The sequence below is a fragment of the Brassica napus genome, chromosome A4, assembly GCF_020379485.1.
Source record: "Brassica napus cultivar Da-Ae chromosome A4, Da-Ae, whole genome shotgun sequence".
Lineage (NCBI taxonomy): Eukaryota > Viridiplantae > Streptophyta > Magnoliopsida > Brassicales > Brassicaceae > Brassica > Brassica napus.
Genome location: NC_063437.1, coordinates 21647284 through 21927077, shown reverse-complemented (window position 1 = coordinate 21927077; position 279794 = coordinate 21647284). Strand labels below are relative to the sequence as shown.

Sequence of the window (279794 nt, the reverse complement as noted above, 5' to 3'; positions counted from 1 at the left end):
TAAAACAGTATTTTCAATTTTATTGAATTTTTCTTCAAATCTATGTGTACCCCCCTACGAAAATAGTGAGTTTTCGGTAAATACTTCATAATACTCCCTAAATTGGTTGACTAACCACAATAAAATCACTTTTCTCTATAAAAACGGAGACAACAACGGTTCCAAACCTCTTTGATCTTCATCATATGTTAGTGAAGGATGCAACTATGCATTAAAATAGAATTTTCATTTTTTAAAAATTTTCTCAAAATCTATGGGTTAACCCCTCTACGAAATATTTAATTTTTCGGTAAATGCTCTATATACTGAAGCATATGATATTTATTGTTGTTTTAAAATTTCTAAACACATTCTGCATTTGTATTAATGTATATTAAACTCTATTTCATGGTACATGGGCGTCGTTTAAATTTTTTGTCAATTAATTTAGTTAAACTTCATAATACTCCCTAAATTGGTTGACTAACCACTATAAAATCGCTATTCTCTAGAAAAATAGAGACAACAAAGGTTCCAAACCTCTTTGACCTTCATCATATGTTAGTGAAGGATGCAATTATGCATTAAAATAGAATTTTTATTTTTTTGAATTTTTCTCAAAATCTATGTGTTCTCCTACGAAATATTTAATTTTTCGGTAAATACTCTATATCTGAAGCCTATGATCTTTACTGTTTTTTAATATTTCTAAACACATTCTAGATTTTTATTAATGTATACTAACTCTCTTTCATGGTACATGGGCATCGTTTAAATTTTTCGTCAATTAATTTAGTAAAACTTCATAATACTCCCTAAATTGGTTGACTAACCACTATCAAATCGCTATTCTCTAGAAAAACGGAGACAACAAATGTTCCAAACTTCTTTGACCTTCATCATATGTTAGTGAAGGATGCAACTATGCGTTAAATTACAACTTTCATTTTTAAATTTTTTTCTCAAAATCTATGGGTTGACCCTACGAAAATATTGAATTTTTCGATAAATGCTCTATATACTGAAGCATATGATCTTTAGTGTTGTTTTAAAATTTCTAAACATATTATGCATTTGTATTAATGTATATTAAACTCTCTTTCATGGTACATGAGAATCGTTTAAATTTTTTGTCAATTAATTTAGTAAAACTTCATAATACTCCCTAAATTGGTTGACTAACCACTATAAAATCGCTATTCTCTTGAAAAACGAAGACAACAAAGGTTCCAAACCTCTTTGACCTTCATCATATGTTAGTGAAAGATGCAACTATGCCATAAAATAGAATTTTCATTTTTTAAAATTTTTCTCAAAATCTATGGGTTAATAACCCCTATGAAAATATTGAATTTTTCGGTAAATGATCTATATACTGAAGCATATGATCTTTATTGTTGTTTTAAAATTTCTAAACACATTCTGCATTTGTATTAATGTATATTAAACTTTATTTCATGGTACATGGGCATCATTTAAATTTTTCGTCAATTAATTTAGTAAAACTTCATAATACTTCCTAAATTGGTTGATTAACCACTATAAAATCGCTATTCTCTAGAAAAACGGAGACTACAAAAGTTCCAAACCTCTTTGACCTTCATCATATGTTAGCGAGGGATGCAACTATGCATTAAAATAAAATTTTCATTTTTTCGAATTTTTCTCAAAATCTATGGGTAAATGCTCTATATACTGAAGCCTATGATCTTTACTATTGTTTTAATATTTCTAAACACATTCTATATTTGTATTAATTTATATTAAACTCTATTTCATGGTACATGGGCATCGTTTAAATTTTTTGTCAATTAATTTAGTAAAACTTCATAATACTCCCTAAATTGGTTGACTAACCACTATAAAATCACTATTCTCTAGAAAGAAAGAGACAACAAAGGTTCCAAACCTCTTAGACCTTCATCATATGTTAGTGAAGGATGCAACAATGCATTAAAATAGAATTTTCAACTTTTTGAATTTTTTTCAAAATCTATGGGTTAACAACCCCTACGAAAATATTGATTTTTATGGTAAATGCTCTATATACTGAAGCACATGATCTTTAGTGTTGTTTTAAAATTTCTAAACACATTCTGAATTTGTATTAATGTATATTAAACTCTATTTCATGGTACATGGGCGTCGTTTAAATTTTTTGTCAATTAATTTAGTAAAACTTCATAATACTCCCTAAATTGGTTGACTAACCACTATAAAATCGCTATTCTCTAGAAAAACGGAGACAACAAAGGTTCCAAACCTCTTTGATCTTCATCATATGTTAGTGAAGGATGCAACTATGCATTAAAATAGAATTTTCATTTTTTAAAATTTTTCTCAAAATCTATGGGTTAACCCCCTACGAATATGTTGAATTTTTCGGTAAATTCTTTATATACTGAAGCATATGATCTTTAGTGTTGTTTTAAAATTTCTAAACACATTATGCATTTGTATTAATGTATATTAAACTATAAAAACGTTAGATTTTTAGATCATATGTACGAAATCTATGTACGAAATATTTTTAGATTTTTAGATTTTTTGAATTTTGTTTCTCAAAATCTATGTACGAAATATTTAATTTTTCTCAAAAACAATATTTTCATATTTTTGATAATTTCTCAAAATCTATGAGTTAATCCCCTACGAAAATATTGAGTTTTTCGGTAAGTGTTCTAAATACTGAAGTCTATGATCTTTAGTGTTGTTTTAAAATTTCTAAACACATTCTACATTTGAATTAATGTATATTAAACTCTCTTTCATGGTACATGGGTTTCAGTATATAGAATGTGTTTAGAAATTTTAAAACTACACTAAATATCATAGGCTTCAGATCGTGTGACTTAACTTTAATACAAATGTAGAATGTGGAATGTGTTTAGATATAATATACATTACCATGAAAGAGAGTTTAATATACATTAATAAAAATGTAGAATGTGGAATGTGTTTAGATATAACGATCGTTACTATCTTCTCTCCTCTTTCATTTTTCACATCTCAGGTGTACATTACTTTTACATCTCAGATAATAGGGTTGTATATGATTTTCTTAAGTTGTTAAATACTCTGAAAGACCAGGGTTTGTCTCACATGTTAATTATCTATCTAATCGTAGGTAGAGTTGTTGTCGTCACCCCCATCGAGTCGAGTTGGCCTTTCCAAAAATTGATTCAATTTATCCATATTGTATTTCGGCCCCTGTAAGAGGATGTCCATAGTGTATGTATATAGCTCTTCAATTTGTCCATCTCTGTACCATATTGTATTTTGTCCCTATAGTGTGACTCATGTTATCAATTATATGAAGAGCTCTCTTTCCAAGTGAAAACAAGTTATTAATATGCTCACAAAAAAATAAAAAGGGTTTTCGTGTAAAATGAGCTTTTTTTTATAAACTCTTTCGGCTACCCGTCGGCCACGAGAGAAACGTGCTTAGTGTTAAACAATGGACTAACCTGGAAGTGTATGACCGAATTTGAATACTTTTTGACTATTGTTAAGAGATGAACCATATTAATCACTTGAACCGAAGTACAAACCCATACTAACACAACAATAAGAACCAAACTCAAAACAGATGTGCATGCCCGCGGAGCCCCGAAAGACTACTACAAGAATACCACCGCTTGGTTCAAAATGAGCTATTTTCAAACTACAGAATCGATCATAATATAGTTATGTAGTTTTTATTTATTTGAGAGATGATTGGGATTTGTACAAAATATAATTTCTTAATTAGATCAACTATTAATACTCCAGCAAAAAAAACAGTAGAAAAAGACACACTGATCACCAGCACTTGCTACAAAGTTAAGGATTACGTGCGCATGATTTATGTACACTTTGCCCAAAAAAAAAAAAAGATTTATGTACACATGCATGCAATCAACGGTCTGTAAATTAAATACGTTACATCATATATGAAAAAGCCAGTAAGAAAAAGAATGGGAATAAATGGAAAAGGAAAGTGTGAATGATTACGGATTACCTATATACAGTTTACAGAAGCAAAAGCAAATGCTTTTGAGCATGAAGAGAGTAGGTATCTGGTTAATGTTAAGTCATGTCGTTCGAAGAAAACACATTGCTACTGTGCATATATAAAACAATAGAAGGGTCAACTTCTATTCCAAAATCGAATCAGACGAAGACAAAAGTAGAAAACCACGATCGAGTGTTCCATGTCGTTCTAGGAAAACACATTGCTACTTTTCATGAATTATAAAAAGGATGCACTGCAATAGTTTTTAAGCCCTTTGATTTTGAATTTCGGCATTATGAAGATGAAAAAGAATGGTCTCTGATTATCCTCTAAAAAGTATATTAGTAGCACTTGAGTAATGGTCATGAGCAAATTGAGACCGACCCTGTTGGGAAAATATATCCATTTTTATATATTAAAATTAGGGTTTAGTTTACTGGTACAGTCATATGATTTTTTTTTTTTTGCTACAAGCAATCATATGATTGAAATGAGAAAGAACTCATATGAATATATGATGATATCTCATATCTGGTATGCTGGTATCACGTTCACCTAAAGCATGCATGTTTTTAGTATCAATTTGATATTTCTTCTAAAATACCGGATTAGCAAAACAAAATTTTAGAAATAAACGTGGGTGGCTAACAAAAGATTAGCTATTAAAGGGAACTCTGGCTTAAATTTTTCTTTTCTTTTTGCTAAATTTTGTCTTTAGCATAAACAATTGACTCAATCGACAGTGAAATTTGTTTTGCTTTACATTGATATTCTTGCTGTCTGCAATAATGAAAAATAATAAGTTGCCTTAGGCATAGCCGCATAGGTCACCATCTACATCATGCAATGGATCTTTGTCTTTTTGGGTACTCTTTATTGTCGTAGACTAAAACAGAACTCTTTCGCATTCATTCCTCTCTTCCTCACCTTAAAAGCAAATCCCACATTCTTCTGCCTCTCTTTTGATGGAAGGAGAGATTAGACGTACGCGTTGAACCTTTTCCATGTGTCAATCCCAACGTAGCTTGATCAAAAGCCATTCTTATTATCAGGGCCGTCTTAAACTCTAAAGAGACCCTATTCAAAAAAAGAAATGGTCATTTTACTAATCTGAAATAATTTATGTTTTTCTTGCAAAATATTGTTATAATATATAATAAATACACCAATCTAATTTGAGTGGAAGAAACATCTTTTGGTTTTATAATTAAAACCTTATGAAAAATACCTCTGAAACTATAAATTTTTCAGTTTTTTTTTTCTTTTGATTTTTTCTATATCCACAATCATGAGCTATAATCTATAAGAAAATTAATAAAGCAATAGAACATGGATAATTGTTAGACCAAAAGCCGTAGATTCTTGATTTGATTAAACAAGAAGTTGGAGACTCTTCATTTTTCTTCTCTATAGAAGCTTAGATTAGTCATTCTTCTTTGTGTTTACTATTTTTTGTAAAATTGCTGAAAATTATATATTTCTTTCCTTATTTATAATCACTAATTAAATAATACTTTCCTAAATATAATCAAATTAGAATATTAACTTTCTAAATTTACATTGAATATCAAATCAAACACCAACAGCTATTTTTTACTTTCCAAAATATATAAATTGATATAAATGTTCATTTTTTCATGACTTATTGCATTTTTGTTAGTTATGTAAACAAAATTTATTGGTTAATAAATACGAAAATTAAATTTAAATATAGCAATCTGATTTTTAATAAATATATGTGATTTTAAATTTATAACTATTACTAAAATAAAAAAAATTATGGACCCTCTAAAATTTTGGACCCTATTCGACCGCTCCACTTGCACGTGCTAAAAGACGACCCTGCTTATTATGTATCCACTGATCTATAATCTACAAACTATTACGTATAAATTAAAACATGCATGTTAGTTGAGATCTTTACAATTTAGTACTAGCTCAGTATATATTATATCTGGTCATTCCCATATATATTGACTATATATATTAAGCTTTTATCACCCAAGGAAATTATATAAAACGTAAAATCCTAATTTCTTAGGGATTAATTTGTAGATAGACCTTTAGGGGATGTAGGGATTGATTTTTTTTTAAAAAAAAATTAGGTTGATTATATAGCTTTAACTTTTAACAAAATCACGTCCATTAATTATACGACCTAACTTTCTGCAGTCAAAACTCTGATGTTAAAACACGCGATTACAGATTCAACCAGTCAACTCTTGTAATTATTGACACATGTAGTTTCATGACAAGGGTTAGAGAATAACACAAAAACTTTTAACTTTCCTCTTCTAGTGCAATTATGCTTCTTTGAAGTTTTCAACCCATCAACAATTCATCGAGGGCCGTGGCTCTACGAGTAAGGAAACCAACTTACCTACGTAATGAGCCTTTATCATCTTGTTAGGCTTGATGGCCGAGATTGCCGCCATTTATTGTAAACTAAGCCCATGAGACCAAATATCATAAGCCCATGCGTCCATCGTTCATTATCAGTACAGCAATATTTCAATATCAATTTCTTACTTTACGTCTTTACCATGCATGAGATATCTTCGTGGTATATACTAGCGATACCTATATGTGTCCTCTTCTTGCTATGGATTGTGGTTATAACGGGTTTCCACAATAACACGTGATAAGATGATACTCAGGTCACTAAATGATCTTAGTAAATACTAATTGGAATGGTGTAAAGAAAGAGTAAGAACGGACTTGGATGTTTCTTGATGTCTTCCTATTATACATACTTTTCCACATCTAACATAAAAGAAAATTAACAATCTAAATCGAACGAAATAGACAGAGATATTTTGTTTGAATCAGAGAAGAAGAAAATGATAAAAGACAACTTTTTCTTGTCTTCATATATAACTAAAACGCTAGTAAACTTTACTACGACTTTGTTCCTACGCGTAGGACTCAATCTCATTTCTATGGCGGATACGGTGAAGCCTATCCTTATCTCCGCGGTTGATCTTGCGGTTCAAGTTATTCAAGCGTCAAACGAAGCCAGATTATTCAAGAAGGAGTGGGACGTGGTCAAGATCAAGGTACAAAACTCTTAGAACTGCTGGAGAAAGCCTTAACCGCCAGCTCCAATCTATGCGAGTTTCCGACCCGCCACGTCATCTCAATCGCCGAAGCTGTGCTTCAAAAGTCTCTCGCTGTGTTAGACAAGTGCATCCCAAAGCTAAGGAATCGCGTCTTGACAATAATCCGCGTCTCCACTTACCAAAAAGATGCTTGTCCGGCTGGAAAGATCCATCATCAACGTCTCGTGGCTCCTCAACGTCTCCACTCCATCACATGATGGCAAACACGAGCAGCTAACTGGTCTCCTACCCTTCGCCATAAGGGATCCAACTATTTTCTTGATATATGAACTTATGGCAATTCTTTACACAGGGACACTTGATGATGACGCCTGTGAAGCAGCTAGGTCGCTGAGATCAATGGCCAGTGACAACCCTAGATGCGCAGAGATCATGATCCGTAATGGTTTGTGTTCTGTATTTGTTAAGATCCTCAAACAAGGGTCGATGAGGGTTCAAGCAGAGGTGGCTTGTGCCACGTCCGTGTTGGTCTCGAGCTTCTCCGAGAGCCAGGACTTGTTCGCACAACATGACGTGATTCAGCTCCTTCTAAGCCTTTTGACTTCAAAGCTCGAAGAGGACTCTTGGCACATGAAGGCAATGGCAGCAAAAGCTTTGAGGGAGCTAGCCAAAGGAAATTCATCTATCAGCAAAAGCATCACCGATTCAAAAAGATTCTTGCGTTTCGCAGATTTGCTTGAGATACAAGACAGAGAAGTTAGGCTCATCTCCTTGATGGTTTTAATAGAGATTACTTCTGTGGCAGAGATGGACTCTAGCTTGAGAAGACACTCAGCTTTCAAGTGCAAGTCTCCAGTTTTCAAGGCCATTGTTAATCAATTCCATAAGCTCATTGAAGAAAATGGAGACATGGTTTTACTAATACCATACATCACATTAATAGGGAACCTGGCACGATCATTTAGAGCGTCCGATACATCAATGATTGAACAATTGGTGAAGCTTCTTGGCCTAAGAGATCGAGAGGTATTAAGAGAAGCAATTGTAGCACTCACTAAATTTGCTATCCCGTGTAATTACTTACACATAGATCATTCAAGAGCAATAGTAGAAGCTGGAGCTGCAAAGCGGCTCATCGAGCTATCTTCTTTAGGATGTGAGATTCGGATTCCAGTGTTAGAGCTTCTGAAGTTCTGATCTGCATCGCAGTTCATGTGCCAGAGAAGAACAAGTCATGGAAGTATTGGAATGTGCATCGAAGCAACCATTTGAGTAAGTCATAAATGTAATAATTTGTTAAATGATGATTTCTCTAAAGCTTCAAATAATTAGTACAAGATCATTTCCATTGTAAATTTACAAATAGAAAAAAAATACAATTATGTCATCGACAATCTTAATGTGCATAAAACTCTCCGTTGATGTATTACTTCAAAAAGCAATAAATCATTGACAATCTTTTGGTTAATTTTCTGTTATGAACCTACGAATTCTTATGTGTATATAGTAAAATATCATTTCTGTTACTATGGTTATTAATCTATTAAATATGTTTTTAAGATAAGTTTGTTGATATTCTCACCAATTTTTTTGTTTGTTGAATACTTCTCATTCTTACCTAATTGCGTAACAAAAGATAAAATAATATTGAGCGTCTCTGTTGGCTGATAAAAACAAAGAGAAAGAAATAGGGTTTCTTGGAGGACAGGAGCATGGCATGTCCACAGATTAAAAACGCCTCAATTCACTCGTGATCATCCATTAATCTCTGAAAATAGTCAAAACCAATAACAAAAATAAACATTCAAATTTAGAAAAGTCAAATAAAAATCTCTATATATATACGCACCCTTTCTTCTTCCTTCTCTTTTTCTATCCAATCCTTTCCAATTCACACGTCCCATAACAAAAAAAAAACCCAAAAAAATGAACACTCCAATAAAACTCGCCTTTCTAATTCTATGCATCGCCCTAACCGCAACCGCATTCATTATCCCAGCCAAACGTGACGCCGTCACACCGGAACACGAAAAAACAGTGGCAGGAATCTGCAGCGTTGTCCAAGACAAACGTCTCTGTAGCATAACCTTGAAAACCGTCCCAAGCAATGATCCCGACGTTTTGGTCCGTCACTTAGCGACGGGAGCAGAAACCTCCGTTAAAAAGGGCTTGAAGTTCCTCTCCGGAATCAAACCCAAGTACAAGGGAGACAAATTTGCCACAACTTGCATCACCAGTTGCGAGAAACAGCTAAACAACGCCTTGGAAGACTTTTCAGATTTCTGGAAAGCCGCGGGAAAAGACATAACGAGCATGGCTGATAATTACTTCACATGTAAGAAGAAGATGACATCGATCTTCAACTACCAGTCGAGTTGTCTCGATGACATTTACGACAAAACATTGTTGAAAGAGGTTCAAGGAGGGATTGGGCTTGGGAAAAGAATGAGTGGCGAGTCTGTGGATGTGTTCGCTGGAATGGGAAAAGTGTTTAACACTCTTAACATTAAGACCAAACTAAACCAGAAAGATACTGATTCGTTGCTCCCACCACCTTTGTCCTTTTACTACGTCTGATCTATTTATTGAAGAAAAAGCAAATAAAAATGTATGGCGTCGTCGATGGTGATAAATAATCTGCATCGTTTGGGTTTTTGTAAGTCATGTTAGGAATCTTGTAAAGAAAGGTTCCTTTTGATGTATGTTTGTGATTAATATGTTATGGGTGATAATCATGTATGGACCTCGTGGTTGGAAAGGATATGGAAAATGTGATAATCTAATATTAATAATGTATTTGGTATACTATCTTTTATATGTCTACATTTTAAATTTTCTTTTTCCTTCATTTTCCTTTTCGTTAATTTTACATTTTGACCTAAATTTTTAATGGCTACATAAACGTAGAAGACAAGGTACGAGTCACTAATTAATCACTATAGGTCAAAATCGAAATTCTACTAAAAATACTACTTAGCATAAGCTGAATACGTACCATTCTATTGCTAAGTTTATTTTTGATGCTACAATCATGTTTTGGTGTTGTGTTGGTGATACCCTCTCTCTTATTCTTCTAATCAGTGATACATTTTCTATCAATGTTTTTCCTATGCAATTGTGTAGTTGTATGTATTTTACACACAAACTAAAAACAATTTAATTTTTCATCATTTTTTTGATAAAATGTTAAATTATTATACCAAAGTTTTCAATCTTTTACAGAAGTATAACGAAAACTAGTAGCGAAATACTTTAATTTTTCATCATTTGTTGATCAGATAGTGTAATATTACATTAAGCTCGAGTGAGAGAAATGCCCAAAAAATACACTTCAGTAATTGATTAGCCAAACCGTAAAGCAGTTTTGTTTATATACATAACATTAGTTGCTTAAATGTGTAACTATCACTATAATGACTTTACCAATAAACTCAAGCTAAAAAACTACGACTAATATATAGTACACCATCATAAGCTTTTAGAAACAATCATAATGATGATAAAAACTTGAGATATAGACATTCTACCAGTTGACAAAAGGAAAACATTCTACCAAAAAGAACTCTGATTGCAAAACCTTTATCAATATAGCAACATGTTGGTTTTGAGAATCAGATCTCATATGATTTTTACCATATATGTCAATCAATGTTTATAAATTTATCTTCTCATGTAATTTGGTGATGTAATCATAAGTTTTCTTAGACTAATTTGAAGATTATTTCGGGTTTTACATAGCTAATTTTATATAGACATTTTTATGGCAGCATATTTTTTTTTTCAAAATCTCATTGTATTGGTTTGATTCGAGTTAATCTATTTTTTCCCCAAGAAATTTCATATTAAAAAAAAAATAAACACAATTTTGTTGGAATTATCCTAGTTGAGTCTGGTTGATTTCCAGATTTTGAACTCATCACAACATTTTACATTTGCCTAAATCACTTAATTATATTGTTAACTAACTCACTTGTTACTTATATCTATATATGTCATTTCTATTTGTAGTCAATCACGCCACCAGGCCTACCACACCCTCCAACCAGGATCGTACTCCATATTTATCTTGCGTTGACCAATTTTAAACCTCACAATAAAGCAATTTCATAGTGTCATTAGTTAATTAGACCTTTTTTTACCAGATATTCTCAGCCATTCGTCGACCGTAAATCTCTCTCTCCATGCAAATTCCATGCACGTAGCTTTTTTTTAGATACTAAAAGCTACTATAAATCCTCCATAATCCATCACAATATTCACTGGCCCGAGTCATTAAACAACTTGGCTTTTCTCTAATAAAGCCCCTCCCTCTCCGATTAACCTCTAAATAAAACCGGAGGGAGCAAAAAAAATTCAAAAATACACAAAACAATATAATAAAATATAAAAAAATGATAGGAAAAGTTGTTGTTTCTGTGGCCTCCGTCCTTTTATTGGTCGGAGTAGCCATAGGAGTCGTTGCCATCGTTAACAGAAACAACGACACTCCTCTGTCTCCACAGATGAAAGCCGTTCAAGGAATTTGCCAGGCTACTTCTGACAAAGCCTCGTGTGTCAAAACACTCGAGCCAGTCAAGAGCGATGACCCAAACAAGCTGATCAAGGCCTTCATCCTCGCTACACAAGATGCAATAACCAAATCATCAAACTTCACGGGTAAAACCGAAGGGAAATTGGGTTCAAGCATCTCACCAAACAACAAAGCCGTTCTTGATTACTGCAAGAGAGTTTTCATGTACGCGCTTGAGGATCTCGGTACCATTATTGAGGAAATGGGTGAAGATCTTAACCAGATCGGTAGCAAAATCGACCAGCTTAAACAATGGTTAACCGGTGTTTACAACTACCAAACCGATTGTCTTGATGATATCGAAGAAGATGATTTGAGAAAGACTATTGGAGAAGGCATTGCAAACTCCAAGATTCTCACAGGCAACGCTATTGACATCTTCCACACAGTCGTCAGCGCGATGGCCAAGCTTAACATCAAAATGGATGATTTCAAGAACATGACAGGTGATTTCTTCTCTTCCTCCGAGAAAGGAGCAGCTCCAGTCGACAAAAAAGCCACTCCTGCCGTTGATACTCCCGTGGCCGATCCAGACGGTCCTTCTCGTCGTCTTCTTGAAGACCTTGACGACCTCGGAATCCCAAGATGGGTTTCGGGTACAGACAGGAAGCTCATGGCTAACGCTGGACGTGGCGAAAAGGGTGGTGAAGGTGGTGCTAGAATCAAAGCAACCTATGTGGTGGCTAAGGATGGAAGCGGACAGTTTAAGACGGTCCAACAAGCCGTTGATGCTTGTCCCCAGAAAAACCCAGGTAGATGCATTATCCACATCAAGGCTGGTATCTACAAAGAGCAAGTTGTGATCCCTAAGAAAAAGAACAACATCTTCATGTTCGGAGATGGTGCAAGAAAGACCATTATCTCTTTCAACAGAAGCGTTAAACTCACCCCTGGAACCACCACTTCCCTTAGTGGCACAGTCCGTAAGTCTCACCCTAACCCTAACTTAATAGTTATTATTACAAATCTCAATAATATCAATAACTCATTTAATTATTACATGTAATGTTGTATTTGTGTAGAGGTGGAATCTGAAGGGTTCATGGCTAAATTTATTGGATTCAAGAACACAGCTGGTCCAATGGGACACCAAGCCGTGGCAATCAGAGTGAATGGAGACCGTGCAGTCCTCTTCAACTGTAGATTCGATGGTTACCAAGACACTCTATACGCTAACAACGGTCGTCAGTTCTACAGAAACATCGTCGTCTCAGGAACAATCGATTTCATCTTCGGAAAGGGCGCAACCGTTATCCAAAACTCAATGATTGTTGTCCGTAAAGGAAACAAGAATCAATTCAACACCGTCACAGCCGACGGAAACGAAAAGGGACTATCCATGAAAATCGGTATCGTCCTCCAGAACTGCCGCATCGTTGCAGACAAGAAACTACAGGCAGAGAGGTTAACCGTTGCGTCGTACTTGGGAAGGCCGTGGAAGAAGTACTCCACCACCGCGGTCATCAACAGCGAGATCGGTGATGTGATTAAACCCGAAGGATGGAAAATCTGGGATGGGGAGAGTTTCCACAAGACATGTAAGTACGTTGAGTTCAACAACCGTGGACCAGGAGCTAACACTAACAAAAGAGTTGACTGGGTTAAGATCGCCAAGTCTGCGTCTGAGGTTAACCAGTTCTCTGTGGCTAACTGGTTGGCTCCCGTTGAATGGATTCAAGAAGCTAACGTGCCCGTCAACCTTGGATTATAAATCATATAAAATTGAAAAAGACTAGTACGTGTCCATGTAAAAGGTGAAAAGTACAACCTTCACTTTCGGTAGGATAAATATGCGCGGGGATGAAGTTGTAAGATTCACTTTTTGTTTGTCTCACGTATGAAAGATGAGGAAAAAATTATATTGTTTAACTTTTAATTTCATATTTCAAAAGTATGAAATTTATCTACTGTGTTGTATCTATGTCTAATAACTTTTAAAAATATATAATTTTCTAATTTATACTTTTTTCTTGTTCTTGGAAATATCATAGTTTACTAAGATTGCAACTGGAATAAATTAATTTGGAATGCATCATTTCACTGGATTCAAAGTAACAGAAATTAAACAATTTTACATTTTCTATTTTTTATCGAAATATATCCTTTTTATAATTTATTCCGTTGGTTTCATATATCAAACGACAAATGAGGGATAATCCATGACTTTTCTTGTTTTTTTAATAATCCATGAACTGCTATTTCTGATCCCAGATTAGAGCAATGCTTATAAAATGGTTTTGATCAAATTCACAAATGCTCCGTGTTCACTTTGAGGGACTTTCTTCAGACTAGGACTAAACCGATTCATGGCTTATGTCCATCAAGATCTATACGTGATCGATTTACTATAATCAAAGGTCCCAAAATGTTAAAAGATATAACTATACTTGGACACATGCCTGGTGCTGCTATAATCATAAGCATGTTAGACCAAGATGAAATACAGTGCTTTGTTTTGTCCTAGTGAATACAATCACACCGCTGTTCATTGCACTATAGAGGAGGATACAGCAAAAAGAAACATGATATTTCAATTTTTATCGTGCACTCTGTTAGACCATTAAGCCCAGGGGCTAATGGCTTCATAAGTGGCCTGTAACATGTAAAAAAGTTTCCAAATTCAAGATCCATGGATTCGGGGACGTTTTCGGACCGGATCAAGATTTAACTGTGATTACGTCGGTAATTTATTTATTATGCATAGTATAGTGTGAAACAGGTTGGCGAGAGTTTCGGTGGGTCTATTTGACATATGTGCTGATGATTCTCCAAAAGTTTAGTGGGAATCAAATGGCTATAATGGTTTTTGTTTTTTTTTTTCCCGGGAAAAATGTGTCAATTTTTAGCTGGACTTGCGACACAGATAATCAAAGGGATTGGTATGTAATCACGTATATAATTGCTATAGTATCCTCCTTTCGTTTCATACAGAAATAATGTACTGTTATTGTGTATATTATTTAAATAATAAAAATAATTACTTCTAAACAGAAAATAAATATAGGGTTAATTAGGTGAATATACAAATTCTGTAATGAAATTGGCAAACTGGGTACATTTTAAAAGTAAACAGAAAATAAAATTTGAAAAGTAAACAGATCTTATTTATATGGATCTATTTGTCTATCATGAATCATGATAATAGACAAAATAATAGCCTGTCAACAGTCCATATTTATAAACTGTGATTTATTATTATATATCTAGTGTTTTTTTTTTCATGCAAACCAGTCTTCTGAAAAAACTGAAATTCACCGATTTGTCTTAATAGCGCCTCACATGATATAGGAGATGGTGTGTATTGTAGCATCGATATTTGGAATAATATTGCAACTAGTTCATTTTCAATTAAAGAAAATATATTGCAAGTAGTAGTAATTTTTTTTCTTTTATAAAAAAAGGAGAAAAGTAGTTAGTAGCATATACGTGGGAAAGAGATAAATATAGAAAGAGCATTTACGTCATGAATGATGTCAGGCTCTGTTCAGATTCATTGATTCTGAAAAGAATGCAAACGAAGGAATAGGAGACAATTCCACCATCCCTGGCGCTGTCGAAAATTAATTTTGACTTGTTTCTTGCTCATGAAGCAAATCAGATTCACGTGCTTCCCCAGCTAGCATATTAGCGCAAAGATTTGGGGAATTCGATTTCTTTCTTTAACACAAGTTGGATATAGTATAACACAAGTATGTGCATATGCTTTACAGCCGTTGTCAAAACGCAAATTATGATTACAAACCTTACTAATAAGAAATGGAATTTTTGCACTTGTCATAGTCACAGCTAATGCGAGCCAGAAAGTCAACAATAACACATGGACGAAAATTACAATCATTAAACGCTTTTTTGGTATTGATTTATTTGTGGTATACAGTACATATATATATATATATTTTTTATTTTATTTTTTTCTTCTAATAATAGTGTTTTAATCCATAGCTGGGAGAGTTTTGAAACAAAAATTAGTGAAACTAGTGATTCTCTCTCTGGTCACAGATAGTAATCTTTTTCTTTTCTTTTTGTCTTTTTTTTCACAGCTAGTAATCGGTACATGTATGTGAACAAAATACACTTTTAGAGAGAAGAGAGAGAAGAGAGAGAAAGTAGATCTCGTTTTGGTCTCCGGTGAACGGCCGGCGCGTCTGCGCGCGTGCCGTCGCCGGAGACCTTTGTTTCTTGTTTCTCCGTTAAAGTTATCTGTTTTTGTGTCTCTCCCTTGTCTTCTCCCCGATCTGCTTTGCTTGACCTCTGGTTTAATCCACTTCCGGAGGCGTTTACTCGAGGAGTGAATCGCCTTCAACGGTGGCTGGGTTACTGGAGTTAAAGCGCGGTCGTGTGGAGGGGATAGTATGGCGTAGTCGTCTTGCATGGTAATAGTTCTTAGCCGGGAGGTAGAGGCTATTAAAGCTCTGTCGTTGCCGGTTCTTGTTCCCGGGTGGTGGTTGGCTTATTCAGCATCGCCGCGCCGGTCTTGTCTCCGGGGGGTGAAGGCTCACACAGTCTTGCGTCGCCGGCTCTAGCGGTTCTAAAAGGTGGTCTTGTTGTTGGATCGGGTTTATGAGGTTTGTGGCTTGCGACTCTCTTAAGGCGGATGAGATCTTGATGAGGTCGATGAAGCTCTCCGCAGAGAGGTCAGAAAGTTGAAGGAAAGTGGTTTCGGTGGAGGCTCTGCGGGTTTGAGCTCCGGCGTAACGAGGGTTTCGGTGGCTGGTTCCGGCGGCTTCTCGAAGCGGTGACGGGTCAAGTCGAGCAAAGGAGACGCGTGTAGCGCTGATGTAAAATTCTAACACGTGTCCCCGCTCCTTCACGCGTGGGCCAAAAGAGAGACGTCCGGCCCGTCTAGGTGTGGCTTGGTTTGGTTGGGCTGTAGGCCCGATTAGGTTTGGTCGATCTTTGCCCTGCTGTTGTGGGCTTATGCTTTGTAATATGTGTTTGGGCTTAGTACCCTTCTTTTTAATAAAAAATATCCTTGGCGGAAAAAAAAAAAAAAAATCGGTACATGTATGCACAGACAAATACGTACTTATGAATTAGGAGGACACATGCAGGCCGCTAACAACATAGCTAATGGGATCTTAGAGATCAATTTAGTAATAATCAATGGGCAGACTATAAAAATATCAAACGGTCCTGCGTATCAAAACTTTATGTTAAATAATAGAGTTGTAGTTGAACAAAACAGCTAGATTACTATTTACTACTACTACTCGCTATTATAACTCGTTTTTAAAATGTATGTTATACGAAAAGATTTGGTCAGCATTATCACACAAAGAACGGGCAGAAAAAATAATAATTTAAAGTAAGACTAGAACAAAATATCTTACGCATTCTCTCAAGAACTTGAACAAAATCAAAGAGTATTATATTTAGATCCATAAGACCATATTTATTAACTGAATTTCTAACTATTATATGTTTGACATCCATTAATTTTCTCTTATCTTGAGCAAGTCACGGCTTGGTCGTCAAGAAATAAAAACAGTGCATATATAAAAACTCACATGAGTCTTTCACAAACTCCAATACCAACTATATATTAATATAAAAAGATATAAGCATAGAGATCTCTGCACATTCTTCGACAGTTTATACGGCAGACACCAAAAGAGTCTCTAAACCCTTTTTCACTTTTCAGCTTCTTCTTGATCCTGTTCAAGGTACATATCTACACATACCTGTATATATTCTCTGCTTTATATATTTATACATGTATATATATTTTCTATTATATAGTTCTGTGTTTTGTGTGGACAGAAGCTTCTGTGAAGCCTAGTTGTATTGACAGGACAGATCTTGGTTCAGGTTTCATCATTTTGTCAGATGTTCTTGAATAAAACAAGAAAGGCAGATCTTTAGGGTCTTCTCATGTTTGGTGAACTATTGATTGTGAAAGCCTTTGTTTTGTTTCCTTTGTGTTTTTTTTTGTTTCCTTCTTGGTCTGACCTTTATGTTCCCCATTTAGATATTACTCTCCCTTAAAGATCTCAACTCATAGATTTGGAAACTTACTGTTATGTCTCTCCTCTCTTGTTTAAACGCTTAGGATCATAAGGACACTGTGGAAAGTCTAATGGCTTCAGAGAGCGGCTTAAACGGAGATGGAAATATAGTAGAAGATGTTTCTGAGACCAAAAGAAGCAGAGAAGAAGACAAAGAAGTTAAGAAAACAGAGAAGAAGGAAGAACATGAGAAAACCAAAACGGTGCCATTTTACAAGCTATTTGCCTTTGCAGATTCCTTTGATATCCTCTTGATGATCCTCGGGACGCTTGGATCTATTGGAAACGGTCTCGGCTTCCCTATTATGACCGTACTGTTCGGAGATCTTATAGATGCCTTTGGCCAGAATCAGAACGATTCAAATGTTTCCGACAAAGTCTCCAAAGTAAAACCAAATAATGTGTTTGTGTCTTAATAAAGATTCATTTCAAGATTTGACTTGTGCTAATAACATCTATTAAATCACTCACAGGTAGCTCTGAAGTTTGTATGGCTTGGAATCGGTACTTTTGCGGCTGCTTTCCTCCGTAAGTTCTTGGATCTGCCAAAGATTAGTTAACCCTTTGGTAAACAGTAAAACAAAGTTTTTAACGTTCTTGATGTGTATGAATGTTCAGAGTTGTCTGGTTGGATGATATCTGGAGAGAGACAAGCAGCAAGAATAAGAAGCATGTATCTAAAGACAATATTAAGACAAGATATAGCCTTTTTCGACGTCGATACAAACACCGGTGAAGTTGTTGGAAGAATGTCCGGTGACACTGTACTAATCCAAGACGCTATGGGAGAAAAGGTACTCATATTAGTCAAACAAATAACATTTTTAAAGTTTCAAGATCCTTTGGTTTATTAGATTTTGAACAAAGGAAACGACGTTTTGGACAGGTGGGGAAAGCTATACAACTTCTATCAACATTTGTTGGAGGCTTTGTGATAGCTTTCTTAAAAGGATGGCTGCTAACACTAGTCATGTTGTCTTCAATTCCACTTCTTGTAATGGCCGGTGCTGGTTTAGCTATTGTCATTGCTAAGACAGCTTCTCGTGGACAAACCGCTTATGCCAACGCTGCTGTTGTAGTTGAGCAAACAATCGGTTCCATAAGAACGGTAACTAGGCTTACTCTATACACATTTGCTTAGCCAAAAAAAAAAACGATAAAAATTATTCGATCTTCATACTTTCCATAATCTTGATACGGTCGATCTTCTTGATTTCCCAATAATTTTTTTATATTTTTAATCAGGTTGCATCATTTACCGGAGAGAAACAAGCCATAAACAACTACAACAAACATCTTCTCACTGCTTATAAAGCAGGAGTCATTGAAGGTGGTTCAACTGGACTGGGACTTGGAACACTCTTTCTTGTAATCTTTTGTAGCTACGCTTTAGCGGTTTGGTATGGAGGAAAGTTGATTTTGGACAAAGGGTACACAGGAGGACAAGTTCTCAACATCATCATCTCTGTTTTAACTGGATCCATGTAAGAACCTCTCATCTTTTTGTGTTGTTTTAAGTTTCTTGCAACCCAATCTAAGACTTGTTTTTGTTCCTTTATTAGGTCGTTAGGCCAAGCATCTCCTTGCTTAAGCGCGTTTGCAGCTGGACAAGCCGCGGCTTACAAGATGTTTGAGACAATAGAGAGAAGACCTGACATTGATTCCTATAGTACAAATGGAAAAGTGTTGGATGACATCAAAGGAGACATTGAGCTTAAGGATGTCTACTTCACTTACCCTGCGAGGCCCGATGAGCAGATTTTTCGCGGTTTTTCGCTGTTTATCTCGAGTGGTACAACCGTGGCTTTAGTTGGACAGAGTGGGAGTGGGAAGTCTACCGTTGTGAGTCTAATAGAAAGGTTTTATGATCCGCAAGCCGGTGAAATTATCATAGATGGTGTTAACCTAAAAGAGTTCCAGCTCAAATGGATCAGAAGCAAGATTGGACTTGTGAGTCAAGAACCGGTTCTCTTCACTTCAAGCATCAAGGACAACATTGCCTACGGTAAAGAAGACGCTACAATAGAAGAGATCAAAGCAGCTGCAGAGCTTGCAAACGCTTCCAAGTTTGTTGACAAGCTCCCTCAGGGTTTGGACACAATGGTTGGAGAGCACGGCACTCAGCTTTCAGGAGGGCAGAAACAGAGGATCGCTGTAGCCAGAGCCATTCTAAAAGATCCGAGAATCTTGCTTTTGGACGAAGCAACAAGCGCGCTTGACGCAGAGTCAGAGAGAGTGGTTCAAGAAGCACTTGACAGAATCATGGTTAACCGGACTACGGTTGTAGTTGCTCACCGGTTAAGCACGGTGCGAAACGCGGATATGATCGCTGTGATCCACCAAGGAAAGATCGTGGAGAAAGGCTCTCACACGGAGCTGCTCAAGGACCCTGAAGGAGCTTACTCTCAGCTCATACGTCTTCAAGAAGAGAAGAAAGGTGAAGAGAATCCAACAGACGAGCAAAAGATGTCATCTATAGAATCATTCAAACATTCTAGTTTGAGAAAATCATCTCTAGGAAGGTCACTAAGCAAAGGAGGATCATCCAGAGGAAACAGCAGCCGCCACTCTTTCAACATGTTTGGTTTCCCATCAGGAGTCGAAGGAAACGACGTCACTCAAGATCAAGAAGAGGGTACTACAGAAGCTAAGACCAAACCAAAGAAAGTCTCAATCCGTAGAGTCGCAGCTCTAAACAAACCAGAGATTCCTGTTCTCATACTCGGTGCAATATCAGCAGCAGCTAACGGAGTTATACTTCCTTTATTCGGTATACTAATCGCAAGCGTCATCAAAGCTTTCTTCAAACCGCCTAAGGAGCTTAAAGAGGACACAAGCTTCTGGGCCATTATCTTCATGGCTCTTGGTTTCGCCTCCATCATAGCATACCCAGCGCAGACGTTTTTCTTCGCTATAGCTGGATGTAAACTTGTGAAGAGGATAAGAAGCATGTGTTTTGAGAAAGTGGTTCACATGGAAGTTGGATGGTTCGATGAGTCTGAGCATTCTAGTGGAACCATTGGAGCAAGGCTATCGGCAGACGCAGCGGCGATACGCGGTCTAGTGGGAGATGCTTTGGCTCAAATGGTTCAGAACTTGTCGTCTATATTGGCTGGTTTGATCATTGCATTTTTGGCTTGTTGGCAGTTGGCTTTCGTCGTCCTTGCCATGCTTCCTCTTATTGCACTCAATGGGTTTCTTTACATGAAGTTCATGCAAGGTTTCAGCGCTGATGCAAAGGTAAAAACTAGTTACTACTCTTCATATAAAATGGATCGGTAGTTGGAGAAATAATTAACTAATATATAAAAGGATATAGTCAAATCAATTTATCGACAATTGGTTGGTTTTAAGTTGAAAGCTCATGAACAAAAAACTATATCTCATTTTTGTAATCATTGGCAGAAAATGTATGGGGAAGCAAGCCAGGTGGCGAATGATGCGGTTGGGAGCATAAGAACGGTTGCTTCGTTCTGCGCAGAAGAGAAAGTGATGAACATGTACACCAAGAAATGTGAAGGTCCTATGAAGACAGGGATACGCCAAGGCATAGTCAGTGGTATTGGTTTCGGATTTTCCTTCTTTGTACTCTTCGCTTCCTACGCTTGCAGTTTCTACGTGGGAGCACGGCTTGTAGATGATGGCAAAACAACCTTCGATTCTGTTTTCAGAGTATGTATATACATAAAGCAAAAACACAACAGTTTAGATTATTTATATGTTTTTTTTTCTTGATTACTGTGATGTTTTTTTACAGGTTTTCTTCGCTTTGACAATGGCGGCTATGGCGATATCTCAGTCGAGTTCACTGTCTCCTGACTCAAGCAAAGCTGATATTGCTGCTGCTTCAATTTTTGCTATTATAGATAGAGAGTCCAAGATTGACCCAAGTGTGGAATCTGGAAGAGTGTTGGATACTGTTAAAGGAGACATTGAGCTTCGTCATGTTAGTTTCAAATATCCAGCAAGACCAAACGTTCAGATCTTCCAAGATCTTTGTCTAAGTATTCGAGCTGGAAAGGTTAGTTACTAGTGCATTATTTAATAATCAAAGACAGAACCTTAACTCTGTTTTTTGCTTGTCATTTTTTTCAGACCGTTGCCTTGGTTGGAGAAAGCGGGAGCGGGAAATCAACGGTGATCGCTTTGCTACAGAGGTTTTACGATCCAGACTCAGGTGAGATCACTCTCGACGGTGTAGAGATCAAGAGCCTGCGACTAAAATGGCTTAGACAACAAACGGGACTTGTGAGCCAAGAACCGATTCTGTTTAACGAAACAATCAGAGCCAACATTGCTTACGGAAAAGGTGGAGACGCGAGTGAATCTGAAATCGTATCTGCAGCTGAACTATCAAACGCCCATGGATTCATCAGTGGTCTACAACAGGTAAATAATAACTAGCTTTAGCGTTACTTGTGTTCCAAGGAATTAGGTAAAAAATGACCTAATATTGGTTTACTGATTTAGGGTTACGACACGATGGTGGGAGAAAGAGGGATTCAGTTATCGGGTGGGCAAAAGCAACGAGTGGCCATAGCGAGAGCCATCGTCAAGGATCCCAAAGTGTTGCTTCTTGATGAAGCAACGAGTGCTCTGGACGCTGAGTCTGAACGTGTGGTTCAAGATGCGCTTGACCGGGTTATGGTTAACCGGACTACAATTGTGGTGGCTCACCGGTTATCGACGATTAAGAACGCTGATGTAATTGCGGTGGTTAAGAACGGAGTTATCGTGGAGAAAGGGAAGCACGAGAGTTTGATTAATATCAAGGACGGGGTTTACGCTTCGTTAGTGCAGCTTCATCTGAGTGCAGCTTCTTAAATAAATGTCTTTATGTTCCCTAATTTTTATTTTGTTTTTTTGGTCAATTATGCTTTGTTATATATGACTGGTGAATCCTTTTTTTTTTTTTGTGATGTGTATCATGCGACAGTGTAATATATACAACTAGGTTAAGACCCGCGCCTTGCGCGGAATAAACATTATATTTATAAATTATTTTATATATTATATGTTTCTAACCTATTATGAAACAATAAATATATATTGAATAATTAAAAAGTCAGTAACTATTACCTATATAATTAAGTTGGTGCGAACATATAAATAAATTTTATTAATCTAAAAAAATATTTTTTTCTATTTGATATGGTATATAATTAAATTTAAATGATAGTAACATATATATATAGTATATTTTAATATTAATATTTATTAAATGATGCTTTTTGCTCATGTTTTTATTATTATTTGTATCTATTATAGCAAAAAATTTAAATTACTGATAACAAAACTTTCACTGTGGGATTAATAGTTTATGTAATTTCTAATATTTTTAAAAATTAATTTGTCAATATTTTTTCAAATTTTCTTTGTTAAAAGTAAATTTCAAAATTAAGATATTTATTTATTTTCTTATATGACATATAATTTAATATGCATATACATATATATTTTTATATATATATTATTTTTAATACTTATTAAATGACACTTTCAACTTATATGATTTTTTAATTATTTGTATCATGTCATAACAAAAAGTTTAAAGCATAGATCACAAAATTTGAATGTGAAACTTTTAATGGTTTTACTAATTTATACTCGTTTTTAAAAATTCAAAATACAACATATAAAGAATTTTTTTAATTTTTATTAAATGGTTACTATGATTGTTTAATTTATTTTAATAGTTTAAAATTAAACAAAATAATATAACATACACTTATTTTTATCAAATCTTTATTATTCAAAGTCATTAATTGTCATATATACTTTAGTCATATTAGGTAATTCCGTAATTTTATTTATGGAAATAATGAAGCACATTAATAATGTATTTATGGTTAGTTTAATAAAAAGTTTATTATATATTTAGATGGACTAACATATTTCTCTAAGGATTCTAAGAATCATTCTAGTGATGACATGTGGCTACAAAAAAATGTTGTAATGCTTCTCAAATATTGGGGGTGATTGGTTGAGTTGTAACTTTAGAAATTTACTTTAGAATTTTGTCTGTAGGATTTTTTGATTTAGCTTTAAGAGCTGTACCTTTAAAATTTCCTACAGCCAAAAAGATGGAGCTTTAGAAAATAAGACTTTTATAGCTAGTTTTTTTTGTTTTTTGGCTGTAGCTTTAATTTTTTGGTTGTAGCTTTAAAAAGTAATGTAAAGCATGATTGGTGATTTTAAAGCTGTAGATAAAAATTAAAGCTAAAGTCACTTGCTAAATCCCAACCAATCACCCCCATATATAGGGGATTTGAGATTGAATGACTATACAAATACTCCTATCATGTTGGATTCAAGAAAACATGTTGGAGTCACTAATTAGCAAAACATGTGAAAAAATGTATATTGCCATCAAACAATGCATTTATGCAAAGATAAATCGCCTTGGAGGATCCTCTTTGTTAAAGCAAAGCATTATTAAATCTATCCATGATATCCGCCTGGGCGTATATTCTCTTATACCTGTTCAATGACTTGCTTGGAGCATACTAGTTTAATATGACTGAACTTGAAACTTGGCTTTCTTTTATTGGTTCTTCTTTATATAAAACACTTATCCAAAACTAAACCAAAATCTTATAAAAAATTATCCAAAATCTAATCTTGTTATCAAATTTTTGATCTCTCTTCACAATCCAAATACTGCTATATTTAAGTATACTTAGTCAAATTATTTTATGATCCAAATGATTTATATATCCGATTAATTTTTAATTAAATAATCAATTTTAATTTTAATAAATCTGTTTTGGACAAATATATTTTAATCTAAATAACTTAAACTCAATCTAAAACCTTAAAAATCTTAGCCTAAAATGTAAATTGGCCATAGAAGTATGTAAATCTCAATGGACTATATATTATATCCATGCCGGATCTGGCACAACCCTATAAAACATATGTATTAGTTTCTAAAAAAATTTGGAAGTTATATCTATCTAATACTAAAAGGGATATATAAGCATCATTTAGACTGTCCACGTCATATGAAAAAATCAACCAATAAAGGGGTTTTAATTTGCCATGTCAGCTCACATTCTCTTCTTCATCGGGATGAATTCGTCGATCTATATATCCAGTTCCGTTCGTTTTAAGTTTTAACCTAATATACTGCTCACCTCTCTTTCTTTACAACCTTAATTATGTGATTAAGTTGCCCTTCTGTCTACCACTCCTTCAGTTTTCTTTATTAACTAAGCCACAAATCTGTCAAAACAATTGAAAAGAAAGATGATCGTTCTGCTCCCAGAACAGAATTGATTATAATTTCCCTTATTAACCTGTCAATCAGTTACGCCATATGCCATGGCAGAGGAAGATCTTGAATGTGGTCGGTGGTGCTTCGTGGAGCTTCTTAGGGTGTGATCAAGTTGTGGAATCCACTATCCAGAAGTAACAAATTAATTTTTGCGTCTCAGTTTGGTTTGTATTTGGAACTCTAAACCTCAACTCATGTAATTTTTTTTGTCTTTCACCTACAAAACTTTGTTTCATCGTGATTTACAGGTGCAGAGATTCATATATGGAGTTTCTGATGCAGATTGCCTAAAAGAGGAAATACATTACTGTCATATGGAATAGCTTGAATCACGTTCAGTGTAACATCAATGAAACTCTCATCAAACAAATATGTGATTACTGATTCTATTATTAAGAAAAGAAATATGATCAAGATTAGTTACTATTATATTTAACAATAATCTGAGTTTCTCTGCAGCTGATGCAGGTTTCAAGTGGTCTCTCTTGGTTACAAGTGTCTCAACATAGGTATAACAAAGTAGACACTTTTGGTTATTGTTAGGGGGTGAACTCAGGTTATAAAAACATCAAATAAAGACACATTTTGTTTGTTTGTAGTTTATTGAGATGTTTTAACAATTCAATAATAAGATTGAGATTTGTTTTTGATGTATTTGACTGGGAAGCATGGTTGCGAAAGCATCGAAATCTAACTCTTGATTATGGCAAGGCAAGTGAAAAATAAAGTTTTTTAAGAGCTCTTATCTTATCACTAACAATTTGGACATTACATGGTGATTTGGTTAGTGCCAAATTACTTTTTTTTGCTTCAGGTTTGCTCCTTGATTTGATGAATGAATTAATTGGCTGATCATACGGACTCATCTCTAAAGGAGTAAACAAACGACTTGGTAGCAAGCAACCAAGTAGATCTCATTACAGGACAAGTCCCATGCAGATATACAACAGCTGTTCCTTCTGCCAAAAAGGAACACAAAGAAGCCAATATGAATATCGAGAAAACAACATGTGAAGTGAATGCTTAAAATTAGAATAGTCTTTCTTCCTTGATGACCTGCTCGAGAACGGGACTCCTTGAGGGAAGAAAGATGCAGCGACCGAATTGTCCAACCTCTGCATTTATCAGGGAAACAAAGGCAGAGCGGTTAGAGCCGGTATAGTGCCTGCATTGGTTAAGATTCTAAGTGACTCGAGCAGCCACAGGATGGTTGATGAAGCTTTTACTATACTCTCGGTCCTTGCAAGTAACCTAGACGCTAAAACAGCGATAGTAAAAGCGAATACTTTGCCTGCATTGATAGGTATTCTCCAGACGGGTCAAGCTAGAAACAGAGAGAACGCAGCAGCTATATTGCTTTCGCTGTGTAAGAGAGACAATGAGAAACTGGTGGCGATAGGTAGACTCGGTGCGGTTGTGCCGTTGATGGATCTGACGAAGAACGGAACAGAGAGAGGCAAGATGAAAGCTACGTCCTTTGCTCCTTTCATTTTTGCTGCAGCTTCTTCATCTTCCTCGCAGGTAAGTAAGTAAGTCAGAGATAAACTGAAAGATGGGGCGTGTCCGTACCAAGACCGTGAAGAAATCATCTCGCCAAGTGATCGAGAAGTACTACTCTCGCATGACACTCGACTTCCACACCAACAAGAAGATCCTCGAAGAAGTTGCCATCATCCCTTCCAAGAGGCTCCGCAACAAGATCGCTGGATTCTCCACCCATTTGATGAAGAGGATCCAGAAGGGACCAGTCCGTGGTATCTCGCTCAAGCTTCAAGAGGAAGAGCGTGAGCGTCGCATGGACTTTGTCCCCGATGAGTCTGCTATCAAGACCGATGTGATCAAGGTCGACAAGGAGTCTTGAAATGCTTGTGTCCCTTGGAATGACTGACACTCCCGGCTTCTCTGAAGTCGAGACTCACGCTCCTGCACCTGCTTTTGGCAGGCCATCCAGAAGGTTCTGAGGAGTTTGCTCTTTATTATCAGTCAATCGAAATGATGTTGCTTTTTCAATCTTAGGGACACAAGAGTTGCAGTTCTTTCAGTATTTATGTCTTTTGATTCGAGACTTATGTCTGAAACTGAAAGTTAGACTCTCTTTTTTTTTCTAAAAAAAATATTTGAAAAAAAAATAAGAGGAAAGCTACGTCATTGTTAGATCTTCTTTGTAAAGCATGCCAATAATATTATTAGTGGTCTGACAAAATAAAATAAGGTTCGTCAAGCTCTCATTTTTTTATGAAAAGTTTGTTGGCTATTTATTCAATTATTATGTTAATATTTTGTTCAATTGATGATTTGATTTTTTGGATACTAACTCCATTTTGTGGAATCGAATCTTGAGATGGTGAGCTAAAAGGGTTTTCGAGAATCGAACTCTTTTTTTGCTTGCTGTGTATTTATTTGTAATAAAATTTGGGAATAATGACTAATTAGCTTTGAGATTGTTATTTGTGTTTCTGGTTCATGAATTTCTATTTTTTTTGTTGCTTTTCAAATTCAACGCGAGTTGGTGGTTGTCCTTCTGAACAAGGTTAACTTGGACCACAAGCAATATTTGTAAATAGAGGGATCCCGTAAATAAATGATTTAACATAATAATTGGTTCGATACCAAAGTTGGTGTTGTTTCGATAGGCAAGTAGAGGTGGACCACATGTGCATGTCCTAATAAACCGGTGTGCTTACTGGAATCTCTGGAGGTATCAAAACTTTCAAACAACATTACCTCATAAATTTATATATAACAAAATCGTTCATAAAAATCTAATGATGTTGTGACTAATTAGATTTTATTAATTTGAAATTCTTAACAAGATAATATACTGTTATGATATGAATTGTCTTAAGGCTTGACCCAATTCTAAGGTTAACCGATAAAAATAGTTCAAACAGCGCAAATCATGTAGATTATGCATATTAAGTAAAAGAAGTGTAGATCAACCACACTATGTGGAAGAGATCCAGATCAATCAAATCGAGAACTTTTATTATAGTTTTAAATGATAAAACTGTTCAAACGATATAAATCAGATATTTAAATAATAAAGTAATTAAAACATAGAATATATAAATACAATATAGTGTATTTATAATGTTTTAAATAATAAAATAATTAAAGCATAGAATATATAAATATAGTGTATTTATGATTTTTCTTTAAATTAATATCTATTATAATGTTTTATATAAAATGTAAAGTCATTATATTGGTCACCACAACTTATTCTTTTTGAAAATTGTATAACTTATAAATACATAATTTGTAAAATAGTAATTGAGGAAAGATCATATATACTTTTTTTAATTATATGCTTAGTAGAAACATGTACCTGTGAAAGATATTTAACATTTCTAACATACCTTCCATCTTATGTAAAACTTATATTATACACCGACTGTAAAACTTTCACAACAAGTCAACTAAGTATCTATGTTCACAAAGCTGAAAAGCATAAGTAATCATAAATATAAAATTATTGTGGTGACAAACATTATCTACAGAGACAAGATAAAATCAAAATTTAATGCATGATTTCGAGCAAAAAAAAATCCCTATACAATTCAAAGGATAATCTTCAAGAAACCCAACTAAAAGCAACATTTCGATTGTATTTCAAACAGTTTTTGTATTCTGAAATTAGTCTTGGTATTTTAAAAAAAAAACTAATAAATACAATTTTATTACAGTTTAGAAAATCCAAAATAAAATTACATTCAATATTCAAACAACCAGAATCAGTCCATGTCATTTTTTCCATTCTCATACTAAATGTTAGGCATAAATTGTTTTTGTAAAATTGTTAACATTTAAAAATAAATTATCCGCGCGTAGCGCGGAAAACGATCTAGTATGAATAATGTCTCTAAAATTATGCCAAACAAATTTATTAGAGTTCTTAAAAAATATTTATAGCCTTCGAAATCTTAAATTCGGTCATGGTTTATCGGCCTAATAACAACTTAGGCCAATCTAACACTAAAGTCGTTAAAACAACGTCACTTCACATGTATGTTTTGTTGATGCACGTGTAAAAACAAAACTGATTAATCAAAATAAGTCTAAAAACCCTAATTGGACGCCATAAATCTACAAAGTAATCAAAGCCTGAATCTTTTTTTTTGATAAAGAATCAAAGCCTGATTCATGATAATTTATCATTGATTGGGCGCATGGATGAGTTTGGTTATTTGAGCTATTGAGTAGAAACAAAGAGTCGGATCCGAGCTGGTTTGTCGTTGATCATCGATTAGTAATCTTCTTAAGTGGTGAATACAACTTATAATCCACTCTCACCGATCGTTATTTCATATCAAGTGGTTTTGTATAGGGTATTAGATTAGCTGAATTTATTGGCGAACATTCTTGGCAATTATCTAATGAAAGTTTTACTTCTTTTTTTTGTCATCCGATGGATTAATATTAATTTTAAACGTCAACATATACTCAAAGCCGGCAAAGATTTAGAACCTTTACCTTTTTGAAGCCAATAGCCTGCGTGTTAAATGAAAACACCCGGAGTCAAAGGGTTGAAGCTAACAAAACTCCAGAAACTTATAAAGACTAAAGGAGAAAAAGGATAGCCAAGCAAACTGGAGCACCAATGGTGAATTTAACTTCATATCAAGTGAAACAGTTAAACCAAATATTAAAGTCAGTGACCAATGGTGTGATTGTTCGACCCGCCGAAAGAATATCTCGACCCAAGATTGGTTTGTTTCACAGCTATTTGTTTTTCGATTTTCTTTTATTCTTTTCCTTTTTGGGTATTACCGAGGAGAATAATCAGAGTGAGTTCAGAATGTATGTACTATCATCGTAAACGAAAAACGATTTTTTTTATAAAATAAATAACTTAAACTGACGATGGATTTACATACGACAAAAACTTTTTTCTTGGCATTACTTTTAATGAACACACAAGTAGACTTAAACATCAGTAGTGGTAAGCTCTTGAAATCTTCAGTCTTCTGACGGTAGATAAAAACATTCTACAAAACAAAACACAAAATATACAAATATTTAATTTCTACAGAACATTCTAATTAAATAAGGAAATAAAGATATCAATGGAGGAACAAGAATACGTACTCCCACGGAACATCACCAACCATCATCCAGTCACCTTCCTTGTCCGCGTATGTTAGCACATGACTCTTCTGGCCGCACATCTCTTCTTCGTCAGCCCCTGTTTCCATTTTGATGTTTCAGTTTTCATCATAAACTTTAAGCTATGATGAGATAATAACTTTGGCAAACAAAAAAAACCTATGAAATAGTAATAGGCGCAAGTATTTTTAGTTCTGTTAATTTATCAATCAATTTCTTATGGGGAAACGATTTCAAAACGGCTTAAAAGAAAGAAAAAGCTAGTGAATAATTAGAAAACTTTACATATATCGACATCTTTTCTACATATACTTACAGAGAATGGATGCGTTGAACATGAAATCTAGGGTTCTGATCAACTCATGGTAGCCATTAAGAGACATGAGATCGATCTTTCTCCCAATTGGAACTCCCTCCATGTTCACTTTCACGTAGAAGCTCCCTACGCTGTTACACTCGTTCTCTTCTTCCTCCTCCTCAGCCACCGCAACCTTATACTCTGCCGTCGGATCTACAACAGAATACCCGTAACCACCGTTGAAATATGGCGTCCCTGAGGATGCCCCGAAACTGAGTCCGAGCCTTAGATCCGTGCTTAGGTTTCGTGTACTTGAAGAGGGACCGTATGGGTTGCTCTTACTGGTACTCTCTATAGAAGAAGACGACGAAGAACTTCTTCCTCTTCCCATATCTATCTATCTTTCAATTTTGTTTTCCCTTTTTTTTATTTTCTTTTTTAGGTGAGACAAATGAGCAATGAGCCGCCATGCTTGGTATGTACGTGTCTCTTTATATAGAAGATCTAGACTGGGAATTTCAATTTATTTTATTATAGTTTGGCGTGGTCTTCGTATTTTGGTTTATAAAATAAATACACAGTCACAAGTACAAATGCGACAGTGGAATGACGAGACAGCGTCCGCTAAAGTTGTTGTTAGTGTAGCAGACAGAAACACGTGTCAAATGTTGATTCGGTTAATGTGCTGGTTATGATTTTGTGGGTTCGGGGTTCTCTCTAAAACTAAAATGTATGGCTAACGTAAACAATTGACGAACAAGTTAGTGGAAGCAAAAAATCCGTATCAAGCGGACGGTTTCCAATCTAATTTTCAGATTGATTATCGTTAATTATTCTAGTAACTATGTTCACTAGGTTGATGTGACGAGTACGAATGTTCTTTAATATATTTTACTATTGAAAAATATGCGATTCTATATTTAGGACATGCATTAAGAATTTATCAAAATGTACCTTTCACAGATTATGTTATTAATTAAATGATTTTTTAAATAAAGTTGAGAATATGTGAGTCTTTCATTTGAGAAATTCTCACATAAGTCTCACATTTATTAAAAAGGTTTCAGCTAATTGTTAATATGACTTTTTAGAGATTTCTTTTGAGAAATTTCCAATGTGGATGATCTTATCATTTACCATATATTAGTTCGAAACAGGATCATAAACAATTTTATTTATTTTGTATTTAACGGTTGACTATAGATTTGTTCCCGGTATAAGAGCTAACCAAACATGAAATCATAGAATTTTAGTTAAATAACATTCTATTAAACATAATTGGCTTTAACGGACCGTTGCAAATGGTGAATCCGATCAAAACATGGCCATTATAATGATGTAAATCGTACGTAACATCTTAGTAAGAAGAGAAGTTGTTACACGTAATCATAAATAAGTAAGTAGAAAGAATTGAAAGTTTGAAAGAAAAAGGCAAAGGAAGAAGAGAGGGGGCATGATGAGTAATGAATGGTTCACCTTAAAGGGAGGACCTAATGAGAGTTCCTTTGTCTATGGGACTTAAGGAGACGTCACAATTCTTATATTTGCAAGCACGAGAAAAAGGAGACATACATACGACACGACGACCAATGACTACATTTGTCATTTCCCACGTGGCACTTTTGTTTTCACGTGGACTCCCTACAACATGTCAGCATGTACATTGTGTTGAAAGTAGAACTATGTAATGAATCAAATTATGTTAGAAAAACATGCAAGACGAGATGCAAGTGTGGCTTGGTTCGGTTCAGTCAAATGTGTACGTTATACAGATTTTACTATGGTTGGTATAATAGTTTTTTTTTTGCTAAATTGGTCGGTATAATAGTTAATGTACTCATGTACAAAAAAAAATACTTATACGTATTTCATAGATTACTCTGAGTTTTCGCTCGGGATTGTTAGCTTAGTGTAGACTGATTATAGCTTTTTTTTGGGTTTGTTCAACCGGGGAAAAGGTTTTCAATTTGTTGGTTTCAAAGTAGCTAGTGTGATTTACAAGAGATTAATGGATAGAATATTTGTTGGAGATCTTCAGAAATGTACGAAGAATATAACCAATTGGGGATCTTATAAAGCAGCTAAAAATGATACAATAATTCCCATACAATAGGTAGAATTATCGGATGCAAAATCATCGTGTAATATTTTTTATAGTTTATAATAGCATATTTACCAATATTAAAAAGTAGCTAATGTGACTAAACTACAATCATATTCAATTATACTTTGAGCAAGAATTCAACAAAAAAAGTAACTAAATGGCCACATTGATAAAAAATATTATCTAAAACTACACATATATTATTTATGATATGATATATAATTAGATTCTACAACTTAATCTTTGTATATTCAGTTTTATATGCTTTGCATGAAAATAAAACATTGATTATTTACAAATCAATTTGTTTATTTTTAATTTAGATATTTCTATATCAAACCCCAGTTAGCTTTGGTTTGGCTTGAACCATGTAAACAAAATTGAGACTCATACGCACACCACAAATTGGAGCTGAAACTTATACTCAGCTTGATTACTCTCAATTTGTTCGAGTTCTACTCTTCGTAGTCAATTAACTTGAAGAAGAATATGGACTTACTTGGAACCAATTGATTTTGGAGAATATTACAAAGGAGAGAGTTGTTCCCTAACAACACTACATAACTGCCTCCGCCTCCTATCTGTCCCCTCCTTTTTTCTATATTTTCCTTACCAAAAATAATATCCCTCGAATTTTCTAGCATACATAAAAGTATATGTATATACATTATTCTACAAAAGAATGCCTACTATAATTTCGGTAATTATTATTTAACTAGAAACGCATTTTATTGGAAACATACATACATAGTTCAAGTACTTTAATCATATATTTCTTTATTTATGCGCTAATTTTGAGAACCTAACTTTACTGCGTTGTGGTTGCTTGTCAGTCAAAACTAGGGCTTGCTTTTCAAGATGCGTGATTGCATTTGCATGTCTCATGGCTTTTATTTTCTAGCCCCTCTTGTTAGACTAATCATAGCCTTTTGTTTTCTCCTTTGCTTTAAGATTACTGAAACAGTAGAACTTTTTCACTGAATATATTACATGTATTTTCCATTGAATTTTGAAATTGTCACTCAATCATTTTCCTTACCAAATGATTTTAAACAAACCTATTAGTTACAAAATACGTTAACAGGAATATACAACTACCTATTTCATGCTAAACAAATGTATCAAAATTAAATTTTGTCTGAGTCAAACATTTTTTACTATTTTAAGCGAAACCATCTATTAAGAAACAAAAATATTGAACGAAGTCCAACTAACAGGGAAATACTGACATGTCTTCCTAATTACCGAGTCAGGTAAAGTGTATTATGAAGCTTAATGCGTTTATGAATTATAAATAAAACTCTATAAAGTTTTGTTAAAATACGTGCATGCGTGCGGTGCGGATATAGAGTCGAGATGTTACGTGCGTGTCTTTTTATAGATACTATATAATATTCATCAAAATCCTTAAAATGCTTGGATTACGCACGCAATTCATGAATTGTAGTATATAGATTTACCAAATCTTGAAATGATTTAGAGTTTCTTACAAAGCAAACCTTCGTTAGAAACTTAGAATCATGACTCTGGATTTAATTGATTTTTACAAACCAACCATCGTTAGAAAGGATTGTATCATGGGCTTGGTCACCTTCTCATAAAGGCAAGCAGGCTCGACTCAACTCTAATTTGGGCTATATATGTGCTGAGTTCTTTTCTTTTCTTGCAAATTAAACCTTACTGATATACGTTATAGATTTTGTTAATAATATAATTAATGGTTGTAACTCATAAGAAAATCTGAATAAGTAGAGAGAGTTTTTCTATGCTGGACTAACATGCGCAGAACAAGCATAAGATGTGTTCTATAATGTTCACCGAAAATAAATGGTTCCTGTAACTCCAAATGTGGTGTTATATTTAGTGGTCCATATGTACATAGCAGAGGCAATTTTTAAAACTCTACTTCTGTATGATGTATTTAAAATATCAAATATGACATGTTATTATGGATGTTTATCATAAAATACTGAATAACTATTTCGTGTTTGTTAAATAGAACTGAAATAATAAATGATGCATATGAACGCTTCTCACCGGGTATTTGGGGACGGATCTTCTAAACGCTGTAAACGGTGACGTTTAATTAAGTTTTCACACAGGACGACCGTCTCCGTTTGTAGCAATTGGAAACGATAAGCAGATTAGGACACGTGTTCCCACCTCAATCGTACGGTGATCGAATATAATGTAACTAGGTGTTTTGTCCGCGATGCGAACTTAAACATTTTCATAAATTTTTGAAAAGTTCTTTGTACGCAAGTTCTTTGTACACTATATTCATTACTAAAATAAATTTTAAAATAACTTAATGTTATATTTTTAATTATATAATTAAAAAAATTTATTTGATTAATATTTAATTATATAATTTATGTTTTTAACGTTTTACTAAAATACTTTTTCAGATAACAATACAATATATATAGTAATTATCTTTTTTGATTATATTTTTAGATTTTGGATAATTCAATATTCTATTTTTAATTATATAATTAAGAATTTTATTTAATTAATATTTAGTTATTTAATTTATGTTTTTAACTTTTTAGTTAAAGACTTTTTCAGATAACAATACAATATATACAGATGTTATCTCTTTTTTAAATTATATTTTCAGATTTTGGATAATTCTTACTATTCTTAATATTAATCAATTATCTAATCAAAATTAATTAAAATTTCGTTTTTATTTTTTATTTTATTTATACATTTTATTCATTAAGGGTATAAACGACATTAACCCGTCTAACTTTTAACGTGAGAGCTCCATTACGAAAATTATTTTTATTTTATTTATACATTTTATTCATTAAAGGTATAAACAATATTAACCATCTATACTATTAAAGCAGGATCCTATTGTCATAATTACCTTAGGGGCATGTTTCTTTCACTAACATTGCATGTTTCATTAAGGGCAATTAAGTAATATTAATAACAAATCTATATTGGGTCATTATTTTTGGATCCAGCCCAAATCAAATCTCTCTTGGGCCATTTGGACCTATTAAAAAATCAGATTCAATTCTCACTTTTTTTTCTTCCTTTGGGCCATTGAGTCCAAGTTCAAATAATTTTTTTTAACTATTCTTAATTATTATTTTTTTATTTTCTTAATATAATTTAAGCATTCATAAAAATAATTGAATTTTTTTATTGAAAAGTATAAATCTTTATTAAAAGTATATAATTTTTTAATTAAAATATTAACCCCATAATAAAATTAATTTATCAGAGTTATACCAACTTAATTCATTAAAAAAATAAAGTTTAATTTTTTTAACATAAATAATCATTTAAAATGAAATACGATAAATAAAGATAATTTTTTTAAATCTTTTATAAAATAAAACACAAATATATGAAAATGTGACATTTACTAAATATTTGTCAATTGAAAAAAAAAAAACAAAAATAAACCCGCGTTTTGAAAGCGCGGGTCAAAATCTAGTTCTAACTTACGAGCGACAACGATGAAGATAACGTTACGATCGAGAAAAACCATTTCACAGATGATCCAGCAAAGTTGGGTAATTTCATATCTGAGCTATCGCTAGAAGAGATTCGACGACGTGAGCAGATTCGGACGGAGAACGGTGAAGAACTGGATTCCGATTAGGAATCTGGAGGATTTTACGCTCTCCCCACGATCACAGAGAAGAAAAGGAGTGAGAGAGACACATCGGACAAAGGACACTGTCACGGCGGAAGAGGGGAATGAGAGTTGACAGGAGGAAAAATGTCTACGAAGAAGAGATGTCAGGTGCTTTTTTGTTGTGGTGCTGGAAGTTTCGGAAACTCTTTTCATGGGATTATGCACTGAAACAGAGAACTTCTTTCGTGCAAGGGAAGAAGCCTTCCCTGCAAAGATGGAACATGGAGGCTACAATACATCTACACCTGATGTTTTTGTTCTGTTTGAAGCTGCTTCAAAGCTGACATTTGTCGGTTTGGTGAGATCATTCGGAATGTTGTTCAGTGGTGGAGTGTTCCAAGCTTGTTAGAGATTTCTGGATGCTTCTTCTCTTCTTGTAGTTGCAACTCTTTCAATTCTTCACATTTTTTTCAGACAGTTTAGTGTAAGTGAATCAATCCATGACACGATCAAGAAGGTGCAACACTTGTGTTACTGCAAAATTTGATAATTTCTCTAGTTGAAACATCTACCTTATCAGTTTGAAGAAGTTGTCTGCTTTCTCAGCTTTCAGTATTAGTCTATCGTCAGAAATAATCTGGATTGAATTTCATGACTTTCTGCAAATATTAAGTGTTAAAAACATTAAATATCAGTGAGCAGCTTCAAGCTTTCATCCGCATGTTGTTAATTTCAAAACTCCGTTCTATGATTTTGAAAATGATATTAAAAACTTTTGAGTTTTAAACTTTGTTCTGATAAACTCGATGCAGAGTTAAGGCCCCAACATTTTAGTTAAAATTATAATTTTATCCTTGCGTTATTCAAATTTACCATAGTTGTTGCGTACATATGCGTGGTGTTGTAATAAACAAAAAAATAAAGAAAATATGTATTGTTCTATGTACTGATCTCCATAGGAAGGAATCCTATATTTCTAGAACCAAAAAAACTACAATCTAATCAAAAAAAACTAAATGGGTACCCGAATTTTTATAATCTAGTTTATATATGTATAAATATTAACTATATTAAGTTTCTTAAATTAGCAAAAAAATTTAAAAATACTATTTATAAACATAAATATCCAAAAAAAAAATAAACTACTCGAATATTTTGTGTCTAAAATATTTTTAATTATCTGAATATCCAAATTGTTATACGAAATTTTTTTTAAAAAAATATTTAATTTGAAATATCTAAATTTTCTGAAAATTTGAATTAACTAAAAAACTTGGAATCAAACCGATGGAAAATGGAATCCAAAATTATTTCAGATATTTGCCATTCCCAACATTTTTATCCGAACCAAATAAAAACCGAAATAACCAAACTGAATCGAATTTTCTAACTACCGAATGGATCTTAAAACTTTTAGAACCGGATCAGAATCGAAGTGTAACCAAACTGAGAACCAAATGTTATGGCTACGATTAGGTCTGCGATTAATATTCGATCGAATCAAGCAATGGGATAATACGTGGTAACAGGTTAAAAAAAGCCCAATATCATACGGCCATTAATAGTCTGGTCCACTATCAAAGCTCTAATCTTTAATTAATTTGTAATCTGTGCTCCTCCTTAACAAGGCTTGGTGTCGGCAATGTAAGTTGTAACTCATAATTTCACGTGTAAAATCATTCTATCTTCTTTTTATTTTTAGGTCAAGTCAATCAAAAGATTAGCACATGTTAAATTTTGTTATCTAACCTTTTGAAAAAGAATTGTGGCCACTATCATATCTAAGCTTTCGGATTTCGTATGTTTGCCTGCCAGTGCGTTTGGAGTAAGTGAAATCTTGAAGGGATAAATCTGCTAGTGACTACATGGAACATAAAAGGTATGTGTAGTTTCTTAGTTTCGTTAATGGGTACTTTCTTTTGCTCATGAATGCATCTATTTGCCTGTAAACACTCACCACTAGCCTAATTCTTTGAAACCCTAAAACCCTTATATCTATATATATTTGAATCCTGACAGCAAAACCTGTGGTGAAAATCTGAGAAATCAAGATGTCCTGAATGAGGACAGGATTAGTGACTTGCCTGAAGCTTTGCTTATGCAGATATTATCTTCACTTGCAACAAAAAATGTCATAGCGACGAGTGTTTTGTCTAAAGGGTGGAGATCTCTTTGGAAGAAAGTGCCAAGCATCAAGTTTGATTCTTGGTATCACAAAACTGAACCCCATAGGTTTTCAGAGATTGTTTACAAGTCTTTGCTTTCATATAACTCTCCGGTTCTAGATAGTTTTTATTTGGTAGATATATGCGTATCTGAAGTTTCAGATGATATCACAATATGGATTGGAATTGCATTTGCACGCCATGTGCGTAAATTAGTACTGAAGCTGCTTTTAGATGAAAAGTATTACGGCAACTTGATTAGATTTCCGAGTGTTTTCTGTAACTGTAATAACACACTCGATACCTTGGAAATAAGTAAGTTATTTCTTTTAGACTTTCCTTCTCGGGTAGGTTTGAAGTCCCTTAAAAAGCTGCACCTTAGCTATGTGAACTTCAGAGACGACGAATCTGTTTGCAACCTTTTATGTGGTTGCGCTAGTCTCGAAGATTTGGTTGTGCAGCGAAGGGGCAGTTACGATGGGGTGATCACTTTCACTATTGCGGTGCCATCATTACAGAGACTAACCATAGTAGATACATTCCGAGGAACATGTCGGGGAGGATATGTGATAAACGCCCCTTCTTTGAAATACTTGAACATCAAAGGAGTCGGGTTGTTAAGTTTTTGGTTACATAGGACTCATCGCACCGAGTCGTATGGGTTTTGTCTTATTGAGAATGCTCCAGAACTGGTGGAGGCAAAAATCACTGGCTTTACTGATATAAATTTACACAACGAAAACATTTTTGTATCTTTAACTTCAGCCAAACGTCTTTCCTTTGACTTTTCACCCTTCAAGGTACAATTTAAGGTTCTCACAGGTGATTTTTTTCCGGGCTAATATTAATTGTTTTTAATATACTAATGTTGCATCATGCACAGATGGTATTACCTTCTATCAGCTGGTATCTTTGGAGCTGAATACAAGTAAAAGTGAATGGTCGAAACTACTTGCGCGCATGCTCGATAGTTCTCCTAAATTGCAAATCCTCAAGCTCGTCAACATCGTAAGCAATTTTAATTAGTTTTTTTTTCTTTCTCATAGCTCCAGTTTCAGGTATTTCGATGAGATCTAATATCATTTTTATTGCATTGGTCTCAGGCATATTTGTACCATGACAACAAAGTATCCACTTTTCCATTGGCCGGGGATTGGGAGCAACGTCCTAAATGTGTACCAGAATGTTTGTTGTTCCATCTTGAGACACTCATGTGGACAGGATACATATGGGATCGTAAAGATGATAGAGAAGTGGCAACATACATTTTAAAGAACGCAAGACACTTGAAGAAAGCAACCTTCTACACAGAACCCATACAGCTGGAATATTTCCAAACGTTGGAAGAGAAACATGAGATGCTCAACGAGTTGGCTAGTGTAGTTAGGGTTTCAAGTTCATGTCACCTCGTCTTCGAATCATCCAACTAATCTCTTAAACTCTTCCAGCGAGTTTGAATAGATTTCAGTTTTTAGCTAATAAATAAGTTTTAAGATATTTTGGCGAAAATCAAACAATTAATAACTTTTCAACAGTTTCCTCCATTTCATCGACACCGTTTAACACCGTCTTACACTGCATGCCAGCATGCGCCTTCCATCTGACATATCCCGTAACGAGGCTTTACGACAGCCACATAGGCCTATCCATGTTTCTCATGTAACGAAAAAGTGACGTGAAAAATGGCTTGTTTGTCTCATGAGTAAACTTCAACCGGCAGTTACCATTGAACGGAGTGGACATAGGATGCCACGCACGCTCCAAACGGTACAAGCATGGCATCTGCGGCACTTGATGCTCTCCCACAAACTCAAAATAGTCGGCCATAGTTATATGCGAATCAATATGGTAAGGAAGGACACTTGCTACACCATTTAGATCATGAAGCGCAAGTGCGGCCTGAAAAGCTCTCTGAGCCTACTCATATACGAGGATAAATGGATATATCTGTTGCATAAAAGGAAAGTAATTCATCAGACTTACAATTTCTATCGCCACACATCAGAAAGGAAAGAAAGAAAAACTATCAAAGATGTTATTACCTGAAGTAGTTGTATGCATCTTTAGTCTCAAGAAACTCCATTGAGAAAGAACGATCCAAGCGAGCCCTGATCTCCATTGGAGAAATCAAAACCGCCTTTGTGATGTGATGGACTCCACGTCTTCCCCTCGTCCCTGTCTAGAGCTACCACCACCCCATCTTGACTGCTCCTGTCAAGTGATCTAAGTCATCTAACGACCTTTGAACCATACATTCTCCTCCGTTTTCTAGATTCAGATACTTGGGATCTATTGATTTTCCTTTCTACTAAGTTCTTTTTATTTTCCTCAAAATATCATTTGATATTTTTTTTAGGGAAAATTGCATATAAAACCTTGAAAGTATCACTTACTAGCACTTTAAACCTTGAAGTTTTTTCACTAACACTTTTAACCTTCAAAGTGCATTTTTATCATAAAAAATCTTCAAAGAAGAAAAATGATCGGCTGAACAGGTTAAAAACAGTTTTTTTTTTCAAAAAATAATTATTTAATTAATAAAATAAACAAAAAATTAATAAAAATCGAAAAATTTAGCAAAAAAACTCATAAATCAAAAAAATGAGAAAAATAAATAAAGATTTAAAAAATTAAATAAAAAATAACAAAAAATTCAAAAAATAAATAAGATCAAATTAAAATAGAGAAAAATAAAAAAAAATCATAAATTTCAAAAAAAAAATGAAAATTCAAAAAAAAAATCATTTTCAAATATTTTTTTTTATCAACATTCATTTTCAAATATAATGTCAGAAATTATCATTGGAGATATGCCAAAAACCGTCATTGGAGATATGTCGGAAATTATATTTGAAAATGAAAAAAAACTTTTTTGAATTTTCAATTTTTTGAAAATTATTATTTTTTCTGTATTTTAATTTGATCTTATTTATTTCTGAATTTTTAGTTATTTTTTATCTAATTTTCTAAATCTTTATTTATTTTTCTCAATTTTGTTTAATTTATGAGTTTTTTTGTTAATTTTTACTATTTTTATTAATTTTTTTTGTTTATTTATTAATAAATAATTATTTTTGGAAAAAAAAACTATTTTTAACCTGTTCAGCCGGCCATTTTTCTTCTTTGGAGGTTTTTTATGATAAAAATGTCACTTTGAAGGTTAAAAGTGTTAGTGAAAAAACTTCAAGGTTTAAAGTGCTAATAAGTGACACTTTCAAGGTTTTTATGCGATTTTCTCTTTTTTTTTTTTTTTTAATCTATAAACGTTACGTGAGTCAATGTGTATGCTTCTGTTAATTCAATAATTTCAAGAAAATCATAAAACATAGTTTATAATGTAGGGACCGAGTGAGAAATTCGGAAGAGTGAATGAAGCTTGAATTTCTCTTTACTTTGACTCGTAGAAACGCCGAGACGTTGAATGATGAATGTTTAAATTAGAAATTGATTGCTGTTTTCTGAGTTTTACCGGTCGAGAAATTTTCATTGGTCTCAGGTAATTGTTTCTAAAACCGAACTGATAGCTAACCAAAATGATTTTTGGGTCATTGATCAATATGCTTCGGAAAGTTTCAATCGGTTTTAACTTAATTCAGCTGATCAGTTCAATCGCACGAAGAATGAAAATAAAACTAAATCTAAATGCTTTGTTAATTATTTTGGTAAATTTACAAACATAATTAATTTTTTAATAAAAATAATTATGAAATAAAATTTAAGTGTAAATAAAAAATATAAAACCAATTTTTTGAATTTAAATATTTATTATTGTGAGTTATAATTTTATATAAAATTAATATAATAAAAATAGAAAAGTTTTTATTTGTATAATTTAAGTGATAAAAAATAATTAATAAAATTAATTTTTAATAGAAAATTATAAACAAACTCAAGGTTTTATCCAACTGAATGACTGATTCGGTTCCTATATTTTCCGGGTTCACGGTTTAATCTGCTCCGATCCGTTCGGTTTATAAAAAATGGTTTGAGATAGTCTTCATTCACACCCACCAATCGATAGTGTTATCTGTGCCAATCTCTCACGATTTATGTAATCCACCACATCAAATTGAAAACAAACCCAAACATTTAAGGTGAATTAATTTAGTTAGCAATATATATACTATACAAACCATATATTTAACGTTTGAAATTTGACTAATGAATGTATGCCTTTATAACAAAACCATGCAAGTCATTAACCAGAGTATAAAATTAGCTATATGGTATATATACTCGTGATAAATCTTACTAGATGATCGGATAAGATATAGATATCAACACATCTTACGTAAGGGTATAACTATAACATATGTTTACACTAAATGTGTTTCTGCATTGATATCTAGATATAGAGATTGCAGAGTTCAAACCAAGAGCCGAAAAGAGAAACCCAAAATACAATACAATACAATACATACCTGACAACAACAAAAATACTGTTTTGTTAATTTTCTTATTTTCAGATCACACCTTTTTTCAATCGCCCCATTCCCCAAGATGAAAAAGAAAGAAAGAAAAACTCTTCTCTTTTTCGTTTTTGCTAATATAGACATCACACAGTTATATAAATAAGCAAGTTTTTAATTACTGATTTGTCACTGCCCATCTCCTGCAAGTCTACCTGCCTAACTGATATCCAGCAATAGCTTCAGAGAAAAGCAGCCGCGCAGCAGCCATATTTAGTAATCCAAACATAGAAACCCATAACAAATTTTATTGCAGGGACAATAATTAATGATACACACATATATATACAAAAAGCAGCAATCCTATATAGAGACATTTCATTTTTCTAAGACAGCCCATCAAACTCTGAAACTTTCTGACCGAAGAGATATGGGTTTACACTGATCCCAATCCTAGTTCATGTCTCTTCTTACAAATCTCACTTATTTGTTGTACCCAGTTTTTCTACTATAAACAGCCTTGCAATCTTGTTACATAACCTAAGATATGTTTTGCCAAATGTGATTTTAATAATTTAATCAATCGATAGATGATATATTGGGTAAAATGATAAAAGGACTAACAAATGGTGGAGGTACTTCATATGTATAGACAATCAACAATTTTTTCAAGAACACTTGACAAAAGGATTATTCAAATCCATAAAAATTCTCTATATGGACTATGAATGTATATCACTATAACACATGTACATCATTTCACTATAAATTTATAATGAAACCAATGCAGTGTGTTGTCATATATATAATTATGTGTGGTTTAAGCTTATAATACCAACTAATCTCTCATCAATTATTATTGATCCAAATCAAAAGGCAATGAAGACTTTCCTTTCTTAGAGAAGTGATCATCTTCACAGCTGCTCCCAAGTCTCAGCTGAAACAAAGAGGAAGATGAAGAAGCACCGCCACCTCCGGCACGCGGCAAACTCCCACCGGAAGATGAAGATTCTTCCTCCGTACTGTTGGTTACTCCACTCTCGCCACATTCCATATCGACTCCAAAAAGCCTCAGCCTCTTCCCGGCCGTTCCAACAACCTCCTGACTAACTCGAGCTCCTCCGCGCATCATCACCGGCACAGATTCGATCACCAACGGATCAGCCACCACCGCTCTCTGGTCCACTGACCTAACGAAATACCCGTATCCAAATTCTCTCGGAATCTGTGGATAACCGTAACCAATGTGATGATGACGTGGCGGCTGATGATTGTACAGATCGTAACATGTCGAAGTAGTTGCTGTCGGAAAACTGTAAAACCTAGGGAACATAGCTCCTGCAGCAAAGTGAGCAGTCGATGTCGGATAGTCAGGGACTTTAGGTCGTCTCCTCCAATCGATAAACAAGCGGCTGTCTCCGACACATCTCTGGAAAGAGACAATATCTCCGGCGTCAAGCTTCTTGTCTTTAACGAAACGACTCCAACCTTTAGTCATGACATAGCTCTGGCTACTGTTCCAGTAAGAGTAACGGAACCTCCATGACTTTCCTGTTAGATCTTCAAAGTTTAGAAGCAAACCTTTCTCGTTTGAGGATGAATCTAGAGGGAAGTATCTCTCTGCGTGTTGCTTTGGGATCACGAGTCTGTTTAGTTTCCCTACGTCGCTTGGAGTCACCACTTTGTCGAACATGTGCTCTCTCTCAACTTCTTCTATGGGCTTCTTTACTTGTGCTTCTCCTTCCCTTGCAAGAGACAAGTTGGTCATCATCTTTTAGAAGTCAGATCTCTTAATTGTGTGGCTAAGATTGGGTTCTTGGCTTGAATCCAGATTGGATGACTTTGAAAATTGAGAAATAAAGTGAGAAACAACAAACCCTAATTTTGGAAGGAGAGGAGGAGAAGTGAAGGAGATTTAGAGGAGGAAAAAAGGTTAAATTGGTGATGTGATTGACCTAATTATACATAAATAGAAAGTTAGTTTTGCCTAACTTCTTATCAGCATGATCTCTCTCTCTCTCTTTCTCATCTCTATCTTTCACTGGTTTTCTGCAATAGGCTAATAGCTATAGCTCTCAGAGTTATAGTGGAAGAAAACAAAAAGTACTGTTAAGATTTTTTTTTGAAGAATGATAGAAATCTTGAATGTTATAATGAGAATGATGGAGATATGGGCAAGAGAGAACCAATTTAGAGGGACCCCTTGAATAGATCTGGTTCAGTTCATGTGACATTATTGTCCTTTTACCACTATCTTAGTTTCTTCTTTTCCTCCTTCCATAAACTATACTTTTAATTAATTTCCATACAAAAATATTTTTAATTTGCCAAAGAAATCAAATTTGTTTAACGAATACAGATCGTAAAGAGTTGAGATATTAAGAGAAAGGAGATGATAATGTCGCGTTCTTAGGGAATTTTTTTTTTTTTTCAAATAATTAGAATCGTAAAACTATCAACAATCAAAGTGATTTACAAATACTACTACTTAATAAACAATCTCGCCTTAGTAAATGCTCAGTATCGAATGGGGACCTTTTTCATGGGGTTGCTGCAGTTTTTGGTTTCACAAAGACAAGATTGGCATGTTGTTTTAGTTTGGTATTTACTGTTGACTTTTTGTTATGGTTCCCCTTCTCTCTCTTAATTTCTTCTTGGTGTATAAATTATGGGAAAATTAGAAAAATGAGACATTTTGAACTTAGATTTGTCTCAATAAGATTTTTAGCAGATTTTTTAGGAAAATAAGATTTTAATTTCTGTGAATACCATAATACCCTTAGAATAACAAATTAATTATTATAATAAATTATGATTTTTCCCTAATTGATTTAGTATTAAATTAATTAAAAAGGGAGAAAAAGAAGAAACACGGTTAATGGGTATGACTTCCCTTTGCCCTAATTTTTTTTACCCTGTCTTCTCCGTCGAAGCTCTACTTCAATCCATCCATGGTGATTTAGTGTTCTTGGAGAAAATCATTGTTTCGTCGGGCCTTTCGTCTCTAACCTCGTTTTTGTCGTCGTTTTTGTCATCCTCCTCGTCTCTAACAACGAAATCGAAGTGTTCTTCCCCAAGGAGTTTCGTCGGACGGTTCGGTTCATTAAGAAATCGAAGTGTTCTTTCTTCAATTTCATCTGCATCTCATGTTTCTTCACACTAGGTATGCGATTTCTTGTATTGATTCTTTTAACCCTAGATTTTTGTAAAAATGATTTGTCATCTTTCTTAAACTAAATTAGTTTTAGGTTGATTAATCATCTTATACAGAAACAAAAACTGAATATGGTTATGTCTGCTGCTAAAAGAGAGAAGGACTTTTTATCTAAAAGTAGAGATGTCTCGTGCCATGACCGAGATTGATGAACGAATGAAGAAGGTGCTCACTTTTTCTAACATTCTAAGTTACAGCTTTGTGTTCCTTTTTTAAACTTGTAATCCATGCTAGTGCTAGCATGCTGACTCTTTGAAGGTACTGTATTGATTTTCTCTCTACTCTAACTTGATGTTTGGTTATGTGTTATTCTCTGTTTTTGATGTTTGGCAGAAGCGAAAGATTCATGAAGAATCAGGCAGCAACGCTGATCCAGCACAAGTCTTCCCACCTAGGGTGGTTCGTCAGTTCAGACAGAATCAAAAATGAGGTGTCTCAGAGCAAACCTGGTCTCTCCACAGATGTCCTAGCATCGGTCAGTATTTTGTTTATATCTTATTTCTTGAAAGGATAATGATGCATTTCTTTTGTATTTATGGTTTTGTTTTTTCCTGATTTAGGTTTTCGGCGTTTCTTAAAAGATTAAGAAGAGGCATGTGAAGATATTGCAGGTTGATTAAGAAGAGGCATGTGAAGATATTGCTGATTGATCAAAGGCTTTATAATATATGTATCAGTGGCATTTGCCATTAGCTTCTGCAAGTCAACAGAGTGAACCTTCACTTACATTGATCTAGCTTTTTTGTACTAAGAATATGAATTAAACAAGTTTTGATACTTTTATTTTCTCTCAGAGCATTAACATACTACATGTGAATACAATACTTAGCATTAGTATATGCAAACAGCAACGCAAGAGATTGTGTATATATTATAAATCATCGAGATGACTAGAAGAACGCAAGGGCTTTGGGAGATCAAGTTGTGTAGTAGCTGCACTTTGACTGGTGGCTGATGAACGATGTAGCCTGCAACGGAATGAACCTTTGTGCTTTGTTGGAGCACAAACTCATGTCTTCCCCATTATGTTGCTGTTACTGAGCAGACCAAGCGAGTATGTGGACCATGACTTCCTCGATGGACGATCCTGTCTTGTTTCTCCTGTCGTCTTCGTCTTTCACCGCACGGTAAACGGATTCTTGGGAGGAAAAAAATGTGGGAGAGAAAGATACTGAGGAAAAAAAGGTGGCAGAAAATATTCTATGAGATATTTAGAAAATATTTAATTTAGATTTAGGAAACATTTTTAACCGAATATGGAAGTTTCCATATTTTTCGGATTTCCCGTAGAATATATATCTTAGCTAACTCAAAACACAGTAGAGTAGATTTGAAACATATTCTTCCTTAAGCGCCACGTAAGGTAAAAGACAGAACATGTTAAGGCACAAAATATAAATAAGGTATATCACTGCGTTGTGGCTATATGTCGTTATCAAGCTGTAGGCACACTGAAGGCATCCTTCTTGATTATAACGTTTCGAAATATAGCTTTGTTAGAATATATAAGAAATGCTAGTTTATGTTGTATACCCAAGATATATATATGTATAAAACTTAGTATCCGGTTTCTAGACTAAGTAGATTACCAGAATGAGTATTCTAACTCTAACTAGAAGATAAAATAAAATATGATTCTACTTTTTAAAAAAAAAACTTTTAAACATATATATTGCATACTTATGTTTCCAATAGTTTTTATATTTTTTAACATTTTTAAAATTCAATTTACTATTTTTTCCATAAAAAAAGGGTAAAATATGTCCAGAATTGTCCAAAATATCAAAAGTCTTATTGTGACAAATAAAAGTTTAAAGTGTCTCATTTTTCCAATTTTCCCATAAATTATTCACAATTATGTCTAACATTGTATGTGTTTGGGTGTTTTTTTTATATTAATCAACACATTAATACCTCTTACCTTGTAATAATAAAATCCAATTTATGACCACTTTAATATTATTATATTTTGGCTTATTTACATGTCTATGTAATCAGTTGCTATTTATATATATAACTAAAATAAATCATGGATGATCAAAACATCAAAATAACCAAAATAAATCATGGATAATCAAAAAGATCAGTCGATAGTAATTACGTTAATGTTACAAATTAAATATTTACAAATGTAATAAATATATCTTGTTAGTTACCACAACAGAAAATTAGGGCCTTTTTCTTCTGAACGGCAGAAATTAGAACCTAACAACTGCGCTATAACAGGCATCTCATTTTAACATGACACTAAACCTAAAATCGTTACTGAGCTATATAAGCTAAGACTATAAGTCTATAACATACATCTCGTTAATTTTAACATGACCTAAACCTAAAATAGTTATTTTTTTGCCTACTATAAAAATAAGAATTCTTATCAAACTGTCCACTTGTCGATATATTATCTAGCTAGTTTAAAACTTATTTAACTTTTAAGATATAAAAAGTGTTTTGAGTCACTTTTATTTTCCGGATTCAGAGTAAATAATCTAGTATGTTGTTATATCTTCTCAGAGTTATGATATACATATATATATCAAGGATCAGTCAACATCTTAATATGTATATATTGTTTGGTTGGCCGATTACTTTTTCTAGGGGTGTTCAATCCGGATATCGGTTCGGTTTCGGTTCGGTTTTTTTCGGTTTTCGGTATTTCGGTTAGTAAAATATAACTACCATTCTAAATCCATATTTACTTCGGTTCGGTTTGGTTTATATACTGTCGGTATTCGGTTTATTCGGTTTTATACCAAAAAACATAATTATTTTGTTTGAGATCATATTATATGAATTTTAGAGTCATATTGTCAACACAGTCATTTATTAAAAATATATTACATGTTCAAATAGATGAACAAAAAAGTAAAAATGCTTCTACCATCAAATAAAATAATCAATTCTATAACTAAAATCAAAGCTTGAAATTTTGAAAATAAAAATATGAAACAAAACAGAAACATAAAAGAAAAGTTTTTTCACTCTTCCATATTTAGTGTTCATTAAAGTCATGTTTTTTCAATTGAAAATTTCCCATTAATTATTGTCCATCAAATTTATAATCTTCATATTAATTAAGTGCATACTAAAATAAATCAAAAATATCAAAAAAGACTTAGAAAATAAGATGTATGAATTGCGATGTATTGTTATTTAGTTATAGTTCAAGTGTTTTACAAATTAAGGTTTTTTATTACTATAAAATTATGGTAATAGTTATTAACACAAATTTAACTTATGTAACAAATAGATTTTCATGTATTATTTTAAAATAGATACATATTTACATGTTTCTACTTTTAATCGGTTTTGTTCGGTTTATTCGGTTTAATCGGTTATATACCAAACCATATCCAAATCCTACGGTTTTTATAAAATTATATCCATTCGGTTTATATGGTATATACCAAAACCAAACCATATTGTCTATTTCGGTTCGGTTCGGTTCGGTACGGTTCGGTTTTACCATATTGAACAGCCCTATTTTTCTTCAAAAGGATTGGCCAGGCCAGTTTAAAAGTTGGATACACAAGCTTGATCACAACCAATCGAAAAGATTATCTAAAATAGACTTGGTATCTCATTATTCTTGGACCGGCCAAAGAATCTTAGAGTTTATGGCTCAAGATATATAACTTTCGCACAAAACGAGAATCGATACATTTGTTTGTTCCAGCGCATCATACAAACAGCTTGGAAAGCCATCTCCAACCGAAGTTTTTCTTTGGATTCTTAATTTATCAAAGAAGTAAAAAGAGATCAATAGTTTTAAAGTGAAAATTTTAATAAATTTATGAACACATCATTATCTATGATATATATAACAATAATAATTTTATCATAAATTAATTAAAATTTAGATTATAAAAACAAACTAATCATAAAGTGATAAGTGATAAAAACATGTATCATAATGTTTTTACAGTTTTTGTCAAAAAAGAACCTTTTTATTTATCTTTCCTTTCCTTTCCTTTCCTGTCTTTATTTTTATTTTTCAATATTTTTTTTGTCGTTCAATATTTTTTTAGTTAGAGATGCATGCTTTAACAATGTCAGCATAGTTCCAAACCCTTGATATAACTAGGTAAATTGATTGTTTTCACTTATAGTTAATCTATATCTTTTTATGTACGTGGTCCTGACAGAGACTAAGCAACTCCTTGTCCCTTTGTCTAATTTCGGTTAACGGTAATCAAGTGCTAGCTGGTTGATGATTAAAGTTTATAACTTTATTAAAAAAAATCGTATAGTCTTTTTCCTGTTAAGCGACGCTATTATATAGTAGATAGTTATACGGTTATACTATTTCCTTACTAACAGCCTGTCACAAATTTTTCATAAACGTGGTCCAAAAACCTCATCCTCAGTCCATAATTGGCTAGACACAAAAGCCTCTAGTGGTCGATACAATGTTTTCTTCTGTTTAATCGTTATTGATTTGAAATCTTAATTAACACTCCAAATTGTTTCGTAATATATATCAAACTGTTTGCTAAGATACTTTTTTTTGGAACATTGTACTTTTTAATACATTACTATTTGCATGGCTTACCGTCATGTTCCTTTGTAACTTTCTAAATATAATGGGTTGTCTCTTCTTTCATGCACATCTTATAATATTACCCCCCTAAGTACGATATATAATTGATTTAAATATTAGTCTGGATGATAGCAAGCTATCAGCAAAAGAAATATGAGTCATAAATTATGATCAGTAAAATTAGCTAAGCACAAGAAAAGAAAATCCGATTAAATTTCTTTATATAAATGAATACAATTATTTTTTGTTCTCCTCTTCACCTCTATTTTTTTGTCAATCTTTACATATTAGCATCTCTCTATTTCTGTGATTTCTTGTAGAGAGAGAGAGAAAAATACAAGAAATGTCAAGAAATTACGAGGAGCCCGTAGCGTCGTCCTTTTCAAAGCTATGTCCTGGGGCTGGGGGACCTCTCTATTTCCATACATCCAACTCTTCAATTCCTATCAACCTATTTCTAAATTTTAAATATGAATTGAATCCACAAAATCAATCAACTTAGTTTCGATGTTTAGACTTGAAGATGGGGATTTAGCTTTCCAAATATTAATGCCTTAAAGGATCATATAGTTGTTATTTGCTCTACCAAACATCAATAGCTCGAGCCTCGAGTCGTGTAGCTAGAGTTTAATGCACAAGGGATTGATAGTATTACCAGTATTGTTAAAAACGTACTGTTGCTTCATTTGACAGAACAAAATATATTTATCGTTTCAATACCCACACTAAACTTGAACAATAAAAAATGTAAATATGTATACAATTACATTAATTTAAGAACTTAGAGTACTCTTTTTCCATATATATTTCTGTCAGTTTTTTAATTAGGTTTGAGTCTTGACTGGTAATTTATTTTTGGAGCATTAAAATTAGAAAATCATATATAGATTTCACGATCACGGTCAAGGGGTCAACTTTTTCAGTATTCACTGAATCAGAGACAGACTCTAATGCAATTAATTTAACGTTCTTGTTAGAGTAAATAAGCAATTTATTTGAACCTAAACTCTAACAGTTTGCAGTAAAACTGCAGAAGCTTTAGCGGTTAAAACTGCTCTCTTAGAAGCAGTCAGAATGGGACTAAGAACGTTGACCATTTGGTCGGACTCACAGTCTCTCATTACAGCCATTACATCAAGAGGAAGGATCACCGAACCTTTTGGAGTGCTGTATGATATTGAACATTTATGTAATTCCTTTTCTGCTGTTTCTTTTCGGCATGTACCAAGGCTCAAGAATACCGAAGCTGATGCTTTGGCTAAACTGGCCTTGATGAACCTTATCGACTCTGTTTGAGTTTTCCTATTTAAGTGATGAAAGTTTGGTTTGTTCAAAAAAAAAAAACTTTAACAGTTTAATTTTTGGATCGATTATTCCAAAAAATCTCACATTAAATAGAATTGAAACAGACTTATATATTAGATTTTTGCAGTCTAATATCTGATATTTAATTACTTATTTATTCAAATAATTTCTCTCAAACCAATAATCACAAAACCTTAATTTTTCTATCAATTTGTTGTGACGGATAAAATGTCTTCGTGGACTAAATGCTCTACAAGAAAGAGACTAAATGCTCTTTGCTAGGGATATATGCTCTACTAAAACTAAATATATGTCATCAAAAGTCTAACCACCCGATTAGTATGTTATTATCCGCTTTGAATCTAAACCCTCGAAATTTTGTTCCTGAATTAGTTATTTTCCAAAAAAAGATCTCCATACTAAGCTGAGTTTAACCACACTTATATTCGTTTTTCTTTGGTCTAATATCTGATATGGTATTTCAATTGTTTATTTACTCTAACACTTCTTAAAACTTAACAACTTTTAAAATCTCTCACAAAATCCAGTTTTTATTGTCTTGCTTTTTCTTGTTTTTTTTTCTTTTCAAAGTCAATAATATGTTATTTTCATTATTTTAAATGCGGAACACTTTGTTAACCAAAAAGGTTATGATCAATAGCCATTTCCGTAGCAAAAGCCTCATAACTACAACCACAGCATTACATTCCAAATTTGAACCTAGCTCATACTATATATGGCTATAATTAACACACACAAGAACGAATCGAATTAGTTTGCTATGGAATTAAAGTAGAATTTTGCAAACCCAATTTATAATAGTTGTTTAATGTGCCAGATTAGCTTATGATAATGATGGTGAGTAGGTGTACGTATAGAGAGATATATAAAGCATATGATAATGAAAGAAGGAAAAGATGGGGTTTAGGGTAAGGACCACTTTTTAATGTATACCGAAAAATCCAGACTCGCACTCTTTCTTGTTTAAATAAATGCCCACTCGCGATCCTTAATTTCTTTAATTTGTCCATCACCTGAGACCTTCTTAATCCCATAGAGTCTTCCCATCCTTTCAAATGCCAAGGCCAAACTCTATATCCTCTCTAATTTAAATCCTCTCTAAATTAAAAATTAAATCTTGTAATTTTTGTTTTTCTTCTAAAATCAACTATTAACCAGAAAAACCACCATACGCATCTCGACCCAACTTTTTTTTTGGCAACATACACACGCATCCAATATGTACATTTAATTCAATGTATAATTACGTTATTAATTGATCATACTGCACATGACTATAAATAGTTCGATCAATAGATTGGGGGTATGGCATGCCTGGCTTTTGCTCGACCCATTAAGGTGTGTATGTGGGCAAGACAAGAAAATGTAGCCTTTAGAAAATTAGGGTTTCTCTGTTTTTTATAAAGATAATGTTTATATTATAAATTAGTTGTAGGTTTTTGGACCGACGCGATCTCCTTAGAACACCTGCAATAGTGTTACTCTAAGAGGAGTCCTTAGAAAAAGTGTATTTTGATTTTTTAAATATTATTATTTATTTATTCTTTTTTAGATAAAAAAAATAAATATCAACCAATCACGGGTCGCCACATGTCGTCGAAACCCGCAAATAGTGCAATGATTCACTAAGAAAGAGTCCTTATTTAGAAATTTTAAGGATTGAATCCTTACCTTTTGGTGGGGTCTACCGATTATTTAATTATTTTTTCCCTAAGGACTCCCCGTTAAGGATTCCCATTGCGGGTGCTCTTAGAGTCACTCGTGTTAATTTAATTAAATCGACCATTATTGATTGTTAAAAAAGGTATGATAATAATACATATAAGATCGGTCGCCATCGAAGAGGTAGTGGTGAAGTTGAAGGCGGTCCAATTTTTAAAATTATTTTGCTTAACTTAAAATCTTAAAAACGGAGAATCGGTGGTGCGATAATGGCAACAACATGCTCAAGTTGTCATTTGCCCCAAGAGTCTAAGGCTCTATCCATCTCTATCTCTCTAGCCTGCCTTCTCCATTAAAAAAAAATGAAAAACATAATTAGTCTTTTAAGCATGCATCTACTTGAAAAGTCCATGTGCGAAAAGGAAAAAACAATAATAGTCTTCAATATGTTTTCATTATGTTCACATAATTTGGTTTCATCATCCTTTTTTACATATTTTCAGTATTTTTAACTATGATTTTTAACTATGATTTAATGTTAGTGGTGCTAGTTAGCCTATAGTACTATTACTAAAAGTAAAACAAACTATTTAGTGATAGTGAAAGAAAATATGTTAGATTTGTTTATGTGGATGAAATATAAATGAGAAATATAATAAGATGGGGTCGGTTTGTATGGTAGGATGGACGCAAAGGAATCAAACCGCTCAGGCTGTCTCAACTACGAAGGCCAGAAACACTGTATATTGAATTTGGATGCTTTCACTATTATCTATCAAACTTTATACTATTAGACATTCGTATATTAGTGTATAACTCCATTGATGTATGTCAGCTTCCCCTACAGCTCCAATCTTATATTCACATTTATTCAATCATTCAATCACTGTTACAAATCTTAAAATACTAATTATATATACATCATATTTGATAAATACATACATACTCACGTACACATGTCGGACCATATTTTACAGTTAACTCGTCATTTAGTTGATTACAGTTTAAAAGAAAAACAAATTGGAGGGGACTATAGGGTGGTCCCAATGAAAAAAGTGAGGCCCAAAATAAATACGATATAGATGATAAATCCAATAGCCCATTCTCTATCTATATATGTGCTACTCACGTTTAGTCGCTTTCTCATTTGGATCCACACTTCACAATATTTACCAACTAAACAAAATCTGTTTATGTTCAATGTTCTGTAGTGTTAGTGTACACAGATAGAGAGATCTCGTTACGATTTTTCTCTCTTTTCTGACGTTTTCTTTTTGTTTTTCTTTTGCATCTTAAGAGAAAAATAAAAGAGTACTCAAAATAAAATTTAAAAGCCCGATATATTTGGGCCTAAAGAGATTCTAAAGCCCATTAGTGAACGAATTACCAAACAACATTTGAGCGATAAATAATCAGTGGGTCAGCATAAAGGAAAGAAGAAAAAGTCAGTTTGCCTCAGTTTCAAATTACATAAATCAAAAAAATTGCAACATCACAAGAAAAAGAATGATTAATGAAGGAGACCCGTTTGAAATTCTTAGAGTATGATTTGACACTTTTCTGCTAAGAGACATTTTTTATATCTCATATTTAAAAATATTTCTTAATTAGTGTTTTTAGTTAAAAGTTAAGAGACGTATTTTATATTACACTAAGAACTCTACCCTAAAAATCCTATTAATGTTCTTAGTGAATAAGTTACCTAACAACATTTGAGTAATAATCAGTGGGTAAACAGAAAGCGAAAGAAGAAAAAGACAGTTTGTATCAGTTTCAAATTACACAAATCAACAAAATTGCAACATCACAAGAAAAAGAAACGAAAAAAAAAATTAACAAGACAAAACTGGAAAATTTGAACATATATATGTAACTATGAATATTCAAAATAATGTCGGAAAATGAATATTCAAAATAATAAATTCCGTGAAAATATTTCATTGGGGGGATGCTGCGAAGCATGAACTTCTTTCCGTGTATGTGAAGATAACCTGTTGTTGCTGGTTCATCTCCTCAACGTATGGAGAATATACTCAGCGTATAGATCCCTGTAAATTCATTAAACGATTATACATTCATTACTCTCTTTTCCAATATTTTATCAAAGTTTTGCAAATTTTAGGTTTAGGGTTTTGGGGAATGTTACATGGAGTACTGGATTGCTTCATGTGCCTTCTCCGATGGCAAGAAATCGTTTACAGCCACCTCTTTGTGCTCGTTCTTCTTGTCTACAAGCATAAGATCCAATAAAGAAAACATTAGGTATTGTTTTTTTTTATTTTTTCACAATTTGATCTTATAAATAAAGAAAAGGAGGTTACAGTCTTCGAAGAAACGGCGGATTTCTGAGAGGCGGTGAGGAGCGAGTTGTTTGATGTCGGTGAAATGTTTGTACTCTGGATCGTCTGCACACACGGCTATGATTTTGTCGTCCATCTCTCCCTGTATGATGAGTGTTAGTCATCATCTTCAGGTTTGATTCTTATTCACTCTCTCAATGCAAAAGATTTAACATTTTAGCTCTTTCTATGTTGCATGAGAAGCAAGGAAACATTTATGGATATTTGTGGTAAGAGATTGAAGAGGAGAAACCTGATCAATCATGGGCATTAATCCAATGGCTCTAGCACGGAGAAAACATCCTGGAAGCACTGGTTCCTATAAACAAGCTTAAACAGGTTTAAAAAAAACTTTGAAAAATGGATGATACATTTCCTCTAGTGATTTTGATGTTGTGTACCTGCATGAGGACAAGAACATCAAGAGGATCATTGTCTTCACACAATGTCCTGGGTATGAATCCGTAGTTGTGAGGATACACAACAGATGAGTACAAGATCCGGTCAACCTGAGATTGAAACCCAATGTCATCGATGAGAAGAACTATTTGAAAAGAATAAGATACAATCTGTGAATTTCATTACTCTTACCTTGATAAGACCGGTCTTTTTGTCAAGTTCATATTTCACTTTGCTTCCCTTTGTGATCTCAACCACCTGACCAAGGAGGCTCTTGTTAACAAATTAAAAGAGAAATGAAAAAAAAATTATTTTGGCTAATAGGTATAATTAAGAGACATACCACATTGAAGACTAATGGAGCTTCAGGACCTGAAATGAAAAAAACAAAATAAAACTTCAAAATTTGTGTGTAGATGTGACTATAAGGGCCATTGAAAAAAAAGTGAAGTTACCGATCTCAAGGTCGTGCCATGGATGCGCAGCTACAGATCTCCTGGATAGAGTTGAGAGGATCCTCTCGTTCAGTTTTGGAGCAGGACGAGGAGATTGACTTGTTTCCATCGTTTCTTCATACGTTTCTTCACTCATCTGTGTAATCACATCAAATCACAAATATGATTCAAAACGCATTGACCTTTTGTTAAGATCTATTAGATCAAGAACCATCAGATGTTAGTATAAATTACCTTTGGATCCTGTTTCGGTTACAAGGGACAAAAACAAATGTAATTTCTGCAGAAACAGAGCTAGGTTTATATACACACGAGAAACCAGAGTTTAATAATAGCATAACGACTTGGTCAAAATCAATATTGATACCAGAGATATTCTTTCTCAGCCCTTTGATTTCAATATTTTATTTTAGAAAATAAATTGAAAACAAAGCATTCAACTTGTTTAAGGTGCATGCACGTTGTTATAACCGTGACTACCAATTACTACCACGATTTATTTTTTCACAACACGATCTCGTGGTTGGAAACAGATTCCTCGTCTATTAACAACATCCAACCTTCACATAGTCCTTTTAAGAAATGCTATACAAGCCTTATTACATAACTTTATCTTTGTGTGTACTTACTGATGTAACTTACGAGCTCGACTCTTTAAGAGTATCAACATTGAGGTATCACATAGAGTCTCTTAAAATAAATAGAAATATTGAAAAAGTTAGAAAAGATAAGCGTTTTGACAATTTTGTGGGAATTGTAGTGTTATCCAAGCACGTGAAAGAGCCGTTTTGAAAGGTCAAAAACATCATTTACAAGGCAGAAAGAAAGAAGCGTTTTCACAAATTGTTTCACCAAGGAAGGAACATGATTGAAGATTCATAGATATAAACTCTCAGCTTCAAAATTCCGTGTCTCCGAGAATTTAGCCTCACATGTATATGATTCTTTTGATTCACTTTCAACCTTTCCAGATTTGAAGTTTAGAAGGCGTAGGAGATACCTTGTAACACAAGAAATTAGACCAATTTTTGTATGAGACATCCGTATATAATTTGTGTTTGAGAATGCATAGGGTGAAACCTGAAAGCTACAAGGTACACACAATTCTTCTATGAATGTTGGCAAAACTTACAAATTTATTATATCTTTGACTGAATCAGCGAATATGGTTAGTGAGTGATGATGCGAAGCTTCATATTGGTGCCATTTATAATATTCATCAGTCCCTTCCCCCAAATGTCATCAAGATTTAGTATTACCATCCGTACTTAGCTAAATTTTATCGAGTTTTACATTTCTCAATGACTCAACAAGAGCATAGTAGTAAAAAAAAGTTAAAGAGATTAGTTGGATGATGATTCAAAGACGAGGTGACATGAATTTGAAGCCCTAACTACACTAGCCAATTCGTTTAGCATCTCACGTTTCTCTTCCAAGGTTTCGACATCTTCCGGTTCCGTATAGAAAGTTGCTTTCTTCAACCATCTTGCATTCTTTAAAATGTATTTTGCCACTTCTAGCTCTTCTTCTAGTTCCCATAGGTAATTTGTCCACTGGAATGTCACAAGATGGAATAACAAACATTCCGGTACGCATTTTGGACGTTTCTCCCATTCGCCGACCAATCGGAAGGAGTATAATGTTCTATTGTTATAATCATTTGCCTGAAGAAAAATGATATTAGATCTCATCAAAGTACCCTGAAAGTGAAGGAGCTGTATATGAGTAAAAAAAAAAACTAATTAAAATTTCTTACGGTGTTAATGAGCTTGAGGATTTGCAATTTAGGAGAATTATCGAGCATGCGAGCAAGTAGATTCGACCACTCACTTTTACGTGTATTAAGCTCCAAAGATACCAGCTGGTAGAAGGTAATACCAGTAGGACACTTGATCTGTCCATGATGAAAATATTAATTAGTATATAAAACAAGGATGAACACTAAAAAAAGATATCGTACCTTCAAGGGTGAAAAGTCTAAAGAAAGACGTTTTACTGAAGCTAGAGAAGCCAAAATATCCTCATTGTGTACATGGATATCCATTATAACGCCTATGATTTTAGCCTCCACCAGTTCTGTCGCATTCTCAATCAGAAAAAACTCATAACACTCGCCTAGGGTGATGAGTCCGCGAAACCATTCAAACCCAACCCCTTTGATGTTCAAGTATTTCAAAGAAGGGGCGTTTATCACATAGCCTCCATTAGCTGTTCCTTGAAAAGTATCTACTATGGTTAGTCTCTGTAATGATGGAACCGCAATAGTGAAAGTCTCTGCATCATAATTGCCCCTTCGGTCCACAGTCAAATCTTCGAGAATAGGGCAGCCACATAAAAGGTTGCAAACAGATTCCTCGTCTCTGAATTTCACATTTATAAGGTGCAGCTTTTTAAGGGACTTCAAACCAACCCGACAAGGAAAGTCTAAAAGCATAGTACTGAGTTCCAATATTTCCAGTGTGTTATTACCGCTAGAGAAAACACTCGGAAATCTAATCAAGTCGTCCTCATACTTAGAATTGCAAATCTTCGCCATAATGAAGGCCTTTGAATCATAACTGTTCCTTCGGTGCACAACCAAATCTTCGAGAATAGGGCAGCCACATAAAAGGTTGCAAACAGATTCGTCATCTTTGAATTCCACATCTATAAGGCGCAGCTTTTTAAGAGACTTTAAACTGACCCGACAAGGGAAGTCTAAAAGCAATAACTTACTGCTGAGTTCCAATATTTCCAGTGTGTTATTACAGCTAAAGAAAACACTCGGCAATATTCTAATCAACTCCCCGTCATAGTCTTTATCTAGAAGAAGCTCCAGTACTAGTTTACGCACAGGGCGTGCAAATGCAACTCCAATCAATAGTTCTATGTCATCTGAAGCTTCAGATTCATAAATATTTACCAAATAAAGACTCTCTAGAACCGGAGAGCTACATGAAAGCAAAGACTTGCAAACAATCTCTGAAAAACTATGGCTTTCAGTTTTGTAGTGATAACCAGAATCAAACTTGATGTTTGGCACCATCTTCCAAACAGATCTCCAACTCTTAGACAAAACACTTGTTGCTGTGACATCTTTTGTCGAAAGTGAAGATAGTATCTGTATAATCAAATCTCTAGGCAGCTCACTGATCCAGTCCATCATATCTTGATTTCTCAGATTTTCACCACCGGTTTTGCTGTAAGGATATAGTCAATGGCATGTATACAGATACGAGTTTTAATTAGGATTTTTTCTTAAATATTAGGGCTGGGTACTTTGGTGTTTACAACCGCAAGAAAAAAAAAGGATTCAGAGCACAAGATAAAGTAACCATTAACTAAACTAAGAAACTCCACGTACCTTTCATGTTCCATCGTTGCTAATAACAGATGTATGCCTTCAACTTACACTACTCCAAACGCAATGACAAACTTTACTAATCGGAAGCATATGATAATGGCGACGATTCTGTTTCTGAAGGTTAACACAAAACCCTAACAAGTATGCATAGAATATTCTATTGTATTATTATATATATATATATATATATATATATATATAATTTTTGAAGTTTAGATATAAGTATATGATAATCTTTCAAATATATTTCTGAATTTTTACGAATTACTTTTAAAACATTTATTTAAAAGGCTTTAAATACATTTAAAAGGGTCTAAATTATCCAAAATAATGATCATTTATCTAAAATGCAAGTTCAATAAGTATATTAAAATATAAAAGGTATGAACAGAATTTGAAATTTAAATGGAATGGATCTTAAATAAGACGGGTTTAAATAGGAAGAGTTTATCCATATATTATAATTTAACAACTCTAACAAAATATTTGATTTACTTTTTTATTGATTATCACAACATCAAATATCCCATTCGTTAAAAAATATGTTTGCAAAGTTTGAACTAGATAAAAAGTTTTCATTAGTGGAAAGTCCAAATTAATCCACTCGAAACATGATAAGGTTAACAAAAGAAAGCTCTGTTGCATACATGTGTTACAATCTAGGGGAAGCACAGAACGGTGCAAGAAATCGTGTAAGATAGTGTTAAATACCATAAAAATGTAAGAAAGAACAATTATTTATCGACTTTGGCAGTACCTCGGTAGTGGAAAGTCAATTGGCGGCGACATCTTCATCTTCTTCGCAGCATCTTATGGTGCCTCTCACTTTTGATTCAAAGAGCTGGTACTCACTAACCCCTCTCTGTCTCTATAGTACTGATTTTAACTTGTTTTCAGATTAGTTTATATAAAGAGCTGAAGCAGACATTTTTAAAAGCCAGCTGAGCAGAGAGAATTTCAAATTTCCCTTCTGATTCATCACAAGGAGGATAACTCTATATATATGTTTACTTGAATGTTTCATCAAAATATTGGATGCAATCATCTGCCTATCATCTACATATATATGCTCACAATTGAAGGCTATACAAGATTTGTTTTATAACACGGATGAGCTAACCACTCTCCCGGGTCGGTCTATCAAGAGTCTTGCGTGCTTCACGGTTATACATTTATATATCTGTTTGTTTGCTTGCAGGGACTAAATAATCATTTACACGCACTCATTTTTCGTTTCTTCTGTTTGTGGGCTTGCAGACTTGAGAGACAAATTGCGCTAACAGAGATAAATGTCCATGTATTTTTTTTAATGACAGAATATTGAAGGTCTATTTTTCTTTTGTTTTCTTGCAGAAGCTTTTTCTTGCTCTATTTCTGTTAAACTGATCTGCTTCTTCTTTTGGACAGAGCATGTAGATAGCAACAAAAACTGCTGTCCAGATTACTACAAGTCATGCTCAGAAATTTTTTCTCCAAGGTGAAATCAGATTATATGAACTGCTGTTGAGGCTTAGTTTTATACTTCTTGATTTAGTCAGGAGAGACATAGATAAAGTAGTAATGAGCTTAATATAAGATTAGCTGGAGAAGTAATGAGCTAACAGAGTTTGTAGAGATAGAGAATGTAATTGTTTTGTCTGGTCTTTGTGTTGTTAATATACACATGTTGTATTGTTTGTGTGAAAGCAACTACTTGTGCCTTTTTGAAAGTCTTAATTATGGATTTTGAGGTAGTGTGGCTAAAGTGGGATTCTGGTTCACCATCTTAATATTCTTTGTGATGAGTGAACCGAACCATTGAGAGAGATAACAAATTAGGATTTTTCATTTAAACTTGTTACTAGTGTCGTTAGTCCCAATAGATTTTTGTTTGTTTGTCTAGAGAGGTAACAAGTTTGCTTCCTCGTCTTTCAGGTTGAAAGCTTGAGGTGCACTCTGAGGCACCTAGGGCAAGAGACTGATGCAAGGAGATGATCAGATGGAGCAAAAAAAAAACAACACGTTTGATCAAAACAACTGATGTAAAAACTAGAGTTAATCATCATTCCTCTGTTTTTATAAAACAAGAACTAAACAAGATCTCATCTTCAATACAAAACAAAACAATTGTTAAAGCAAAATATGCTGAGAAGACAATGCAAAAAACTAGAATTTCAAGTAGCTTTGATGTTGACACCAATCTCTCGTGGCTTCAGGTGGGGAAGATTGAAGTTGCTAAAATGGTAATAAGCAAGAGTTTTTCCCTTAACGAACTTCAGCTTCTTCTTCAAGAAAGATCTGTCCCCCATTATGTCCAAGGCGCCGAAGAAGTCAAATCCACTTTCCTTTGCCACTACTAAGGCATCGCTCATGAGAGTCTTGGTGGAGGTGTCTCTAGCAACATGATAAAAGGAGAATGCTACATTCAAATCAGAATTTTTCCTAGCGTAGAAACTGAAGAAGTCAGTCACAAACTCAGTGGAAGGGTTGACCACGACGTAAGAGTACACAACCTTATCCCGTGGCAGAAGCCAATGGGTGACGTCTGCTTCTTCAAGGTAAGATGAAACCCTAAACTGTCTAAGGTAGCTTCTTATAAGTTTTGTAACAGCAGGGACATCACATGGTAACATTGGTCTTAAGCCAGGTGTTTGTGTTGTTGCTGCAGGTAGTGGTTGTTTTTCTTCCTTCAATGCCCTGTACCATGGTTGGCAGGTGATGCTTGGTGTAGAGCGCTCTGAAACTGTGAGATAAACAGCTTTGCTAACACCCTCCAGGTCAACCCTTCTTCTCATCTCATCGATCATGAATGAACCCAAAGAACCAAAGCTGAACTTCTTGAAACCCTTCTGAACACAGAGAAAATTTAAATCTGCCGCTTCAACCACATCCTCACCTATTTGGATTTTGATAGGGACACCACTGATAAAGCCAAGCAGCTTCTTGTTGCGCTTGGAACAGATTCCCATATGCCATTCCTTCTTATAACCCCATGGCTGCAAGGCCCACCTCAGATAATCTTTGGATAAATCAAAGGTTGCAGTGTCCGAGAAGTTTTCTTTGAGTAGTGTCTGAACCTGTGCACACATATCATCTGAGCTCAAATCGCATGTGACCAGTTCAAGAGAGGAATGCAGTTCCTTTGGCTCTCTCTTGAGCTCGGCCTTTGCTGGTGAACTAGCTTCAACTTCAGAAGGAGCTTCTTCACTGCGGTGAGGACCATCAGATGCTTGCTTTGAGACTTCAAGTAATCCAGATGGAGGATGCTCTTCTTCATCATCCACAACCTTCCCCTTACCCTTTTTTCTCATCAACTCGTTGACAATCTCAGCTTCAGCTTCAGAAGAACCATCAGATACAACCTTCTCGTTACCCTTTTTTTTCATCAACTCGCTGACAATCTCAGCTTCAGCTTCAGAAGAACCATCAGATGCTTGCTTTGAGACTTCAAGTAGTCCAGATGGAGGAGGCTCTTCTTCATCATCCACAACCTTCTCCTTACCCCTTTTTTTCATCAACTCACCATCAGAGGGACCAGAACGTTCATTCCCACTGTGCCCGTGCTGAGGACTAGAGATGGCATCGCTCTTTGATGGGCAAGGTGCCTCCTTTTGTGCTCCACTAACTTTCTTGTCCAATCCAGAAAGGCTCGATGATGTTTGCTCGGCAGCCTTCTCATCTGGGGCACGAGGAGCTGTAACCTGAGGTGGTCTCCTAGGTTCCGTCTTGGATCCTTTGCTACCAGACAAGCCGGCTCTTTGCTGCTGCTGAGGAAGACCTCCCTTAGCTGGGGCACGAGGAGCTGTAACCTGAGGTGGTCTCCTAGGTTCCGTCTTGGATCCTTTGCTACCAGACAAGCCGGCTCTTTGCTGCTGCTGAGGAAGACCTCCCTTAGCTGGGGCACGAGGAGCTGTAACCTGATGTGGTCTCCTAGGTTCCGTCTTGAATCCTTTGCTACCAGATGAGACAGCTCTTTGCTGCTGCTGAGGAAGAACTCTCTTAGCTGGGGCATGAGCTGCTTGATGAGGACCAGACAAGACGGCTGTTTTCTGCTGAGGAGGAGGAGCTGCAACTATACCGCTTCCTGCGACCACCTTAGCTGGGGCATGAACTGCTTGATGAGGACCAGACAAGACAGCTGTTTTCTGCTGAGGAGGAGGAGCTGCAACTATACCACTTCCTGTGACCACTTTAGCTGGGGCATGAGCTGCTTGATGAGGACCAGACAAGACGGCTGTTTTCTGCTGAGGAGGAGGAGCTGCAACTATACCGCTTCCTGCGACCACCTTAGCTGCAGCTGGACACATAACAACCTCTGCATAAGATCTTTGCTGCTTTCCTTTGCTGATGTTCTTGGCCTGTTCCTCTTTGTAATTTTGATAAACAGCTCCATAAGACTCGTTAATTTCGTGCAAAAAGGCTCTGAACCTTGCAGGGACAACAACATCTTCTTCCATCTCGGGGTATAGAGTTTGTTTTTGAGTTGATATATTGTTTGCTGCCTTCTCCTTCTCCTGATTGTACTTTTCAACAACACATCGATAGTTAAGGTCCAATTCGATCAGTAAGTCAAAAAAACCTTTTGTACCGAGGATCTTTGAACAGAGGATCTGTTAACCCACGAAAACGAACACCATCAGCCATCCTTGATCCTGAAAAAAAAAAGCAATGGTTCAAGATTTTTGAGAAAGCCACAAGACTAAAAACAGTTAAGCGCAACCAGAAGATCCGTCAAACACAAACACGAAGCGGGTGATCATCTATCCGATACTAAGCAAGCGGCAGAACAACAAGTTCTGGATTCTATAAGAGAACACACATCATATATATATATATATATATAAACAACTTCTAAATCGAATCATTTCGTGTCACGAATCATCTTTCAACAAACGAAAAAAAGAAGAAAAAAGTTGCGACAAAGTGAAACCTGCGTTCGTGAACTTGGGAGTGATGAAGGAACAGAATGATCAGCCAATCCAAGCACGAAACCTAAACAAAATCAGAATCATAATAAGTTCTCAAAATCGAATCATCTTTCAACATAGATTTCTCGTGATCTTGTTATACACATATTATACAATCGATACTCATATTACAATCGATAAACACATATTATACTCATCTTGTTTTGAACAATCGAAACAAGACTCGTCGTGATCAAGTAATCGAACCTGTGAATCGCTCTCTGCTCTGATTTCTCGGTTGACGAACTATCGAAAGTGAAGATTTCTCGAGAAACGATAACGGGAACCGAAATTGCAGAAGATTTGATCTCTGGTGGTGGTGAGAGAGTTTGAGTTTGAGAGGGAGAGAGAGCGTGTTGAGACTTGAGAGAGAAGGAATAAAGTTCAAGAGTGTGTAAAATGACGGATTTGCCACTTCTAACAAACTCTTTTGAATCAGCCACTTAATTAATGACAAGTGTCTTACCCTGATTCCTTGCTCTGGGCTTTTACCGATTTGCCCTTTCTTCATACTTCTCGTTAACTGTGTAGTATGCGGATTGCTGACGTGTAGCGTTTTTTCTTCTTACTAAATGACTGATTGTTCATTGTTTTTTTTTGTTACAAATCAACTTTCAGAAACGCCATATGATTCCAGATTAGAGTTTTACTTTACAAAAAATTTATAACGTTTGATTTCGGTGAGTGCAGAAGCTATACTGAGAAAAAAGATTGTAAAACGAAAACAACATGTTGTTTAGTTATTAATAAAAATAATATTTGGTGTGATTGTTTTAAGGTTCAACTCTAAAACTCTACCTTGATTATTCGAAACTCCAGTTCAATTTTTAATTCGTTTGATCTAACCAGTTATCATATTTCTATTTCAACTGACTAGAGCGTATATAGTAGTTAAAAAAAAGTTAAATTACTCCACACATGCATGTTATGTACGTACGAACGAAAACATACGTGACTACATGACGTCTTTTTTTACTAATACATACATGCGTGTGCTTATTTGACTATGTCTTTTTTTTTGAAAAAAAATTGACTACGTCTTTGCATGCTAATTTAGGAGTTAACCCGCATCTAGCTAGTATGTATGTATATGTGGCGTAACTTTGACTACATGCTACATTTTTTTTTAGATTTGAATTTTATATAAAATATGAGAAGAGTTTGTAAGCTTTTTTTTTTTTGCCAAATATGTGAATTCCATTAAAATGGGTAGAGTTTGTAACTTATTACAATCGGTTATGTCAAACTATGGTTTATCTTTGCAAAAAGAATAAAAACAAGGTAAAGCATAATAAAAGAAGAGCAAAAGACATTACTCCCTAGATAGCCAATGTTGCATTAGACCCCAGCCCTGTTTCTGATTTCTCTTCGACAGGATTGCATCTCTAATGAAACGATCAAGTAATTTGAAAATGGTAGCTGGAGAAGATGAGATGTTATCATGATATCGCTTGTTCCTCTCAGACCAAATAGAGTAGATAGTTGCTGAGGCTACTAAAAGTTTGAGTAGCCTAGGAGCTACACTGTCACGTAAACTTAGCCAGTCAGAGAAGGCTACCCATGTGTGGAATCCTGCAAATGAGTATCCCATTCTTCGCAGACAAATGGTCCAAAAATCAGCACTCCAATCGCAGCGAAAGAAGAGGTGATCTCTGTCTTCAATGTAAGTATCACAAAGGCAGCAAGAAGATGGAATATTGGTGCCCCATTTGGAGAGGCGAGCTCTTGTGGGTAGCCTGTCAAGCTGAGCTAGCCACATATTGAAAGAATGTCTAGGGATTGCACCTTTGAACCAGACATAAGAGGACCATTGCTGAAGCGGAGCCCTGTGACGTAAGGCTTCCCAGGTTAGCTTTGCTGAATAATTATCCAATTCAGAGTCATTCACAAGCCAGACGTAAGAGTCGTTTTCAGATATAAGTGAAGGCAGAGGAACTGTAGTAAGGTATATTTGAAGTGTCTCAGCAGCAGGTGACCTTGCCCCACGTAAAAGCCAACCATCCAAGTTGCAAGCGTTGGCGATGGAAGCTTGAAGGGGAATACACAGCTCCCGTGGTCCATCAGGACCAAAGTATTCAATGAGCTTACCGTATGGCGTCCATACATCCCACCAGAAGCTGATCGAATGACCATTACCAACTTTTGCCCTTATGAATCGAGAAGCCAAGGACCGCAGGTGGAGGAGAGAACGCCATGTCCAAGATTTTACTTTGTCCACATCACAACTCCAAACATTATTCTCTTTTATCCTATTCGACTTCATCCAGATCGCCCAAAGAGAAGAACCACTTACAAAAAGCAGCCACAGCAATTTTAGACAAAGCGTTTTGTTCCAAAGACCAAAATCACGGAGGTCTAGCCCACCCTCTTTCTTGGGGAGGCAAACAGTTTCCCAAGCAACTTTATATTGGATCGGACCAGAAATCCTTCCACTCCATAGAAACATAGAACACAGGCTTTGGATGCGTTTCAGACAACCCTTGGGAAGGATAAATGCAGAGATCCAAAAATTGACAGTACCATAGATAACTGAAGATATTAATTGCCTTCTCCCAGCATATGAGAGAGCTCTGTTAGACCAGGAGGAGAAGCAGCCAGTAACCTTGTCAAGCAGGGGCCTGTAGTCAGCAAGCCGAAGCTTACGATGCATAAGAGGCAGCCCAAGGTATCGAACAGGAAGTGACCCGAGGGTGAATCCAAGACTCGAGAGATCAGAGGTTTCTGCCTGAGTCAGACCTGCTGTATATTGCTCCGTTTTCATCTTGTTTAACGTCAGACCAGACCATCCAGAGAATATATCAAACGTGTCAGCAATGTTTTGAAGGGAAGACCGCTCACCATCAAAAAATACCATTATGTCATCAGCAAAGGCGAGGTGTGAGACACACGGGTTTACCGCATTGGGATGGTGCCCAATAGATCCATCAGCATATTTAGAGTTTAGGAGCTGTGAGAATACCTCAATGCACAGTACAAAAAGATAGGGAGATAGTGGATCGCCTTGCCTAAGCCCTTTAGTTCCCTTGAAATATCCACATAACTCACCATTGATAGCCACCGAAAATCTTGTAGTTGTGATGCATTGCTGAATCAGGTGACGAAAATAAGGAGGAAAGCCCAAGGCTTCAAGAGTATTCAATATAAAATCCCAATTCACAGTATCGAAGGCCTTCTTAAGATCAACTTTAAGCATACATCGCTTCGATATGGATTTCCAATTGTAGCCTTGAACCAATTCAGTAGCAAGGAGCACATTCTCCACAAGTAACCTGCCTGGGATGAAAGCCGATTGGACATTCGATATAATCTGCGGCAGCACCGATTTTAGTCTATTAGGAAGAAGCTTAGAAATGACCTTGTAAACAGAGTTGCAGCAAGATATCGGACGGAAATCAGAAATACGGGAGGGATTTGTTTTTTTCGGCACTAGAGAGATGATAGTTGCGTTCCATTGCTGAAGAAGGCGTCCTGAGGTGAAAAATTCATTCACACCATCGATCATATCCTTTCCCACAGCAGCCCAATTTGCTTGAAAGAATTCTCCAAGGTAATCATCTGGGCCTGGAGCTTTGCTCTTTGGAAAGGAGAGGAAGGCCTCCTGAATATCTGAAGCGGTGAAAGGGGAGCTTAGTACACTGACAGATTCTGGAGAACATCTGAAAGGGACAAGATCTGAGATGATTTGGGGCGAAGATGAAGTGAGAGTATCTGTGCCACCCAGAAGCGAACTGAAGTAAGAGACAGCATGAGCGAGTTTGTAAGCTTACAAAAATGTCAAACTAAAATGGGGTTCACCTTGGCAAAAATAATAAAAAAACAAGGTGATGCTCTTACTATTCATTGCATAATGACCTAGTACTCATGCCTCAGCCAAGTTTGCATTAGATGTTTGAGAGTCTTCTTGTGTTGCTTCTCCAAGATGACGTCCCTGATCGTGCGGTCAATAAGCTCGAAGATTGAAGGTGGAGTTGTACTTTCGCCGTCATGGAGTCTTCGGTTTACGTTCTGCCCAGATGTTATATACCGTACGTAGCTTGTACCACAAGCCATTTAAGTAATCTCGGGGCAGTTCGCAGTTGCATCTTTGAGTGAGAGCCCATTTTGCATTGAAGGCGTAGGGAGATACCTTGTAACACAAGAAATAGAACCAATTTTCAAACGGCGCTGTATGAGACATCCGTAAATAATTTGTGTTTGAGAATGCATTGGGTGAAAGCTGAAAGCTACAAGGTATACAATTCTTCTGGCAAAACTTACAAATTTATTATATCTTTGACTGAATCAGCGATATGGTTAGTCAGTGATGATGCCAAGTTTCATATTGGTGCCATTTATAATATTCATCAGTCCCTTCCCCCAAATGTCATCAAGATTTAGTATTACCATCCGTACTTAGCTAAATTTATCGAGTTTCACATTTCTCAATGACTCAACAAGAGCATAGTAGTAAAAAAAAAGTTAAAGAGATTAGTTGGATGATTCAAAGACGAGGTGACATGAATTTGAAGCTCTAACTACACTAGCCAACTCGTTTAGCATCTCAGGTTTCTCTTCCAAGGATTCGACGTACATCTTCCGGTTCTGTATAGAAAGTTGCTTTCTTCAACCATCTTACATTCTTCAAAATGTATTTTGCCACTTGTCGCTCTTCATCTTGTTCCCATAAGTATCTTGTTCACAGGAATGTCACAAGATGGAATAACAAACATTCCGGTACGCATTTTGGACGTTGCTCCCATTCCTGGGCCAATCGGAAAGAGAATATTGTTCTATAGTTTTATTCTTATGCCTGAGAAAATGATATTAGATCTCATCAAAGTACTCCGAAAGTGGAGGAGCTGTATATGAGGAAGATAAAAAAACTAATTAAAATCGCGGCTGTTGACTGCTACCACGCCATTCTTCATCACCTTTGAACGTTTATTAACTCCTTGGGCTCCAAAATCTGACTAGCACTTCTCCAAACCTGTAAACACACACAAATGCAATACATTGCATCCTGAACAAATTCTAAATGTGCCTAAATGATCAATTTAAGAACGTTCTAAAAGTCTTTGCTTTGTATATAAACTAAAATGGAGAAGAGACTTTGAAAACTTGAGAGGAATGAAATAAACATCTCATCATTGCAGTCTTGAAGAATTTACAACACTTTGACATAAAGTGGATGATATTTTGAGCTACAAGGAACACATAGAGAGAGAGAGAGAGAGGATGGAATCTACAACACTTATGTAAGACGGTGGTTGATATTTTGAGCTACAAGGAGCACAAAGAGAGACAGAGAGGCATGTGTTAGATTCTTCTTTTGATTTTCCTTCATGAATGTCTCTCACACTTCTTCCTCTGATTCAGCTGCTGCTCCCTAATATGTCTCTGTATGTATCCTTGACCTTCTGAAACAGCACCTCCCTGAAACACGTTACGATAGAAAAATATGAGTTTCATATTTCTCAAAGAAAACACTAGACGAAACCAAATTATGTAATTGAGGGGAGATTGCTTGACCTGTCTGGTTTGAAGATCATGTTCTTGTAAACGAACCACTGTGTTAACAAAACAACAACGTTGCAAAGGTCCATTAAATAAAATGAACCAAGTCTTGAGATTCAAGATCAGTCATGAGAAGCAGCAATCCATTTGTGAAAATCAGATGTTAGTAAGGAAAACACTAAATTGCATGTATTTCTTAGGATACAGAGGACTAATCCTCAATCCAATCTCGTTCTAAATCCTCAGAAAAGGTACAACAAAGGCAAAGATGATACTCATCATACAGGTAGAAATAAACTCTCACCCCAGTGTAACCAATGCCTACAAGTTCAAAAACACCAGGAAACAACGGAAGCCTGTCGATTGCCTGTTTCACCACCACAAATATTCAAAAAACAAAATTAGAATCAAACAAAAAAGGAAATTAAAAAGAGTTTTGAAGATGGAAAGTGACCGAGATGAGGCCAGTAGATCCCCAAAGAGCAAGCAAAGCAGCAAATGCGAGAGAACCAATTGCATACTTATCCTCCACTTTCTCCCACTGTCAACAAATCAAAATCCAATTCACTTCATAGGAAAGACAAAACAAATCAGCAAAAGTCTCTTTACAGCTTCTTGAGCGGTCTTGACGATTTCCGGCAACTCTGTAGTCTCAGCTTCGGCGGTGACCGGAGCTTCAACTTCGGTAGCTCTCGTCGGAACGTTCCTCCTCGCAATCTTCCGACCTATAAAAAGACAAAAAGCCATTTTTAAAACTCGGAATCGGACATTAACAATGAAAAAAAGGTTTCACATTTGTGGAGAGTGGGAAACTGACAGTAAGCAGTGGACTGAAGCGGCTTAGGAGGAAGCATCGGAAGTGAAATACACGAGGGAGAAGAGAAGGAGGCTTGTCCAGGAGGAGAAGCTCTAGAGTTGATGATAGTCGAAGATGAAGAGATTGAAAGGGAAGCCATGGCGCTCTGGTGGCACTTCAATCACAGAATCAAACCAACAAATCAGAAGAAGCTTATTAAATATAATTATCTTTGAGATTAATGGGAGAATCAGTGTTGAGTTTGAGAGATATTTGAAAAGTAACCATTCCCACCACTCGTTTTGGGTTTCCCGATCAGGATAGTGCTGACGTGGCGTACGTACAGGCCATCTTGGAGCTTTCATTTGGATAGAACTGTGATTTGATGGTGTTGCCTAGAGTTTTTTCGAAAACATATTTGTAGATACATTTTATATTTTCCAATGAAGAAAGATAAACGACTTTTCAAACAGGATAGTGCTGACGTGGCGTACGTACACAACTCTTAAAACAAACGTCAAACTTTATCTGGTGGGGCCCAATTCTGCAGAGTATCCTTAAACTAAAGCCAAATTAAATGCCACCATGCTCAGAAGAAGACTCCACGTAAACCAAAGTTACAAAATAACTTTTATTTTAATCAACAGTAGTCGAATATCTGACGAACCGCCGCCGTTATCTCATCTACTGATCCCAAGTTGCAGTCTTCTTCCATCTGAAAAATACCAAAAAATGTTTAGAAATGATATGTGTTTTGTTTTGCATAATATGGTTCTTTGTTTTATAAGTACCTTGAGGTTGAAGGAATAAGAGACAGATGCGTTGCACGGAGATGTCACATTGAGATGAAGAACAGTTAGTCCAAGTTTCTCTAGCAAAAAGATTGATCTGAGAAGTTGTCCTTGTTTCCTCTGGCAGTACTGGATTTTGAGACTCACGTGCCTCTCCGTCACTGTGGCATCGATTATCAGTTTACTAGTTTGTTGAGTTATCTTCTGCGCTTCAAGGGATTGTAAGTGTTGCTCGAGGATCTTCACGAAGTCTATAGCTCCTCCTACTATTGACGCCTGGTCTCCCTATAAGAAAACAAAAAAAACTATGTTAAAAGACTTTAACGTTGTTAATTATAAAGGTTTCAAGTTTTGGTTTGTGCTATGTATAGATACCCTAAGGAAGTAGGAAGATGGAATGAGTGAGCGGAGTGAGTTGAGATGAACGTTCATTTGGCGTCTGCGGTTTCTTTCAACCGCTATGTGTGTCATTCTCTTCTGGCTCTCCATCTCTTCTCTGTTTTTCATTGGTTTGCTTCTCCTTCTCTTTCTCTTCTCTCTGCTCACTGATGCTGCCAAGTTGTTGTTTCTGAGCTTGCGTCTTGAAAACGCATTGTCTACTGGGTTCAGCTGAAGTTCTTGGCTTGAGATGTCTTCATTGGTTCCTTCTAAAAATGGATTCTGATAGTAATGGTTGTTGTCTGAGTGGAACGGTGAATGAAACTCTGGAACTTCATATGGGAGATAGTTTCCTAGAATGTGTGGGTCTTTGAAGGACAAAACCGAAGAAGGGTCTTGCAGCATTTGTTGAAATGGAAGTCTTGTACCTTGCAAGGTAAGAGTTGAGTATTGATCTTCCTCAAGAGGAAAGCTATGATCCTCCGGAGATGCTTGAACTTGTAGGCTTCTTCTCACATTCACTTTTTGATCCAACAACTGCAAGAAAAAAAAGAGGTACCTACCAAGTGAGCGAGAGAGAATATAGAAACAAGTGAAATCTGGTTATTCATCTACTGTAGGGTGGTTTGGTGAGTGCGTCAGTAACGAGAAACAAAACTATAATGAAAAATGGAATGTTTCAAAGAGAGGTAATCAGCTGAGAGCAGATTTGTTAGTGTTTTCTGTATAACAAACATCCACAAGCACTGAATGCAACTCATTAGGGGAAGGAGTAAATATGCATGTCCACATCTTTTGATTATAGGCTCAAATAGTTGAAAAGAAGAAATAAAATAAATGAAAAACGTTCCAAACTGAGATAAAGATACATTTACACATAGCTTGTTTTGCCCTTGTATCCTCTCCATTACAGAGCTGAGATCTCTCTCTCTTTAATACTCTTTCTCTCTTGTTTGTTTGTATCTCTCTTGAAATAAATGTGAGGGGTTTTTAAAGAATTAAAAAAAAAAAGATACTCATGTACTCGCTTCTGCAGCTAAGGCCGTTAGCTTTATATACAACACTGGTCCTAAATTGTTATGAAGATGTTGAATAGAAATGGGAACTTGAAAGTGAGATATGAGAGGAGAAAGGGAAGTAAACAAAGAGGTAAAAATAAAGACCAAAGAGATGACAACAGATGTTTGTTGAAGAGCAAAGAACATGAGAGGAGGGAGAGAGAGAGAGAGAGAGTATCTCTGACATAAGAAAGGTCCCTCAAAGAAACATTATTGGCTTTGGCAGTTTTGTCTGGCAGCGAAGACAGTCAGTTGTGGGGGCTTTCGTTAATACATGATGATGATGATGAGGAAGAGGAAGAAGAAGAAGACCATTTAACCTTTTAAAAGTCTAAGGAAGCGTTTATACATTCATCCCCTCAACGCGTGAATTCTGGATTCTTACCTGTTAAGCATACAAGTGTTGATGCCTTGGCTTCAAGGGTACTAACCAGTGTTTGTCTCTAAAATATATTTATTTTTCTTCACTCATATTCATACTACTGTGATAAAACCAGAACAGCCTATGCAACTTAATAACATCCAATCTTTACATAGTCATTTTTAAAATAATGCTTATAAAAGTACAAAGCTGATGTAACTTACGACCTCTTGTTACCAGACTCTCAGGACAAAACAATGGCCCCACTTGTGACAAATCAGATCCTGCTTCTAACACCATTCACAAGCCCTGTGACTCCTAGGATAATTGAAAGACACACCTAATCTCATAAAAAGTTGGGATGACGTCTCTGTTCTTAAGCAAGTTGACATATAACTATACCAATATACCTAAAGCATGAAGAACAAGAGAAAGTGGACAAAAAGATAAAAAACTTTATTGATTTTATCATCATGTCAATGCAAATGCTTATACAAAATACTCTTGAGATATTTGATTTGCCTTTCAGCGCTCGATTTGTATAGTGACATGACTGATATTATACTCCCTGCGGATGTAATCAATGACCTTGTTAAGCACCATATCAGCATCTGCCTCCGGTGTGATATTGACATGGCAAGCAAGCAGCACTTTCCCCACCGTGATAGCCCAAATGTGAAGCTCATGAACCGCCACCACTTCTTCCATCTCCAGCAAACCCTTCTCCAGCTTCGTAGCGTCAATCTCTCTCGGCGTGCTCTCCATCAACACCTCAAGAATGCTTCTGATCATGTTTATGGTCGTCCCCAAGACAATAACCGAAAAGACAAGCGTGCAGATCAGATCAACTATCTTCCACTCCGGGTTGTACCAGATGATACCTCCTCCAATCATAACACCAACGCTCTGGATGGAGTCCCCAAGGACATGGAGATAAGCTCCTTGGACATTGATGTTCCTCTTTCTCTTCTCTGATTTCTCCAGCAACTGCTCAGTCACATCTTCATCCCCATGAGCGTGATGATGATGCTTGTCCTCTCCATGACCATGATGGTGATGATGTGTGGTAACCGTCACCCCATGACTGTGATGATCATGACCATGGCCATGACCGTGACCATGATCATGTCCCAACAGAACAGCCATTATGATATTCACAAGCAACCCAAAAGCAGCAACAAGGAACATAAGGAACCCATTAACCTCACTAGTCTCACTAAGAAGTCTGATGATAGCTTCATAGACAAGTATCCCAGTGAGGAGCCAAATGAGCTGGATGGAGACAAGAGCTCCCAAAATCTCAATCCTGAAAAAACCATAAGTCTGCCTCGGCGTCGCTTCCCAGCCAGCAGCCCACAGGGAGAACAAGGAGATGGCGAAGGCAGCAACGTCAGAGAGAAGATGAGCTGCGTCGGTGAGTATAGCTAAGCTGTTAGCTTTGATGCCACCGAAGACTTCAACGGTCATGAAGAGAAGGCATAGCACCACGGCGATGCAGAGCTTGCGCATGGAGGCATTGCGTTCTTGGGCGTCGCCGGAAGCGTTGTTGAGATCTGAGAAGCCGCAGGGAGCTTCTCCACAGGCTTTGCTTGCCAGAATTGTTGTGCTTTCTTCAACGGATTTGCCTCGATTGACCTCGATGATGTGGCAATGTTGGGGGCTTGAAGACGCCATCTGAAAAGAGAAAAAGGGATGAGACAAGAACAAGAACAAGAAAAGCAACTTTATAATAAAAAAAAGAACAAATCAGACATGGATGGCACTACTAGTCATGTAACAGGAGGAGGTTCTACTAGCACAAACACATACTAAAGAATATATAACAAACTAATCATTATAATAATTAATTTATAAGTATGAAAGAGTCGCAATCAGACCAATTCCAGATGTGACTATGAAGAATCTAGAAACACTGTAACAGATATAGACTTGTCTAAAGAGGAACACAGAGATGCATCGGCAAAAAAGACTGATTCTTCAACTTCGACACGAATAATAATAATAATAATAAAGGTAGCAAACACAGAGCGTACAAAACTTAAAAAAGAAAAGAACTAACCAGAGAGAGAGAAGAGAGTCGAGAGGCTGAAGTTGCCGGTTTGATAGATTCACTACTCCTCCTAGCCCTTTAAAGAATGTCAAGGAAAAAGGAAGAAGCCTTTTATTTATGAATAGAAAAGTATGAGGCGGCCACGAGAGATGAGATGGGGGCAGCTTCTCTTTTCCTTTTCTTTCCGGGGTCCTTTTTTTCTTTTTTTCTCTCTCTTATCCTTGTACTCCTCCTTTACAGATCTCTATTCTCTATGGTTTTGTTTTCTTGTTGTGTCTTTTCCACGGTCAATTTTATATACACGTGGCATCGCCACTCTACTTATTCACCGTAATTATTGCTCTCCTGTCTTTCTGGCACTACTTTACTAATCCAACCGAATGATTGGGGCTTTAATTACCTGGTTTACTCTCAAATGATTGGGCCTTTTCAGTGGTTTTCCACGGCTTTAAATGAAATAATTTTATTGGTTCACAGTTTTGAGAAGAAGAAAACAAATTGTAAAAGTAGAATAAATACAAAATTGGAAAAATATTTGGATACATTGAATTGAATCACAAAGAAAATAATGTCCAAATCATTTACTAGTACTACCATTTAAGTGAAAAAAAGAAGAAGATAATACTGATAGTCCTCTTACATTAAATGCCAAGTCAATATGGAAAAAAAAAACTTGCAGAAAATCTGGAGTTACGGTTTAACGTAGCTTTGATCATTCGCAGATAATAGAGATGATCTATCTAATAGTAAGTGGAATAGTTACCCCAATATTCTAATAAGATTAGCTGAGAAAATAACACTCAAATACAAAATAAGCCACACTTGATATTACAACGAGTCTCTCTATAACTGGGCCTTTCACCGTGTGGAAACTTCTCTCGTTGGGCTGCGAGGCATTATTTAGTAATAGACGCATCTGAGTTTACAGCACGCACAAACTGGCCTTTCACTCTTGGACGCTGCTCTGCTAGCTTCTTCCTGCTCTCATATCTTACCTTTTTACCAAAGCATCGATCTTTCTTCTTCATCCGGAACTTCATCAGCGCAGCTTCTCTCTCACTCTTGCGTTGCTGGGCAGTGACACCACCTTCACCTTCTTCTTCTTCCTCCTTTGCTTTCTCTCTTGTGCTGCTGCTCCTACTTTGTCCTCCTGCTGTTACTGTCCCCTCGTTGGTGCTCTGACAACCAACTTCCACTTCCTTGCTTGCCTTCGGGCGATTGGATTCTACTGGGAAGAGAGATTCTTGCTTCTGTTTCGTAGTCCCGGACTGAAGAAACTGGTTGTGTCCGCTTACGCTTGATGAACCAATGTTCTCATGGTTGCTGCTCGTTGTAGCGCTTCCGTGATCACATCTGAACAACTTTTCATGTGATTCGCTTGGTGTCTTGGGCTCAGCTGAACTACTTGCCTCTACAGCTACAACAACTGCTTTCTCTCCTGCCTTCCCATTCTCGTATCTGCAAGTTATAAATAATTAATATCTATTATTTAAGGCATTCTGTTTTTATTCAAAGAAAGCACACAAACCTTGAGAAGGCTGATGCATCAGAGAGGCTAATCTTCTGATGCTTGCTTTCATCTTGGTTCTTCTCTAAACTTCTTTCAGAGCAAGATCTCTTCAGAGAAAGCCCAAGCTCGGGCCCAACATGCTGCTCACGTGCGTTGTCTCCATAGTAACACTCACTCCGTTTGTCTATCCCACCGATCAAATCCATTGTCACATCAAAAGATTCAAACAGCGGTTTGACATCCCCCATCAGCTTATCCTCACCGTTGTCGCTGATAGCCTGAGAACCACTTCCATGATCAGAATGATATCTTGAATCTGCACAAGTTTCATCATTCTCTTCAACGTTCTGCTGTGAAGCTGGTAAGCTAGGACCATTAGCAGTAAGATCACCACGCAACTGATTCATAACCCAAAAAAATTATTATAAGTCGTTCGTTCAAGCTTAAAATTAATAAAACATAACGAAATGAACTTACAGTAAGTCTTCTCCAGACATGTTGCCATAGATTCTTCAACTCGTTTTTCCTCATGGGCTTAATAAGATAATCAGCAGCACCTCTAAGCATACACTTCAACACCATCGTCATCGAATCTTGCGACGACATCACTAGAAGAAAACAAATAAAATCATCAGAACAACAAAAACTAAGGAGAACGCTTTTTTTTTTTACAAAAAGAACGGACTTAGGGGATCACCAACATCGTACTTATGACAGGAATGTGCTTGCAAGCTTCGTGCTCCATCACCAATGCGAGTAGAGCAAAACCGGATATAGCTGGCAAATCGAGCTCCGTTAGTATTAGGTCGATGTTATGTGTCTTCTCCTTGAGAATCTCCCACGCAGCTAAACCATCGGAGACAGCCACAACTGTTTCGAAATCAAAACAAAACTCGAGTTTAGTTTCACAGACAAGAAACATACTTCTAACTTCAAAATTTTAAGACAATGAACAAATAATACACGGACCGAACATAATACTTCTAACTTCAAAATTAAGACATAAAGATCGAAACTTGAAACAGATTAAGACAATGAACAAACAATTCACAGACAAGAACATAATACTTGTAACTTCAAAATTAAGACATATAAAGACCGAACATACTTGTAACAGATTTAAGACAATGAACAAATAATTCACAGACAAGAACATACTTGTAACTTCAAAATTAAGACAAAAGATTGAAACTTGAAACAGATTAAGACAATGACGCAGACCGAACATGATACTTGTAACTTCAAAATTAAGACATAAAAGAACGACACTTGAAACAGAATAAGACAAAGAACAAATAATTCACAGACCGAACATACTTGAAACAGATTAAGATTAAGACCGGACATACTTTTTGAGTTCAAAATCAAGACAAAGAAGGAAACTTTAAAACATCCTATTAAAACAGAGTAAAGAAATGACCTTTGTAAGAGCATTTCTGAAGAAGGGCGGTGATGATTTGGCGAGTTGAATCATCGGACTCGACAAGCAAAACCCTAAGCACCGTTGTCGGAAGATACTTCTCCCACCGGACGACCTCCGATGACTTGCCTCTGCTCATCATCGTCTCCATAGTACCTTCGTCGCTGCTCAAAACCACAACCTCCCCCATCGATCTCAGAACAGAGAAAAAGCAGAACTTTCCAAAACAAAACAAAAAAACTGAGATTTTAGATCTTAATTCGCCGAGAGGAAGAAGAAGAAGGCAAAGAGTTATATTATTATTATTAGTATCTAAATTCACAGCCACTAGAACTCTCGCCAAAATATCAGACGACTTCTATGCTTTGCTTTCTCAGAGGACAACGGAGAATAGCAATAAACAACTTGGGGAAATCTAATTAACGGTGAATAATCATGCGGGCCTTCTTTGGGCTGACGTGGCTCAATATGGGCCATTATTTTGATCTTTCCTGTATCGTGTTTGATTCGGTGGAGATGGCGTAGCTCTGCTTCCCAGGTCCACATTACACGTGTCGTTATTGTATAGTTTTTGGAATATCTAGTGGTTTTGAGGATGACACGTGGGGTTCTATTTTATTTGTGTGGCTAACTTTGATTTTAGGGATTTTGATTGGTTTCAAATGTAGATATTTTTCTTTATCTTTCTGCAGCATTTCAAATTAGAGTTTCATATTAGATATTGACTCTTTGGAATAAAAAATGGACCCATCAGCCTCAATATTAAATGCCAGCATTGATTAAGTCATATTTTGTGGTGTAAATTTTATATTTTTTTGTGTGGAAACAAGAAGAGTTCTAGAACAATCTATAAAATTTGCTTTGAGTAGAAAAATGCCCCATCAAAGTTAAAGCAAAACAAAATATCTATTGGTCTATGATATGGACAGTTAATACGTAATAAACAACTCACATATGCTTACGTGGTTAGATATATTAGGCTATAAGCTTTTATGCCTAACTTGGTTACCATATGTATCACACATGTCTACAGTACCAAACTTAATGGCTTTGTTAAAAATTAGGCCTTACATGTATTAAGCCCATTAGTTTGTAGACTTAGGCTTAAACTGGAACCCAAGTCTGACTTTCACATAAGTTTTCCTTGGCTATATTTTCTTTGGTTGTTTCAAACAATTTTTTTTTTCAAATAACTTGTTTCTGTCCATTTTCTAATTTGTACTTGCAGACAAATAACATTATGTTGTATCTGCCAAAACATTCTCATAAGTTAATGAAAACCAAAACAATCTGATGTATATGTGTGTTAAGTAGGTGCTGAGTTTCTTTCAAAGTTGTTTAAACAATAATAATCGTGAAATGGTATCCACTGGCAAAGAAAAAGATCCATCTTTCCCAACGGTCTTTTGACCGGTACTTTTGTCTTCATAAGATCCCCTTTGGAATCCAAAGACAATGATCATTGTTACTTTGATAATATAATCATGGTAATTCAAATTAATCAATTATAAAGTTGAACATTCTATAAAGCAGAGTAGTTCATATCATCTACAAGTTGACAAAAAAGTAGAATATTCCAGCTGATATTAAAAGATGTTATCATCTAAAAGTTTATATAATCATAATGAAGAACAAGAACAAGCAATGAGATTTAAAAGACAATTTCAAGAATTACAAATGTGAAAAAAAAAAGGATTTCAAGCTTATCCGAAGCTTTAAAATCATGTTTGGGTTCAGAAGAAGACATAAAATAATTCTTCTGAACATGAAAAATAAATCCCCAAATTAATGTAATGTTGAATGATGCTTTCTGCATCAATCCAAGAATCCAGAAAAAGGCCACCAATGCCTTTTCTTTGATTCTTTAACCTAAAATGCAATATGAATCATGAAAATAAATAAAACAATGAATGTGAAGGATGGTTTCTGTCTTTCTTCCTCCTCCTCCTAGGTACTAATTAAGATTCTAGAAACCTAAAAATGATATGAATAAATGTTTCTAGCTAGAACATGTTGGATAGATTGATCATGAGTTAGTGCACACTGAAGTAGTCCCTTTGCTCTGCTATTGTAGTACTAAATCAATCCTCTATCTTGATGGATGATGATGTAATTGCTTCATGACCATCTTTGTTGCTAGCTTCAGCTGCTGCTTTTGGAGCTGTTGTAGTAATAACAACTGTTTTTGTTGCAGATGTGGCAGCTAATATAAACAAAACAAAATAGTCAAGAATATGAATCGAAACAATGGTTTCAATCTAGATTTAATGATTTGTGAAATCAAACCTGAGGTGGAGGTTGACAAAGAGGAGGAAGATGAAGCTGAAGATGCTAATGATAGAGCCAAAGAGGTTGGAAGGGAGAGGATTGGTGGTGGGGGAGGCTGGGAGCTGAATTGCTGATGAGGCAAGTAAGGGTATTGCAAAAGAGGAGGAGGAGGAGTAGTAGCAGTGTATTGAAAGCTGAAACCATGATGATGTGTTTGAGCTTGAGCTTGATTGCTACTTTGTGCTGCATTGTACTGAGGATAGTAAGGATAGTAGCCATGGAACATTCCTGTTGATCCTGATGATGGAGGACCCATATATGGAGAATACTGTTGTCCTCCATAAAGATGATGGTTGTAGTAATTCTGCAACATTAAAACATCAACATTCAGTGGAACTGAAAAAAAAAATACATTGAAAGATGAATAAATTAACTAACCATTGGGTACATTCCCTCTTGAGAATAACCAGAAAATCTGAAGAAAAGAAAACACAAACAAGAATGAAAACACACACACACACGTAAACAAGATGGGTTGTTGTTGATGAGATGATTAATTATACTTACCCGTAAGAAGAGTAAGGAAATGGGAATTGACCAATGTGTTGTTGTTGTTGATGATGATGAGCCAAAGCAGAGGAAGAAGAAGAGCCTCGAAACTGAGGAGACGGAGCCACTAGTCCTGCTCCTCCTGGCGACCTAAATCTCCCTGTTCCTACAAATCAAGTTTCCTCCTTCGCTTGTTAGTCAAGTAACAAAAAAGATCTAAGTTAGTTTAGATCATATTTTCTGTATAACCCTAAAAGCTAGTTAACTAGATGTACCATTACATTCTAGAGAGAGAGAGAAAAAAAACCATGTCTAGGAGAAGTAGGAGGACGAGGTTTGTGAGCACCAAGAAAAGCAAGATTGCAATTAGCTCTTCTTCCATCAATCACAGGATTCATATTCTGACAAGCTCTCATCGCTGCTTCAGCTTCCATAAACGTCACCTGATCAAAGAAATAAAACCCATTTAGGGGAAAAAAAAACGCAGACTCCTTTTTACGTAAAACTTTTTTTTTAAAGAAGAACATACGAAGCCATAGCCTTTGGATCTGCCAGTGTTCTTATCGGTGATGACGACAGCTTCTACTATTTCACCAAACTGCTCGAAGTAACGTCTCATTGTATCTTTCTGCGTCTCCCATGCTAATCCTCCAACGAAGATTTTCGTCAGCTTCGTATCGTTATTACCACCTTCCATCTGAAACTGTCTCTGCTGAGCCATCTGATTAATTATTTCCCCCAGAATCAAAACTCTAAGTTTTTAGTTTTTACCCTTTTTAAAAATCTATATGCGATTTACAAAAGGAAAAGAAAACTGTAACTTTTCCCCTTCCAACAAAAAAAAAAAAAAAAAAAACTAAACTCTTTGTACGAGAAGAGTGGGATGTTTGTGTTGATTGAAGGAACAAAAGAAAAGAGTAAGAGAGAGAGAGAGAGCCAATGGAGATGGAGCAGACAAGAAAGCTGCTAGTGGGAACCCACGTCAATGGCTAAAGAGAGAAGCAAGTTGATTAGAAAAGCTTTTTCGCTGTATATATATTGGGTCCGCTGCACAAAACATCTGCTTCGCTGTCTTCAACCTCCCTCTCTTGAAATCTTCATATTCTTATAAATAAAATAAATGATTTTATTATAGATAATATATTACATATATCTGTATTGTATATGGATGATTTTTGGTTGTTGTTGTGGGTCTTCACTTTCGGGCACAACCTTCTAAATAATACTATGTTTTCTTCCATCTTAAGATTTTCTGGATGGGTGTTAAAAAAAAATTAAAGAAGATTTTCTGGATGCTTTGCCAACAATTCATTCAAAAAATCAAATCGGTAAAACAAAATCAACATAAAACATAGAATTCTGAGTACTTCATGAAAGTTAATTCGCCATCGTATTTTTGTATACGTTTGATTGCAAAATTAGAAAAGAAAATTATTACATCATTGAAATTCATCCATATATGATACTTAGTTTTTTCAAAGTATTAAAATGAATCATTTATCATAAACAATAAGATAATTATAGTTCTAGGAGTTTTAACAACACAGAACATAACCAAGGCAGGTTGTCTTCCTCAAATCATCCCAACCCTTCTCAGACACTACAATTCCTACTATTTTTTTTATTAGCTTTGTCTTTTTGTATAATATAAAGTCTCTAATTAAGTACTACTTTTTTTGGTTATTCGAATGATCAGAGCCGCCAAATTCAGTACTAGTATTAAGTATTAACGGTTATTGTGGAATTACATGCAATTTAATGTTTTCTTTTCCATATTATAATAATCTAAAACATCAAGATATATTCCCTCCCTATCACTTTAAGTGATGTTTAGGGATTTTAATTTTGTTTCATATTATGTGATGTTTTCATTATTCTAGATAAAATTTAATATCATTAAAAAATTATGACCAATTATAAAATATTGTATTTTTTCTTATTGGTTAAACTAATTTTATTTAATGTTACTTTTATGTAACCAAGATAAACTATATAGAATTCTGTATTTTCTTAATCTTTGTGTAAAATCCTTAAGCACCAACTAATATGATACAAAGGGAGTATGTTTTATTACCGCTAATACTATTACTATAGTGAGTTAATGTTGGAATATATTATACTTCCTCCGTTCCTTAAAGTTATACTCCCTCCGTTTTTTATTATAAGTCGTTTTGAAGCTATGCACATAGATTAAGAAAATCATTAATTTCTTATATTTTCGAAACAAAAACATCATTAATTATTTACCTAACCACAATTTAACCAATAGAAAAATAGAAGATATATTATCATTGGTCAGACAACATTAATTACTAATAAATGTTACATAAAAAACCGAAAACGACATATAATTTGGAACAAAAAAATTTCTCTAAAACGACTTATATTAAAAAACGGAGGGAGTATATTTTAGAGAAAATTTTTGTTTCAAAAAAATCTATTTTTTATTTTTTCAATGTATGTGTTATTAACTAATTGTAAACTTCAAAAAATTTTAATTGTAATAATTGATTTTTTATTGGTTTAAAGTTATTGAAAAAAAAAATACAAAAAATGATGCAAATTTAATGTATTTTATTAAAATGTGTGAAAAATATAGAATATAGATATTTTAGGAAATGTATAAGAAAGTGCATATTATGAGTTATTTTGATAATGGATTGTCGCACTATAGATCCCCACATGAAGGCTGCAAGATACAGGCAGGCATGCACATGCATGTTTGTGCTCAGCCACTTTCCAATATTATTATTATAAAAAAGTTAGTTGGATCTTTTATTTTTTTCACTAATTGCACAAGACTACCGTTAGATGGATCGCACTTTTTCATCCAACGGTATAAATGTTTATACTTTCTCACGCGTACGCGGTCCCTCCTGCATGCCATTGCCATCATGCTGATATGTTAATTAACGCGTGACGTATCCTGCGATTTTGTTTCCTTAAAGTCTGAAACCCGTTAGAAATGTTGATTGGTTTATTGTGTCGTGGCGTTTGAACGTGACAGCGTGTGATACGGATTCCGTTTGCTTTGATCGTCAACGCTATTGTGCCACGTGATAGAATATTCACTCCAGCAAATTGGACTCTAGCAGATACTAATTACTGGGCTTAAATCCATCTGTTATATTACAAAGCCTGAAGCCCATTTAATCAGTCTTCGTGCGTGTTAAGCTCTTTATGCATGCGTCACACCAGACCCGTTGGTTAAAGGCCCGTTTATAACTTCATTCGTACACTACATTTCTAATTTTCTATTAGGTTTCAGATTCACTGATTAGTTCTCTCTTTATCCCTAAGATCTGATTAGGGGTGTGCATATATCGGTCCTTTTTATTCACGTTTGGTTCTGTTAGTTAAACAAACTCTAGTCAAAGTCATATATTTAGTTCGTTTAGTTAGATTTTTGGTTTGGTTTCAGACAAAGCTTGTGTTTAATTTGCTAATAGCTAGTCTGATAGACTAAAATAAAGAACATTCTAAGTGTAGATGGTTCGATGAATGGTATCTTAAAATTTGAATACTATATGAAATGTTTGATTGCAACAGAAAACTATGATCAAGAGATCGATCAAAGTTTTTTTTTTTGGATTCAAATTAAGTTTTTATCATAAACTAAGATCCCAACTCTTTTGTACTACTAAATTCGTATAATTTTTTTATTATATGTAAACATAGATGGTTATAAAAATTATCTTAATGAAGTTTTAATCCATTCCTAAAACAAACGTGGAGCAATTCATCTGATAAACTCTTTCAGCAAGTTTGAAATATCACACTGAAATTTTGTAGTGTTGTAAATTATTATGATGTCTCAGATTTTCTATCAAATTCACTAATTGTGTATCATTTTCTGATTTTTATAAATCTTTTGGTATTTAAATTATTTGTAATAAATGTCTGCTCAGCATAAAAAAAAGTTGAAAAACTTCCTCAATTTCAATATGTTTTTACAATATTATACAGTCCAATGTTTTGGCCACGAAACTAGCTTCTAATGTTTGCTTATGAAATATATATTCAGATATCTAATGTGTGTCCAATTCTATAGTTGCACCTTGCACGATATCGACTTTCATGAAATGCACATTTACCAGAATTAGCTAACGGCTGTGCTCTAGCTAAGGACACCTAGTTATGCAAAAATACTAGTTTTGCCAGCATATGGGGACACAATCATGACGAAGAGACAAATATTCTATAACCATCCATTGGGTGGTCATATAAAGAAATAAATGCAGCGCATATAATAAGCTGAAATGTTATACTATAACTTTAAAATATCACATATTAATATTTAACATGTTTGTATTAAATAGACAAAACACAACAATTTGACCATGCATTGTTCAAATTTTAAATTACACGATCGTATTATTTTATTTGTAAAAAGGATACGCACCTTCCTCTCATGCATGCAATTAATTAACACGAGCCGTCAAGAGATACCAATACGTAGAAGAACACAAATATTAGACGACAAAGATTTTATTAAAAATCTAACAATGATTCGGAATCTGGTTTCCCAGCAGCATCATCAACCAGCAAACTTTGAAAGGTAATGAGGCCTTATTATAGAACTTTACAAAGGATATATATAACATTAAAAAAACTACAACGTTCGTATTGCAAGTATCATAGAAAGTAAAACAAATGTTCAATATACTATATATCCGAACGGTTCTTTTACCTAAGTTTCTTTCTTTTTTTTACACACAACACCTTTATTTGAGTAAACTATTGTTTAATATGTAAAGATTATCGGTAAAATTGATATTTCGAACAGTGAAAATCTTTGATGATATTTTAACGCAATGTCCAAGGTAACAAGCTTTCGTTGGTTTACACTATCACTTATCTCCAATGTATTTTGCTATTTTCACCTCTAAAATAGAGGAACTCTATAATAGAAATAAGATATGCTCCAATGTATTTTTCTATAATATCAATCTCCAATTATAGAGTAAAAAATAAAGAAATGCTATTTCTTCCTCTATAAATAGAGGAAAATATAAAGATCTCTATTATAGAGGAAGAAATAGAGGTGGGTTGGAGCAATTTCACCTTTAAATGCTATTATAGAGGTGAAAATAGGAATGGGTTAGAGATACTTTTAACGTGTGATTACAAAAAAAATATAATATTATAAGGGTTTAAATATATACGTCTTAATTAGTTTAAGATAAATTAATAGGTCAGTTTTTTGGCAAGTTGTTATTTTTATTAGGAGAGTTGAAACCAGGAAAAAAACATTAAGAGAATTTTGTAAATTTTAACTATAATACTCTTCTTGTTTTGGAAATCTTCGCCTATAATTTATAACATTCTTAATCGAGTGAAATTGTTCTCTACCCTTAAAGTATTGTTCTATAAAAGAAAAAGAAAAACAGGAAAAGGACATATATATATACAACAGGAAAATGACATATATAATTTTCGTGTATATTTTCACAATTCTACAAATTAAAATTACTTTTTTATTTTTTAAAATTTATATATGTATATATGTGCTGTCAGTTAATAAATACGAGTCTAAATTCAAAAAAATAAAAAAGTAATTTTAATTTTTAGAATTGTGAAAATATACACGAAAATTCAGACCAAAACCTGAGATATATATATAATTATGGTTTTTCAAACGAAAAGCTTTGCAGATAGCCAAGTGGTATCGCGTTAAAATTTGAAGTTGTTTTTGTTGAATGAAATTTGAAGTTATATATCACACGATATCCTGAAATTTTTTACGACAATAGCTAATAAAATGATGTTATCTTTTTTAGCTACGTACGTATATGCATAATGCATTTTAGATGAATACATTGAAAAATGTCGACAGATCATCCATCCATTTCACATATTATTCCCTGACGATATTTTCTGTTTATTTATTTATTCACTTAGGTGTTTTTAGGGTTTACCCAACAAAATTGGACGGTCGTCTCAGCTCTAAAAATCCACCAATAATCAACAGCAAAACACTAATTCAACAATGAAACGTCATTTCTTGTGATAATCATTGTGTTAAACAATGTTTGTGGCTTTTTATATCTTTGTATATATGTTTATATTTTAAAGATATCTTCTGATTATGCATGTCTGTATGACCTTGAGAAAGATACGTACCGAATTTAAATTCATATAATTTGTAATATCCATATTGTTGTAAAGGGAAGTCTAGATTAAAACTAGTTTATCTCATTACATGTTTGAAGGGCCAAAATGACTAAATCCTTTTAATGAATTGAATAAACTCATTATTTCAAGTCATAAATTAAAGATACATATATTTGTTGTGCCCTTATTTTAAATTATAAACTAGATATTGGCCCGCGTTGAAACGCGGTTATATTTTTTTTCATTTTAGTTATAAAATCGATAATCAAAATTATTGTTAATTCAAAATATTAGATTAGATATTTGATTGTTTGGATTTGTGTCACTATTGCGGAAACATTTATGGCTGAGAAATTTAGTCTAAACCGATGGATCATGTCCTGTTTGACTTGCGGATCGATTTATTTTAAAAATATGAATTGCGAGTGCGGTTAAAATTATTTTAGGCGGGACATGTACCACCAACCCGCAAATTTCTAAAAATATTTTCGTTGAAATATATTAAATATTACAAATATTTATATTATTTTGATTTTAAATATATTAGTTAAATAATTTTAAGCTAAATAATTAAAATATATATTTTATATTTAATAATACTGGCAGATCCTGCTGGTTACCAACATTTTTTTGCGGGTTATGCGGTTATAAATTTGTTACTTTGCAAATTACGCGGATCAGGTTTTATCCTCAACCCATTCCTAAGATCAATCTTACCCGATTTTGTAACAATCATTATATATGTTGATAATTAAGATTTATTGTAACGAATATATAATCTATTCTTTTAATTTAGGTTTCATAGCCTTTACAAATATCCATAAATGAATAAGCTTCAGATGATTTTTTCAATTTGAACGCTTGAGGTGTTGTTGTGAACTTGTGATTAGAAAAATGCAATCGAGCGTTGTCTATATATAATGTTTATGGTTAGGTTTGCTGTAGCTTAAGGATTCCTTATTATGTGGGATAATATTTTGTAATCTTCGAGGCTATCATCGAATTCTAATTGTTTTTTAAATAGTTTGCTATTAATTATTAGTAAATAGATTGTTATCTTCGAGGCTATTTTTAAGTCTAACAAAGAATCAATCAACTTAGATTCAGTTAACATATAGCACAAAAATAAGGTGTAAAAAGAGTTAGCGTATCTAGTCTGTTATAGAAGCAAAGAGGAACCAAACATATACATGTTCTTTGTGTGCTGATATGATGTCGATAAGAAAAAAATATAAATCAACTTAGAGCAAAGTTTCATCTATAGTAAAAGAGGTCCAAGTGAGAGTTATTGTATGTGCTAATAAATTAAAAAAAATACAATCGGTCTACTTTAATTTTAATAGAACATAATTCGTTTGGTTTACTTATAATAGAGTAGATTGTTGGTTTAATTTAAGTTGTCCGGTTTTAATGTAATAATAGTGTCTAATATAATTATATTGTAACTAACTCAGATATGGTCCAAAAATTAAGTAATATAGTAACAAACTTGAAACAGTCCAAAATTTAAATGACAACTTTAATGGTAGATAAATTTAGGACTCTATTTTAATAGAGTAGATACTAATGCCATTTCTCAAACAATTTTTTTTATAAATACTAATATATTATTTGTGTAATCGACGTTAACTAAAGTTACTAAACTCTAAGTTGAGTCCTTTCACACAATAAATGTTAAACAAAATCATGTAAAAAAGGATTTTTTTTTTTTTTTTTTTGTCGTCTACCCATCTAAAACTAGATCAAGTGGAGAACAGACGTGCCGATTCTCCGAAGAGCATCTCCATCTGTCCGGGTCTGATCTATATGGGAAAAAGCATAGCCTCTCGTTCTTGCTTCTTTTGCTAGCGCGTCTGCTTGGCCATTTCTACTCCGAGGAATATGAGACAGACTCACATCCTCGAAGTTTTCATGTAACCTCTGGAACACCTCAATCTCTGTTGCGAATGCTGGCCAGTCCACCGGGTTTGTTGTCATGTCCACTAAATCTGAGCAGTCCGTCTCGAACCGTATCGAGGTTATTCCTCTGTCTCGCATACATGAAGCTGCCCAAAGTAAACCTTCCATCTCAGCATGCAAAGCTGAGAGGCTCCGGTTACACGCTCGTAATCCGCAATACTCCGAGCCCATTTCATCCCTAAGACTCCACCCTAAGCCACTAACGCTGCCATTATTGATCCATGATGCATCAATTTGACAGGTAGGAATTCGGGGTATCCAGGAGGGCTGTATCTCAACCTCTATAGAGGATGTAAAAAAGGATTATATATATGAAACACGTGGAATCGATATTCCAACAGATTCTATCGAACCTACAGATTTGCCCCTCGTCTGCCGCCATTAGAGAAAATGGAGTGTGGAGTCATGACGTCTTACCATTGAGGCCATAACAAATTTTGACGAAAATCCACCAAACTTGGATTGCTTCTCATGCAAATTTTCTTCATATCTTCTAGAGAATTTCGAAATTTGTTTATGTTATTAAAACTCGTAACTGTGACCAGTTTCTTTCGTTATTTATTATCCGTCACCAAAAGAATCGTACGTATAATGTGTACTGAGTAGTATAAAAAAATTTTAAATTAAGTCTCGTACAATTAATATATTAGTAATATTTTCTCTCTATTAATGATTTAACACAGTAAAACATCAATGTTAAAAAACATATTATATTAAAAATTTTGTATTGAAAAGATAAAATAATACACTTTTTATATATAACGAAATTAAAATTTTAAAACGTTACTGTTATGAAATGGAACTTGAAAACGTTACTCTTTGTAAAACGAAAAAGGTAATATTTAAGTAATAGCAGTGCTAAACTTTTTATGGACGCGTGTTGTTGAGAATGTACATGAATATATATTATGCGTGTGAAAGATATATGCGTCAACGTGTAAGCCAAATTAAATGATTGACAATAGCATAAAAAACTAAAGTTCTTTTAACGTGCCTATGGAAAAAAGAACCACCAACTCTGTATACGCAATGCCTCAAAACCTACCTACGGAAGGATACGCATATCGACGGTTAAATAAAATGTGGTCTTCTATATAACTAAAATTTAACTTCAAAAATGAACTAGTTAGTTTGATCATGCCTATGATCATACCTTATAAAGTAAATTTGTTGGTGAATTCACCGTTATTATTTCTTGTAATTCAGTGTTATTTCGGTATATTTGTTTCTCAGAGGTAAACTGGTAATCTAGGAATATGTATAATATCAAATAACACAGCTTTCTTTTATTTATTCTCATATTTTAAAAATATTGTATTAAAACTTTCAAACACACTAGTTTACAAAAAAAAAAAAAACTTTCAAACACACTAATTTTTTCAAAAGTATATATATAGTATACATGTCTGCAGTTAGTATCATACAGTATATATATATATTTTTTTTGAAACTGATCATACAGTATATTTCAAGTAACATATTTCTTTTTTATCTCACTATTTAATAAAAGACAATTTACATATAAACTGAAAATACTTTTTCAACCAATATTATTACAAATAAAATATGTCTTCGTCACGGAAAATAACTACCGACCTGTAAATTTTAAACCTTTTGCTTTAATTTAATTATAATTTTGATTTTTTAAAGCTCACCCAATAAACACATGGAACTGAGAGACGCACAAAACGTTGGGTGCAATGTCATTAATCAAGTTTAAAATAATGATTAGAAGCATGGAATTCTGGAATCGAAACAAACGAAATGATTCTGTGTTCAGAAAATTGCAAAAAGGCCTCTTAACTAATCTTAAACAAAGTCGTCTTCCAACTCACTGTCAATAATCACACAAACTCCATTAATTTTGCTTCCTTTAGCTAAGTTTCTACAGTTTCTACTTGCTTCCTTTGATCAAAAAAAAAAGCTAAGTTTCTACTTTCTACACAATATGTATACGTACTTATAGTATAACTACGTGACTTTTGACGTCATCATTATTTTCCTATCGCCTTACCTTTATGTATTGACTAGCAACAACCAACCGCTAAGGATATAACAATAGAAAATAATGAAAAAGAAAATTAATAATTAATTAATTTTAAAGATTAACTATAAAGCTTAAGTGAAATACTATAAGTATTAAATACTTGTTTCAAAGAAAAAAGAATGTTTCAAAAACGTAAATTTTGAAGTTTCTACATATTTATTAGTTAATAATCAGAAATTACTAAAAAATATAGAATAATTATTAATTTATTATTAATTTAAAGTTATCAAAGATTGTTTTTCTTTGGAGAAATAGTTACGAAAGATTGTTAGTCACAAAAGAAGAAGCATTAAAATTAATTAATTGATTGTTTTTAGTATATGTGAAAAGCTGAAAATGTATATTAATCTAAATTATACAATTATTTTTTGAAAGACATCATGAAACATTTCTTCAATTTTTTCGGCATTGCCGGTTCACTTCATTCCGCTACAAATTACATATATTATGTTTAGTTTGTTCTACTTAATCACCTAAATAGGTCTTTTGCACCCAAAAAAATCAAATATGCTTTTTCGAAATTCAGGTTTTAATATTTAAAGTTAGATATATATGAATATACTAAATCGTCTTGAAGATCAAGTAACTTATTGTAGTGAAACGTTTAATTATCGATGAAAAAGGCCACATCTTCCGGAGAGAAGCTTTCTGACATACAAAATTTATACTTTATAAATATAAGAAGAAAAAAGGAATGCATTGTGAAAATCGTTTTTCTACAATAAAAAATAGGGAATGCATTACTATTACGATGACTGTGGGTTCTTAATTAAATTTGTTTAAAGGGAGCTTTTCTAAGAGATTTTTAAGGTCAAGGGTCATCGTTACGATGTGGGCTTGCTTCCTACAATCTAGTTGCCCTACTGGCCCTACCTTTTTCCTTTTGATAACTACATCACCTTTTTTTGTTTTCCATTTGTTAATCCTCACGATATCTACTCATCGAGAGATCTGTAAATATACAGAAATAGGTCTTGAAAACATATAAAAGAGATTAAGATAGATTTTTAAAAATATGTACATTCATGAATTGAAGTTTTAATAGTGTACGTGTTTTTTCGTTCGAGAAAATAGTGAATAAATGGACGAAGGAAACATTCACATAATTGTAGATATGATGATATATATGTTACTGAAAAAGACAAGAGAAATCAAATGGCTTTACACAGAGCCGTGCTTAGAGCCTTTTAAAAAAGGCATTCGCCTAGGGCCCCCAAATTTTGTAGAAATTTTAGGGCCCCAAATTATTAAAAAAATACTTTTACATGGTAGTTAACATATTCTATTAGTTAGATTTTTATTTTTATTTGAATTTAAATTGGACTTCTGTTTAAAGTAACTAGGTTTGTAATCATTTTTGCTATATTTTAAATAAAACTATAAAGATTCTACTTCTAAAAAACTGTAAATATTTGATCACATTGCTCTTTTTTTATATGCTATGAGTTAGATTTATTTTATATATTTATGAGAATTTGATAAAGAAAATATAATATTTTCAATATATAGTTTATTATTGTTAATTTAAATGCTAAGATTTATATTTTTGACAGCTACCAACATTTCAATCAAAAATTTATATCTTTGTATTTATATTACAAATTCATACTTTTTGTTCATGATTTAAAATTTTATTTTATAAAATTTTGGTGAAGAAAATTTAGAAAACGTTTATGTAATACTTCAAAACTTTTGAGTGTTATATATATATATATATATATATATATATATATATATATATATATATGTTATTAAAAATATATCATGTAAAATATATTTTTGAACTCGCCTCGGGCCTCCGAAAACCTTCGCACGGCACTGGCTTTACAGAGAGGCTCGTCTCTTAATTTGTAAACTAATTAACTAATAACAAAGAAATAAATAACAAAACTATAATTAACAAGAGTTGAAACAATAAACGAGAAGAAAACAAAAGTGCAATAATCATTAATTATTGAACAGTGAAATGTACTCTTATTTTAAACTAATAAATGAAAACAAAATGGAAAGTATAATAAGAGTTAAATTTATTATTCAAGAAAACAAAAAAGGTGTACAAACAGACACATGTGTTTTCCTCATGCATCTTGTTTTAGACAGCAATACTCATATATATATATATATTGACTCAGTCTCCTCTAGCTCTCTCATTCTCCAATTTTCATATTGGTAGTTACAAATAAGTTTTTTGTAAAAACAGTACATGCTCTGTTCTCTTGATCTTGATTCTTGATTTAGATAATCTTAAAATCTGTGTTGATCATGATGTCGGAATCTATGAGCATATCAGTGAACGGACAATCTCAAGTGCCTCCTGGGTTTAGGTTTCACCCGACCGAGGAAGAGCTGTTGCAGTATTATCTCCGGAAGAAAGTAAATAGCATCAAGATCGACCTCGACGTTATTCGCGACGTTGATCTCAACAAGCTCGAGCCTTGGGATATTCAAGGTTTATTTCCATAATTTTTTTTTATATAAGATGAACAAATTCTTTTGTCCAAAAAAAAAGATGAACCTTTTCACAGTCTCTCTTTGTTCAGTTTTTGAATGAGTTTACTTCTGTATAAATGGTTTTCTTGTATATAGTACTTTCGATACATGACGTTCTCATGTATCTTTTTACGAGAATATGACTAGAGTGCAAAGAATCTTCACTTAGTCGTTGTTGTTGCTTGTATATTAGGAGTTAGTTATTTACTACAAAGATCCAAGATAGGCTAGGTTGGTTAACTATATAATTTATGTTAAAGTTATTCTGATTGTTTTTGTCGTTATGCAGAGATGTGTAAAATAGGAACAACGCCTCAAAACGACTGGTATTTCTTTAGCCACAAAGACAAAAAATATCCGACGGGAACGAGAACTAACCGAGCTACGACTGTCGGATTTTGGAAAGCAACGGGCCGCGACAAGATCATATATAGTAATGGCCGTAGGATTGGGATGAGAAAGACTCTTGTTTTCTACAAAGGCCGAGCTCCTCATGGCCAAAAATCTGACTGGATCATGCATGAATACAGACTCGAAGACAAAGTTATTTCCCCTGAAGATGTCACCGTTCATGAGGTATGTATCATTTCATAACATTTATACGGGTTATATTATGATATATCTGATTCAACCATATATTTTTCTCTCTTGAATATGGTGAGACTGTTAAGTCTCATTGTACATCACAGTTTTGGTCTTTTTATTTTGATTATGAGCCACTGACCCTTATAAAAGGTATTACTAATTACTTGTACTAATATTTTCGTCAAAACAATATTTTATATAAAGCACTGCTGTGATTTCCACTCGAAATGTATCATCAAAACCAGTGTTCAAAAAAATGGTAGACGCTAAACGGACAGTGACTCAACGCTTAGCGCCTAGAACAACTAAATGGCTAAACTAATTATAAATTATAACAATATATTAAATATATATATATATATATATAACATTTTATATTAAATATCATTATTTACAAATAATAAAATTTATATTATTTTATGATCATAAAACTATCATAATATATTAATTAATTATTATAATTTATGAATAGTAAAATAATATTATTTTTATTACATTGATGTAATTTTGACGGTTTAGAAGTTAATCACTACAGTCTTACAAAGCGTAGCACTTAAGCACCGCTTAGGCGACCGACTAGGCTTAGGCCGCTTTCTTGAACATTGATCAAAACTGTCATATATATATATATATATATATATATATATATATATGTATATTATAGACATATGTTTATGTTTAAATGTTTAAATTATAATTACAAAGATATATAAACACAAAAATATCATATACGTAAATTATAAAATACTATTTTTAATACAGTTTTCTTTTGATAATTAAAACAAAAAAACTTAAGAAAACATGGCTCACTCGTTGCAAGTAAAGCGAGACCTAAGGGGAATAAGCAAGCTCTCTTTGAAAACGAGATCTAAATCTAAAATATGGATTTCTCTGATATAATTTTATCTTATTTTGAATATTTAAGGTGGTGACTATCATTGGGGAGGCATCACAAGACGAAGGATGGGTGGTGTGTCGTATTTTCAAGAAGAAGAATCTTCACAAAACCCTAAACAGTCCCAATGGAGGAGCTTCCCTGAGTGGCAGCGGAGACATGGCGAGGATGTCGTCCTCATCTCACTTCTTCGACGATGATAGTCTCGAGCAATTCTTAGAACTTATGGGGCGATCTTGTAAAGAAGAGCTAACTCTAGACCCTCTCATGAAACTCCCAAACCTCGAGAGCCCTAACAGTCAAACATTCAACAACAACTGCCACGTCAGCTCCCCCGACACAAATCATGTCATCCAGGTCAGCAACGTGATCGACACTAGCTTCGTTTCTAGCTGGTCCGCTTTAGACCGGTTTGTGGCCTCGCAGCTAAACGGACCCTCGATCTCAGCCGTCGATGAGAGCCACGCGGATCAAGATCACCTCGCTTTATCTTCCCTCCGATCTCCATACCCTAGCCTAAACCGGTCCGGTTCGTACCACGATGGGTTATCGCAGGAACATCCAGCGGAGTTGGAGCTATGGAACACGACAACGTCATCACTATCATCATCGTCTGACCCATTTTGCCACGTGTCTAACGGTAGTGGATAAGGAAAAGGAGGGAAAGCGAGACACACACAGAGAAGACATTTCACATTTGTGTAGAAAGATATAATCATATCATATAGTTGTTGAGACATTAAAAAAAGAAGTCAAATTTGTGATAATTACAGTGGTTATGTGAAATATTGTAAAATAGATGATATAAAACTAAAGAACTTTAAAAGAGGAGAATAAAGATCTCAAAAAGGAGATATTTCGTTATAGATGGGGTTAGTATTATGTTCAATATCATCAATCAAAATGTCTTCCATTGATTTACTTATTGGTTTTGCTTCTAGAAGATTAAATAAACAGATTTTAACACATGATCGCAAAAGGAAATATTTTTCCCAGGAACTAATATTTGGAAAGTATCCGAAAGGATACTATACACTTATACAGTTGTCGAGTCTTCCAACGATAATTAGCAAAGGAATACATTTATCTTCGTAAAAGAAGAATTATACAGTATGTGTTTCTTATGTTGGCAAAGAAAATAATATATATGATCTCATCTCAAGTACTATCAGTCGATTCTATGTTCGATTTTAAGAGATTACGACTGAGTATCATTAATTAATGACAACAGACATTAATATGTTTTTTTCTTCTTACTCCAGAAGATTAGAACACACACACGTGTAGTGCAATTATTTTGAATTTTCAATCAATCATCCTCTATATATTAAAAAAGAAACATTACACTCAAAATTACACTATTTGAAGTAGTCATATATCATCATCACAATGATTCTTAAAATCTCTAGAAAAAATTTGATTCATCTAATTATATAATAAGCTTTTTATTAAATTAACCATAAATTAATTATTAATTTTTTTCATTCTTTCAATAGATAAAAATTACGGAATTGTTTGATGTAACTAAAGTATATATGACAATTAATAATTTTGAATAATAAAGATTTGATAAAAAAAGTGTATCCTTTATCATTTTTTCAATTTTAACTTATTAAAATAAATTAAACAACCACATTAATCATATAATATAGATTTAGATTTTTCGTGTATGTTATATTTTGAATTTTGAAAAACGAATATAAATTACTAAAACTGTTAAAAATCTCACATTATATTTTTTTGTGAACCATGATTTAAATTTTTTGTTATGAAAAGATACAAATGATTACAAAATCATATAAGTACGAAGATTCATTTAATAAATATTAAGATTATATATATATATGCCTATATTAATATCGTTTGAATTAACTATATACCATATAAAATACATAAAAAAAATTAATTTTAAAAATTTCTTTGAACAATTTTCTTTTATAAAAGCTTTGAAAAATTATTAAAAATTTAATAGTTAAAATTTTAACTTTGCATTAATTTTTTTAAAAAAATTATAAATTACAAAAAAACTATTAAATATCACACAATGAAATTTTTTGTATTAGTGATTCAAAGTTTTTGTTATAAAAATATATAAATGATCAAAAAAATATGAGTAAAAAAATTATTTAATAAATATTAATATTAAAACTGATTTTATTTTATCTTAGCAGTTCTTAACCTAGTTATCTATTAATCGTTAAACTATAGTACCGAGTGATGTGGTATACCGACGAAAAGGTATCCTATTATTCTTCGTTTTGTGTCTTGACTATAACAATGTACCAATTACACACATGTGCAACCAAATTATTTAGCTAAGAAAATATAATACCTAAAACGATTATTATGTTTATATAAGCTAGTCTTCTATATAAAAAACTGCTTAAAAAAATTGTTTTGGTACGTACAAAACAAAATTTGTTGAGAATATGCCAAACACCAATTTATGGGCCATGATTCCATGAAGCATCTATAAAACCTACGGCGTAAGAAATAAAACTTATACTAGATTTTGACCCGTGCAACCGCACGGGTGTTTGTTTTCACTTTTCTATACATAAATTATTGTTTTAGAACATAAGTGGTATATATTTTTAATGTTAATCATATACTTAAATATTTATATAACTATTTCAAATACAATAATTTTATAATTTACATGTTATAATTAATTAATTGTTTAAACCTTATGTATTTGCCACTTCTTATTATATATTTATCTTATTGTATTTGCATTTAGTTATTAAGCAAATTAATATATTCATGAGAAAATATATTTAAAAAATATTTTGTATTTAATTTATGCTAAATTCTGACACGTATTTCAAAACTGGATTTCTTTTTTACCAATATTTTTATGCTTATTCATTTTAGATAATTTATTATTGTATCTATAAAAGTGTAAGATATGTTAATTTTTATACATGTATTATATAGTTTGTTAATTTTAAGTCGTTCTATCATCATATTATATTTTAAATAAATAGTTTATATTTATGAAAATAAAATTTATAAATTTATCAATTGAATATAAATTTATCATATTTATTTTAGTCTAATAATTATATTTTAACATGATCATGACTATAAAAGTAGATAAAATAGGATATAATTTATTTATTTTTATTTCTAAACGATAACTTAAAATACATTAAGTTATTGTTTAAATATTACACAGATTTATTAGAATTTTTAAAATATAATATATAAATATATATTATATTTAAAATGAAAATATATTATGATTAAAGTAGTTACAAATATTTTATATTATTAACTTTAAAGAAATACATGTTAATTTTTATACATGTATTATATAGTTTGATAATGTTAACCCATCTTACCAACATATTAGATTTTATTTTTGAACATAAATATTTTATAATTACGAAAGTAAAATATATAAATATATAAATTTAATACAATTTTATTATATTTAGCTCAATATAATAATTTTAATTTAATATAATTGATTATGATTATATAATAACTAAAATATTATAGATTTTTTTATTTTTCATTTTATATAACTGAATATATTAATGTATAATAATATTTTAAACTAATTTCAAAATTAGTGAAAATATTTAAGTATAATTTCAAAAATGAAGATCTTGTAAAAATATTTTTAAACAGATTTGTTAGAATTTTAAAATAAATATATTTATATTTAAAATGAAAAGATATCAAAAGATACTATGATTAAAATATTTTAAAAATTATATTTATTATTAGTCTGAATTAAAATATAGTATGAATTTCTATGAATAGGTCCATTAGGTCCATTTTTTTAAAAATCACACATGAATCAAGGTTGTGACTTTTGTTTTAATATATAAGATTTAAGGATAAAAAAATATTTTGAATAAAACAAATCTTTAATATCTGTGGATATAAACGAATGTATTCTAATCTTACGAAATACACCGACTATATACTATAAATATAAGGTCGAAATCCCTTTTTTGGACAAAAAGATCAAAATCCTAAGAATGCAGATTAAGACATTCAACCTATTCCTACTACAATCAAGTGGGTAGAATTAGGATTAATGTTATCCCAATACATTGTACCATTGTTGTTTGATCAATAAAACAATTTTCTGATTTTTGATCTCTTATCTTCCGTAATATCACTAAGAACTGATTTTATTTTATCTTAGCAGTTTATATAATTATTTTTGTTTGGATCTGATTTTTGGATATAATCGTAGATGATATGATATTCTTTCGTAATATTCAAAACTTTAATTATTAGTATTAGTATTCATTAAAAATTTATTATTTTAAAAGTAATGTTTAATTTCAATAAACATTACATCTGCAATAATATTTGCTTCTATACATTAAACCACAAAAAGACATATTCTACAAACGCGACATTTGGAGATAATACAATTAATATTTGAATTGTCCTCTTTCAATTAGCTAGTTAATGAAATTTCCTTTCTTCTTCTTTTTGTCATATAATTTTTAAGGAATGGGTCTATAGAAAGATCATGCATCTGTCCAAGAAGTTGACAATTACTCCATAACGTCATAATTAATATATACACAGAAACATATCATTGATTAGGAATTGGAAGGTTACTTACTATAGTAAAAGGCATGTCATAACTTATATGGGCAGCAAATTTCAACAATGTGACTCAAAAGTCACATATATTCCACTATCATTGCTGTGTTGGGTGGAACGTTCATATTATTTTCCTAGCTTGTATGCATATATAAATTTGATGTTATGGAATCGAAACTTGAACGTTCATAATATTTTCCTAGTAATGCTATAAATTCGATATTTTCCTAGTAATGCTATAATATTTTAACGATGTCCATGTACCATCAAAGAGAGTTTAATATACATTAATACAAATATATAATGTGTTTAGAAATTTTAAAACAACAGTAAAGATCATATGATTCAGTATATATAGCATTTACCGAAAAATTAAATATTTCCGTTAGGGGTTAGGTTAACCCATAGATTTAGAAAAGAATTCAAAAGATTGAAAATTCTATTTTAATGCATAGTTTCATCCTTCACTAAAATATGATGAAGGTCAAAGAGGTTTGAAACCTTTGTTATCTCCGTTTTTCTTGAGAATTGTGATTTTATATTGGTTAGTCAACCAATTTATGGAGTATTATGAAGTTTTACTAAATTAATTGACAAAAAAAATTAAATGATGCCCATGTACCATGAAAGAGATTTTAGTATACATTGGTACAAATGTAGAATGTGTTTAGAAATTTAAAACAACAGTAAAGATCATATGTTTTAGTATATAGAGCATTTACCAAAAAAATTCAATATTTTCGTAGGGGTTAACTCATAGATTTTGAGAAAAATTAAAAAAAAATGAAAATTCTATTTTAATGCATAGTTGCATCCTTTATTAACATATGATTAAAGTCAAAGAGGTTTGGAACCTTTTTTCTCCGTTTTTTTCAGAGAATAGCGATCTTATAGTTGTTAGCCAACCAATTTATGGAGTATTATGAAGTTTTACTAAATTAATTGACAACAAATTTAAACAATACCCATGTACTATGAAAGAGAGTTTAATATACATTAATACAAATGTAGAATGTGTTTAGAAATTTTAAAACAACACTAAAGATCATAGGCTTAGTACAAAGAGCATTTACCGAAAAATCAATATTTTCATAGGGGTTAACCCATAGATTTTGAGAAAAATACAAAAAAATAAAAATTCTATTTTAATGCATAGTTGCATCCTTCAATAACATATGATGAAGGTCAAAGAGGTTTGAAACTTTTTTTGTCTCCGTTTTTCTAGATAATAGCGATTTTATAGTGCTTAGTCAACCAATTTAGAGAGTATTATGAAGTTTTACTAAATTAATTGACAATAAATTTAAACGATACTCATGTACCATGAAAGAGAGTTTAAAATACCTTAATACAATTGTAAAATGTGTTTAGAAATTTTAAAACAACAATAGAGAGCATAGACTTCAGTATATAAAGCATTTAATGATAATAGTTTTTAGTATATAGAGCATTTAATGATAATGATAATATTTTTAAACAGATTTGTTAGAATTTTAAAATAAATATATTTATATTTAAAATGAAAAGATATCAAAAGATACTATGATTAAAATATTTTAAAAATTATATTTATTATTAGTCTGAATTAAAATATAGTATGAATTTCTATGAATAGGTCCATTAGGTCCATTTTTTTAAAAATCACACATGAATCAAGGTTGTGACTTTTGTTTTAATATATAAGATTTAAGGATAAAAAAATATTTTGAATAAAACAAATCTTTAATATCTGTGGATATAAACGAATGTATTCTAATCTTAAGAAATACACCGACTATATACTATAAATATAAGGTCGAAATCCCTTTTTTGGACAAAAAGATCAAAATCCTAAGAATGCAGATTAAGACATTCAACCTATTCCTACTACAATCAAGTGGGTAGAATTAGGATTAATGTTATCCCAATACATTGTACCATTGTTGTTTGATCAATAAAACAATTTTCTGATTTTTGATCTCTTATCTTCCGTAATATCACTAAGAACTGATTTTATTTTATCTTAGCAGTTTATATAATTATTTTTGTTTGGATCTGATTTTTGGATATAATCGTAGATGATATGATATTCTTTCGTAATATTCAAAACTTTAATTATTAGTATTAGTATTCATTAAAAATTTATTATTTTAAAAGTAATGTTTAATTTCAATAAACATTACATCTGCAATAATATTTGCTTCTATACATTAAACCACAAAAAGACATATTCTACAAACGCGACATTTGGAGATAATACAATTAATATTTGAATTGTCCTCTTTCAATTAGCTAGTTAATGAAATTTCCTTTCTTCTTCTTTTTGTCATATAATTTTTAAGGAATGGGTCTATAGAAAGATCATGCATCTGTCCAAGAAGTTGACAATTACTCCATAACGTCATAATTAATATATACACAGAAACATATCATTGATTAGGAATTGGAAGGTTACTTACTATAGTAAAAGGCATGTCATAACTTATATGGGCAGCAAATTTCAACAATGTGACTCAAAAGTCACATATATTCCACTATCATTGCTGTGTTGGGTGGAACGTTCATATTATTTTCCTAGCTTGTATGCATATATAAATTTGATGTTATGGAATCGAAACTTGAACGTTCATAATATTTTCCTAGTAATGCTATAAATTCGATATTTTCCTAGTAATGCTATAATATTTTAACGATGTCCATGTACCATCAAAGAGAGTTTAATATACATTAATACAAATATATAATGTGTTTAGAAATTTTAAAACAACAGTAAAGATCATATGATTCAGTATATATAGCATTTACCGAAAAATTAAATATTTCCGTTAGGGGTTAGGTTAACCCATAGATTTAGAAAAGAATTCAAAAGATTGAAAATTCTATTTTAATGCATAGTTTCATCCTTCACTAAAATATGATGAAGGTCAAAGAGGTTTGAAACCTTTGTTATCTCCGTTTTTCTTGAGAATTGTGATTTTATATTGGTTAGTCAACCAATTTATGGAGTATTATGAAGTTTTACTAAATTAATTGACAAAAAAAATTAAATGATGCCCATGTACCATGAAAGAGATTTTAGTATACATTGGTACAAATGTAGAATGTGTTTAGAAATTTAAAACAACAGTAAAGATCATATGTTTTAGTATATAGAGCATTTACCAAAAAAATTCAATATTTTCGTAGGGGTTAACTCATAGATTTTGAGAAAAATTAAAAAAAATGAAAATTCTATTTTAATGCATAGTTGCATCCTTTATTAACATATGATTAAAGTCAAAGAGGTTTGGAACCTTTTTTCTCCGTTTTTTTCAGAGAATAGCGATCTTATAGTTGTTAGCCAACCAATTTATGGAGTATTATGAAGTTTTACTAAATTAATTGACAACAAATTTAAACAATACCCATGTACTATGAAAGAGAGTTTAATATACATTAATACAAATGTAGAATGTGTTTAGAAATTTTAAAACAACACTAAAGATCATAGGCTTAGTACAAAGAGCATTTACCGAAAAATCAATATTTTCATAGGGGTTAACCCATAGATTTTGAGAAAAATACAAAAAAATAAAAATTCTATTTTAATGCATAGTTGCATCCTTCAATAACATATGATGAAGGTCAAAGAGGTTTGAAACTTTTTTTGTCTCCGTTTTTCTAGATAATAGCGATTTTATAGTGCTTAGTCAACCAATTTAGAGAGTATTATGAAGTTTTACTAAATTAATTGACAATAAATTTAAACGATACTCATGTACCATGAAAGAGAGTTTAATATACCTTAATACAATTGTAAAATGTGTTTAGAAATTTTAAAACAACAATAGAGAGCATAGACTTCAGTATTATGTTCAATATCATCAATCAAAATGTCTTCCATTGATTTACTTATTGGTTTTGCTTCTAGAAGATTAAATAAACAGATTTTAACACATGATCGCAAAAGGAAATATTTTTCCCAGGAACTAATATTTGGAAAGTATCCGAAAGGATACTATACACTTATACAGTTGTCGAGTCTTCCAACGATAATTAGCAAAGGAATACATTTATCTTCGTAAAAGAAGAATTATACAGTATGTGTTTCTTATGTTGGCAAAGAAAATAATATATATGATCTCATCTCAAGTACTATCAGTCGATTCTATGTTCGATTTTAAGAGATTACGACTGAGTATCATTAATTAATGACAACAGACATTAATATGTTTTTTTCTTCTTACTCCAGAAGATTAGAACACACACACGTGTAGTGCAATTATTTTGAATTTTCAATCAATCATCCTCTATATATTAAAAAAGAAACATTACACTCAAAATTACACTATTTGAAGTAGTCATATATCATCATCACAATGATTCTTAAAATCTCTAGAAAAAAATTTGATTCATCTAATTATATAATAAGCTTTTTATTAAATTAACCATAAATTAATTATTAATTTTTTTCATTCTTTCAATAGATAAAAATTACGGAATTGTTTGATGTAACTAAAGTATATATGACAATTAATAATTTTGAATAATAAAGATTTGATAAAAAAAGTGTATCCTTTATCATTTTTTCAATTTTAACTTATTAAAATAAATTAAACAACCACATTAATCATATAATATAGATTTAGATTTTTCGTGTATGTTATATTTTGAATTTTGAAAAACGAATATAAATTACTAAAACTGTTAAAAATCTCACATTATATTTTTTTGTGAACCATGATTTAAATTTTTTGTTATGAAAAGATACAAATGATTACAAAATCATATAAGTACGAAGATTCATTTAATAAATATTAAGATTATATATATATATGCCTATATTAATATCGTTTGAATTAACTATATACCATATAAAATACATAAAAAAAATTAATTTTAAAAATTTCTTTGAACAATTTTCTTTTATAAAAGCTTTGAAAAATTATTAAAAATTTAATAGTTAAAATTTTAACTTTGCATTAATTTTTTTAAAAAAATTATAAATTACAAAAAAACTATTAAATATCACACAATGAAATTTTTTGTATTAGTGATTCAAAGTTTTTGTTATAAAAATATATAAATGATCAAAAAAATATGAGTAAAAAAATTATTTAATAAATATTAATATTAAAACTGATTTTATTTTATCTTAGCAGTTCTTAACCTAGTTATCTATTAATCGTTAAACTATAGTACCGAGTGATGTGGTATACCGACGAAAAGGTATCCTATTATTCTTCGTTTTGAGTCTTGACTATAACAATGTACCAATTACACACATGTGCAACCAAATTATTTAGCTAAGAAAATATAATACCTAAAACGATTATTATGTTTATATAAGCTAGTCTTCTATATAAAAAACTGCTTAAAAAAATTGTTTTGGTACGTACAAAACAAAATTTGTTGAGAATATGCCAAACACCAATTTATGGGCCATGATTCCATGAAGCATCTATAAAACCTACGGCGTAAGAAATAAAACTTATACTAGATTTTGACCCGTGCAACCGCACGGGTGTTTGTTTTCACTTTTCTATACATAAATTATTGTTTTAGAACATAAGTGGTATATATTTTTAATGTTAATCATATACTTAAATATTTATATAACTATTTCAAATACAATAATTTTATAATTTACATGTTATAATTAATTAATTGTTTAAACCTTATGTATTTGCCACTTCTTATTATATATTTATCTTATTGTATTTGCATTTAGTTATTAAGCAAATTAATATATTCATGAGAAAATATATTTAAAAAATATTTTGTATTTAATTTATGCTAAATTCTGACACGTATTTCAAAACTGGATTTCTTTTTTACCAATATTTTTATGCTTATTCATTTTAGATAATTTATTATTGTATCTATAAAAGTGTAAGATATGTTAATTTTTATACATGTATTATATAGTTTGTTAATTTTAAGTCGTTCTATCATCATATTATATTTTAAATAAATAGTTTATATTTATGAAAATAAAATTTATAAATTTATCAATTGAATATAAATTTATCATATTTATTTTAGTCTAATAATTATATTTTAACATGATCATGACTATAAAAGTAGATAAAATAGGATATAATTTATTTATTTTTATTTCTAAACGATAACTTAAAATACATTAAGTTATTGTTTAAATATTACACAGATTTATTAGAATTTTTAAAATATAATATATAAATATATATTATATTTAAAATGAAAATATATTATGATTAAAGTAGTTACAAATATTTTATATTATTAACTTTAAAGAAATACATGTTAATTTTTATACATGTATTATATAGTTTGATAATGTTAACCCATCTTACCAACATATTAGATTTTATTTTTGAACATAAATATTTTATAATTACGAAAGTAAAATATATAAATATATAAATTTAATACAATTTTATTATATTTAGCTCAATATAATAATTTTAATTTAATATAATTGATTATGATTATATAATAACTAAAATATTATAGATTTTTTTATTTTTCATTTTATATAACTGAATATATTAATGTATAATAATATTTTAAACTAATTTCAAAATTAGTGAAAATATTTAAGTATAATTTCAAAAATGAAGATCTTGTAAAAATATTTTTAAACAGATTTGTTAGAATTTTAAAATAAATATATTTATATTTAAAATGAAAAGATATCAAAAGATACTATGATTAAAATATTTTAAAAATTATATTTATTATTAGTCTGAATTAAAATATAGTATGAATTTCTATGAATAGGTCCATTAGGTCCATTTTTTAAAAATCACACATGAATCAAGGTTGTGACTTTTGTTTTAATATATAAGATTTAAGGATAAAAAAATATTTTGAATAAAACAAATCTTTAATATCTGTGGATATAAACGAATGTATTCTAATCTTAAGAAATACACCGACTATATACTATAAATATAAGGTCGAAATCCCTTTTTTGGACAAAAAGATCAAAATCCTAAGAATGCAGATTAAGACATTCAACCTATTCCTACTACAATCAAGTGGGTAGAATTAGGATTAATGTTATCCCAATACATTGTACCATTGTTGTTTGATCAATAAAACAATTTTCTGATTTTTGATCTCTTATCTTCCGTAATATCACTAAGAACTGATTTTATTTTATCTTAGCAGTTTATATAATTATTTTTGTTTGGATCTGATTTTTGGATATAATCGTAGATGATATGATATTCTTTCGTAATATTCAAAACTTTAATTATTAGTATTAGTATTCATTAAAAATTTATTATTTTAAAAGTAATGTTTAATTTCAATAAACATTACATCTGCAATAATATTTGCTTCTATACATTAAACCACAAAAAGACATATTCTACAAACGCGACATTTGGAGATAATACAATTAATATTTGAATTGTCCTCTTTCAATTAGCTAGTTAATGAAATTTCCTTTCTTCTTCTTTTTGTCATATAATTTTTAAGGAATGGGTCTATAGAAAGATCATGCATCTGTCCAAGAAGTTGACAATTACTCCATAACGTCATAATTAATATATACACAGAAACATATCATTGATTAGGAATTGGAAGGTTACTTACTATAGTAAAAGGCATGTCATAACTTATATGGGCAGCAAATTTCAACAATGTGACTCAAAAGTCACATATATTCCACTATCATTGCTGTGTTGGGTGGAACGTTCATATTATTTTCCTAGCTTGTATGCATATATAAATTTGATGTTATGGAATCGAAACTTGAACGTTCATAATATTTTCCTAGTAATGCTATAAATTCGATATTTTCCTAGTAATGCTATAATATTTTAACGATGTCCATGTACCATCAAAGAGAGTTTAATATACATTAATACAAATATATAATGTGTTTAGAAATTTTAAAACAACAGTAAAGATCATATGATTCAGTATATATAGCATTTACCGAAAAATTAAATATTTCCGTTAGGGGTTAGGTTAACCCATAGATTTAGAAAAGAATTCAAAAGATTGAAAATTCTATTTTAATGCATAGTTTCATCCTTCACTAAAATATGATGAAGGTCAAAGAGGTTTGAAACCTTTGTTATCTCCGTTTTTCTTGAGAATTGTGATTTTATATTGGTTAGTCAACCAATTTATGGAGTATTATGAAGTTTTACTAAATTAATTGACAAAAAAAATTAAATGATGCCCATGTACCATGAAAGAGATTTTAGTATACATTGGTACAAATGTAGAATGTGTTTAGAAATTTAAAACAACAGTAAAGATCATATGTTTTAGTATATAGAGCATTTACCAAAAAAATTCAATATTTTCGTAGGGGTTAACTCATAGATTTTGAGAAAAATTAAAAAAAAATGAAAATTCTATTTTAATGCATAGTTGCATCCTTTATTAACATATGATTAAAGTCAAAGAGGTTTGGAACCTTTTTTCTCCGTTTTTTTCAGAGAATAGCGATCTTATAGTTGTTAGCCAACCAATTTATGGAGTATTATGAAGTTTTACTAAATTAATTGACAACAAATTTAAACAATACCCATGTACTATGAAAGAGAGTTTAATATACATTAATACAAATGTAGAATGTGTTTAGAAATTTTAAAACAACACTAAAGATCATAGGCTTAGTACAAAGAGCATTTACCGAAAAATCAATATTTTCATAGGGGTTAACCCATAGATTTTGAGAAAAATACAAAAAAATAAAAATTCTATTTTAATGCATAGTTGCATCCATCAATAACATATGATGAAGGTCAAAGAGGTTTGAAACTTTTTTTGTCTCCGTTTTTCTAGATAATAGCGATTTTATAGTGCTTAGTCAACCAATTTAGAGAGTATTATGAAGTTTTACTAAATTAATTGACAATAAATTTAAACGATACTCATGTACCATGAAAGAGAGTTTAATATACCTTAATACAATTGTAAAATGTGTTTAGAAATTTTAAAACAACAATAGAGAGCATAGACTTCAGTATATAAAGCATTTAATGAAAAATTCAATATTTCCGTAGGGGGTTAACCCATAGATTTTGAGAAAAATTCAAAAAAATAAAAATTCTTTTTTAATGCATAGTTGCATCATTCACTAATATATGATGAAGGTCAAAGATGTTTGGAACCTTTCTTGTGTTTGCTTTTCTAGAGAGTAGCGATGTTATAGTGGTTAGTCAACTAATTTATGGAGATTTATGAAGTTTTACTAAATTAATTGACAAAAAATTTTAACGATACCCATGTACCATGAAAAAGAGTTTAATATACATTAATAAAAATGTATAATGTGTTTTGAAATTTAAAACAACAGTAAAGATCATAGGCTTCAGTATATACAACATTTATTGAAAAATAAAATATTTCCGTTAGGGGGTTAACCCATAGATTTTGAGAAAAATTCAAAAAAATAAAAATTCTATTTTAATGCATAGTTGTATCCTTCACTAACATATGATGAAGATCAAATATGTTTGGAACCTTTGTTGTCTTCGTTTTTCTAGAGAATATCGATTTTATAGTGGTTAGTCAACAAATTTAGGGAGTATTATGAAGTTTTACTAAATTAATTAACAAAAAATTTTAATGATGCCCATGAACCATGAAAGAGAGTTTAATATATATTAATACAAATGTATAATGTGTTTTGAAATTTTAAAACAACAGTAAAGATCATAGGCTTCAGTATATATAGCATTTACCGAAAAAAATAAATATTAACCCATAGATTTTGAGAAAAAATCAGAAAAATGAAAATTCTATTTTAATGCATAGTTTCATCCTTCACTAAAATATGATGAAGGTCAAATAGGTTTGGAACCTTTGTTGTCTCTGTTTTTCTTGAGAATTGCGATTTTATATTGGTTAGTCAACCAATTTAGGGAGTATTATGAAGTTTTACTAAATTAATTGGCAAAACATTTTAACGATACCCATGTACCATGAAAGAGAGTTTAATATACCTTAACACAATTGTAAAATGTGTTTATAAATTTTTAAACAACAGTAAAGATCATAGGCTTCAGTATATATATAATATTTACCGAAAAATTAAATATTTCCGTTAGGGGTTAACCCATAGAATTTGAAAAAAATTCAAAAAAATAAAAATTCTATTTTGATGCATAGTTTCATCCTTCACTAAAATATGATGAAGGTCAAAGACGTTTGGAACCTTTTTCTCCGTTTTTCTAGAGAATAGCGATCTTATAGTTGTTAGTCAACCAATTAAGGAAGTATTATGAAGTTTTACTAAATTAATTTACAACAAATTTAAATGATACCCATGTACCATGAAATATAGTTTAATATACATTGATACAAATGTAGAATGTGTTTAGAGATTTTAAAACAACAGTAACGATCATAGGCTTCAGTTTATATATAGCATTTACCGAAAAATTAAATATTTCCGTTAGGGGTTAACCCATAGAATTTGAAAAAAATTCAAAAAAATGAAAATTCTATTTTAATGCATAGTTTCATCCTTCACTAAAATATGATGAAGGTCAAAGACATTTAGAACCTTTGTTATCTCTGTTTTTCTTGTGAATAGCGATTTTATTTTGGTTAGTCAACCAATTTAGGGAGTATTATGAAGTTTTATTGAATTAATTGACAACAAATTTAAACGATACCCATGTACCTTCATCATATGTTATTCAAGAATGCAACTATGAATTAAATAGAATTTTTATTTTTTTGAATTTTTCTCAAAATCTATGGGTTACCTACCCCCTACGAAAATATTGATTTTTTCGGTAAATGCTCTTTATACTAAGCCTATGATCTTTAGTTTTGTTTTAAAATTTCTAAACACATTCTAAATTTGTATTAATGTATATTAAACTATCTTTCATGGTACATGGGTATCGTTTAAATTTGCTGTCAATTAATTTAGTAAAACTTCATAATACTCCCTAAATTGGTTGACTAACAACTATAAGATCGTTATTCTCTAGAAAAAAGAAGAAAAAAAGGTTTCAAACCTCTTTGACCTTCATCATATGTTAATGAAGGATGCAACTATGCATTAAAATAGAATTTTCATTTTTATGAATTTTTTTCAAAATCTATGGGTTAACCCCCATAGGGAAATATTTAATTTTTTGGTAAATGTTATATGTATTTAAGCCTATGATCTTTACTGTTGTTTTAAAATTTAAAAACACATTATACATTTTTATTAATGTATATTAAACTCTCGTTTATGGTACATGGGCATCGTTAATTTTTTTTGTTAATTAGTTTAGTAAAACTTCATAATACTCCATAAATTGGTTGACTAACCACTATAAATCGATATTCTCTAGAAAAACGAAGACAACAAAGGTTCCAAACATCTTTGACATTCATCATATGTTAGTGAAGAATGCAACTATGCATTAAAATATAATTTTCATTTTTTTTTAATTTTTCTCAAAATCTATGGGTTAACCCCTACGAAAATATTGATTTTTTCATTAAATGCTATATATACTGAAGCATATGCTATCTACTGTTGTTTTAAAATTTCTAAACACATTTTACAATTGTATTAAGGTATATTAAACTCTCTTTCATGGTACATGAGTATCGTTTAAATTTATTGTCAATTAAATTAGTAAAACTACATAATACTTCCTAAATTGGTTGACTAAGCACTATAAAATCGCTATTATCTAGAAAAACGGAGACAACAAAAGTTCCAAACCTCTTTGACCTTCATCATATGTTATTCAAGGATGCAACTATGCCTTAAAATAGAATTTTTATTTTTTTGAATTTTTCTCAAAATCTATGGGTTAACCCCTACGAAAATATTGATTTTTTCGGTAAATGCTCTTTATACTAAGCCTATGATCTTTAGTGTTGTTTTAAAATTTCTAAACACATTCAACATTTGTATTAATATATATTAAATTATCTTTCATGGTACATGGGTATCGTTTAAATTTGTTGTCAATTAATTTAGTAAAACTTCATAATACACCCTAAATTGGTTGACGAAGCACTATAAAATCGTTTTTATCTAGAAAAACGGAGACAACAAAAGTTCCAAACCTCTTTGACCTTCATCATATGTTATTCAAGGATGGAACTATGCCTTAAAATAGAATTTTTATTTTTTTGAATTTTTCTCAAAATCTATGGGTTAACCCCTACGAAAATATTGATTTTTTCGGTAAATGCTCTTTATACTAAGCCTATGATCTTTAGTGTTGTTTTAAAATTTCTAAACACATTCAACATTTGTATTAATATATATTAAATTATCTTTCATGGTACATGGGTATCGTTTAAATTTGTTGTCAATTAATTTAGTAAAACTTCATAATACTCCCAAAATTGGTTTATTAACCACTATAAAATCGCTATTATCTAGAAAAACGGAGACAACAAAAGTTCCAAACCTCTTTAACCTTCATCATATGTTATTCAAAGATGAAACTATGCATTAAAATAGAATTTTTATTTTTTTGAATTTTTCTCAAAATCTATGGGTTAACCCCTACGAAAATATTGAATTTTTCGGTAAATGCTCTATATACTAAAAACTATTATCTTCACTGCTGTTTTAAAATTTCTAAACACATTCTACATTTGTATCAATGTATACTAAACTCTCTTTCATGGAACATGGGCATCATTTAAATTTTTTTTTCAATTAATTTAGTAAAACTTGATAATACTCCCTAAATTGGTTGACTAACCAATATAAAATCGCTATTCACAAGAAAAATGGAGACAACAAAGGTTCCAAACGTCTTTCACCTTCATCATATTTTAGTGAAGGATGAAACTATGCATTAAAATAGAATTTTCATTTTTGTGAAATTTTTTTCAAAATCTATGGGTTAACCCCCTAAGGGAAATATTTAATTTTTCGGTAAATGTTATATATACTGAAGCCTATGATCTTTACTGTTGTTTGAAAATTTCAAAACACATTATACATTTGTATTAATGTATATTAAACTCTCTTTCATGGTACATGGGCATCGTTAAAATTTTTTGTCAATTAATATAGTAAAACTTCATAATACTCCCTAAATTGGTTGACTAACCACTATAAAATCGCTATTCTCAACAAAAATGGAGACACCAAAGGTTCCGAACGTCTTTTACCTTCATCATATGTTAGTGAAGGATGAAACTATGCATTAAAATGGAATTTTCATTTTTGTGATTTTTTTTCAAAATCTATGGGTTAACCAACCCCCTAAGGGAAATATTTAATTTTTCGGTAAATGCTATATATACTTAAGCCTATGATCTTTAGTGTTGTTTTAAAATTTCAAAACACATTATACATTTGTATTAATATATATTAAACTCTCTTTCATGGTACATGGACATCGTTAAAAAAATTTGTTAATTAATTTAGTAAAACTACATAATACTCCCTAAATTGGTTGACTAACTACTATAAATCGTTATTCTCTAGAAAAACGAAGACAACAAAGGTTCCAAACATCTTTGACCTTCATCATATGTTAGTGAAGAATGCAACTATGCATTAAAATAGAATTTTCTTTTTTTTTGAATTTTTATCAAAATCTATGGGTTAACCCCTACGAAAATATTGATTTTTTCATTAAATGCTCTATATACTGAAGCCTATGCTCTCTACTGTTGTTTTAAAAAATTTAAACACATTTTACAATTGTATTAAGGTATATTAAACTCTCTTTCATGGTACATGAATATCGTTTAAATTTATTGTCAATTAATTTAGTAAAACTTCATAATACTCCCTAAATTGGTTGACTAAGCACTATAAAATCGCTATTATCTAGGATAACGGAGACAACAAAAGTTTCAAACCTCTTTGACCTTCATCATATGTTATCCAAGAATGCAACTATGAATTAAAATAGAATTTTTATTTTTTTGATTTTTTCTTAAAAATCTATGGGTTAACCCATACGAAAATATTGATTTTTCGGTAAATGCTCTTTATACTAAGCATGTGATCTTTAGTTTTGTTTTAAAATTTCTAAACACATTCTAAATTTGTATTAATGTATATTAAACTATCTTTCATGGTACATGGGTATCGTTTAAATTTGTTGTCAATTAATTTAGTAAAACTTCATAATACTCCCAAAATTGGTTGACTAAGCACTATAAAATCGCTATTATCTAGAAAAACGGAGACAACAAAAGTTTCAAACCTCTTTGACCTTCATCATATGTTATTCAAGGATGCAACTATGCATTAAAATAGAATTTTTGTTTTTTTGAATTTTTTCTCAAAATCTAGGGGTTAACCCCTACGAAAATATTGAATTTTTCGGTAAATGCTCTATATACTAAAAACTATTATCTTTACTGTTGTTTTAAAATTTCTAAACACATTCTACATTTGTATCAATGTATACTAAACTCTCTTTCATGGTACATGGACATCATTTAAATTTTTTTGTCAATTAATTTAGTAAAACTTCATAATACTCCCTAAATTGGTTGACTAACCAATATAAAATCGCTATTCACAAGAAAAACGGAGACAACAAAGGTTCCAAACGTCTTTGGCCTTCATCATATTTTAGTGAATGATGAAAATATGCATTAAAATAGAATTTTCATTTTTGTGAATTTTTTTCAAAATCTATGGGTTAACCCACTAAGGGAAATATTTACTTTTTCGGTAAATGCTATATATACTGAAGCCTATGATCTTTACTGTTGTTTTAAAATTTCAAAACACATGATACATTTGTATTAATGTATATTAAACTCTCTTTCATGGTACATGGGCATCGTTAAAATTCTTTGTCAATTAATTTATTAAAACTTCATAATACTCACAAAATTGGTTGACTAACCACTATAAAATCGTTCTTCTAAAAAAAAATGGAGATAACAAAGGTTCCAAACGTCTTTGACCTTCATCATATGTTAGTGAAAGATGAAACTATGCATTAAAATAGAATTTTCATTTTTGTGAATTTTTTCAAAATCTATGGGTTAACCCCCTAAGGGAAATATTTAATTTTTCGATAAATGCTATATATACTTAATCCTATGATCTTTACTGTTGTTTTAAAATTTCAAAACACATTATATATTTGTATTAATGTATATTAAACTTTCATGGTACATGGGCATCGTTAAATTTTTTTGTTAATTAATTTAGTAAAACTTCATAATACTCCCAAAATTGGTTGACTAACCACTATAAATCATTATTCTCAAGAAAAACGAAGACAACAAAGGTTCCAAACATCTTTGACCTCATATATTAGTGAAGAAAGCAACTATGCATTAAAATAGAATTTTCATTTTTTTTGAATTTTTCTCAAAATCTATGGGTTAACAACCCCCTACGAAAATATTGAATTTTCATTAAATGCTATATATATTGAAGCCTATGCTCTCTACTGTTGTTTTAAAATTTCTAAACACTTTTTACAATTGTATTAAGGTATATTAAACTCTCTTTCATGGTACATGAGTATCCTTTAAATTTATTGTCAATTAATTTAGTAAAACTTTATAATACTCCGTAAATTGGTTAACTAAGCACTATAAAATCGCTATTATCTAGAAAACGGTGACAACAAAAGTTTCAAACCTCTTTGAACTTCATCATATGTTATTTAAGGATGCAACTATGTATTAAAATAGAATTTTTCTTTTTTTGAATTTTTCTCAAAATCTATGGTACCCCTACGAAAATTTTGATTTTTTCATTAAATGCTCTATATACTGAAGCCTATGCTCTCTGCTGTTGTTTTAAAATTTCTAAACACGTTTTACAATTGTATTAAGGTATATTAAACTCTCTTTCATGGTACATGAGTATCATTTAAATTTATTGTCAATTAATTTAGTAAAACTTCATAATACTCTCTAAATTGGTTGACAAAGCACTATAAAATCGTTATTATCTAGAAAAACGGAGACAACAAAAGTTCCAAACCTCTTTGACCTTCATCATATGTTATTCAAGGATGCAACTATGCATTAAAATAGAATTTTTATTTTTTTGAATTTTTTTCAAAATCTATGGGTTAACCACCCCCTACGAAAATATTGATTTTTCGGTAAATGCTCTTTATACTAAGCCTATGATTTTTAGTGTTGTTTTAAAATTTCTAAACACATTCAACATTTGTATTAATGTATATTAAACTCTCTTTCATGGTACATGGGTATCGTTTAAATTTGTTGTCAATTAATTTAGTAAAACTTCATAATACTCCTTAACTTGGTTGACTAACCAATATAAAATCGCTATTCACAAGAAAAACGGAGACAACAAAGGTTCAAAACGTCTTTGACCTTCATCATATTTTAGCGAAGGATGAAACTATGCATTAAAATAGAATTTTCATTTTTGTGAATTTTTTTCAAAATCTATGGGTTAACCCCCCTAAGGAGAATATTTAATTTTTCGGTAAATGCTATATATACTGAAGCCTATGATCTTTAGTGTTGTTTTCAAATTTCAAAACACATTATACATTTGTATTAATGTATATTAAACTCTCTTTCATGGTACATGGGCATCGTTAAAATTTTTTGTCAATTAATTTAGTAAAACTTCATAATACTCCCTAAATTGGTTGACTAACCCACTATAAAATCGCTATTCTCAAAAACAAATTGGAGACAACAAAGGTTCCAAACGTCTTTGACCTTCATCATATGTTAGTGAAGGATGAAACTATGCATTAAAATAGAATTTTCATTTTTGTGAATTTTTTTCAAAATCTATGGGTTAACCCCCTAAGGGAAATATTTAATTTTTCGGTAAATGCTATATATATTTAAGCCTATGATCTTTACTGTTGTTTTAAAATTTCAAAACACATTATATATTTGTATTAATGTATATTAAACTCTCTTTCATGGTACATGGGTATCGTTTAAATTTATTGTCAATTAATTTAGTAAAACTTCATAATACTCCCTAAATTGGTTGACTAAGCACTATAAAATATCTATTATCTAGTAAAACGGTGACAACAAAAGTTCCAAACCTCTTTGACCTTCATCATATGTTATTGAAGGATGCAACTATGCATTAAAATAGAATTTTAATTTTTTTGAATTTTCTCAAAATCAATGGGTTAACCCCCCCTACGAAAATATTGATTTTTTCATTAAATGCTCTATATACTCAAGCATATGCTCTCTACTGTTGTTTTAAAAATTTTAAACATATTTTACAATTGTATTAAGGTATATTAAACTCTCTTTCATGGTACATAAATATCGTTTAAATTTATTGTCAATTAATTTAGTAAAACTTCATAATACTCCCTAAATTGGTTGACTAAGCACTATAAAATCGCTATTATCTAGAAAAACGGAGACAACAAAAGTTTTAAACCTCTTTGACCTTCATCATATGTTATTCAAGGATGCAACTATGCATTAAAATAGAATTTTTATTTTTTTGAATTTTTCTCAAAATCTATGGGTTAACCCATACGAAAATATTGATTTTTTTGGTAAATGCTCTTTATACTAAGCCTATGATCTTTAGTGTTATTTTATAATTTCTAAACACATTCAAAATTTGTATTAATATATATTAAATTATCTTTCATGGTACATGGGTATCGTTTAAATTTGTTGTCAATTAATTTAGTAAAACTTCATAATACTCCCAAAATTGGTTTATTAACCACTATAAAATCGCTATTATCTAGAAAAACGGAGACAACAAAAGTTTCAAACCTCTTTGACCTTCATCATATGTTATTCAAGGATGCAACTATGCATTAAAATAGAATTTTTATTTTTTGAATTTTTCTCAAAATCTATGGGTAAATATTTATTTTTTCGGTAAATGCTCTTTATACTAAGCCTATGATCTTTAGTTTTGTTTTAAAATTTCTAAACACATTCTAAATTTGTATTAATGTATATTAAACTATCTTTCATGGTACATGGGTATCGTTTAAATTTTTTTGTCAATTAATTTAGTAAAACTTCATAATACTCCCTAAATTGGTTGACTAACAACTATAAGATCGCTATTCTCTAGGAAAACGGAGAAAAAAAGATTTCAAACCTCTTTGACATTCATCATATGTTAATGAAGGATGCAACTATGCATTAAAATAGAATTTTTGTTTTTTTGAATTTTTCTCAAAATCTTGGGGTTAACCCCTACGAAAATATTGAATTTTTCAGTAAATGCTCAATATACTAAAAACTATTATCTTTACTGTTGTTTTAGAATTTCTAAACACATTCTACATTTGTATCAATGTATACTAAACTCTCTTTCATGGTACATGGACATCATTTAAATTTTTTTGTCAATTAATTTAGTAAAACTTCATAATACTCCCTAAATTGGTTGACTAACCAATATAAAATCGCTATTCACAAGAAAAACGGAGACAACAAAGGTTCCAAACGTCTTTGACCTTCATCATATTTTAGTGAATGATGAAACTATGCATTAAAATAGAATTTTCATTTTTGTGAATTTTTTTCAAAATCTATGGGTTAACCCCCTAAGGGAAATATTTAATTTTTCGGTAAATGCTATATATACTGAAGCCTATGATCTTTATTGTTGTTTTAAAATTTCAAAACACATTATACATTTGAATTAATGTATATTAAACTCTCTTTCATGGTACATGGGCATCGTTAAAATTCTTTGTCAATTAATTTAGTAAAACTTCATAATACTCTCTAAATTGGTTGACTAACCACTATAAAATCGCTATTCTCAAAAAAAAATGGAGACAACAAAGGTTCCAAACGTCTTTGACCTTCATCATATGTTAGTGAAAGATGAAACTATGCATTAAAATAGAATTTTCATTTTTGTGATTTTTTTCAAAATCTATGGGTTAACCCCATAAGCGAAATATTTAATTTTTCGGTAAATGCTATATATACTTAAGCCTATGATCTTTACTGTTGTTTTAAAATTTCAAAACACATTATACATTTGTATTAATGTATATTAAACTCTCTTTCATGGTACATGGGCATCGTTAAAAAAATTTGTTAATTAATTTAGTAAAACTTCTTAATACTCCCAAAATTGGTTGACTAACTATTATAAATCGTTATTATCTAGAAAAACGAAGACAACAAAGGTTCCAAACACCTTTGACCTTCATAATATGTTAGTGAAGAAAACAACTATGCATTAAAATAGAATTTTCATTTTTTTTGAATTTTTCTCAAAATCTATGGGTTAACAACACCCTACGAAAATATTGAATTTTCATTAAATGCTCTATATACTGAAGCCTATGCTCTCTACTGTTGTTTTAAAATTTCTAAACACATTTTACAATTGTATTAAGGTATATTAAACTCTCTTTCATGGTACATGAGTATCCTTTAAATTTATTGTCAATTAATTTAGTAAAACTTTATAATACTCCCTAAATTGGTTAACTAAGCACTATAAAATCGCTATTATCTTGTAAAACGGTGACAACAAAAGTTCCAAACTTCTTTGACCTTCATCATATGTTATTGAAGGATGCAACTATGCATTAAAATAGAATTTTTATTTTTTTAAATTTTTCTCAAAATCTATGAGTTAACCCCTACGAAAATATTGAGTTTTTTCATTAAATGCTCTATATACTGAAGCCTATACTCTCTACTGTTGTTTTAAAATTTTTAAACACATTTTACAATTGTATTAAGGTATATTAAACTCTCTTTCATGGTACATGGGTATCATTTAAATTTGTTGTCAATTAATTTAGTAAAACTTCATAATATTCCCTAAATTGGTTGACTAACAACTATAAGATCGCTATTATCTAGAAAAACGATGACAACAAAAGTTTCAAACCTCGTTGACATTCATCATATGTTATTGAAGGATGAAACTATGCAGTAAAATAGAATTTTTCTCAAAATCTATGGGTTAACCCCTACGAAAATCTTGATTTTTTCGATAAATGCTCTTTATACTAAGCCTATGATCTTTAGTGTTGTTTTAAAATTTTTAAACACATTCAACATTTGTATTAATATATATTAAATTATCTTTCATGGTACATGGGTATCGTTTAAATTTGTTGTCAATTAATTTAGTAAAACTTCATAATACTCCTTAAATTCGTTGACTAAGCACTATAAAATCGCTATTATCTAGAAAAACGGAGACAACAAAAGTTCCAAACCTCTTTGACCTTCATCATATGTTATTCAAGAATGCAACTATGAATTAAATAGAATTTTTATTTTTTTGAATTTTTCTCAAAATCTATGGGTTACCTACCCCCTACGAAAATATTGATTTTTTCGGTAAATGCTCTTTATACTAAGCCTATGATCTTTAGTGTTGTTTTAAAATTTCTAAACACATTCTAAATTTGTATTAATGTATATTAAACTATCTTTCATGGTACATGGGTATCGTTTAAATTTTTTGTCAATTAATTTAGTAAAACTTCATAATACTCCCTAAATTGGTTGACTAACAACTATAAGATCGCTATTCTCTAGAAAAACGGAGAAAAAATGTTTCAAACCTCTTTAACCTTCATCATATGTTAATGAAGGATGCAACTATGCATTAAAATAGAATTTTTGTTTTTTTGAATTTTTCTCAAAATCTATGGGTTAACCCCTACGAAAATATTGAATTTTTCGGTAAATGTTCTATATACTAAAAACTATTATCTTTACTGCTGTTTTAAAATTTCTAAACACATTCTACATTTGTATCAACGTATACTAAACTCTCTTTCGTGGTACATGGGCATTATTTAAATTTTTTTTGTCAATTAATTTAGTAAAACTTCATAATACTGCCTAAATTGGTTGACTAATCAATATAAAATCGCTATTCACAAGAAAAACAGAGACAACAAAGGTTCCAAACGTCTTTGACCTTCATCATATTTTAGTGAAGGATGAAACTATGCATTAAAATAGAATTTTCATTTTTGTGAATTTTTTTCAAAATCTATGGGTTAACTCCCCTAAGGAGAATATTCAATATTTCGGTAAATGCTATATATACTGAAGCCTATGATCTTTAGTGTTGTTTTAAAATTTCAAAACACATTATACATTTGTACTAATGTATATTAAACTCTCTTTCATGGTACATGGGCATCGTTAAAAAATTTTGTCAATTAATTTAGTAAAACTTCATAATACTCCCTAAATTGGTTGACTAACCACTATAAAATCGTTATTCTAAAAATAAATGGAGACAACAAAGGTTCCAAACGTCTTTGACCTTCATCATATGTTAGTGAAGGATGAAACTATGCATTAAAATAGAATTTTTATTTTTGTGAATTTTTTTCAAAATCTATGGGTTAACACCCTAAGGGAAATATTTAATTTTTTGGTAAATGCTATATATACTTAAGCCTATGATCTTTACTGTTGTTTTAAAATTTCAAAACACATTATACATTTGTATTAATGTATATTAAACTCTCTTTCATGGTACATGGGTATCGTTTAAATTTATTGTCAATTAATTTAGTAAAACTTCATAATACTCCTTAAATTGGTTGACTAAGCACTATAGAATCGCTATTATCTAGAAAAACGGAGACAACAAAAGTTTCAAACCTCTTTGACCTTCATCATATGTTATTTTAGGATGCAACTATGCATTAAAATAGAATTTTTATATTTTTGAATTTTTCTCAAAATCTATGGGTTAACCCCTACGAAAATATTGATTTTTTCGGTAAATGCTCTTTATACTAAGCCTATGATCTTTAGTGTTTTTTTTAAATTTCTAAACACATTCTATATATTTATCAATGTATACTAAACTCTCTTTCATGGTACATGGGCATCATTAAATTTTTTTGTCAATTAATTTAGTAAAACTTCATAATACTTCCTAAATTGGTTGACTAACCACTATAAAATCTATTCTCTAGAAAAACGGAGACAACAAAGGTTCTAATCCTCTTTGGCCTTCATCATATGTTATTGAAGGATGCAATAATGCATTAAAATAGAATTTTTATTTTTTTTATTTTTTCTCAAAATCTATTAGTTAACCCATACGCAAATATTGAATTTTTCGGTAAATGCTCCATATACTAAAACCTATGATCATTAGTGTTGTTTTAAAATTTCTAAACGCATTCTATATTTGTATTAATGTATATTAAACTCTCTTTCATGGTACATGGGTATCATTAAAATTTTTTGCCAATTAATTTAGTAAAACTTCATAATACTCCCTAAATTGGTTGACTAACAAATATAAAATCGTTATTCTCAAGAAAAACGGAGACCACAAAGGTTCCAAACGTCTTTGACATTAATCATATTTTAGTGAAGGATGAAACTATGCATTAAAATAGAATTTTCATTTTTCTGAATTTTTCTCAAAATCTATGGGTTAATGTTTAATTTTTCGATAAATGCTATATATATTGAAACCTATGATCTTTAGTGTTGTTTTAAAATTTCAAAACACATTATACATTTGTATTAATATATATTAAACTCTCTTTCATGGTTCATGGGCATCGTTAAAATTTTTTGTCAATTAATTTAGTAAAACTTCATAATATTCCCTAAATTTGTTGACTAACCACTATAAAATCGATATTCTCTAGAAAAACGAAGACAACAAAGGTTCCAAACATATTTGATCTTCATCATATGTTTGTGAAGGATACAACTATGCATTAAAATAGAATTTTCATTTTTTTTGAATTTTTCTCAAAATCTATGGGTTATCCCCTAACGGAAATATATTAATTTTTCGGTAAATGTTATATATACTGAAGCCTATGATCTTTACTGTTGTTTTAAATTTCAAAACATATTATACATTTGCATTAATGTATATTAAACTCTTTTTCATGGTACATGGGCATAGTTAAAATTTTTGTCAATTAATTTAGTAAAACTTCATAAATCTCCCTAAATTAGTTGACTAACCACTATAAAATCGCTATTCTCTAGAAAAACGAAGACAACAAAGGTTCCAAACATCTTTGACCTTCATCATATGTTAGTGAAGGATGAAACTATGCATTAAAATAGAATTTTCATTTTTTGAATTTTTCTCAAAATCTATGGGTTAACCCCTACGAAAATATTGAATTTTTCATTAAATGCTTTATATACTGAAGTCTATGCTCTCTATTGTTGTTTTAAAATTTCTAAACACATTTTACAATTGTATTAAGGTATATTAAACTCTCTTTCATGGTACGTGGGTATCGTTTAAATTTATTGTCAATTAATTTAGTAAAACTTCATAATACTCCCTAAATTGGTTGACTAAGCACTATAAAATCGCTATTATCTAGAAAAACGGAGACAATAAAAGTTTGAAACCTCTTTGACCTTCATCATATGTTATTGAAGGATGCAACTATGCATTAAAATAGAATTTTTATTTTTTTGAATTTTTCTCAAAATCTATGGGTTAACCCCTACAAAAATATTGATTTTTTCGGTAAATGCTCTTTATACTAAGCCTATGATCTTTAGTGTTGTTTTAAAATTTCTAAACACATTCTACATTTGTATTAATGTATATTAAACTCTCTTTCATAGTACATGAGTATCGTTTAAATTTGTTGTCAATTAATTTAGTAAAACTTCATAATACTCTTTAAATTGGTTGACTAACAACTATAAGATCGCTATTCTCTGGAAAAACGGAGAAAAAAGGTTTTAAACCTCTTTGACCTTCATCATATGTTAATGAAGGATGCAACTATGCATTAAAATAGAATTTTCGTTTTTTTTTGAAATTTTCTCAAAATCTATGGGTTAACCCCTACGAAAATATTGAATTTTTCGGTAAATGTTCTATATACTAAAACATATAATCTTTACTGTTGTTTTAAAATTTCTAAACACATTCTACATTTGTATCAATGTATACTAAAATATCTTTCATGGTACATGGGCATCATTTAATTTTTTTTATCAATTAATTTAGTAAAACTTCATAATACTCCCTAAATTGGTTGACTAACCAATATAAAATCGCAATTCTCAAGAAAAACGGAGACAACAAAGGTTTCAAACCTCTTTGACTTTCATCATATTTTAGTGAAGGATGAAACTATGCATTAAAATAGAATTTTTAATTTTTTGAATTTTTCTCTAAATCTATGGGTTAACCTAACCCGTAACGAAAATATTTAATTTTTCGGTAAATGCTATATATACGCCTATGATCTTTACTGTTGTTTTAAAATTTCTAAACACATTATACATTTGTATTAATGTATATTAAACTCTCTTTCATGGTACATGAGCATCGTTATAGGATCGGAGATCTCCGGCGCACCCCTCGGGTCCGCATTCTGTACCCTCTACTCGTCGCTCTGTCCCCCCACCGTCTTTTCCACCTGATGTGCTCGTGTGTAAAGTCGATGCAGCGTGGGACAGTTCTTCCGGTGGCTGTGGAATTGGAGGCATTTTCTCAGGAAATAACCTCAAGCGCATTCCGAACCTGAGCGAGCCTCGCTCCCATGTATCTTCAGCTCTTATGGCAGAGGCCATAGCTGTTCGCCTCGCGGTTATTACAGCCGTCTATTCAAACGTCCGATCCCTGGCCGTTCTAACCGATTCGCTCTCCCTCGTCTCTCTACTGAAGAAGGAAGCTACTCAACCTGAACTATTCGGTATCATGTTTGATATCTATCATGCTTTGTCGTACTTTGATCGGATTTTTTTTCACTTTATCTCTAGGACCTTTAATGGTGAGGCTGATTTGGTGGTAAAATCTGCTCTCACTCTGCTTTCTGTAAACTCCTCTGTTGGAGGATAACTCTTTATGTTCGAATGAATGAATGCATTGTTGTTTGACAAAAAAAAGAATCGAAAATTACCATGCACGCGTGTCCAGGGCATTATAACACATCTTAAATTGGTTGAAAATGGACGTTAATTAAATAAGAAGTAGACCTTTACCCTACGCCATCAAGAAAGTATCCATAAGATAAAACTTTTCAAATTTCAATAACGGAGTAACTCATTCGTTGGTTTTGAAAATTTATCTGCTGAGTGCTGATTTTTTTTTTTGAAACACCAGAAAAGGCGAAGTCAGAGAAAGAAAATAAAGTTATATACGATGTATGTTTCACCTTAAATACATGGAAACACACTAGCATACAAACGATGATTATAACATTCCATCTTTTCCGACCGCGACAATAGAAGCTAAAATCGCTTCAAAAAGGAGAGTCCGAACAGAATGGATTTGCCGACAAAAATTAACCCATAAAGTTTCACTTTCTAATCTCTGATCTTATCAAAGCCTTTTGATTAAGTTATGATTTTATTTTCCTCTCTTTAGTTACTTCTTTATGTGGACTGGACTTTAACTTAACACTTTACTAGAGTTTGAGTGGAAGTTTGATTTTTATTTTTTGTAAATTGTTTAGTGACATTTTTAAATATATTTTTTATTTAGATATTTTTAGGTTTTTATAAACATATCCGGACATATCCAGACCCGAAAGAATCCAACTTGAACCATGTTCAAAATTTTATAATATCCGAATATAGTTCAATTTTAAAATCCAAAAATTCAATATCCGTAAAAATTGATCTGTATCAGAACGTATATATGAATGCACATGTCTAACTACTTACATAAACAAATAAAAACAATTTTGTTAAACGGTTTCAATTCTTGTCACTAATGCAGAAATTTCATTTAAACAAGTGAAATTATTATGTTTAATACGTAAAATAAATAACATCGAATTATTATGGTAAATACAATTAATGAAGTAGTTTGTAAAAAAAAAGTAAAGGATGTAATTAAATACTTAAATGAAAACAATAAATGAATTTGTTAGAATTAGTCAAAAAGAAAATTAAAATTTAGAAATATTATCTCAAGGTATATTAAAATATGCAAATATTATTTTGTACTCAATTTTAATAGAATAGATTTAACAATGGCGAATTTCTAGAATAATTATCTCAAGGTATATTAAAATATTTTGTGTTGGTCCTTTCTATTTATTCACTGTCATTTAGTGTGTATCGCTCAACCATTTGCTCATTTTACCTTTATCAATTTCTTACCATTAATCATACATCAATCTTATCCTTAACTAACCCACAAGGATTATGGAGGAAAAAATCTAAAATCATTAGTATTAGAAAGAGATAGCCAACTCAATAACCTCCAAATTAATAACCTTGGAATGAGTTTTTTTTTTTTTTTGCGCTAAAATCTTGGAATGAGTTGCTTTCGTAACAAACAATGCACATCAACGAAATCTCAAACTAATTTGTTCTGAAATATGTAGCTGCCACATGAAATATCCAATGTTTGTGGTTAAAAAAGTCCAATGTTTGTGGTTAAAAAAATCCAATGTTTAAAAAAAACTCACCGAACTGTACCATTTCTCTCTGACATCCATCGGCATAATAAATGGATTATATATCGACTGGAATCAATACTGGTCAGATAATATGTATTATGTAAGACTCTTTTTAGAAAGAACAGATCAGCAAGCGATTATCGGTAGGTGCGATGGGATAATGCAGGGGCTCTGCCAACGAGGTCAAGAATGTAGCTATATCCGACGAACGATGAGAGTCTAATATTCGTGATTCAAATGTGAAAATTAAGAAATAAATCAGTAAAAGGTGACTGAAATCTTAGTTTAGTTTTCTCTTTTTTGAGTTTAAATTCACATAATTTTGAAGTGATTATAGTTGGGTCAGAAGTTTGGGTTGTAATCTTAGTTTCCAAAGAAATTGTTTTCTTTCTTTCTGCCGGCTTTGTAATCTTCGGTGTATTTTTGTGTTCAGTCAAATATTCCAGATGATTAAAAAATGGGTCAGAAGCTATTTTTCTTTGAGCTTTAATATGTCCAATTTATGGAACTAGATTGAAGTTCTAATTGATAAGCTCTTGTGTATTCGAAATACAATATCACATGATTTGTCTAGGGGTTGATCCATAAATTTTATAAATTTGTATTTATATAAATATTATTCTTTTTGTTTATGGGTTTTGATCTTTTAGAGATAAATTTTCTTGTAAAACGAAATAGACATGTAAAAATTCAAAAATACTTCAAGAATAGTGTTTTTATGATTCTCTAATATATAAGTCAACAAATAAGGACCACAATCACAAAATGAGAACGGTGAAAGCTCTAAAGGTAAAGATAAAAAGATCTGTTAAATTAAATATTGACAATGTAGGATAGTTTTTGAGGTCAAAACAAAGGAAAACTTAAGATTTTCTATGGAGATCCTGTTACTAGATCTTCTAACCATTCAATCCCTAACTAACCAATATTAATTAGATCAGACCATGTGACCACATCATTAGAAGATTTAGAGTTAAATGACTTTATCTATCAAATTACTTCGACTATCGTTAACGCAGGCCTAAGTATTTTAGAACTGGCCCATTAGACTATAAACTAATTGATAATTGGACTGCCATTTGTTTATGCTATTCATCTAAACTAATTGTTCCTTCGTACATCAGAAAGCCCAATCGTTGTTATTACATGATGACTAGTTGTTGCTTTATGTTGTTGTAATAACTACCTGTACCGTTGACAAAAAAAAATAACTTCCTGTACTGTAATAAAATAACTTCGTTGTGGTTGGTCGTACAATAATTGTTTCATAGTACTATCGTCGAAGAAAATATTACAACTGAATGTTTGTCAAAGCTCCATGTCTTGAAACTCTTTGAGAAGCTTCTCGAACTCGTCTAATCTGTGTCCCCAATCGTTCTTGACCATCAACGACCTCACGTTACTGTAATCAACACCGTTATCTCCGGTGGACTCTCCCGCAGTGGATGACAGCTCCACACCTCCTATCTTCGTCTTCTTGCTTTTATCGGCGGTCGATCTCTTTCTCTGAGCTGTCGCTCTCTGAATCGCCAAGAGCACGTCTGATCCACTAATCTCCTTCTCCTTTGGAACCGGTTTGTTCGGGTTCGATGCTTCGGACCGGAGGAGGATTCGTTGGCCTAAACCACCGACGGACTCTGATTCGGATGTTTGTGATTTCCTCGGGATGTTACGACGGTGAATCCCGTCGCCATTACGTGGCGGAGGATGCGAATAGCCGACGGAGTTTGATCCGGTTAGTCCCCTGGAAGGCTGAACCGGGATCGACGCCGGTATCACGGTCCACATCGTAGCTCAGGATCCTTTCTTGTGCGAACTGAGCTACGTCTCTCCTTTTCTTGAGGTGGTGGAGAATCATCCACACATACACTACTAATCAGTAGCTTATTGGGTTTTTAAATAGGGCCCATTAATATATTGGTCTTTAATACAAGATTTTACACGCACACGATTAAAAGAAAATAGTATGTGTTTTTAACAACCCAACAAAGGTTTTTGTAACTAAGAAAACTGTAAATAAATGAATTAAACTATAGCAAAGTTATATGATAAAAGTTTAACTATATCTTTTTCTTTTTTTTTGTCAGCAAGTTTAACTATATCAAAACTACAAATTTATTGAAGATTATTTAGTAAATTATTGACGTATCATTCGTTTAATACATGTAGTAAATTTATATATATCAAAATCTCTAAGACCCCAAATCAACTCTGCTGATGATCCAAATAGCCAGGGATTTTAAATCATACTTAGTTTTTTTTTTTTTAATCAATGTAATCCGAATTGAGACTGCAGTGATACTTGGATGAAAGAGCCGGTCGAAACAACTCGTCCACTATACTGAAACCAAGTTCTGAATGGCCCTATTTGCTACTCAGGAGGAAACGAGTTTACCCAATGCAGTTAGACCACATATGAGAGGAATGTTTCAAAAGGGAGATGGTGAATTTTTTTCTTTTTCTTTTTTTCTTTTTTGTAACCGAGATGGTGAATTTAACCATAAAACAAAGAAATAATCCTAACATGAACATATACGCCTATGTACGTTTATGCCCGGTTTTGGGACAAAGCTTAATAAAACATGGTCCCAATTTTTTCGCGTCAGATAATCTCTAAATTGTAAAAATAGAAAATTATAAAAATTTATTAAAATGTTTATGGTTCTTTTTAATCTCAGAACCAACTTCATACGTTGATTACGAAACAGAGAATGGCTATGTGGTAATGGAATAGAGTTGGATTTTCTCTCACATGCATATTGGTCAAAGCTTCTGTTTTCTATTCAACTTAGCTGAAAATCTAGCTCAAAAACATCGCTCAAAACTAAGACTACAATTTCTAGAAAATAACATGAGAAAACCTCTGATCTCTTAAACATTTATTTCCATCTTTGACGTTTATTGGATAAACTTTATAGTTTATACCTATTTCAAACAATTAACACCTATAATCATAATTCACAATATTTTCTTACACACTCAAAAGCAGAAAAAAAAAAGGAAACGAAAGGATGGTAAGTAAAATTTACCAAGGCAAAGAAGAGAGACGTGAGCCCCAAGCTTCTCGTCCTCTTCTACCTTCGTCTTTATTACTTTCAAGAGGTTTCTTTGTCGATTTGCTTAACTTAGACAGCCTCTGAACAGTCCCAATGGTTTCAGCTGTATCATTATGATCGTGTCTCTTCTCAGTGTTCCAAAACTCTTCTTCATTGTCAGCCTCTAGCCTACAAAGAGTAGACACTCTCAAGAACTTAGGGTTGTTGCTTGATTTCTTAGGGCCCAATATCTCAGAGTCGTGTGATTCCCATTCTTCTGATGGATCTGATGTTTGTTTATCGATTCCCCGCGATTTCGCATATGCATTTTCCCTCTCTTTGAGGTTCATTAAGATCAAAGTCTTGAGAAAGTTCATCACTTGTACCGCGTGGATCAATGCGGTTAAAGGATCTGCCATCTATAATAGCAAAGCAATTTCATGAGAAATGAACGATTATAGCTTTCATTAAACGTAAAGACATGTATTTACTAACTTGTGTCATGTTTGGAGCGAAAACCATAGCTACATTGCGAGCATTCATTTTGTTGAACTGTTCATACTCAACCACGTCAGCCATTAGACCGATGGCCCAGTCTAGAAGTGCAGATTCAACTGGAGGAAGAAGAGTCACGAGCCTACTACAGTCTTCTTCTGTGTTACATTTCATCACTTGCTCTGGTGTCAACACATCAAGCACTCCTGTTGGTAGCTCCCTAAACCAGGCCTGGTTCAATAAATAAATACCAACGAAAGAATAATATCAAAACTTTTGAACTTAAAGATGTTAAAGAAACTAAAGATTAATGTTCTTTCTGCACACCTTTATTAGACCAGCCAAGCAATGAACATCGATTCCACGTGGAACTACACCGCCGTTTAGCTGTTTTCGGACATACTCTTCTTTGGCATTGTCTGGATTTATTCGGAATATTCCTTCAGCCTTAAAGTAACAAAACAATTACACATAATATTAGTATTTTTTTTATTTGAAAGTTATCAAAATTGTTATGAATAGTAGAGGCTTTACTTTAAGACCTCCTTCGGTATAAAGACGTTTCTGCATCCTGAGAAGGATCGTTGGGACGCTATTTCCTCTGTTGTCGTAAGAGCATTGCATCGACTTCGCTGATACTCCAAAGACACTCACACTGAAAAAGTAAAAATAAAAACATCTGTTATTACAAACCAACAACCCCATCCCCATCAACTGAAACCTATAAGTTCTATCATTAGTGATCTATAGGCCTTTGCAAATCTATCTACTGACAATCTACATGAGGACAACTGACAATCTACATGTTCTACCTTTACTCCTTTACAAAAATTATGTGGTCCCCATTTTTTGTCATCCATATAAATATATAATGACAAAATAATTATAAAGGAAGAAAATAGATTTGTGGTATAAAGTTTTCTACGATGTTTATTATCGATTAAACAAAATCATGGTTTTTATTATCTTATATAGTTGCATCTACTGGAAGAGAATCGATGCAGGAATTGACTATACTTTTGTCAAATTTGTTATGTAGTTATTTTTTCTTATATGTGTTGAAGTATAGAGGAGCCCCATATATTTTCAGTATACAAATAAATCTAGTGAAATCCCCTAGTTTAGATCATCATAAGAAAAAACAAGTTTTCTGTCATAACCTTTTCTAGAGTTAATCTAGTGAGTTAGAATATTTGGTTCTTGAAGTTTCAGACGCTTGGTTAATAATGTTTTTTAACTGTGCTTGGTTAATAATGTTTTACAAAGAATGAGTAAGAAATCTTCTGTGAACAAATGCATGTCGTAATCATACATTTAATCTAAACAACAACTATCTTAATGATTCTATCCAATACAGTAACATGTCAAATACATATTTCCAGCTATGAAATAATAAATATTAGTTCAAGAGATATGAAATTAATATCTGAAGAAAAATCACATAATTGAATTCAAAGTACTATCCAAAAAAAAAAAAAATTAGAATCATAATCTTTCGTGGTAAAGAACTAAAAATATATATACTAAAAATTGACGGACCTGGCGCTTGGAGCTCGAGGAGGAACCTCCGGTTCGAGCTCAGAGGGAAGACCGAGAAAACCATTAAACCGGTCAAAAGTCACGTGACTCACGTGCTTAACCTCCGTCGGCCAACCTATATCCATAGACGCAGCCATGTCATCACCACCTCTCTCCATGGCACAAGACATCACCAGCGACTTCCTCAGAACCGCCGCCAGAAGGTCGAGCATCGTGAACTGTCCAGACCCGGATCTCGACCCGTGTGAGCTCAACGGCGTGGAGACGTCGTAGTAGTCTATGCTTGTAGGGCTATGATCTTCTTTGTACTTGTCGCCGTGGATATTCTCGTACATGTGAGGGCCGGGCCGGGTAGGTTTAGAATCCGTAAACCCGGTAGCTCCGGTGGACTTGGATCGGGAGAAGGTAGTCATCGTTTATTCCAGTCTACCAGAGAAAACGAGAGAATGTAATATTACTGGTGGAGTTAAGCAGAAGCTTTGAATGTGAGAGAAAGAGAGAGGGATTTTAAGGGAATTATTGCGTGAAAACAAAGGGACGATTCTTTATTTTTTACTAATGTGCTTTTGTCAGGTTTGGGATCTGTGTTTAGTGGATAGGGAGAAGGTGTGATGGAGACGTAAAATTAAAAAAATGGAACCAACGTATGAACTATGAAGCAAAAAATTTACGGTCTTGTAATGGTTGAAAAAGAAGAAAAAAACATGCCAAATGATAAGATTTATATATTAGAATAGTCCGGCGGCTCGTGACCCTGCCTAGAAGGTGATTAGGCGAGATATGGGTGACAACTGACAAGTAAGAATGGGGGACATACGAGTCAGTGCTATTATTGGAACTTTCTTTCATTTTGTTTTATTTATATGCAGGGTTAATTCGTTGACAGTTTGGTTTCTGCGGCTCTTCTCTGATCAGTGTCTAACAAAACTATTCACTTCATACGTTAATGCACTCATGCATTTCAAGTAGCTACACTCCAGATAATCTTAAATGCAGGGGAATATCGGTATTTGATATCAGAAGCTTGTTTTGTATCTTGTTCAAACATTATTTTTTAAATCGAAATCATTCTTATTCCCGTTTCATATTAGTTGGTATTTAAGATTTTTTTCACAATTATTAAAAAAAAAAATTGTTAACTTTTATTTATTTTGCATTAATTAAACATAGTTCAACCAATAAAAAATCATTCAATAAAATACAATTGGTCAAAAACACCAAACAAAGATTTAAAATGTAAAGCAATTGTATTTTTTTGGAGAATCATCCTGTTTAGGATTATATAACACTAGCTTCTCATATTACATATCATATGTTTCTTATTTCATATTGACATTCTTCAGGTTTAAATTTGAAAAGTTAATTAAAGAATGTATTGGTTTTATGTTGTTCAGTTATCTATATATATAAAGAAATGTTCGCCTCTCTCCCGTGAAGCCACGTCATCAATTCGTGCGTTTTGGGAGTGACACGTGTCCCATTTTATATTTAGGGCCAAAATAAATAAATGCAGTTAAAGGTAATTGAACCCAGCACCTCTAGCACTGATAATTTCTCTTAGAACCACTAGGCTAAAGTCACTTTTTATAAATATGTGGCCGCGAAAATACTTATTATCGTGTCAGCTGGAAGCCCATGCTTCTTCTGCTTGTGGTCAGGGCCGACACTGAACTGACGTCAAGATGAAAATCGTGAAGTTAAAAACTTTGCTCCAAACAGTTTTGCAATGTTTCCAACCTTTATAACTTGATGCATATAATATATATCAAAATACATTTGTTGTATACGCTTTTATTAGTTTTGCTTTTAAAAGAAGGTATTTACAGTTATAAATGTTTTGTGCCAGTGAAGTAATGGTTAAAAAATCTCTATACATATGTCATTTTAAAATAATACTCAACTTTTATATATAGTCAATACATATGTGCATGTTATATTCTAGACTAAATATTTTCTCTTTTAAAAATATAGAAAACAATTTTTTTAGTCTACAAGCAAATGTTGTAGAACAAGTATGCATTATACAAAATAATATATATTTAAAATCCATACACAAAAACATAAAAGTTGTTATAGGCCTCTTTCTGACACATGCACACTCCACTATGAATAAGAATTAAAAAAAAACAGTATTGTCATCAAACTTTATCACAAATCTACATTTGTACATCTATAATTATGAGTTAGACAATTAGTTAATTTGATACAATATCAAAGCAAAAATAATCGAAAAACAACTATACCACCGCATATTAATAAGTAAGACATAACAGATAACCAAATTCTTGAATCTTAAAACAAATTTCAACTCTAGCATTTAGTGAATATCAAATTAACTAATATCCCGCCCGTAGGGCGGGCCGACCCTAGTATTAATTTATAAAAATGTAAGCATCAACTGGTGATCAAACCTATACAACATCATTGTTAATTGGGACCGTGGGGGCGACGATAACTCTACACCACAAAAGACGACTTCGCTGTTCCTGTTGTCTTGGCTATTTTCTGTTTAGTTTTTGTTTTCGATCGGGATACGCTGTCACATGGTTACATGTGCAGTGGTTCGTCAACATTCTTATAACACGTCAAATACAGAATAAAACATTTTGTATCGTAATAATTCGACTTTTAAAGCTTCGTTTTTATTTGTATGTAAGAAAAGTTGATGGTTAAGTATTTTTAAAAATATATATTTTCATAAAATCTAATTCACTTGGTAACAATTTATTTTAGTAACTCATACGTACCTATCTAGGTTAAGTCGTGCTTTTATAAGCTTAATGATATCTAAACGCATTATTATTTGTTAAGGAGGGTGGATCATTAGAAGACGATCGTGCTGGTATTTATTCGTTTATCATCATTATTGGTATAAGCTTTTTCCTTACAGGAAAATCCCTGCAAGAGGAATTAAAGCTGTTAATGTCTGAGTTAACAGTCGCAAATGAACACTAGTTCACGTGCTAACTTCTGTTTTTAATTCATCATGTATGATGAAGATACTATAAGTTATATGTCTATAACAAACAATTCGAGGGTTCACGTGATGTCTCCTGTACTTGTAGTCTTTCACTTATGAGTTTATTCACCTAATGTTCCTATAATCTTCTCAGTATTGTTACTCGAAATGTAGTCAGTAATTTAATTTAAACTAATTGGGTTTAATATATCTCCGAATTTTCAGCGGGTCGCCATATTAATTGTCGTCTAGAGTCTAGACCCTAGTTAAAATATAAAATTAAGCATAAAGTTTTCTTTATTAAAAGTAACTTTTTTGTTTTATGACTATTTCATCGTTTTATTCCCCTCTATGCGGACAAATGTTTGCCACTAAACGAACTTTCAACTTCCAAGGAATACCAATTTAACAACCGCAGTTAGCATTGAAATAATGTGTTAGGAATTGATGAGACCTGTAACAAAATACGATATTTATTCATTAATTGCTATTTAGGTTTAGATCAAAAGGTTATGAGTTTTGGCTTAAGATATTGTAAACGTGCATTTGATCAATATTACGGATCGTTATTGGTTAGCAATTGTAGACTCAACAAATTTGGTAATAAAGATCATTACCAGGGGAATAAAAGTATTGAGTTGGTTAGTGAAGGTACAAAACGCATGCGCATAATCTGAAGTAGACAAAGATGGCTTTTGATAGCAATAAAAAAAACACGTACGCTGACGCAAAGCAAATATGTTTAGTTGTTTTAACAAAGAATATGGGTGTTTTAATCATTTCTTTTAGTTAGGATGCCAATAAAAACAAAAGCTTCGATAGCAAACAAATTAATAACAATATGATACCAGGGAGTGAAGTTAGTAAATTGTGGTCAAATTTGGCTCCATTTTGAAGAGTAAGTTTCAAGTAATTAGACAATTCTTTAGTATACAATTCAGCAGAAACAAATCTGTGGTATGATTAGAATTCCCCATAATGATAGTTTTGCATCTTATGTACTTATTTCTTTGTAAACAAACTAGTGTTTTTCTTCTTCTTTTTTGAACAACTACTAGTGTTTTTCTTATCATACGTGTAGATTTTCCCTAATATTGGATGGAGTAAATCGATTAACGTATTTAATAGTTATGGTGATGCGTCTCATGAATCCGAATACTGTTCTTTCAGTTTATTTACAACTTACAAAAATCTACATATTGTAAAAGAGAAAATATCCATATCGAGAATATAATGTATATGCGTCTGCTGACATTATCAAATGATTCCAACAACTCCACAAAACGCCGGCCCAAATGTTTGACTGCATGCTTCTTGCAGAAGCAAAACTACGATATAGATCATTACGCTTGTATGTATCGAAAAAGGGTTGGGATAATTATTTAGATTTATAGTGACATGACATCGACATACATAGTCGTATGATAGTTTGATAATGTTAACTTCAAAGTTACTCTTATAGATTCTTAAATTGTTTCGTCACTAGAGTTTAGGGGTTGTGGCAACAACCTTAACCAAAACCACACCAACTACTGCCTAGAGAGACAAGTGCTCTTTTCAATGTTTCGCTTGATTTAATCCTTAAGCTACCATTGATTAATTAGTTATATTGCTAATGCATTTCACTTATTATACATTAATATATATATTGACTGAAAGAAACCAAAGTTTTATATCAGGTCGATGGAGTTATTTATATACTCTCATTATGTTTTTTGTATATGGATGCTGCTGTTGAGGTTCAGAAAGTTTATAAGAGTTATCGATTCATTTTGACCTTCAGGCTGGTTGATATTAGGCCGACATTGGGCTGGCATGTTTCCCTTTGGTTTAGAATAAACTTCAGATTGTTAACGATACGCTGGGCTCGACTGTCTCGGTCTAACCATTCAGATATATTATGATTTTCTGTGAAAGAAAATATTTTGACTTTTAGCATTTCAGGATATTATTTTTATCACGTTTTTCACACCCCCAATCCCCAAATATACATACACATATACTTTTAGACCGGTTCTTTTAAAGTAACACTAGCAAGACTATAATAGTATATGTTTTCAAAAAAATTGTATACGTTTCTAAAGGAAAAATCGATATTTTCATTTGCAAATTAAAAGACGAAAATACGTACCCTTGAATAACAGTAGAAGTTTTTGTCATAATATGCTATTGATCAATCCCAAAAAGTATGGATTATAAAAAAATCGTGTGTTAACATAGACTAATTTAGAAACTTTTTGATAAAGGTTTAAATTTTGAATTTCAACTGTTGATTAAATCTCAACGTACGTATTCTACCAATCAATTGGATTTTTCTAAAATATATATATATATGTAAAAAAAAATGTTGTATAACTCATTTAACTAATTTTCTTTAATTGGCGGCTTTTAATATATTTTGTAGTATACTTATTGACTTGTTTGATGTGTACTATTTAAATTAATAAGCCGAAAGTTATGAAAATTCACATGTTTTAAATATTTGGCCGTTGACATAAAATATCAATATACTAAAATAGCAATGGTGAAGGAACCTCAGGCGTGGCCAAGCTTTGCGACGGAATTGGAGAGGATAGAGACGCTACAGATATGCTTTCCGGATTTTAAAATCGCTCACGTCCCACGGGCACGTAACCAGACGGCTGATTTTTTGGCTAAGACTGCTAGATCCTTCCATAGGGAGTTATGTTTTATTGGTTGTTCTATTCCGGTTTGGTTACCCAGACCACCTCAAGTTTGAGTAATAGAATAGCCTTTCGACGTCAAAAAAAAAAAAAAAAAAAAATCAATATACTAAAATAAACCGATTGGCCGTTGGGCCAGTGAGATAAATCCAAATGATGAAGACTTCTACGAATGTGTATTGGATGTCAAACGAATATACTTACAATTTAATAAATGTGCTAATATTTGTCGAATATAAAAATATTTCTCTTGTTTTCTACTGGATATCTGTGATAATTTTTACTAACTGTATTTCTAAACCAAACGAATAGACTTAAATTACGTGCTAAGTTATATATAAACTTTAAATTGAATGGTCTACATCGTACACGATTATTTTAGTTGGATGTTATTTCTCAACCTCTTAAATTTTACTATATATTAGACTTTTGATTTGACTTTGTATAAAAAATAATAGTCTCAACTCGCAACAATGATTGTGTATATTATATGCGAAGTAAATAAACAAGTGTGAGGTTGCTGGACTATGAAATACAGCATGCGACCTTGTTGGATACTCCGAGTAGCCAACCTTACTTTCTTTAAGTCGATTCATTTCCACACTTACAATTACTTTCCTGTTATGATCTTGTCAGAAAAATTGACATTTATCTCATTTGTTCTACTGTTTAAACTTATGCTCCGCACTCTGGGCATGTATTTATGTAAATTCTGCTATTAGTATTGCTAAATTTCTGCTGATACAAACAAACTGTTTTAGTTTTACTTCTAAACTTTAAATGGTCTTAGTTCAAAGATAATCTGCCTCTCACCTACTTGATAATAATGTTTGTGTTAACATCTTTTCAGGCCCATAGACGTCGCTTTTCCAATTAATTACCACTAATATTTAAAATTTTGCCAGTATGACTTGTTATTGTCTAAAATAGATATCTTTTCAGAAAAAGAGTGTACTTAATTTGAATAAAGTTTATAACTCAAGGCGTACATAAAAGTGATTATTTCCAAATTCAAGAAAAGCTGTAATCACGATGTGTGTTTAATTCACAACAACAATCACATTTCATTTAAAAGGGTGAGTATATTTGACTGAACGGCCTATATATTGCCATGTAGGGTAACGTACTCCGTATTTTTTCTTTTTTCGAACTTTCGGACCAGGTCGTAAGCGCATCTTTTATCCAGCATGAATAGTCCGTAAGGAAACTCCGTTTTAATTGCATCCAATAACACAAAGTTACGTGACATTAACAAATACGTTTTTCTTTATAGAACCGTTTTACTAATTAAAAATTGGTAAAAATCTCTTAACAAAATTTTAAAGGAGCCAAAAAGTAACAAAAGAGAAAACAATTAAAGGATAAAGGAAAGTGTAAAAAAGCTTGTACTACCATATAATTTTAAAAGAAAAAGACATAAGGACAAATAAACACTAGTGTTTTATTTCTGACAAACGATATTTCAAGTCTTAAATGTTATAGCTAAATGCTACCAAACTAGCCAAAATTAGTGAGCCTAATGATGATAATAACCAGAACCAAAGATCGAACATATTGAAATACGAATATATTGATTCAAGACTATCCAACATATTTGCTGTATAACTTATCCAATGTATATATGATCTAAATATTTATAATACCAACATCTATTATATATTATATTTTACATGTAACATGATGTCAAACTATTGATTTTTATAATTTTAATAAATATTTATAATCATTTCAGTTTAATAAAATTAATTAATTATCATATTTGTAAAAGAAACAAATGAAATTAAATTACATGTCAATTTGCCTATAAATTTTTTAAAAATTAAAGGGATCAAAATATGTATATGAATCTAGTCCAAACTAAACCAGCCAAAAATGAGTATGTCTAAAATCAATTTTATCAAATTAAATATCAAGATAGAATAAAAAAACTCTTACTCAATCTCCCAACCTCTCACTTCACACCAAAATAAGAAGAAGAGAAAAAAAGTTTTCTTGATCAAAATAATACATAAACAAAAAATAAATTGAGATGCAGGATTAGCGGAATTATAGTTGTTGAACGTAGAACGAGTTGAATAGTTCACACACATTAAACAAAAACAAATCATTAAAATCTCCACCGTCCATATAAACATCTCAGATTTTAATCCAACGGTTGTTAACCAAACCAAAAAAAAACACCACCGTCCCGTCCCGTCCCGTCCCGTTCCGTTTCGATTTGGTTTCTCTCTACCTTCTTTTGTCTCTTTTAACACTGCCTTGTCGTCTTGTCTTTCTTCTTATTCTTCTTCTTCTCCTTCTTCCTCTTTCTCATTCCTTTTGTTTATCGTTTTCCTCAGATCTCTCCTCCTTTTGATCTGATCCGTACACTCTCAATGCCTCAGATTTGATTTCTTCAATTTACTGTTAGTAAGTTAGAGATGGGGCAATGTTACGGGAAGGTTAATAACCAGAGCAAGCAGAGTCTCGGAGGAGACGAAGCTAACACCACTACTTACGTCGTCTCCGGCGACGGGAGCCAGAATCAGCCTCTCACTCCTCTCAGAGCTAAGAACGCTACTCCGGCTAGGTCATCGAATCCGAGCCCATGGCCTAGTCCTTTCCCTCACGGATCCTCGAGTCCTCTCCCTCCCGGCGTCTCCCCTTCTCCGGCGAGGACCTCGACTCCGAGGAGATTCTTCCGGCGGCCTTTCCCCCCGCCGTCTCCGGCGAAACACATTAAGGCTTCGCTGATAAAAAGGCTTGGAGTGAAGCCCAAGGAAGGCCCAATACCTGAGGAGGGAGGGGTTGAGAGTGAGCAGGCGCTGCTTGATAAGAGCTTTGGGTATGGGAAGAACTTTGGGGCCAAGTATGAGTTGGGGAAAGAAGTGGGGCGAGGGCATTTTGGTCATACTTGTTCTGGTCGTGGGAAGAAGGGTGAGGTTAAGGATCATCCTGTTGCTGTTAAGATCATCTCCAAGGCTAAGGTCATCCTTCCTTTTGATCTGTAATTGAGCTAAGTGAAAGTGTAGATTCTTGGGGTTTGGATAATGGCTATGGTGGGACAGTGAATTGTCTTTCTTTTTTTTTTTGTTTCTTACAGTAGATTGATTCTCTGAGAGCAACAGTGTTGTCTTGTCTCTTTAGATAGGAAGATTGTTTTGTCTGGAAGTGAGCTGAGTAGATGAACCTTTGTTGATTTTGTCTGCATTAGGATATGATTGAATCTAAATTGTGAGTTTTTAATATTATAATGTTTGCATGCGTTTGTTTATGGTAGCAGTGAAGCTAGTCTGTTACATTTTGATTTACTTAGCTGTCTGATTTCTAACCATGTTATGGTCTTCCATGTACTATTTGTTGGGTTTAAGAAACAAAAAAAAATGATTGATGACAAATGTAGATAGAGAAATCTTTGTCTGGCTGCCTCTTTTTGTTTGGATTAGGACATAATGTGGAACTAAGTTGACAGTGTGACTGGTTTATCTTTCTTTTGCATTGGCAGATGACAACAGCAATAGCAATTGAAGATGTTCGGAGGGAGGTGAAGCTGTTGAAATCATTATCTGGTCACAAACATCTGATCAGATATTATGATGCATGTGAGGACGCCAATAACGTATACATTGTCATGGAGTATGTCTTTGTTTCCCATTTCATAACACATATATTCAATCTTGGAATATGAATTTGTGAAAAAATTACTTAAAAGAATTGATGTTTGGTTCTTTTTGATCAGGTTGTGTGAAGGTGGAGAACTTCTAGACAGAATATTAGCAAGGTATATATATCATCTGATTGCTCTCTTAGATTCTCTCTACATCATCTATTCATATGCTTTCTCTTGTCTCAGGGGTGGCAAATACCCAGAGGAGGACGCAAAGGCTATCGTCGTACAGATCCTAAACGTGGTTTCGTTTTGTCATCTCCAAGGAGTTGTCCACCGAGACTTAAAGCCTGAGGTTCTGTCTTCTCTCTATACACCTCCACTACCAATAATCAAAATCACTAAACTCTCCTGTTACCTTTGTTCAAACAGAATTTTCTATTCACATCTAGCCGCGAAGACTCAGACTTGAAGCTTATTGACTTTGGCCTCTCAGACTTTGTCAAACCCGGTAAGATTCTTTTCATACTTCACCCTTTCCTTGTTGCAGCCTAATATTGAGTTTTTGTTACAGATGAGAGATTGAATGATATAGTTGGGAGCGCATACTATGTGGCGCCTGAGGTTCTACACAGATCATACAGCCTTGAGGCTGATATATGGAGCATTGGAGTTATTACATATATACTCTTGTGTGGAAGCAGGCCTTTCTGGGCACGCACGGAATCTGGAATCTTCCGCACGGTGCTGAGGAGTGAACCGCACTACGATGACTTGCCTTGGCCTACTGTTTCACCGGAAGGTAAAGAGTTTGTGAAACGTCTTCTCAACAAAGACTATAGGAAACGAATGTCTGCAGTACAAGCTCTGAGTGAGTTTCTTTTTTTCTTTCTTTTTTTCTCTAATGTGTTACCCATACATTACAAAACTGATGAGGTTTGTTTTATTCCAGCTCATCCATGGTTAAGAGATGAGAGTCGTGCGATTCCTTTAGATATTCTGATCTTTAAGTTGGTCAAAGCCTATTTGCACGCAACACCTCTTAGACGTGCTGCTTTAAAGGTAACAACCACCTCTCTTCTGTTTGGTTAGAGTTGTTTAGATATATTTCTAAAGTTGGTTACATATTGAGTTGCAAGATTGAGTGATATGTTGGGTATTTAAATAAAATAATATTCCAGGCTCTAGCAAAAGCGTTGACAGAGAACGAGCTAGTCTATCTTAGAGCACAGTTCATGCTCTTGGGACCAAATAAAGATGGAAGCATCTCCCTCGAAAACTTTAAAATGGTAAGAAAGGCCTTTGATTCTTTAAAAACATGGTCACATCGGTTTAATAAGCTCATTTTTCGCAGGCGCTTACGCAGAATGCAACAGACGCAATGAGAGAATCCAGAGTTCCTGAAGTTCTCAACATGGTGAGAGGACAATCAATCTCTTTATTTGACTCATATAGAACATAAATTTAGCTGGAGGTTTTAAAATGGATGTGTGTGTGTGTTGGCAGATGGAATCTCTAGCGTATAGAAAGATGTATTTCGAAGAGTTTTGTGCAGCTGCGATAAGCATCCATCAACTAGAAGCTGTTGAAGCTTGGGATGAGATTGCAGCCGCCGGTTTTGAGCATTTTGAGACCGAGGGAAACCGAGTGATCACCATCGAAGAGCTAGCAAGGGTAATGAATCATGTTCATTCTTGGTTTTGTTCTTGGGATCTAAATTTCAAACCGGTTATTTTGAACAGGAACTGAATGTGGGAGCGTCTGCGTACGGGCACTTGAGAGAGTGGGTAAGAAGCAGTGACGGGAAGCTGAGTTTCTTAGGGTTCACTAAGTTCTTGCATGGAGTTACTCTTCGTGCTGCTCACGCAAGACCTCGCTAGTCCTTTATTCTTTTTTTTTTAGTTTTTTTCTTCTATTATTTATTTTTCATCAAAACAGATTTTATCATAGACTTCTTGAGAGACGTAAGGGGTATTTTCGTCCGTTTTTTTTTGTTTTTTTCTTTATCATATTATAGAGTTTAAATTGAAGGTGCATAAAACACCATAAAAAATGTCCATAAGGTAGATCAATTTCACTCATTTTTGCAATATATTAGATGAATTTCACTCATTTTCGCAATATATTACCTTAAACTATGGTTTTGAGCAACATTTGTATTATATACTTATTACATTTACATTGTTTTCTTCAAGAAAATGACCACTTCATCATACAATTTTGATATTATAACTAGTATGGCTCTAATTCCTAACTTGAAAAATATTATCAGCAATTCAGCATTTGTGTTATATACTTATTACATTTACATTATTTTCTTCAAGAAAATGACCATTTCATCATAAAATTTTGATATTATAACTAGTATGGTTCAAATTCCTAACTTGAAAAAGATTATCAGCAATTTATAGTCTAATAGTATGTATATGATTCATACACCAAAATTAAAACTGGAATGAAAAGCTATATGACGATAATTAATGATAAGATAAAGCCCAAAAAAGCTAAGCCTTTCCTTTTCGGGAGTGCTGCCGACAATCGAATCATGACCATTTATCACAAATTATGATAGTGAGATGAGTGGGTTTGTTCGTACCCATTAGTCTACGGAATACAGGGAATCTACAAGGCCCTTTTACTTTCTAGAAGCAATATATATACTATATTCTAACAAACATACCAATTATCGTTTTTATAAATTTAACCCTGAACATAAAAAATATCATAGTAACAAAAATACTTATTGGTCTTACTCTTATCATTTTGTGTGTGTGAGAGATTGGTGAAATAGGATCTTTGGAATTAACGAATACCTGCTAACATTGGAATATGTATTGCTATTTACTTCACTTTGTATCTGACTACATAATCAACGTTAAAGTCAAATGTAAATGAATGCTTTTTAGGACCAACCGTTACAATGGGAAGATAAGAGGAAATATTTTAAACCAAAAAAGAATTTGAGAATCTTTCCTTTTCTATACTGATTAAAATGAAATTTGATTTTTGTCACAAATTTCTTGTGCTTAATTAGTTTTACCAATAATATCTAACTACAAAATTTTAAGTTTATGAAGCTTTTATTAAAAATTGGGTACTAAATTATTTATGAACCGTTCATAAACCTAAAAATTCTTGTGTGATAACAGATTTTTGCTGAAGTTGTATCTTTGCAACTCAAAATTATTTTTCCGATATCTCTTTTAAATGTAAACAGAATATTATACTTTACACTACTATCCGTTATATACGTTTCTTGACTAAATAACAAATGCAATTTTCCAATAAAGAAGGAAATGACAATTTTTTTAAAAAGATACTTATCTTCTGTGATTTCTGAAAACGTTGTGATTTTCTTCAGTCATTCAAAATTCCGAACAAATAAATTAAAATCAGAAAATTAAATTTATTTATCTTAAAATTCCATACAATTACAGAAAAAATTCAGAAATTCACTTCATTCTTGGGTTAGGCCATTTTTTGGCTCCACAACTCCACAGGATCAACACAAAAAAAAGATCTAAAATGTAAACACAACAATAATTCATTAACCATCATCAATTTATATTTAATCATTCTTCACCCTCTGAAACATCCAACAAGATGATGATACTGGTCACGACCACTATGTCTATGATGATGGTTATGATTAACCGATCTCTCTCCATCAATCAAATCTTGAACGTAACGAAACTCCGCAACGTCGCATGGAATTGTGATGGTGCCCTTTTGATCGAATCCATACTCATCTTCTGCTTCTTTCAAGAGCTGCATGAACAAAGGATGGTTAAAATACAAAACAGGAACTACAAATCTTTGTTGCTCTTCTCCTTGTGATCCAACTTTGATCGCTAAGCATCCTTTTGGAACATCTTTGTTTTTGACAGTTTGTTTGCGAAGTAAATGGAAGCCTTTCAGAGCTTTTTCTCCAGTCCCCATGATTTTTAGAAAACGTTTTAAGAGTATGATGAAGAAACCAAGAAAGACTCGATAAGAAAACAGAGGAAACTTAGGCTAGAAAGCAGGCCATGTGTAACAGCCCGATCCCCCGGAGTCCGACCGGGGTTATCGAAGGGGCGTTATGGACACGTGTCTACTCATCTAGACAACCCTACGTGTCCCGTTACTGGTCCCGAGAGACGAGCGCATAACCTTCTTTGAAATACCGTCATACCCACATCCATATACTTCTACTTACAGTCCTGCGCACAGGAAAAATGGAAATGGAGGGGGTGAGCAACAAGTTACTCAGTGAAGTGGTTCTAGACCAGCCTGCCCGCATGACACTGTATACTACTCTATGCGGGAACTAGGACTGACTAGCCACTACAATCAGTTAATGCATTTTTATCATTTCCTAATGTTATCTGTAATTTCTACATTCACTTCCATTCATTTCTAACAACCTAGCGATCAATCAATACAATGATCTCACTCATTGCCACACACGTCAAACCCTAGACTTAACCGACTCCTCTTGTCCGTCCGACTCGATCCTATGACACCTTTAACTCCCCGTTACCCGACCATGAGCTAAAACCCTACAATGCATATCCTTTTCATCTTTTCCTCTTTTCATCTTTTCCTCTTTTCCTCTTTTCCTCAGTGGGTAGCCCCCCACTAGGCTTCTACCCCATATTCATGTGGATTCGCCACATCTCCTATGGGTGCTTCCATATTCATGTGGATTCGCCACATCTCCTATGGATACCTAGCGTGGACTACTTACCCCACCTACAAATCTTAGACTCTCTATATGATTTCCCACCCATGCTTAACCTTAACAACATTCTTTCATACTTTTACTTATCCTTTCACTTCTTTAACGCTTTCACTTAACCCTTCCCATTCCCAATTACTCCCCCTTTTCATTCCTACTTGTACTTGGACTCAATCACTAGACGCCACCCGTTATCGGTGTCACACACAATACACATCGCATTCAAGTTCTACTTCAATAACTTTTATAATCATTGTTCATCTATCACCCTAGCATTTATTTCTCTCTAGCATCCTAACTTCAATCACAACCACACATGGGACAACACAACCAATCAAACATGTATCAACTACCAATCGGCCATTACCACAACAATTCAATTCAGTTCATCAAGTCCCATTTATCCATATGAGGGTTCTTATGCATCATGATCCATTCCTCTATCATCCTAGCAATATCATGTACTATCAACCTAACTCCCAAACAGGGTCTATTCAAACCTAACTCCATCATATAGGAGTATACAGAACCATGAAAGAAGGTTGGTTTCGAAACACTCCACCTTAGCCTAGATCTGGATCTGGAAACAAGGATGAAGAGATCTGAACAGATCTGGAACAACTAAACAAGAGAGAGACGAGATCTGGTCACCACCACCACGGCTGCAACCACCACCATCATCACCACACTCGGACGATCACCATCACCACCACCACCACCACATGGCACCGGCGAGGAGGAGGGAGAGAGGAGAGAAAGAGAGGCGTGAGAGAAGAAGAGGGAAGAGGAAAGAGAAGCTTGACGGCTAGGGTTTCCTAGTCTCTCTAAATCTCTGCAGAGCTTCGCTCAAGTTTCAGAAAATGAGAGAAAAGAAGGGGCTGCATCTCTTTATATAGGAAAGGGTGAAGGGAACCCTAGGTTTTTGTGAAATGGGCCGTAGAGAAGCCCATTCTTTTATGAAAATTTTTGGGCCAGGAACCGGGCCGTTACAATTCTCCCCCACTTGAATGGAATTCGTCCCCGAATTCTATATGTCGATACTCCAACTCTAACATCCTGAACCCGAATGGGTAAACAACTCGTCCTTTGAAATCTAATGGTTCATGCAACAGACCAGGTTCCATATTCCTCACGGAGATCCAACGTCCTCTTAATTCCCAAATCGATTCTCCATCAGCGTTCTCATCCCTAGATTGTTTTCATCTCATATGCATTTCCACATCACCACCACTCTTGTCGACGTAATTCTCTGATGGTCATGTACCTCTTCTATCCTTTCGTACAGCAGCTCATCATCAACAATTATATCTGCTAAGCGGTTTCTTGGATCATCTCAGGCTCGAGATTCTGATCTCCCCCACTTTGGTCCTACATAAGGGATTCAACATGGTCGTTCATTCAATCCTCATAGGGGATATCCATTTGCTTGAGTCATAGCTAATGTCTTGCATGGATTCAACTAATATCTGATCCATTAACCAACTTCCTCTCTAAGCTCCACACACATGTACATCACATAGGTTGATTGTCATGTCCTTGGCGACCCAACAACAAAAATATATTGTTATCATATTCCATTTCCATTTTGACACATAAAACTCTTGCATCAATCATATACGGCCTCACATCCCACTATTCTCAACTAACAAGTCTTAGTTGCAAAGCTCCATTAAAACCCTCTTGGCAGTTCCTCTTCGAATCTGGATAAATCTGTTTGCTGCCCACTACAATGCCCATTGCGACCGATAAACTTGTCCCATGATCTCTTTCTTCACCATTGTGTGGTACCCAACCACATCTCCGTTGATTAACTTAGCGAGCACTTCATCTCATGAAACTTAACAAGCTACTCCGCACCGAACATATCCTCGTCCTCTGAGTCCTTCGGTCTGGCCATGTTTTCCTTGATGAACGAACCTCCTATCATAGCCCTACTGGTTGTACTGGTTATACTGGTAGTACGCTCCCATCCATTATCACCTAGTGTGGTTCTTCTCGCACTTCCACTCTTGTCACAACGAAACCGCCTTGTGTTAATGACGATGTCGCAAGTTCTCCTTGGGCTCTGAGTATGTGATGCTTGGTTAGCCTATGATTTTCTTACACCAAACAATAGCTCTGCACCCTTCTAGATTAGTTCATGATCCCAGTAATCTTGCACGTTACAACTATTCTTCAGATCGGTTCTCATTTCATTCAGGAAGCTGTGAATCAGTTCTCGCCCCCTTAGAGAGTGCCCGACAATCTCCTCAGGGGTTATATTTTTATTGTACTCCCTTTCAATCATGTCTCTCGGGCAGATATCCTAGAACTAACCCTCCATTAGATATATGTCATCCTTCGGGAAATACTTTCATTGACCTATGGCCTGAACTTGTTTCACTGCACCTCTAATGTTCCTCTAAACTCATGATATCCGCCACAACCTTCACGCTCTCGGTAGTTACATTAGTCGGGTTTCCATCTCTGGTTTTCCTCCAACCACTCCAACTCATGTGTCTGGCGATGGAACTTCATCAATGGACGTCACCGATGGGGTACCACCTTTTTTTCTTTATGATGCGCTGAGTCCGAGTGTAGTTCGGGTTCCACCATGCAGGTCCACGATACCCGTAATTGTCACTCTGGTCGTTACTGGTTGTCGAAGACATCCTTCAAGTAGACATCCGATCAGAACCATAATAGAAGTATATATATAGTGGGTGGTTTTGAAATCGTTCATAACTTTCAGAAAAATCACAACTTTCAGAAAAATCAAAACTTTTCACACACTCTTTTCTTTTAGTTAAAACAATTCTCTCTTTTTTTTTTTTTTTTTTTTTAAACGTCGGAAATGCCGATCCCTTAGGACAGAACTAAGGGATCTTAACCCGCTCTGATACCAATTGTAACAGCCCGATCCCCCGGAGTCCGACCGGGGTTATCGAAGGGGCGTTATGGACACGTGTCTACTCATCTAGACAACCCTACGTGTCCCGTTACTGGTCCCGAGAGACGAGCGCATAACCTTCTTTGAAATACCGTCATACCCACATCCATATACTTCTACTTACAGTCCTGCGCACAGGAAAAATGGAAATGGAGGGGGTGAGCAACAAGTTACTCAGTGAAGTGGTTCTAGACCAGCCTGCCCGCATGACACTGTATACTACTCTATGCGGGAACTAGGACTGACTAGCCACTACAATCAGTTAATGCATTTTTATCATTTCCTAATGTTATCTGTAATTTCTACATTCACTTCCATTCATTTCTAACAACCTAGCGATCAATCAATACAATGATCTCACTCATTGCCACACACGTCAAACCCTAGACTTAACCGACTCCTCTTGTCCGTCCGACTCGATCCTATGACACCTTTAACTCCCCGTTACCCGACCATGAGCTAAAACCCTACAATGCATATCCTTTTCATCTTTTCCTCTTTTCATCTTTTCCTCTTTTCCTCTTTTCCTCAGTGGGTAGCCCCCCACTAGGCTTCTACCCCATATTCATGTGGATTCGCCACATCTCCTATGGGTGCTTCCATATTCATGTGGATTCGCCACATCTCCTATGGATACCTAGCGTGGACTACTTACCCCACCTACAAATCTTAGACTCTCTATATGATTTCCCACCCATGCTTAACCTTAACAACATTCTTTCATACTTTTACTTATCCTTTCACTTCTTTAACGCTTTCACTTAACCCTTCCCATTCCCAATTACTCCCCCTTTTCATTCCTACTTGTACTTGGACTCAATCACTAGACGCCACCCGTTATCGGTGTCACACACAATACACATCGCATTCAAGTTCTACTTCAATAACTTTTATAATCATTGTTCATCTATCACCCTAGCATTTATTTCTCTCTAGCATCCTAACTTCAATCACAACCACACATGGGACAACACAACCAATCAAACATGTATCAACTACCAATCGGCCATTACCACAACAATTCAATTCAGTTCATCAAGTCCCATTTATCCATATGAGGGTTCTTATGCATCATGATCCATTCCTCTATCATCCTAGCAATATCATGTACTATCAACCTAACTCCCAAACAGGGTCTATTCAAACCTAACTCCATCATATAGGAGTATACAGAACCATGAAAGAAGGTTGGTTTCGAAACACTCCACCTTAGCCTAGATCTGGATCTGGAAACAAGGATGAAGAGATCTGAACAGATCTGGAACAACTAAACAAGAGAGAGACGAGATCTGGTCACCACCACCACGGCTGCAACCACCACCATCATCACCACACTCGGACGATCACCATCACCACCACCACCACCACATGGCACCGGCGAGGAGGAGGGAGAGAGGAGAGAAAGAGAGGCGTGAGAGAAGAAGAGGGAAGAGGAAAGAGAAGCTTGACGGCTAGGGTTTCCTAGTCTCTCTAAATCTCTGCAGAGCTTCGCTCAAGTTTCAGAAAATGAGAGAAAAGAAGGGGCTGCATCTCTTTATATAGGAAAGGGTGAAGGGAACCCTAGGTTTTTGTGAAATGGGCCGTAGAGAAGCCCATTCTTTTATGAAAATTTTTGGGCCAGGAACCGGGCCGTTACACCATGGATCTTCAAGAGTGAGAGATGAGAGTTCGAGAGAACTAATCAAGTTGATCATTTTATTTTATTTTTCTTTGTGGAGATACCAAGTACCAACAACCAGGTGAATGAAGGAAGCAAAAGAGGGGGCTTCGTTTATAAAGAAAAATACATCATTTTAATAAAAAGAAAGTCCATCAAAATAAGACGAGACGCTCCTATTTTCTTGGTCAATTCTAATAATAAATACAGTGGTGGTATTATAAATTTACCTATTGGTTGTCGTTTGCTATATAAAAAGTAAAAAATAATAGTAACGACCAATGCATATTTTTATGAAGAGTATAATTAGTCAGCAAAAATAATGGGAAAATAAACGGTAGTTAACTATGATATTGAAGAGAAATTCAATCTTGTGGTACTTCTTACTATACTATTATAATAAACACAAGAAGACATTATAATAAATCATGTGCAAGTGTGAGACGCTAAAACACATGCATAGATTCTTATATAAGAAAACAATACTCCGATTTATAAGTTGTAAAATGTATTTTACATTTTTCACATGTATTGCAAATATGTTTCTGACATTATATACTAACAAAAAAATATCATGTTATATCTATATTTAAAAATGGAATGAAAAACTTATGTTTTTATCTTGGTTCTCCTCTGCATTTCCCCCAGTACTAACCATCCTTCTCTACTTTCTTTGTTGTTTTTTTCATTTTTGGTAAACACTCTATATTTTTAATTCCAACAAAAAACGGAATATATATTTTTATTTGTTGTACATAGCTAGATACTCTGCGTCGTTACAAAAAAAAAAGGTAACTCTGGGTGCAAGTTAATAGAATTGATATAAATTTTATTAATTGCGCATACAGAAGATCCATAGTTAATTATTCGTCAACAGATAGTTTAAGAGTAATAATGTGGTCAGCAACTGAGGTCTGAGCATTAATGAGTAACGACGACCAACAATTAATATTGGGTTGGTGACTCAAAACGGTTAAACTTGTATTTAAGCATTAAACCGAGAAAAATAATAAAATTAGTCGACAAATTACTATTTTACCTAAAACCTAAACCATCACGTGGTGACAAGTGATAGCAATTAAGGCATCCGTTGTAAAGTTATCAAGTGAAATTTCCAAATTTTCAAACAGAAATCTCTTACAAGGTTTAAAATTCATGATAAATCTATCATTTTAAAAATTATAACTAAATATTCATATAGTTTCGAAAATACTATACTTAAAATATACTCCCTCCGTTCCTAAAAGATCCATGTTTTATAAGAAAAAATTGTTTCAAAACGATACATTTTTTACATTTTCAATACATTAATTAGTGAAAAATTGTATTTTTCAAAAAATACAATTGTATTTAATAAAATTTCATTGGTTAAAAGTTATTGAAAATAGTTAATTAAGAAAAACAATGTATTGAAAAATACAAATTTATATGTTTTCTTAATAAGTGTGAAAAAACTATAACATAGATTTTTAGGAACAAAGGGAGTATAATTTATAATTTTAAAATTGACTACTATTATACTCCCTTTGTTCCCGAAAGTAAGATTTTTTAAAGTGTTCACGTTTATTAAAAATTCAATAAATATTTATAATTTAATTTTTCTTTTACTTTATTATACACTTTCCAATAATTTTTCTTTTACTTTATTATACACTTTCCATATATTAGAGCGGCTTAGGTATTGAGTCTATTGACGTACGTATTGTTAGTTGTGAAGAAACCGAAACAATGTCGTCACATGATGATGAAGATGTGGAGCCGATTTATACGTTTTCTATAATTAAATCGTTGCTGCTACGTACGTAATGTTATGTATGACCTCACGCACCATAATGCTAATCCAGATCTAAAACTTACAAGTATAATATATACATACACAGACCACAGTTGTAGTCTTATAGATAAATGTCATATATAATCTAAAGTCGAGGACAATTCAATGAACAAGAAGCAGCCGGTTTAGGACATGTCGACGTATGATCACTTCTCTATTATTAAAGAGAAGTATAGATATAAATTGCCTCTTAGTTTTCAAAGCTATTTACATTTGAATGCCACTGAAGTAATAAATTTATCTACCTTCTAGTATTCTTATCTTTTATAGTTTAATTAATGCATTTTTTTAAAATAAAGTATAACAAATTATGTTTATTTATTTAAAAAATATTTTATATAATATGGGTAAACAATAAATTATACTTAATCAATGTCAAAAATGTAACAAGATTTTATTATTACGGAGTGGTTATTTTTTATTTTGGTATATTAACTACGTCTAAAAAACATAAAAGTATTATAAAAATACATAATATAAACCACAAAATTTTAAATAATATATTGAATTATTTAATCGTATAAATCAAATATAAAAATAGATAACCATTTTATTTTACATTAAAATTTTGATCCATAAAAAATACATTTGCACGAACACACGAGTTATATTTTAAAAATAGGGTTGTAACAGTTGACGGATCAAAAAATAAAATAAAATTATTCATTATAAATTATAAAATGATTGTGTTTAGAAATATATTAAATAAAATTATTTTTTATATATATATATATATATATATATTTAAAAACATATATTACTATTTATATAAGATAAATATTTTTTTTTTACAAACCAAAAATAAATATCCGCGCGGGGGCGCGGATCAAGCTCTAGTTAATACTCCTATTTTAAAGTCATTGTTATGTATATACGATTTCATAAATTCAGCACAATTCAGTTTGTTAGAGCCTAACCATCAATTGGGTCAACGGATTTACCATAAAACGTCAGGTCCATTTCGTTCCGAGTGTTGTACTCTTTGCTTCGGATTTTAAAATATTTTCTATTTTCATTCAAATAGATATTGCACATTTAACTGATAAAACCTTTAGTGTTTAAAAAAAAACTGATAAAGCCATATCAGTAATTTTCTCAACATCTCACATCAACTCACCTAAACTCATATTTTTTTAACTCTGTCAACTGCTATTTTTAGAAGCTGAACCGTCGATGACTATGTGTAGTCATATCCCGGCTGTTTTTCCGCACCTCACGTTGCATCTAAGCATCTTCAGAAACAGTTTTTAACTGTTCTGAAAATCCATTAGGTTCTTCAACGTCGATTTTGACTTATTTACGTTCTTTCGCGGATTTTTATAAATGAATATTTTTTACGGTTTTTTTTTTTAGTCACTACTATTTTTCGTTATGGTTTAATTATGTTAGCTTATCAGTATTTGTTGTAATCGACTTAGGGGGCGACTGGTTTTCCCGCTACCACCCGCAAACGCAGCTTTTGCGGTTGGTAGCGGTTGTTGGCGGTTTGCAACAATCACTCAAATCGCTCTAAACTGTTTCAAACCGCTCCAAACCTCATAAATTCAAAAGCTGGCTCCAGCTAGCGTTTGCGGTTGCGGTTGCGGGAGGGTAAATTTATTTCTTTTAAAATATATATATATATACAAAAGTAAAAATATTTAATAAAAAATTTAAAATTGAAATTATAAATATACTAAAATATATCTATTATATTTTAATTAATATTCTAAAATTTTATAGTAAAAGTAATTTCAATAAAAAATTTAAAAATTAAAATTAGAACTTTCTAAATATAAATTTTATATTTATTATAATTTTATGATTTTTGATATTTTTATAAGTATATTAAAGATAAATATTATTAATTTATTATTTGACCGTTATCGCATTTGGTAGTTAACCAGTCATAAGTCTCCTGCAAACGCACCAATTTTTCATCGCAGTACCAGTCATACAAATCTCTTAAAACCGCTAGAAACCGTAACCGCCCGCATTCGCAAACTCCCGCAACCACAACCGCAACCGCTGCATTTAAGCCAGTCAGGCCCTTAGTCTACCGGACTATGGAAACGTGGCCGTCTACGTTGGTGGTAGTTACAGGGACCTGGTACATTGAAAAAGAAAATAAGAGATAAACGGTAATGGTACTTATGTTAATTAAATAAAGTATTGTGGGCTAAGCCAATGGGCTAAAAGTGAATAGTGGTTTACAATTCATAAGTTCACAACTATAACGTTGAACCACGGAAACGGTAATGGTACATGTTAATTAAATAAAGTATTGTGGGCTAAGCCAATATGATGGCCAGTATCGGCCCAGTAAAGATCGATGTCCTAAGTATCCTATCTCTTCCAATTATATATACTTCTGTGAATAATGCAGGCCATCGATCTTTATTGGAATATGGTAGGAATAAAACATACATAAACGGTAATGCACTATTTTTAATATTAACAAATATCACCGTGGTAAATTTTTAGGATAGCTACCTTTCATTGATTGACAATTGACAATGCCCCTTATATTTATCTCTAAATAAATGTCCTTATACAACTGAGAAACAAACAAAAAAAGTTGACCCAAAAAGCCTAGCCGGTAATTTTAGGAGGAAAGGCACTGAAAACGTAGAAGAAAAAAACATATGGTCAAAGTCTTCGGTTAAAAGTACATAGTAGAAACAATTGTAATTCCGATGAGCCATGGAAATTCGTGTAATCCGTGAAAAACTTTAGGACGACCCAAAAAGCCATAACTTTGAGATTTAATACTAGTGTTTTTAAGACACCCATCGATGTATTTTGTTTCTTCGATTTAAACTTGTTATAAGTGTTTATCAATTTCAAAATATAAATTTAACAAAGAAAATGCGTAAGTATGAAACTCGATGGGCAATGGTACTACTCTAATTTTCCATTATCCTTAATTCTGTTCATTTACGTGATAGCGCACATTAGGAGGATATGATTTATTAACTTAATTTATCTCTCCCTTTTTGGTAGACTTTGCCTGGTGCAAAAAATATCTGGAACCGTAGCCAGTTTATGGTACATTTGGAGGATATGATTTCAAGAATAAAGCTGGATTGAAGAATCTTCGTTACATAAGTGAAAGATGTAAGATATATAGTAAAACAACTCTTGACGAACAGATGATATAAATATAATACTCCAAATGTAATTATATAATAGAAATATAATTAAGTAAGACCACTATATCATATACAAGATTAAGCTTAACTATGAGACAACGAAATCTTTTCACATTTGAGTAATATATGAAAATGGTTACAAGATGTATTGTGCGGGTAATTTAGAAGGAGAAACGATATCCAGAATCAAGATACTGATCTTCGCATGCAAAAGTATCTGCATAAGATATCCTTATAATTAAAAGTACTAGTTCAATATTGTCTTTGCATATATAAATTCTTAATTAATTTCCAGAAGAAAATCCAGAAAGCCCTAGCTAGTTGTGTTGTAGAAAGTTATTAAGATCCAAATCTAGTAGATCTGGTGTGGTAAGAAACAGACAGAGAAACTATACTTTCATCATCATGCATGACAATGAAGATCCAGTCCTATAACTTTATTCTACCTGACAAAAACAAAAGGCAATCATAACACAATCATAGCAGCGCAGAAAAAAGTAATCAAAACCTAAAGGTTGTAATGATGACACTTGCAAATTCCAAGAGTAAGAAAGTCAGTTTCTTCCATCATTACAACAATCTGCAAATACCTGAAACTTATTTTTCTACCGGTCCCAAAAGACCAAAAAATTATTTTAATGTAAGGATTGATCAATGAAACATGTAACAGAATCCAAGAAAGCAAAGGTAATATATCAAACCTTTAAAAAGGGTTCAACCACAAGATCTGAAACCCTAAATTAAGAAAAAGGGTACGTTGGAGAGTAAGCAGGGAGCAATAATTGGGGGGAATGAAGCCTGGTCCGACGACCCTAAAATCCTAAATCAGATCTCAAACATGGAGGTTTGATTCGATTAAATCGAAGAAGATCTAACATGATAAGCTAGAGTCTTCGAGCCAAACAACATTCCCCTCAAAAGAGAAAGCCCCTTCCCTCGAAGAATCATTGTATGGTTTATAATGATCTAAAATTATCTCTCTGTCGGTTTGCTCCTCCCACAAGACCCGGCTAAGATCAAGAGAGAAACAGAGAGAGAGAGAGACGAGATGGAGAAGAAGATAAGTGAGTGGTGATGATAGAAGAGAGAATCAAGAAATAAAAAGGGCTTTTTATGAAGAAATTTAGTGGAGAACCAAAGATAAACAAGACAAGAAACATGGGTGTCTCTGGTCCCCACACTCTCTGTCCCTCTCTCTTTCAAATTTCAAGATATCGCAGTAAAAACATTGGATTTACTTTTTGAGACATGTCACTGGATTCTCATTTACTATGTTATTACTTGTTCTAGCAAAAATAAAATCTAAGTTCCCATATCTTCCACTAATGCTATATTGAGTTGAGCCTACTTGCAAAAATCTTTCAAATCAAGTATCTAATACAAATGTTTTACTAAGCTATTTTCAACCAAATAATTGCATTTTAATAGGAGATATAAGAGCATCTTGTTCTGCATCTGTTACCAGTTTACAGTCTCAAAATTTTAATAACTCAATCGCCAACACTATAATTGATTTACGTTGACTAGCTATTACCCAAAAAATTATTGTTTCAACCCTATGGTCCCAGGAACATGAAAATAATAAAAAGAAATTAGAGGAACCGCGTAAGAGGGGTGAAAGAGAAACGAAAAAAGTAGGAAAGGTACAAAGACTACGAACAGAAAATAAGTTATGAGAATTAAGATGAGAAAGGGAATCAAAAAGTGGTAAAGGAGTGACTATAAAAGTTAGTCAGAGGAGTGGTTGAGTTATTGATCTGCCCAATACCAGCATTCTTCATTTATTGTCTCTCACCTTTTTCTTGTTTCTTTTGTTATTTTAATTGCTTCACCTTTTTATAATTCGCTAGTTTTTTCAGATTTTATCAAACAAAGATAACTCTTCTTTGGATATTTTAAAAGGATGTATTCCATAAGTGTCATTTCAAATTTCTTCACACAAATTTGGAAAATATTTAATTTGTGTATTTTTTAAAAAATATCATCATTTATATATCTAACCATATTTTACATAAATTAAAAAAATAAAATTGTATTAAAATTCTTAAAACGAAATTTATTTATAACAAAAAAATTGTTTTACAACAACAATAAAGTAATACTATGAAACAGAAGGCGAACAATTTTTTTTATAAAAATAACACGGCTTCAAAATATAACCAAATGCCACCGTAATATATATATAACACCAGTTTACACCATACATATACGAATATAAAATGCTAAACAAGAGAACTTACAACGGTGATTCTACCATTTATGACGAATTAATATAGTTATCACGAATGAGCTGTCTCATCTATAATACGAAGGATCATAGCGAACGCTTCATTTAAAGTGTGATGGGATATATGAAAAAGTTTGACTCAATTGTAAAAAAGTAAGACCATCATTTACCTCAGTTTTTAATTAGAATTTTTAGTTTCGGCTAAGAATCAATTATTAATTTTTCTTAGATTTTAACTAAGATTTTAACTAAAAAAATTAAAATCTAAGAAAATTTAAAAATCGTCTCTTAAATAAAAGATATTAGAACAGTTTCTTAGCTAAAAAATATAAAAAATGTCAAATAATAAGTTAATAACTCCAGTTAAAAAACTAGGGTTAATCATACTCTAAGAAACAGTATTGTCTAATACTTAAATCACAAGCCGAATTTAAGCAGTAATAATCATTTTACGAAATTATTAGAATAAGTGTGTTTTTACCGACAATTCGAGGTTTTATCAGTATAATACAGTATATTTTAGAATTCGTTTATCATTTTAACTAATTGCAAGTTTCGAGTAGTTGAGCTTCGTGAAATGGTCCATAGAATACTAATTTTTTCCTTGCTCATTTCCCTCGAGAACTTTTTTGTGGTTTAACTCAAAATCTCCGCATTGTCATTTGTCGTACACTTTTGTATAGATAGAAATTATTATTGGTGCCTTCATCATGTGACCTTTAATTTTACACGATGAAGGGTTTACAACTTTTTTTTTCTTTTGTTTTTACCAAAAAAAAACTTTTTTTGTTTATTTGCTATAAAGAGAATTGACTACTTGATTACCTTGTTGGCAGTGTTCCAAAAAAGTGGTATAGGCGACTCTTAGACACTAGACCTTGTAATACCGTGGCGATTACCTTCCAACTCGTCTAGACAATTACAATATTGTATTAATAAATAATTTTTTACTTACTAATTTATAAATTATAAGAATTAATATATTATGATATATAACTCTTACAAAAATAACTAATATAAAATTCTTTATTTATAAATAATGATATTAATATAAAATATTACATATATTTAATATATATTTATAATTTATAAACGCCTATGCCTTTTAACTAGGTGTCCATTTAATCGTTTTAGATGCTAGGCATTGGGTCACTGTCCATTTAGCATCTTAAGATTACTTGAATACTGTTTCTCGTGCAAACATTCAGTTATTAGTAGTTTTTTAGAATTTTGCTTTTGGTTAAATTTGAAGTTTTTTTGAAAATTTAATGTATTCGACTTAGATTTTAATTTTTACTGGGCAAAAAGTTTCATAATTTGTTTTTTTTTTGCTTTTTCTCAAAACTTAAGAAAACGTTTACTTTGATTGATTTCAATTTAACGACGTAGACAAGATGTCTTCGTCATGTTTTATAACAGTAAACGTTTTGGTCAAGAAGGAAGAAAGAGAAGCAAATCTGGTTATTCATTAATCAATCATTAATACTCTTTTCTATAAACAATCATTAATACTCTTTTTTTTTTTTTTTTTTTTTTGTTCAACATAAAAATTGAGATTAATAGTATGTCTGCATTGTTTTCACGAAACAAATCAAATCACTTTAATGAAACTGGCAGTTCTAACTATTCTATCTCACGCAATAATTAAGCTCAACAGTTTCTTATTTCTTTACTTTTCTCAGCTAAACTGTTTTTTTTAAAGCTATAGTGTAATTTTGTAAAGTTTTCACGCTTATTAAAAATTCAATAAATATTTATAACTTAATTTTTTTTATTTTATTATACACTTTTCAATAACTTTTCACCAATAAAATTTAATCAATTCAAATATTTTCATTTAATGTTTCTTAAAAATATAAAAAATACCTTAAACATATATAAAATCTATCTTTGTGGAATAAGTAAAAAATCTAAATTATCTTACTTTCGGAAACATATGAAGTATTATTAATATATAGGTATTATCTTTTTTTTTCCGACTAAGTTTCTTTTATATTAAATGATCAGTCATAACATTGTTATACAAAAATGGGGGACACGTATGTACAATGGACATGTATATAGGTATTATCTAGTTGTAATTTTCAATCTCTTTTTCTACAAACAATTTTTTTTAAAAACCAATGCATTTTTTTTTTGCTTTGAACTTTTGCCAATAGTTTCTTGCATTTTTTGTTGATAGCTTACAATATTTAAGAATCATTCAATATTCAAAATTTAGTTTTTTCTCAAATTTCATTACCATTTTTAACAGTATAAGTAGTACCGGTTTAGATGGGGTAAACAGTACCATTGGTCTCGCATCCAATTTTTTGTCTCCTCCCATTTTTACTAGTTAAGGGTGATCAGATTTTTTATATGATATATATTTTATAAATTTTAACATAAATTTTATAAAAAGTTACTAATAATAGTTTTAAATTTATTCTGAAAATTTAATATTTTTAAGGATTTAAAGATATTTTTGCCTTAAAGCCCCTAAAATTATTGAGCTAGTCATGCGTATACGATGAATTTCTAATTACTAGTGACTGATTTTCAATATACAGTTCCATCGTTGTACGTAAATGTTATCCGGAGCTACTAATTCTGCTGGTAAAGTTTTTTTTATTTTAAAGATGTCATATTCGAGTCTCAATAGTTAAAGAGAAAATTTAACAACTGTGTCTCTGATGCAAAGAAATTACGAATTTTGGCCTAGAAATTTTTGCAATAAAAAGACACACACAACAATGTTGAACTGTTTATTTATCAAAATCTCTATCGTGCCGTATAAACACATTGAACACTAGTTTTATCGTCAAGTCTAGTATAAACTTATAATATGTAGCATTTGTAAAAGCAATTAACTAATTATATTCCGGTAAAAAAAGGGGGTGGGGGGAAAGTCACTTTTTGTGACTCGCTTTCGAAATAAAGTTATGTCAATTAGTCAACTAGTTCAAACCTACTTTTTCTTTGTGTGTTTTTATTGCTTTAATAATTGTCATTTTGTAACAAGAGTCAAAACAAATACAATCGACATTCTAACTCAAGCAAATCAATTAAGGCCGCTGTAATACAAAGTACTTAGATCTTAATTAGATTTAAAAAAAACAAAGAATCTTTAGTAGGTATTTGGAAAATTTTGGTGCATTGACATTTTGATATGTCATTTTCTCATTTATATTTGTAAATATAAATGGTACATCATTCATCACATTCCTAAAATTAAAGGAAAAAAATATTTCTTTCATTCTTTCTCTCGTTTTTCCCATTGAAGAGCTAAAAGCAAGAGAGTGCCCGCGACAAGTGCTGCAACATTTTGTTTACCTTTGCTAGTGTCCAAGAAAATGTAATGAATTTCTCCACGTCGACTATGAGAAATAGGTAAAAACTGTGGATGATAATGACAAATGGAGAAGACGATTCCGGCTACACATTTCAACGTTTTTGTCTTTGAGAGTTGTGTTTTGTGTTGTATCCGAGTGTGAGAGAGAGACGACGTCATGTCAAACTGCATATCCGAACCCACGTTGGCCATTCTTACATTCCTTTATGCAACAAATGTAATTAATTGTTACATTTTTTTTTGACTGAGGGCATTCTAATTGCTACATCTTTTTTTTCCTAACTAATTGTTGCATCGTTGATCGGTTATTTACATATTTTACTTCATTCATCTATTCTATACCAAATTACCAATAGCTATGTTTATTTTTTTATTAATTTGGACGGATGAATTTTATTTTCCACGTAAGAAATAAACTTATTTGACCGGTCAATCACGAGAACAACACCTTTCTATGCCACTACTGAAATTCTACTTGCAACCATTTTTCAAATTGCTGAAATCTCTTAAAATTTGATAATATTTAAAACAAAGTACTTATGCGTGTGTGTAGAAAATGCAATGACACATAACCGCATCTGAAAAAAATGATATTTCCTTTAATTCAAAACTACTAATGAGACCCTTACTTGTCAAAACTTTTATTCACTGTTCTTTTAACCATTTTCTTCAATATTTTTCCATCAATCTTCATCTCCACACATACACATATCTCATATATGTGTGAGAATATACGTTTGTTTTACGTGTGTATGTACAAATACAATGCCGACCAGCATGTAGGATTACGCCAATTTTAGTGTTTTGGTGCCTCATTAGAGCTAACCTTACACCAGAAAATATACATTTAATAAGTGCTATATCCAAACTCATAAAACAAAAAAAATACAATATGTCACGATTTTGCGTATTATACATTTATACTTCTGGCCGAAAAATATTATAAATAAACTGTGAAAAATCTTCTTGTTAATAGCAAAAATTTATTTAACATTTAGACCAAAAAAGAATAGCAAAAATTTAAAAGATAAAAAGAAAGATACAAAACAAGATGATTATATTATAAGTGTGGAAGTCATTTATCGATGATTGATTAATACTAACTTTATAGTGGATAATATTTTAGTCCAGAACAATCTACATAACGACTACATATCTTATGGGTTCATTTTGGTTTGATTATGAAATGTGATTATGACATCCATAAATATCTATATGCCAATTGTAAGTATCGTGGGCTTCTAAGTTCACTTAAGAGGACCCCAACAGAATTTCCTTTGTTTTATAAATTGCCAAGAGATAATGGGCCTCTAGCATCTATGATGGACTTTCTAAAACAAGAAAGACATTTTTTTGTCAACAAAACAAGAAAGACATAATACTCTCTTTTTCTTCGCTTATTTTTATGCGCCGTTTATATTTTTTAGAAGATAAAAAGATTACACACATACACTGGAGACTAGAGTAAGAGAAGCATGATTTCGGGATCGAACTAATATTCAAAATTTGGTTTCGGTGGTGGAAATAGATTGAACTAAAGCAAGATAACAAATTAACATGACTAAAAACCATCTGCACTAAAGCAAGTGAAGGTCTTTGATCCGAGAAAGTCTGCCCTAAAAACCATCTCACACGTCACACCTAATCTGATCTTTGGTTAGCTTCCATGATTAATACAATTAAGTAATTAACAGTTTCTATAGATAATATACTTACTACTTTAGATAGTTATGGCAAATTAAGAAATTAATTAAATCTTACAGATACAATGAATGTACTTGTCTTTCCACGAAGAAAGGGAACCAAACAAGAAAAAGAAAATTTTAATACGTATAAATTCGTTCACGTCCTATCACTCACAGCTTCATTAACTATTGCTCCTTTATATTGTTATCTTCCTGATTTTTTTTTTAAAGCTGTAATAATATACTAATATATCTAACATATTAAACCTATATTTATTGTAAAAAGTAACTTTGAAAACAGATTTGCTTGTTTAGTTAAACAATCTCTAATGGTACACAATTTTTTTCTTCTATATTTCATTTTTAAATAGAATAATTATATTCTAGAGTTGAATTTGCTCCAATGGTATACTTTATAATATAGTTATTGTGTATTATAAAGTGAACCATTGAAACAAATTCAACTCTATTTTAGATAAAATATAGAAAAAAAATGTGTATACGGTTAGGAGATGCCTTTACTCTGGTAAGAAAAGTCGAGCCGTTTTATTTTCCAACATCACTTAGTATTAGAGTATCTCCAATGTAAAACTTCATTTTTTGCTTTAAAATAGAGTAAAAGTGAAAATGAAGTAAAATTGCTCCAACCCTACTCCATTTCCCATTTCATAATGGAGTAATGAACAAACAAAAAATAGATTACTCTATTTATAGAGTAAATTTCGTTATAGAGTGAGATATGAAGTTGGGTTAGAGCATTTTTTACTTTATATTTATTTTTACTCTATTTTATAAGAAAAAATGGAATAGGGAAGGAGATGCCGTTCATAAGTTAGCACTTAGCAGTAGTGGCTGAAGAAGTAGGGTACTTACGCTTGCTGGCCGCTTAAATTGTCCGATAATTATTTCATTCTGATGAATGATGATAACATCATAAAACAAGTGATCAGTTTGGCCAAAGCAATTAGATATTTATTTTCATCCATTTATTCTATAAAATATTATCAGGAAAAGATAAGCTTTTTTTAAAGACGGTGCGAAATGTCACTTCCTCATTGGCACCACGTTGGCACATGTATCGACACCATCAAATATTCAGGTTACATAATCGAGTTAAATAGTAGTTTCTCGCAATAAAATTTGTTAATCTTGCAGGGAAAAGGTCGAATGTTGTTTTATAATATTATTGTCCATTGGGGGAAATACATGATTTAATTTTACTGTTCATTCCAGAATTATTTTTTCAAAAATATTCTTTTGCTTGCTATTAGTAGCTAGAGACATAAATGAAAATTAAAAAAATGTACAATCAAATTCATGAAAAGTATATAACGACACTAAATATCCTCGATCGTAATTTATAACAAAGACATGAGTAAGAGATTAACATTAACGTCCTTAATGTTCAACAAAAAATATTTAAAATAAATATGTGTCAATGTTTAGTTTGTAGTAGGTACTCAAGATGACATGTTTAATTAATGATAAACTGTACATCACACTAAGAAATACAATTCCATAATTATGCAAGGTTTTCCGAAAACATTTAGATCTTAAACAGTTGTGGGAAACGGGAAAATGCTGGAAGGATTAAATGACGTTAACTGTTAAACATATTTTATGTGGAGGTAATATTATAATCTTTCTATAAACTAAGATAGGTTAAAAGTCTTGCAAAGACTACTAGGATAGCAGGTAGGATGTATGTCAAAAATATAGTAATCGATGGACTATAGTTTTTTTTATTGATTATAGTTGTTTCACAGAACCATTACTTTACCGTGACTTTCGTTGTTGAGCAAAACTTTAGCGGTACAAAACGTTTATTCCATTAGGAAACAAGCTATCTTCACTCGTTAGGGTAGATTTTCTTTTCTTTGTTGCTAAAGAAACAAAGGGTATATCTTGCGTTCAAATAAAAACAAAACACTTAGCAAACGTGACACCATACTGATAAATGATAATCTAAACCTAGAAATCTTGATTGATTGTAAACATATAAGCAGAAGTAAAATTACACGCGGCAAGTCGAGGAGCTTGCAGATATAAACAAGACAATGAACCGTCTTTTCCGAAATTAAATACACTGAATTTTCTTTTTGAAGCATTTGTCTTCTCCTACGGCTACGGCTCTTATAAGAAATAGACATGCGATATTTAAGTTAACCGCGACACGTCTGTCCTTTTGCTGGACAAAAATAGTCAGGCACCACCATAAATCAACAGCCACGTCATCTTTCTGTCAACTTTGATGTCCCAAAGCAAAGATCTCTCATTCTCTGATTACAACTAGTTGGCTAGTTTTCAGTGGCCGAACCTGATGGTTTTGATCGCAACTTCTCAAAATTTTCAATCTAATGTACATGTTTTCTTAGATATAGAGAGAAATTTCAATTGAAATGACATTAATTCTTTATTTTATTTTTACCATGTCAAATATTTTTCCTTTCTTCCAAGGATCAGATTTATGTATTACATAAAACTAGGGTTTGTAAATGTCACGCCTAGATGGCCCAATTTAATTGGTTGTTTGTATTAATTAGGCAAAATAATCTCCGACAAGCAAAGGGGTACGTAAACCGTAAACTAATCACAAAAGCAAGAATAAAAGCTGGTTTTCACATTACTAGTACTAATATTTGTTAAATTATTATCGTTGTCGTTACCGTGAAGAAACAAAGTCTATGATCTTGTTTCCTGTTTGAAATAAACATAAAAGTCTGGTCTTCTATTAATTTTTGTATGACGAGCATAATTTCTTTTTTATTTTTGGAGAAAAGGTAAAACATAACAAAAAAATATTTTGAAATCTTGATTCCTGAAGAATTATTAAAACGCTTTTTTGTTAAAAACACATATCACTCCATTTGGTGAAAAACTTCACAAATGATTTGCCCAAGAAGAAAAAGAGGCGTTGTAAATTCTATCACCCAAGAAGATAATTTTGGAAAAACAAATTTAGAAGTAATATTATAAGACCATATCCAATGGTGATACTCCCACTTGAGTCCTTAACAATATTTTAAGCATAAATTTTTTTTTTTTTTTTTTTCATTAGTTAAGGATTCGGATCTAAAATACTCGTCCAATGGTGATCCTGAAAAATGAGTCCTTAGGAATAAAATAATATTATTTTTTTAAAAAAATTAAAATTGAAATTTTATTAATTGCATTATTAAAAAAAAAGATACAATGATTTAATAATATTCCAAAGAGAACTAATTATTAATCTTGATTACCAAATTTATTCCAAATGTTTTCGATCAAATCATTCTTCAATCGATCATGAGTTTGCCTATCACGAAGATCATTGCGGTCGGGAAATGTATCATTGAACAATGTAGGAATTTCGTTTAGGACCTCCGAGGTTCTCGAAGATTCTCCTTCTTGAAAATCTGAAATATTAACCCGGTTTGTATAACCATCTCGTTCATCTTCAACTATCATATTGTGTAGTATGATACATGCTCTCATAATCTTCCCTATCTTCTCTCTGTCCAATGTACGAACCGGGTTTTTCACTATCGCAAACCGAGCTTGCAATACTCCAAATGCCCGCTCGACATCTTTTCGGGCTGCTTCTTGCCATTTAGCAAATGACGCTTGTTTGGGACATTGAGGGAGTGTGATAGATTGGATAAATGTTGACCACTTTGGATATATACCGTCCGTGAGATAGTATGCCAACTTATACATGTGTCCGTTGACCATGTACCTTACCCTCGGAGCTCGACCTTCTAAGATATCGTCAAAAACCGGAGACCGATCGAGGACATTAATATCGTTTAAGGTACCTGGAAGACCGAAGAAAGCGTGCCATATCCAAAGATCTTGTGAAGCTACAGCCTCTAAAACAATCGTCGGTTTTCCGGATCCACGTGTGTATTGTCCTTTCCAAGCGGTTGGGCAGTTTTTCCACTCCCAATGCATACAGTCAATGCTCCCGACCATCCCTGGAAAACCGCGTTGCTCTCCAATATAGAGTAGTCGTTGAAGATCCTCCTTTGTGGGTCGTCGTAGATACTCATTACCAAATAAGTGTATAACTGCGTCAGTGAAATGATGTAAACAAGAGTGTGCTGTAGTGTCCGCAAGTCGGAGATATTCGTCAACCGAGTCAGCCGCTGTACCATAAGCAAGCAGACGAATAGCCGCCGTACACTTTTGAAGTGATGATAGACCCCACCTACCGGTTGCATCTTTTCTCTGCTGAAAGAATATAAAGTTCTGCTTGAGGGCTCTGACAATACGCAGGAATAAATTCTTGTTCATGCGGAAACGTCTTCTAAATATTTGTGCCGAGTATGTCGGGTCTTCACTGAAGTAGTCATTCCATAACTGATCATCTCCTCCTTCACGGTCTCGTTCAATATAAGCACGGTTCGCCTCATCATCGGGTTGGTCCTCCACTATGTCGTTGTAGTAATCTTCAACTATTTCATCAACAAGTTCGTCTATTCTTTCGTCTAGACCATCGGATGAAGATGTTGACATTTTAAGAAGTCCTAATATGTTAATCATAGAAAACTTTAATTTTGAACTTTTTTAAATAGAGTTTATCATATTTACAATATTATAAAACTTTAAGTTTGAACCTTTCATCAACAAATTTTTATCATATTAACAATATTATAAAACTTTAATTTTGAACCTTCTCATATTAGGAATATTATTGAACTTTAATTCTGAACTTTTTAAAATAAAGTTTATCATATTAACAATATTATAAAACTTTAATTTTGAACATTCTCATATTAGGAATATTATTGAACTTTAAAGATAAATAAAATTTTATTTTGTTTTAGATATGCACATTTTTTTTTTTAAATAGTCATATTACGATTATTATAGAACTTTAGTTTTGAGCTGTTATTTAAAATACTAGTCATATTACAAAAAAAAAAAAAATTTGATGGTTTGTGATTTTACAAACCGTTTGTGATTTTACTAACCGGTTTGACGATGAAGATCTCAGCACCAAAAGAACAAGTGTCTCACTGTATTGTACGATGTAACCTTCACGTGGAATGTTGAAAGAGGAATCAAATGTGCATATCTAAAACAAGATTAATAACAAGATTATTAACAAAGATGGATCAAAGAGATATGTAAACAAGATTAATAACAAGATTACTAACAAGATTGTTTACAAAATTATGTTAGCATGATTATTAACAGTTATATTCTATCAGCCGATTATGTAAACAAGATTATGTAAACAAGATTATGTGCAGCGGTTTTGATACAAAGAGAAGATTATGTAAACAAGATTATGTAAGCAAAGAAGAAGATAATGTTACATAAGTTTTGATACAAAGAAGAATATAATGTTACATAAGTTTTGATACAAAGTGAAGCTTACATATGATCCGTGAAATGGTACATATGATCCGAGGAAAACAATGAGAGTACTTTAGAAACTCTCTGAAAACATGAACTTGACTCTCAAGAGGAAAACAATGAGACTACACTGCAAAGACTACAACTACTACTTATAATACATATGCTAGAGAGAGTGACCCGTGACTCATACAACTACACCCGTGATTCCTACTCCATCACCCGTGAATCCTACTCCATCACCCGTGATTCCTACTCCATCAGATAAAGACCCGTGACTCCTTCCCACATGCGAACCTGTCAAAACAGAGTGACAAGAGTTAGTACCGTGTCATAACCATTAAAAAACAATCAGTACACAAACAGTTCTACCTCAAAAGCAAGATTGAAAATAGATCATATCATTTCGGACATTAGTTTGAGCATGAGACTGTTTTCCATATCTGAGAGAGGTTCTTTCTTAGCTAGTAAACGATCAAGAAGCTTTTGTTTAGACAGTTTCTCTTTAATTTCTAAAACCCCATGTAGCCTCGACAACTCCTCCTCCCTGCCACTCTTCTTCTTCTTGGTACTAGCTTTGGCCGCTTTAACCCCGCGAGGTCTAACTTCTGGATCGACACCTTCGGCCACTTCTGTATCCACCTCCACAGCTTGTTTGCGCTTCTCCTTTCCAGCGTCCTTAGCAGGATAGTGGGAGCACCATTTCTGGTCGTATCTCAGCTCCCTCCAGCAGTGATCCATGGCGAACTTGTAGCCGACCGTGTTGAAGAAAATGTCCAAGGCGGTTTTCATCACATCATCATCGTTTTGCCCACTTCTCTGCTCCCTCAGAGCCGCATCGTAGCAGCCACAGAACTTGGATACATCGCCGTTAATCCTAGACCACCTCTGCTTGCAAGAGGTGATCTCTCTCGGTACTGTCCCAGCGAGGAGAGGACTTGCGTTGTAGTACTCTACTATACGCTTCCAGAAAGAAGTGGACTTCTGCTCGTTGCTCATCACAGGGTCCTTACTGGTGTTTAGCCAAGCACCAATAAGGATTTTATCATCTCTGGGAGTCCATTTTCTCCTCTCAGGACATGAGGCATTTGGATTCACACCAGACTTTGCCCGAACGTCCGGAGAAGAGCTCACAGGAGACTTAGCAGGAACGTCGGGAGCACTCATGAAAGGAGAGTCATCAGGACCTTGACTACCGAACCAAAAAGGTTCAGGTGAATCAAGGTCAACTGGAATTTGACTAAAGAGAAGATTACTAAAATTTTTTCCATTAGCCATTGTTTTAATTGTTTCTCTGTGACACTCTACTAGTGACACAGAGGGCTTAAGTAAGCCTTCTACTCGATTAATAGCAATCAGATCAGAGCAGTTGAGAAGGTGGAAAGCAAATGAGTTCATTAACTACTCGACTAATTAAAAGCACATCAAATCAAACCTAAATTACTACAACCACTTTCTTTCCTTCCGGTTTCGAATCTAAATAACTACAACTACTTTCTTTCCAAGCAAATCAAAACCTAAAAGCACATTTAATTTTCCTTCCGGTTTCGAAACTAAATTACTACAACTACTAATAATATAATTACCTCGTTAAAGAAACAAAGCACGTACGCCCCAATCCTCTGAATCCTTTCCAAGTATTCCTGAAAAATAAATGAGTAAACAATCAACTTTCACACACTTTCAATATTTATAATACATATGAGAGATGAAAAAATAAAAGGAAGTAACTCACCTAGCACAATAAGCAACACCAACCCTAACACTAAGCTGAAGACCATTAGCTTAGCTCCTGATTTCTTCTTTGTGAACTCGGAAACTTGCTTCTCAAGACGGAGTAACTTCTGCTCACGTTGATTCGCTTCACCCTTAACCGCATTAAGCTCCCTCTGAAACTCTCTCAGCTCCTCCTCCACCGCCACGTCCCACCATTTCCAGACGTGGCAGTCTCTATCATCGGCATTGGAGCACGTTATGTAACGTCGGTATGGATCTTTTGGCGTTTGGGAGTATCCGTGAACTGGCTCTGAACCACAGTAGCATGTCCTTGGGATGCCATCATCACCCTCTGCTGATGGTTCCCAGTCACTGGCTTCTGCATTCCACCGAGTAATCTCAGCTTCAGCCGCGTACATCTCACATTCGGCTTCAAGGAGGGAGGTTAAGTCTGGAGAGTGTGAGGAGGAAGAAGGCTGGCTGTAACTGTATCGTCCCATTATCGTTTATCTGCAACCAAAACAAGTAAACACTTATGTTAAGGACCAATAAAATCAACAGCAAATAACGAGTAAGAACAACGTTAATCAATTACGTATGTTAAAGAACAACAGCAATCAATGTTAAATAATCAAAAGCACATGAACGAGAATCATGTGGGAACAAGAGATGAGTGTTGACAATAAGGACCTCTTGCTAAAAATCTTGATTCTCATTAAGCGGAAAAGGAACAATAGATTTGACATGTAAGAGCTGAGCAACACGGTCCCCAAAATCGTTAAAGAGCAGCTCTCTGTAATCAACAAGAGAGGAGATCCGAGACCGATACAAACCATAAACGTTTGGAAACCCTATCTAAACCCCCAAAGAATCCGTAAATCGATTTTGCCCCAAATATTTATGAAACCCTAATTTGAAAATTTTCTCAAATCTGTCGGAATCCGAGAACCAAACCCTTAATACAGAACAAACAAGATGGAGAGTGATCTATAATCGATAAATCTACGAGTTAAAGCTTTGATTTACCTTACACGAGCCGAGGATGAGAGATCGAGCAGAATCGTCTCGAAATCGCCTTATGTCGAAGAGGAGTTTTTTTTTTTCGGTTTGGCTCGAGAATGATTTTTTTTTTCGACCCTACACAAACCAAACACAAATTCGATCCACTCACCACGTGACGCGTGGCTAAGGATTGAATCCTTAAGTCCGCTGCGACGGACCAATCCTTCGTCGATTTAACGCTAATAATAGTATTTAATTACAATTATGCTTAAGGATTTCTCTTATGGACCGGGTGAAATCCACCGTTGGACATGGTCTAAGAAAGCTTCATAAAATAAGAGTTATCGAAAGATATAAGAAAATAAAAAGGTAGAAAAATTCTTGATCCGGAGTTAGATGATAAGTTTGCGTTGAAATGAAACTCGACATAAGCAGTGACAACGACGACTCTATAAGCAGCCAAAATCCGCCCCTATTGTTGTTACCTGTCGACACACAAATCGTTTAGCTAAAAAAGAATATAAAACTTACAAAAGTAACCTAAAGTTTAGATCTTATTATATACAAATGACCCCTAAATCGAAATTCGAAAAACTAATAATATCATCAAATTTTAACATAAAAATCTCAGCCTCTACACATCTATATATATATAGAGAACCAGCAACACAAAAACAGAGATTCCAAAAAAAAAAAGATGCAACAAAAATCATAAATCATCTTAGGGATGATGTCAGCAGATCCTTTCATGACCATGAAGAAGATAAAGAAGAGCAGTCACAACGAGAAAAATCAGAGAAGGTTTAGCGACGAGCAGATCAAATCACTGGAGATGATGTTCGAGTCTGAGACGAGGCTTGAGCCAAGGAAGAAGGTTCAGTTAGCGAGAGAGCTTAGCTTGCAGCCTAGGCAAGTGGCTATATGGTTTCAGAACAAGAGGGCTCGTTGGAAATCTAAGCAGCTAGAGACAGAGTTCAACATTCTCAGACAAAACTACAACGACTTGGCTTCTCAGTTTGAGTCACTCAAGAAAGAAAATCAAGGTTTAGTCTCCGAGGTAATATTAAGTTCTTAACATGCTTAATGGTTATATACATACCGTGGTTAGGGGCTATTATAAAGCTCTGTTTTAATGGTTATATTATTGATCAGCTGTTGTTTTAACTTGTATGCAGTTGGATAGACTAAACGAGGCGATTCAGACAAAGCAAGACGAGGGAAGAGAGTGTTGTGGTGATCAAACGGTGGTAGCTCTAAGCAGCACGGATCATGAATCAGAAAAGGAAGAGAACACGAAGCCCGAACCGGAGGAGGTTAGGCCAGAGATGGAGGTGTATGCGAAGGGTCATCATGATGATTATGGGTACAATAGCCACATCAAGAGAGAGTATTTTGGTGGGTTTGAAGAAGAAGCAGATCATTTGATGAACATTGTGGAACCAGCTGATAGTTGCTTGACATCATCTGTTGGCTGGAGAGGTTTCAAAGCAAATACTAACATCTTGGACCAATCTAGCAGCAATTACCCATCGTGGCATGTTTGGTCATCAACTATATAAGCTCTAAATAAACTTATAAGATGAAGAGAAAACTACGTATCTTTAGTTTTAATATTGGATATCAAAATCTATAAGTCTGCATCACGTGATATAGAGGTGTTTGGTCCAGCAAATGACTCGTCGATGGCGAGAATTTTGGCAGGATTTTTAGCTCAAATCTCATGGTTTTTGTCTGTATAAATTGTGTTAGAAAGAGTAGGTATTTTCCCAGTTAGTCTTTCTAATTCTGTTATAAGTAATAAGTACTTGTAATAGAGTTTACTATACATTAATAAAAATACAGAATGTGTTTAAAAATTTTAAAACAGCAGTAAAGATTATAGGCTTCAGTATATAGAGTATTTACCGAAAAAATAAATATTTCGTAGGGGTTAACCCATAGATTTTGAGACAAATTCAAAAAATATATGAAAATTCTATTTTAATGCATAGTTACATCCCTCACTAACATATGATGAAGGTCAAAGAGGTTTGAAATCTTTGTTGTCTCCGTTTTACTAGAGAATAGCGATTTTATAGTGGTTAGTCAACCAATTTATGCAGTATTATGAAGTTTTACTAAATTAATTGACAAAAAATTTAAACGACGCCCACGTACCATGAAATAGAGTTTAATATACATTAATACAAATGCAGAATGTGTTTAGTAATTTTAAAACAACACTAAAGATCATATGCTTCAGTATATAGAGCATTTACCGAAAAATTCAATATTTTCGTAGGGGTTAACCAATAGATTTTGAGAAAAATTCAAAAAATAAAAATTCTATTTTAATGCATAGTTGCATCCTTCAGTAACATATGATGAAGGTCAAAGAAGTTTGAAACCTTTGTTGTCTCCGTTTTTCTAGAGAATAGCGATTTTATAGTGGTAAGTCAACCAATTTAGGGAGTATTATGAAGTTTTACTAAATTAGTTGACAAAAATTTTAAACGACACACATGTACCATGAAATAGAGTTTAATATACCTTAACACAAATGCAGAATGTGTTTAAAATTTTTAAAACAACACTAAAGATCATATGCTTCAGTATATAGAGCATTTACCGAAAAATTAAATTTTCCGTAGGGGGTTTAACCCATAGATATTGAGAAAAATTCAAAAAAATGAAAATTCTATTTTAATGCATAGTTTCATCCCTCACTAACATATGATGAAGGTCAAAGAGGTTTGGAATCTTTGTTGTCTTCGTTTTTCTAGAGAATAGCGATTTTATTGTGGTTAGTCAACCAATTTAGGGAGTATTATGAAGTTTTACTAAATTAATTGACGAAAAATTTAAACGATGCTCATGTACCATGAAAGAGAGTTTAATATACATTAATACAAATATAGAATGTGTTTAGAAATATTAAAACAACAGTAAAGATCATAGGCTTAAGAATATAGAGCATTTACCGAAAAATTAAATATTTCGTAGGGGTTAACCAATAGATTTCGAGAAAAATTCAAAAAAATAAAAATTCTATTTTAATGCATAGTTGCATCCTTCAGTAACATATTATGAAGGTCAAAGAGGTTTGGAACCTTTGATGTCTCCGTTTTTCTAGAAAATAGCGATTTTATAGTGGTTAGTCAACCAATTTAGGGAGTATTATGAAGTTTTACTAAATTAATTGACCAAAAATTTAAACGACGCACATGTACCATGAAATAGAGTTTAATATACATTAATACAAATGTAGAAAGTGTTTATAAATTTTAAAACAACACTAAAGATCATATACTTCAGTATATAGAGCATTTACCAAAAAAATTAATATTTTCGTAGGGGTTAACCCATAGATTTTGAGAAAAATTCAAAAAAATAAATATTTTATTTTAATGCATAGTTGCATCCTTCACTAATATATGATGAAGGTCAAAGAGGTTTGGAACCTTTGTTGTCTCCGTTTTTCTAGAAAATAGCGATTTTATAGTGGTTAGCCAACCAATTTAAGGAGTATTATGAAATTTTACAAAATTAATTGACGACAAATTTAAACGATGCCCATGTATAATGAAAGAGAGTTTAATATACATTAATACAAACATAAAATGTGTTTAGAAATATTAAAACAACAGTAAAGATCATAGGCTTCAGTATATAGAGCATTTACCGAAAAATTAAATATTTCGTAGGGGTTAACCCATAGATTTTGAGAAGAATTCAAAAAAATGAAAATTCTATTTTAATGCATAGTTGCATCCCTCACTAACATATGATGAAGGTCAAAGAGGTTTAAAACCTTTGTTGTCTCCGTTTTTCTAGAAAATAACGATTTTATAGTGGTTAGTCAACCCATTTAGGGAGTATTATGAAGTTTTACTAAATTAATTGACAAAAAATTTAAACGACGCCCATGTACCATGAAATAGAGTTTAATATACATTAATACAAATGCAGAATGTGTTTATAAATTTTAAGACAACACTAAAGATCATATATTTCAGTATATAGAGCATTTACCAAAAAAATCAATATTTTCGTAGGGTTAACCCATAGATTTTGAGAAAAATTCAAAAAAAACAAAAAATTCTATTTTAATGCATAGTTGCATCCCTCACTAACATATGATGAAGGTCAAAGAGGTTTGGAACCTTTGTTGTCTCCGTTTTTCTAGAGAATAGCGATTTTATAAAGGTTAGTCAACAAATTTAAGGAGTATTATGAAGTTTTACTAAATTAATGGACAAACAATTTAAAAGATGCCTATGTACCCTGAAATAAAGTTTGATATACCTTAATAAAAATGCAGAATGTGTTCAGAAATTTTAAAACAACACTAAAGATTATGTGCTTCAGTATATTGAGCATTTACCGAAAAATTCAATATTTTCGTACGGGTTAATCCATAGATTTTATGAAAAATTTTAAAAAATGAAAATTCTATTTTAATGCATAGTTACATCTTTCACTAACATATGATGAAGGTCAAAGAGGTTTGGAACTTTTGTTGTCTCTGTTTTTCTAGAGAATAACGATTTTATTGTGGTTAGTCAACCTATTTGGGGAGTATTATGAAGTTTTACTAAATTAATTGACAAAAAATTTAAAAGACGCTCATATACCATGAAATAGAGTTTAATATACCTTAATAAAAATGCAGAATGTGTTTAGAAATTTTAAAACAACACTAAAGATCATATGCTTCAGTATATTGAGTATTTACCGAAAAATTCAATATTTTCGTAGGGGTTAATCCATGGATTTTATGAAAAATTAAAAAAAAAAATTCTATTTTAATGCATAGTTGCATCCTTCACTAACATATGATAAAGGTCAAAGAGGTTTGGAACTTTTGTTGTCTCCGTTTTTCTATAGAACAGCGATTTTATTGTGGTTAGTCAACCTATTTAGGGAGTATTATGAAGTTTTACTAAATTAATTAAAAAAATTTAAACGACGTCTATGTACCATGAAATAGAGTTTAATATACATTAATACAAATGCAGAATGTGTTTAGAAATTTTAAAACAACACTAAAGATCATATGCTTTAGTATATTGAGCATTTACCGAAAAATTCAATATTTTCGTAGGGTTAATCCATAGATTTTGAGAAAAATTTAAAAAAATGAAAATTCTATTTTAATGCATAGTTGCATCCTTCACTAACATATGATGAAGGTCAAAGAGGTTTAGAACTTTTGTTGTCTCTGTTTTTCTAGAGAATAGCGATTTTATTGTGGTTAGTCAACTTATTTAGGGAGTATTATGAAGTTTTACTAAATTAATTGACAAAAAATTTAAAAGACGCCTATGTACCATGAAATAGAGTTTAATATACCTTAATAAAAATGCAGAATGTGTTTAGAAATTTTAAAACAACTTGAGTATTTACCGAAAAATTCAATATTTTCGTAGGGGTTAATCCATGGATTTTATGAAAAATTAAAAAAAAAAAATTCTATTTTAATGCATAGTTGCATCCTTCACTAACATATGATAAAGATCAAAGAGGTTTGGAACCTTTGTTGTCTCCGTTTTTCTAAAGAATAGCGATTTTATTGTGGTTAGTCAACCTATTTAGGGAGTATTATAAAGTTTTACTAAATTAATTAAAAAAATTTAAACGACGCCTATGTACCATGAAATAGAGTTTAATATACATTAATACAAATGCAGAATGTGTTTAGAAATTTTAAAACAACACTAAAGATCATATGCTTTAGTATATTGAGCATTTACCGAAAAAATCAATATTTTCGTATGGGTTAATCCATAGATTTTGAGAAAAATTTAAAAAAATGAAAATTCTATTTTAATGCATAGTTGCATCCTTCACTAACATATGATGAAGGTCAAAGAGGTTTGGAACCTTTGTTGTCTCCGTTTTTCTAGAGAATAGCGATTTTATTGTAGTTAGTCAACCAATTTCGGGAGTATTATGTAGTTTTACTAAATTAATTGACAAAAAATTTAAACGACGCCCATGTACCATGAAATAAAGTTTAATATACATTAATACAAATACATAATGTGTTTAGAAATTTTATAACAACACTAAAGATCATATGCTTCAGTATATTGAGCATTTACCGAAAACATTCAATATATTCGTAGGGGTTAATCCATAGATTTTGAGAAATTTTTTTAAAAATGAAAGTTCTATTTTAATGCATAGTTGCATCCTTCACTAAAATATGATGAAGGTCAAAGAGGTTTAGAACATTTGTTGTCTCCGTTTTTTCTAGAGAATAGCGATTTTATAGTGGTTAGTCAACCAATTTAAGGAGTATTATGCATTTTTACTAAATTAATTGACAAAAAAATTAAAAGACGCCTATGTACCATGAAATAAAGTTTAATATACATTAATACAAATGCAGAATGTGTTTATAAATTTAAAACAACACTAAAGATCATATGCTTCAGTATATAGAGCATTTACCGAAAAATTCAATATTTCCGTAGGGGTTAACCCACTGATTTTGTGAAAAATTAAAAAAAAAAATAAAAATTTATTTTAATGCGTAGTTGCATCATTCACTAACATATGATGAAGGTCAAATAGGTTTGAAACCTTTGTTGTCTCCGTTTTTCTAGAGAATAGTGATTTTATAGTGGTTAGTCAACCAATTTAGGAAGTATTATGAAGTTTTACTAAATTAATTGACGAAAAATTTAAACGACGCCCATGTACAATGAAATAAAGTTTAATATACATTAATACAAATGGAGAATGTGTTTAGTAATTTAAAAACAACACTAAAGATCATATGTTTCAGTATATAGAGCATTTACAGAAAATTCAATATTTTTCGTAGGGGTAACCAATAGATTTTGAGAAATATTCAAAAAAATGAAAATTCTATTTTAATGCATATTTGCATCCTTCACTAACATATGATGAAGGTCAAAGATGTTTGAAACCTTTGTTGTCTCCGTTTTTCTAGAGAATAGCAATTTTATAGTGGTTACTCAACCAATTTAGGGAGTATTATGAAGTTTTACTAAATTAATTGACAAAAAATTTAAAACACGCACATGTACCATGAAATATAGTTTACTATAAATTAATAAAAATGCAGAATGTGTTTAGAAATTTTAAAACAACAGTAAATATCATAGGCTTCAGTATATAGAGCATTTACCGAAAAATTCAATATTTTCGTAGGGGACCCATAGATTTTGAGAAAAATTCAAAAAAATATAAATTATATTTTAATGCATAGTTGCATTCGTCACTAACATATGATGAAGGTCAAAGAAGTTTGGAACCTTTGTTATCCTTGTTTTTCTAGAGAATAGTGATTTTATAATGGTTACTCAACCAACTTAGGAAGTATTATAAAGTTTTACTAAATTAATTGACAAAAAATTTAAACGACGTCCATGTACCATGAAATAGAGTTTAATATACACTAATACAAATGAAGAATGTGTTTAGAAAATTTAAAACAACACTAAAGATCATATGCTTCAGTGTATAGAGCATTTACCGAAAAATTCAATATTTTTGTAGGGGTTAACCCATAGATTTTGAGAAAAATTTCAAAAAATAAAAATTCTATTTTAATGCATATTTGCATCCTTAACTAACATATGATGAAGGTCAAAGAGGTTTGGAACCTTTGTTGTTTCCGTTTTTCTATAGAATAGCGATTTTATAGTGGTTAGTCAACCAATTTAGGGAGTATTATAAAGTTTTACTAAATTAATTGACAAACAATTTAAGCGACGCTTATATACCATGAAAGAGAGTTTAATATACATTAATGCAAATGCAGAATATGTTTAGAAATTTTAAAACAACAGTAAAGATCATATGTTTCAGTATATAGAGCATTTACCGAAAAATTCAATATTTTCGTAGGGGTTAACCCATAGATTTTGAAAAAAATTCAAAAAAATGAAAATTCTATTTTAATATATAGATGCATCCTTCAGTAACATATGATGAAGGTCAAAGAAGTTTGAAACCTTTTTTGTCTCCGTTTTTCTAGAAAATAGCGATTTTATAGTGGTTAGTCAACCAATTTCGGAGGTATTATGAAGTTTTACTAAATTAATTGACAAAAAAATTTAAACGACGCACATATACCATGAAATAGAGTTTAATATACATTAATACAAATGCAGAATGTGTTTATAAATTTTAAAACAACACTAAAGATCATATGCTTCAGTATATAGAGCATTTACCGAAAAATAAATATTTTCGTAACCAATTGATTTTGAAAAAAATCAAAAAAAAAGAAAATTCTATTTTAATATATAGTTGCATCATTCACTAACATATGATGAAGTTCAAAGAGGTTTGGAACCTTTGTTGTGTCCGCTTTACTAGAGAATGGCGATTTTATAGTGGTTAGTCAACTAATTTAAGGAATATTATGAAGTTTTACTAAATTAATTGATAAAAAATTTAAACGACGCCCATGTACCATGAAATAGATTTAATATACACTAATACAAATGCAGAATGTGTTTAGAAATTTTAAAACAACACTAAAGATCATATGCTTCATTATATAGAGCATTTACCGAAAAATTCAATATTTTCGTAGGGGGTTAACCCATAGATTTTGAGAAAAATTCAAAAAAATGAAAATTCTATTTTAATGCATAGTTGCATCCTTCACTAACATATGATGAAGGTCAAAGAGGTTTGCAACCTTTGTTATCCCTGGTTTTCTAGAGAATAGCGATTTTATAGTGGTTACTCAACCAATTTAGGGAGTATTATAAAGTTTTACTAAATTAATTGAAAAAAATTTAAACGACGTCCATGTACCATGAAATAGAGTTTAATATACACTAATAAAAATGAAGAATGTGTTTAGAAATTTTAAAACAACACTAAAGATCATATGCTTTAGTATATAGAGCATTTACCGAAAAATTCAATATTTTCGTAGGGGTTAACCCATAGATTTTGAGAAAAATTCAAAAAATGAAAATTCTATTTTAATGCGTAGTTGCATCCTTCGCTAACATATGATGAAGGTCAAAGAGGTTTGAAACCTTTGTTGTCTCCGTTTTTCTAGAGAATAGCGATTTTATAGTGCTTAGTCAACCAATTTAGGGAGTATTATGAAGTTTTACTAAATTAATTGACAAAAAATTTAAGCGACGCCTATGTACCATGAAAGGGAGTTTAATATACATTAATGCAAATGCAAAATGTGTTTAGAAATTTTAAAACAACAGTAAAGATCATAGGCTTCAATATATAGAGCATTTACCAAAAAATTAAATATTTTTGTTGGGGTTAACCAATAGATTTTGAGAAAAATTCAAAAAAATAAAAATTCTATTTTTATGCATAGTTGCATCCTTCACTAACATATGATGAAGGTCAAAGAGGTTTGGAACCTTTTTTGTCTCCGTTTTTCTAGAGAATAGCGATTTTATAATGGTTAGTTAACAATTTAGGGAGTATTATGAAGTTTTACTAAATTAATTGACAAAAAATTTAAACGACGCACATGTACCATGAAATTGAGTTTACTATACATTAATAAAAATGCAGAATGTGTTTAGAAATTTTAAAACAACAGTAAAGATCATATGCTTCAGTATATAGAGCATTTACCGAAAAATTCAATATTTTCGTAGGGGTTAACCCATAGATTGTGAGAAAAATTCAAAAAAATGAAAATTCTATTTTAATATATAGTTGCATCCTCGAGTAACATATAATGAAGGTCAAAGAGGTTTGGAACCTTTGTTGTCTCCGTTTTTCTAGAAAATAGCGATTTTATAGTGGTTAGTCAACCAATTTCGAGGGTATTATGAAGTTTTACTAAATTAATTGACAAAAAAATTTAAACGTCGCACATATACCATGAAATAGAGTTTAATATACATTAATACAAATGCAGAATGTGTTTAGAAATTTTAAAACAACACTAAAGATCATATGCTTCAGTATATAGAGCATTTATCGAAAAAATTAATATTTTTGTAAGAGTTAACCCATAGATTTTGAAAAAATTCAAAAAAACGAAAAATTCTATTTTAATATATAGTTGCATCTTTCATTAACATATGATGAAGGTCAAAGAGGTTTGGAACCATTGTTGTCTCCGTTTTATTAGAGAAGAGCGATTTTATAGTGGTTAGTCAACCAATTTAAGGAGTATTATGAAGTTTTACTAAATTAATTGATAAAAAGTTTAAACGACGCCCATGTGCCATGAAATAGATTTAATATACACTAATACAAATGCAGAATGTGTTTAGAAATTTTAAAACAACACTAAAGATCATATGTTTCAGTATATAGAGCATTTACCGAAAAATTCAATATTTTCGTAGGGGTTAACCCATAGATTTTGAGAAAAATTCAAAAAAAATGAAAATCCTATTTTAATGATTAGTTGCATCCTTCACTAACATATGATGAAGGTCAAAGAGGTTTGGAACCTTTGTTATCCATGTTTTTCTAGAGAATAGCGATTTTATAGTGGTTACTCAACCAATTTAAGGAGTATTATAAAGTTTTACTAAATTAATTGACAAAAGTTTAAACGACGTCCATGTACCATGAAATAGAGTTTAATATACACTAATAAAAATGAAGAATGTGTTTAGAAATTTTAAAACAACACTAAAGATCATATGCTTCAGTATATAGAGCATTTACCGAAAAATTCAATATTTTCGTAGGGGTTTAACCCATAGATTTTGAGAAAAATTCAAAAAAATGAAAATTCTATTTTAATGCATAGTTGCATCCTTCACTAACATATGATGAAGGTCAAAGAGGTTTGAAACCTTTGTTGTCTCCGTTTTTCTAGAGAATAGCGATTTTATAGTGGTTACTCAACCAATTTAGGAAGTATTATGAAGTTTTACTAAATTAATTGACAAAAAATTTAAGCGACGCCTATGTACCATGAAAGAGAGTTTAATATACATTAATGCAAATGTAGAATGTGTTTAGAAATTTTAAAACAACAGTAAAGATCATAGGCTTCAGTATATAGAGCATTTACCAAAAAATTAAATATTTTCGTTGGGGGTTAACCAATAGATTTTGAGAAAAATTCAAAAAAATGAAAATTCTATTTTAATGCATAGTTGCATCCTTCACTAACATATGATGAAGGTCAAAGAGGTTTGGAACCTTTGTTGTCTCCGTTTTTCTAGAGAATAGCGATTTTATAGTGGTTAGTCAACCAATTTCGGAGGTATTATGAAGTTTTACTAAATTAATTGACAAAAAATTTAAACGACGCACATATACCATGAAATAGAGTTTACTATACATTAATAAAAATGCAGAATGTGTTTAGAAAATTTAAAACAACAGTAAAGATCATATGCTTCAGTATATAGAGCATTTACCGAAAAGTTCAATATTTTCGTAGGGGTTAACCCATAGATTTTGAGAAAAATTCAAAAAAATGAAATTTTATTTTAATATATAGTTCCATCCTTCAGTAACATATGATGAAGGTCAAAGAGGTTTGGAACCTTTGTTGTCTCCGTTTTTTTAGAGAATAGCGATTTTATAGTGGTTAGTCAACCAATTTAGTGAGTATTTTGAAGTTTTACTAAATTAATTGACAAAAAATTTAAAAGACGCCCATGTACCATGAAATATAGTTTAATATACATTAATAAAAATGCATAATGTGTTTAGAAATTTTAAAACAACACTAAAGATCATATGCTTCGGTATATAGAACATTTACCGAAAAAATCAATATTTTTATAGGGGTTAACCCATAGATTTTGAGAAAAATTCAAAAAAACAAAAATTATATTTTAATATATAGTTGTATCCTCCAGTAACATATGATGAAGGTCAAAGAGGATTGGAACCTTTGTTGTCTCTAGCTTGATTTGGATGAATAAAAGAATCAAAGGGAGAGAATCTTCTATGTTATATATAGTTTGTGCATCATTATGTATTAAGATCAACACAAGATGAAGTTGGCTCTAGTGACAACTTTGGTATTAGGAACACGAGAAGAATCATGAAAGTCAATTAACATCAGCTTCTTACCTCATACATGTTTAAGGACATAATCCATTTTTTGTAATAAAACTGAATTAAAGTTGTCCACAGGTACCTGAAATCAAGATATTAAAGTTTGTGAAAAGCCAGACATGTAGGCCCAAAGGATCTGTGGCAAAGAAACGACGTGGTACCAACGGTTGATAAAAATGAGGCACCCAAAATTTCAAAAGAATATCTTAAAGTTCATAGCAGAAAAAGCTTATTTGAAACCAAATATTTTTTTAATGAGTCAATTGTATACGTCCTTTACATAAGTTTCTACAGTCACAATGTTATAAAATTTTAGGATTATTTATGGCTTCAAATCTTTTGATCACATAAATGTAAGAAAAATGAAAACAAAATCAGTTGATCTAAGTTCACCAATTATAAAACTAATCAGATGATATTGTGTATATCTTTTGGTATAATGAAACAATCACAAATATCGATGCAGTCAAAAATCTTATATGATATATATTCGAACTCTAGTTGAGTACATGTATTCAAAGTGTGTAAGTGGGAGGAAAAGAGAATGATGCAAAGATTTTTGGTAAGGGAATCTTCAAGGGGAGGAGAGTCTGCATGCAAGTTGAGTCTACATGACTCAATCAATACACTTTATCAGAATCAAATCTTCATCCATCTTAGACCGCTCGATCGAATCTTAAAGTGACTTTATCAGTGCATTAGCTAAATGCGAAATTTATTTTAATGTTTTCAATGTTTATTTATTAGTTGATCTTATTTTCGTTTGCACAATGATCTGATTTGGAAAACCCGAAAAACATAATTGTCAATTTATCGATGCACTAGTCATGCACAACATACATATGCATCAAACACTAGTCGAATGTCTATCGTGTCTAATATTATTAGTTAAAATTCGAGATTTACTAAATTCATGTTAACTACGATGATGATATTCACCGTGACTTTCTGCAAACCAGAACAATTTACTTAAATATATTATTTCGTGGGTGGCCCTAGCATAGAGATCTAAAGTGTGACAAAGTTGAACCAAGTTGCTAGATTCTCCTAAAATGGTTTTTATTTTTAAAATTGTATACTCGAATTTCCATGAAAGAAAAACAGGTTGCGCCATATCTTGCGTACCCTCTTTTTTCCCTTGATAGATCTTAACTTTAATTTAGTATATTTTGAATACTGGGAGCATAGAGAAATGAAAATGGTCAAAACCCTATCAATTGTATCGAGAGGTTGCCCATTGGCGATAGATATCTTTAAAATATAAAAGGGAAGAGAACATGTAATATTTGAAAAAAGTAAATAAATTATTTTGGTGAACATGAAACTCTAGCATATGCATTGATAAGTTTTTTTTTAAATAGTGTCGAAAAAGTTTTAATGTGCCCTCTTACATATCCGGACATAGTTTAGTGTAGATTTCTATAGCTTTCTCTCGGGAAAGAAAGAAAGAAAAAAATAATAAAAATTGAAGGAAGAATTTGCAAATATTAATATTATTTCAACCAAAATTTTCAAAATAGCTTTGTTGTCATCTTTAATACAAATATATATATATAATGTAAAATATAATGGAGTTTAAGTTAAAGACGTCTACTATTTTTTATCAGTACAATATAACATATAATTTGTATCTTTAACTTGTGTGAAATCCTAACAAAACAGGCTTGAGTGAAGTATGTCCAAAATGATATTTGTAATTATATTAAAGGAGAGGGCTCTAGACAGGGGCGAAGCTAGTGCTTAGACAATGGTGGCATGTGCATCCATAATTTTATTAATATTAGACATTTTGTATGTAAAGATACCAAATAAATCAGCTAGATGTGTTGGTTTAATAGTGTTGTGCACCTCTTGATAGCTCAAGTTTGATTCCCCTTTAGGGTCTGACTGGTTCAACCGTAGCGGTTGCGGTTGCGGTTGCGGGAGTTTGCGGATGCGGGTGGTTGCGGTTTCTAGCGGTTTTAAGAGATTTGTACGACTGGTTCTGCGGTTAGAAGTTGGTGCGTTTGCAGGATACTTATGACTGGTTAACTACCAAATGTAGCAGCGGTTAAATAATAAATTAACAATATTTACATTTTATACAATTATAAAAATATCAAAAATAATAATATTAAAATAAATATAAAAGTTATATTTAGAAAGTTATACTTTAAATTTTTTTTAAATTATAGAAAATATTTTTATTTAAAAGTTTTATAATATTAATTAAAATATAATAGATATATTTTAGCATTTTTATAATTCTAATTTAATTTTTTTATTGAATATTTTATTTTTGTATTTATATTGTTTTGGAAAAAAAAGAAATTTTTTTTATCCTCCCGCAACCGCCCGCAACCGCAAACGCTAGCTGGAATCAGCTTTTGAATTTATGAGGTTCAGAGCGATTTGGAGCGGTTTGGAGCGATTTGAGCGATTGTTGCAAAACGCCAACCACCGCTACCAACCGCAAAAGCTGCGTTTGCGGGTGGTAGCGGGAAAACCAGTCATACCCTTAGAACATTACTAATTTTTGCACCCACTAGATATTTACTCTGGATTCGTCCCTGGCTCTAGATGTCAAAAAAGAGAGGATAGGTTTTACTTGATAAGAATGACTTTTTGAAAATCGACCATTAATGTTTAAATTTCATCATTGCTTGACTATAGTTGGCACTGTTGGATATATCAAGTACTATAAGTGTGCAGATACCTTTTGGTTATAAAATATGTGTCTGGTACTATACCTAGTGTTTAAAAACACGCTATGCATTCGTCACACGGTAATATACACATTATATTTAGCGTCTAGCTGTATACACAGATAACTAAAACAAGGGTAGATAGGTAAATATATAAAATATAAATAAAAATTAAGATATACAGTAATTTTAGAAAATGAACAGAAAATATAATTTAATATATATATATATATATATATATATATATATAATTTAATTTATAAAAACATGTTTGAATATGTAAATAAGATAAATTTATAAATTCAAAATTATTTTCAAATAACTAACCTAATATCTATAATCATATGCATACATAAAATTAGTAACAGTTAATATAAAATAGTAATAGAATAATAATAATACTAATACTTTGGTTATTGAATATTAACGCCTAAATTTATATGTCATATAAGTTATAATGTATGCCTAAATCTTATATGCGTTTGACTCAGAGGCGGATCCAAGTTAAGACAATGGTGTCACTTGACACCACAAAAATAATATAAATCAGATTTTGTAACCGTATTTTAAAACACAGATTATGCTATTGTAATGTATGGTCATTAATTATTTGTTGTTAAGCTCATTAGCGACATTTTAGTTTGCCCAGTGTAGAAGCGGAATGTATTGATGACAAACCCCACTAATGTTTTCATGTTTTGTTGATTATCCGGTCAATACCCATGAATGTTGTGTTTGTGGATATTAGAAGAACGTTTGAAAACAATTACGAAAACATTTTCTACCATTTCAGTTCAATACACATGCATTTATTACAATTTATTTTATTACATGTACTTCTATAATTACATGTATTTTAATTTTTGTTATGATGACCTAACTGTGTAGAAGTAGCTCTACAATTTTATTATGAAACATAGTCAAATCTCAAATGTTGTAATATGTTGCTATACTTTTTTTTTTGTTGCTATACTTCTTTTACATGTATCATCTAAATGTTTATTATGATGACCAAATTGTGAATAAATAGCTCTAAGTTGGGGGAAGTTGCAATTCTTGTCAGACTATTTAATGACCAAGTCTCATCTTTGGACTGATCCTCGCTGGTTTTAGACCGAAAACGAAACAAAACAAAACATATACATACCATGACAGAATAAGATAAAGCATTAGTGGATGTTATATCAGCGGCCAGGCAGTTCTAATCAGAAACACACGAGAGATCTCTGATCGTTGTCGACAAGCACTTAGCAAACGATATATATGAGACAATGTGAGATTTTGTGTGTTCACCGAATCACGTGGGACCTTAAATAACCATTGTGCCATTTGGTTTATCTTCTTTAAGCTTGATCAGGTTAGGCGGTCGGTGCTATGGTCATTTCTCAACCATTTTTCCACTGAGGCCAAGTGTGCATATGTTAATTATACCACGCTCACAAACTTGACACGATCACGCAATTCATCCCTCGAACCTCACACACGTGACGTAACCAGAAAGCGAATGATTCTGATGATATATGTCGAATCTGTAAACGAAATCAACGGCTGAAAACAAAACGCTGTCGTCACTTGGGTACCCAAGACCGCATCATAGCGAACGACAAAGATCCACATAAAATTCATTTACGCTGTTAAAATTAGCCATTATGAGTTGTCACGAACTTTTTTTAATGTTCAATTCCGTTTGATTGCTTGTTAACAAAAATATATGTTGTAATGTACGATCTAACACATAAATATTTCCTGTGGAATCTTTATATACATATAAGAATATTCTAGTTTTAAACACCACGTTTTAGCGGCAGATGAATTATAAACTGATAGCAACAATCATGTGGCTAACAGGATTATTAGTTATCAAAGGTCAACTAATATCCGAGTCATTTCACAGAAGAAATTTTGTGATAAAATTTAGAAACGTATAGTGGTAAATATTTATATATAAATGTATAATATAAAACTAGTAATTTTACTCTGTACTAAATCGTATAGCTGTCAAAGCGTCATCTGGCAAATATAGGGAGGTTAGTAAATTAATATAAGTTTGACTCGTGGATAAGTAGTACCAAGTACAAAAGGACACGCTATCTTGATATTACCTGTTTACAGTTGAGTTTACTTTTAACTTTTCCAAATCACGTTAGTTAAATGACAAGTTTGTCTTATTACATTAGAAAAATGATGAAGCGCGCAGCTGTGGATAACCCCTATTGGAGAACTCATTGATCGTTCCCACGTCCATGGTTGAAAAACGTATTGAGAGTGGGAAAGTGTCAAGCCGTTATAAGTTATATAGTCCTTTTGTAACATTTTTTAGCAAAAGAAAAGTTATGTAGTCCTGAATCAAGACTGATTAATCAAGAACTCGTCAGATATTAAAATACTCCAATCTGACGGTTACAATATACAGCACACACAATCATTTTGTATCGGTTACAGCCCTACGGGTCAAATTGAATTGTAGAATTATTTATATTGGTTGAGTTAAACCTAGGTTCTTAAAACCAAATCTAGGCAATTAAACCATTTTCTTATTCGGTAAAACTAGTTATTACCTAGCTTCCCGTGTCCAGTACAGTACTGACTTCAGTTTTAGATTTTTACTGCAAAGATACTGAACATGGGCTCCACAAAATGTGACATCACTCGAAGTAGCATCGATCCCATGGGGCTGGAGAGTTAAGACTCACGCGCCAACGTATGACGGCGCTGAACCGTTAAAACTCATTTTCTTATTTGTCAAGGTACCGTATGAAGTATGAACAATATCATCAAACAGTTAGGTTGAACAACACAAAATAGTAATATGTAGGATACTTTTCTTTGTTTCGACAGAATATATACATAAATAGGGTAGTTATTTACTTATATATGTGTATTAGTGTATATATAAGTATATTGAAAGAAAAAGTTGATATGAAAAAACAAAAAGTATATGTAAATAAGCAGCTATATAATTGATTGGGATAAGTCAAGTCAACTGGACTACAAATTAACAAATATAATGAATTTCATTAATACAAGCAGACTCCATGATTTACGTTTTATTCAATGGTCGCGACGATAATTAACTTAGCGTTTGCAATAAGTTAATTGATGTAACCATCACGCATTACACCAATTTATTACATTCTTTAATTTATATTCCTAATCAACAAGATTCATATTTTCATTCATATGCAATGAAAGCTACCTGTTGCAAATCCGAATGTTTTGCACTGTTAAAATTACAAAGATTCATGTTTACAAATCCATGTAAATCATTTCTCAAACAAACAAAAAAATCCATGTAAATCATTTAAACGATTACATTCAAAGTAGTCTTGCTTTTATAAAAACAACTTCTGTTTGATGTTTTATTTATCAAACAGATCAACGAACAAGAAGACTCTGTAATCATCTTTATCTTGTGGCTGAACGTTCTTGTCTTTTCTATTCCTTTAAAAAAAAATTGGAATAAGGTCGACAAGCACTTTCAAGTTTTCAATTATAAGATATTCATCCAGAAGATATTCACAATCAACGTCGATCGAGTCTGTTGGAATCAAGCTCGGCAAATTTAATTATCTAGCCAAGTAATCGGGAATTACATATATTTTGTTCCATTGACGTATTTTACTCTATGTACACTCTTACATATTTTCTCCGTTTCTTTACATATGATGTTTTAAATGATATATATTTTTGTTTCAGTTTGTATGATATTTGAAACTTTTTTTATGTAAAATTATTAAAATAATTGATTAAAATATTAAAAGTTATTCTATATTTTTTTTTGCTTATTTATTTAGAATAGCAATAATTAATTATTTTTGTTACTTCTAAAAAGTTTAGGCTTCAGTGTATAGAGCGTTTAATGTAAAACTCAAAATTTTTATAGGGTTAACATACAGATTTTGAAAAAAAATCAAAAATATAACAATATTGTTTTAATACATAGTTGCCTCTTTTACTAATATAAAGTGATGGTCAAATAGGTTTGAAACCTTTGTTATCTCCATTTCTCTAGAAAATATCAATTTTATAATGGTTAGTCCACTAATTAAGGGAATATATGAAATTTTACTAAATTAATTATTAAAAAAATTGAACGATGCTCATGTACCATGAAAGAGAGTTTAGCATACATTAATACAAATCTAGAATGTAGTTAAATTTTTTAAAACAACACTAAAGATTATAAGGTTCACTATATAAAGCATTTACCAAAATTCAATATTTTGGTAGAGACACATAGATTTTGAGAAATTTTTTTAAAAAATGACAATATTGTTTTAATGCATAGTTGCATCCTGCAGTAATATATGATGATATTGAAAGAGGTTTACAGCCTTTGTTGTCTCCGTTTTAAAAGAAAATAGCAATTTTGTAGTGGTTATTCCACTGATTTAGATAGTATTATGTAGTTTAACTAATCAGTTGATAAAAATTAGAACTATTCCCATATACAATAAAACAGACTTTAATATACATTCATACAAATTTAGAATGTCGTTATAAAATTTAGAACAACAATAAAAAGTATAAGTTTCAATATATAGAGCGTTTAACGTAAAACTCAATATTTTTGTAGGGGTTAACACATAGATTTTGAGAAAAATTCAAAAAATAAACATTATTACTTTAATGCAAAGTTGTCTCATGTACTAATATATTATGATGTCAAAGAGGTTTGGAACCTTTGTTGTTTCCATTTCTCTAGGGAATAACGATTTTATAATGGTTAATCCACTAGTTTAGGGAGTATATGAAATTTTACTAAATTTTTTTATAAAAAAAATTAAACGATGATCATGTACCATAAAAGAAAGTTTAACATACATTAATAAAAAATTAGAATGTGATTAGAAATTTTAAAACAACACTAAAGATTATAGGTTTCAATATATAAATCATTTACCAAAATTCAATATTTTTTGTAGATGTTAACACATAGATTTTGAGAAAATTTCAGACAAATAAGAAAATATTGTTTTAATGCATACTTGCATCATGCACTAACATATGATGATATTAAAAGAGGTTTGGAGACTTTGCTTTCTCTATTTTTCAAGAAAAAAGTGATTCTATAGTGGTTATTCCACCAATTTAGAGAGTATTATGAAGTTTTACTAAATTAATTAATAAAAAATTATAACGATTCTCATATACCAAAAAAGAGAGTTTAACATACTTTAATACAAATTTATAATGTCGTTACAAAATTTAGAACAACAATAAAAAATATAAGTTTCAGTATATAGAGCGTTTAACGTAAAACTCAATATTTTCGTAGGGGTTAACACACAGATTTTGAGAAAAAAATTCAAAAATATGACAATATGTTTTTAATGCATATTTGCATCCTGCACTAACATATGATAATGTTGAAAGAGGTTTGGAGTCTTTGTTGTCTATGTTTTTCAAGAAAATAGCGATTTTATAGTGGTTATTCTACCGATTTATGGAGTATTATAAAGTTATACTAAATTAATTGATGAAAAATTATAATGATTCTCATATACCATAAAGAGAGTTTAACATACATTAATACAAATGCAGAATGTGGTTTAAAATTTTTAAAACAACGCCAAAAAGCTTAGACTTCAGTATATGGAGCGTTTAATGTAAAATTCAATACTTTCGTAGAGGTTAATACATAAATTTTGAGAAAAAAAACAAAAAAATATAGCAATATTGCTTTAATGCATAATTGCCTCATGTACTAATATATGGTGATGGTCGAAGAAGTTTGGAACCTTTGTTGTCTCTATTTTTCTATAGAATATCGATTTTTATAATGGTTAGTCCACTAATTTAGAGAGTATATGAAATTAAACTAAATTAATTTATAAAAAAATTGAACGACACTCATGTACCATGAAAGAGAGTTTAACATACATTAATAAAAATTTAGAATTTGGTTAGAAATTTAAAACAATACTAATGATTATAAGGTTCATTTACCAAAATTCAATATTTTTGTTGAGGTTAACACATATGTTTTGAGAAAATTTCAAAAAATATGACAATATTGTTTTAATGCATAATTGCATCATGCACTAACATATGGTGATGTTGAAAGAGGTTTAGAGCCTTTGTTATCTCCATTTTTCAAGAAAATAACGATTTTATAGTGGTTATTATACCGATTTGGGAGTATTATAAAGTTTTACTACATTAATTGATAAAAATTATAACGACACCCCTATACCATGAAATAGAGTTTAACATACATTAATACATATATAAGATGTGGTTAAAAATTTATTATAATAGGGTGCTTTTTGTAAAAAAAAAAATACCTTTCTTAATTTTTATGTTTATACTAAAACCTTCTAATAAAGGGTTAAATAATCAAATTATTACTTACGAAACTTTGCATATGAATAGGCATTTTCAAAACAACTAGGAAAATATTAGATTTTCGCTATATATGTGTGTGTGTGTGTGAAAGATGAGATTTATGATAAAAATTCAGAAAACTTAATTGATTGTATTTTATGTATGGAAAGATTTTTAATATACATATATATAGAACAATGAACACATTCTTGATGATGACAACAACAAAAAAAAAAGAACACATTCTTGACATAGAGAGGGACAATAAAATAACACACAACTACACAATATATATACTATTAACAATCCTGTAAATTAAATATACTAAAGGAAATCATACATATACAAAGAAGATTAAATTTTTTTTTTTACAAAATGGTAACAGTTTTGTGAGCTCTGATTATCTATATAAAGACCAAAGCCATCTGCTGATCTTTAAGCCCCACAAACCAAAATACACTCTCCTTTAGTCTCTCTCCCCTCCCTCTTCATCTAATTTCCTTTGATCAGCCATGGCTACCGAACTCGAAAGCTCCTTAGTCTTTGCCCTTCTGTCCAAATGCACCGTTCCAAGCCAAACTAATCTCGCCTTCTCTCTCCTTGCCATAGTATTCGTATGGCTCGGCATCTCTTTGTTCTTCTGGACCTATCCCGGTGGACCTGCATGGGGAAAGTTCCTCTCACGCCGGTTAGCTAACAAAACCGGTACGGTTATCCCCGGTCCAAGAGGGTTCCCTTTCGTGGGAAGCATGTCTCTCATGTCCAGCACTCTAGCTCACCGCCGTATCGCAGACGTTGCGGAGAGATTCGGAGCCAAACGGCTCTTAGCTTTCAGCTTAGGGGAGACACGCGTGATCGTCACGTGCAATCCCGACGTTGCTAAAGAGATTCTCAATAGCCCTGTTTTTGCTGACCGGCCGGTTAAGGAATCAGCTTACTCTCTGATGTTCAACCGGGCGATTGGTTTTGCACCACACGGTGTTTACTGGCGAACTCTGCGGCGTATCGCTTCGAACCATCTCTTTAGTCCGAAACAAATCAAACGTGCTGAAACACAGAGGCGAGTGATCGCTAGCCAGATGGTGGGACTTCTTGAGAAACAGAGCACTAACGGCGTCTGTTTTGTTCGTGAGTTGCTCAAAACGGCGTCGCTTAACAACATGATGTGCTCTGTTTTCGGACAAGAGTACGAGCTTGATCAAGACCATAGTGAGTTACGTGAGTTGGTCGAAGAAGGCTATGATTTGCTCGGAACATTGAATTGGACCGATCACCTTCCTTGGTTGTCGGAATTTGATCCACAGAGAATCCGGACTAGATGTTCCGCACTCGTACCAAAGGTAAACCGGTTTGTATCCCGGATTGTATCCGAGCATCGTAATCAAACCGGTGACTCGCCTCGTGATTTCGTGGACGTCCTGCTCTCCCTGCATGGCTCTGATCATTTATCCGACCCGGACATCATCGCCGTTCTTTGGGTAATTAAATTTTATATAAAGTCCGATATAACATGAAATTTATAGACGGAATGTGACATGTGCTGGGATAAATAAAGCATTAAAGTATGTATTAACAGATCGCATTTATTCTGGTTATATTATTGTCACAGGAGATGATATTCAGAGGAACGGACACTGTAGCGGTTTTAATCGAGTGGATCCTAGCTAGGATAGTGCTTCATCCAGATATTCAATCGACGGTTCAGAGTGAACTTGATTTGGTGGTCGGAAAATCAAGAGCTGTAGATGAGTCTGACTTGGCTTCACTTCCATATCTGACGGCTGTGGTTAAAGAAGTCCTGAGAATGCATCCACCAGGCCCACTTCTTTCATGGGCCCGTTTGGCCATAACAGATACGATCGTTGATGGTCGTTTTATTCCGGCAGGGACCACAGCAATGGTGAACATGTGGGCAATAGCGCATGATCCACACGTGTGGGTCGATCCTTTGGAGTTCAGACCCGAAAGATTTGTGACGAAAGAAGGTGAGGTGGAGTTCTCGGTTCTTGGGTCGGATTTAAGACTAGCGCCTTTCGGGTCTGGTCGTAGGACCTGTCCTGGGAAGAATCTTGGATTGACAACCGTTACGTTCTGGACCGCAACGCTGTTACACGAATTTGAATGGGGAGTGTCAGATGGTAACGGCGTTGACTTATCTGAGAAACTAAGGCTTTCATGTGAGATGGCTAATCCTCTTGCTGCTAAACTGCGCCGTAGACGTACTTAAGGTTTTAATATTTTCATGCGTAAGGTGATTTTGTGCGTGTGTTGTGATTTGTGAGGCTGCTGAAAGGTGAATGATGTGTCTCTACTATTGTAAATACAATGAAAAATAATTTATAGTTCTATTCTAAATTTATATACGTACACTAGTACACAGCAGTTTATTTTAGTAATTAGTATAATCCTATAGTATAAGAAAAACATTCACCATAAACCACTTAGGGTTTATAATACTAGAATGTGTTCCTAACCCATTCTTTAGCTGAGCGGATTATGTGTAACCCGCAGGTGTCTGACCCTAAAAAACTCTCCTAATCTACCAAACAACTCACACATTTATTTTTTAACAGAATTTTGGAATAAATTCGATTATAATTCAAGATTGCAATCTAAAATAAAATTATCAAATCTATTTCGTTGTTAAGGTGAATATTAACTAAATAATAACATTCTTGGAATCGTTTACCCATTTTGACAACACATGTAATCCACGCTTCAATTTTTAAAGATAACAAAACTATATTTCTTGACAGCAAATATTAACTAAAGAATAACATTCTCATATTTTTTTGTTCGAATACACAGTACTATCCATGAAAACAACAGCAACACAAGAACAAGTAAGCAAATTATATAAATATTAATTGATCTACATAATGAAATCGAATATGTTCAAATGGAAATGATAAATAAAAAAACATTCGTCACTCCTTATATCCTTAAAATGCCAAAAAAAATTAACAGACAATATAAAGGCTGATACATGTGGAATAAATTATTACTTAATTAAAATTGCAATCTAATATAAAATTATCAAATCTATTTCGTGATTATGGTGAACTATCTTTCAGAGTATACACAATCTTGGAATTGTTAACCCTTTTTTAATAACACATGTAATACCCGCTACGATTTTTAAAGGTAAAATAAAACTATATTTCTTGACAGCAAATATTAACCAAAGAATAATATTCTCTTACTTTTTAGGGATTTTTTATTCGAATACCCAGTACTATCCATGAAAACAACATCAGCACAAGAACAAGTAAACGAATTATATAAATAATATTTTACATTATGAAATCGAATAAGTTCAATGGAAACGATAAATAAATAAAAACATCAAGATTCGTCAAACTTTGTATCTTTAAAGTGCCAAAGAAATCAACAGACAATATAAAGGCTAATACATCATACATGTGGAAATTTTTTGCTAGAAATACAGAATGTGTTGTTTTCATATATTCGGTAAACATAAATATATAGTAAGTTAATTTTCTTGTATATTACACAAATATAGTAAGTTCATTTTCTTTTTCGTGTATATTACACAAATATAGTAAGATCGTTTTCATATGTATTACATTCATTCCTTCTTCCTTAACAAAGTTGTAAATGTGTCATGCGTTCTCTTTCTTTAGTGTTTTTATACATATGTGTGTATACAACATAATACGAATTACTACCACTCAATGCTTGTTAGTATGCCACGCCCATTTTCATTAGATACCATTCTTTTTTTTTTTGTAACACAATCATTCGTGTTGTCTAGTTGATTGTTTATATAGTTAATAATAGTAACACAGCCCATGCTATTGAGATATAACAAGGGCCTAATTGCAACGGTTCAGTCACATAAAGACAAATCAAACACCATTCATGGGCCAAAGAAAATGCCATTATTACACACACAAAACCTATATAATATTAATAATACAACCTTATGAAACACTGCGATGGATCTTTCTCTCACGTCTCAACATAATTGTTCTTAAGTTGTCTGCTTGTTGTTGTAGAATCTGAGAAAGAAAGCAACGCCGAGAATCAAGAGAGGAACCAAGTATACAAGCATCTTGTTTCCAGATTCGTCTTTTGTGGTTTCAGCAGTAGATTCTTTCTCCCACGGTGGAATATACTTCGCCGTCACCGGGACAGTTGACTTGTCAACGTCACCGATATAATATTTCTTCATCGTCTCTTTCGCTTCATTGCTATGGTTCACATCGTCAAAATCAGTCGACGCGTCCTTTCCTTTATTTTCCAAATAAGTCACAAAATTATTAAAAAACCGACAGAAAGTAAAAAAACCCGAACCGGATTAAACCAATGGCTACTTTTACGTACCAGTGACGGCGAGGAGAACATTGTCACCGCCGGGATGTTCGTCTATGAAACTGCTGACGTCATAAACCTGTGGATTCACTTGTTTTATAAATATGCATGATAGATGACTAAAAATATAAATATGGTAGATGACTAAAAATAGAGGATTTGGAGAATTTAGTTTTGGTTTAGACCTTTCCATGGATGAGAATCCAACAATCATTCTTGCATTTATGTTTAGCCACATCATGAAACGAGATAAGCTTGGCCATTGATTACTTTCTGATGCTCTTGCCGGCGAGAAATAAACCTGAAAACAGAGGACCTTTATATAAAGTTTAATTGGACTGAAACAAAATCAAGAAAGCAAGATGCTAAAGGGAAACTTCTACGAGCACGAACCAATATACAACAGAGCGCAACTTCTTAGACCTCACGCCTTCTGTTTATATTGTAAGTTGTGAAGTTCTTGAATATTGTTATTTCTTGATTTTTCTAATAAAATTACAGTCTTGTTTTTGTTTCGGAACTGTAAGAGAAGAGGGTAAATAAATAGTTTATTATCAGCTCTTGAAGATGGACGAGGAACGAAGCAACTTATATTTTAACCCTTCGTCAATACCTTACCTATAACGTATTTATTTACAGCTAGAGCTAGTTTAAGGAGTTGAAAGAAAGGGCACCTACCATGGTGAAACGTGAAGAATATGCTCAAAGTGGTCAGCCACCTCAGGTAGGTGGGTGAAGTTCTTCACGTTTTATTTTTCTCAAAAACAATTGAAGCATCATTGTTTATTTTGTTTAAACTTATGAGACTTTTCTCATCAGGCCCAATAACGCAAGAAAGATTTTCAAATTAGAAATCTCTTTTATCATTGAAGCATCATTGGGTGGATTTTATCCTTAGAAAGAAAAGTTGTTTGACAAAAAATAAAGAAGTTGGTAATTGATAATAATATGTGCCTATCCGACAGTTATCATATGATGAAACGATTTCATAATTATTGTTTGGCAAAAGAACGATACAAAGTTATATAATAATACTCCGTTCCAATAAACGGATCAAAGCCTCAATATGAGTGAGAAGGTTATAAAAAGCTTAGAGAGAATAATCATAAACCACTAACCCCACTCATTTTTGTTCTTATTCTTTTTTCTCATTTTTTAAATAAAACTGAATATATTGCAATAAAACCCCAAAACCCTTAACTTTTTTTTTTTGGTTTTCATCTCCTTTTCAGAAATAAATTGTATTTTCTCAGTTGGTGTATCCGCCATCATTATTACCGTAATCCTTCACGTCGAAACCATTGCCAGAGGCAGGTTTACGGGAGATTCTAAGATGAACACCGGGATCGTGATGAGTAGCCATCGAGTTGTAAACAAGAGAGTTGTTTATCATCTGAACGTTACTGTTCATAAATGCTTTCATCGGGAGATTATTATTATTGGCATTATTATTAGGGTTCTTTGTAGTTTTCTTTTTCTCTTCTCCTTCATCACTGCTGCTGCTGCTACTACTGCTTTGAAGTCGCCGTCCCTTCTCTCCAGTGCCGTGGAAACCCCTAGAGGAATGTGGTCCTGCTCCTCCGGTTTTGTTGCTTGAAGGAGATCGTAGGATCTCCATTACAGCACCTTTGTTTTGCCCCGCAATGGTGATGGCTCGTGTGCCCATTATGTTTTCGGAATCAGACAAAGGTTGCTTATGATGAGTCTTATTGGTGTTGTTGCCTTGATGGTTATGATTATGGTTATGGCTCTGATTATGATGGTTTGGTTCTTGGAGTTGGCTTGTTTTCTCGGATGTGAGAATGTTTTTCTGAGTGGTTTGGCGTTCGGAATGTAACTGAGGAGGTGGGAGAGAGTATGGAGAGAGTGGTCTCGGTGATGGTACCTTTCGAAAACTCTCTTGTTCAGATTTTGTTGACCTAGTCGAATGAGCTGGACTCGGTGGTGAAGTTGGTTTTCGCGGTGGAAAGGCTTCTTGAACCTCCTTGGGAGATGGTGGCGGTGTGTACGACGACCGAGGAGGTGGCGGTGACGGAGACTTAACTTTTGGTGGGGTCGGTGGTGACATGTGGCGGCTCGGCGGTGAATGATACGGGAACCGCTCCTGAGTAGGTGGAGGTGGAGGAGTTTGCTGACGTGGTGGGGAAGGAGGCTGACGTGGAGGCGAAGGAGGTCGTTGCTGACGTGGAGGCGAAGGAGGTTGTTGCTGACGTGGAGGTGACGGCTGTTTCGCCGGTTGTCTGACTACAACCTGACGGCTAGGGGTTTGTCGAGGTTGAGGTGGAGGAGGAGGGGGTGGGTCGCTTGAGCCTTGTGATGTGGGCCTAGCGATGCTAGCGAGACGGAACCATGGACGAACGTTTGACATTTTACAATTTTCAGTATGAAATGAAAGATGTTATTAGTGTGAAATCACAATGTTACAATTATGATATGAAACTAAACGTATATATAGACGAGTGTGTTGAATAAAAGCTAAGTACCAGAAACGTGAAAGAAAAAAAGTAACTGGAGAAGAAAGGTATCGGATTCATGCAATAAGATTTCCAGCTTGCAAAAACCACATTTTACGACTGGTATCAATCGTTAAGTGTCATTTCCAAGCTTCTCTCCTGTAATTTAATTTTCACCGTTAATGGATTAATTTAGATTCCACAATTTGGTTAAATTAGTTTCATTTCAAAAGATTGATGGTGGTGCCAGTTTGAGTTGCAAATTATTCCCTTTCCATTTATATTTTAATAATCCTTGAATAAAGAGATTAATGTTTCTCCACTGGTTTGAGTCACAAAATATTCCCATATTCTCCTCTGTTTTCGATTTGACGACTAATAAAATTAAATTATATATAACAAACCTTATACTTATTTATACGAACGGTTGATATTATTTCATTTAGGTTGATTTTTTGAGGAGCTTAGCTTTTATTCAAGGATTATTAAAATATAAATGGAAAGGGAAGCTTCAGAAACCAAACATCGAATACTGATGAGCGGTAGAAAGTATTTCTGTGCTAAGCATCTTCTTCAGCTTTTCTTTTAATTTTCATAAATTTTAAATTTGTGAAATGTGTTGGTCACTACTCTGAGCCTGAGCCACTAATTCTTTCATTTAAGAAAGCATATACAATGATTCAAAATGTATTATAGGCTGTTCTTGGCATAGAAGTACCCATTTGAAGTATAGCATCACAAATTTCAGTTATTTTGCATTTTACTAAGTCATTATATATGATTAAATAAGAAAAACATGAAAAATTATTGCAAAGATGAATAATAATCCATGTTGTGAAGATGAAATTTTGATGGCCCCGTAAAGAAGAAAATACAAACATGATCTACCTCAACGTCTAACTTAGGTTGATGTATATTGAACCTTAGATATGCTTTTGGGACCATCAAAGGATAAGACAAAATACACTGACAGCTATAGAGCCATACTCATTGTCCTCTCTTATTTTTCTTGAAAAAAGGCAACTCATTGTCCTCTTGTGTTTTCAAATGTTTAAAAGGTAGGTTTGCTTAAAGATGTAGACATGATTAAAGATGCTGGTTCTATCGACTCAGAAGGAACCTGGAGGTGAAGGTATCATAAACACGAAGCGAAATTTGGCAAACAACACAATTACTGAATCAACAACAACATCATCAAATGTCTTTTGACAATTGGACAGTAGGAGAAACATTATTGGAACGTCGGAACACTCTTGGGACGTCTAAATACTGTTGGGCCTTTCATAATAGGTCTCAGAACATCGCTCAAATGATGCCAAAAAACCCACTTAGACCTTTTAACTTTCTTATTCATTGATGCAACATGTAACATATATATAAGTTTTAGACATTTTATAATATAAATATATTAATTTAATGTTTTGAAACTTGATTTGTCATAACATAAACATCGTTAGTAGTATTGGATGTGTGATCACTAGATCATCATGTGTTTTTTCTGCTTTTTGCTTGTACAAACTTTGTAATTGTATTCATGTTTATAATTTCTAAAGACTATTAGTAGTTTCACCTTTACAAGTAGTTTTATGGCAAATTAGTTATAATCACATTGCTATTGGTTAACAATTGGTTAAATGAAACAACATTCAAAAGTATGTTTGAAATTTAATTAGCGAATTTATTTCATATTTTTAGAATTAGTAAAAGACATATCTTAACCGACTTTTTCATTCATGAACTTTTAATTTTTTCTGTTCTTATTAAGTCATGAATGTACATAATTTTTAGTCTCTTCGCGATTAGAATCAATCCATATTCTACATTTGTATAATATACATATTTGATATGATTTTAATTAAGTGATTCATGAATGTATACAAAATATCAAAACTTAAACTAACAGAAAAATTTTGTTTTTTCTTTTTTTTTTTCTTGTAACCAAATCTTACTAGTAGTCATCCCTAGTGCAAAGTAACTTGTTGAACATGTCAAAATAAATTAAAAGTAAATATTCTTTCATTTTTAATATATAAATATTTATTGTCTTCCTTTACGGCTTTCTCCGAGTGTTCTTAATATTTTCTCTGAACATCGTTCAAAATAATTAGTCTCTTATTTTCTAATTTCTATCACAATTCTCAGAACATGCATTTGTTTTTTATATTGTATAAGTATGTTTCATTTTTAGCAGTATATATACGATCTTCCAGCTGAGTGAGCTTTGGAAAGGAGAGTAATTCATATTTCTATCTTTTGAAAAAAAGTATTTCAATGAGACTGATTTTATGGTATTTGTTTCTTTGGCTGATTGTGGTGGGAATTGTTCTGTTCTTGGCTAGGATTGTATTATTCAAAACTGGTTTGATTTACATGGTGAAGAAATGGTGGAAGACAGTGGTCGATGTGTTCCATGTTTACCAGTCCTATAAGGTTCCGGAATTCAACAACAACTTGCAAGAAAATCATCTCTACATGAAAGTGTACGCATATCTCAATTCGCTGAGCTCCATGGAGGATTCAGATTTCACCAACCTCTTCACGGGAAAAAAATCAAACGAGATCATCCTCCGCTTATATCAGAACCAGATCGTTGGAGACGAGTTTCTTGCAGTGCCGGTCCGGACTAATGTGGTGTCTAAAGCGTACTAAAAAAATAATGCTCCTAATTATAACTAAGATTTTTTTATATAGTTAAAATACTTAAGAAATACTATTAAAATTATATTATTTTCAAATAAATAAAATAAAAAACATCAAAATATTATTTTTGAAGAAAAATATTCTAGCTTTTCCTAGAAAATAATTTCCTCATTTCACATAATCAAGTTTTTAGTTATATCTATATCATCTATCCTAGATTATATTTGATAAATTCTATGAGAATTTTATTTCTACATAAGCAACTAAAATTAGAATTGGTGATAAAAAAATATTTTGTGTTTAGACAACAATTATTTATTATTTTCAGCATGTCAGCCATTTTTGTAATTGCATTTGTCAATATTTCTAATTATAATCCTATTTTCAGTATTTTTTTTTATAAATCCTAAAGTTATCATCTATTTAGTAGAAAAACTTATGATACAATCATGTATATATCAATTTCACCTAGTTTTTTTTTTTAATTTCAAAAGTTTATAAAATAAGATAAGAACTTACCAAAAAAGAGATAAAAGTACTTAATTAGAAGATACAACTATTCTGACAAAGAAGATTAATCACAATAAAATGTGTAATATGAGAAACTAATAATTAATTTTTTTTTAAAAAGAAAGATTGTTATGGTTGATGGATTAGAGTTAATTTTGGTAAGATTGTTACTCATTTTTTTGTTTTTTTTTTAACAATTATGGAGTGTAAAAAAATAGAAATGAGATTTTTTTTTGTAAAACTTTGTGTAAAAAAGTAGAAAGAAACAAAAAATGAAAGGGGCTGATAAATGCTGTTACCAAAATCCTCCTTGAAATAGAATCATATTTATAAGTAGAAAAGAAAAAAATGTTATACAAAAAATAAGTTATATGACCTTCGAACCCATTTCCTTGAGGTAAAGAGGTAGAGTACGCAAACCATCAGACTAAACCAGACTAACTTGAATATTCGGTGCCCTTTATATTAGTATGTTCTCTGGCGCCCAAAGCCCATGCTTTACGGGCTTTAGCCGAGGGCCGGGTTCTTGGTGCAAGAGTTTGTTGGTACAACAAAGAGAACGAAGACGGAACAAGGAGTTTCGTTTTGAAGATTCGAAAAGCCGATAAATGGAGAATTCTCGGTCCTTATCTGCAGCATATACACAAGAGTGACTGAAGAGCTTGAACAGAGGAACACAGAGCTGAAGCTGTTCATGAACGTCGACGATGACATGAAGAGGAAGAAAAACGGACGGACCCGGTGGAGATCGATTCCGTTCAACCACCCTAGTACGTTTGACAATATCGCCATGGGAACGGACCTGAAGAGCAAGGTCAAATCTGACCTCGAGTCGTTCCTCAAGGGAAAACAATACTACAGTCGTCTTGGCCGCGTCTGGAAACAGAGCTACCTCTTGTACGGACCTCCCGGCACCGGAAAATCAAGCTTCGTCGCGGCGATGGCGAAGTTTCTCGACTACAAGTTCGCCGACTCGTGCGTTGAAGCATCTCATCAGTGCTCTGCAGATTGACGGAGATCGGAGAGGAGCTAGACGGCGTTTGATTCTCGAAAGCGGCTCGAGAAGATCGACGGCGGAAGATGGGGGAGATGTGAGCGGTCCTCTTTGCGGAGGAGGAGGAAGCTCGCCGGCGGTGAAGGAGCTGAGGAAGCTGTATGGGTTGTTGAGAATAAAAAGTAGTAGGAAGTCTGAGTCGTTGGATGTGGCTCGAGAGAACAGAGACTGGTAGTGATTAAATTTTTAATAGTCAACAGCCACGTGGATTAATTGTATTGGCTATGAGAGTAGAGAATGTCACTGTTCTTTTTCTTATGTACAGTGTTATGTTTTTTTGTTTTTTTTGCTGTAATGAAAATAGATCCCAAATTATTTTTATTAACAAGTTTCTAAGTTATGGGTCAGTTGCAACAAAAGCCCAATTAAAAATTTAATGAAATTTTTATAAACGTGTGTGGACTAAAATAAATGAGACCTGAGCTAGAAGCCCAGGTTATGACAGATACAGGTACAGGAGGAAACAACAACACTTGACTTCTAACTGTTTAAATTACTGTTAATGATATTTTTTTTCTATAATTGTTTGACATTTTGTCTGTTTGTGTGTTTTAACAGCCGGTCTCCTATTCAAAGAGCAAGAGGTTGAAGACGTTGTTCTGCGATGAGTCTCTCAATGGTTGCTGTGTTGTTCTATGTTAGTCTGTAACTAAAATTAAGTGTGTTAGAACGAGTTTTCACCAGTTGCTAATGCTACTTGCCAATAATGACAATAAATGAGAAAAGATTGGATTCTCTCTTTAACCATTCAATTGTTCAGGGCCTTAAAATATTCAGAAACATTTGGAACTTTAGGAGAAAGAAAGAGAATACACAAGAAAAAAAGGTTCTTCTTCATCAAGGCAGAGAAGAGTGATTGTGATTGTTAAGTTCTTGGCTAATAGCTTTCTCCAGCCAAGTCTCAGCATCTTCCATCATCTCAGGGCTTAACCGAACCATTAGAACGCAGAACTCGGTTTGGTTAAGAGCACCATCACCGTCGAGGTCTCCTTCTCTAACCATTCCTTGTGCATCTTCCTTGCTCATTCCTTCAATCCCAAGCACCCTTGAGTTCTTCCTTAGGCTCTCAGCTGTGATGAGATCTCTCTCTGGATCCGCTAGCAAACTGAAACCTTTGCATAGCTCTGATACAAACTCTTCTACGTCCATTTTCTCCGCCATGATCGGTAACATATCTTCGTATTCGGTCTCCATCTTCGTAGTAGTAGCTACAAAAGGTTTCTTGCTTGGCGGTTCCATGAGGAGAGAAGAAAATTTGTGAACTGTTTTGATTTGAGTGCAATGGGGGTAGATATACAAAGTGTGAGTTGGAGTATGTGTACAGATGTGGTTGTCACGTCTGAACATAATCGTGTGGTCTACAAAGTCTCTTCTTGAAACTATCGACGTTGGATTGTGAGAGTTGAAGAAATGAACGGCTGTGATTCCATCTCATGACGATGCGTTTTGTTGTTAACGAAGACACCTGGTCATTAGGTAGCTTCGTAGAAACTTCGAATGGGCCATGAATCCGACTTGTTCCAACTCTTATAGTTATTATTATCATCAAAAGGAAAGATAAGAGATAAGGTACGTAAGTTTCTCAGAAGTTTCGTTTTCTTGATTTCTTCTGTCAAATCTCTCTATTTTTTGTTTTTTTGTTGTAGTGTCGTGTTTATGAATTGGATTCTCTTACAATGATAGCGACATATCAACTCATTTGTTTGTCTCTTTCTCCGTCCTAGTCCTAGCTAACTGATTTGAGATGTCGTTATTATTCGTTGATGTACAAGTAAGTTTTAGGTAAAACGATCATTAAAGGAAAAAAGAAGATAATTCAAGAAATTTCTGTTAATTATACCTCTAAAGAATTCCATAGGGCCGAGTTAGAAACTTAGAATTAAACTAAAGCATGTCCTAAAAACCATGCCGTTTCGTTACCTTGTTGCTACTGGATGTAAAATTGGTGTCAATAGATTCCTTTGATAACATAAACTAATACTCCATCCGTTTCACAATAGATGATGTTATTCCTTAGTGCACAAAGATTAATAAATTTATTTTTCTCTAAAATATAATTTAAAAATCATCCAACCAATTACAAAAATGACTACAACATCTAATTAGTTACACAGTTTTCAATAAAGCTAAAAATAACATAAAAATATCACAACATCATCTATTTTGAAACAACAAAAATCTTCTAAAACATCATCTAATATGAAACAGAAGGAGTAGTAATTAAGAGAGACCGAAACTTCATACATTAAATTATACTAGAATACTAGGTGGTAACCCGCACCTTGTGCGGGATGAGAATATAAAAAAATTTGTATTTATATTTTACTTCATTATTTCAACTTTCTATGTTGGTTACATTCTTATATTAGGTTTGTATTATTTGAGTTATATAACATATTATTGGGTCTTATCTAAAATAAAAATAGTGGTATTTTATATAGACATTTAAAATTTAAAAGAAACTATGGGCTAATTAAATAATAACATTATTTGAAATATTAACTGTCCAAATTTAAGCTTTATAGTTCGGTGATGGGGTAGAGTATATTATTACTTTATGCACATAATCAGATCTTACCAAATTACACTTTTTTAAATACGTAAAGTTCGAAACTAACGTGCACACGAAATTTAACATTTAAATTAAATAGATCACCATATTTCATATATTCATATTTTAAAAATAAAAATACTATTGATGTTTTAAAGATTACCTTGAAATTCGTGAGATTTCTATCATAACGAAAGACATAATAAAAACTCATTAAAAAGCAATCTTTTTTTGTCAACCAAAAACAATCTTTATTTATACCTTTCTTTTTGCATATATTTTGATTTCTTTTTGTCCATTAAAAAAATTACAGCTTAAGTTTATATGTTAATGGAATAGATACATAGGAGGTTAAAACACTCATTGCTACGAACTTGGTTAAGGATTCAAAGTTATATAACACAAACAATTGCTAAAAATATCAGTAATATTCGAAAAGATTCAATTAGACTAATGTAACAATGAACACTAATGAAGATCAGTTATATTTTCAATACATGAATCATAGTGAGCAAAGTCATACATCAAGAACAATAGTCACAAATATAACGAATGTATACTCTTTTTCAAATAACTTAGAAATATATCTAAAATGTTTTAGTGTTATTTCACAAGTGTCTTTAACAGAGTTTGTGTAAAATCTACACAACAAAGCTTGAAATGCTTATGATATGATTCAGTTAGAACAGAGTAGACAATGGACCTTGTTGTGTAGTTCTTTAGCATAAATTTTGATGGTACATTGTGCATTATACCACATACCATCAAGGTTAATAATTTTTAGTGATTTTGTTTAGTATTATAGATATATGAATGGACATAAGAAAATTATATTGACTAAGAAATCCATAATTGCATATACCCCTAAAATCACGCCCAAAAATCCATAATTAATCGCATATTTATTCAAAATTTGGACCATAGGGATTTAACATCTTATGTTACTATCACATATGTCATGATTGATCAATCAGTGCGAATAGTATCCTCTAAAATTGGAAAGAATACAATAGACTTCCCATAATTGAAATACCACAAACACGGAAGTCAATCATTTCGAGAATATTTGATTGACTCAAATTTCATGACAACTTTCATTAATCTTTTGAATTGGAGCATTCAATATTTGACACCGAGATTTACTCCATTAAGGAAATATAGCTTAATCAAGATCCAATGACAGTGTTTTTTTCCGATTCATTCAAATATATCATTGACTATATGTTTCATTTTCGAGTAATATCTTCGTATCGTATCTAAACGTGTATAATCAGAATAAAAATACGATTATATTGTTGATGTGATTGAGTTTACACAACTATTATGCTAACTTATTATTAATAATATATTACTAATAATAACTAACTAATATAGAACAACACAGACAAATCGCACAACATAGTATATCATCTTGTTTCTGGTTTATTCAGTATAGTATATTATATAATATAAATTAGAAAAATTATATAATATGATGGCCAATGACATAATATTATCTCGAGTTGATAGGGATGTTAAAAAGTATCGATATAACTTAAAAGGGCGCATATAAATTATATTATTCATAGAGTTCACATTTTATACAATAGTGTCGTGACATGGATGTATAGAAAGTTTCAATATTCTAAATTTAGTGAACACGTTCATGAAATGAGACTATATGTTTTTGGCAAGATGATTAGAATAAATGCTTAGAATCAAGATGCATAAAATGAAACATATATTATATGTTTTTTTTTTGATGAAATTTTGAATTTATTGATCATCATTGGGAAAAATTTACAAAGAATAATTTCCTAAAAGAATGAGGAACTATATAACTAAAAAACTAAACTGAGTGAAACTCCTTTCCTACCCAAAGACCTCAAACCACCTTCTCATGAGCCCTTCAAGTCTATATTATATGTTTTTGGCAATGGCATGACATGTAATTAGTCTAGGTCAAAGAGGATTATTTAAAAAAGGTTGTGAGGTGAAATGTAGTGTTGACACCTAAGAAATGGCAAAGTTGTGAATCACACATGGAATAAAGGTTTATTTATAAAAGTGCTCCTCAAATAATAAGAAGGGGATAACTAAAATCAACTCATGCACCTAAACTCCATTAATGTTTGATTTATCCAATGCAACTTTAATCCGTAGTTTTTGTGTTCTTCTGGTGACTGATACTAACCATATGTTGATGCTTCATTTTGGGTCACCAACCATTTATAAACCATGCCTACGCCCCAAATAATAAGTAGTAATGAATTTTCTTTAATATATACTACTAAATTTTGATCCTAAATTTATTTCCTCTTAAAATTTTGGTCGATATTTGTTTAATTATAAAATTATGTATTTTTATATAAGATAATCTAATTATTTACAATTGTGTTTAGTTTTTTATGTTTTTAAAATTTTCTTATATGGTAAACATGATATAAAAAGATGTATTTATACTCAATTTCATATGGTCAAATTTCAATTCAACATAAACATATTAGTATTTATGATATAATAATTAAAAGATCTGTATATAAAGCAGTAAACCGAGATAAAACAGAGTTCTAGGAAATATGCATGGTTTGATATTAAATATTTTCTAGTTAATTGACTTGGAACATTAAACCATAAAAAGCATTAAAAATATGTATATATTTCGTTAAAGGAATATGTTCATAGCGGTTATATTGAATTAAAGATATCGCAGTATTAAAACCTTAATTTTAATTGGTTGAATTTAAAAGTGATAAAATTAATTAAATTTTTTAATAAAAAATGGCATGTCATTGTAAATAACTCTAAAATTAAACAAGACAAAATACTATTAGAGATTCTACTACTCTACTACTATGAAATGGAGGAGACATATTTAAATTCTTTTGGAACAATCGTACCTTGTCAAGTAATCAGAATTATTTTTTTGGGACTGTCAAGTTCTTTTTTGCGTGTGTCGTGTCCAACCACCGGCTCTAATCTCCCAAGAAGATTACCACTATTTTAATTTGGAGACTTGTTCTTATTTTATCTACTTTCCGATTTTTAGACTAAATAAAACATCTTTCTATTCGAATATTTTAATTCGCATAGTTGACTCAATCCAATGAGTTATAATATTTATTCGTATAAAGCGGGCATGCGCGAATAAGTCCAAGATCTCTTATATAGCAGGAGAATATCGCGTTTGGTTTATTTTTAAAGTATGCGAGAATTTCCCGAATAAGTCTTGTGTCTATATGCTAGTTATTGGTTATTCAAAGCCGGTACATCTAAAAGAAGTTCAATATATAACTACCGTCACAAAAAAAAAACATTAATATAACGAAGCCTAAGAAAAATCGTGTTTAATTAGTTGGGTGGGAACTCTATGAGTGGCCCCTCGTTATTCAAGTCATTAACACAAATATCATTATTATTCTCCTTAGATATATACAGTGAGTTTACATGACTTTTCCATTTTAAATAAGTTATTCATGGAATCGAATATCATTATGCAGTACATGCGATGTCACGTACGGGCATGAGAAAAAGCTGAATTCATTTTGAGAAACCAAAGCAGCCAAGATCCATCATTTACCTTATAACTCTTTCAAATTGCTAGTTATTTATGGTTTGAAAATACTATATTACAGAAACTTATGAATTGAGAAGATATCATGAATATTCTTTTATGATAACAAATATATACAGATAGAAGAAACGATGAATACATATATCATGTCAAGAGATTCGCATTCACATACTCTTCTACCTATATATAACTCCATTATACATGTACCGTCATAAATCCACACCCAAAGTGAAAAACCAACCCGAATTACCGTCAAACCCAGTTACAAAACATTTAATAAATATTGATTAAAAAGAGAATAAAAGACTATGTTGTGATAGTTAAGTTCTGACAACTTTAACTAAAGTACCCCCATGTGACTATGTAAGGCAAACTATCATGAAAGAGAATTAGAAAACTAATTTCATAATCTCTTTTGATCATTTTGCTTCACCATGACGATCCCCCACCTGTAGTACTGAACATCCCACTCCAGTATCCATTATTAGGGCTTGAATTATTATTATTATTATTACCATGACTCTTCTGTTGTTGATTATCATCATGATCAACTTCTTGTGTTATGCTTGATGAAAGCTCCTTCATTTGATCCCCAAAGGGAAACAAAACCCTACCTTGATGATGATCACTATGAGCATCACCAGAACTATTGTTGTTGTTGTTGTTGTTGTTGTTGTTGTTATGTTCAAGCCCTTGATGATCAGTAGAGAAAGAGAGATTACTTGTTTTGTAATCCACCATCGTTGGAAACCCTGAAGAAGTGTACATCACATTGTTTGAAGAATCCATCATTGGACCAGAAGGCATAAAAGAGTTAATCCCTGATCTCGATGAAACATTAACTCCTGTTCTTAGAAGCTCAAGCGCTGAAACAGGAGACGACGAAGAACCATAGAGAGAAGATGAAGATGATGGCTGTTGATGAGTCATATTGCCATTTCCTTCCATCTTATGCATCTGAAGAAACTTAGACATGTGAACATGTTGGTCTTGCATGACCGGGAAAGACAACATGTTGAGATCTTGTGATGCCCCTTTTGATTTATTAGGGATTTGGTTTGAGAAGATAATTGGTGGGTTTAGATCTGGAAGTGTTGTAGTCAAACCAAGTGAAGATGGTGTTGTCTGAAGGATGTTTGATGATGATGATCTCTTGTTCTTTCTTGAACTTCCACCGACAGGAACATTCCTAAGAGATCCACCTTCGGTCCAGTACCTCCGACAACCTTTGCAGAAGTATCTTGGTTGCGTGAGACTATAGTTGTTGTAGTAACAAAACTTTGTGTTGGTTGAGTTACATCTTGGACAATTTATTTTCTCTTGTGGTCTTGATTTCCTCTCCACCACAACCGACGTATTGTTGCTGTTGCTTACGCCGGTGGAGACGATGGCTCCTGCGGCTGAGACGCCGCCGCTGGATGTGAGAACGGTGTTTGGCCTTGCACTGGACGTGGTGTTTGATTGATGAGTGTTGTTATTAGGAATCATAATTTGCTCCATTGGTTTTACGTTCATCATTTCTTGGAAGCCCTAGAACATTAAAATTGAAAGAGCTAATTAGAGAAACCCAAAAAAGGAGCGAAGATAGAGTTTAATTTTGAAAACCTATATCAATATATACCACAAGGTTTCATAAATTATATAATAAGCTGATTAAGAGATAAACATATGGTTAATTTGCATCATGCTTCTTAATTTTAAGCACTGGTCAAACAGAAAAATGAAACATGTCCTCTAGATTTTCCTTGTTTGGTATCCTAAGAGCTATATAGAATTTGGTGTATAATGAAAAAGATGAACACCAAGAACAAAAGGGTGAATAACAAATTCTGAGTTTTAATTAATATTCTATCCATTCTTTTTCAATATATACTTAATGATTAGTCACATTAAAAGGCCGAGAAAATGTGTTGTGAGCTATAATATATCCCTAATCTTTTATCAACCTCGAAAACCTTAAAATGATAAAATTCATATGCAAAGTTTCATCGACATATTTTAGCAAAAAAAAAAAAAAATTCATTGACATATGTGAAACTCTTAAGAAATCTCTATATCATCTTTAACCACAAACACATATCATCACACCATGATAATTCATCGATATATGCACACACATGAATATGCATATATATATATATATATATATATATAATAAGTATGAAATCTTTCATAGAAGAGAGAAAGAGAACAGAGGAAAAGTAGCATTTAAGAAGAATATAGAAGAAACAGAAAAGAAGAGGCAAAGGAAGATCTTATAAGTACCTGTGTCCACTTCGTAGCGTCCATGACGACAAAGAGAAAGCAAGAGAAAGAGAGATAGAAAGATGTGTGGGTTTTGAGTAAAGGCCAAAGAGAAGAATGTTTCTGAGACTTTTTTTTTTTTGCCTTTTGCTTTGTTTGTGAGTGATGGCTCTTATATGCGTTGCCTTTCACTTTATGGATGATGAAAAATGAGCCAGCGAGCGAAGAAGACGGAGAAGAGTAGCACCCAATTTTTAACTTATTACTAAGAGAATAAATCTTCCTTTTTCTTCAACTACAGAATATCTAAGTAAACCCTTTTTCTCCTATACATTTTAAATAGAAGAACCCATAATAAATATATACATATTTTAGTGAATTTGGTTCTATTGGAATATATTTTCAATATGATTTATTGAATGTTAAAAATATTGAAAATATATTATATATCTAATAACTTAAATGTAGAATTTTTAAATAACATTTTATTCGTGCTGATAGTGACATTTTGGCATTTATTATCCATTTAGATGATCATAATTATGAGCTAAAATATATATCTAATGACTTGAATATAAAAAATTTGGATCAGCATGTTTTTTTCTTCTGAAAATGATAAATTGGCATTATGCCATTTAAGTGATTGTTATGAACTGAATTGTTTGATTTAGAGATTATATTATGATTTGTAATTTCATAGTATCATCCGCCCAATTCGGGAGAAACCTATGGACAAAACTTTTCATAAATTTTCGGTTTTAAAAAGAATAAAAGAAAGAAGGGAAGAAAAAGAGAAAGTTGGGTTTGTTGATTTTGACTAGTGATGATGTCTCGTGACCGGTCTCTCTTGGTAGCTCTTTCTGGTCCCTCTTAAATAAAATATACTTTTCAAAGAGAAAAATCGTGTGTAAGGAATTATGTCCTCTGTTAAATTAATATATTTTAAAATAAATATAAAACTCCTATGTGCATTGTATTATAGAATGCATAGTGTTAGTGGAAGTATGAGTTGTATGCTATTCTTGGCCTCCCATTTTGTGATTGCATACTATATGTTATGATCCATCAAATCGCATTTGCTATATTTTTAAAATCCCAATACCATACCGATATGTGTACATACACCACATGTATTGCGTACATGTGATTAGTGGCTTTGACACCTAATTTTAGCTCGACTCTAAACTTTACTATTCAATGTTGATAGTATAATATATACTTGGTACCGATCTAGCTAGAGTTTATGAAACTGATGAGATCAGTGAAATATAAAAAAAATCCAAAAGCAAAAGAATGATTATACTGGGTTGTAACTTGTAACTAGTATTTTAAATTTAAATATTTTCATTACACAAAATTTTAAGATTATTTCTAGCTAGTTATCTAATAACGTTCTAAAGTTAATGGTAATTTTTTAATTTGCCTATATAATCTTGCAACTGAACATATGTACGTACTCTTTAAAATAAAATAAAATGGCATTCTACTATTCATTTGTATGATTATGACATCTCATAATGCATGTAACCAAACTAAACCAATAATATTTACTTATATTTACGTTTACTTAGCAATATATTTGGCTTTTCAGAAGTAGTAAAGAGTCACTTCATCATACATATCTAAAGTTGAATATGATTTTGACGAAAGTGATAAAGATCAAGATCTTATATGTTAAAAATCTTAAGTGAAATATGACATCTAGTATATACACGTAAAAATTCAGGAGAGCCTCAAGTTCTTAACCCCGTGTAAGCTTTTAGATGATGATACTAGACAGACTTTTTTTTTTGTGTAACTACTAGACAGACTTATAAAAGCAAATTAACCTAAGAATGAAGAAACCCTCTTTATCAATTCATAGATTCATTAGCTAGGCTGTCTTTTTACAATTATACAACGAATTGTTAATAATATCGATGGGAAAGTGGTTAATAAAATAAGCATGGTTAAAAAGTTTTTTTTTTTTAAATAAGTATGGTTTCGCATCTTAGAATTTTCAAGGAGAAATTTTTTGAAAAAGAGGACGAGGGAGAGAGAGTAGAAGAATTAGGAAGGAGAAGACCGACAGGAAGCGACAAAACGGAGGTGGAGACAGGGTCCCACAGAGTTCGTGGCGTGATTAAGATTTGGTCCCACTGTTCCAAATCTACTTTTTTTAACTGACGTTGACATCTGTCTTCTCTTGCCCAACACCCTCACCCACCCAATCCTTATCTCTCCATACTTCTTGTCGTTTTCACTGTTCCAGCTTCCTCTCGCGTGCCGCTTTCCTCTAACGAACTATCATCGGACCATCGAGCACAAAGGCCCAATATTAATTATACGAGGCCCATTAGTTACATATTGTAATCAAGTAACAGGCCCGATACATTAGTCCACTAACAGGCTGATACTAGTAAAGAATCAAACGACGGCGTTTTGCAGTGAAGTGTCTGTAAAAAAGAAATATCTCATCGACTAAAATGGAAAGGCCGAAACTGTGAGTGAGGAAGACGATGGGAACAGCTGCAGCGCCATGGAAGCAGCTTCTCTTCGGTGCGATCGAAGCCAATTCTCACCTAAAACACTCTTCCTACGCTCAGCTCGTAAGCCTTCCCTTCTCCATCTTGTTAGTATTGTTTACACAAGGAGCGATGTTCGTTTCATCTGTTGATATTTGTAGGCGACGATTGGTGTTAATGGCCGCCCTTCGAATCGCACCGTCGTCTTCAGGTGATACGACTGTGAGAGTCTCCGTGTTTTGATTGGTTGTTGAGTGATAACTTTTGTTTGGTTAGGGGATTTGAAGAGAAGGGTGAGAGGATTCAAATCAACACTGATCTTCGTAGTCGCAAGGTCTTATCAAGTTTCATGTTGCTGGCATTGTTTTGGTTGAGTCTGTCTCTGTTTCGTGTTGTGATTTTTTCTACATTTCGTTGCAGATTCAAGAGCTTAAGCAGTGTCCGTTCTCTGAGGTGACAAATCTCTTTAAGCTTGCTTTAGATTACATTATGGCCCTGTCTACCTATCACTGCGACTGGTCGCAGGTTCCGATTCAAGTTGCCTGAAATAGCGATTAAAACTTAAGAAAAATTTTATCGCGCGACTGATCGCAGGTCGTGCGACACCTAAACAAACATAATTTAGTCGCAGTCGCAGGTCGCGCGACATGTAAATAGTTGCAGGTCACGTGATACGTAAACGAACAAGGTTTATCTTAATCACACTTTGATTTGACACTGGTGGTTGTTTTTTGTTAAGATGTGTTGGTATTTTTCGGATACTTGGGAGCAGTTTCGGATCAATGGAAAGATTGAGGTCATTGATGCTTCGAATCCTGACCAGAACAAGCTTCAGGTTGGAGATATTTAACCTAGTTTAACAACTCAGAGAAGGAAGAAAGACTCTTTTTTTTTTCCTGATTGTTTTTTATTTCTTGATGTAGCTAAGAGAGAAGGCTTGGTTTGCTAATTCTCTAAAGTCAAGGATGACGTACACCTGTCCTGCGCCTGGTATGCCTTGCAACAGTGAGCAACCGAATCAAGAGGTTAAGTTAGATCCCTCAAGTGGTCCAGTTGCTGATTACTGTCTAATGCTCCTAGAGCCAGAAAAGGTTTCTTTTGCTTGTATAATTTCTCTATTGATGTCTCCTAGTAAGGAGCTCGCAGATTTGTTTCATTAGTGGTTTCTCTTGATGACAGGTTGATTACTTGAATCTGAAAAGTAATCAGAGGCTTTTGTTTTCGTCGATGATTAGTGGAACAGGAGAGAAGTGCTGGACTTCTGAAAAGGTTAACCCATGATTAAGTTATAATGGCTGTGAGAGGGTAATTAAAGTATTTCTTATTTGTGTGGTAGATTTGATTCACCAGTTTGTAGCAATTCGTAATATTTTCATTCATGGCTTTCAAACAGTCTACTGTGTATCACTTTCTGTGTTGGATTGAAATATGAATAAAATATCTGAATCTTTCTCTTCTATTACTATACCATTTTCTCTATCCCTTTGAACGAATGACATTTTTCATTTGCTCTATATTAGACAAATAAGAGTGTGCAAATGGAAGCTTCTAATTCTCTTTGTGTGGTTGTTGCCAAAAAGATTCTTCCCTTGTCATCATTTGTTAATTTCGATGAAGCTAGCACTTTGGTAGATCTGCAGGAGGATGAGGTAGACTCTCAGCCACCGTCTTGCCGTTTTTCACTATAAACATTGTGCTCATTCCCCATGTTTGATGGATATCAAAATGGCAATGCAATAACCAGAGCCCTGTTTCATTATCAGAAGAAGAAACTTATTAGCAAAATGTGATGCTAAGGAGTGTTGTGAATACGAATACCTGGATTGTCAGCAACAAAACGAATAGCAGCCCATCCTCCTACTGGGACTCCAATAGTGTTCAAGTAAGGAGGATCCTCCAGGTTAAACCGTGCCGTTCGATGATCATAGTTCCCTGTGCCATAGCCAATAACATAAAAGCTATGCCCGTGGAGATGAATCGGATGGTTCTCAGTTGTGAGAGTGCCAGTGTTCTGGAAGATGATCTGTATCCTGCTCCCATACTCGAAAACCATTGCTCTCGTCCCGTTTGCAGCCTGCGTGTCATTGGCTATGTCATTGGGTGCTCCATTGACAAAGTCATAGGATTTTTCAGGTACTGTTGGGAAGTCTAAAGTGAAGTATCCTTCCAGTTTCTTGTAATAAGCTTCCAGAATCGAGACCTTAGGTTCGTTGAAGCTGATGTTGTTCATTGAAGCTGCTAGTCTTCCTTGTCTGGGCCCTTGGCACTTGTTGTTTGGATTCTCAGAGTTACACTTGTTTACATTTACCCCAACTGTGATGAAGAGATGAGCATCGACATCTTCTGGAACATCAACTGTCTTTAAACTTCTGAGCCCATCCATGACAGTCTTAACAGCAATGTTATCATTGAAAACAGGTAACTTAGCTGGTGACGCTACACTGTTGGGGAATGCACCAAAGTATCGGAGACTAGCTATCGCTGATGTGTGTTGAAACTTGACGTTCTTTGCAGACTCGTACGGACCCATGGCGATGGAGTATCTCCCAATGGCTTGATCAGCTGCCAGGAGAACGTTCATGGTCTGTCCAGGCACAAGCATCACACGCTCCGTTGTGAAAGGTTTGGTGTACTCGCCGTCTACTTCCACTATGGTCAGCCTGTGATTAGCTATGGTGAAGAAGCTCTCCATGTTGATGCCAGCGTTTATCAGCCTCAGCAGGTATGTCTTCCTTGGCACTATCTCAAGTTCATAAACATCTGAATAATATAAAGATATTAAAACAAGGATCAATAATCATATTCAATTTCATATGTATTACCTTTAGAGGAGCAATTGTAGTTAGGTCCTGGTTGACCATTGATTGTGAATGCATCTGCTGGAGGAGGAGGTCCTCCACTCTCCAGTACATGTTTTTCAAGCTCCACCACGTTCTTAAGCCAATACTCTCCTAGATATGACAAACAACTCAGTAAAGGCAATTAGTGAAAGAGAATAGCTTTATAGATCACCTAGGAGAATTGTATGTTCTTTGAAGGGCTTCTTGAATGGGTAAGGAACATTAGCTTTAGGATATACAATAAGCGGACCGTATACAGTAGCTCTAAGCCAAGAAAAGTGTGCATGCCAAAAGAATGTGCCCTTTTGTTGCGCCACTGTGAAGTTGTATGTGAAACTCTGTCCGCTCTGAATTGGACATTGTGTGATGTAAGATGGACCATCGTACCAGCATGATAGTTTTTGCTTAATACCATGCCTGTATATAACAGAAACAAATCTTGTTAGTCTAATTTTTCTTATAAGCTTGTGTACATATGTAGATGCATACCAATGAATTGTGGCATTATAGGGGGTCATGTTGATAACATTAACGACAATGTTGTCATCTTCTTGAGCGGTTATTGCAGGGCCAGGGAACTTCCCGTTGATTGTCACAATCTCTTTTGTCTGGCACAGCCTGGTGAGTCTCATTGTTTGTACCTATTATAAAATTGGTACACAGTAGAACTCTGTTTAGTAGTACACATAAGATAAAACATTGATTATGGTTTGAATAGTGTTAATACTTACTTTAAAGTGATAGATCCTAGTTGCAGCGTGGCACGTTCCAATGTTCATTACTTGAAGAATGAACAAGCAAAAGCTAAGACGGAGCAAGGAGGAGACAGAGGAACTGGTCATCTTTTATTGACAAAAAAAAAGAGACAGGGAGATATGAGAGTGAAAGGTACTGATTAATGCACTTGGTTTATATAGTGTTCGAAGGCAAAAAAAAGGAAACATAATATATATACTTTGGAAAGAGATTCATGATTTTGTAGAGCTGGGAAGAGGGACACTAGTGATTATAAGGTGTTGGGAAGGCGTGGCTTGTTTACTTGAACCCAGCGTGAGACTGAAGGCAACACACGGGTTACTCAAAAAGGGATTGTAAAAAGAGAAGAAATACTCTTAATTAGTTTATACTCGTTAGTTTTGGATCAGTAGAAGCTTTTTACATTACCATGCAGGATTCTCTACCATACTTGTTGACATGCGAGGGATATGGAACTACGTAGCAGCTCGCTACTATTTTATTCGATCTGTCCTTGTTCATCAGTTCGGTGTAAACCGGTAATAATTTTGATTACTGTATGATTATACATACGAGTTTTTGGATTAGAGGTGCATGATTTAGCATCATTAGAGAGTGTTAATTAGTAGGGTCGTATATGGTTGTATGGACATTACACGATGATGTTGTTTAGAGCTTTTGAGAGTGTGTTAAAAAAAAGGAAAGAGTAAGAAGGGATCAAGTCCCTTGGTCGGTGTTTTGGATGGACTTAATTCTTTATTTGGTCGAGTCATCATCAAAGTTCGTGCACGCCTTAGCTTGTCACAAACTCAATCTTAGACTGAAAACATGATGATGATTAATATGAATTTTGACCAAATGATATTTTTACACATACTCGAAAGGTCAAAAACATTAATGCGTTACTTTTCATCAAGGTCATCTTTTATAATCTTTTGACTGATACACATTGTTGAGTTTTAACACATTCTTAGCAAATCATGCATATATACACAAGAAAAAAACGATGTGATCCACCCTTTCGTGTTATATTGTTTTATCAAGCAAACCGTGATAATATACATTTTTACTATAATCAAGATTCACATATCAACAGGTCTACCTCACAACACACATTAAGAACACGGGCTCAAGTAAGACATGGGCCAGGCCCATCGGAGACGGCAACCTTCTGGAACACAGAGAGAGTTCAATGATCCTGCTTGGTGTCATAAGTGTGTCCGAATTGATTTATAACTTGTGGTGGTGACGGCACTGTGAAGTTCGTTAGCCTTCAAGGTTTTTATTGAATACGCGATTTCTTCTCAAATGATTTTTTTGTAATGTAAAGTTTTTTTTGGTGTGTACATACATACATACATACATGCACATATAATTACGAAGCAGTGTCAGGGAGTCTTGAGTTGACCTTAATACAGTTTAATAAGATAATAAAATCTCTGACGGCTTTCGTAATCAACCTGCCCGCGATTGTATTACGTAGTAGATTATGTTATCTTGTTGTTTTTTATTGAACTGCGCCATAAATTTTGACGCAGACGAAATTATTTGAATCATTAAACCCATAATTATTTATTCCTAGTAATGTTAAGTTAAGAGGAGGGTCCATTTTATATAGAACTTAGTTCTATTGTTTTAATTATGACGAATATATTATGCTGACATAAAGGATCTTATTAGAAAATCGTAATTGTTTAACTTCTTCTGGATCACATAATAAACTTAAAATATCTAATGTAACTATCAATTGGACAGAGACAATTAATCATAATGACTTGAAGAAACTTTGCCTCACCTAACGTTCTATTACTAGGCGACGCCCACTAATTACATTCTATGTACCTGGTTATCAGATCTATTCTAAACTAAATTAACATATACAAAAAAGATCTAATTAAATTTTTTTCAAGAATTGTATAGGTAATTAGTAGCTGAGAATGACTTTTACTAATATCACAATGTAAGAAGTTATCAATGTTAATTACTAATTAGGAGATACACTAAGCGTAGACGCTTAATTTTTTACTTTCTGATTTTCAAATTTTGCTTATAAAAAGTATTTATAATCATACCAAACAATATAACTTTTATAAAAAAAAAATCGATCATCTAAACCAAATTTGAAATTTTTTTAAAAAAACAGTCTATAAAATCATTCTAACAACACACCATTAATTAGGACACATATATAATCTATTATCATACATATTATGTCGACAAAAAAGTATTATCGCCACTCGATCTTGTTGTTTAACGCCACGTGTACTAATATCTAATCTAACGGCTCTCGTCAGAAAGCCATGGGCAAATCTGTGGACCCAAACACACCGATACGAAACTATGGGTCCTGAAAACAGCGCCGTTTAGCGGAAGTTTGCGTGCTAAAAAACACAGAAAGAAAACGAAAACTGCAAAGATTCAAAAAGCTCTTAATCAGAAGCAAACAAAAGACACCTCTGACAATTGATAAACAATACTTTATCTTCGTCTTTGTTTGCTGTCTTCACGAGAGTGACTTTCTCATTTTGCTGTTACTCTTTCCTTCTTCTGGTTAGTACTTTTCCTTTGAATTTCTGCAAATTATTGTTGTTTCGGTTTGATGAATATTGTTCCGACAACTTAGCTCATCATCTGGTTTGATGTTTTCTTCTTCTTATGGGTTTAGTTAATTGTTTTGGAGATTTGATTCTAAATTGCAAAGAAGGATTGTTTGGTTGCTAAGTAAAAAAAAAAAATAGTTTGCTTAATAATATAGACAAGAATCTGCATATGTTTTGTTAGAAGATTAGGACAAACTTCCTTTAAAGCAAACCATCAGATTCTATTGTTCAAAGGTGTTTTCTGTAAAGCTTTTTGGTGATGGATCTGTGTCTTATATGTGCCCACCCATCTCATAAAGATTCCAACTTTGAAATAAATGATTCATTTTCTTCCATAATGGGAATCAAGTGGTTGCATTGATCTTGAACTGTTTGGTTTTTTATGTATAATCAATCTCTTTTGTCTTAAAATATCAGAGCTCTATGGTGTGAAATGAAATGATGGCAGGAGGAGAAGCAAGAGCAGTGTGGCAAAGAACAGTTAACCGTTACTTAGTCCAAGAAGACGCTAAAAGAGCTCCCAAGTTCACCTCTTCCCACTCTTCTTCTTCTTCATCATCAACAACCAAACAGGTTCAAGAAGATTCTGTCTCTTCTCCTCCTGTTGTTCATTCACATAACCAATCAGCTTTCATGCCTCTGGATTACCCTCAGTTGTTGGATCATCATCCCCATCACCTTCACGTGAAGACGCCATTGGAAGCTGAGGTTAATATCTCTGAGAAGAAACCTGAGCTGGGAGCAAAGGAGACTAGAGAGAGTTATGGTTCTTTTGGCAAAGATGAATCCTCTGAGATACCTTTCGATCCGAGCTCTCCATGGAATCCTCTCTCGAGCGAGAAAGCTGGACCCTGGTGGAGAACTACAGACAAAGATGAGTTAGCTTCCTTGGTTGCACAAAGGTCTCTAGACTTCTTCGTTGAGAATTGCGACTTACCAACACCGCAGAAGATGAAACGCTCTTCTTATTATGGTAGTCCACGTTCTTGTTTGGACTCTGTCTCTAACCAAACCATCCACGAGCATGGGCCGAGCAGCTTCAAGAAGAGAAACGAATCCTACTGCGAGTCTGACTTGAGCAAGTCAGAGCTGCTAGAAGCGCTGAGGCGTTCTCAGACAAGAGCTAGGGAAGCTGAAAACATGGCTAAAGAAGCGTGTGCAGAGAAAGAGCACTTGGTGAAGCTGTTGTTCAAGCAAGCCTCAGAGCTTTTCGGGTATAAGCAGTTGATGCAACTGCTTCAGCTTGAAGTACTTTACCTCCAAATCAAGAACAAGAAGGAGCCACCACCAGTGGATTACATCCCTTGGAGTAGCTCCAAAGGAAGAAAAGAGGGGAGGAAGAGAAGAAACAAGATGAGTAAACCGAGTGGTCTGTTTGGTTTAGCATGGGGGATGAGTCTAGTTGGTGCTGGTTTGCTCCTGGGATGGACTGTTGGATGGATGCAGATTCTATCTTTTTAAGAAGAAGAAGAGAAACCTACAATTTTCAATCTTTTTTTCTTTTTCTGAGTGAGCATCTTTGATGATCTTGAAATGAGTTTTAAGATTGCTTGGAATGCTGCAGCTTTTGGACTTGGTAAAAAAAAATATAAATGTAAATTTGTTGGAAGAGTTTTGTTAATATTGTGTGTTTCTAGTTTGAACTTTTATGGACTAAAAATCATTTTTACTGCTGGGTTAAAAAAAGGCCCAGAAAAGGAAAGGTACATGTAAAACTTCATTCCATTTAAAGTAACACTATTACAAGGCAAAGATGAATGAATATTGGGAAGATTCGGACCCGAAGACCCGACCCGACCTTGAGAGGATCCTTTTTAAAATCAACAGTGAGAAAATGGATAGTCCGGAATCAAAGACTTATCTAACCAAATCTCGAATCATATCATAGAGAGAGAGAGAATTGACGACGAGCTTGGAAGAGATGGCGGTGATGGGGAAACTGAGGATGTTCGTGGCGCAGGAGCCTGTTGTCGCCGCCTCTTGCTTGATCGGCGGTGTTGGTAAATTCAATCTCTTTTTTTTTTATTCATTTTGTTCACAAAGTTAAAATTTTTATCTAATCCCAGTTCAGTTAATCATTTGGAACGATAGATGCTGTTTCTTCCTGTTTTTTTGCTATTATCTCCAAATGTATATTAGTATCAGAAAGTCCATGTCTTTACTTGAATACTACTCTGACAAGTTGTGTAAGGAGAAGGTTTATTACATTCTCTGATGTTCCTCTTCTATCTTGTTTGTAAGGACTCTTTCTGCCTGCTGTTGTGAGGCCTATTCTTGATTCACTCGAGGCTTCCAAACAAGTTAAAGCCCCTCCACTTACCCATGTATGTATCACAACACTAATTTATTTTATTTTCCTTTATCAGCTTTTTTTAGATTATGGTTTATTTATTTGATGATTTCATTTCATCCGGGATTTTAACCAGCTTCTTATAATACTTTCTGTTTCCAATTTTTTGTTGTTTTGAATTTGTATGTTTGGATCATTCCAAGTTCTGTATGATTTTGCTTGGTTCATGTATGATTCCTCTGTAAATTAATATGCTTTCCCTCATGGACGGACCATCACGTTTTATTGCTTTCTAATTGCAAGGAATGGGCACATGATGGACTTGTTAGTTAGTTAGTTAACCCATTGTTTAGTACTTGATTATGCCTAGCCAAAACTAAATCCTCCAAGTGTTTTTACTTAGATCCAATTTGTTTTTTTTTTGGCAGGTTATTGCTGGTGTCACAGGGCAGAAACAGAGCTAATCCCATGCAATGATTTTTTTTCCCTGTTTTCTTACATTCAGATTCCCTTTTTTTTGTCTTCTAACTCTTTTACATTCACAAATGAAATAAGCCAGACCTCTCTTTTTTTTTTTTTTTTTACATAAAGGCATGTGTGTTAAGTACACTCTGTTCATCATTTTTATCAAATGTATCCACTTCTTAATGACAAATCCAATAGCATTAAACTTTTGTTGCCACATACAAATCACAGAGATAATATTTTTACATTATGATGAAATTGCTAGTCTTACATACACTCTTAGTAATAGCTCTTTTACATCAACTTGATCCTCAATAGGTAGATCAAAAGATGAACATTGTTTGTCTTGTAATGCAGTTGAACATATGCTCAAAGACTTTTGCTTCTCATACTCTTGTTCTTCCATGGCATTGCTTGCTTCAACCCTTTGCATAAACTTGCCTGCATTTCCCCCAATCAAACCCAATATGTAAGAGAAGAGACTTGTGAAGACAACGTCACAAATAAAGAAAGATTGCTTTACCCAAAAGCCATCACCATGGAAGCTCCCTGATCTGCTAAACTTCATGATCTTCATGTTGTTGATCTCACCTGCTCTCTCCTTCTCCGACGGAAAGACATGACTACCCCTGACAACAACCTCCCCTCTCCCTTTCCTCTTCATGAACCCAAAGAGCCCATGTTTCCTCTCAGGCAAGGGCATTTGAGTAAACTCTCCGGGAAGGAGCAAGCGCGGTGGCAATTCAAGACATTTTGGGTAAGAAAAAGGAAGAAGAGGGTTCTTTGGCTTGCCTGGTTGATCTTCCCAGCAAAACGGAACAGAGGCAAGAGTGTGAATCGGAGAGGCAAAGACACATGGAGTAGCAGGTGACGATGTGTACAGCAATGATCTTGACTTTGCGGCTAACACAAGCGCCAGTTTCGCCTTCTCTTCTCCCATGTTTTTTTTTGGTTTACTCTGCTTCTTTCTTCGGCTTTAAGCTGCTCGTCTCTTTTTAGGTAGTGGAGAGTGAAGAAATAAAAGACAGTGCATTAAATATGTCTCTAATCATTTGTGATTATTAATGATCCAACTCTGGATTTTTATTTACTGTTGACTTGATAGACAACCAACCATTCATAAAAGTCAGTACTCTTTTGCTTAGTGGAAATTAACATACCACGTCACCAAAATATTATTTACCAAACTACCATTATACCATTCATAATGATATATAATGTTCATCTATTTTAATATTAGTGATTTTCTACTGCATTTTTATTGTTTCTAACAGCATCATTATTTTACTATACTGTGAAAATAAATTAATGAATTTAAATTAACTGGCCAAATCGTTTTATTTTCAGTTAATTATACCATTTACTCAAAACTATGTGTTATATACCATGTTTTGAAGTAATGAATTTAAATTAATTGGTCAAATCGTTCATGTCGTAACAACATTTAATCATCTTCTGTTCATGCAAGACTGATCACATACTGCTTGTGATAGGACTCTGTATTAAAGAAACTTTGTGATTTGAGCTAATTGTATACATTTAATTCAGGGATTATGGAGCTAACTTCATAATTATCTGCCGACAAATGACTTTACATGTGAAGATTAAAGAGAGCCCAAACTACCGACACCAAGCTTATGATATCCGTCAAGCTTAGTGTATGTCATTCAGCATGTCTAAAGATCCGAATGATGATTAACAACGATGAACGTGGTCTTAGGTGAGGTTTTTCTTTAATAATTAAAAAGTTAAGATTATCAATATTATACTATATTAATAATAATAATCAAAAACAATTAAAAGAGATGTGGCTCTTTCATTACGCGGAACCCAAGATTAAGGGAGCAGGTTATTTGCATTTGTCTTCATATATACAACAATTATTACCAAAACGTATTATAATACTAACAAATATTAATTTGCTAAATTAAATAATGGGCCATCCTAAAGCGAATCTGCCAGGTTCTTATCACTACAAGCCCATTTAATAGGCCAACATAAACTAGTTTTCCATATCGAATGGACTTAACACAACACAAGATAAAACAACAACAACCCCATGAATGAAAACTTCAAAACCAAACAATGAAATCTATGTTTTGCATGAATAATGCTCCTCTGACTCCAAATGATATGAGGGGTATATTTATATGCCAAGAGAGAACTGGGCTTATGTTTATTCCTTTAGGCCTTTAACTAATGGGCCGAGCCAAAAGAATTGTCGTTGACTTTTAAACCTCGCGAGCATTGATATTTGTTGGGTTAAGTTAGTAGCATTGGTACGTCTTTCATGTCGGGCAAGAATTTCTGTCGGTGAGACTTTTAGTTCCCGAGTATGTCGGTGCATTTAATACAAACCATAATAAGTCTAAGATGTCTTAATTGTTTTGAAATTAATAAATCAAATTGTCTTAAGAAAACAAAACCGCAAAATATAAAAAGAAGAAGAAAACGTGTTGTATTATGGCGTGTGAGCGTACGTGAAAACTCGTTTATCTAAATACGAATGAATCGGGGACATAAGTGACACTGGTCCTGGAAGATATCACGTTCTAACTTCTAAGTATTGTTGCAAAATATGAGTTTCTTAGTCAACTAAATACTTAATTAAATGACGTTGTATTTTTTGTTTTGTTTCTGGTACTTGATTTTAATTTTAGCTTTAATAGTGTTGATTAAAGCTAAAAAGTATCAACTATTGACACGAATCTTTTCCCTCTCGTATTATTTTTGCAGCAGAATAATAAGGAAAAAGTTGTTAATTAAACCAAAACCATGGGCGACGTAGAGTAAGCTTGGGTTAGCATTTGTCACACGTGGGACGTGCGAGATTAAAAACGGGGAACGTGGCGCATGATGTATTTGCCGTACTTTAAAATAAAGTTAAAATGTCGATCTCATGGGACCGTTGAAAGCACACGAAAAACGCGTGATGGATAAAGATTAGTTGCGTAAGCCAATCAATTCTTTTAGTTCATTAGTTCCTATAGTTTATGACTTTATTCATTAGTTCCTAACTGCATCACACTATCATCTGTTAAACAAACAACTTAACGATATTAATCGTTACTGCATTATTCAAAAATAACTTTCATTTCAAAAATAGACTAGCTTTGTATTTTTTTTTCAAAACTTATCGAAAAATAAAACGCGTTTAGCATGAAAAAAAAAGATTTTAATACTAAAATAAGTGAAGCATGACAAATCATATTGATATCCCCTTATTATTAAAAAGGAAGCAAAAAAACAGAGTAACCTCGAAATGGTAATATATTTACAGGCTTGCCATTATGGCGACGTGTCAGACAGATAGAGCTTCTCAGACCCCTTTGGAAAACAGCCACACTCACCCTAGCAATTTACTATTATTGCCATTGGACAGACATTTGATATATGCATCTCTCGACTATTAAGCTCATTTAGTCAATGCTGTGTATAATTCATATAACATTAGTTGATAATGTTCTTCTATATTAATTTGGAATAATCGCTGACCAAGTTGAACTCTATCACACATATCATCTACTATCACCGTTGTGCTTAATCAAACTATGTCCGTTTGATATCCTCTGTTTCATGCTCATCAGTTTCTATGATCATTTCCAAGGATTTAAAACACAAAAAGTTAAATACGTTTATTAAAATAGAATCATAAACAAATATATGACCAGTTCAATTTGCTGGAAATTTTTTGGAGTTTTATCGTATTCTAAATAGTCTTTGTAAAATTGGAGAAACCTTTTTTTTTAATATTCAAATGTTATTATGATCATAAATGCAAAGTTACAAAAAAATGTTTTAATTTTAACATGTTTTCCGTGGCCAGTCTTTATTTTTTGAGTAAAATAAAACTCCAAAAATGTTAAATCATAATTTTGTCAAATGTTCATGTATAATATTTACTTCATCTCATCAATTCAAAATCGTAAATGGGAAGATTATGATCTTTCAAATAGTATAAAACGAATAAGATTTAGGATACAAATGAGTGCTGTTTTTGTAATATGGTGATCTCAAACGTGAATTAAGGTATTTATTTTGGTCAATATCATATTGTATATGGAAATACTGGATTGCAATCACGCATAATTTTGAATTTATGTAATAAGTGCTGATTGCCGTGAATAATATTATTTTCAATAATAGAAAATCACAAACGGAATCCTTGATTTTCAAGTTTAATAATAACCTAAAATAGTCTTCTGTGGTATCTATTAATTTCCAAAAACAAAACATTACAATATATTTTAACTGACAAATTGCCAATTAGTTTGATCAAGAATATATTTTGGGTAATATCGCATTTATGCGGAAATAAATGAAACTATTATAAATATGGAAGATGGTATTGCTTCAACGATATCGTGTTCTCTCTATTTCTTAAGCTCTAATTTTCTGTGACTATCGATTCTAATGGCAGGTTTGGACTTTGTTAGCGATTTGAAGCCGTTCAAGTCGATGTGGAAAATTCGTGTTAAGGTGATTCGTCTTTGGAAGCAATATACTTGTGCTCTGGGAGAAACAATGGAAATGGTGTTAGCTGATTCAAAAGTAAGCACGCTGTTGACAACATATATATTTGATCATTTTGAAACTCTTCTTATGTTGCTAATTTATCTTGCAGGGCGATATGATCCATGCTACTGTGAAGAAAGAATTGGTCAGCCAGTTCGTGACCTTAATCAGTCAAGGTGAATCGAAGTTGATGGTGAATTTCATCGTCACAATGGCTGCTGGATCTTATCGCCCCACAAAGCACCCTTACCGAATTGTGTTCCTCCCGACGACTCGACTAAGAATGTGTGATGCTTTGCCTTCAAACTTGACTGGTTTAGACCCGGTCAAGTTTGAGTCTATTAAGGATGGTAGTCAGAACACGGACTACTTGGTTGGTGAGTCTTACATATCAGTGATTACGTTTGTATTTGCTAGATGACTTTTTGGTTTAAACTTTGATTTTGTATTTTTCCCTTATTGCAGATGTTATCGGACAGATTGTTGAGGTTTCCCATGTGGAAGTTGTTTCTGTGAATGGAAAAGATACCCAGAAGCTGTCACTGGAATTAAGGAACCAGGAGTAAGACATTATAATTTGTCCATTGTTTTGTTGTCTTGTGCATGAAAAGGGTTCAATTTATTTTCAAATTTTTGTTGTCTAGAAGCTTAAAGATCTGTTTAAATATTTTTGCAGTGATGATCGTCTGCCGATGGTGCTATGGGGTAAATTTGCGACAGATGTCAATGATGCTATCCAGCTAAGAGGTGAACATAAGATCATCGTAGTGTTGCGTTTCGGCAAAATAAAAGTCTGGAAAGGTAAATCAAAACCTTTGTACAATATCATATTTTATTTATATCATCTCTTCATTATTAAGTTAAGTAACTATAATTACTGGTGACTTTGGTTTCATTCTTTAGATGAACGTTCCATCTCGAATGCATACAATGTTTCCGATGTTGCTTTGAATCCTAATTTGGAGGAGGTTCAGACGTTTATTGAATTGTAAGTATAAATTTGCAAATCCAGATTCCCATCATGTTCGTCTAAAATCGAAAATCATAGAGTTTGTACTATCAATATGGAAAGAGGAGTGAAATGTTTATATAATGATGTAGGTTACCTAAGGATGATATGGCCTTGGCCATTGTTGACCCTAAGCCTCTTGCATTAACTAATGGTGTTTCTGACAAGGATGATTTCTTTATCCATACTCCACGGAAAAGCATTGCTGATGTGAAGGCTTCAAGACAGGTATGCATTTTTTTAGATATTGGATATCTTTACACTTTAGAAAACCACCGTTTATGAAATCATATCGTTTATGTATCAGGTGGAGAAGTGCGTTGTTATGTGCACTATTGCCGGGATTGATTCAGACATGGGGTGGTTCTATCTGAGCTGCAAGGTGTGTTCAAAGAAAGTGCTCACAGTGCCCAGCGAGTCTGAGGATGATGGACTCGATTTGTTCAAGCACAATTACTTTTGTGTGAAATGCAATCAGCACGACCCCCGACTTATTCCTAGGTTACTAATATGAAATTTTGAATATTATACTTGATTTATTTATTTGAATTACTTTAGTTTTAAGTAAGTTAAACTTTTATGTTCCAGGTATAAGTTGCATGTGGTTGTACTCGATCATACAAGTGACACTAAGTTCCTACTGTTTGATAACCTAGCACTTCAGCTCTTACATCAGCCTTGCATTGAGCTGACTGGACCCATAACCGATGAGGTTATTATATAATCTCTTAAAACAGTTATAGTAAAACCTAGATTTTTCTTATAAGTATATGAATTGTCTTTTCTTTTTTGGTGTAGGAGGTTCAAGAACCGTATCTTTTGCCGGCTGCTATCAACAATTTGGTTGGTAAAACCTTTCTCTTCAAGATACAGATCGAGCGGGAAAACTATCTGTACAAGCATGAAACTTACAAGGTGTTGAAGATTATCACTAACACTGATATGATTTCTCAGTTTGACCTGACTCAATCCCCAACGGTTAGTAATGTTCAATATCAATTCATTTTATAATTGATGATTTACTAAATAGAAAAGTCATGAATGACAGGGAAGTGAAACTTTCAAAGCTATTGATAACAGTATTGTTTCTGATGCACCAGAGGTAATTTATATCATCAGAATCAGTGAATATTTTTGAAAGTTAAAGTAATTGATATCTAATATATATGGTTGTAATTTCGTAATATTAGGGTTCGATGATGTTGCGTGGCTGTTCATCTCAGCAGTCTGACTCAACGAGTCTAACTCCAGCTAAAAGAATTGGGGCACCGGTTATCAATCTGGATGAAACATTTGACCAGACTTCTGTTACGCGCACTAATTGTCCAGTGAAGATCAAGAAGGAGAAGAAAGATAAAAGTGGCTAAAGCGGTTTATTTGAATTTTAAGAGAGTAGAGGTTTTGTTTTCTTCAAGAACTTGCATGTTTTTCAGATTTTTTTTGGGTTTTCTGTTTTGCTTCACTTTGTTTCATTTTTAGTAACTGGGATTTTTTTCCCAGCTTGCGTGTTGTCTACCTTTATTTAATGTATGTACCCTCTACTCTCATTTTAATTATGTTTCAACCTCTTTTTATGTTTTTCTACATATGCAACTAATATTCCTTCCGTGAGTAGTTTGATTTTGATCAAACTTAAAGTTTCAAATAACACAGCATAAACTCGGTTGCTTTGAGAGTTGAGAAAATTAAATTTTGTTACCTTGCAAACTTGGATTCGTGTATAATTTCTATATATTTTGTCAGAAGTCTAGATTCTCCTTATTTATTACTAACATAGTTTCTAATATAAATCAAGGATGGTGAATTCATGCTAAGGGTATTTTTTTTTAAATTTAGTAGGTTGACGTAGATTGTTCAACCTACTAGGATATTATACCAAATCGTGTAACTATTAATTTAAAGTTATAAACTGTAAATAAAATTTTAAATAAATGTTCTGTGTCTTACCCTTTCGCGAGATATGAACAATGAGTGCTACGTTCTTCCAAATAATAATTTGGAACGTTCTATGGACTTTATACACCGAACTGACATTTTAAATGGAATCGTTAACAAATATATGAACTGTTAAAGGGTAGAGATGTTTTTCACAATTATGATTCTAAATATCACATGTAAAATTGGAGAAAGCTCTTTTTTGTTTTTGGTGATGTTATTATGATCCTTTTTAATTACAGGTACAAACAAAATGATATTTGATTTCAAAATAATTTTATTAGTCAGTCCAAAATACTTGAATAAAATAAGTATTACCGGAATTTAAAATCATTATTTCCATATATCAAAATGTATAATATTTACTTCATCTCATCAATTCAAAATCGTAAATTGGAAGATTATGATCTTTCAATTAATATCAACCGAATAAGATTTAGGATACAAATGAGTGCTGTTTTTGTAATATGGTGATCTCAAACGTGAATTAAGGTATTTATTTTGATCTATATCATATTGTATATGGAAATACTGGATTGCAATCACGCAAATTTTGAATTTATGTAATTAGTGATGATTGCCGTGAATAATATTATTTTCACAGTCAAGGAAATCACTACCGGAATCCTTGATTTGCAAGTTTAATAATAACCTTAAATAGTCTTCTGTGGTATCTATTAACTTCCATAAACAAAACATTTCAATATATTTTAACTTTAAAATTTCCTATTAGTTTTATCAAGCATATATTTTGTGTAATATCGCATTTATGCGGAAAAAAATGAAACTTATATAAATATGGAAGATGGGATTGCTTCAACGATATCGTGTTCTCTCTAATTCTTAAGCTCTAATTTTCTGTGACTATCGATTCTAATGGCAGGTTTGGACTTTGTTAGCGATTTGAAGCCGTTCAAGTCGATGTGGAAAATTCGTGTTAAGGTGATTCGTCTTTGGAAGCAATATACTTGTGTTCTGGGAGAAACAATGGAAATGGTGTTAGCTGATTCAAAAGTAAGCACGCTGTTGACAACATATATATTTGATCATTTTGAAACTCTTCTTATGTTGCTAATTTATCTTGCAGGGCGATATGATCCATGCTACTGTGAAGAAAGAATTGGTCAGCCAGTTCGTGACCTTAATCAGTCAAGGTGAATCGAAGTTGATGGTGAATTTCATCGTCACAATGGCTGCTGGATCTTATCGCCCCACAAAGCACCCTTACCGAATTGTGTTCCTCCCGACGACTCGACTAAGAATGTGTGATGCTTTGCCTTCAAACTTGACTGGTTTAGACCCGGTCAAGTTTGAGTCTATTAAGGATGGTAGTCAGAACACGGACTACTTGGTTGGTGAGTCTTACATATCAGTGATTACGTTTGTATTTGCTAGATGACTTTTTGGTTTAAACTCTGATTTTGTACTTTTCCCTTATTGCAGATGTTATCGGACAGATTGTTGAGGTTTCCCATGTGGAAGTTGTTTCTGTGAATGGAAAAGATACCCAGAAGCTGTCACTGGAATTAAGGAACCAGGAGTAAGACATTTTAATTTGTCCATTGTTTTGTTGTCTTTTGCGTGAAAAGGGTTCAATTTATTTTCAAATATTTGTTGGCTAGGACGTTGAGGAATTTTGGGTAGAAGCTTAAAGATCTGTTTAAATATTTTTGCAGTGATGATCGTCTGCCGATGGTGCTATGGGGTAAATTTGCGACAGATGTCAATGATGCTATCCAGCTAAGAGGTGAACATAAGATCATCGTAGTGTTGCGTTTCGGCAAAATAAAAGTCTGGAAAGGTAAATCAAAACCTTTGTACAATATCATATTTTATTTATATCATCTCTTCCTTATTAAGTTAAGTAACTATAATTACTGGTGACTTTGGTTTCATTCTTTAGATGAACGTTCCATCTCGAATGCATACAATGTTTCCGATGTTGCTTTGAATCCTAATTTGGAGGAGGTTCAGGCGTTTATTGAATTGTAAGTATAAATTTGCAAATCCAGATTCCCATCATGTTCGTCTAAAATCGAAAATCATAGAGTTTGTACTATCAATATGGAAAGAGGAGTGAAATGTTTATATAATGATGTAGGTTACCTAAGGATGATATGGCCTTGGCCATTGTTGACCCTAAGCCTCTTGCATTAACTAATGGTGTTTCTGACAAGGATGATTTCTTTATCCATACCCCACGGAAAAGCATTGCTGATGTGAAGGCTTCAAGACAGGTACGCATTTTTTTAGATATTGGATATCTTTACACTTTAGAAAACCACCGTTTATGAAATCATATCGTTTATGTATCAGGTGGAGAAGTGCGTTGTTATGTGCACTATTGCCGGGATTGATTCAGACATGGGGTGGTTCTATCTGAGCTGCAAGGTGTGTTCAAAGAAAGTGCTCACAGTGCCCAGCGAGTCTGAGGATGATGGACTCGATTTGTTCAAGCACAATTACTTTTGTGTGAAATGCAATCAGCACGACCCCCGACTTATTCCTAGGTTACTAATATGAAATTTTGAATATTATACTTGATTTATTTATTTGAATTACTTTAGTTTTAAGTAAGTTAAACTTTTATGTTCCAGGTATAAGTTGCATGTGGTTGTACTCGATCATACAAGTGACACTAAGTTCCTACTGTTTGATAACCTAGCACTTCAGCTCTTACATCAGCCTTGCATTGAGCTGACTGGACCCATAACCGATGAGGTTATTATATAATCTCTTAAAACAGTTATAGTAAAACCTAGATTTTTCTTATAAGTATATGAATTGTCTTTTCTTTTTTGGTGTAGGAGGTTCAAGAACCGTATCTTTTGCCGGCTGCTATCAACAATTTGGTTGGTAAAACCTTTCTCTTCAAGATACAGATCGAGCGGGAAAACTATCTGTACAAGCATGAAACTTACAAGGTGTTGAAGATTATCACTAACACTGATATGATTTCTCAGTTTGACCTGACTCAATCCCCAACGGTTAGTAATGTTCAATATCAATTCATTTTATAATTGATGATTTACTAAATAGAAAAGTCATGAATGACAGGGAAGTGAAACTTTCAAAGCTATTGATAACAGTATTGTTTCTGATGCACCAGAGGTAATTTATATCATCAGAATCAGTGAATATTTTTGAAAGTTAAAGTAATTGATATCTAATATATATGGTTGTAATTTCGTAATATTAGGGTTCGATGATGTTGCGTGGCTGTTCATCTCAGCAGTCTGACTCAACGAGTCTAACTCCAGCTAAAAGAATTGGGGCACCGGTTATCAATCTGGATGAAACATTTGACCAGACTTCTGTTACGCGCACTAATTGTCCAGTGAAGATCAAGAAGGAGAAGAAAGATAAAAGTGGCTAAAGCGGTTTATTTGAATTTTAAGAGAGTAGAGGTTTTGTTTTCTTCAAGAACTTGCATGTTTTTCAGATTTTTTTTGGGTTTTCTGTTTTGCTTCACTTTGTTTCATTTTTAGTAACTGGGATTTTTTTCCCAGCTTGCGTGTTGTCTACCTTTATTTAATATATGTACCCTCTACTCTCATTTTAATTATGTTTCAACCTCTTTTTATGTTTTTCTACATATGCAACTAATATTCCTTCCGTGAGTAGTTTGATTTTGATCAAACTTAAAGTTTCAAATAACACAGCATAAACTCGGTTGCTTTGAGAGTTGAGAAAATTAAATTTTGTTACCTTGCAAACTTGGATTCGTGTATAATTTCTATATATTTTGTCAGAAGTCTAGATTCTCCTTATTTATTACTAACATAGTTTCTAATATAAATCAAGGATGGTGAATTCATGCTAAGGGTATTTTTTTTTAAATTTAGTAGATTGTTCAACCTTCTAGGATATTATACCCTTATTACAAACTGTGAATTTAAAGTTATAAACTGTAAATAAAATTTGAGATAAATGTTCTGTGTCTTACCTTTTCGCGAGATATGAACAATGAGTTATCTGTTCTCTCATATAATCAGTTGGAACGTTCCATGGACTATATAGTCTTCCTGACATTTTTAATATCAAGCACATGATTAAGTTTTATTTATTACAATTGTGTACGATTTTTTTGCAATACAGTTATAATATTTGGTGAAAATTCATTATGTTAAAATCATATTACCTTTGAGTTCATTTAATTAGCAAGGGATTAATGTCATCTGGAAGGAACAATGAATTATGTTAAACTCATATTACCTTATCAGCTATATTAAACTCATAAGGTAGAGAACTGCGGATAATTTAGAAGAATTAGTCTTACACTCAAAGACATTTAATGTGTCCATCAGAGTGAAATAAGGATTCAAAGCAATCAAATATTCTATGTGATTTTTTTCCCAAATCTGTACTAGAGTGCGCATAATTAGTAAATAAATTGTACGTAATAAAGGAGGCTATCGAAATTGATGAACAAAACTAAATATGTGGAAGAAGTCCATAGAACTGTAATGCAGCATTTCACCTAAGAACATTTGAGATGAATAAGAACAGTCGACCCCCAAGAAAAAGAGAACACAGTACAGATGAACGTCAAGTATCAAAAAAGCAGAGACAAGGTTCTCTATCTTACTTTTAATACAAACTAATCTGTTATCATGGTTAAAATCCTATTTACATGTCTAACTTATTTTGATCAACATTCATCTTCTTAAACGGTATGGAAGAGAGCAAGATGAATGTAAACACAGTGATTCCGGTCTGTAATACTCAGGGTGCTATTTTAGCTGACATTACAAATGTCGTGGCTAACGACGCCAAAAACGCCAGAACTGAAAGGAGATTACGATTGCAACAAAAGCGTAAATTTCCATTCGCAGATGACACTCCTACTGTTAATCCTATGGTGGGGCAATCAGATTCAACCGTTCAAGTTTTTGTCAAACCAATAGGTATAGAACCGAAACGTATTGGTATCAATACGGGAAAACCAAGCCAAGGTAACTTTAAAATGCAAGAGTTTGAAACTCTTCTTATGTTGCTAATTGTCCATGCCTGCTTATTGTCCTATTGTTCTATGCAAGTTGACATTCGATTGAGTTCAGTCCCGAAGACATCATTTCGTATGAGAAACAAGTGTCCTAAGCTCAGCGGAGAAAGTTCCCACACACAACAAACCCAAGGTAGTTTACAAACTACTTGAGTTTTCAATGTCTATATTAGATTCAATACTAACACTTATATAATACAGATGAAAATTCAATGATGTTTCAAAGAGTTTCCAACCAATCAGGATGTCAAATCATAGGAACAGCATCCAGTTCTGTTTTCAACCCAACACAACAAAGCCAAGGTTATTTACGTTATACTCGAGTTTTCACTGTCTATGGAAAATTACAATACTAACACTTATATAATTATGAATTTGGAAGTGGCAATTGGAAAGGATTCAACACCTGAGTCAACACCTTATAGGATAACGAAGAAGTTTCCTAACCAGTGTGATAGAAGTCAGACTCCTGGCCAAAGCAATGCTAAAATTAACTTTGGCTCGCAACAAACACCAAAGAAAGTTGCTCCACGATCTAGGTCTACTCCTATGTCAACGGTATCAGGCATTACCTCTTCTACTACTCATGGTCATACTAAAAAGAAGATGATTCCAGGTGCGCCTGATATGCCCATCTCGATAGACTCGGATTCTTCAGGTAAACGGTTTTGTAAATATATCAAATATCGGTTTAGTTTATATAGAAGTACTACATACAGCTCAAAGTGATTTACAATTTCAAAGGAACAAAACACGTTTAATACTTGGTGATATACATTTTATGGCTATAATTTGGCTTCAGATTGTGGTGATGATACGAGTGATTCGAACTTCAATGAAGGGGAGGTCAATCATTCAGGTATTTACGTGCCAGTAGCAGAAAATACTGATGAGCCGATAGATTCCGATTCCTCAGGTAACATGTCAAACCAAGTTGTTTACTATTGAAGTATTTTTATAAAAAAGAAATAATAAAGGTAAAAATTTCTAGCCTTATTTGACTTTTCCCATGACCAATAATTGCCAAATGACAGAAAGTGGTGATGATATTTGGGATTGTTCAAGCAATGAAGGTGCTGTGTTTCAATCTGACTCTGAAGATGATGTAGATGATCGAACTGAATCATTAAGACGTTATCAATACACTACACTGGTGTATGAGTCCTTAACAAAGATATTTGGTGGTTTACAAAACCAATGTCAAAAACAGCAACCCTTGACCGCAGTTATTAATAAAAAAGAGGAAGGTAAGTTGAGTCAGCCGTGGAGAAATCCGTAGACATGTTGTATTAAAACTATTTGGTAACAATACAATTCAAATTTGACAAGTTTTTCTCTTGGGAAAATTTTCAGACTACAAGGATGATGGAGATATGACATATGAATGTCCTAAATGTGGAGCTTTATTTTGGTACAATGAGAGAGTTAGTAAGTCGAGGAATCCTAAAATTCCGGTTTTCACCATGTGTTGTTTGAGAGGGAAAATCAAGCTACCTACTCTTAAGGAACCACCATCATATCTTATGGATCTTCTAACCAAGGATGACAGTATCAGTAAGCATTTTCGTGATAATATACGACCCATAAATATGATGTTTTCTTTTACATCTCTGGGTGGTAAGATTGATAACTCTGTGAATGAGGGTCAAGGTCCTAGAGTGTTTAAACTTCATGGAGAGAATTATCATATGATTGGCAGCGTGAAGCCTAAAGGAATGGACCCTGCGAAGTTTTCCCAGCTTTATATTCATGATACTGAGAATGAAGTCCAGAACCGTCTCTCTGCATTAAGGTATTTATTTTTAGTTGTGTTATCTAGAAACATCAATATATATCACTCTTCAGTTTTTATTAACCTTATGGAAAAATACTTCTTATGATGGCAGTGGGAATTCAGGAAAAAATAAAATTCGAGAGGAATTGGTTGAGGGTATAATGGAGATGTTAAGGATATCTAATGTGCATGTGAAAACCTTCAGGAATGTTAAAGACAGATTTAATGACGAAGACGCCTCAGAAGAGTTATCATTAGTCTTGATTAACACTCGACTTAAAGATGGTCGTGTTTACAATCTACCAACTTCATCTGAAGTTGCGGCTCTGGTAGTTGGAGATTTTCAGGAAAACATGGACAAGAGAGATATCATTCTGGAAAAGAATAATGGTAAATTAAAGAGGATCAACGAGCTGCATCCATGCTACCTCCCATTACAATATCCTCTGCTTTTTCCATATGGAGAAGATGGATTCCGGTTGGGCATCAAAAATGGTTTTACAGGCATCAACCAAAAGAAGAAACCGAATATCAGTATGAGGGAGTATTTTTCCTATCGAATTCAAGTTCGTAACACTGGTTCTCAGGTCCTACTTCTCTCTAGACGTTTACTACAACAATTCTTGGTGGATGCTTACACAATGATTGAAGCTCATCGTCTCCGGTACATTCGCAAGAACCAGTCAAATCTGAGGACTGTGAAGTTTAGTAAATTCGTGGATGCTGCGAATAATGGGAATTCTACTGTTTCTATTGAAGGCAACCGTATTATCATCCCCTCATCCTTCACTGGCGGACCAAGGTATATGCATCAAATGTACTTGGATGCAATGTCTATATGCAAATACTTTGGATATCCGGATCTATTTATTACATTCACTTGTAATCCAAAATGGCCGGAGCTTTCAAGGTATTTACATAAATTCAACTTAAGAGCCGAGGACAGACCTGAGCTATGTTGTAGGCTATTCAAAATTAAGCTCGATAAGTTGATGGAGGATCTAACCAAGAAACATATACTCGGTAAAACAGTTTCAGGTATGTCTGACCTATTTTACATGTCTAATTAAAATTGACAAAACTCATATGTTTCTTATATGTAATCTTTTTTTAATCTCACTAATGCACATGTTGTCAATTACTGTTTGCAGCCATTTATACGGTTGAGTTTCAAAAAAGAGGTCTTCCACATGCTCATATTTTGTTGTTTATGGACTCACAACATAAATTGCCTAATGCTGAAGACATTGATCGTATCATATCGGCGGAAATTCCAGATAGGTTTGAAGAACCCAAGTTGTATGAAGTGGTGAAGGACATGATGATTCATGGCCCTTGTGGGGTTGTTAATAGAGGTTCTCCATGTATGAAGGATGGGAAATGTTCTAAGTTTTTCCCTAGAAGGCATGTTGAGAAAACTACAGTTGATGCACAAGGTTATCCTGTATACCAAAGGCGAGACAATGGTAACTTCATTGAGAAGAAAGGGATTCAATGTGATAACCGTTTTGTTGTCCCCTATAATAAAAAGCTACTGCTTGGATATAATGCACACATCAATGTTGAATGGTGCAACCAGTCACGTTCAATTAAGTACTTATTTAAGTATATAAACAAAGGCCAAGACCGTGTCACTGGTACTGTTACTGCAAAAAAGAACTTTGAGACTTCAGGAGCAGAAACAAATCAAATACCAGCTCCACCAAATGGAGTGGACATTACTGGGGCAATTGCTGTAGAACCAGAAGTTGATGAGATTAAAAAATATTTCGATGCAAGGTATGCTTTTCCTGCTATAGTTTTAAAATCGAGCTTAATATATTATACTGAATTTCATTTTATGTATGTTATATGTTATGCAGATATATATCGGCCTGTGAATCAACTTGGAGAATTTTTGGTTTCCCAACTCAATATAGATCCACACCAGTGGAGAAGCTAACCTTTCATCTAGAAGGAGAGCAACCTGTTATTTACAAAGACGGTGACACAGTGGAGAGTGTGTTGGGTCGAGTGCACTTATCTAAGACAATGTTCCTTGCTTGGTTCGACTGTTGTGAAATCTACCCTGAAGCAAGAGAGATAACGTACCCAGAACTTCCTACTAGATTCGTTTACGATGCAAAGCTGAAAGTCTGGAATCCTAGAAAAAGAGGTTTTGCTATTGGTAGACTGGAATCGGTTTCGCCTTTATCCGGACAACGATATTATTTACGAGTCTTGCTTAACAAGGTTAAGGGTCCGCGTTGCTATGACGACATTAAGACTGTCAAAGGGATTGTTCAACCGAGTTTCGAGGAAGCCTGTTATGAACTTGGTCTCCTAGATGATGATAAGGAATATATTGAAGGTCTTAAGGAATGTGCATTTTGGGCATCTGGTGCATTTGTTCGTAATCTATATGCCAATATGTTGGTATCTGGGAGTTTGTCTTTTCCTAAATTGGTCTGGGATTCTACATTTGATATACTCTCGGAGGATGTGCTTTATCTTGAAAGGAAAAAGCGTCGAAACCCAGGTATATTTTTGCTTTATGTTTTTGAGGTTTGAATTGTTCGTTAATTAACTATGTCAGTAATGTATTAGTTTACACTTATATGAAACAGGACTGGTTATGAGTGATGAAGAAGTGCTGAATGCGACATTGATTTTGATAGATAATCTTTTGCGCCGTAAGAATAGTTCCCTGGCAAATTTTGAAACAATGCCAAAACCGGTTGTTACTGAGCACACTTTTCAAGATAATCAGCTATTGCAAGATGAGTTGAACTATGACCGAGACGAATTGCGAGCTAATCACAATGACTGGATGGGTAAGTTGACAGATGAGCAAAGGTCAGTGTATGAGCAGATAATTGGTGCTGTAGAGAGTAAGAAAGGTGGAGTCTTCTTTGTTTATGGTTTTGGTGGTACAGGGAAAACATTTTTATGGAATATTCTATCAGCTGCGATCCGATCAACTGGTGATATTGTACTGAATGTTGCATCTAGCGGCATAGCTTCTTTGTTACTCCCTGGTGGAAGAACAGCTCACTCAAGGTTTGGCATTCCCATTAACCCAGACGAGTTCTCTACGTGCAATATTGAACCAGGGAGTGATAAGGCTGAAGTAATAGCTAAAGCGTCGCTAATTATTTGGGATGAAGCACCTATGATGAGCAAACATTGTTTTGAAGCTCTTGATCGTACTTTATGTGATATTATGAAGACCACAGACGAAAGACCTTTTGGTGGAAAAGTTGTTGTTTTTGGAGGAGATTTTCGACAAATTCTTCCAGTTATTCCTAAGGGGAACAGAGCTGATATTGTTATGGCTACAATGAACTCTTCTTATTTATGGAAGCATTGTAAAGTGCTAGAGCTGACCAAAAACATGAGGCTTTTCTCAGAAACAGACGTGCGTGAAGCAGAGGATATCATGGAATTTTCTAAATGGATTCTAGATTTAGGAGATGGAAAGATTAATGAGCCTAATAATGGAGAATGCATTATTGAAATTCCAAAAGATCTGTTGATTACGAAGTCCAAAGATCCGATCAAGTCTATTGTTTCAGAGGTGTATGGTGAAACCTTCATAGATTCTAAAGATCCTACATTTTTCCAAGAAAGAGCTATTTTGTGTCCTACAAACGAAAATGTTGATGTAGTCAACAACTATATGTTAGATCGTCTTACAGGTATACACATTCCCATCTATGAATTTTCCACTATCTATGTATACTTAGTTGTTTTAATTTAAATTCAGCTACCAAGCTTTTGTTTATCAATGTAGGGGAGGAAAGGATTTATCTAAGCTCTGATAGTATTGATCCGTCTGATTTTAATTCCAGAGATGATTCGATATTCTCTCCTGAATTTCTAAATAGTATCAAGTCATCTGGATTACCTTCTCATGCACTTCGGCTGAAGGTTGGGACTCCGGTAATGATACTAAGAAATCTCGAACCTAATGAAGGTTTATGCAATGGGACAAGGCTGCAGATAACTCATTTGGGTAATCATATTGTCCAAGCAAAAGTCATAACAGGAACTAAAGTTGGTCAGAAAGTATTCTTGCATCGCGTGTTGCTTACACCAACAGATACTAGGCTTCCTTTCAAGATGAGGCGTAGGCAATTTCCATTGAAAGTTGCTTTTGCTATGACCATTAACAAGAGCCAGGGCCAATCGCTAGAAAGAGTTGGTTTATTTCTACCTAGACCAGTTTTTTCACATGGACAACTATATGTGGCAGTCTCGCGAGTAAAATCAAGAAAAGGTTTGAAGATTCTTATTACTGACAGTGATGGAAAACCTGAGGAGTCAACAATGAATGTTGTATACAAGGAAATTTTCCAGAATTTGTTATCTAACAAGTTCACTTAGGAGCGTCATTGATGGTTTGTTCCTCTAGACTATTGGTTTTAACTTTGTTTATAGTAAATTACTGGTTTTTGTAATTTGTTTTCTTATTTAATGAAGGTGGTTAAGATACTCAGATCGTATTGTGTGAGTCTACACAGGAGCCAGTGATGAAATAAGGTACTTACTTATTCAGTTTTACTATACTGAAAGCAGAGACCTTATTTTATGTCTAACGAAAGCTATTGTATTCATCACTATAGTTTATATGAAACGAACATTTGTCAAAAGGTATAAACACCTGTTTGTAAATCTGTACAACACTTAACGAAATATTATATTTTCACCATTTTGCAGGGCTATGAGCATGAAATCATTAAGAAGAACTACCATAGCATGTCTACTGTTCCAAGCCTAACCAGTCTATCAAACAGTTTCTATAATATACCTAAAAACATCCTGTTGTTCTACTTAATTCTTAAGAACTGACCTTATTGGTATTTTGTGGAGATGTCACTCCCAGGCAGCAGTTTCTTTAAAGTCTTCAGATATGTCTTCTCCCCTTACTATTTGACTTCATTGCAAAGACCCTTACTGTTAAAGAACTGTTTTACAAGGGCTGTGTGCTTATATATTATACGGCCTTCTTTAAGTATAGACGTACCTCACAGCTTCATCCCTTTAGTTTGAGTTCATAAAGCCAATCTTTCTCGAAGCCTGCAGTTATTTAATGCGAGATTCAAGTAAGGATGAGGTTATATGATTAAAGTACATAAAATAATTGATTCTAATCTTTGCTTAAAAGGCCTTGAAAACTAAACTAATAAGGGGATTTCACAGCAATTACAATTCATCCGAACCACTATTTGGGCTTCGGATTCTACATAGTTGACCATTAAATGATTGTTTATAAACATAAAACCAAATCAATCTGTATATCATTTCTGTCCGGATTTTATTCTAATGAATTCATATAAGTAAACAATAAATTTTGATTGTTTCAATTTTAAAGCAAGAATATACTATATATTACCTTACTTAATAAACATAGTACGATTAGTATTGATTAGAGTTGCTAAATAAGGGTATGAATATATCGTGTATCCCATCCATATCCCTGTCTTGAACTAATTACGTTGACTATAGAAATGAAATATTCGGTTCAAAAGATTATATATAGTATGGAGTCAAACCACTCCACATCATCGCAAAATTTGGTCATTGTTTTTATTATTCTGTTTCCATGGAGACTCATACAGTTTTATCTCAGTTGAGTAATTCGAAACGTTTGAAATCAGTTTGTGTGAAGTTACTCATTAAGGGCAGCACAGTTGTTGGTACAACGAGAAAGACATATCAACTTATATTAGGAGATGAGCAAGTGAGTTCTATACATATTACTATTTTTTCCTCTTATTACGTCGAGTAATTCATTACTAATAGGTTTAATATCTTAATACAGGGTTCAATCATCCAAGCCACGTTTACAAAAGATTTGGATGACTCTTTTGAAATCCCTATGCAGGAAGGTGGTTGGTATGAGTTACAAAACTTCGAAGTTGCGTATGCATTTGGTGTGACAAGGGTGACAAGGAACCGACACCAAATTAACCTCAGTGACTCTTCCATCATTTTCAAGATTCCACCACTCTCCTTTTGCCACTATTATCGTTTTCAAACTTTCGAAAACATACAACGTGGCTTAGCTCACCCAAAATTCTCTATTGGTACGTTTTATGAACTTAGATTTTATTCTATTTTAAATTACCATGCTGACTGTTACTTTGGATTACTTATGCTTGCTGTCCGTTTTAACGTTTACCATTTATTATCTCATCTCCCAGATCTGTATGGAGCAATGGTAGCAGTAGGGGATATTGAAGAAGCTGAGATAGGGAACCATAGCCTCCACTTCTCTTTAGTCAATATGGAGTCTGTTTCCTTTATCTCATCTTTCTAGACTTATGGTCACTGTTTTAAGTTTGAACAAAAATGGTGTAACTTTACTCTAAATGACAGGTATGAACACATTATCTGTGTAGCATATGGAGAAGTTGCTCTGTTTTTAGATAACTACTGGAACTCAACCAATGCCCCTGTCGTCCTATGTGTGTTACAGTTTTGGGAAATTGTTTGGGATGTTGGTAACTTTCAGTTCTAATTCGCGCAAACCTGTATTTTTTGATTTTGATATTCGTTTAGGCTGAGGTTTACTTTTTGGATCATGATCAGGTGGATTACAGCACATAAAAACGATGGATGGATTTTCGAGAATTTTATTTGAGCCTGATGATGTTCCAGAGATCCAGACTTTCAGAATGAGGTAATAATTTTTGATTGTTCAATAGACATTATATTTATGCTCACTTTTTTCTATATTTTTTTACAGGATTCCATACTATGCCTACTGAAGAAAAGAATCATTTATGAGCTGAGCTGGTTACGATCTAAGATTTAATGCTGTCGTTTAATTATGTTTTGTTGCTTTGAATTATGGTTTTTGCTTTCATATTTGGTGTTTCTACTTATGTTATCTTTTAATTTTAAACGTGAATTTATAATATATTTTTCCCTGATTTAATATATTAATCACAAAAAAACGATCCAAACTGCTAACAGCTGAGAAATGTAACGATTCAATGACTCTAACTATTCTTATGTAAACTGCCATGGACTGGATGTAAAATCATTGCAAGTGGACACATATCAAAACTGGGTAAATCATTGGAGATATGATATTACTTTCTAAATAGAGAGGTAGATAAAGCAATTTGAAAAAAATTAAACATTATCCATGCTAGAACCTGAATAATTCCAACAGTTGGGATTGTAACCTTCAATCAATCCAGCTTCACGGATCAGAGTTTTGCAAGATGGTGATACTTCGATTTGACCTCCGCCTTCGGTTTATATAGAAGCCAAAAAAAAAAAAATTATTAGATGTTTCAATGAACAGAACGACAATGTCATTGAAGAATCTGAAAAACTAATTATACAACGGGATATAAACGATATGAAATTTACCGGACGATCTACTGCCAATTGCAATTCATGAGGTACCAAACCCTAACCCCCTTCCACCCCGCCTTCTCCTTTCGCCATCGTCACCGCCTATTTCTCTGTCCATTTATTTTTTGCGTTGGTAATTAAGCAAAAAAATATTACAAAATTGCAATTTTTAATTCAGTAACAATTGGGCTTATAATTTTGTCACAAAAGCCCAATATAAATCTTTTTTAAAGCCCCGAAATATTGATGTGTTTACCCGCTGGTTTCTATTTATTCGTTAAATATTGTGAAAAATTAAAAATTAGACAGCGTGTTATTTTCTTGGATACCCTTTATTACGCAACTTGAATTTTTTTTAAAGAATTCTAATTTTTCTTTTTGATTTTAGACAACTATACAATAAGGCCCAACAACATTAAATTATTCTATACATCAAAATCCACCAAATATAAACAAACAATTTTAAGAATTAATGTCTACTACATAAAGTCTACTTTATTTCATTTCTATAAAATATATGCTTTTACGTTTTATATTGTTCAATTTAAATAATACAAACCATTCAAAATACAGTTTTATAATTTTCCTTGATTATTTTTATAGATCATTTTAATACCAACCTCACCCCGCGCAGGGCGCGGGTCCAATCCTAGTATAAACTTATAAAGCGTGTAAGACATGAGAAGTAATCGTCTGTAATAAAGACCACGGTCACGAGTGTCTCCACATGACCCCACATTTCTCCTCCATTTGCTCTCTGCCATACGTAAGTAAACCCTACCTTTTTTTGTTATACTTTGAAATTTTTACAAACAAATGAAAATACATATAGCTTCGTTTTAAAACTTCTGTTTACTTCGTTAGCGTTAGAAACGCGTTGTGATCCTCATAGAGGACTTGTACAAAATAATTTGGTGCATGTGGATTCGTTATCCCCTCTAAAATTGTAGAATTACGATCTCAAACGATATTTTTGTTAGCTATCATATTGGCTGGCCTAATCTACTAGGCCGTACAAAGCATACAAAGTTATGTCTATAAATCATTACACTATTGATATGTATTTTGAATTATTATCATTAAACACTCTTCTTCTTTTTTTTTACATCATCATAACAAATCATTCCTATACAAAAGCGTAGGGATAGTGATATCTCATTATAAAAACTTAGACCCGATATAAACTCAAGCAATAAATCAATAATACTTTTAGAACATGTTATACTAACCAAGTATTAATTAATATACATGTTTTGATTTGAAATTAAGTCGAGCAAACAATTAGAAAGTTACAACACACACACACACACACATGAGGAGAAAAAAAAAAGTAGGTTAAACTCATCACATGTGCTCTCACGGAACGAGACTCCTTTTGTTGAACGTTACTATTGTGCATGAGATTCACGCAAATCCTATGCGACACATAAATTTCTCTCTTAATTTTCAGAATAAAGGAAAACGTAATAGTCCACACTGAATTAAAAGATTTTTTATGATAGTAATAACTAATAAGTGCTAATAACAAAGAGTCCAATTAAATGGACCCACGTTTATAATGATGTCTGAAATAACCAACACCCCACGAGACCCCTACAATTCAGTCGAATTTTCTTTTGTTTTCTTATGCATGTGATTTATTTTTATTGGCTTAGAAAAAAATATTATAAACAATTAATTCAGTACAATTTGGTACAGAACATATTAAAAATCTCTCGGCCATGTGATCTATACTTTATCTAATGTGATTTATACTTATTAAGTTCATTTGTGTGTATATATTAAGTTTAAAATTCTGATGCCAACTTGTAAGCAATTCCTTATGGCATAGTTAATGAAACTTAAAGTTAAAAAAAAAAACATACTCGTGGGTATAAAACTCTATTATATGCTTCGGTTTTGTTAATTGTATCTTTTAAGATTTTTTTCCTACATATTAAGAAAATAATATTTTTTTTCTGTTTTGCTTCTATTTTATTTTTGTTTAATTAGTAAATTAGATATAAAGATAAAAACTAGATATTTTGCTATTGGAAATATAAACAGCATTTATAATTAACAAAATCTAAATAATAAAATGACACTTATAGAAGAAAACGGGACAAGTAATATTTTAATACAAATATCAGAATTTTCGGAGACAAATTCAAACAGAACCAAGATTAAGAGGGTAATTTGATCACAAAAGAAGATAAAGCTGCATTTATTTTAAAGTAAAGTATTAATTTACAAAAAAAATGAACAGAGATTATGGTTTCATCTTTATCCGGAAACAAACAAACAAAGTCATTAATCTTAAAATCAGAGAATGTAGGTTTGTTTAGTTCACACATTAATCGGGATTCTAAACCTTGGAGTAAACTCAACCACGGTTTCATAAGCAAACTCTAGTACATGCATAAGTAAGTAACCATGGTTCGGTTTTAAAAAAAAAGAGCATTCATACGAACTTTACCCCACACTCCTCTCCTCTCAAACTCAAAACTATATCTTCTTCAAAACCTCTTTGTTTCTTTTCATACCTTTTCTGGTTTCAATTCTCCATTTCTGCTTTAAAAATCGAAACTTTCACCACTTCCTCTCGTCAAAGCTCTCGTTCTTACATGGTTCCAAGCATCACTGAGACAATCATTGAGTTCTGTAGAAGAAAGGTTTGTCTTTTTAGGATTTGGTAGCGTAATCGTGAGATAAGATGAATGATTTAGGATGGGATGAAGAAGAGACATCCATGGCTAATGCCATTTTAGGAAACTCAGCTTCTGATTTTCTCAAAACAATCTCATCTTCGAATCAGAATCTCTTTCTATTAATGGAAACCGACGATAGCCTCAACAAGAAGCTTTCTAGTTTAGTAGAGTGGCCAAACTCTGAGAATTTCAGCTGGAACTACGCCATCTTATGGCAGCAGACCGTGTCTAGATCCGGACACCGAGTCCTAGGCTGGGGAGACGGGTGCTGCCGCGAGCCTAAGGAAGAGGAATCCAGCGTTTGTAACTGCCCCAGCAGCACCCTAGAGGAAGAAGAGATGAGGAAGAGAGTTTTGCAGAAGCTTCAGAGAGTGTTTGGCGAATCCGACGAAGACAATTACGCTTTGAGCTTGGAGAGAGTTACGGCTACAGAGACTTTCTTCTTGGCTTCGATGTATTTCTTCTTTAATCACGGTGAAGGTGGGCCTGGGAGGTGCTTTGCTTCGGGGAGACACGTGTGGTGGGTTGACTCGGGTGATGATTATTGTTTCAGGTCTTTTATGGCGAGGTCTGCTGGTATTAGGACGGTTGTTATGGTGAATACTGAAGTTGGCGTTGTTGAGCTTGGTTCCGTTTGGTCTTTGCCTGAGAATTTAGAGTTGGTTAAGTCTGTTCAGGGTTTGTTCACGAGGAGAGCTGAGTCGCCTTTGGTAGTTCACAAGCTGTTCGGACAGGAACTGAATGTGGTTGGATCATCTACGAATAATCAGTTGAGGAAGTCAGATTCTTGTAATGAGAATAGACCAGTGAGCTTATTAGCAGTAGGAGGAGGAGGAGGAGGTTGTGTTGTGGAGGAGAAGAGACCGAAAAAGCGAGGGAGGAAGCCTGCGAACGGGAGAGAAGAGCCGTTGAACCACGTGGAAGCTGAGAGGCAGAGACGGGAGAAGCTGAACCAGAGATTCTACGCGTTGCGAGCTGTTGTTCCGAACATCTCTAAGATGGACAAAGCTTCTCTTCTGGAAGACGCCATCTCTTACATTAAAGAGCTTCAAGAGAGAGTGAAGATCATTGAAGCTGAAGGAGTGAGAAGAGAGAGTACAGAAGTTGAGATTCAAGCTGTGGAGGAAGAGGTTGTTGTGAGAGTGATCTCACCGTTGGAGACACATCCAGTTTCGAGAATTGTACAAGCAATGAGGAACTCAGAGGTTAGTGTAATGGAGTCTAAGCTCTCATCTGCTGAAGAGACAGTGTATCACACTTTTGTGATAAAGTCTAGTAACGGGTCGGATCCGTTGACGAGAGAGAAGCTTATAGCAGCAGCTGCTTACCCGCAGCAGCCATTAGTACCATCTCATAGTTCACAGGTTTCTGGTGATTTGTAGCTTTCACCTTCAAGTGAAAGCTTCTTCTCATGTTCAGTGTAGAGGTTCAATTAGACCATAGATAAATCTTTTTTTTTGTTCTCTTTCTTAGATCTAAAGGAATCCAGATTTCATTATATTTGCTAACATTATTATGCATACATGTGTCAAGTCATTAACTCGCACATTTGGGAATAATTTTTGTACTTGATAAAATCAATACAGTATGAAATATATTTCGACTTTTTCCATCTTTGAATTGTATGTGAGTGGTAATATATCTTATGTTTTGTCTATGTACATTATAATGGCATTGGTTTGTCCAAGATTCTTGCTATTTCATAATTCTTTAGTATGTACTACCATAGTATGTAGTGGTCAGTGGAGATGATTTGTGTGTATTACATATCTAACTCGTTAACAAAACAATATCTCAGTCACTCTCTCTAACAATCTAAACTTGTCTCATCCATGATCTGTTTTTTCTGTCAAAAAATTGGTTGCATGATCCCCCCCCCCCACCATTTCATTTGTTCTGTTTGTTACTATTACATCATGCCATTCCTAATTTGGGCTTCTAGTAGTTCTGAAAAGCCCATAGTTAAGTTGAATTCTAAGTGTGTGGTGAAGTCTGAGTCAGGAGTATGTTCCTCAGGGGCATATTACGACTCTTTGTTAAGTCTTGAATGTAATAAAGAGGAGTTTTCCCAGCTCTTCTCTTAGTAATTTCGACAATGCCCAAGTGTGGCATAACAGATAGAAACTAAAAGATGGAAGAATCCTTAAACCCATATATTAATAAAAGGCCCAAATCTAATCCTTACGACCCATACGAATAACATTTCCACTAATCAATACGTTCACTGAATTAATTTTTCCATATAAAACCCTCCCAAAACCGGAACAACTAAGCTTTATACCAATCATTATCCTAATACGGTGTATTAACGTGGACAGTCGTCACCTTTGACAAAAAAAAGAACCAAACTCTCCTTAAACGCGTCACCCAAACAAATCAAACACCGACACGTGTCATTCTCTTCTCTTACCCTTTCCGAGAAACCTCTCTCATCTCTTTCCTAAAGTCTCCTTCCTGTTTTCTCGAGCTGCGAACGCTTTGTACGCCATTGATCCAACCTCTAATCTATAATTAGATCCTCCTTAAATCCTCACCCCCTGCCCCCTTCCCCTCTTTGGTTCTTTCCTTCTGGTAAGAATCCGCTCTCTTGTAACAACGATACGCCGTCGTTTCGCTCCTACATTTGGGAATTTGAATTTCTAGGGTTTACGGAAGATGATCGATTTGGGAATTTAGGGATTTTCTCGCGGTTTCGCTGTGTATATTTCTTTTTTTGCCGTTTGAAAAGTTGGTTAGGTTTCTCGAAAGATGTCATCAGCTGGTGTGACTCTAAGCCCGGTTCGTAACGAGCCTCCTCTTCTAATGCCTCTCGCTCGCGCCGATTCGCTTCCCGAAGAGACCATCTTGGTCTACCTTACCCTCCCTGGATCCGTGATCCCCATGCGAGTCCTCGAGTCCGATTCGATCGAATCCGTCAAGCTTCGGATCCAGTCCTATCGTGGGTTTGTTGTGAGGAACCAGAAGCTTGTGTTTGGAGGGAGGGAGCTCGCGAGGAGCGGCTCCAACATGCGTGAGTACGGTGTCACCGAAGGGAACGTGCTTCATTTGGTTGTTAAGGTCTCTGATCTCCAGGTGCTCGATGTGAAGACCGCGTGCGGGAAGCACTGTAGGTTTCATGTAGAGAGAGGGAGGAACATTGGGTATGTGAAGAAGCAGGTTTCGAAGCGGAAAGGTGGAGACTTTGTTGATTCTGAGATACTCTACGAAGGGGAGAGGCTTGAGGACCAGAGTGTTATTGATGATATTTGTCGGAATGGGGACTCTGTTTTGCATTTGGTTTTGAGGAGATCTGCTAAGGTTCGTGCTAAGCCTGTGGATAAGAGCTTTGAGTTGTCTATCGTTGCTCCTACACAAACGAGTGTTGTGCCGCAGAGGAAGGAGTTTTCTTTGGAGCCTCTGGTTGTTAATCCTAAAGCGAAGTTATCTCTAGTGGTTAAAGATATGGTTAGCTCTGCTTCTGATGGGTTGAGAAGTGGGAATCCTCCTGTGAGGTCAAGAGAGGGAACAGGAGGAGCTTACTTCATGCAGGGTTCGTCTGGGAACAAGTATGTTGGTGTGTTTAAGCCTATAGATGAGGAGCCGACAGCTGAAAACAATCCGCACGGGTTACCGCTTTCGCCAAACGGAGAAGGTTTGAAGAAAGGAACAAAGGTTGGAGAAGGTGCGTTTAGGGAAGTTGCTGCTTACTTGTTGGATCATCCCAAAAGTGGTGAAGAGAGAGGTTTTGCTGGTGTGCCTCCCACGACTATGGTTGAATGTTTGCATCCTGGCTTTAACCATCCCAAAGGAGTTAAGACCAAGATTGGGTCGCTTCAGATGTTTACTGAGAATGATGGAAGTTGTGAAGATATGGGTCCAGCTTCGTTTCCTGTGGAGGAAGTTCACAAGATCTCTGTGCTGGATATTAGACTGGCTAACGCTGATAGACATGGTGGTAACATTTTGATGAGCAAGGACAAGGAAGGGAAGATTGTTCTGGTTCCCATTGATCATGGTTACTGCTTGCCTGAAAGCGTAAGCTCTATGCTCTCTTCTTATATTGTTTTTGTTTTGTTTATCTTATTGTCTGAAACGGATTTTTGTTTGTGCAACAGTTTGAGGATTGCACGTTCGAGTGGCTGTACTGGTCACAAGCCAGGAAACCATACTCTCGGGAGACACTAGACTACATAAGATCACTAGACGCCGAGGAAGATATCAACCTCCTGAAGTTCCATGGATGGAAAATGCCGTCGAAAACTGCTAGAACACTCAGAATCTCAACGATGCTTCTGAAGAAAGGAGCAGAGAGAGGATTGACAGCGTTTGAGATTGGGAACATGATGTGCAGAGAGACTCTGAGCAAGAAATCTCTAGTGGAGGAGATGGTAGAGGAAGCTCAAGAAGCTGTGCTTCCCGGGACGAGCGAGGCTGCATTCCTCGAAGCATTGTCTGATGTGATGGATTACCATCTTGACGAAGTGGTTCGCTCTCAGGAACACTAGAATTGGTTCCTTGTATGAATCGTTACTCTTAACTTGGAACTACGGTACATAAACTCTATATAATAATAATACCTGTTGGCTTTTGTTTATCAACTCCTTTTTTTAAATTTCTGTCATCCTTTGGACATGTGCAAAGTTGTGTTGTTAATTTCTCTGTGACATACTTCGTGGCAATGACAATTTCAGTATTACAGTAGATTTCTTCTTTTAGTTATTTTTTTTTTTTGAACAGCTTCAGTTAGAGAACAATGCATGTATATGTGATTATACGGTCATTAGAAACGCAAGTTGACGAGATAATCAGAAAGCACAAAGGTGGCATCAATTCGCATTTAAGAGTATTAGTTCACAGAGTTTCTTCTTTAGTCCACAGAGCATCGTTTTATTGCTATTCATGAAAATAAAAATTCAGGATTTGGATTAACCGAAGTTACAATAACCTTGTCACTTGGTTATGCAATGGAAGAGTTTTAGTGAGGATTGGTCCCATACCTCGGCTCGTGTTAAAAAACGAAAATGGAGGTGCGGGGAATCGAACCCCGTGCCTCTCGCATGCGAAGCGAGCGCTCTACCATATGAGCTACACCCCCTTGATGTTTGTATGGTCTCTGTAGTTATTAACGTTTTATATTGTATAGCGTTAATCAAGGTTCTCATTTGAATATTTACAGGGTTTTTAGTCTTTCCTAAACATGTCTCCATTCAATTTTCCAACATTTGTTTTTTAGTGAGCATCATCGGAAGAGAATACAACTACGATCCTTTTTTTAGATCCTACGACTATAATATTCTTTAGTCGAACCAAGACAATATTTAAATTTATCTTAGAATGATAGATCTCTCTGACTATTGATGTTAAGTTGTAATAACAAGTCTCTATGTCCCTACCTTGATACCAAAACCACATTATGACTTTCTCAAACCAGCTCTTCTTTGTCCTCTTCCTCATCTTTCCTCTCTTACGTGCTTCTCACCCAAAAGATTGTTCTTCTTCCTCATGTGGTCTTCAAGATGTCCATGCCCGCTTTCCTTTCTGGCTAGAGCCGAACCAGCCTGACTTCTGTGGCCACCCAGGGTTCGATCTCCACTGCACCAATAGTCAAAAAACAGCTCTCAACCTTCCCAAGTCCGGAACATTTCTTGTCCGAGAGATCGACTATAGAAGCCAGCATATTCGTCTCTATGACCCTGAGGCTTGCTTGGCAAGAAAGCTTCTGACCTTTGACGTTTCGGGTTCTCCTTTCTCTGCTCTTTACCTTGCCAAATACACGTTCTTGACCTGTCCTAATGAGGTTGTTAAGTCGTCTGGGTTTGACTCCATCCCATGTCTAGGCAATTCCACGAGCTCCTTCTTGGCTACAACTAGTTTAGATATCGCCAAATCTATGCTGCCTTCTTGTCAGATTGTCAAGACATTAGATGTTCCAGTTTCTCGACCGGTTGTTACTGAGAAATCAAGATTCTCAACTAATGTCAACAATCAAGATCTTTGGCTAAAATGGGATTCTCCAAGTTGTAGCAACTGTGAGAGAAATCATTTGAGATGTGGATTCATAAGCAATGCTTCTCTTCAAGTCAAATGCTTCCCTTTTGAAAAATCCGGTACGAACTACTCTTCTTATAACACCATTAATTGTAACAAATTATGAATAAGTTGTGTTTGTGGAAGACTTCAAATCCAAATTATCATTGATGTTTTTTTCTTAGGTTTTCCAAATAATTATCCACTCATTAAACAAAAATATTATAGAGTAAGCATTACATTTGACATTTTCGAGCCATTGACTATTGATTAATTTACATTTTTTCAAAAGATCACATCCAGTCTTGTTACATCACACGTTATAATGTCGTAGTCCGTTTACAAAATATTATTATATATACGAAATAATACGGAGATAGCTAAGTTTGGTTGATTATTGACCTTTTGAAAACGTGATTTGGCAGGGCATAACAACACGGGAGTACAAGTGCTTAAAATTATAAGCCTGGCCATTTTCGGACCGATCATAATCTTTGCTACTTGTATCGCTATCGGAGTTTGCACCTCCGATAGATTCACTTCCCGGAGACGACGGAACGTGGCTATCGCTGCAGCTCAACCAAACGAAGTTATAGTCAGGGCGGGTCTTGACGAGTCTACAATAGAATCTTACAAGAAAGTGGAGCTAGGAGAGAGTAGAAGATTACCTGGAGTTAATGATATTGTGTGTCCCATTTGTTTATCTGAGTATGCGAGCAAAGAGACCGTGCGGTGCATACCGGAATGTGAACATTGCTTCCACATTGAATGTATAGATGCGTGGCTTAAGCTTCATGGTTCGTGTCCTCTTTGTCGGAATTCGCCTTCTCAAGTGCGTGAAGCTGTCTGAAAATTGAACAAAAACCTTTTTATATCTTGTACAAGGATACAAGATTGAAGTTGAACTGATGGAGTATTATAGTTTTTTTTTTAAAGGTTGTAATGGATATAATTGCTAGCTATTATGTTTGTGAGACTTTCAACACTGTACTTTATCTCCATGCATTTCAGTTAAGGCTTGTTTATGTAATGTAAATAACAATGGTGAAAGAAAAATGTACTACAAAGAATAAATATATTTACCAATGCAAAGAAAAAAATTACAAGAGATGACATTAATAGATTTGATCCAATCAACTGATTTTGTTATTTTTTATTTAACAAATTCATTCTATTTAACAATTTGGAAAAATACCCCCCAAAATCACCGATAATCATATAACTCCTTTGTTTTAATCAATAGAACTCTTGAAAGAACATATATGCTTCCTTTGACTTTTCTTCTAAAAACAAAGATTTTTCTGACTTTCCTCTTATTACGTAACTAATGAGACTGGTTAAACTCGTTAATACATTTGTGCTTTAATATAAACTAGTAATCACTTCTCCCTTGGTACCGCGCGAACAACATTATGATATCCTCAAAACACATATTCCCTTTAGGTTTCTTCCTTATCTTCCTCTTCCCTCTCCGACACGCCTCAAACCCTAAAAAATGTTCATCTTCTTTTTATATACCACATAGATGTGGACCCTTAGAAGCCCCCATCCGTTTCCCTTTATGTGACCATGCAGGATTCAATCTCCACTGCACCGATCTCAATAAGACCGTCCTAGAACTTCCAATGTCTGGAACATTTCTTGTCCGTAATATCGACTATTACAAGCAACAAATTTATATCAGTGACCCCGAAAAATGTTTGGCTAAACGGCTTTTAACGTTCAACATGTCAGGATCTCCTTTCTCTAGTCGCTTCAGTATCTTCTACACGTTCTTTTCTTGTCCTAATGATGTCGTCTTGCCCTTTTCATATCGGTCCATTCCTTGCTTAAACAATTCTACCTCATCCTTCTATGTCACGACTAATTATGCTTTTGTAGAGATTATGTTTCCTTCTTGTCAGATCGTGAAGAGATTACATGTCCCTTCACCGTTTGGAGAAATAGAATTCTTGAGTTACGTCGGCAATGAAAGCCTCATGCTTGAATGGCTCTCACCAAATTGTAGAAGTTGTGAAATGGAATACTTGAGATGTGGGTTCAAGAAAAAGTCATCCCTCGAAGTCAAATGCTTTGGTTCTAAAGAACCCGGTAAACTCAATTGTTTCCCTTGTTTTTCTCTTTTACTTGTGAACCAAGGGAACTCTATAAATGGAATGTATGTAGAAGATGCTACCTGTTTTGGTGAAAGGTTTAACGCCATGTACATCTTTAGGTCTAGATAGGCTTTAATTTCAAGTAATACATTACATATTAAGAAAGTAGAGGAATATCATAGTAGCACTTAAAAATTGACAATTAGGAATTGGCTAATCATTATTTAATTGTCTTTAAACATATATACATTATATTATTCAATCCAAGATTTCACCTCAACTACGGAAGTGTTCTCATTTTATCATTCAACACGCTAAAGTCAAATGTCGTATTCCGACCAAAACCTTATTGACACTGGCAGTGGAATTTGTTTTTAAAGATGTTTAATTTATATGTTTACAGTTTATACTGATATTCTCATGATCAAAAATGAATCGACATGGATATCAGATGAAAAAATATATATACATACTCATATTAAATTCAGTTTCAATCTAAAACTGTACCTCTTATTCCCCAAAAAAAAAACTTAAACGGAAACCCTAATCAACCACTTTATATTAACTGTCTTAAAATGACTCGTAGAACATTATTTGGCAGGTCACTTGAGTAGTGGAGTGCTAGCCGTAATTATAAGTTTCTCCATAATCGGAGCAGTCACCCTCTTTGGAACTTGTATTGCTATCCGCGTCTACAATTCCCCAAGACGAGGACATTCGGCTATTGCAGCAGCAGCAACGGTACGGCAGCAACCAAGAGAGGTTATGGCGGCGGTGAGGGGTCTTGACCAGTCTACAATAGAAACGTACAAGAAAGTTGAGTTGGGACAAAGTAGAAGGCTTCCAGGAACTAATGGTATTATATGTCCGATTTGTTTATCGGAATATGCGAGCAAAGAAACCATACGGTTCATGCCGGAGTGTGACCATTGCTTCCACGTGGAATGTATTGATGTGTGGCTCAAGATTCATGGTTCATGCCCTCTTTGTCGGAACTCGCGCAAGTGAAAGAAAGAATAATGGACTTGCAGTATAAAACTGATTGGAGAATGAGTATAATAACCTCATGATCATTTGTATTATATAGTGTTGGTAACATTCATAATACTTTAGATGTTTGGATCCTAACAGGTGCTTGTGTGAATAAGAAGTGTCTTAGCGTTACAAGGAATGCCACTGGTTTTGATAAACATATTAAATGTTTCTATGAAGTGAGGACATATGTTATGATTAAAGATTTAATTAATTGATATCGTTTTGATTTTGTCACATTTTTTTATCCGAGTAACCGTTGTTGTCCAGTGCATATAAGAATGTGAGCATGTCTGCACCGGATTAATCGATTCATGGCTTAAAATGCATATGGTTTATGTCCGTAATCCGTATGGAAGATTTTCTTTTCAGGCATGCACTAACCCCAGCCACAAACCCTATGAATATCAGAACTAACGATGTGCAATGACAGCAAATTTACGAACAAAAGAATCAGAGATTATCACTCTATTGAACCACAAATCTTCTATAATATCTCACAATTAAAATAAAAAATAGTTTAAAAGTAAGTGGAAGAAAAGATAGATAGTTTCTTATTTGAGAAAACACATATTCCACTTTCATATGTTTATGAGAAACCTATACTAGTCAATTTATCTATTAGTTTTTCTTAATCGAGTTATTCATGCAAATTTTGGTTATTCAAGTCAAACGTTTCAATTTTATTATAAACGTCTTCCAACATTTTGAATAGAGCAGCTATTTATTAATCATTCGTCTTATATACTTGTTTCATCGTCGCACTTCATAGTTCATATCTTGAAAAAGAGAATGTTAGCTCATATATTTTTCAATAGTCTTTTTGGTTGATTAAATACCATTTTCTTTACAACCGCATGTAATAAATATTTGTTGTAGGGTACTTGTCTGAATCATGCCTTTATCGAGTCAAAGCTTTATATAGAAACAAATGTGCTTCTCAATCTTTGCTCTTCATCTCACTTCATTTGGTCTATTTCCAAATGTGACATAATATTACAGAGATAAACCCTTGAAATATATACCTAAACCGGTCTCGAGATGCGGTTAAAGCATATTCATAATCAATATAAGTAAATTTAATTAGCAAAATAAGTAGGTTACCGGACCACATCGGACCACAAGACGCACAACCATACGGTGCTGTGCCCACTTTTCACAACATTATTATCAGACCAAAGGAATATACATAGAGATTTGTTATCACGAACTAACTATACTCCTCTCTAGTCTTCCTTTCACTCTCTCGTTTGATTATAATATTACTCCTATTATTTATTTTGGTGTTTTCTCTACCAACCTTTCTCTCTTATAACAAACTTTCAAATGGAAATGTTTGAGATTTTCTTGCAAAAAAAAAAGGAATCACTAGTGTTATTATTGTATTGTTATATTTTTAATTTAATAAATCTCTTAGTAAAAATTTGACGACTGTTTTTTATGCATTTATATAAAAGAAAATATTTCAATTTAGTGATATAAGTTGTACATATTACAGCATACTGTAGGGGCATAGTCGTATTTTCCAAGGTCAAACAACGAGGAAGCTCCTTCCTTCATCCAACGGTCTGTTAACTATAAGGAAATTTACAACCGCAAGTCAAAGGTTTAAAGATGTTATTAAATTAAGTAGTTATGGTTGTATCTGTCGTTCTTCCTCCTGATGAACCAGGCCGTTGAAGCACAACAGTACAGTGTGTACTACAAGCCTACAGATTCGCTGTCTGTACATCGAGTTGATACATTACTAGTTATATTTAATAATTGAGTAAGATAATGTTAATAAGTAAATTATTGTAGGAATTAATCAGACACGCGCAGTTATAAAATAATCTGTTTGATTTTCTTTTCTTCTTCGAGCCCCTATCTTTCTCTCACTCTTTCTTTATAGGAACAACAAAAACAAAGCTGTTAAAAACATCTCCTTATTTCTCGAGAGATTTCTTCTCTTTGTGCTCGTGTCGAAGACCACAAACTGTTTTATTCTTTTTGTTCCGACAAGACTGTAAAATGGATAGACGTCGCAGGAAACAGAGCAAGGCCAAAGCGTCATGTTCCGAAGGTGAGATCTCACTCTCTATAGCTATCTATCTATCTATCAACCTCTTTTCGTTTCTATGGATGGAGTCTTGAGTTTTGATCGTTAGCAGAAGTGAGTAGCATCGAGTGGGAAACTGTGAAGATGTCGGAGGAAGAAGAAGATCTCATTTCTCGTATGTATAAACTCGTTGGAGACAGGTAAACACACACTCTCACCCTCGATCCATCTTGATCTGTTTTTCGCTTTTGTTTTGTCTGTTTCCATCTTTAGTTTAATCTGATTTTTTTAAAAGAATATACTATGGCTTTTGATTTATCTCATAAGTCGGTCGTTTTTATGTATTTTATTGCTTATTATTGGAACCGAGCTGTCAATGACTATGTTCAGCCTGATCTCGCTGATCCAGTTTGTTCTTGATTTTACTTTTTTGACTGGAAAAAAAATTGGACTATTTCTCGAATTTGTGCGTGTAATCCTTGCGCAACGGCCATGCTAATCTTCTATTTTTTGATTTTACTTGAAAGTTATTTATTCAGCAGATTGTTTAAGTTAAATTATTTTAAAAAGCTATTTACATAAAATATAGTATTTGACGATTTAGAATCTATGGTATGTGGTTCATAGGTGGGAATTGATAGCCGGAAGGATACCGGGACGGACACCGGAAGAAATTGAAAGATATTGGCTTATGAAACACGGATTCGTTTTTGCCAGCAAACGAAGAGAAATTGTTAGGAAATGATTTTTAATGCATTTTCCTCTCCTTAATTCACAAGACAAGAAACAAATGAGAAGTAGTAGTTGTCCTTTTTGAGTTACTATTTTAGGATGTATAATTATCTATATATATAAAAACAGGACTGGTTAAGGTCGTAGCATTTTAGTTGGTGAAATGTAATGTTCGTCTGGCATTAAGCATAGATTATGAGACTCTAGATTATGAGTGTAATTTCAGGTTTAGATTGAGTATAATTTTGCCGATGGATGGAGATTATTGGCTTTTAATCCCCAATGAAGTTTGACTGTACTTGATGACAATTAATAAAGAATGATTATAAAAAAATTGAATAAATTTTAAATTTATTAATCCGAAAAACTTCTTTTTTTTTTACAATGGATGCCTTTATAGTTTGAAGACAAAATAGAATACAGTGGAAACCATAAGAAAATTGATCTAAATCAAACTATGATTGAAAGGTGAGGCAGGTGATTATAATATAAGGTTTATTATTTATTTACTTCGTCATTTTTTGAATTGATAAAAGATGAGAATGCTTATAAATATGCAATTATTCGTGTGAACATTTGAAAAAAAAAAACAGAAATTCATCCTTTTATCTTTCAAATATATTTTTTGTAAAAAGAGAGAATATCATACAAGATCATTTAATTGATAGCAAAAATTATATATGGGGTCAAGTACTCAAATTAATGCTTCATTTACAACTTTGGTAATAAAAAGGAACCAAAGAGTATTATGGGCCTTGAGCCCAATATCAAATTAATAGCCCAAGCTCGAACGGAGTTGAAACATTTATAGTTCATGCAAAGTGTAAGCTCAATAATGCTTTTGTAAGCTTTTGAATACACTGATCTTTTTGTGTGTTTGGTTTCTTGTTGCTAATAATAATGATAATTCATTTTTGCACAATTCTCATTCATTCTTCACATTGATCGATCACAAGGCTTTGTAGAATAGAGTGAGAGAAAAGTGTTGTGAGAGTAGCCAGTAACGTCCAGTCTCAATTGCAACTGAAGTTTCTTTCATAGAGTTATGTCTCATGGCAGTCTTGCTCAGTATCAACCTGCCATGTTCTGAATATTAGTGTTAGTCCACTCATAATGAGTTTTTTTATTATGAATTACATTACTGCTAGTCCACTCATATACAACAATTTGCTTTAGCTGCTGCTAGATCCCACCAATGATGTCACAATCACTTATAGCTGCTGATACAAAATCAACCACTATACTTTCTATTTACTTTAGTATACAAAAATATTGATTGCACAAAATGCAAAGTAAACCCAATGTGATACATATTTCTATTTATAAAAGTTTTAAAAGGTTTTCTCTTAGTTTAATAACAAAAGTAAACTATAAATCTATAGACAATAAAGACTAATAACAGAAAATCACGTTTCTTAGATTTCACAATACTCAGTCAAAAGCTGTACTAAAGAACCTACTCACCGCATTCTCACACAGAATCTTCAGAACCTTACCATTACTTGGCTTCACACATCTCGGCATCTTAAACTGTCCAGCCGATGAACCAAGCCCAAGAAAATGCTCCTGAACCTTCCTAAAAGTTCCTCTCTCCACAACTCTCAGCTCCAAAGCTCCAATAGTCTTGCACTTTCTAGAACTCATATACCCCGCATCGATAAACCCTTTGTCTAAACAGTTGCAGCAATCTTGAAGAACATCTTCCTCTGTCTCACCTGAGACCTCCCAGAATATAACGTAATGTCCCGGCTCTGTAGTTACATCAACATGGCTTGAGAAGTCAATGACCTCAATCTTCTCTTCAGAGAGCCTCTTCGCTGCTGATTCCACCGAAAGCTGAAGGTCTCTTTCAGTGTTCTTGTCGATGTTTATGGAGAGGATCAAGTTCCTCCTGCATATGAACTTGAGTTGCGGAGTCTTATTGTAGAAGCCAATGATCCTCACCACATCTCCAAGCTTGTATCTATACAATCCTGCGTAGTTTGTTATAACAACCTCGTACTCTTCTCCTATCTTGACATCAGTTAAACCGACCGGTTCCTTCTCTGTTTCAGACACAGGGAGAAACTCGAAGTAACCGAGATTCGGAACCACAGCGAACGTAGCTTCCTCCGGAGACAACCTCGGCGTAACGTTAGCAGCAATCCACCCTTCAGAGCTACCGTAGTCATGACTCACAAGAGGCAGCTCGCCAGCGTAGTGCCTCAGCTTCTTCACATACGGCTCCATGGAGCCAGTCATGATCCCGTAGACATACTTCGCGTTCGGGAAAAGCGCGGGAATCAACCCATACCAGTTGCTCAAACTCAAACACTTGGTTCTGAACGTGTCCGCCAGCTCAGGGTTAGGCCTGAGGAGCTTGGACATAGCGGAACGCACCGATGGGACGGTGATACGGCTGGTTAAAACACCTTCTTTAATATCGGCAACGATCTCTTCCCAGACCTGTTCAAAGGTTCTGAACGCGTGGACGAGGCCGTGAGCGAAGGAGGCGAAGACGTATTGGACCTGGTGTCTGAAGAGGATGCCTGATAAGAGATGGCAGTACAGTGCTTGATGAACATCAGGGCTGAAGATAACTTCGTCGGGGCTACAGCAAAGGGACTGTATTGATCTCATTCCGGATTTGAAGTTGGGGTTACGGTACACGTTTGTGGTTGCGGTGCCAACGGGGACGCCTCCTGTTGATGTGTATTGCTTGCTGCTGAAGATAAACTGCAAAGCTCTTCCGTTGTCATCTATAGGGAACTCTCTGTGGAAAATGAAACTTCATGCAAAGGGATGGATACAGAGAAGTGTGTGTGAGAATGTGGAAGATTGAATCAATCAATCACCTGTTTCTGAAGGCGAAAGCAGTGCGGAAGAGTTGGATTGTGTTCTCCATTAACTCATCAGTGAAAGGAACAAACTTTGGACGGCCTTGACTTGTTCCTGAGCTGTTAAACAGAGAGAAACAGAGGTTATATAACAGAAACAGAGGAAACAGAGATTCATTGATCAGACTCTGAGAAACATGTTTACCTTAAGGAGATGGCTGGAACAGGACGGCCAGTGAGAATAGGAGAAGTGTCACCGTCCACCATTCGTTGGATGTAAGGCTCTAACTCAAAGTCAGTGACTAATGGAACCAATGCTTTGAAAGCTTCTGGGTCTGTTGTGGTTCCGTTGATCCCAAAGTTTTTTAAGTAAATGGCGGAATGGTTCTTGAGTAGAATGTCTTTTAAGGTTTGTATCTGGACTTGATCAGCGTTTCTGCTCATTTCCTCGAAGTCTTCGATTACTCTGTTCATGTTGAAAGTCTCAACCTTTTTCTCCAACATCCTGAAATAGAAACAGAGAGGATCAAGAAATGGCATCGAAATAGTTAAGAGACAATCCGTACCAGAAGCGGGCAGAGAGAGAGAGAGAGAGAATGTAAGGAAGGAAGAGACTTAAAAGCCCTCTTATGTATTGTGAGCATCCAAAAAGAGAAAGTTTAAAACAGAACAAAAGTTAAAACAGAGAGAAACGATTTTGGAGGGAATCTACGCATAGCAGAGGGAACACGACTCTGTCTGTCTGATGATGAATCCCACTTGTCCTAAAGATGATAGATCACGATAAGGCTGAGGTCACGAATCAAGCGTTTTTTTTGTTTTTGTTTTTGAGGAACCTAATAGTTTTCTAGAGGTTATTACCAATCGAGGAATCTGTTAGGAGCAGAGGTTAAAAGAGGACAACTTTGGAATCTATCTGAATTAAAGAGAAGAGAGAAGAAAGAAAAGTCAACGATGGTCGGAACCGGAGACAAATGAATTACAGAATAATTTGATACGGCGGAGCATAAATTTTCCGATGAAGGAGTGAGAGGGGAGGAGAGAGAGAGAATACCTGATGTTGTTGCTTCAAGCTGTGAAGCTTGGAGGAGGATTAGATAGAGATGGAGAGAGACAGAAGATTAAGGAGTGAGATAGAGAAAACAAATTTTGAGTGATTCAGAAAAGTCAGAGGAAGTTGCGATTTTATAGAGAGAAAAGAAAGAAGAAAAAAAGAGTTTGAGAGTTTGAAGGCGATGGATCAGCGAAAGCCGTTAACGAGGCTCCGATCCATCATCACTGATAGTCGTTAAACTTGTGTGGTATCAAATTTAAATATATGTGAATTATGATCTAAAATTATTATTAAAAAATTATTTTGTTGTCTGTTTATTATGCTATTACAAACTATGAAAACATTACATAGACAACATTACATAGACGATATTACAACCGACAATTTTACTTGTCTTACGAGGATTCACGTATGACTGCATCACCTTGAATGATCTATTTCCGACGGTACTCCTTGCACCATGCTGAAAATCTCTTATAAGTATTTCTCCAATTTTTCTGCATAATTCGTCTTTCTCCGGGATTGAAACTCAGACCTCCTGGTATAGAAATCTTTTATCATCTCCTGGTATTTTTATTATATAAATTTTATATATTATTATTAGCATAAGTAGTTAATATAAAGTTTATACAAAACATAAAATTTTAAAATAAAATAATAGATAAGTATCAAGTTAAAATAAATCATGTCTATATTTATTACAGTGTGCATAGATTTAATAAATTAAACTACATTTTAAAATGAATAGTTAGTATTCTTTTTTTTTTTGCATTATACACGGGTTCTCTAAATTTATAACTTAGAACTCTTGTGGATGTATCAATTTGTTAGTTTAGTTTAAATTTTATTAAATTATAAATATAAGTTATATTTTCTTTTTAGATAATAGTATTGAAAGAATCAAGATATGGTGGGCAATATGAATCTTAAAATAACAAAAATGCTTAATTTGTCACAAATTTTATATTTATATAATGTCAACCAATTAAAATCAAGTTTGCTATGGTTTAGAAAATACATTGAAAAATAAAAGAGAAATTTGATTTTTATGTTGAGCACTTTACTGATTTAAATAATAAAATAAACTGATTTGTAAAAAAAGTTATGACGGCTTGGTAATTCTCTAGGAGCACCAGCATTGGACTAATATCTCATGGAGTATTTCAAAGAATTAAATTTAAAAAAAAAGTGAAAAAGGAAAAAAAACATTCGTACCATGAGATTCAATCAAAATATAAAAATTGATTATGATGAATTATTTTCAATTGGCTGATACACATAGATTTTGAAAAAAATTCAAAAAATTTGAAAATACTGTTTTAATACATATATGAATCATGGAATAACATATGATGAAGTTCAAAGAGGTTTGGAACCTTTGTTGTCTCCGTTTCTCTAGGGAATAACAATTTTATAGTGGTTAGTCTTATGATTTAGGGAGTATTTGCAGTTTTGCTAAATTAATTGATAAAAAATTAGAACGATGTCCATGTACCAAGAAAAGTAGTTTATCATAAATTAATACAAATGTATAATGTGGTTATAAATTTTAAAACGAATTAAAAGATTATAGGCTTCATATATAGAGCATTTACCGAAAACTCACTAATTTGGTAGGGTTAACATATAGATTTTGAAAAAAATTCAAAAAATTGAAAATACTGTTTTAATACATATTTGAATCATGTAATAAAATATGATGAAGTTCAAAGAGGTTTAGAACCTTTGTTGTCTCCGTTTCTCTAGGGAATATCAATTTTATAGTGGTTAGTCTAATGATTTAGGGAGTATTTGCAGTTTTGTTAAATTAATTGATAAAAAATTAGAACGATTTACATGTACCATGAAAATGAGTTTATCATAAATTAATACAATGTATAATGTGGTTTTAAATTTTAAAACGAATTAAAAGATTATAGGCTTCATATATAGAGCATTTATCGAAAACTCACTATTTTCGTAGGGGTACACATAGATTTTGAGAAAAATTCAAAAAAATTGAAAATACTGTTTTAATACATATTTGAATCATGTAATAAAATATGATGAAGTTCAAAGAGGTTTGGAACCTTTGTTGTCTCCGTTTCTCTAAGGAATAGCAATTTTATAGTGGTTAGTCCAATGATTTAAGGAGTATTTACAGTTTAGCTAAATTAATTGATAAAAAATTAGAACGATGTCCATGTACCATAAAAAGGAGTTTATCATATATTAATACAAATGTGGTTTTAAATTTTAAAACAAATTTAAAGATTATAGGCTTCATATATAGAGCATTTATCGAAAACTCACTATTTTCGTAGGGGGGGGGGTACACATAGATTTTGAGAAAAATTCAAAAAATTTGAGAATACTGTTTTAGTACATATTTGAATCTTGTAATAAAATATGATGAAGTTCAAAGAGGTTTGAAACCTTTGTTGTCTCCGTTTCTCTAAGAAATATCAATTTTATAGTGGTTAGTCTAATGATTTTGGTAGTATTTACAGTTTTGCTAAATTAATTGATAAAAAATTAGAACGATGTCCATGTACCATGAAAAGGAGTTTATCGTATATTAATACAAATGTATAATGTGGTTATAAATTTTAAAACGAATTAAAGATTATAGACTTCATATATATAGCATTTACCGAAAACTCACTATTTTCGTAGGGGGGTACACATAGATTTTGAGAAAAATTCAAAACAAATTGAAAATACTGTTTTAAAACATATTTGAATCATGTAATAAAATTTGATGAAGTTCAAAGAGGTTTGGAACTTTTGTTGTCTCCGTTTCTCTAGGGAATAGCAATTTTATAGTGGTTAGTCCAATGATTTAGAGAGTATTTGCAGTTTTGCTAAATTAATGGATAAAAAATTAGAACGATGTCCATGTACCATGAAAAGAAGTTTATCATATATTAATACAAATGTATAATGTGGTTATAAATTTTAAAACGAATTAAAAGATTATAGGCTTCATATATAGAGCATTTACCGAAAACTCACTATTGAGGGGGTACACATAGATTTTGAGAAAAATTCAAAAAAATTGAGAATACTGTTTTAATACATATTTGAATCATGTAATAAAATATGATGAAGTTCAAAGAGGTTTGGAACCTTTGTTGTCTCCGTTTCTCTAAGGAATATCAATTTTATAGTGGTTAGTCCAATGATTTTGGGAGTATTTACAGTTTTGCTAAATTAATTGATAAAAAATTAGAACGATGTCCATGTACCATGAAAAGAAGTTTATCATATATTAATACAAATGTATAATGTGGTTATAAGTTTTAAAAAAATTAAAAGATTATAGGCTTCATATATAGAGCATTTACCGAAAACTCACTATTTTCGTAGGGGGGTACACATAGATTTTGAGAAAAATTCAAAAAAATTGAAATACTGTTTTAATACATATTTGAATCATGTAATAAAATATGATGAAGTTCAAAGAGGTTTGGAACCTTTGTTGTCTCCGTTTCTCTAGGGAATAGCAATTTTATAGTGGTTAGTTTAATGATTTAGAGAGTATTTGCAGTTTTGCTAAATTAATGGATAAAAAATTAGAACGATGTCCATGTACCATGAAAAGAAGTTTATCATACATTAATACAAAGGTATAATGTGGTTTTAAATTTTAAAACAAATTTAAAGATTATAGGCTTCATATATAGAGCATTTACCGAAAACTCACTATTTTCGTAGGGGGTACACATAGATTTTGAGAAAAATTCAAAAAATTTGAGAATACTGTTTTAATACATATTTGAATCATGGAATAACATATGATGAAGTTCAAAGAGGTTTGTAACCTTTGTTGTCTCCGTTTCTCTAGGGAATAGCAATTTTATAGTGGTTAGTCCAATGATTTAGGGAGTATTTGCAGTTTTGCTAAATTAATGGATAAAAAATTAGAACGATGTCCATGTACCATGAAAAGAAGTTTATCATACATTAATACAAAGGTATAATGTGGTTTTAAATTTTAAAACAAATTTAAATATTATTGGCTTCATATATAGAGCATTTACCGAAAACTCACTATTTTCGTAGGGGGGTACACATAGATTTTGAGAAAAATTCAAAAAATTTGAGAATACTGTTTTAATACATATTTGAATCATGTAATTAAATATGATGAAGTTCAAAGAGGTTTGGAACCTTTGTTGTCTCCGTTTCTCTAAAGAATAGCAATTTTATAGTGGTTAGTCCAATGATTTAGGGAGTATTTACAGTTTTGCTAAATTAATTGATAAAAATTAGAACGATGTCCATGTACCATGAAAAGGAGTTTATCATATATTAATACAAATGTATAATGTGGTTATAAATTTTAAAACGAATTAAAAGATTATAGGCTTCATATATAGAGCATTTACCGAAAACTCACTATTTTCGTAGGGGGTACACATAGATTTTGAGAAAAATTCAAAAAATTGAAAATACTGTTTTAATACATATTTGAATCATTTAATAAAATATGATGAAGTTCAAAGAGGTTTGGAACCTTTGTTGTCTCCGTTTCTCTAAGGAATAGCAATTTTATAGTGGTTAGTCCAATGATTTAGGGAGTATTTACAGTTTTGCTAAATTAATTGATAAAAAATTAGAACGATGTCCATGTACCATGAAAAGGAGTTTATCATATATTAATACAAATGTATAATGTGGTTATAAATTTTAAAACGAATTAAAAGATTATAGGCTTCATATATAGAGCATTTACCGAAAACTCACTATTTTCGTAGGGGGGTACACATAGATTTTGAGAAAAATTCAAAAAAATTGAGAATACTGTTTTAATACATATTTGAATCATGTAATAAAATATGATGAAGTTCAAAGAGGTTTGGAACCTTTGTTGTCTCCGTTTCTCTAAGGAATAGCAATTTTATAGTGGTTAGTCCAATGATTTAGGGAGTATTTACAGTTTTGCTAAATTAATTGATAAAAAATTAGAACGATGTCCATGTACCATGAAAAGAAGTTTATCATATATTAATACAAATGTATAATGTGGTTATAAATTTTAAAACAATTAAAAGATTATAGGCTTCATATATAGAGCATTTACCGAAAACTCACTATTTTCGTAGGGGGGTACACATAGATTTTGAGAAAAATTCAAAAAATTGAAAATACTGTTTTAATACATATTTGAATCATGTAATAAAATATGATGAAGTTCAAAGAGGTTTGGAACCTTTGTTGTCTCCGTTTCTCTAGGGAATAGCAATTTTATAGTGGTTAGTCCAATGATTTAGGGAGTATTTGCAGTTTTGCTAAATTAATGGATAAAAAATTAGAACGATGTCCATGTACCATGAAAAGAAGTTTATCATACATTAATACAAATGTATAATGTGGTTTTAAATTTTAAAAAATTTAAAGATTATAGGCTTCATATATAGAGCATTTACCGAAAACTCACTATTTTCGTAGGGGGGTACACATAGATTTTGAGAAAAATTCAAAAATTTGAGAATACTGTTTTAATACATATTTGAATCATGTAATAAAATATGATGAAGTTCAAAGAGGTTTGGAACCTTTGTTGTCTCCGTTTCTCTAAGGAATAGCAATTTTATAGTGGTTAGTCCAATGATTTAGGGAGTATTTACAGTTTTGCTAAATTAATTGATAAAAAATTAGAACGATGTCCATGTACCATGAAAAGGAGTTTATCATATATTAATACAAATGTATAATGTGGTTATAAATTTTAAAACGAATTAAAAGATTATAGGCTTCATATATAGAGCATTTACCGAAAACTCACTATTTTCGTAGGGGGTACACATAGATTTTGAGAAAAATTCAAAAAAATTGAAAATACTGTTTTAATACATATTTGAATCATGTAATAAAATATGATGAAGTTCAAAGAGGTTTGGAACCTTTGTTGTCTCCGTTTCTCTAGGGAATAGCAATTTTATAGTGGTTAGTCCAATGATTTAGGGAGTATTTGCAGTTTTGCTAAATTAATGGATAAAAAATTAGAACGATGTCCATGTACCATGAAAAGAAGTTTATCATACATTAATACAAATGTATAATGTGGTTTTAAATTTTAAAACAAATTAAAGATTATAGGCTTCATATATAGAGCATTTACCGAAAACTCACTATTTTCGTAGGGGGGTACACATAGATTTTGAGAAAAATTCAAAAAATTGAGAATACTGTTTTAATACATATTTGAATCATGTAATAAAATATGATGAAGTTCAAAGAGGTTTGGAACCTTTGTTGTCTCCGTTTCTCTAGGGAATAGCAATTTTATAGTGGTTAGTCCAATGATTTAGGGAGTATTTGCAGTTTTGCTAAATTAATGGATAAAAAATTAGAACGATGTCCATGTACCATGAAAAGAAGTTTATCATACATTAATACAAAGGTATAATGTGGTTTTAAATTTTAAAACGAATTAAAGATTATAGGCTTCATATATAGAGCATTTACCGAAAACTCACTATTTTCGTAGGGGGGTACACATAGATTTTGAGAAAAATTCAAAAATTTGAGAATACTGTTTTAATACATATTTGAATCATGTAATAAATATGATGAAGTTCAAAGAGGTTTGGAACCTTTGTTGTCTCCGTTTCTCTAAGGAATAGCAATTTTATAGTGGTTAGTCCAATGATTTAGGGAGTATTTACAGTTTTGCTAAATTAATTGATAAAAAATTAGAAAGATGTTCATGTACCATGAAAAGGAGTTTATCATATATTAATACAAATGTATAATGTGGTTATAAATTTTAAAACGAATTAAAAGATTATAGACTTCATATATAGAGCATTTACCGAAAACTCACTATTTTCGTAGGGGGTACACATAGATTTTGAGAAAAATTCAAAAAAATTGAAAATACTGTTTTAATACATATTTGAATCATGTAATAAAATATGATGAAGTTCAAAGAGGTTTGGAACCTTTGTTGTCTCCGTTTCTCTAAGGAATAGCAATTTTATAGTGGTTAGTCCAATGATTTAGGGAGTATTTGCAGTTTTGCTAAATTAATGGATAAAAAATTAGAACGATGTCCATGTACCATGAAAAGAAGTTTATCATACATTAATACAAAGGTATAATGTGGTTTTAAATTTTAAAACAATTTAAAGATTATAGGCTTCATATATAGAGCATTTATCGAAAACTCACTATTTTCGTAGGGGGGGACACATAGATTTTGAGAAAAATTCAAAAAATTGAAAATACTGTTTTAATACATATTTGAATCATGTAATAAAATATGATGAAGTTCAAAGAGGTTTGGAACCTTTGTTGTCTCCGTTTCTCTAAGGAATAGCAATTTTATAGTGGTTAGTCCAATGATTTAGGGAGTATTTACAGTTTTGCTAAATTAATTGATAAAAAATTAGAACGATGTCCATGTACCATGAAAAGAAGTTTATCATACATTAATACAAATGTATAATGTGGTTATAAATTTTAAAACAAATTAAAAGATTATAGGCTTCATATATAGAGCATTTACCGAAAACTCACTATTTTCGTAGGGGGTACACATAGATTTTGAGAAAAATTCAAAAAATTTGAGAATACTGTTTTAATACATATTTGAATCATGTAATAAAATATGATGAAGTTCAAAGAGGTTTGGAACCTTTGTTGTCTCCGTTTCTCTAGGGAATAGCAATTTTATAGTGGTTAGTCCAGTGATTTAGGGAGTATTTGCAGTTTTGCTAAATTAATGGATAAAAAATTAGAACGATGTCCATGTGCCATGAAATGAAGTTTATCATACATTAATACAAAGGTATAATGTGGTTTTAAATTTTAAAACAAATTTAAAGATTATAGGCTTCATATATAGAGCATTTACCGAAAACTCACTATTTTCGTAGGGGGGTACACATAGATTTTGAGAAAATTCAAAAAATTTGAGAATACTGTTTTAATACATATTTGAATCATGTAATAAAATATGATGAAGTTCAAAGAGGTTTGGAACCTTTGTTGTCTCCGTTTCTCTAGGGAATAGCAATTTTATAGTGGTTAGTCCAATGATTTAGGGAGTATTTGCAGTTTTGCTAAATTAATGGATAAAAAATTAGAACGATGTCCATGTACCATGAAAAGAAGTTTATCATACATTAATACAAAGTATAATGTGGTTTAAATTTTAAAACAAATTTAAAGATTATAGGCTTCATATATAGAGCATTTACCGAAAACTCACTATTTTCGTAGGGGGTACACATAGATTTTGAGAAAAATTCAAAAAATTTGAGAATACTGTTTTAATACATATTTGAATCATGTAATAAAATATGATGAAGTTCAAAGAGGTTTGGAACCTTTGTTGTCTCCGTTTCTCTAAGGAATAACAATTTTATAGTGGTTAGTCCAATGATTTAGAGAATATTTCAGTTTTGCTAAATTAATTGATAAAAAATTAGAACGATGTCCATGTACCATGAAAAGGAGTTTATCATATATTAATACAAATGTATAATGTGGTTATAAATTTTAAAACGAATTAAAAGATTATAGGCTTCATATATAGAGCATTTACCGAAAACTCACTATTTTCGTAGGGGGGTACACATAGATTTTGAGAAAAATTCAAAAAAATTGAAAATACTGTTTTAATACATATTTGAATCATGTAATAAAATATGATGAAGTTCAAAGAGGTTTGGAACCTTTGTTGTCTCCGTTTCTCTAGGGAATAGCAATTTTATAGTGGTTAGTCCAATGATTTAGGGAGTATTTGCAGTTTTGCTAAATTAATGGATAAAAAATTAGAACGATGTCCATGTACCATGAAAAGAAGTTTATCATACATTAATACAAAGTATAATGTGGTTATAAATTTTAAAACGAATTAAAGATTATAGGCTTCATATATAGAGCATTTACCGAAAACTCACTATTTTCGTAGGGGGGTACACATAGATTTTGAGAAAAATTCAAAAAATTTGAGAATACTGTTTTAATACATATTTGAATCATGTAATAAAATATGATGAAGTTCAAAGAGGTTTGGAACCTTTGTTGTCTCCGTTTCTCTAAGGAATAGCAATTTTATAGTGGTTAGTCCAATGATTTAGGGAGTATTTACAGTTTTGCTAAATTAATTGATAAAAAATTAGAACGATGTCCATGTACCATGAAAAGAAGTTTATCATATATTAATACAAATGTATAATGTGGTTATAAATTTTAAAACGAATTAAAAGATTATAGGCTTCATATATAGAGCATTTACCGAAAACTCACTATTTTCGTAGGGGGGTACACATAGATTTTGAGAAAAATTCAAAAAATTTGAGAATACTGTTTTAATACATATTTGAATCATGTAATAAAATATGATGAAGTTCAAAGAGGTTTGGAACCTTTGTTGTCTCCGTTTCTCTAAGGAATAGCAATTTTATAGTGGTTAGTCCAATGATTTAGGGAGTATTTACAGTTTTGCTAAATTAATTGATAAAAAATTAGAACGATGTCCATGTACCATGAAAAGGAGTTTATCATATATTAATACAAATGTATAATGTGGTTATAAATTTTAAAACGAATTAAAAGATTATAGGCTTCATATATAGAGCATTTACCGAAAACTCACTATTTTCGTAGGGGGGTACACATAGATTTTGAGAAAAATTCAAAAAAATTGAGAATACTGTTTTAATACATATTTGAATCATGTAATAAAATATGATGAAGTTCAAAGAGGTTTGGAACCTTTGTTGTCTCCGTTTCTCTAGGGAATAGCAATTTTATAGTGGTTAGTCCAATGATTTAGGGAGTATTTGCAGTTTTGCTAAATTAATGGATAAAAAATTAGAACGATGTCCATGTACCATGAAAAGAAGTTTATCATATATTAATACAAATGTATAATGTGGTTTTAAATTTTAAAACGAATTAAAGATTATAGGCTTCATATATAGAGCATTTACCGAAAACTCACTATTTTCGTAGGGGGGTACACATAGATTTTGAGAAAAATTCAAAAAAATTGAAAATACTGTTTTAATACATATTTGAATCATGTAATAAAATATGATGAAGTTCAAAGAGGTTTGGAACCTTTGTTGTCTCCGTTTCTCTAGGGAATAGCAATTTTATAGTGGTTAGTCTAATGATTTAGGGAGTATTTGCAGTTTTGCTAAATTAATGGATAAAAAATTAGAACGATGTCCATGTACCATGAAAAGGAGTTTATCATATATTAATACAAATGTATAATGTGGTTATAAATTTTAAAACGAATTAAAAGATTATAGGCTTCATATATAGAGCATTTACCGAAAACTCACTATTTTCGTAGGGGGGTACACATAGATTTTGAGAAAAATTCAAAAAATTTGAGAATACTGTTTTAATACATATTTGAATCATGTAATAAAATATGATGAAGTTCAAAGAGGTTTGGAACCTTTGTTGTCTCCGTTTCTCTAAGGAATATCAATTTTATAGTGGTTAGTCCAATGATTTAGGGAGTATTTACAGTTTTGCTAAATTATAGATATTAAAAATTAGAACGATGTCCATGTACCATGAAAAGAAGTTTATCATATATTAATACAAATGTATAATGTGGTTATAAATTTTAAAACGAATTAAAGATTATAGGCTTCATATATAGAGCATTTACCGAAAACTCACTATTTTCGTAGGGGGGTACACATAGATTTTGAGAAAAATTCAAAAAATTGAAAATACTGTTTTAATACATATTTGAATCATGTAATAAAATATGATGAAGTTCAAAGAGGTTTGGAACCTTTGTTGTCTCCGTTTCTCTAAGGAATAGCAATTTTATAGTGGTTAGTCCAATGATTTAGGGAGTATTTACAGTTTTGCTAAATTAATTGATAAAAAATTAGAACGATGTCCATGTACCATGAAAAGGAGTTTATCATATATTAATACAAATGTATAATGTGGTTATAAATTTTAAAACGAATTAAAAGATTATAGGCTTCATATATAGAGCATTTACCGAAAACTCACTATTTTCGTAGGGGGGTACACATAGATTTTGAGAAAAATTCAAAAAATTGAAAATACTGTTTTAATACATATTTGAATCATGTAATAAAATATGATGAAGTTCAAAGAGGTTTGGAACTTTGTTGTCTCCGTTTCTCTAGGGAATAGCAATTTTATAGTGGTTAGTCTAATGATTTAGGGAGTATTTGCAGTTTTGCTAAATTAATTGATAAAAATTAGAACGATGTCCATGTACCATGAAAAGGAGTTTATCATATATTAATACAAATGTATAATGTGGTTATAAATTTTAAAACGAATTAAAAGATTATAGGCTTCATATATAGAGCATTTACCGAAAACTCACTATTTTCGTAGGGGGGTACACATAGATTTTGAGAAAAATTCAAAAAAATTGAAAATACTGTTTTAATACATATTTGAATCATGTAATAAAATATGATGAAGTTCAAAGAGGTTTGGAACCTTTGTTGTCTCCGTTTCTCTAGGGAATAGCAATTTTATAGTGGTTAGTCCAATGATTTAGGGAGTATTTGCAGTTTTGCTAAATTAATGGATAAAAAATTAGAACGATGTCCATGTACCATGAAAAGAAGTTTATCATATATTAATACAAATGTATAATGTGGTTTTAAATTTTAAAACGAATTTAAAGATTATAGGCTTCATATATAGAGCATTTACCGAAAACTCACTATTTTCGTAGGGGGGTACACATAGATTTTGAGAAAAATTCAAAAAAATTGAAAATACTGTTTTAATACATATTTGAATCATGTAATAAAATATGATGAAGTTCAAAGAGGTTTGGAACCTTTGTTGTCTCCGTTTCTCTAGGGAATAGCAATTTTATAGTGGTTAGTCCAATGATTTAGGGAGTATTTGCAGTTTTGCTAAATTAATGGATAAAAATTAGAACGATGTCCATGTACCATTGAAAGGAGTTTATCATATATTAATACAAATGTATAATGTGGTTATAAATTTTAAAACGAATTAAAAGATTATAGGCTTCATATATAGAGCATTTACCGAAAACTCACTATTTTCGTAGGGGGGTACACATAGATTTTGAGAAAAATTCAAAAAATTTGAAAATACTGTTTTAATACATATTTGAATCATGTAATAAAATATGATGAAGTTCAAAGAGGTTTGGAACCTTTGTTGTCTCCGTTTCTCTAGGGAATAGCAATTTTATAGTGGTTAGTCCAATGATTTAGGGAGTATTTACAGTTTTGCTAAATTAATTGATAAAAAATTAGAACGATGTCCATGTACCATGAAAAGGAGTTTATCATATATTAATACAAATGTATAATGTGGTTATAAATTTTAAAACGAATTAAAAATTATAGGCTTCATATATAGAGCATTTACCGAAAACTCACTATTTTCGTAGGGGGGTACACATAGATTTTGAGAAAATTCAAAAAAATTGAGAATACTGTTTTAATACATATTTGAATCATGTAAAAAATATGATGAAGTTCAAAGAGGTTTGGAACCTTTGTTGTCTCCGTTTCTCTAAGGAATATCAATTTTATAGTGGTTAGTCCAATGATTTAGGGAGTATTTACAGTTTTGCTAAATTAATTGATAAAAAATTAGAACGATGTCCATGTACCATGAAAAGGAGTTTATCATATATTAATACAAATGTATAATGTGGTTATAAATTTTAAAACGAATTAAAAGATTATAGGCTTCATATATAGAGCATTTACCGAAAACTCACTATTTTCGTAGGGGGGTACACATAGATTTTGAGAAAAATTCAAAAAAATTGAAAATACTGTTTTAATACATATTTGAATCATGTAATAAAATATGATGAAGTTCAAAGAGGTTTGGAACCTTTGTTGTCTCCGTTTCTCTAGGGAATAGCAATTTTATAGTGGTTAGTCCAATGATTTAGGGAGTATTTGCAGTTTTGCTAAATTAATGGATAAAAAATTAGAACGATGTCCATGTACCATGAAAAAGAGTTTATCATATATTAATACAAATGTATAATGTGGTTATAAATTTTAAAACGAATTAAAAGATTATAGGCTTCATATATAGAGCATTTACCGAAAACTCACTATTTTCGTAGGGGGGTACACATAGATTTTGAGAAAAATTCAAAAAATTTGAAAATACTGTTTTAATACATATTTGAATCATGTAATAAAATATGATGAAGTTCAAAGAGGTTTGGAACCTTTGTTGTCTCCGTTTCTCTAAGGAATAGCAATTTTATAGTGGTTAGTCCAATGATTTAGGGAGTATTTACAGTTTTGCTAAATTAATTGATAAAAAATTAGAACGATGTCCATGTACCATGAAAAGGAGTTTATCATATATTAATACAAATGTATAATGTGGTTATAAATTTTAAAACGAATTAAAAAGATTTATATATAGAGCATTTACCGAAAACTCACTATTTTCGTAGGGGGGTACACATAGATTTTGAGAAAAAAAAAAATTGAAAATACTGTTTTAATACATATTTGAATCATGTAATAAAATAATGAAGTTCAAAGAGGTTTGGAACCTTTGTTGTCTCCGTTTCTCTAGGAATAGCAATTTTATAGTGGTTAGTCCAATGATTTAGGGAGTATTTGCAGTTTTGCTAAATTAATGGATAAAAAATAGAACGATGTCCATGTACCAAATAAGAAGTTTATCATATATTAATACAAATGTATAATGTGGTTATAAATTTAAAACGAATTAAAAGATTATAGGCTTCATATATAGAGCATTTACCGAAAACTCACTATTTTCGTAGGGGGGTACACATAGATTTTGAGAAAAATTCAAAAAAATTGAAATACTGTTTTAATACATATTTGAATCATGTAATAAAATATGATGAAGTTCAAAGAGGTTTGGAACCTTTGTTGTCTCCGTTTCTCTAGGGAATAGCAATTTTATAGTGGTTAGTCCAATGATTTAGGGAGTATTTGCAGTTTTGCTAAATTAATGGATAAAAAATTAGAACGATGTCCATGTACCATGAAAGGAGTTTATCATATATTAATACAAATGTATAATGTGGTTATAAATTTTAAAACGAATTAAAAGATTATAGGCTTCATATATAGAGCATTTACCGAAAACTCACTATTTTCGTAGGGGGGTACACATAGATTTTGAGAAAAATTCAAAAAATTGAAAATACTGTTTTAATACATATTTGAATCATGTAATAAATATGATGAAGTTCAAAGAGGTTTGGAACCTTTGTTGTCTCCGTTTCTCTAAGGAATAGCAATTTTATAGTGGTTAGTCCAATGATTTAGGGAGTATTTACAGTTTTGCTAAATTAATTGATAAAAAATTAGAACGATGTCCATGTACCATGAAAAGGAGTTTATCATATATTAATACAAATGTATAATGTGGTTATAAATTTTAAAACGAATTAAAAGATTATAGGCTTCATATATAGAGCATTTACCGAAAACTCACTATTTTCGTAGGGGGGTACACATAGATTTTGAGAAAAATTCAAAAAAATTGAAAATACTGTTTTAATACATATTTGAATCATGTAATAAAATATGATGAAGTTCAAAGAGGTTTGGAACCTTTGTTGTCTCCGTTTCTCTAAGGAATAGCAATTTTATAGTGGTTAGTCCAATGATTTAGGAGTATTTGCAGTTTTGCTAAATTAATTGATAAAAAATTAGAACGATGTCCATGTACCATGAAAAGAGTTTATCATATATTAATACAAATGTATAATGTGGTTATAAATTTTAAAACGAATTAAAAGATTATAGGCTTCATATATAGAGCATTTACCGAAAACTCACTATTTTCGTAGGGGGGTACACATAGATTTTGAGAAAAATTCAAAAAATTGAAAACTGTTTTAATACATATTTGAATCATGTAATAAAATATGATGAAGTTCAAAGAGGTTTGGAACCTTTGTTGTCTCCGTTTCTCTAGGGAATAGCAATTTTATAGTGGTTAGTCTAATGATTTAGGGAGTTTTGCAGTTTTGCTAAATTAATGGATAAAAATTAGAACGATGTCCATGTACCATGAAAAGAAGTTTATCATATATTAATACAAATGTATAATGTGGTTTAAATTTTAAAACGAATTAAAAGATTATAGGCTTCATATATAGAGCATTTACCGAAAACTCACTATTTTCGTAGGGGGGTACACATAGATTTTGAGAAAAATTCAAAAAAATGAAAATACTGTTTTAATACATATTTGAATCATGTAATAAATATGATGAAGTTCAAAGAGGTTTGGAACCTTTGTTGTCTCCGTTTCTCTAGGAATAGCAATTTTATAGTGGTTAGTCCAATGATTTAGGGAGTATTGCAGTTTTGCTAAATTAATGGATAAAAATTAGAACGATGTCCATGTACCATGAAAAGAAGTTTATCATATATTAATACAAATGTATAATGTGGTTATAAATTTTAAACGAATTAAAAGATTATAGGCTTCATATATAGAGCATTTACCGAAAACTCACTATTTTCGTAGGGGGGTACACATAGATTTTGAGAAAAATTCAAAAATTTGAAAATACTGTTTTAATACATATTTGAATCATGTAATAATATGATGAAGTTCAAAGAGGTTTGGAACCTTTGTTGTCTCCGTTTCTCTAGGGAATAGCAATTTTATAGTGGTTAGTCCAATGATTTAGGGTATTTTCAGTTTTGCTAAATTAATTGATAAAAAATTAGAACGATGTCCATGTACCATGAAAAGAGTTTATCATATATTAATACAAATGTATAATGTGGTTATAAATTTTAAATCGAATTAAAAGATTATAGGCTTCATATATAGAGCATTTACCGAAAACTCGCTATTTTCGTAGGGGGTACACATAGATTTTGAGAAAAATTCAAAAAATTGAGAATACTGTTTTAATACATATTTGAATCATGTAATAAAATGATGAAGTTCAAAGAGGTTTGGAACCTTTGTTGTCTCCGTTTCTCTAGGGAATAGCAATTTTATAGTGGTTAGTCCAATGATTTAGGGAGTATTTGCAGTTTTGCTAAATTAATGGATAAAAATTAGAACGATGTCCATGTACCATGAAAGAAGTTTATCATACATTAATACAAAGTATAATGTGGTTTTAATTTTAAAACGAATTTAAAGATTATAGGCTTCATATATAGAGCATTTACCGAAAACTCACTATTTTCGTAGGGGGGTACCATAGATTTTGAGAAAATTCAAAAAATTGAGAATACTGTTTTAATACATATTTGAATCATGTAATAAAATATGATGAAGTTCAAAGAGGTTTGGAACCTTTGTTGTCTCCGTTTCTCTAGGGAATAGCAAATTTATAGTGGTTAGTCCAATGATTTAGGAGTATTTGCAGTTTTGCTAAATTAATGGATAAAAAATTAGAACGATGTCCATGTACCATGAAAAGAGTTTATCATATATTAATACAAATGTATAATGTGGTTATAAATTTTAAAACGAATTAAAAGATTATAGGCTTCATATATAGAGCATTTACCGAAAACTCACTATTTTCGTAGGGGGGTACACATAGATTTTGAGAAAAATTCAAAAAATTGAGAATACTGTTTTAATACATATTTGAATCATGTAATAAAATATGATGAAGTTCAAAGAGTTTGGAACCTTTTGTCTCCGTTTCTCTAAGGAATAGCAATTTATAGTGGTTAGTCCAATGATTTAGGGAGTATTACAGTTTTGCTAAATTAATTGATAAAAAATTAGAACGATGTCCATGTACCATGAAAAGGAGTTTATCATATATTAATACAAATGTATAATGTGGTTATAAATTTTAAAACGAATTAAAAGATTATAGGCTTCATATATAGAGCATTTACCGAAAACTCACTATTTTCGTAGGGGGTACACATAGATTTTGAGAAAAATTTAAAAAATTTAAAATACTGTTTTAATACATATTTGAATCATGTAATAAATATGATGAAGTTCAAAGAGGTTTGGAACCTTTGTTGTCTCCGTTTCTCTAGGGAATAGCAATTTTATAGTGGTTAGTCCAATGATTTGGGAGTATTTGCAGTTTTGCTAAATTAATGGATAAAAATTAGAACGATGTCCATGTACCATGAAAAGAAGTTTATCATATATTAATACAAATGTATAATGTGGTTATAAATTTTAAAACAATTAAAAGATTATAGGCTTCATATATAGAGCATTTACCGAAAACTCACTATTTTCGTAGGGGGGTACACATAGATTTTGAGAAAAATTCAAAATTGAAAATACTGTTTTAATACATATTTGAATCATGTAATAAAATATGAAGTTCAAAGAGGTTTGGAACCTTTGTTGTCTCGTTTCTCTAGGAATAGCAATTTTATAGTGGTTAGTCCAATGATTTGGGAGTATTTACAGTTTTGCTAAATTAATGGATAAAAAATTAGAACGATGTCCATGTACCATGAAAAGAAGTTTATCATATATTAATACAAATGTATAATGTGGTTATAAATTTTAAAACGAATTAAAAGATTATAGGCTTCATATATAGAGCATTTACCGAAAACTCACTATTTTCGTAGGGGGGTACACATAGATTTTGAGAAAAATTCAAAAAATTGAAAATACTGTTTTAATACATATTTGAATCATGTAATAAAATATGATGAAGTTCAAAGAGTTTGGGACCTTTGTTGTCTCCGTTTCTCTAAGGAATAGCAATTTTATAGTGGTTAGTCCAATGATTTAGGGAGTATTTCCAGTTTTGCTAAATTAATGGATAAA

General features: G+C 32.9%; 44 protein-coding genes, 1 long non-coding RNA gene, 1 other non-coding gene and 4 pseudogenes across 62 annotated transcripts; 25 read left to right on the top strand and 25 right to left on the bottom strand.

Moving 5' to 3' along the window:
* The first annotated feature begins 6194 nt into the window (after window positions 1-6194).
* LOC125608399 lies at window positions 6195-8500 on the top strand. The gene is made up of 2 exons (XM_048778856.1): window positions 6195-7312; window positions 7385-8500. The coding sequence occupies exons 1-2, from the start codon at window positions 7219-7221 to the stop codon at window positions 8227-8229; spliced, it is 939 nt and encodes a 312-aa protein (XP_048634813.1). The 5' UTR covers window positions 6195-7218; the 3' UTR covers window positions 8230-8500.
* Window positions 8501-8894: 394 nt separating this feature from the next.
* LOC106454443 (pectinesterase 5) lies at window positions 8895-9842 on the top strand. Its single transcript, XM_013896562.3, has one exon. It carries the CDS (start codon window positions 8959-8961, stop codon window positions 9607-9609), a length of 651 nt encoding a protein of 216 aa, XP_013752016.1. The 5' UTR covers window positions 8895-8958; the 3' UTR covers window positions 9610-9842.
* A 1434-nt stretch (window positions 9843-11276) lies between these two features.
* Window positions 11277-13564, top strand: LOC106450541 (pectinesterase 5-like). Its single transcript, XM_013892223.3, has 2 exons — window positions 11277-12525; window positions 12625-13564. The coding sequence occupies exons 1-2, from the start codon at window positions 11424-11426 to the stop codon at window positions 13311-13313; spliced, it is 1791 nt and encodes a 596-aa protein (XP_013747677.2). The 5' UTR covers window positions 11277-11423; the 3' UTR covers window positions 13314-13564.
* Window positions 13565-17098: 3534 nt separating this feature from the next.
* On the top strand, window positions 17099-22518 carry LOC106450542 (ABC transporter B family member 4-like). Of its 3 annotated transcripts, XM_048778855.1 has the most exons (12): window positions 17099-17265; window positions 17342-17410; window positions 17652-17993; window positions 18081-18135; window positions 18226-18401; window positions 18494-18715; window positions 18853-19091; window positions 19170-20847; window positions 21013-21279; window positions 21365-21628; window positions 21703-21996; window positions 22078-22518. In XM_048778855.1, exons 3-12 carry the CDS (start codon window positions 17679-17681, stop codon window positions 22429-22431), a joined length of 3864 nt encoding a protein of 1287 aa, XP_048634812.1. In that variant the 5' UTR covers window positions 17099-17265; window positions 17342-17410; window positions 17652-17678; the 3' UTR covers window positions 22432-22518. The 3 variants fall into 3 exon arrangements, with proteins under 3 accessions (XP_048634812.1, XP_048634810.1, XP_048634811.1); XM_048778853.1 differs by lacking the exon at window positions 17342-17410 and having other exon boundaries at window positions 17100-17265; XM_048778854.1 differs by lacking the exon at window positions 17099-17265 and having other exon boundaries at window positions 17363-17480.
* Window positions 22519-26339: 3821 nt separating this feature from the next.
* LOC106454484 lies at window positions 26340-26965 on the top strand (annotated as a pseudogene).
* Window positions 26966-27123: 158 nt separating this feature from the next.
* Window positions 27124-31202, bottom strand: LOC106454444 (auxin-responsive protein IAA20). The gene is made up of 3 exons (XM_013896563.3): window positions 30306-31202; window positions 29972-30068; window positions 27124-29871 (listed from the first exon to the last, which is right to left on the bottom strand). The coding sequence occupies exons 1-3, from the start codon at window positions 30676-30678 to the stop codon at window positions 29817-29819; spliced, it is 525 nt and encodes a 174-aa protein (XP_013752017.1). The 5' UTR covers window positions 30679-31202; the 3' UTR covers window positions 27124-29816.
* Window positions 31203-37973: 6771 nt separating this feature from the next.
* Window positions 37974-40650, top strand: LOC106454445 (FBD-associated F-box protein At3g49020-like; the record flags this gene model as incomplete). The annotated part of the gene is made up of 3 exons (XM_022718752.2): window positions 37974-38976; window positions 39038-39162; window positions 39258-40650. Coding segments are annotated over 3 exons (1455 nt in total), but the record flags the coding sequence as incomplete, so codon positions are not given.
* A 2487-nt stretch (window positions 40651-43137) lies between these two features.
* On the bottom strand, window positions 43138-44743 carry LOC106450543 (B3 domain-containing transcription factor NGA1). The gene has a single exon (XM_013892224.3). It carries the CDS (start codon window positions 44332-44334, stop codon window positions 43420-43422), a length of 915 nt encoding a protein of 304 aa, XP_013747678.1. The 5' UTR covers window positions 44335-44743; the 3' UTR covers window positions 43138-43419.
* A 10309-nt stretch (window positions 44744-55052) lies between these two features.
* LOC106394945 (soluble inorganic pyrophosphatase 3) lies at window positions 55053-56869 on the bottom strand. The gene is made up of 9 exons (XM_013835488.3): window positions 56733-56869; window positions 56499-56634; window positions 56387-56415; window positions 56236-56301; window positions 56046-56153; window positions 55898-55963; window positions 55627-55747; window positions 55452-55533; window positions 55053-55353 (listed from the first exon to the last, which is right to left on the bottom strand). The coding sequence occupies exons 2-9, from the start codon at window positions 56632-56634 to the stop codon at window positions 55311-55313; spliced, it is 651 nt and encodes a 216-aa protein (XP_013690942.1). The 5' UTR covers window positions 56733-56869; the 3' UTR covers window positions 55053-55310.
* Window positions 56870-57841: 972 nt separating this feature from the next.
* On the bottom strand, window positions 57842-61161 carry LOC125575400 (annotated as a pseudogene).
* An 833-nt stretch (window positions 61162-61994) lies between these two features.
* LOC125608247 (glycylpeptide N-tetradecanoyltransferase-like) lies at window positions 61995-65690 on the bottom strand. Its single transcript, XM_048778251.1, has 2 exons — window positions 63219-65690; window positions 61995-63146 (listed from the first exon to the last, which is right to left on the bottom strand). Exons 1-2 carry the CDS (start codon window positions 64275-64277, stop codon window positions 61995-61997), a joined length of 2211 nt encoding a protein of 736 aa, XP_048634208.1. The 5' UTR covers window positions 64278-65690.
* A 4201-nt stretch (window positions 65691-69891) lies between these two features.
* Window positions 69892-71357, bottom strand: LOC125608398 (protein CURVATURE THYLAKOID 1B, chloroplastic-like). 2 transcript variants are annotated; one of them, XM_048778851.1, is made up of 6 exons: window positions 71098-71357; window positions 70890-71005; window positions 70735-70821; window positions 70585-70647; window positions 70296-70388; window positions 69892-70199 (listed from the first exon to the last, which is right to left on the bottom strand). In XM_048778851.1, the coding sequence occupies exons 1-6, from the start codon at window positions 71234-71236 to the stop codon at window positions 70107-70109; spliced, it is 591 nt and encodes a 196-aa protein (XP_048634808.1). In that variant the 5' UTR covers window positions 71237-71357; the 3' UTR covers window positions 69892-70106. The 2 variants fall into 2 exon arrangements, with proteins under 2 accessions (XP_048634808.1, XP_048634809.1); XM_048778852.1 differs by having other exon boundaries at window positions 70296-70333.
* A 167-nt stretch (window positions 71358-71524) lies between these two features.
* Window positions 71525-73846, bottom strand: LOC106391967 (transcription factor bHLH70). 2 transcript variants are annotated; one of them, XM_013832722.3, is made up of 4 exons: window positions 73115-73846; window positions 72243-72782; window positions 71868-72152; window positions 71525-71791 (listed from the first exon to the last, which is right to left on the bottom strand). In XM_013832722.3, the coding sequence occupies exons 1-4, from the start codon at window positions 73151-73153 to the stop codon at window positions 71717-71719; spliced, it is 939 nt and encodes a 312-aa protein (XP_013688176.2). In that variant the 5' UTR covers window positions 73154-73846; the 3' UTR covers window positions 71525-71716. The 2 variants fall into 2 exon arrangements, with proteins under 2 accessions (XP_013688176.2, XP_022557341.2); XM_022701620.2 differs by having other exon boundaries at window positions 73121-73846.
* A 253-nt stretch (window positions 73847-74099) lies between these two features.
* On the bottom strand, window positions 74100-75980 carry LOC106391969 (metal tolerance protein 1-like). 2 transcript variants are annotated; one of them, XM_048778850.1, is made up of 2 exons: window positions 75724-75980; window positions 74100-75338 (listed from the first exon to the last, which is right to left on the bottom strand). In XM_048778850.1, exon 2 carries the CDS (start codon window positions 75336-75338, stop codon window positions 74190-74192), a length of 1149 nt encoding a protein of 382 aa, XP_048634807.1. In that variant the 5' UTR covers window positions 75724-75980; the 3' UTR covers window positions 74100-74189. The 2 variants fall into 2 exon arrangements, with proteins under 2 accessions (XP_048634807.1, XP_048634806.1); XM_048778849.1 differs by lacking the exon at window positions 75724-75980 and adding an exon at window positions 75417-75478.
* Window positions 75981-76470: 490 nt separating this feature from the next.
* LOC125608397 (two-component response regulator-like APRR9) lies at window positions 76471-79038 on the bottom strand. 3 transcript variants are annotated; one of them, XM_048778846.1, is made up of 5 exons: window positions 78645-79038; window positions 77933-78094; window positions 77702-77832; window positions 77243-77622; window positions 76471-77172 (listed from the first exon to the last, which is right to left on the bottom strand). In XM_048778846.1, the coding sequence occupies exons 1-5, from the start codon at window positions 78832-78834 to the stop codon at window positions 76611-76613; spliced, it is 1425 nt and encodes a 474-aa protein (XP_048634803.1). In that variant the 5' UTR covers window positions 78835-79038; the 3' UTR covers window positions 76471-76610. The 3 variants fall into 3 exon arrangements, with proteins under 3 accessions (XP_048634803.1, XP_048634804.1, XP_048634805.1); XM_048778847.1 differs by having other exon boundaries at window positions 77926-78094; window positions 78645-78704; XM_048778848.1 differs by lacking the exon at window positions 78645-79038 and having other exon boundaries at window positions 77922-78094.
* Window positions 79039-80208: 1170 nt separating this feature from the next.
* On the bottom strand, window positions 80209-82540 carry LOC125574983 (probable RNA-binding protein ARP1). 2 transcript variants are annotated; one of them, XM_048778844.1, is made up of 6 exons: window positions 81991-82540; window positions 81769-81904; window positions 81480-81627; window positions 81351-81387; window positions 80931-81276; window positions 80209-80847 (listed from the first exon to the last, which is right to left on the bottom strand). In XM_048778844.1, the coding sequence occupies exons 1-6, from the start codon at window positions 82180-82182 to the stop codon at window positions 80726-80728; spliced, it is 981 nt and encodes a 326-aa protein (XP_048634801.1). In that variant the 5' UTR covers window positions 82183-82540; the 3' UTR covers window positions 80209-80725. The 2 variants fall into 2 exon arrangements, with proteins under 2 accessions (XP_048634801.1, XP_048634802.1); XM_048778845.1 differs by having other exon boundaries at window positions 81480-81621; window positions 81991-82512.
* Window positions 82541-93707: 11167 nt separating this feature from the next.
* On the top strand, window positions 93708-96415 carry LOC106448639 (NAC domain-containing protein 43-like). Its single transcript, XM_048778843.1, has 3 exons — window positions 93708-94030; window positions 94361-94647; window positions 95582-96415. Exons 1-3 carry the CDS (start codon window positions 93844-93846, stop codon window positions 96200-96202), a joined length of 1095 nt encoding a protein of 364 aa, XP_048634800.1. The 5' UTR covers window positions 93708-93843; the 3' UTR covers window positions 96203-96415.
* Window positions 96416-127548: 31133 nt separating this feature from the next.
* LOC125608396 lies at window positions 127549-128410 on the bottom strand. Its single transcript, XM_048778842.1, has one exon. The coding sequence runs from the start codon at window positions 128140-128142 to the stop codon at window positions 127663-127665; it is 480 nt and encodes a 159-aa protein (XP_048634799.1). The 5' UTR covers window positions 128143-128410; the 3' UTR covers window positions 127549-127662.
* Window positions 128411-129218: 808 nt separating this feature from the next.
* On the bottom strand, window positions 129219-132110 carry LOC125608395 (rho GTPase-activating protein 3-like). Its single transcript, XM_048778841.1, has 5 exons — window positions 131424-132110; window positions 130419-130539; window positions 130212-130331; window positions 129885-130115; window positions 129219-129808 (listed from the first exon to the last, which is right to left on the bottom strand). Exons 1-5 carry the CDS (start codon window positions 131834-131836, stop codon window positions 129380-129382), a joined length of 1314 nt encoding a protein of 437 aa, XP_048634798.1. The 5' UTR covers window positions 131837-132110; the 3' UTR covers window positions 129219-129379.
* A 7186-nt stretch (window positions 132111-139296) lies between these two features.
* On the top strand, window positions 139297-142764 carry LOC106453240 (CDPK-related kinase 3). The gene is made up of 11 exons (XM_013895504.3): window positions 139297-140032; window positions 140551-140681; window positions 140785-140826; window positions 140899-141007; window positions 141085-141163; window positions 141227-141523; window positions 141605-141714; window positions 141834-141941; window positions 142007-142069; window positions 142159-142326; window positions 142395-142764. The coding sequence occupies exons 1-11, from the start codon at window positions 139487-139489 to the stop codon at window positions 142530-142532; spliced, it is 1791 nt and encodes a 596-aa protein (XP_013750958.1). The 5' UTR covers window positions 139297-139486; the 3' UTR covers window positions 142533-142764.
* A 1274-nt stretch (window positions 142765-144038) lies between these two features.
* On the bottom strand, window positions 144039-150331 carry LOC106345699 (auxin-responsive protein SAUR32-like). The gene is made up of 2 exons (XM_048778840.1): window positions 149943-150331; window positions 144039-144682 (listed from the first exon to the last, which is right to left on the bottom strand). The coding sequence occupies exon 2, from the start codon at window positions 144589-144591 to the stop codon at window positions 144232-144234; it is 360 nt and encodes a 119-aa protein (XP_048634797.1). The 5' UTR covers window positions 144592-144682; window positions 149943-150331; the 3' UTR covers window positions 144039-144231.
* Window positions 150332-154929: 4598 nt separating this feature from the next.
* On the bottom strand, window positions 154930-161663 carry LOC111215201. The gene is made up of 2 exons (XR_007339322.1): window positions 155625-161663; window positions 154930-155140 (listed from the first exon to the last, which is right to left on the bottom strand). It is a non-coding gene; the product is annotated as an uncharacterized LOC111215201 (long non-coding RNA).
* A 3728-nt stretch (window positions 161664-165391) lies between these two features.
* LOC106448449 lies at window positions 165392-166660 on the bottom strand. Its single transcript, XM_013890333.1, has 3 exons — window positions 166099-166660; window positions 165631-165960; window positions 165392-165561 (listed from the first exon to the last, which is right to left on the bottom strand). Exons 1-3 carry the CDS (start codon window positions 166658-166660, stop codon window positions 165392-165394), a joined length of 1062 nt encoding a protein of 353 aa, XP_013745787.1.
* Window positions 166442-170796, bottom strand: LOC106446372 (glutathione S-transferase T3-like). Of its 2 annotated transcripts, XM_013888085.3 has the most exons (4): window positions 170249-170611; window positions 169242-169732; window positions 169093-169149; window positions 166442-167803 (listed from the first exon to the last, which is right to left on the bottom strand). In XM_013888085.3, the coding sequence occupies exons 2-3, from the start codon at window positions 169720-169722 to the stop codon at window positions 169097-169099; spliced, it is 534 nt and encodes a 177-aa protein (XP_013743539.1). In that variant the 5' UTR covers window positions 169723-169732; window positions 170249-170611; the 3' UTR covers window positions 166442-167803; window positions 169093-169096. The 2 variants fall into 2 exon arrangements, with proteins under 2 accessions (XP_013743539.1, XP_048634796.1); XM_048778839.1 differs by having other exon boundaries at window positions 166442-169149; window positions 170249-170796.
* Window positions 170797-170846: 50 nt separating this feature from the next.
* LOC106345698 (homeobox-leucine zipper protein ATHB-7-like) lies at window positions 170847-172080 on the top strand. Its single transcript, XM_013784867.3, has 2 exons — window positions 170847-171281; window positions 171400-172080. Exons 1-2 carry the CDS (start codon window positions 170952-170954, stop codon window positions 171781-171783), a joined length of 714 nt encoding a protein of 237 aa, XP_013640321.1. The 5' UTR covers window positions 170847-170951; the 3' UTR covers window positions 171784-172080.
* A 19484-nt stretch (window positions 172081-191564) lies between these two features.
* Window positions 191565-193578, top strand: LOC106453239 (cytochrome P450 78A6-like). The gene is made up of 2 exons (XM_013895502.3): window positions 191565-192701; window positions 192833-193578. The coding sequence occupies exons 1-2, from the start codon at window positions 191736-191738 to the stop codon at window positions 193448-193450; spliced, it is 1584 nt and encodes a 527-aa protein (XP_013750956.2). The 5' UTR covers window positions 191565-191735; the 3' UTR covers window positions 193451-193578.
* A 1504-nt stretch (window positions 193579-195082) lies between these two features.
* Window positions 195083-196188, bottom strand: LOC106453238 (cytochrome B5-like). Of its 2 annotated transcripts, none has more exons than XM_013895501.3 (4): window positions 195952-196188; window positions 195744-195859; window positions 195571-195637; window positions 195083-195477 (listed from the first exon to the last, which is right to left on the bottom strand). In XM_013895501.3, the coding sequence occupies exons 2-4, from the start codon at window positions 195819-195821 to the stop codon at window positions 195218-195220; spliced, it is 405 nt and encodes a 134-aa protein (XP_013750955.1). In that variant the 5' UTR covers window positions 195822-195859; window positions 195952-196188; the 3' UTR covers window positions 195083-195217. The 2 variants fall into 2 exon arrangements, with proteins under 2 accessions (XP_013750955.1, XP_022574287.1); XM_022718566.2 differs by having other exon boundaries at window positions 195744-195874; window positions 195952-196172.
* A 343-nt stretch (window positions 196189-196531) lies between these two features.
* Window positions 196532-198000, bottom strand: LOC106453237 (proline-rich receptor-like protein kinase PERK9). Its single transcript, XM_013895500.3, has one exon. It carries the CDS (start codon window positions 197924-197926, stop codon window positions 196808-196810), a length of 1119 nt encoding a protein of 372 aa, XP_013750954.2. The 5' UTR covers window positions 197927-198000; the 3' UTR covers window positions 196532-196807.
* Window positions 198001-201608: 3608 nt separating this feature from the next.
* LOC106454398 lies at window positions 201609-202562 on the top strand (annotated as a pseudogene).
* A 366-nt stretch (window positions 202563-202928) lies between these two features.
* On the bottom strand, window positions 202929-203709 carry LOC106453235 (calcium-binding protein KIC). The gene has a single exon (XM_013895499.3). The coding sequence runs from the start codon at window positions 203560-203562 to the stop codon at window positions 203053-203055; it is 510 nt and encodes a 169-aa protein (XP_013750953.2). The 5' UTR covers window positions 203563-203709; the 3' UTR covers window positions 202929-203052.
* Window positions 203710-208391: 4682 nt separating this feature from the next.
* Window positions 208392-210824, bottom strand: LOC106453234 (dof zinc finger protein DOF2.5). The gene is made up of 2 exons (XM_048778836.1): window positions 210585-210824; window positions 208392-209849 (listed from the first exon to the last, which is right to left on the bottom strand). The coding sequence occupies exons 1-2, from the start codon at window positions 210606-210608 to the stop codon at window positions 208749-208751; spliced, it is 1125 nt and encodes a 374-aa protein (XP_048634793.1). The 5' UTR covers window positions 210609-210824; the 3' UTR covers window positions 208392-208748.
* A 2147-nt stretch (window positions 210825-212971) lies between these two features.
* Window positions 212972-214526, top strand: LOC106453233 (pyridoxine/pyridoxamine 5'-phosphate oxidase 2). Its single transcript, XM_013895497.3, has 7 exons — window positions 212972-213151; window positions 213229-213278; window positions 213344-213401; window positions 213488-213520; window positions 213807-213902; window positions 213991-214158; window positions 214247-214526. Exons 1-7 carry the CDS (start codon window positions 213062-213064, stop codon window positions 214346-214348), a joined length of 597 nt encoding a protein of 198 aa, XP_013750951.2. The 5' UTR covers window positions 212972-213061; the 3' UTR covers window positions 214349-214526.
* On the bottom strand, window positions 214291-216872 carry LOC106453232 (laccase-6). Its single transcript, XM_013895495.3, has 6 exons — window positions 216639-216872; window positions 216397-216548; window positions 216080-216324; window positions 215890-216018; window positions 214886-215827; window positions 214291-214815 (listed from the first exon to the last, which is right to left on the bottom strand). Exons 1-6 carry the CDS (start codon window positions 216747-216749, stop codon window positions 214685-214687), a joined length of 1710 nt encoding a protein of 569 aa, XP_013750949.2. The 5' UTR covers window positions 216750-216872; the 3' UTR covers window positions 214291-214684.
* A 2126-nt stretch (window positions 216873-218998) lies between these two features.
* On the top strand, window positions 218999-220863 carry LOC106453229. Of its 5 annotated transcripts, none has more exons than XM_013895490.3 (3): window positions 218999-219192; window positions 219660-219815; window positions 219897-220863. In XM_013895490.3, exons 2-3 carry the CDS (start codon window positions 219681-219683, stop codon window positions 220701-220703), a joined length of 942 nt encoding a protein of 313 aa, XP_013750944.2. In that variant the 5' UTR covers window positions 218999-219192; window positions 219660-219680; the 3' UTR covers window positions 220704-220863. The 5 variants fall into 5 exon arrangements, with proteins under 5 accessions (XP_013750944.2, XP_013750942.2, XP_013750946.2 ...); XM_048778838.1 differs by lacking the exon at window positions 218999-219192 and adding an exon at window positions 219210-219276; XM_013895488.3 differs by having other exon boundaries at window positions 219660-220863.
* A 126-nt stretch (window positions 220864-220989) lies between these two features.
* On the top strand, window positions 220990-222107 carry BNAA04G27200D. Its single transcript, XM_013895494.3, has 3 exons — window positions 220990-221242; window positions 221484-221566; window positions 221961-222107. The coding sequence occupies exons 1-3, from the start codon at window positions 221164-221166 to the stop codon at window positions 221994-221996; spliced, it is 198 nt and encodes a 65-aa protein (XP_013750948.1). The 5' UTR covers window positions 220990-221163; the 3' UTR covers window positions 221997-222107.
* Window positions 222108-222192: 85 nt separating this feature from the next.
* Window positions 222193-223019, bottom strand: BNAA04G27210D. The gene is made up of 2 exons (XM_013895493.3): window positions 222521-223019; window positions 222193-222438 (listed from the first exon to the last, which is right to left on the bottom strand). Exons 1-2 carry the CDS (start codon window positions 222935-222937, stop codon window positions 222367-222369), a joined length of 489 nt encoding a protein of 162 aa, XP_013750947.1. The 5' UTR covers window positions 222938-223019; the 3' UTR covers window positions 222193-222366.
* Window positions 223020-223569: 550 nt separating this feature from the next.
* On the top strand, window positions 223570-229089 carry LOC125608394. Of its 2 annotated transcripts, XR_007339321.1 has the most exons (8): window positions 223570-226889; window positions 226978-227074; window positions 227189-227313; window positions 227416-227500; window positions 227614-228233; window positions 228320-228499; window positions 228570-228623; window positions 228712-229089. XR_007339321.1 is itself a non-coding variant. In XM_048778835.1 (5 exons), exons 1-5 carry the CDS (start codon window positions 226628-226630, stop codon window positions 227804-227806), a joined length of 762 nt encoding a protein of 253 aa, XP_048634792.1. In that variant the 5' UTR covers window positions 223570-226627; the 3' UTR covers window positions 227807-229089. The 2 variants fall into 2 exon arrangements, 1 of the variants encoding a protein (XP_048634792.1); XM_048778835.1 differs by having other exon boundaries at window positions 227614-229089.
* On the top strand, window positions 227820-228888 carry LOC125608246. Its single transcript, XM_048778250.1, has 5 exons — window positions 227820-228022; window positions 228110-228233; window positions 228320-228499; window positions 228570-228623; window positions 228712-228888. Exons 1-5 carry the CDS (start codon window positions 227820-227822, stop codon window positions 228886-228888), a joined length of 738 nt encoding a protein of 245 aa, XP_048634207.1.
* A 1020-nt stretch (window positions 229090-230109) lies between the features above and the next one.
* Window positions 230110-245723, top strand: LOC125608393 (ATP-dependent DNA helicase PIF1-like). The gene is made up of 8 exons (XM_048778834.1): window positions 230110-230811; window positions 230900-230996; window positions 231133-231257; window positions 231360-232177; window positions 232264-232443; window positions 232514-232567; window positions 232656-239912; window positions 240008-245723. Exons 7-8 carry the CDS (start codon window positions 238850-238852, stop codon window positions 240598-240600), a joined length of 1656 nt encoding a protein of 551 aa, XP_048634791.1. The 5' UTR covers window positions 230110-230811; window positions 230900-230996; window positions 231133-231257; window positions 231360-232177; window positions 232264-232443; window positions 232514-232567; window positions 232656-238849; the 3' UTR covers window positions 240601-245723.
* Window positions 230255-232832, top strand: LOC106431929 (replication protein A 70 kDa DNA-binding subunit C-like). The gene is made up of 12 exons (XM_013872770.3): window positions 230255-230285; window positions 230340-230470; window positions 230544-230811; window positions 230900-230996; window positions 231133-231257; window positions 231360-231444; window positions 231558-231693; window positions 231773-231966; window positions 232054-232177; window positions 232264-232443; window positions 232514-232567; window positions 232656-232832. The coding sequence occupies exons 1-12, from the start codon at window positions 230255-230257 to the stop codon at window positions 232830-232832; spliced, it is 1602 nt and encodes a 533-aa protein (XP_013728224.3).
* LOC125608245 lies at window positions 234132-238785 on the top strand. The gene is made up of 8 exons (XM_048778249.1): window positions 234132-234411; window positions 234844-235119; window positions 235264-235377; window positions 235496-235708; window positions 235815-236253; window positions 236441-237273; window positions 237387-238014; window positions 238098-238785. The coding sequence occupies exons 1-8, from the start codon at window positions 234132-234134 to the stop codon at window positions 238783-238785; spliced, it is 3471 nt and encodes a 1156-aa protein (XP_048634206.1).
* A 298-nt stretch (window positions 245724-246021) lies between the features above and the next one.
* On the top strand, window positions 246022-247886 carry LOC106453228 (transcription factor ABA-INDUCIBLE bHLH-TYPE). The gene has a single exon (XM_013895487.3). The coding sequence runs from the start codon at window positions 246278-246280 to the stop codon at window positions 247652-247654; it is 1377 nt and encodes a 458-aa protein (XP_013750941.1). The 5' UTR covers window positions 246022-246277; the 3' UTR covers window positions 247655-247886.
* A 772-nt stretch (window positions 247887-248658) lies between these two features.
* LOC106453226 (phosphatidylinositol 4-kinase gamma 4-like) lies at window positions 248659-250952 on the top strand. Its single transcript, XM_013895486.3, has 2 exons — window positions 248659-250286; window positions 250367-250952. The coding sequence occupies exons 1-2, from the start codon at window positions 249021-249023 to the stop codon at window positions 250754-250756; spliced, it is 1656 nt and encodes a 551-aa protein (XP_013750940.2). The 5' UTR covers window positions 248659-249020; the 3' UTR covers window positions 250757-250952.
* Window positions 250953-251086: 134 nt separating this feature from the next.
* Window positions 251087-253268, top strand: LOC125608392 (putative RING-H2 finger protein ATL21A). The gene is made up of 2 exons (XM_048778832.1): window positions 251087-252358; window positions 252704-253268. The coding sequence occupies exons 1-2, from the start codon at window positions 251665-251667 to the stop codon at window positions 253126-253128; spliced, it is 1119 nt and encodes a 372-aa protein (XP_048634789.1). The 5' UTR covers window positions 251087-251664; the 3' UTR covers window positions 253129-253268.
* On the bottom strand, window positions 251274-251346 carry TRNAA-CGC. Its single transcript has one exon. It is a non-coding gene; the product is annotated as a tRNA-Ala (tRNA).
* Window positions 253269-253647: 379 nt separating the features above from the next.
* LOC106345696 (putative RING-H2 finger protein ATL21B) lies at window positions 253648-255645 on the top strand. The gene has a single exon (XM_048778833.1). It carries the CDS (start codon window positions 253691-253693, stop codon window positions 254501-254503), a length of 813 nt encoding a protein of 270 aa, XP_048634790.1. The 5' UTR covers window positions 253648-253690; the 3' UTR covers window positions 254504-255645.
* Window positions 254699-255382, top strand: LOC125575521 (putative RING-H2 finger protein ATL21B). The gene is made up of 2 exons (XM_048778248.1): window positions 254699-254744; window positions 254976-255382. Exons 1-2 carry the CDS (start codon window positions 254699-254701, stop codon window positions 255380-255382), a joined length of 453 nt encoding a protein of 150 aa, XP_048634205.1.
* Window positions 255646-256949: 1304 nt separating the features above from the next.
* LOC106345694 (transcription factor CPC-like) lies at window positions 256950-258416 on the top strand. Of its 2 annotated transcripts, none has more exons than XM_013784862.3 (3): window positions 256950-257468; window positions 257554-257644; window positions 258072-258416. In XM_013784862.3, exons 1-3 carry the CDS (start codon window positions 257417-257419, stop codon window positions 258187-258189), a joined length of 261 nt encoding a protein of 86 aa, XP_013640316.2. In that variant the 5' UTR covers window positions 256950-257416; the 3' UTR covers window positions 258190-258416. The 2 variants fall into 2 exon arrangements, with proteins under 2 accessions (XP_013640316.2, XP_013640317.2); XM_013784863.3 differs by having other exon boundaries at window positions 257008-257468; window positions 257557-257644.
* Window positions 257885-257995, bottom strand: LOC125608478 (annotated as a pseudogene).
* Window positions 258417-259469: 1053 nt separating the features above from the next.
* LOC106453225 (jasmonoyl--L-amino acid synthetase JAR1-like) lies at window positions 259470-262299 on the bottom strand. Its single transcript, XM_013895485.3, has 4 exons — window positions 262047-262299; window positions 261198-261497; window positions 261011-261112; window positions 259470-260928 (listed from the first exon to the last, which is right to left on the bottom strand). The coding sequence occupies exons 2-4, from the start codon at window positions 261494-261496 to the stop codon at window positions 259608-259610; spliced, it is 1722 nt and encodes a 573-aa protein (XP_013750939.2). The 5' UTR covers window position 261497; window positions 262047-262299; the 3' UTR covers window positions 259470-259607.
* Between the last annotated feature and the right edge of the window lie 17495 nt (window positions 262300-279794).

Bases quoted from the DNA above. Each gene is read 5' to 3' on its own strand.
- LOC125608399 (XM_048778856.1), top strand. From the start codon at position 7,219: ATGCTTGTCCGGCTGGAAAGATCCATCATCAACGTCTCGTGGCTCCTC. The intron at 7,313-7,384 runs GTCTCCTACCCT...TTCTTTACACAG, and splicing joins CAAACACGAGCAGCTAACTG to GGACACTTGATGATGACGCC.
- LOC106454443 (XM_013896562.3), top strand. From the start codon at position 8,959: ATGAACACTCCAATAAAACTCGCCTTTCTAATTCTATGCATCGCCCTA.
- LOC106450541 (XM_013892223.3), top strand. From the start codon at position 11,424: ATGATAGGAAAAGTTGTTGTTTCTGTGGCCTCCGTCCTTTTATTGGTC. The intron at 12,526-12,624 runs GTAAGTCTCACC...GTATTTGTGTAG, and splicing joins TTCCCTTAGTGGCACAGTCC to AGGTGGAATCTGAAGGGTTC.
- LOC106450542 (XM_048778855.1), top strand. From the start codon at position 17,679: ATGGCTTCAGAGAGCGGCTTAAACGGAGATGGAAATATAGTAGAAGAT. The intron at 20,848-21,012 runs GTAAAAACTAGT...AATCATTGGCAG, and splicing joins GTTTCAGCGCTGATGCAAAG to AAAATGTATGGGGAAGCAAG. The intron at 21,997-22,077 runs GTAAATAATAAC...TTACTGATTTAG, and splicing joins TCATCAGTGGTCTACAACAG to GGTTACGACACGATGGTGGG.
- LOC106454444 (XM_013896563.3), bottom strand. From the start codon at position 30,678: ATGGGAAGAGGAAGAAGTTCTTCGTCGTCTTCTTCTATAGAGAGTACC. The intron at 30,069-30,305 runs GTAAGTATATGT...AAATGGAAACAG, and splicing joins GTTCAACGCATCCATTCTCT to GGGCTGACGAAGAAGAGATG. The intron at 29,872-29,971 runs GTACGTATTCTT...TTTGTTTTGTAG, and splicing joins GTTGGTGATGTTCCGTGGGA to AATGTTTTTATCTACCGTCA.
- LOC106450543 (XM_013892224.3), bottom strand. From the start codon at position 44,334: ATGATGACCAACTTGTCTCTTGCAAGGGAAGGAGAAGCACAAGTAAAG.
- LOC106394945 (XM_013835488.3), bottom strand. From the start codon at position 56,634: ATGAGTGAAGAAACGTATGAAGAAACGATGGAAACAAGTCAATCTCCT. The intron at 56,154-56,235 runs GTAAGAGTAATG...TTTCAATCTCAG, and splicing joins AAAAGACCGGTCTTATCAAG to GTTGACCGGATCTTGTACTC. The intron at 55,748-55,897 runs GTTTCTCCTCTT...CTCATCATACAG, and splicing joins TAATGCCCATGATTGATCAG to GGAGAGATGGACGACAAAAT.
- LOC125608247 (XM_048778251.1), bottom strand. From the start codon at position 64,277: ATGGAAGAAGATGTTGTTGTCCCTGCAAGGTTCAGAGCCTTTTTGCAC. The intron at 63,147-63,218 runs GTCAGCGAGTTG...GCTGAAGCTGAG, and splicing joins CTGAAGCTGAAGCTGAGATT to ATTGTCAACGAGTTGATGAG.
- LOC125608398 (XM_048778851.1), bottom strand. From the start codon at position 71,236: ATGGCTTCCCTTTCAATCTCTTCATCTTCGACTATCATCAACTCTAGA. The intron at 70,822-70,889 runs GTAAAGAGACTT...ATTTGTTGACAG, and splicing joins TCAAGACCGCTCAAGAAGCT to TGGGAGAAAGTGGAGGATAA. The intron at 70,200-70,295 runs GTCAAGCAATCT...AACGTGTTTCAG, and splicing joins ATGATCTTCAAACCAGACAG to GGAGGTGCTGTTTCAGAAGG.
- LOC106391967 (XM_013832722.3), bottom strand. From the start codon at position 73,153: ATGGAGAGGATACAAGGGCAAAACAAGCTATGTGTAAAT. The intron at 72,783-73,114 runs GTATCTTTATCT...TTTTTCTTGCAG, and splicing joins AAAACAAGCTATGTGTAAAT to TTGTTGGATCAAAAAGTGAA. The intron at 71,792-71,867 runs GTACTTATAAAA...GGTATTTTTCAG, and splicing joins CTTATTCCTTCAACCTCAAG to ATGGAAGAAGACTGCAACTT.
- LOC106391969 (XM_048778849.1), bottom strand. From the start codon at position 75,437: ATGACTAGTAGTGCCATCCAT. The intron at 75,339-75,416 runs GTCTGATTTGTT...TTCTCTTTTCAG, and splicing joins TGACTAGTAGTGCCATCCAT to ATGGCGTCTTCAAGCCCCCA.
- LOC125608397 (XM_048778846.1), bottom strand. From the start codon at position 78,834: ATGGGGGAGGTTGTGGTTTTGAGCAGCGACGAAGGTACTATGGAGACG. The intron at 78,095-78,644 runs GTCATTTCTTTA...ATTTCGAAACAG, and splicing joins TCAGAAATGCTCTTACAAAG to TTGTGGCTGTCTCCGATGGT. The intron at 77,173-77,242 runs GTTTGTGTGCTT...TATAACTTGCAG, and splicing joins GATGCATCAGCCTTCTCAAG to ATACGAGAATGGGAAGGCAG.
- LOC125574983 (XM_048778844.1), bottom strand. From the start codon at position 82,182: ATGGCTCAGCAGAGACAGTTTCAGATGGAAGGTGGTAATAACGATACG. The intron at 81,628-81,768 runs GTTTTTTTTCTC...CTTGATTTGTAG, and splicing joins TCCTACTTCTCCTAGACATG to GAACAGGGAGATTTAGGTCG. The intron at 80,848-80,930 runs GTTTGATTTCAC...TGTTTATATTAG, and splicing joins TTTGTCAACCTCCACCTCAG to CTGCCACATCTGCAACAAAA.
- LOC106448639 (XM_048778843.1), top strand. From the start codon at position 93,844: ATGATGTCGGAATCTATGAGCATATCAGTGAACGGACAATCTCAAGTG. The intron at 94,031-94,360 runs GTTTATTTCCAT...GTCGTTATGCAG, and splicing joins CGAGCCTTGGGATATTCAAG to AGATGTGTAAAATAGGAACA. The intron at 94,648-95,581 runs GTATGTATCATT...TGAATATTTAAG, and splicing joins AAGATGTCACCGTTCATGAG to GTGGTGACTATCATTGGGGA.
- LOC125608396 (XM_048778842.1), bottom strand. From the start codon at position 128,142: ATGTGGACCGTGATACCGGCGTCGATCCCGGTTCAGCCTTCCAGGGGA.
- LOC125608395 (XM_048778841.1), bottom strand. From the start codon at position 131,836: ATGACTACCTTCTCCCGATCCAAGTCCACCGGAGCTACCGGGTTTACG. The intron at 130,332-130,418 runs GTAAAGCCTCTA...TGTTACTTTAAG, and splicing joins ATACCGAAGGAGGTCTTAAA to GCTGAAGGAATATTCCGAAT. The intron at 129,809-129,884 runs GTTAGTAAATAC...TTGCTATTATAG, and splicing joins TCGCTCCAAACATGACACAA to ATGGCAGATCCTTTAACCGC.
- LOC106453240 (XM_013895504.3), top strand. From the start codon at position 139,487: ATGGGGCAATGTTACGGGAAGGTTAATAACCAGAGCAAGCAGAGTCTC. The intron at 141,164-141,226 runs GTAAGATTCTTT...TTTTTGTTACAG, and splicing joins CTCAGACTTTGTCAAACCCG to ATGAGAGATTGAATGATATA. The intron at 141,715-141,833 runs GTAACAACCACC...ATAATATTCCAG, and splicing joins TTAGACGTGCTGCTTTAAAG to GCTCTAGCAAAAGCGTTGAC.
- LOC106345699 (XM_048778840.1), bottom strand. From the start codon at position 144,591: ATGGGGACTGGAGAAAAAGCTCTGAAAGGCTTCCATTTACTTCGCAAA.
- LOC106448449 (XM_013890333.1), bottom strand. From the start codon at position 166,660: ATGTCAACATCTTCATCCGATGGTCTAGACGAAAGAATAGACGAACTT. The intron at 165,961-166,098 runs GTATGCATTGGG...TCGGTCTTCCAG, and splicing joins GATGGTCGGGAGCATTGACT to GTACCTTAAACGATATTAAT. The intron at 165,562-165,630 runs GTATCATACTAC...TTAATATTTCAG, and splicing joins AGGGAAGATTATGAGAGCAT to ATTTTCAAGAAGGAGAATCT.
- LOC106446372 (XM_048778839.1), bottom strand. From the start codon at position 168,904: ATGAACTCATTTGCTTTCCACCTTCTCAACTGCTCTGATCTGATTGCT.
- LOC106345698 (XM_013784867.3), top strand. From the start codon at position 170,952: ATGATGTCAGCAGATCCTTTCATGACCATGAAGAAGATAAAGAAGAGC. The intron at 171,282-171,399 runs GTAATATTAAGT...ACTTGTATGCAG, and splicing joins ATCAAGGTTTAGTCTCCGAG to TTGGATAGACTAAACGAGGC.
- LOC106453239 (XM_013895502.3), top strand. From the start codon at position 191,736: ATGGCTACCGAACTCGAAAGCTCCTTAGTCTTTGCCCTTCTGTCCAAA. The intron at 192,702-192,832 runs GTAATTAAATTT...TTATTGTCACAG, and splicing joins ACATCATCGCCGTTCTTTGG to GAGATGATATTCAGAGGAAC.
- LOC106453238 (XM_013895501.3), bottom strand. From the start codon at position 195,821: ATGGCCAAGCTTATCTCGTTTCATGATGTGGCTAAACATAAATGCAAG. The intron at 195,638-195,743 runs GTCTAAACCAAA...GTGAATCCACAG, and splicing joins GGATTCTCATCCATGGAAAG to GTTTATGACGTCAGCAGTTT. The intron at 195,478-195,570 runs GTACGTAAAAGT...TGGAAAATAAAG, and splicing joins TGTTCTCCTCGCCGTCACTG to GAAAGGACGCGTCGACTGAT.
- LOC106453237 (XM_013895500.3), bottom strand. From the start codon at position 197,926: ATGTCAAACGTTCGTCCATGGTTCCGTCTCGCTAGCATCGCTAGGCCC.
- LOC106453235 (XM_013895499.3), bottom strand. From the start codon at position 203,562: ATGTTCAGACGTGACAACCACATCTGTACACATACTCCAACTCACACT.
- LOC106453234 (XM_048778836.1), bottom strand. From the start codon at position 210,608: ATGGACGCTACGAAGTGGACACAG. The intron at 209,850-210,584 runs GTACTTATAAGA...TTAATGTTCTAG, and splicing joins ACGCTACGAAGTGGACACAG to GGCTTCCAAGAAATGATGAA.
- LOC106453233 (XM_013895497.3), top strand. From the start codon at position 213,062: ATGGGAACAGCTGCAGCGCCATGGAAGCAGCTTCTCTTCGGTGCGATC. The intron at 213,402-213,487 runs GTCTTATCAAGT...ATTTCGTTGCAG, and splicing joins CTGATCTTCGTAGTCGCAAG to ATTCAAGAGCTTAAGCAGTG. The intron at 214,159-214,246 runs GTTTCTTTTGCT...TCTTGATGACAG, and splicing joins TGCTCCTAGAGCCAGAAAAG to GTTGATTACTTGAATCTGAA.
- LOC106453232 (XM_013895495.3), bottom strand. From the start codon at position 216,749: ATGACCAGTTCCTCTGTCTCCTCCTTGCTCCGTCTTAGCTTTTGCTTG. The intron at 216,549-216,638 runs GTAAGTATTAAC...ATTTTATAATAG, and splicing joins CTAGGATCTATCACTTTAAA to GTACAAACAATGAGACTCAC. The intron at 215,828-215,889 runs GTAATACATATG...TATATTATTCAG, and splicing joins CTACAATTGCTCCTCTAAAG to ATGTTTATGAACTTGAGATA.
- LOC106453229 (XM_013895488.3), top strand. From the start codon at position 219,681: ATGATGGCAGGAGGAGAAGCAAGAGCAGTGTGGCAAAGAACAGTTAAC.
- BNAA04G27200D (XM_013895494.3), top strand. From the start codon at position 221,164: ATGGCGGTGATGGGGAAACTGAGGATGTTCGTGGCGCAGGAGCCTGTT. The intron at 221,243-221,483 runs GTAAATTCAATC...CTTGTTTGTAAG, and splicing joins TTGCTTGATCGGCGGTGTTG to GACTCTTTCTGCCTGCTGTT. The intron at 221,567-221,960 runs GTATGTATCACA...TTTTTTTGGCAG, and splicing joins AAGCCCCTCCACTTACCCAT to GTTATTGCTGGTGTCACAGG.
- BNAA04G27210D (XM_013895493.3), bottom strand. From the start codon at position 222,937: ATGGGAGAAGAGAAGGCGAAACTGGCGCTTGTGTTAGCCGCAAAGTCA. The intron at 222,439-222,520 runs GTAAAGCAATCT...GGGGAAATGCAG, and splicing joins TCCATGGTGATGGCTTTTGG to GCAAGTTTATGCAAAGGGTT.
- LOC125608394 (XM_048778835.1), top strand. From the start codon at position 226,628: ATGATCCATGCTACTGTGAAGAAAGAATTGGTCAGCCAGTTCGTGACC. The intron at 226,890-226,977 runs GTGAGTCTTACA...CCCTTATTGCAG, and splicing joins GAACACGGACTACTTGGTTG to ATGTTATCGGACAGATTGTT. The intron at 227,501-227,613 runs GTAAGTATAAAT...ATAATGATGTAG, and splicing joins GTTCAGACGTTTATTGAATT to GTTACCTAAGGATGATATGG.
- LOC125608246 (XM_048778250.1), top strand. From the start codon at position 227,820: ATGTATCAGGTGGAGAAGTGCGTTGTTATGTGCACTATTGCCGGGATT. The intron at 228,234-228,319 runs GTTATTATATAA...TTTTTGGTGTAG, and splicing joins CTGGACCCATAACCGATGAG to GAGGTTCAAGAACCGTATCT. The intron at 228,624-228,711 runs GTAATTTATATC...TCGTAATATTAG, and splicing joins TTGTTTCTGATGCACCAGAG to GGTTCGATGATGTTGCGTGG.
- LOC106431929 (XM_013872770.3), top strand. From the start codon at position 230,255: ATGGAAGATGGGATTGCTTCAACGATATCGT. The intron at 231,445-231,557 runs GTAAGTATAAAT...ATAATGATGTAG, and splicing joins GTTCAGGCGTTTATTGAATT to GTTACCTAAGGATGATATGG. The intron at 232,178-232,263 runs GTTATTATATAA...TTTTTGGTGTAG, and splicing joins CTGGACCCATAACCGATGAG to GAGGTTCAAGAACCGTATCT.
- LOC125608245 (XM_048778249.1), top strand. From the start codon at position 234,132: ATGGAAGAGAGCAAGATGAATGTAAACACAGTGATTCCGGTCTGTAAT. The intron at 235,120-235,263 runs GTAAACGGTTTT...ATTTGGCTTCAG, and splicing joins GATAGACTCGGATTCTTCAG to ATTGTGGTGATGATACGAGT. The intron at 235,709-235,814 runs GTAAGTTGAGTC...GAAAATTTTCAG, and splicing joins TATTAATAAAAAAGAGGAAG to ACTACAAGGATGATGGAGAT.
- LOC125608393 (XM_048778834.1), top strand. From the start codon at position 238,850: ATGAGTGATGAAGAAGTGCTGAATGCGACATTGATTTTGATAGATAAT. The intron at 239,913-240,007 runs GTATACACATTC...TTATCAATGTAG, and splicing joins TATGTTAGATCGTCTTACAG to GGGAGGAAAGGATTTATCTA.
- LOC106453228 (XM_013895487.3), top strand. From the start codon at position 246,278: ATGAATGATTTAGGATGGGATGAAGAAGAGACATCCATGGCTAATGCC.
- LOC106453226 (XM_013895486.3), top strand. From the start codon at position 249,021: ATGTCATCAGCTGGTGTGACTCTAAGCCCGGTTCGTAACGAGCCTCCT. The intron at 250,287-250,366 runs GTAAGCTCTATG...TTTGTGCAACAG, and splicing joins GTTACTGCTTGCCTGAAAGC to TTTGAGGATTGCACGTTCGA.
- LOC125608392 (XM_048778832.1), top strand. From the start codon at position 251,665: ATGACTTTCTCAAACCAGCTCTTCTTTGTCCTCTTCCTCATCTTTCCT. The intron at 252,359-252,703 runs GTACGAACTACT...GTGATTTGGCAG, and splicing joins CTTCCCTTTTGAAAAATCCG to GGCATAACAACACGGGAGTA.
- LOC106345696 (XM_048778833.1), top strand. From the start codon at position 253,691: ATGATATCCTCAAAACACATATTCCCTTTAGGTTTCTTCCTTATCTTC.
- LOC125575521 (XM_048778248.1), top strand. From the start codon at position 254,699: ATGTCGTATTCCGACCAAAACCTTATTGACACTGGCAGTGGAATTT. The intron at 254,745-254,975 runs GTTTTTAAAGAT...ATTATTTGGCAG, and splicing joins TGACACTGGCAGTGGAATTT to GTCACTTGAGTAGTGGAGTG.
- LOC106345694 (XM_013784862.3), top strand. From the start codon at position 257,417: ATGGATAGACGTCGCAGGAAACAGAGCAAGGCCAAAGCGTCATGTTCC. The intron at 257,469-257,553 runs GTGAGATCTCAC...TTTGATCGTTAG, and splicing joins CAAAGCGTCATGTTCCGAAG to CAGAAGTGAGTAGCATCGAG. The intron at 257,645-258,071 runs GTAAACACACAC...TGTGGTTCATAG, and splicing joins TATAAACTCGTTGGAGACAG to GTGGGAATTGATAGCCGGAA.
- LOC106453225 (XM_013895485.3), bottom strand. From the start codon at position 261,496: ATGTTGGAGAAAAAGGTTGAGACTTTCAACATGAACAGAGTAATCGAA. The intron at 261,113-261,197 runs GTAAACATGTTT...TCTGTTTAACAG, and splicing joins GTTCCAGCCATCTCCTTAAG to CTCAGGAACAAGTCAAGGCC. The intron at 260,929-261,010 runs GTGATTGATTGA...CATTTTCCACAG, and splicing joins GCTTTCGCCTTCAGAAACAG to AGAGTTCCCTATAGATGACA.